The 274805-nt window shown below is 45.3% G+C and overlaps 18 protein-coding genes, 1 long non-coding RNA gene and 32 other non-coding genes across 55 annotated transcripts; 28 read left to right on the top strand and 23 right to left on the bottom strand.

Moving 5' to 3' along the window:
- Window positions 1–7351: 7351 nt before the first annotated feature.
- Window positions 7352–8293, bottom strand: LOC123942328 (olfactory receptor 2B6). The gene has a single exon (XM_046006206.1). It carries the CDS (start codon window positions 8291–8293, stop codon window positions 7352–7354), a length of 942 nt encoding a protein of 313 aa, XP_045862162.1.
- A 13578-nt stretch (window positions 8294–21871) lies between these two features.
- Window positions 21872–22810, bottom strand: LOC123942041 (putative olfactory receptor 2W6). Its single transcript, XM_046005965.1, has one exon. The coding sequence runs from the start codon at window positions 22808–22810 to the stop codon at window positions 21872–21874; it is 939 nt and encodes a 312-aa protein (XP_045861921.1).
- Window positions 22811–47033: 24223 nt separating this feature from the next.
- LOC123942304 (olfactory receptor 2B2) lies at window positions 47034–47975 on the top strand. Its single transcript, XM_046006170.1, has one exon. The coding sequence runs from the start codon at window positions 47034–47036 to the stop codon at window positions 47973–47975; it is 942 nt and encodes a 313-aa protein (XP_045862126.1).
- A 10061-nt stretch (window positions 47976–58036) lies between these two features.
- TRNAG-GCC lies at window positions 58037–58107 on the top strand. Its single transcript has one exon. It is a non-coding gene; the product is annotated as a tRNA-Gly (tRNA).
- A 379-nt stretch (window positions 58108–58486) lies between these two features.
- TRNAM-CAU lies at window positions 58487–58558 on the top strand. The gene has a single exon. It is a non-coding gene; the product is annotated as a tRNA-Met (tRNA).
- A 5430-nt stretch (window positions 58559–63988) lies between these two features.
- Window positions 63989–64388, bottom strand: LOC123941842 (histone H2B type 1-C/E/F/G/I). The gene has a single exon (XM_046005614.1). It carries the CDS (start codon window positions 64371–64373, stop codon window positions 63993–63995), a length of 381 nt encoding a protein of 126 aa, XP_045861570.1. The 5' UTR covers window positions 64374–64388; the 3' UTR covers window positions 63989–63992.
- Window positions 64389–64698: 310 nt separating this feature from the next.
- LOC123942372 (histone H2A type 1-B) lies at window positions 64699–65110 on the top strand. The gene has a single exon (XM_046006277.1). The coding sequence runs from the start codon at window positions 64699–64701 to the stop codon at window positions 65089–65091; it is 393 nt and encodes a 130-aa protein (XP_045862233.1). The 3' UTR covers window positions 65092–65110.
- Window positions 65111–66173: 1063 nt separating this feature from the next.
- LOC123942366 (histone H3.1) lies at window positions 66174–66584 on the top strand. The gene has a single exon (XM_046006270.1). The coding sequence runs from the start codon at window positions 66174–66176 to the stop codon at window positions 66582–66584; it is 411 nt and encodes a 136-aa protein (XP_045862226.1).
- Window positions 66585–74112: 7528 nt separating this feature from the next.
- On the top strand, window positions 74113–105106 carry LOC123942406. Its single transcript, XM_046006321.1, is given in 3 exon segments — window positions 74113–74463; window positions 75227–75581; window positions 104737–105106. Coding segments are annotated over 3 exon segments (1020 nt in total). The 5' UTR covers window positions 74113–74116; the 3' UTR covers window positions 105055–105106.
- H1-5 (H1.5 linker histone, cluster member) lies at window positions 77807–79600 on the top strand. Its single transcript, XM_046006255.1, has one exon. The coding sequence runs from the start codon at window positions 78799–78801 to the stop codon at window positions 79477–79479; it is 681 nt and encodes a 226-aa protein (XP_045862211.1). The 5' UTR covers window positions 77807–78798; the 3' UTR covers window positions 79480–79600.
- Window positions 79825–80254, bottom strand: LOC123942378 (histone H2A type 1-B). Its single transcript, XM_046006283.1, has one exon. It carries the CDS (start codon window positions 80252–80254, stop codon window positions 79862–79864), a length of 393 nt encoding a protein of 130 aa, XP_045862239.1. The 3' UTR covers window positions 79825–79861.
- LOC123941555 (histone H2B type 1-K-like) lies at window positions 80428–81059 on the top strand. Its single transcript, XM_046004833.1, has 2 exons — window positions 80428–80478; window positions 80670–81059. Exons 1-2 carry the CDS (start codon window positions 80428–80430, stop codon window positions 81057–81059), a joined length of 441 nt encoding a protein of 146 aa, XP_045860789.1.
- LOC123942385 (histone H2B type 1-K) lies at window positions 82623–93550 on the bottom strand. 2 transcript variants are annotated; one of them, XM_046006292.1, is made up of 2 exons: window positions 93084–93549; window positions 82623–82971 (listed from the first exon to the last, which is right to left on the bottom strand). In XM_046006292.1, the coding sequence occupies exon 1, from the start codon at window positions 93485–93487 to the stop codon at window positions 93107–93109; it is 381 nt and encodes a 126-aa protein (XP_045862248.1). In that variant the 5' UTR covers window positions 93488–93549; the 3' UTR covers window positions 82623–82971; window positions 93084–93106. The 2 variants fall into 2 exon arrangements, with proteins under 2 accessions (XP_045862248.1, XP_045862249.1); XM_046006293.1 differs by lacking the exon at window positions 82623–82971 and adding an exon at window positions 87673–87751 and having other exon boundaries at window positions 93084–93550.
- On the top strand, window positions 93813–94207 carry LOC123942376 (histone H2A type 1-B). Its single transcript, XM_046006281.1, has one exon. It carries the CDS (start codon window positions 93813–93815, stop codon window positions 94203–94205), a length of 393 nt encoding a protein of 130 aa, XP_045862237.1. The 3' UTR covers window positions 94206–94207.
- Window positions 105107–107583: 2477 nt separating the features above from the next.
- Window positions 107584–107940, bottom strand: LOC123942403 (histone H4). The gene has a single exon (XM_046006316.1). It carries the CDS (start codon window positions 107935–107937, stop codon window positions 107626–107628), a length of 312 nt encoding a protein of 103 aa, XP_045862272.1. The 5' UTR covers window positions 107938–107940; the 3' UTR covers window positions 107584–107625.
- Window positions 107941–109204: 1264 nt separating this feature from the next.
- On the bottom strand, window positions 109205–112726 carry LOC123942388 (histone H2B type 1-C/E/F/G/I). The gene is made up of 2 exons (XM_046006296.1): window positions 112337–112726; window positions 109205–111667 (listed from the first exon to the last, which is right to left on the bottom strand). Exon 1 carries the CDS (start codon window positions 112724–112726, stop codon window positions 112346–112348), a length of 381 nt encoding a protein of 126 aa, XP_045862252.1. The 3' UTR covers window positions 109205–111667; window positions 112337–112345.
- Window positions 112727–113047: 321 nt separating this feature from the next.
- LOC123942381 (histone H2A type 1-H-like) lies at window positions 113048–113436 on the top strand. Its single transcript, XM_046006286.1, has one exon. The coding sequence runs from the start codon at window positions 113053–113055 to the stop codon at window positions 113434–113436; it is 384 nt and encodes a 127-aa protein (XP_045862242.1). The 5' UTR covers window positions 113048–113052.
- A 2641-nt stretch (window positions 113437–116077) lies between these two features.
- LOC123942363 (histone H3.1) lies at window positions 116078–116895 on the bottom strand. Its single transcript, XM_046006267.1, has one exon. The coding sequence runs from the start codon at window positions 116893–116895 to the stop codon at window positions 116485–116487; it is 411 nt and encodes a 136-aa protein (XP_045862223.1). The 3' UTR covers window positions 116078–116484.
- A 1651-nt stretch (window positions 116896–118546) lies between these two features.
- Window positions 118547–118957, bottom strand: LOC123942374 (histone H2A type 1-B). Its single transcript, XM_046006279.1, has one exon. It carries the CDS (start codon window positions 118955–118957, stop codon window positions 118565–118567), a length of 393 nt encoding a protein of 130 aa, XP_045862235.1. The 3' UTR covers window positions 118547–118564.
- A 126-nt stretch (window positions 118958–119083) lies between these two features.
- LOC123942390 (histone H2B type 1-C/E/F/G/I) lies at window positions 119084–122145 on the top strand. The gene has a single exon (XM_046006299.1). It carries the CDS (start codon window positions 119284–119286, stop codon window positions 119662–119664), a length of 381 nt encoding a protein of 126 aa, XP_045862255.1. The 5' UTR covers window positions 119084–119283; the 3' UTR covers window positions 119665–122145.
- A 3148-nt stretch (window positions 122146–125293) lies between these two features.
- TRNAQ-UUG lies at window positions 125294–125365 on the top strand. The gene has a single exon. It is a non-coding gene; the product is annotated as a tRNA-Gln (tRNA).
- Window positions 125366–127981: 2616 nt separating this feature from the next.
- LOC123942409 lies at window positions 127982–142819 on the top strand. 4 transcript variants are annotated; one of them, XR_006818407.1, is made up of 6 exons: window positions 127982–128205; window positions 132005–132885; window positions 133441–133562; window positions 139014–139119; window positions 140169–141696; window positions 141911–142819. It is a non-coding gene; the product is annotated as an uncharacterized LOC123942409 (long non-coding RNA). The 4 variants fall into 4 exon arrangements; XR_006818406.1 differs by having other exon boundaries at window positions 140169–142819; XR_006818409.1 differs by lacking the exon at window positions 139014–139119 and having other exon boundaries at window positions 133441–133496; window positions 140169–142819.
- Window positions 128960–129031, top strand: TRNAQ-CUG. Its single transcript has one exon. It is a non-coding gene; the product is annotated as a tRNA-Gln (tRNA).
- On the bottom strand, window positions 131842–131913 carry TRNAM-CAU. The gene has a single exon. It is a non-coding gene; the product is annotated as a tRNA-Met (tRNA).
- On the top strand, window positions 138636–138708 carry TRNAV-CAC. The gene has a single exon. It is a non-coding gene; the product is annotated as a tRNA-Val (tRNA).
- On the bottom strand, window positions 140025–140098 carry TRNAT-AGU. Its single transcript has one exon. It is a non-coding gene; the product is annotated as a tRNA-Thr (tRNA).
- A 1383-nt stretch (window positions 142820–144202) lies between the features above and the next one.
- On the top strand, window positions 144203–144285 carry TRNAL-UAA. Its single transcript has one exon. It is a non-coding gene; the product is annotated as a tRNA-Leu (tRNA).
- A 9180-nt stretch (window positions 144286–153465) lies between these two features.
- On the bottom strand, window positions 153466–153539 carry TRNAI-AAU. The gene has a single exon. It is a non-coding gene; the product is annotated as a tRNA-Ile (tRNA).
- Window positions 153540–155571: 2032 nt separating this feature from the next.
- TRNAT-AGU lies at window positions 155572–155645 on the top strand. The gene has a single exon. It is a non-coding gene; the product is annotated as a tRNA-Thr (tRNA).
- A 2996-nt stretch (window positions 155646–158641) lies between these two features.
- TRNAV-AAC lies at window positions 158642–158714 on the top strand. Its single transcript has one exon. It is a non-coding gene; the product is annotated as a tRNA-Val (tRNA).
- A 1538-nt stretch (window positions 158715–160252) lies between these two features.
- Window positions 160253–160334, top strand: TRNAS-CGA. Its single transcript has one exon. It is a non-coding gene; the product is annotated as a tRNA-Ser (tRNA).
- A 9758-nt stretch (window positions 160335–170092) lies between these two features.
- On the bottom strand, window positions 170093–170166 carry TRNAI-AAU. Its single transcript has one exon. It is a non-coding gene; the product is annotated as a tRNA-Ile (tRNA).
- A 2347-nt stretch (window positions 170167–172513) lies between these two features.
- TRNAF-GAA lies at window positions 172514–172586 on the bottom strand. The gene has a single exon. It is a non-coding gene; the product is annotated as a tRNA-Phe (tRNA).
- A 9867-nt stretch (window positions 172587–182453) lies between these two features.
- On the bottom strand, window positions 182454–182547 carry TRNAI-UAU. The gene is made up of 2 exons: window positions 182510–182547; window positions 182454–182489 (listed from the first exon to the last, which is right to left on the bottom strand). It is a non-coding gene; the product is annotated as a tRNA-Ile (tRNA).
- A 7520-nt stretch (window positions 182548–190067) lies between these two features.
- Window positions 190068–190140, bottom strand: TRNAT-CGU. The gene has a single exon. It is a non-coding gene; the product is annotated as a tRNA-Thr (tRNA).
- Window positions 190141–195600: 5460 nt separating this feature from the next.
- Window positions 195601–195705, bottom strand: TRNAL-CAA. Its single transcript has 2 exons — window positions 195668–195705; window positions 195601–195646 (listed from the first exon to the last, which is right to left on the bottom strand). It is a non-coding gene; the product is annotated as a tRNA-Leu (tRNA).
- Window positions 195706–196495: 790 nt separating this feature from the next.
- Window positions 196496–196601, bottom strand: TRNAL-CAA. Its single transcript has 2 exons — window positions 196564–196601; window positions 196496–196541 (listed from the first exon to the last, which is right to left on the bottom strand). It is a non-coding gene; the product is annotated as a tRNA-Leu (tRNA).
- A 2083-nt stretch (window positions 196602–198684) lies between these two features.
- TRNAM-CAU lies at window positions 198685–198756 on the top strand. Its single transcript has one exon. It is a non-coding gene; the product is annotated as a tRNA-Met (tRNA).
- Window positions 198757–199927: 1171 nt separating this feature from the next.
- TRNAK-UUU lies at window positions 199928–200000 on the top strand. The gene has a single exon. It is a non-coding gene; the product is annotated as a tRNA-Lys (tRNA).
- A 19322-nt stretch (window positions 200001–219322) lies between these two features.
- Window positions 219323–219394, top strand: TRNAD-GUC. Its single transcript has one exon. It is a non-coding gene; the product is annotated as a tRNA-Asp (tRNA).
- A 3488-nt stretch (window positions 219395–222882) lies between these two features.
- Window positions 222883–222955, bottom strand: TRNAK-UUU. Its single transcript has one exon. It is a non-coding gene; the product is annotated as a tRNA-Lys (tRNA).
- Window positions 222956–224241: 1286 nt separating this feature from the next.
- On the top strand, window positions 224242–224348 carry TRNAL-CAA. Its single transcript has 2 exons — window positions 224242–224279; window positions 224303–224348. It is a non-coding gene; the product is annotated as a tRNA-Leu (tRNA).
- Window positions 224349–232933: 8585 nt separating this feature from the next.
- TRNAR-UCU lies at window positions 232934–233020 on the bottom strand. The gene is given in 2 exon segments: window positions 232934–232969; window positions 232984–233020. It is a non-coding gene; the product is annotated as a tRNA-Arg (tRNA).
- Window positions 233021–238982: 5962 nt separating this feature from the next.
- TRNAS-AGA lies at window positions 238983–239064 on the top strand. The gene has a single exon. It is a non-coding gene; the product is annotated as a tRNA-Ser (tRNA).
- A 6623-nt stretch (window positions 239065–245687) lies between these two features.
- Window positions 245688–245759, top strand: TRNAQ-CUG. The gene has a single exon. It is a non-coding gene; the product is annotated as a tRNA-Gln (tRNA).
- A 7260-nt stretch (window positions 245760–253019) lies between these two features.
- Window positions 253020–253101, bottom strand: TRNAS-UGA. Its single transcript has one exon. It is a non-coding gene; the product is annotated as a tRNA-Ser (tRNA).
- A 2607-nt stretch (window positions 253102–255708) lies between these two features.
- Window positions 255709–255790, top strand: TRNAS-AGA. The gene has a single exon. It is a non-coding gene; the product is annotated as a tRNA-Ser (tRNA).
- Window positions 255791–260082: 4292 nt separating this feature from the next.
- TRNAS-AGA lies at window positions 260083–260164 on the top strand. The gene has a single exon. It is a non-coding gene; the product is annotated as a tRNA-Ser (tRNA).
- A 5173-nt stretch (window positions 260165–265337) lies between these two features.
- On the top strand, window positions 265338–265409 carry TRNAM-CAU. Its single transcript has one exon. It is a non-coding gene; the product is annotated as a tRNA-Met (tRNA).
- A 1652-nt stretch (window positions 265410–267061) lies between these two features.
- On the bottom strand, window positions 267062–267143 carry TRNAS-AGA. The gene has a single exon. It is a non-coding gene; the product is annotated as a tRNA-Ser (tRNA).
- A 7419-nt stretch (window positions 267144–274562) lies between these two features.
- On the bottom strand, window positions 274563–274634 carry TRNAQ-CUG. Its single transcript has one exon. It is a non-coding gene; the product is annotated as a tRNA-Gln (tRNA).
- Between the last annotated feature and the right edge of the window lie 171 nt (window positions 274635–274805).

Genomic DNA, 274805 nt, shown 5'->3' with positions numbered 1-274805 from the left:
AAATCCTTCTGTATATAATGATCACCTTCTTTTTTATGTTTTAAGTTATTAGGTGTAAGGTTTATTTTATGTAGTCTTTGATAGAATGCAAGTCCTGCAAAGGCAGAGATTTTTGTCTATTTTGTTTACTCATGTATCTCAAATTTTACAACAGTCCATGAGTTTCGTAGCTATCCAATAAATATTTGCTAAATAAATTGAAATAATAAACATAAGTATGTGTGCAAGTAAAGTCATAAATAGGATTTTAGTCTAAGCTATGTAGAATCTAATATCCCGAAATTCATCAAAAATAGGAAAAGTAGGAATACTTTTAAAAAAGAGAACACTGAGCTCATGGAAACAGAACAGATTGGTGGCAGAGGTCAGGGGTGGGTGGGTGAAATGAATGAAGGGAATCAAAGGTATAAATTTCTAGTTATAAGATAGGTAAGTCCTGGGGGTGTCGTGTACATCATAGTGACTCTAGTTAATAATACTGTATTGCATATTTGGAAGTTGCTAAGAGAGTAGATCTCAAAAGTTCTTATCAGAAGAAAGTTTGTAACTTTGTAAGATGACAGATGTTAACTAGGCTTACTGTGGTGATCACTTTGCACTGGATACAAATAATCATTATGTATGCCTGAAATTAATATAATGCTACATGTCAATTATACATCAATAAAAAAAGAAGAAATACCTACAGGCTATACCTACAGGTGTGAAAATAAGAAAAAGAGTCCTGGATTGAAGATATATATGTATATAATCTTCCTTATCAACTGATTTTTTCTTTATCATTCCCATCAAATGGTTGCCATCATTACCACATCCACCACTTAGAGTCTCATGTCCTTGAGCTTGCATACTTCAGTCATTCTTCTAGTCATTACATTTTTTAAAAATTATTGAAGTAAAATGTTTATCAGGTGTTGTCAGGAGAAGCAGATAGAGTAGTTGGAAAATGAACATCTGGCTTCAAGGAGCTGACACCGTAGGAGGACATGGAGAATACATTTAGTTTTTTTATTCTAATTCATCATGAAGCATTCTAAGGTAACTTCTGCTTCCAAGACAATCTCTCTCAAAGGTTGTTTGACATAAAATAGTTTATAGCTGATCCCTCTGGTAGAAGTAGAGCACAACTCTAAGTATGTAGATTGCAGAATGAGTATTTTGGTGGACTGTGGAAGACTATGAAGGACAGACCATACCTCTTGGTTGGCACCAGAGAACAGATACATGAGTAACAAGAGTCACTGAGAAGAATGCAATAATCCAATTTAAAAATGGGCAGAGGATCTGAATAGACATTTCTCCAAAGAAGACATCCAGCTGACCAACAGACATGTGAAAAGATGCTTAACATCACTCATCTTCAGGAAAATGCAAATCAAAACCACAACGAGATATCATGTTATGCCTATTAAAATGGCTAAAATCAAGAAGATGAGAAACAAGGAGTGTTGACAAGGATATGGAGAAAAAGGAACCCTCATGCACTGTTGGTAGGAATGTAAAGTGGTGCAGCCACTGTGGGAAACAGTATGGAGGTTCCTCAGAAAGTTAGAAATACCATATGACCCAATAATTCTGCTACTGGGTATTGGCACACAGAAAATGAAAACACTGACTCAAAAAGATGCATGCACCTTTATTGCAGCATTATTTACAACAGCCAAGACCCCGAAGCAACCCAAGTGTCAATCAGGAGATTAACAGGTAATGAAAATGTGATGTATATACACAATGGAGTATTACACAGTCATAAAAAAAAGATGAGATTGTGCCATTTGAGGGACTATGGATGGACCTAGAGGGTATTATGCTAGCTAAAATAAATCAGCCTGAGAAAGACAAATACCATATGGTTCCATTTATGAATGGATAAATAAAAATGAATAAACAAATAAAAAGCAGAATCAGAACTATAAATACACAGAACAAACTGGTGGTTGCCAGAGGGAAGGGGCTTGGGGTTGGACAAAATGGGAGAAGGGGAGAGGAAGATATAGGCCTCCAGTTATAGAAGGATTTAGTCACAGGAATAAAAAGCCAAGCATAAGGAATACAGTCAGTGATGCCATCAGAGCATGTTATGGTAGCCACATTATGGTGACCATAGCATAATGTAAAAACTTGCCAAATCACTAAGTTGTATACCTGATGTTATGCCCCAATAATGGGTCCATGATTAAAGGAGCGAGACTGATACAAAGCGAAGGCCAAGCAAAACTTTATTCCACACCAAGCATCAAGAATCTAACTGAACGTTTGGGGACGCACCTCTTACAAGAGAGGGCGACCCTTCTCTGTTTCACAGACTAGCTTTTAAGGAAAAAGGCCATGTGGTTGGGCCTGGCCATGCACAGGTGGTCAGTGAGATTGTAGCACACACAGGAAACTCCACAGTGATGCTAGGTGACCAACTGGATTACAATTTACCCTAGTAGACATTAGAACCAGCCTATTACACCTTGATTAGGATTGGCACCAAAAAGGCTCCCAAAGGGCGGGGCACATACTCCTTGATAACCAGGGAGACAGTGTGCAACCCCCCACTGATCGGATGTCTCCACCTGGCCTGACCCACCCTTGTATCTGGGCTTTGTTACCTCGGGCTGGTTTCCGGGACTTGCCTCCAAGTAAATCCCCTGGGAGGAGGGGAGCAGGGACAGTTTAACTTTAATGAAATTCTCTTGCTAAATAGGTCCTTACACCTGAAACTAATGTCATTTGTGTCAAATATACTCAAAAAAGAAAGAAAACAAAAATCATCAAAATACGTTTTTCTTAAAAATAGTTTGGATTATAAAAATTAATTTCTCAGAATTGCAAAAAAAATGAGATGAAGTTTGTATGTCTTATTTAAATGAATCTATATTCTAAACGAATTCACAAAGGGTTATACTTATTTTTAATAATCACAATGTAACTGATAATAGCTTACAGAATTTCCCTGTAAATTATTTTCTATCAGTATAAAATTAGATGTCAGGATAAAATAAAATATACCAGTATAATATAAATCAACTAATCCTTCATTTAAAAATTTAGAACTACTTCAGAAACTAGAAGCTGGTTTTTTGAAAGAATCAATAAGATCGATAAACCATTGGCCACACTAATCCAAAAGAAAAGAGAGAAAGCCCAAATTAATAAAATTATGAATGAAAAGGGAGAGATCACCACTAACACCAAGGAAATAGAAACATCATCAGAAATTATTACCAACAGTTATATGCCAATAAGCTAAGCAACCTAGATGAAATGGATGCATTCCTGGAAAACTACAAACTCCCAAAATTGAAACAGGAAGAAATTGACAACCTGAATAGAACGATATCTAGTAACGAGATTGAAGCAGTGATCAAAAACCTCCCCAAAAAACAAGAGCCCAGGACCTGACGGATTCCCTGGGGAATTCTACCAAACTTTCAAAGAAGAAATAACACCAATTCTCCTGAAGCTGTTCCAAAAAATTGAAGCAGAAGGAAAACTTCCAGACACTTTTTATGAAGCCAGCATTCCCCTGATCCCCAAACCAGGCAAAGACGCCACAAAAAGGAGAATTTCAGACCAATATCACTGATGAATATGGATGCAAAGATTCTCAACAAGATCCTAGCAAACAGGATCCAGCAGCCCATTAAAAAGATTATCCACCATGACCAGGTGGGATTCATCCCTGGGTTGCAAGGTTGGTTCAACATTCGCAAACCAATCAATGTGCTAGAACACATCAATAAGAGAAGAGAGAAGAACCACATGGTCCTCTCAATTGATGCAGAAAAAGCATTTGACAAAATCCAGCATCCATTCCTGATGAAAACGTTTCAAAGTATAGGGATAGAGGGAACATTCCTGAACTTCATAAAATCTATCTATGAAAGACCCACAGCAAATATCATCTTCAATGGGAAAAAGCTTGCAGCCTTCCCGTTGAGATCAGGAACACGACAAGGATGCCCACTCTCACCACTCTTGTTCAACATAGTATTAGAAGTTCTAGCAACGGCAATCAGACAACAAAGAGAAATCAAAGGTATCCAAATTGGCAAGGAAGAAGTCAAACTCTCTCTCTTCGCAGATGACATGGTTCTTTATATGGAAAACCCCAGAGACTCCACCCCCAAACTACTAGAACTCATACAGCAATTCAGTAACGTGGCAGGATACAAAGTCAATGTGCAGAAATCAGTGGCTTTCTTATACACCAACAATGAAAATACAGAAAGGGAAATTAGAGAATCGATTCCATTTACTATAGCACCAAGAACCATAAGATACCTGGGAATAAACCTAACCAAAGAGGTAAAGGACCTGTACTCAAGGAACTACAGAACACTCATGAAAGAAATTGAAGAAGACACAAAAAGATGGAAGACCGTTCCATGCTCTTGGATTGGAAGAATAAACATTGTTAAAATGTCTATACTGCCCAGAGCAATCTATACTTTTAATGCTATTCTGATCAAAATTCCACCGGTATTTTTCAAAGAGCAGGAGCAAATAATCCTAAAATTTGCATGGAATCAGAAGAGACCCCGAATTGCTAAGGAAATGTTGAAAAACAAAAACAAAACTGGCGGCATCACGTTACCCAATTTCAAGCTTTACTACAAAGCTGTGATCACCAAGACAGCGTGGTACTGGCATAAAAACAGACACATAGACCAGTGGAACAGAGTGGAGAGCCCAGATATGGACCCTCAACTCTATGGTGAAATAATCTTCGACAAAACAGGAAAAAATATTCAATGGAAAAAAGACAGTCTCTTCAATAAATGGTGCTGGGAAAACTGGACAGCGATATGTAGAAGAATGAAACTTGACCATTCTCTTACACCATACACAAAGATAAACTCGAAATGGATAAAAGACCTCAACGTGAGACAGGAATCCATCAGAATCCTAGAGGAGAACATAGGCAGTAACCTCTTCAATATCAGCCACAGCAACTTCTTTCAGGATATGTCTCCAAAGGCCAAGGAAACAAAAGCAAAAATGAACTTTTGGGACTTCATCAAGATCAAAAGTTTCTGCACAGCAAAGGAAACAGTCAACAAAACAAAAAGGCACCCCGCGGAATGGGAGAAGATATTTGCAAATGACAGTACAGACAAAAGGTTGATATCCAGGATCTATAAAGAACTTCTCAAACTCAACACACACAAAACAGATAATCATATCGAAAAATGGGCAGAAGATATGAACAGACACTTCTCCAACAAAGACATACAAATGGCTATCAGACACATGAGAAAATGTTCATCATCACTAGCCATCAGGGAGATTCAAATTAAAACCACATTGAGATACCACCTGACACCAGTTAGAATGGCCAAAATTAGCAAGACAGGAAACAACGGGTGTTGGAGAGGATGTGGAGAAAGGGGAACCCTCTTCCACTGTTGGTGGGAATGCAAGTTAGTGCAGCCACTTTGGAGAACAGTGTGGAGATTCCTGAAGAAATGAAGAATAGAGCTTCCCTATGACCCTGCAATTGCACTGCTGGGTATTTACCCCAAAGATACAGATGTAGTGAAAAGAAGGGCCATCTGTACCCCAATGTTTATTGCAGCAATGGCTACGGTCGCCAAACTGTGGAAAGAACCAAGATGCCCTTCAACGGATGAATGGATAAGGAAGATGTGGTCCATATACACAATGGAGTATTATGCCTCCATCAGAAAGGAAGAATACCCAACTTTGTAGCAACATGGACGGGACTGGAAGAGATTATGCTGAGCGAAATAAGTCAAGCAGAGAGAGTCAAGTATCATATGGTCTCACTTATTTGTGGAGCATAACAAAGAACATGGAGGACATGGGGAGATGGAGAGGAGAGGGAGTTGAGGGAAACTGGAAGGGGAGATGAACCATGAGAGACTATGGACTCTGAAAAACAACCAGAGGGTTTTGAAGGGGTGGGGGGGGTGGGAGGTTGAGGAACCAGGTGGTGGGTAATAGGGAGGGCACATACTGCATGGAGCACTGGGTGTGATGCCAAAACAATGAACACTGTTATGTTGTAAATAAACAAATAAAAAAAAATTTAGAACTACTTCAATTTTGATTTTTTGTCTATGTTCTTATAATTTACCGAGTTTCAGTTACCTTGGCTTTGAATGCACATTTGCTTCTAGTTATCTGATATATCATTTATTAGGACATTTAGAAATAAATCAATTTTCACCGAGGAAAGTATTATGTTTTCAATATACTCTATTAGTATTTTGCTTCCATTTTGTCCTTTAATGATAGTTACTTCTAATAAGAAAGAGAACTGAAATTGGAACTTGGCAAATCAGGTTTATTTCTTTCATCAGTTTTCATTATATTATGGCAAAAATACATGGTATTGCTGCAGGTTTTAAGGAGAAACATGACAAATGTATCTTTCAGTTATTGTATTCCCTATATGTATACTATATTGGTAGAAGAAAACAAAGGAGAAAAACAACACAATTAAATAACTGTAACGTGAATAAATCATGCAACACCAAGAAACCCAACTGATCATATAAGCATGTTCTACTTCCCTAGCACATTGATGAACTTCTGAGGGAGACAGGATGATCCAGTCTGTGTTCTCTCAGGGAGACCAACCTGCAATGAGATGGTTGTTGTGCAAGCCAAGTGTATGAACAAGAAATCATTGGAAATCATGACACGGCATGCTATTTTAAGATCCAGGCTGTGCTTTGGGGTTTAAGAGATAATAATAATATTGATAATTGGTAGAGTTATGAAAAAAATTTCAGAGAAGTTAAAAATTAGCTCGACCCAATAATACCTGGGATTTGATCTATAAAGGAAATAAAAAGGAGTGCTTTCATTTAGGAGGAAAACATGAGTATAGGAACATGACAAGAGAATGAAAATCTGGGTGCAATTCTAGATGGAAAATTAGGGATTTTTATTATCATGCTGATGTGGGAGTGGTAGTGAGAATTTAAAGCTTGGGTCTAAACTTCAGATCCAACTTTAAAGTAGCTGTTTTTCAGGGTTTTGGTAAACCTCTCTTAATTATGTGGGGGAAAAAAGAGTTATGTTTGTACTACTGATATTACCAGAGCCAGGATTTCTGGCTTTTACCACATTCTCAGGCCTAAGTTCAGCAAATGATGCAAACAATAATGTAAAGTCACACATTTCTGGTCAGCCGGAAGCCTCCTTCCAGGTACTGATTCAATGACTGTTGAGGCACCAGGACCTATTGTAGCTTTCTGTCGATGCGATTTTATTTGAGGGAGATCATCACAATAGTGTCCGTGTTGGAATGATGAAAACAGGGCAACTTGAAGAAAAGTTAGCAAGCCAAGTAAATATTAAGTGCTTATAATGTCGATCATTTGCATATCCCTTACTTCTTGACTAAGAAGACTCTTGCAACTAACCTTTTAAAGGCCTCTTTTACATCTTTATTCCTAAGTGTGTATATAAGGGGGTTCAGCATGGGTGCGATGATCCCATAGAAGAGGGACACCATCTTCCCCCGGTCCTTGGAGCTGGGGGATGGCGGTTGTAGGTACATGGAGATCGCGGTGCCGTAAAACAGCGACACCACGATCAGATGGGAGCCACAGGTGCCAAACGCCTTTCGCCGGCCTTCCGCCGACTGGATCCTCAACACTGTTTGGGCAATGAAAGCATATGATACTAGGATGAGCGTCAGTGGTATCAGATGGAACAGCACACTTACAAAGAACAGTTCCGCCTCGTTGGCTGTTGTGTCTACACAGGACAACTTGAGCAGGGCAGGGACTTCACAGAGAAAGTGATCTACTACGTGGGGGCCACAGAGCGGCAGCTGGAGAGTCAGTGTGGACAACCACACTGAGTTGCTAAAACCAGTAATCCAGGATGCGGCTGCCAGCTGGAGGCACAGCCTCTGGTGCATGATAACTGAGTAACGCAGAGGCCGACAAATAGCTACAAACCTATCAAAGGACATGACGGCCAAAAGAACACATTCAGTGGCCCCCAAGGCTAGAAACATGAAGAGCTGGGCCACACAGCCACCATAACTGATCACCTTCCTGGTGCTGTATAAATTTACCAGCATCTGTGGAACCGTACTTGTGGTGTAGCAAAGGTCCAGGAGTGACAGATTGGTAAGAAAAAAGTACATGGGGATATGGAGTTTGGGGTCCAGGCGTGACACTAGAATAATGGTCAGATTCCCAAAGATAGTCACCATGTAAGAAATGAAGAAGACCACAAAGAGCGGGAGCTCCAGCCATGGTCGATCTGAGAAACCAAGAAGGATGAACTCCGGTGGGAAGCTCTCATTCACCTGCCTCATGATCAATTGTTTGACTCTTCGTTTCCTGAAACACAAGAATTCAGGAACTCGATGAACACATACTTATTGACATTTCAATTATTTATAATCACTTTAGTACCTGTTTGAAGATACATACAGAATAAAGATTGTGATATGAAAAATACATAGTTGGAAATACTCATAAGTACTTAGGCATTTCTACAATTTAATCTTTCTATATTTGTGTCACTACTTCATAAATGAAAGCCCAGCAGCACCTGGGTGGTTCAGTCATTAAGCATCTGACTCTTGATCTCAGCTCAGGTCTTGATCTCAGGGTTGTGAGTTCAAGTGCACTGAACTCACTTATTGAACCCCACTGCATGGGCTCCCCAGGTATGTGGCCTACAAAGAAAGAAAGAAAGAAGGAAAGGAAGGAGGGAGGGAGGGGGAAAGAAAGAAAGGCTAAAAAAGGAGAAAGGAGAGAGAGAAAAAGAAAGAAAGAAGGAGAAAAGAAAAGAAAAAGGAAGGAGGGAAGAAAAGAAAGAAAAGACAAAAGAAAGCCAAAATTTAAAAAGTAAATACCTAATTTTACAAATTTAATAAAATGTGTTCTTTAATTTTTTTGGTCATTTTGTTAATCTTTGTACTACTTTCCACCTCAATAGCTATTTTTAGAAAGACTTGGTTATAATTCCTGCCATTCTACCTTTTCATTCTAATTTCTCCTCAATGCCATGGAGATTGCCTTATCATCTGAAACAGTTAAAATTATTTTCATCATCTCATCATCCCCAAAACTATGTAGGTAGGTTCTAGAAAGTCATCAGACATATTAAAAAAAAAATGTCTATTGCCTCTTAAGAGCTCACAGAATCAGAATAAAAAGATATTAATAACATGGACGTTGGAGACAGACAAGCCTGGGTTGTCTCTAGTAAATAAAGTCATTAGTTACATCCTTACTAAATAAATTCTCTACTAAATAAAGTCATTAGTTATATCATCCTGGAAATGCTTCTTATTCTCTTGAATATTAGGCTCCCCATCTAGAAAATGGGTATAATAATGCCTTTCTGGTGTGGTAGTGTGAATGTGAATGAAACAGACTAATAGTGACCTTGGACCTCTGAAATGTTCAGAGAGGAAGCTGCCTGGGATTGATTGCTTGACCTTGAAGTGTCCTAGGTCCACCAATGGACTATGAATGACCCTGTGAGTTGACAATTTACTTTCCTGTCCTCTCCACAGCTCTAAAACCACCCACCTCAACAGCAGAGGCAGTAATGACTCTGACTTGAGGTATAATGTGATGTTCCATGGGAGATCCCTAGCACAGCATCATGGACCAAGGTCACGGGGAGTCTGTAGCTCTAATGTTCAGCCAATAGCCTGTTGAGAGTCCCAAGTTTCTAAGGCCACGTGCTGAGCATGTGTCCCTCCCTGAGTCGGCTACCTTGCAGACACTTCCCTCTACCATTTTATTATTATTTTATTGGTTTAGAAATGTGAATTTCATAATAGGAACACAATTTTTGAATTATTAACTTATGCTTTAATTTCACTCACGTCTATAGCGCTCAGTACAGAGTGGTAGGGAAGTGTTTTAGAGTCACTCAGAAAATCTCTGTTGCTATGTCACTGTCAAAAAAATGAGGTATGAGAAAGAGATATAAATTCAGATAAAGATATGAATGTGCAAAATGCTCAAATTCAGGGTGCATGGGTGGTTCAGTTGTTAAGTGTCTGCCTTTGGCTCAGGGCATGTTCCCAGGGTCCTGGGATCGAGCCCCGTGTTGGGCTCCCTGCTTGGCAGGAAGCCTGCTTCTCCCTCTCCCACTGCCCCTTGCTTGTGTTCCCTCTCTTGCTGTGTCTCTCTCTGTCCAATGAATATATAAAATCTTAAAAGAAAAAATGCTCAAATTCCAAGGGGGAAAGACAAGCACCTGAACATTCATTTAGCATGCTTCATGCGTTTACTTACATATGGCGATAGAATATTATATCTTAGTAATCACATGTGTCTAAAAATTTCCTGGAAGTATGCAGAAGTGTTAAAATTGTTACCACTGGCCAGTGAGAATAGAGAGAGTAAATCGGACTTTAATATTTACCTTTACTCCTGCTCATTCTAATTTTTAGCAAACAATTATATTAAAACCTTTTATTAATTTTAATTTAATATGAATAAGTAATTCTTATTAACACAAATTATTGTGTATTATATAATAACTTTAAATATCTCACTTATACCCTGAGTTTAACTATAAGGACCAACATTGCTTTAGACTTTAATAGCATAAAAAAACTTAAATGTAATCATTTACCTATTAAGAGATCCTTAAAACTGAGTATGAATTCAGGGTCCATATGAAGATTTCCTAAAGGCTGGAGTATGGGGTTACTGGGCAACTACTGGCAAAAAAAAGAAAGAGAAAAGTTGCCCCTAATGATAGGAACTGTGAAAAGCCAGGCAAGTGGAATCAGTAGAGATTTCACAACCTCACAATTTCGTTGTTACTCAAGTGTTGAAAAAATGACCTCAGGTTCATGTAATTAAGGAGAGCGTGTGCACTGGTTGGCCTGTCTGGTCATAGACCACGTCCAGACTGTACTGTTCCCCCAGGAAGTTCCCAATGTTCTAAACGCTAATGCCTCACTTGAGGGGTCAACAACCTTGACAATGGCAAGGCCTCCCAGTGAGACTTCTTTAGCGTATGAAAGTTCTTTCTGAAACCTCCCTTTTTTCTTACCTCCTCCAACCCTCTCATACCAATGAGCCTCATCTTACAACCCCGGGCAGCAGGTCCTTCTGCCCATGGGTGCTTTAATAAACCACCATTTTGCACCAAAGACATCTCAAGAATTCTTTCTTGGTCGTGGGCTCTGGACTCCACCCCACTGAATTTCACCGACGTTCTAAAACTATATCGACAAGAGCTGTCCTTCTGATCCTGCCACAAAGTCACTGCACAACTGGGCAGGCTCCTCAGTGGTTTTGGAAAGCAACTGAGTTCGCAGCACCGGCATTTTCTGTTTTCTGTGTAACGTAGCATTGTCGGGGTCTAGGTATCTGCAGGTTCTCATGCCTCTGTGAGGGGACAGAAAGCTTTCAAGTACTACATGGAACTTCCGTCTTGCTACTGGAGTGTGAGGGCAATAGTAAGAGTAATTTATTCGCACAACATTGCAGTTTGGCTTAGAATAGAGAGGAAAGTTGGTCCTTCCTCTCCGTCCCACATTACATGAAGGATTGATTCAGGGAGAAACACTCGTTAGGAAGCTCAGACTAGTTCTTTTCCTGAGTTCGCACATAGGAGACTGGGGATTAGAACCAAGGACTGCTCTGCTCCAAAGTCAGTTTTCCATAGAGGAACAAACATGCAAAGTAATGATGAAGTTCTGGAATATAGGTGAGGCTCGGTGGGGTGAGGTCTGGAGCCGATGACCAAGAAAGAATTCTTGAGACATCTTTGGTAGTTTATTATTTTTTTTTAAAGATTTTATTTATTTATTTGACAGAGATCACAAGTAGACAGAGAAGCAGGCAGAGAGAGAGGAGGAAGCAGACTCCCTGCTGAGCAGAGAGCCCAATGCTGGGCTCCATCCCAGGACCCTGGGAACATGACCTGAGCCGAAGGCAGAGGCTTTAACCCACTGAGCCACCCAGGTGCCCCCATCTTTGGTAGTTTATTAAAGCATGGCGACAGGACCCGTGAGCAGAAAGAGCTGCTGCCCCAGGGTTGTGAGGGGTGGCAGTTATGTACCACGGGGTTGGGGGAGGTAGGGAAAAGGGAGGTTTTGATAGAACTTTCACAAGCTAAAGAGAACCTACAAGATACCAGATACCAGAGGCCTTGCCATTGCCAAGGTCCTTTTGCCCTTTTTAGCAAGCTATTAAGATAGGTGGGGGATTCCTAAAGAATGTCACATGTGTCCCACCCAGGAGTGGGGGTGGGGGAAGGTTGCAGGGGGGTCAGCTTTTGCTTTGTCCTCAGCCAGCCTTCTGCTCCCTCATCAGTAACACTATCAGCAAATAAATGCAATGAAGAAATGGAGGCTTGGGTTTTGCCATATAATGATAAAGTCCATAAGATGAGTTCTCATCACCCACATTTCATCATGTTTTATAGAATAATTTTCAGAAAAGTGTTCTACATACCTCTATATTAAGCACTAGAGAAAGGATGACATGTATGCACCCTTGTCCAGAAAGCTTTAAATTCAAATACACCAAGTAGCAGTTCTTCATAAGCTCTTCGGTTGTAAAGTTGATATGGCAAAGTTTGCCCAACTCCTTGTTCCCCTTTTCCAGTGGCAAATTATGAGATCTCCACTCAGGATTAACTCAGAAAATATAAGGTTAGGGAAAAAAAATTGCAGACAATCAGAAAGTGGTTTTCTGGCATCCCAATGCAAAGTATTAAGGCACTAACTGCTATTTTCAGAATTCTCCTCACCAGATTTGCAACATAAATGAGGACAGGGAATTTTCTTTATTAAATTGTGTTGGCGTGTGCTCTGATTTATAAGGGAAGGCAACCCTATTCTGTGCCGTATGGTAATTGACCCTGATCACTAATGGGCAGGGAGGGACTACTCAGCCAAGCCAGTTCCATTTTTAGCTTGGATTTGCTCCATCATTACCCTTTCTCTGGAGACTGTCTTTTCCAAGATGAAAGGGAATGACAATAGGGACAAAAATACCTTATCAGATAAAACTTGGGCTTTGTGCCATCAAACTGGGAGTTCATTTCCTCTCGTAAGCTACTAAATGAGTTCTGTGAAGCCACTCGGAAAAGAAAACGGCATCTGCTCTGAAATTCTGAGTTCCATTTTTATACAATAAAACTGACTTCCATTTACTCCACCCCAGAAATCCTTTTACTGTCCTGATTTACAAAAAGCGGTTTTATTTATCATATTCCTAAATATTTCTATCTTTTCTTTCATAGACTTTTTTTTCCCCCACGGGGTGTTGTACCACTAAATTCTACACCTGAAACTAATATTTTTTTTTTCACCCACAACTAATAATATTACACCATAATGTTAACTAATGGGAATTTAAATAAAAACTTGAAACTAAAAAGAGAGATTTTTGCATTTCTAGGCTTAGTGAAGAAGTCCTCCCTCTGTTTAGTATGATTTTGTAGACTTGTTTTTGCAAGATTTAAAAAATGATTTATATTTTTCTATAGTCCCTCCTATCCAGGATTTATTTTTATTTGTTAGAAGTAGCTCCATATCAGTTTTTCAGATGAGTAGACACATTAAGTATTAAAATGTAGGTATGAATGGAGGACATGGGGAGATGGAGAGGAGAAGGGAGTTGAGGGAAACTGGAAGGGGAGATGAACCATGAGAGACTATGGACTCTGAAAAACAACCAGAGGGTTTTGAAGGGGCGGGGGGGAGGGGGGGGGAGTTTGAGGAACCAGGTGGTGGGTCATAGGGAGGGCACGTACTGCATGGAGCACTGGGTGTGATGCCAAAACAATGAACACTGTTATGTTGTAAATAAACAAATAAACAAACAAAAAAAAACAAAACAAACAAAAAAAATGTAGGTATGAGAGTAGACACATTATGATAATATATTTCTAATTATGAAAAGTTTATACTTACAATATAAAAAAAGTGTACAAAGCCCAAGAAAACACACAAATAACATAATAGAAAAAATACCAAATAATTTGAACATACAACTCAGAATAGCAAATCTACATGAGAAGATTTTAAATTCCCAACCAACCAGAGAAAAGTAATAAGCCACTTATTGGATTGTTAAAAAAAAAAGAATAACCAGCAGGAGCTCCTACACATAATCTCTCTGAAGGGAAAAGGCTAATCTCAAAAATTACAGGTAGAAATGTAAAGTATCACTTTTTTTAGAAATAAATAGGACAGTTTATCTTGAAAATACACATATATTTACCTAGCAATATTATTCCTGGAAATCTATCCAATGAAATAAAATTATCAGCATATTAAGACATAAGAACTAGAACTTTTATTGTTGCAATGTTTGTAGTCGCCAAAGACGGAGAAAAAATTTAGTCCTTCGGTAGAGAATGGACTAATAACGAATCTGCACCAGGAGTATTTGCCTGAGATATTGTTCAGTGACGAGATGAAGACGCCAGAAAAACAGCTAACGAGCTCTTAACTATATAAAACAATGACTAAAATGCTCTAAATACAAATTTATGTATCATAGCCCTACATGGGATTCATGAGAATGAGAATTCCTTCTTTCTGGGGAAGAAGGAAAGGACATCAAGTAAAACAGAAAAGGAAAAACATTAAGATTTAATCCACCAGGGGCGCCTGGGTGGCTCAGTGGATTAAGCCGCTGCCTTCGGCTCAGGTCATGATCTCAGGGTCCTGGGATCGAGCCCCGCATCGGGCTCTCTGCTCCGCAGGGAGCCTGCTTCCTCCTCTCTCTCTGCCTGCCTCTCTGCCTACTTGTGATCTCTGTCTGTCAAATAAATAAATAAAATCTTAAAAAAAAAAAAAAAGATTTAATCCACCAAAAATAATGCATAATATTTTAAACTCCCCAGACTAATAGCAGTGTGACTTACCTCTGAAAGTAAGAATCGGCATGAGGGTGCAATCCTTTGGGGAAAAATAATGCTCATTTAGTGGACGATTTCCTTTTTTTCCCACAAGTTCTAATGATAGTTAAGAAAATCATATTTTAATTTTAAATCATGTTTTATTTTATTTTTAAAAAATTTTTAAAAGATGTTATTTATTTATTTATTTGAGAGAGAGAGAGAGAGAGTGTGTGCAGGGGGGAGGGCGGGGAGGGCGGGGAGGGCGAGAGAATCTCCAACCGACTCCCGCTGGGCTGGGAGTGGGGCTCAGTCTCACAACCCTGAGATCACCACCTGAGTCTATAGTTTACGGAATAGAACAAGGTTAAGTAAACTAAAAAGTTCCAGTAGTCCTTAAAGTGGAAAATCGAGAGAGAATGCCTGGTTGTCAAGGGCCCGGGGAACCTACAGAGTTACTACTAATAGGAGCAGCATCAGGCGAGCCCTCACGGTCCTCAGCAAAGTCCTCTGATAACACTACGCCTCTGTCTTCAGTCTGTGGATGTGGAAATGGGCTCAGAGGAGTTAAACAAACTTCCCGAAGGTCACGGAATCTGTTAGGAAACAAGAGATAAACTATGAAATATACACTCTGATTCATTTAAATTTAATTTCTCTTCTTGGCTAGTGCCCATGTCCCTCCCCACTTTTTCTTACCTTTATTTCCCTGAGGGTTGCTTACGGGTATAGTTCTCTCTCTCTCTCTCAGTCTCTAAGGAAAGAGCTCCTGGAATACTGTAACTTACTGTATTAATTTCTGACCGTCTAACCGGTTGCTGGGTATGAGAGCGGAGCAGACATGGGCGCAGGGACATTCTAGCGACAGCCGGCGTGGGCTGGGTCCCTCAGTGTGAGATCCCAGGAAGAAGGGGCTGTGTTCGGGGGAACTGAGCCCTGACGTGGCAAACCTGTAACTGAGCATCACAGAGCACCAAGTATTAATACCCCAGAGTCTAAGGAAGCATCTCAAGGCCTCTGGCTCAGAGGCAATTTCAAACTTGGAGATAATAAACCCAAAGCTTGTTGCCAGATGGATATGGAATCCGAAGGACAATTTATGAGAAACACAGGGAGGGTCATGGATTACTGCCGCAGTGTGTGTGGGCCCGTGCTTGAATTAATGGTGGCTAAGAGCATGCCCATGGATGGCAGGGACTAGTTAACAGTACAAATCAAAGTAGGATATCCAAACCTCTTTCTTAGTTTATAGTTTCTATTTCTTTTTCTTTAAGGGAGAGGCAGGCTCCCTGCTGAGCAAGGAGCCTGATGTGGGACTTGGTCCCCGGAGTCTGGGATCAGGACCTGAACCAAAGGCAGATACTTAACCCACTGAGCCACCCAGGCTCCCCTGTAGTTTCTTTTTTTAAGATGAAAAGGTCTTGGGATAGCCTTGGGTTCAGCATGTAAAAGGCTCAGAATAAACTCGGAATATCCTTGCATCAGATGGGCTCCCGTGAGCGAATGTTATGACTCGGGCAAAACCTAGTTACTGCCCTTGGAGTTGTTGTTGTTGTGGCTCTGGAAGGGTTGAGGCATGTAATTCTGGCATCTTATCCCAGGATAGAAGTTTGTAGGGTTAAGGGCAGGCTCTAGCGAGACCTCCAAAAAAATAGGAATTCAAGAATAGAGGCTATGATACAAATGCAGAGACAAATTTGAAAGTGATGTGAGATTGAGAACCTTACAGAGTTTAATGGCCTTAGAAATAGTTTTCTATTCCAAAAGGTGGAAGCAGGAATGGTCTTTCTTTAGTGTATTTTATATGTTACAACAACACAACAAACCCTTAATGCTTACTACATACCAGGAACTTTTCTAGATTGCTTTCCTGTATTAGTTCATTTAAAATTGAAATAGTCCTTTGAGCATGGAGATATCATTATCCACATTTTACAAGTGAAGAAACCACAATACAGAGACAGTAAGTCCAAGAAGGAGATGAGATTCCATTCATTGAAGAAGGTCACGGTCTTAAACGCCCGGCCCTTCTCTCTGTGGAATCCACATCACCTCAAAGTTAACTTAATCTTTGACATCTGTATATCAGATTTGAGGGAAGTTGGAACACCGTCAAACAGCGCATTTGAGAGTGTGTCTTTGCCTTGTTCCAGACGGGGGCCATTTGAGTGTCCGTAGGCTACAGGTGCCTACAATACCACAGCCAAGGGCCTATGGAAAACCCTACAGGACCTAGCACAAGCCCTCCAGGACACCAGAAATTACCAGTCCTGACTGCTTTTTACGGGAGGTAGGCTATTATGCCGATGGGAGATGAGATAACTAGAAGGAGCTTTTGGAAGCGTATGTCACATGAACAGGGGTTTTGTAAATCTGTCTCCTAGGAATTGCACACCCCCTGATTCTGGTGACCAGCATGAAGCCTCTGCCTTCTCTTGAGCCTTGAATCTGTACTCCACTCCTGCAGAAGACTACAGCTGAATGAGAAGGGATTGGGGGCGTGTTTTGAGGGTTAGTTCCAGTGAATCTGGAATTGGCTTGAACTATTTTACTGAAAGAAGAGATACACTGCATGGCACACCCTGACCAAGGCAGGAAATGTGCTGATTAAGAATGTCGTTATGTAACAATTGGTATGAGGAGTTTCAGGAAGGTTTGGACCAGCTTGTCAGCATCGTTATGGGCAAGAATGAGATCAATGATTCACACCTAGTCTCAGTGAAGCCCCAGAAGGACTCTGCGGTGCATTGGTAGCAAGAGAATGCCTGCATGACAAGCAAGGGAGGAGAAAACCCGTCAAAGACTCCCTTTGGTGTTCCCTGTCTTATGGTGGTTCCACGCATATGTCAGGGGCTTTTGGTCTGAAATAGAAAACACGCCCATACAGTTTTTACAGAGAGAGGAAAATCACTGTTGATGCTTGCTATGTATTTTCACATATTCCGTATTATTTAATATACAGGAGAACAATGATAGCAAGAGCGAGTTAGGAAAAGCAGGAAGGAATGTTCCAGCTAAAATGACAAACAAACGCTAAGACAAACAGGCAGTGAACAGTTATCTTGTATCAAAGAGAGAAAGATTAAATTGCACAAAGTCCTCTAATCTATTCCTCTCAGGCACTTAAGTGGTACTTAGTTTATTCTATTGGTTTAACAGACTTGCAGTGTTAACAGTGAGGCTGTAATGCCTTCTTCCTATCTGGGACTGAGAAGAATAGCGCTCAGAAGAGAATTCGCGGGGAGCCTGGGTGGCTCAGTGGGTTAAAGCCTCTGCCTTCAGCTCAGGTCATGATCTCAGGGTCCTAGAATCGAGCCCCGCATCGGGCTCTCTGCTCAGCGGAGAGCCTGTTTCCCCCTCTCTCTCTGCCTGCCTCTCTGCCTACTTGTGATCTCTGTCAAATAAACAAATAAAATATTAAAAAAAAAAAAAAAGAAGAAGAAGAAGAGAATTCGCACCAGCCCCTGCTCAAAGCTCCCAGACCGTCAGCACCTGCGCTCACGCACTTTGCCGTCCCTCTTGCTGCGGTGAACTCTTGCTCCCAGTTCAAGCCAAACTGTCCACTCGTGAACCGGTTCCTGTTCCTTTCCACCTACTCAAGGTCATCACTGTTGCAATTTTCTCTTCCCTGAATCTTCATTTTACTGCTGGATCATTCCCTTCCCTGGTTTCTAAACTTGTCAAAATTCCTCTGGTTTCAAAAATGATTCTGGTAATCTGATAAGTCTTCCGTCCCTACTGCTAACACCCTGTCTCTGTTTCTCTCTGTCATTAGACTTCTCGGAGGATTGGACTGGGCTCTCACCGCCTGCATTTCACATTTTCACCTTTGTCTCCTGGGTGCGCTGGAACCAGTACCCCCCCATCCCCCGATCGCTCCACGGAAATAACTCTTTGCGGGTTTGTCTGGGAGAGTCGCATCACTAAATCTGCTGGTCAGTTTTCATTCCTGATCTTGTTGCGGAAAAAAATAAAAATAAAAATCAGACCTGCGAGAGGCCAAGTGACACTCGGAGAAGCACAACTCGGATTTATTTTATGCCAGTGGACCCAGATGAGCTCATGCTCGAAGTTCTGGACCCTGCGCAAGGGGGTGGGGGGGGTTCCCAGGGCCATGCTGACTGCTGGGAGGTAGGTTTAAACGGGGGGAGCGGAGGCTGCTTTAGGCGGGAACAGTAGTGCAGGAGCCTCTGGAGGGAAGGGAGGCTTCTGTTCACAGAAGCCAAAATAGCTGGTTATCTCTTGGTCCCAGTGGGCTTCTGGTTATCTCTAGCTTCTTGTTGGTAACTTTCCATCTTCGGGGCCTCCTGGGCTGAGCCTGCTCTGGGTAACTTTCCTCTTCAATCTCAGGTGGCCATTTGCCGCATGTTGGATGGTTGACCAGTCATCCCTCTGGAAACACTTCCTGTTCTTTCCTTCCAGGGTCATGCGTGCTCTTGAGGTCCCTCCCACTCTTTGCTCATCCCTTTCTCTGCTTCCTCCTCACCTTCCTGACCAGAATGGTGTGCCTGCTGCTTGCTCTGCCAGATGCCCTCTTCCCCAGGGAACCGCATAGCTGCTTCCCATTGCCACTGCGCCTTTGCTTAAACATAGATTCCAAGCTCTTCCATGACCCACCCCACTTAAAACTGCAGCCCTGCCCTGTTTCCCGGCTTCTGTCCCTGTTATGTTTATCTTCCTAAAACTTACAAATGTTCCTATTGTGATGAGGTTTCCAACATTTGTCCATGACAAGCTCAGTGCCGTGGGAATCTGTTGGGTGCTTTGTTCCAGTACCCAGACTAGTGCCTGGCACAATATGTATTGGCTGAAGAGGTGAATGAGAAGGAAAAATGTGAACATAGACAAAATATAAAATAGGTTAAGGCTGTCTTCAAGGTCCCTGTACCACCCATCAAGACAAGATGGAAAATGATCTGATAATCTGATTGATAAGCTTTTATTGAACTATCATCTCATAACGCTTAATTTAAGACCACAGTGGGTTTAAACACAAACATACACATATGGACATATGTGTAATATTTGTTTCTTTGGAGAAAGATTAAGCTCCATGGCTGAGAGAATTAGCTGGAAATTCCACAGGGTGCTTCCAAAAGTGCTGTTTCTATGGAGATTTATATTCTCTCTCGATCTCCTGCCCCCACTTCAAGATGTTGTTGATCCTAAAATAATGCATAGCTAAACAGCATAGAAATTATATAAAAATTACAATAATCATTTATAATTCTGGAGATTGGCTCTAAACATATTTTTATTTACTTAAAAGTGCATAGCATATTTTTGTACCAGGAACAAAAGTTGTTTTTCAGTGTAAGAAATGGAAAATGCCAGGTCATGGGTCTCCAAATTCTATACTTCTGCTGCATTAATAATGGCCTTAATAAACATCATCATGGCTACATATAACTTTTTACTTAATTTATAAAGTAGGAAAAAGCAACTAAATTCTAATCATTCTACCCTTTATGGGAATAATGGAATACTGTCTATAGTCAAAACTACACCCCAAACCCTTCCTAACAAGCCCTAACTAATCTAAAATAAAATGTAATCTATCTGGACAAAGTACAAGAATTATTGGTTACAAATAAGGAAATATGCACATTGTGTCTAAAAATGATATTTTTTGAGAACAATTTATTTAGGTATTTGGTATTTTTTTCTGGAGCCTCTAGAGTAATCTGAACTTTCTTTAAAAAGAAGTTGCTAAACATATCTTTCATCCAGTCCCTCATGATACCACTAGCAATACCCCCACATTTAAAAGTACTTATTTACTTGCAGAAACTTTAACATAACATATATTTTCCCAGGTTATGAGATGAGATTTATTCAACTGGTAATATTTCAGGTCTGAAGATACCTGCCTACCTTTAGGATTCATTCATCTAATACAGACTGTTCCAGTCAACTTCCACTATGACGGGCGAGGGACTACAGTCATGGGTATAAACATGAAGAAATCAACATGCAAAGGACACCCAATCATAAACATTCCAATAGTTCCCCAGAGCTGGTGTCACTGCTCTCTGCCTCTGTTCAAGATTATCCTGGTGACAGAGGGGGGAAGTGGAGGTTAATAAACTTCAAACATTTTAAGCATTTGTCAGAGTCATGGAGACAAAAAGTCGGATGGTGTTTCCAGAGACTGGGGAGAGGGCAGAATGAGGAGTTATTGCTAATGGACACAGAGTTTCCGTTTGGGAAGACAAAAAAGTTCTGAAGATAGACGATGCTGATGGTCGTGCGGCAATGTGAACACACTTAAACACACTGACGAGAGCCGAGAGAAATGTCAAAATGGTAAATGTGATATTGTGTATATTTTACTACAATTAAAAAAAGGAAACTAAACAAAATAAAAGACCTTTTAGCCTTCTTTGGGTCACAAATAAAGTATTAACCAGTACTGAATATGAACAAGAAACTGTTTTCCATATAAAGCAAATGCCTCGTGGTCTGACTATATAATGGTCTTCATTCACTTTTGCCTCAAAAGGCCAAACATAAATGTCTCTAAACTCATTATAGCAATAATACACAAGAGCTACACTATGGGCCTACATGGAGGTGTTGGAGATACTAAGAGCTAGATAATGGAATGGTTTGTTTTGCTCTCATCCAGAAATTTGGCACTATAAAAGTCATGTGAACTTCCTAGAAAAAAAAATACTTTTTTTTTTTTTTTTTCACTTCTAAGCATATCCTTTTCATATATGTTGTGGACTTAATGAGTATAAATCATTGTGATAGAGGCAGGCATGGGTACCAGAATGCCTGGTGTCGACTTTCATGGCTGGTATTTTGCAAGCATGCGTCATTGTTTGGTCCCGAAATGCAGCCCTCCTAGTGACTGGTGCCTGGCTTACAGGGACCTGAGAGGAGTACAAGCAAGTGCGGACTCAGGAACGTCGCGTCTTCTCAGCCTCTCTAAACGCTGAGCTCCCAGTCTCGTTGAGCGCCTCTTCCGTCTGCGATGTCAGAACAGTCCTCCATTTGCTATGCCTAACAATGTATACAAAAGATGGGTCAAAAGACAATCCGCAAACTTTTGCTATCCTTCTGCACCCCCCTTCCCCAGCGCCTTCTTCATGGCTTCTTTAACATCCTTGTTTCTCAGTGTGTAGATCAGGGGGTTCACACTGGGAGTGACGATCGTGTAGAAGAGAGTGAGGAACTTGCCCTGGTCCTGGGAGTAAGTGTTTGCTGGCTGGAGGTACATGTATATGATGGTGCCATAGAAGAGAGAGACGACGATTAGGTGGGAGCTGCAGGTGTTGAAGGCTTTCTTTCGCCCGGCGGCCGACTTGATCCGAAACACGGCTCGTGCGATGTAGCCGTAAGAGACGAGGATGAGGATGAGGGGCGCCAGGATGATGAAGATTGCCAAGGCGAACGCCAGCGCCTCGAGGCTCATGGTGTCTACACAGGCCATGCCGATCAGTGCTGGCATCTCACAGAGAAAGTGGTCCACCCGCCTGTGCCCGCAGCGGGGTAGCATCAACGTCTGGGGTGCCATTATGAGGGAATTGCCAAAGCCACTGAGCCATGCCACGGAAGCCAGCTGCCCACAGAGTCGCGGGTGCATGATGACGGTGTAGTGCAGGGGTCTGCAGACCGCAGCGTAGCGGTCGTAGGCCATCACCGCCAGGAGGACGCACTCCACCCCTCCGAGAGCCAGGACGAAGTAGAGCTGGATGGCGCAGCCCAGATAGCTGATGGTCTTGTCTGAGCCCCGAAGGTTGTAGAGCATCTGAGGGATGGAGCCCGTGGTGAAACACATGTCCAGGAACGAGAGGTTGGCCAAAAAGAAATACATTGGTGTGTGCAGCCGGGAATCCAGAGCGGAAAGCAAGATGATGGTCATGTTGCCAAGAAGAGTCAGCAGGTAAAAAGTGAGGACGACCACGAAGAGGATCAGCTCTAGGTGGGGACGGTCAGAGAAGCCCACCAGGATGAAGCCTTCGAAAGAGCTGGTGTTGTCTTTCTCCATCACCTCTGGCCATGTATCACCTGTTGGGAGAAAGATGAGCTTCTTTGAAGAGGGTAGAAGAGCGCCTGGGCGGCTCAGTCAGTCAAGTGTTCAACTCTTGGTTTTGGCTTGGGTTGTGATCTCAGGGTTGTGAGATGGAGCCCCTTCTTGGGCTTCTCCCTGGGGGTAGAGCCTGCTCAAGGTTCTTTCTTTCCCTCTGCCCCTCCCTCACTCCACCCCCAACACCCTCACAACTGCTCACACTCGCACACTCTTTCTCAAAGAATGAACAAATGAACAGAGCGTATAGATATACTCCCTCAAAATGAAACGACGGGTAAAATGGTAGAAGGGAAGTGCCTTTGGAAATGCTGGATGCTTGACTCAGGATTTCAGTAAGTATTAAGTCATTATTTGGTTTGAGGAGCACAGTATTTGGGGTTTTACAGATTCACAGCTGTGATTATTTACCAGCAATTTGTATCTTTCTTTTCAGTTTGACAGCTCATTATTTCAACTGCTCATTATTTTACAAGGAAATAAATTGATCCACTTTTTCTTTCTTTCTTTCTTTTTAATGGGGAAACACATTATGTAAACCATGGATAAGAAAAGTGGCTTATGGGCACCTGGGGGGCTCAGTGGGTTAAGCCTCTGCCTTCAGCTCAGGTTATGATCTCAAGGTCCTGGGATCAAGTCCCACATAGGGCCCTCTGTTCAGCAGGGAGCCTGCTTCCCTCTCTCTCTCTGCTTGCCGCTCTGCCTACTTGTGGTCTCTCTCTCTCTGTCAAATAAATAGATAAAATCTTAAAAAAAAAAAAAAGTGGCTTATATCTCTGCATCAGAGAACCAAGTTTGCTGTTAGGTGAAACATTATTCCTTTTTTTTTTTTTTTAAGATTTTATTTACTTATTTGACAGACAGAGAACACAAGTAGGCAGAGAAGCAGGCAGAGAGAGAGGAGGAAGCAGGCTCCCTGCTGAGCAGAGAGCCCGATGTGGGGCTCAATCCCAGGACTCCGGGATCATGACCTGAGCCGAAGGCAGAGGCTTTAACCCACTGAGCCACCCAGGCGCCCAAGGTGAAACATTATTCTTAATACGTCCCATCGATACTGGGAAACCTAGAGTCATATCCAGACTCAAAAGGGTACAAGTGATCAAGCAAAATCTTAGGATGAAGATGACCTCATTACTGTTTATAGCTATACCTCTGATTCTGTTCATTATATTCACCAGAGCATGACCCTAGCATATCTTCTCCTCTACCCAGTCCTATCCTCATCCTCTGTGATAAAATTATGTTTTATATCACCGCAGTTTATTTTAACTCCAGGACTAGGTAACTTCTCTGAAGTTGGCAATGCTTTCCTGTAAGGATGAGAAAGTTGCCAGGACTCAGTCGCCAATGGAGCTCCTATCCAATGTTCTTTTGTCAGCATTTCCTCTCCTCTGATTCACACTTATTCTCACAAAGAACTCTACTTTCGGGAAGACTACATTGATTATTTTATTTATGCGTCTCTTAGGATCCCAAAGAACTGAAAGATGGCATACCTTCAAGTACTCTTTCAATTATTTGGCATGTCTTAGGGTGAGTATTTGTATAATGTAAACTAACCAAGGCAAAGTCTCATTCTAACATTTTTGCACATGTTCCTAAGCACTAGTAAGACGTGATGGAGTTGGGATTCATTTCTCTCTCAGGTGCATCAGGGCGCAAAATAGGGGTCCACTGCTCTAAGAATGCTTTGTCATAATTACATCATGAGTTGGCATGTGTTCCTAACAGCTTTGAGATTTTGTACACTAAAACTTTGCAGTTATCAGAAGTTGCAGGATTGTCAAGTCATCACTCCAGAGGCTGCAATGCGCATCTCCAGTGGTCAGGAATGGATAGGATAACATGCAGGGGGTACATAATCCGCTGATTACATGACTGACAACCAACGCTTGGAATCAAGCCAGCACTGAGGACTTTTCCTCCACCTCCTGTAACATGGAAATTTTAAAAATATGTAATAGTCAGGAAAGAGCATATATGTGTATATAAATGATTATTCTTTTACATGATATGTGAGGGTGTCCATCCTTATTTAAACCTAATACAATGCCTTCTAAACACAGTCATGATCATTTTCTCCCAAGAACTATATGCATTAGTAATTTAATGGCACAATGCAATTTATCACTTGTGGCATTTAAGTAAGGTTCCATTGTTATGGGAAACAACAGGATTTTGTATATCCTCGTGACTTCTGAATCCTTGACCAGGTAATTTCAATTTCATAAGATTTTTAAAAATTGAACCAAATAATGTCTCAGTATCAACTGTAGATACAATTTGTCTATAATGAGTCAGGATGGGGAGTTATTGCTTACATTGTTTGGAGGAATGAGTATCATGTCTCAGGACTAAGAGAGGTGTTGGCACGTCAGAGCTAGACAAGCTGCCTGTTCTGTGACGCATGGAAGAGGAGGTAAATGCAAAGGACAGAAACCCTGAAGAATATTTTAGAAATCTCTTTCACTGACTCTCCATTTGGAGCTCAAAATCCGTGTTAATATTAAACACTCACAGTCACAGAGAGCTCATTATTCAATACATTCTCATGCCATGCAGGACCATATTAGTATTTTTAGTCTTAAGATTTTCCAGTTCAGTAGATTGCACTTCCTTTTAAATTCATTTTGGGGATAAAAACTCCATTAATGACTTCAAAATCTCTCTCCAACTTCTTCATAAGTGAGTGATCTTAAACTACAATCTTTAAAATTTGATCACGCCTATGAAAATAAAGTACACAGACATTTATGCTGTGACTATTGGCATACTATGTCAACTTGCATGTGATTCAGCTGTGGTCTAATGCGAAAAACAGCCCAGATACCTGGCTGAAGGCCAAGGTCACATTGCTTCCTGCACAGGATCATTAACTTACCAGATCTGACCGCCGTGTCAAAAATGCCATGTCCACGGTTCCTTGTCTTTCTTGGGACTTCACTTGGAAATCCAAGTAGGATGACCAGAGTGAAAATGAGAAGGAAAGAAAGAGGACATTTTGGAAATCTGCAGAAAAGGGAAGGGGATAAAGAGGCAAGACCCACACAGCAGTGAATCTGGATGGACAAGGAGAGGATATGGATGACCACACAGTCGTTACGCCCCGTGAGGGCCCCTAATATCCACATTCCCCTCCCACCCCAGAGTGGCAGTCAGAAGCCGGGATGTCTCTGATGCACACACAGCCGTGGGAGTACTGAAAGATCAAAGGATTCAAGTTTGGGAAAAAAGAACTTCTTACCGGTGTCGGAGTTGATATAGGATTGGATGTTTCCTCTTCTACCTCACCCTGCGGAGTTTCCTTTTTAAAAAAATTCCCTTAACTAATTATCTCTAATGAGATGTGGGAGAACATATGGTCTCAGGGGAAATATCACTCTTCCCAACACCCCCCGCACACACACACCAGGTTCACCCACGAGACAGACTGAGAGGGGGCACCGATCTTCCTCACTGGGCCTCATCAAGTGATGATAACCACACAGGCCCGGAGAGGGGCCAGTTCACACTCAATTCAGAAAGGAACCTAGAATCAGTGAAAAGATGTGCCAGGATCTATACGTGCCTCAGTTTACTTTTGTGATACGTGTCCCCTGCTACTTTCTTATTGCATGCAGCGCTAGGCATAGTCCTTCACCATTGTGTCTATTCAAGATTAACTTTCCGTGCCATTATAAGGCCCTTAATAGGACAGCTTAACTTGAATATTTTCCATTTAGGACAGATTTATCAAGAGTAAGCTAAAAAAAGAGATTGTTTTGACATTTAAGTTAATATAAAAACAAAAAAATGGACCAAAAATATTAAAACAATTTCATTTCAAATTGCCCAGTTAATTTTGGTATAAAAGTATTGAAATGATCTCAAGAATGTTACTATCTATCTGACAAATGACCTCACTGAAGTCATTAGACTAAACAGGATTTGGTTTTTAAAAAAGATTAAAAAATGGGGTGCCTGGGTGGCTCAGTGGGTTAAGCCTCTGCCTTCGGCTCAGGTCATGATCTCAGGGTCCTGGGATCGAGTCCCACATGGGGCTTTCTGCTCGGCAGGGAGCCTGCTTCCCCCTCTCTCTGCCTGCCTCTCTGCCTACTTGTGATCTCACTCTCTCTCTCAAATAAATAAACAAAATCTTTAAAATTAAAAAAAAAGACAAAAAATAATAGTATGCATGTGCCATTTCAGACCCCTTTCCTATCTGTTAGTCATAAGGTGACCAACATAGAATCAACTGCGTTTCAAAAGCTCATTTTCTATATTTAGCTGTAAATGACTTCAAAAGAAGAGATTTTAATTGATCCACATGAGATCAGTGTATAATTATGCTTTTTATATCTAAGATATCACTTAGATTTTAGTAACCATTATTACGAATATTTATGGCCAACCAACTTCAGTGACACTTCTGAACACTCTGCCAAATAGAAACAGGGCATAACTGGTCATTACCATGTCAAACGCTAGGTTTTAAATATAAATGTTATTAAAGTCATATAGTATAATCTTCTTTTTAAAGACTTTTTAAAATTGTTATTTATTTGAGAGAGAGAGCATGAGCAGGGGGAGTGGGAAGGGCAGGCTCCATGCTGAGCAGAGAGCCCGATGTGGGACTCGATCCCATGACCCTGGGATCATGACCTGAGCCGAAGGTAGAGACTTAACTGACTCAGCCACAGGCACCCTCATATAGTATAATCTTAATGCCACTACTTAAATTGTAAAGATGGAATATATGAGCGAGAATGATAGAATTAGCATCTCCATTAATTTATAAATATGGCATACAATGTTTTTTTGTCAACAAATATGGAAACACCTAGATGAGCAATCAAACCTAATCAATGTTAGTTCTGTGTTTGAGCGAACTTCTTGGCACAGTCAGATGAGCCCTCCTCCCGAGAGTAGTTTCTGATTCCTAGATGGAGTTGTTAGTTTGTACTACCGTCTCAGCCGAAGATTTTCTCACGGAAACTGAGGAGAAGTATCCAGAGAATTTGATGCTGTCAAGAGTTTCCTACGCGAGATAATGAGCCCCCCTGAGAAACGGAGCCGAGGTCCTCATAGGGCACTTAACGCCCCGAAGGATGTGAAATTGTTAGCCAAAGAGGACATTTTAGAACCAACCTTTAAATTTTTTTACCACCTCACTTCTCCCCCTTTTTCTCACACCTGGCCCATCACCACCCTTAACTATTCCAATGCATTTAAATTTGTAACTGATGGAAATGTTATAGTTAAGGAAAGCCCTTTTCTGTGAGATAAAATAATACAATCCAAGCTTTGTAAGTGACTACAGGAGATGCTCGCCAGCATCCCCATGTGATGTAGCTGTTGTAATGTGACACCATAGAAGGAAGTCTTTACCTCTATGTCAGTCATTTCCCTCAAACACAAGTACCTTTTTCTTTTTTTTTTTTTTTTAAGATGGTATTTATTTACTTGACAGAGAGATAACAACTAGGCAGAGAGGCAGGCAGAGAGAGAGGAGGAAGCAGGCTCCTGCTGAGTAGAGAGCCCGATGTGGGGCTCGATCCCAGGACCCTGAGATCATGACCTGAGCTGAAGGCAGAGGTTTAACCCACTGAGCCACCCAGGCGCCCCCCTTCCCCACCTTTTTTAAAGTAATCTCTACACGCACCGCAGGGCTCAAACTCACCAACCCAAGATCAAAAGTCTCATGCTCTTCCAAGAGAGCCAGCCGGGCATCCTTCATCAAATGCAATTACCTTTAAACAAACTTCTTTTATTGTAACTGAATCTAATTTATCATCAGCCTTTGTGGAAGTAAACAACAGATTATTTAGAAAACTTTTATCACACACAGTCATAAAATTTGATGTCAAGTGTCCATCATTTCTTTGACCTTCATTTCCCAAGTCTTTACCTCATTGTGGTTTGACCAGTCACCAAGTCTTAAAACATCACAGTGTCCCTGAACGCCCATATTCCTGAAGTTTTAAGGTCACACATGATCTTCCTTCTTTCTCCCCTTGCTCTTCTTCTCCCTTTCCACTTCTCTGGCCCTGCCAGTAAATCATTAACTCTGACTTGATCTGTTGTAAGACTCTCTGAAGTCTTGCTACTAAAAATTATTTCTCACTTTGCTACAAAAGGAGTCTTTCTTAAATACAGGTGTTACCATGCCAGTGCTCAAAGCCCTGAAGTGGCCCTTATTATTATCTATGGAAATACACATATATTCCTTAGTATTCATGTTGGTTCTGGACCAGCTTCCATTTCCAGTTCCATCTACAAGAACTTCTGTTTATTTTACACTTCAAATGCATTAAGCTACTCACCATTTTCCTTACATAATGACAAGCTGAATCATCTCTGGAAAAAAAACTTGTAATAAAGGGGAGGGAGAACAGCCTTAGAGACAGAATGGCTCAAACTCCAGCTCAGAAACAGGTGAGACCGGCTTAAAAACTAGAAACCTCACTATCACGGGGGAGGAAAATTACTTTGAAGAATTTCTGTAAAATGAAATAAGGTACGAAATATTAAAGAGCTAGCATTGCCCTTGAAATAAAGTAGATCTTTAATAATGGTGATTTTTCCTAACTATATGTCTCCTTGCTTGATGTTCTTTCAGATGGGAATGTTCATTCTATTAAACAAATACTAAAATCATGAAGGTTAGTTAATATGCTTCCTAGAAGATCCTCTTAATGCTCTTTGGTTTTGGCTGCATTTTTATCTGGGATCCAGAAGCTCTTTATTTGCAATCCTCTTATTTGTACTGTACTTATCACCCTCTATATTAGATTTGTTTATTTTAAAGAAAACCTAAAGAATCAGATTATTAGGGAGTAAATTCCTGGTTAAGAGGATAAAATAGAGTGAGGAGAAGGGAAAATTTAGAGGAGTTGAGCAAAATGAAAGAGTTGATATGTTTGTGGCGGTTGTATGTAGGGGTAGAAGATAGTAAAGTAGGAGCATGCTTTACTTGATCTACTTAAAGGATATCATGAGAAACCCCTTTAGTGGAAAATCACATTATCTAATGCCTTTATTGTGCACTTACACAAAGTCAAGTATACAATAAGAATTACTAGACATGAAAAGAGGCAAGACCATATCATCAGTAATCAAGATTAAAAAACAAAAAACGCATAGAAAGAGATCCCTAGATAACCCAGATCATGAAGTCAGTAGATGAATTTCTTTTAAAGATCTTATTTATTTATTTGACAGAGATAGCGAGAGCAGGAGCACAAGCAGGGGGAGCAGCAGGCAGAGGGAGAAGCAGGCTTCTCGCGGAGCAGGAAGCCTGAAGCCGGACTCTACCCCAGGACTCTGGGATCATCACCTGAGCTGAAGGCAGATGCTTAATGAGTGAGCTACCCAGGCACCCTGAGTAGATGATTTTTTTTTTTAAGCTGAGTAGATGAATATTTTAACATAACTGTGATTAATTTGTTGAGGAGTAAAACCAATCATGAGAGTTTCACCAGAGACTTGAAATGTAAAAAAGAATAGAATGTAGGAATGAAAAGTAAAATAACTGAGAAAACTCAGTCTGAGTTTAACATCGTAACAGAGACGGAGTGACTAGCAGTAGGAAAAATAATCAACAATAACTTTAGCACCAAGAAAGAAGAAGATAGAGACAAATGACGGACATAATCACATACAGGTAAAACGCAGTTGGTTTAAGATACAAATGATTAGGGTATGAGATGGAGAAGCAAAAAAGAATGGGGCAGAGGCAGAATACAGCAAGATAATCATTTAGAATTTTCTAAAATCAATAAAGAACACCAACTAATATATTCAAGAATTTCAGAAACTCTAAAAAAGATAAACTAAAAAATAAAACTGCATGAAAGTTTATTTTCTTAGACATGATATTATAATATAAGCATGATTCATAAAAGGAAAAAAAATGAATAAATTGGACTCCATCAAGACTGGAAACGTTCGCTTTGTGAAAGTCCCCATCAGGAGCATAAAAGACTGGAAGAAAATATTTGCAAACCATATGCCTGACAAAAGACTCATAACTAGAATATATATAAAGAACTCTCAAAACTCAACTGTAAAAACACAAATAATACAATTTGAAAATGGGTAAAAAATATATAACTGACATTTCACCGCAGAGGAGATAAGGACGGCGAATAAGCACGTGATGATACATTCAGCATCACTAGCCGTGGCAGAGAGGCCGTGAAGTCCTGTGAGATGCTAAAATGATCGAGGATCCTACAGTTAATGGTCTGGGCGTGCAGCTTGAGGGCTGAGGGAGGAACCGGTCAAGGTATTCTCTGGTCCCTTCCTATTGGTGTTATTGGCTCACTGAAATGAGTTTTAGAACAAGTGGCCACACCAGGAGGTACATGCCAGGTACCAGAAACTGGATTCATTCTTGTAGTACAAACGCCGCAACTCCAAGACCAATTACAATTAAAATCGCCACACGATTAAGCTTACAATAATCCATTTCATTCCCTGGCTCATTTGTCTATGCACATGACAAGCCAAAAATGTAAATAGGGACCAATGCAGTCTTTTAGGTCTTTCATGAAAGCCTTCTTGTCTGAAATCCTCCCAGGAAGTGGTACTGATTTTTGTTTAGCAGTATTTTCCGGGGCACCTGAGTGGCTCAGTGGGTTAAAGCCTCTGCCTTTGACTCAGGTTGTGATCCCACAGTCCTTGGATCAAGCCAGGGTCCTTGGATCGAGCCCCCATCTGGCTCTCTGCTCAGCAGGGAGCCTGCTTCCTCCTCTCTGCCTGCCTCTCTGCCTACTTGTGATCTCTGTCTGTCAAATAAATAAATAAAATCTTAAAACAACAACAACAGTATTTTCGTAGCGGGGCAATTCCCACAAATAGCAAAGACGGAGGGGTGGGGCCTGCCTATACTTCTGACCGACTTGCTTTAACTTCAGGGATTCCCACAACCCCCTCCTTGGTTCGGTAATTTGCTAGGATGGCTCACAGAACTCAGAAAAGCAGCGTATCCACTATGACTGGCTTATTATAAAGGACACACCTCAGGACCCCCCAGCTGGAAGAGATGCATAGGGCAAGGTATTGGGGGCGGAGGGTGAGAGCTTCCCCATGCCTCTGGGCCTGCCTCTTCCCAGCTTGTCCACATGCTCACCAGCCCAGAAGCTCTCCAAACCTCATCTCTGATTAAATCATTGACAACCAGTGATTAACTCAGTCCCCAACCCCACCTCCTTCTCTGGAGGTCAGGATGTGGGGCTGAAGCTTCCCACCCTCTGACCCTGTGACTGGTTCCTCCTCCTGCACCCAGCACCCAGCACCCACTCTGAAGCTCCTAGACACACAACCCCCTCACCTCATTAGCATAATAAACGCAGGTATGATTGAAAGGAGCTTATTATGAATAACAAAAGACTCTTCTCATTCCCATCACTCAGGAAATTCCTAAGGTGTTAGAAGTTCTTCTACCAGGAACCAGATTCCAAGACCAAATATACATTTCCTGTAGCACAATATCACAAGGGCTACGAATTTGATTCAGAATTTGATTCAGAAACCCACAGAGTCATTCTCTGCAACTTATTTTTTTGTATTTAGCCCTACACTGACAAGAAATAAAAGACTGGCTTAGGACAATCTTTTATTTTAAAAAAGTCTTGGTTCTTTGATCATGATTTGAGTTGATTATTTGAAGCCTTGAGCTTGTAGTATTATTTATTTATTTTGTTTGTTTGTTTTTGCATTAATTTCAGAGGTAGGATTTAGAGTTTCATCAGTTGCATAGAACACCTGGTGCTCATTCCATCACATGCCCTCCTTCATGCCCGTCCCCAAGTCACCCCATCCCCCCCACCGCCCCTAGAGTCCAGTGAGTCTTATGGTTTGCTTCCCTCTCAACTTGCATCTTATTTTATTTTTCCTCCATTTCCTGTACTATTATTTATTTAAGTTCTCCAAAACACGTGCAAGGCAATCTCCCAAACTGCAGCCTTTGTGTCCCTGTGCCCTGTGCCTACAGTCCTAATCTACAGCAACAGAGCCCTGAATGCAAAGCTTCACTCCAGATGCCACAGGAGATTACTTTGGTCCCTAAAGACTGTGCCCCACCTGATGTGAAGAACAAAGGCAAAAGAAAAACAAACTTCCTTCCAACTTACTGACCACTGACAAGTGCTTGTGACAGGCAAAGTGACCCTCCTCTGGGAGCTCAGCTGCCTGCACGTTAACACTTTGCCAAAGGCAAAAGGCAACCTTAGCTTGACTTTAGGCTGACCTCCAGGATCCTGTAAAAATCCCTTTGGAAACTTCCTCTCTCTCCACCCACCCCAAAAGACATACGTTAACACTTGTCCTCCAAGCATATGGCCCACTGATACACATCAAAAGGGTCTCATGACTAAGGGTCTACTAGATTTACTAGGCAGTAGTCAATGACCTTTGCCTAACAACAGTGAGCCTCTCAAGGTCCTGGAAACCTCGCTTCCAAATTCCTTAGTGACTTAGACTATACGCCCCTCCTAACTTGGAAATATATAACTAGACACTGTTCATGACCTCAGTGCAGCTCTTTCTGCCCACAGGTCCTGTCCCTGTGGTTCAGTAAAACCACCCTTTTATGCACCAAAGACAGCTCAAGAATTCTTTCTTGACTGTTCACTCCCAAACCCCAACATTTCACATAATACTTATTTCCCATTCTCTAATGCTTTCCAGTCTTTTTGGGCTGTGGCTCAAGGCAGAAGACCAAAACTAAGTCACCATGTATCTCTGAGGGTTAGTTACCTGCAACCGTTCCCGGTACAGATTACCACATGTAGAAGGCTTCCTAACTGCTAACAAAATAATTCTTTTGGTTCACTTAAATAAAGGAGTTACCAGGAAGCACTAGAAAAGTCACAAGCTCATGAGTGTGCTTTATGCTGAGTTTCCAGAAGCAACTCCCAGAACCACAGTGCAGAATCAACATGACAAGCACATCTGTGCTGCCTCACACTGCCTTTGCCTGAGTCAGTAAGATTCTGGGGCCAGGGAACGGCTTCCAAAGCACCTAGAAAGTTCTAGAACCATCTCCCTTTACTGTAATTGGAAAACTGATCTTGCTACTTTCAGTCCCGTGTTTGTACTGTATAGGAGCAGATCCAGGTTTAGAAAAGCCTGAAGCTTATATAGTCTTGGAGGTTCTCTTTAATAAAATGAATATAGAATAAGTAAAAATTCGATATAATAATTAAATGTATGTAGAATTAGAGAAGTAACCACACAGATTACAATCTGTTTCTAAAAGGAGATAAAGATCATTATCACCACTGAATCCGGGCAGGATATGCCACTCTAAAATATGTCATATTAAGGGGCATAGGGTTGTTCAGTTTGTTAAGCGTCTGAGTCTTAGGTTGGGCTCAGGTCATGATCTCAGGGTCATGGGATCGAGCCCCACACTCAGCACAGAGTCCGCTTAAGACTCTCTCTCCTTCTCCTTCTGCCCCTCCCCCACCACAGTCTCTCACTCTCTCTCTTTCTTTCTCTAAAATAAATAAATCTTTAAAAAAATATATGTCAGTTTGGCACAAGGATTATCTTTAGCTGAAGACAAATGAGAATCAGCAGATGCAGGACCAGTTCTCTGCCCTTCCCTTTTCTGTATGTATTTCCCTGGTGAAGGGGTCCCCTCTTCCATACCAGGACGAGAGAGCACTCTTATCACAGGAGACAGACTGAGCGTTGAGATGAGTCTCCATAAGCCAGTGTTTGTATAAAAATAGCCCTTATATTCCATCAGTTTCTTCCATGTACTCCTAGTCACTTCTCTACAATTTATTGTCCCTTGAAGCCCAAACACCATTTCCTTTGTTAAAATAATATGTAAGCCCCTGAGTCTATCTGCTTTTTTGAGTTTTATGTCTTTTCTCAGAACTCCTATGCACTAAAATATTAATAAATGTTCATATTTATGGGGGGGGTGTCCCGGCTCAGCAGGGAGTCTGCTTCTCCCTCTGTCCCTCCCCCTGCTCATGCTCTCTCACTCTGCTCTGCAGGCCTTTTCTCCTGATAATCTGTCTTTTGTTAATTTTAATGTATGTGCCCTCAGTTACTGAGCATAAGAGGAAAAAGGAAAATATTTTTCTCATTGACATAACTATATTTAAAAAAATAATATATCATTTTAAAATTAACCGCCTGAGGGGCGCCTGGGTGGCTCAGTGTTGTTAAGCCTCTGCCTTCAGCTCAGGTTATGGTCTCAGGGTCTTGGGATTGAGCCCCGCATCGGGCTCTCTGTTCAACGGGGAGCCTGCTTCACCAACCCCCCTGCCCACCTGCCTCTCTGCCTACTTGTGATCTTTCTCTCTCTGTAAAATAAATAAATAAAATCTTAAAAAAAATAAAAATAAATAGCTAACTGCCTGATACACATCTATGCTCTCTGTTCCTACTTTGTGGTTGAGAATTCCTTAGTTACTTTTCCATTTTTTGTGTGTGTAAAAATAATTTCGTGTTATAATTTCCTATAGAGAGCATAGAGAGATAAGTGAACCTCTCCTTCAGCATAGCATGGTTGATCAAATTTTGTTATAAGTTAATAGAAGTATTTAGAAATTTTCTATTGCTTTCAACTCTATTGCTTTCACAACTAGCAAGAAGGCTTATAAATATTTACTATTGTTCCTCATTTGGGGAAAACTTGTGTTCTTTTCCATTTTTACGTGTTTTGTAAGATTTGGGGGGTATTTCAAGTTTTCTTGTGAATAACATAACATAATAGCACTTCATTGATCATTTTCTCATTGACATCCCATGTATATATTATAGTGACATTTTACCACTTTTATATTAGTTTCAATGATGTCAAAATTTTCTCTAAATACTAAGAATTCAAATCACTTTCAAATATGCTCTTTGGTTCATGTCTTTCTGTTAAAAAAAATCAAGATCCTATTCACTATTTCTATTCATATTTTATCTGAGGAAACATAATTTCAATGATTTCTATACTCAGACTTACTGTTTTTTGCTTTTTCCAGATTTCATTAATTATTTTGCCTGACAGCTTTTCTGTAGTTGTTTTCTAATAAACAAATTCAGGGGCACCTGGGTGGTTCAGAGGGTTAAGCATCAGATCTCAGGGTCCTCAGATTGAGCCCTTCATGGGGATTGGGGGGGTTGGGGAGGGTGACCCTGCTCAGCAGGGAGTCTGCTTCTCCCTCTGCCCCCCCCATGCTCTCTCGCTCTGCTCTCTTAAATAAATAAATAAAATCTTTAAAAAATAATAATAAACAAATTCAAAGACAACAACGGAAGGTGCTCTCTGTTGCTACGCCTCAGGGATCTGTAATTTTTCATGTGTTTTACTTGACCATTGCAAAACGTCTTTCCAGATGACAGCCGAGCTTTCTCAACTCTGAAAAATTCTTTGGATTCATTTGTGTTGGGATTCTCTTTTACAGCTCTGGAAACACACCCCTCCTTAAGGGAGAGTCCTTACAGTGACCCGGTGCTGGTATCCTGAGGCTCTATGACCCTGCAATTGCGCTACTGGGTATTTACCCCAAAGATACAGATGTACTGAAAAGAAGGGCCATCTGTACCCTAATGTTCATAGCAGCAATGGCCACGGTCTCCAAACTTTGGAAAGAACCAAGATGCCCTTCAACGGATGAATGGATAAGGAAGATGTGGTCCATATACACAATGGAGTATTATGCCTCCATCAGAAAGGATGAATACCCAACTTTTGTAGCAACATGGACGGGACTGTAAGAGATTATGCTGAGTGAAAGAAGTCAAGCAGAGAGAGTCAATTATCATATGGTTTCACTTATTTGTGGAGCATAACAAATAACATGGAGGACATGGGGAGATGGAGAGGAGAAGGGTGTTGGGGGAAATTGGAGGGGGAGACGAACCATGAGAGACTACGGACTCTGAAAAACAATCTGAAGGTTTTGAATGGGCGGCGGGGGGTGAGGGGGTGGGGGAGTTGGGCCAGCCTGGTGGTGGGTATTGTGGAGGGCACGTACTGCATGGAGCACTGGGTGTGGAGAATAAACAATGAATTCTGTTACACTGAAAAGAAATAAAATAAATAAAAATTAAAAAAAAAAAAAAGAAAGAAAAACCTGTTATCCATAAGAAGAGGGATAATGAGGGGCACCTGGGTGGCTCAGTGGGTTAAGCATCTGCCTTCAGCTCAGGTCTTGATCCTGGGATAGAGTCCCATCCTGCTCAGTGGGGAGCCTGCTTTTTCCTCTCCTTCTGCACCTGCCCCTCTTACTCCCCCTCCTCATGCTTGCACTTGCTCTCTCTCAAATAAATAAAATCTAAAAAGAAACCCCAAAAACTATTCCAATATTCCAGCTCTGTCTTGACTCAGCTTGGGCCCCACCAGGATGAATGTGCTCAACATCCCACTCTACCTCACAAAACAAAAGTGAGCCTTGTTTGCAGGAAGATAACATCATCCGAAGCTTATATGAACTTGTAAGTTTTAAAACATATATCACCTAGCGCTACACACGGATGACTTAGAAATGTCTAGCAATTAGGATGCTAGGAAGTCCTTAGTCATTTGTTGCAACTATAGTTATTTCTAAAACTGGTGACTGTGGAACAACATGGATTTGAAACACGTGGGGTCCACTTATCCACAAGTTCTTTTTCAGTAAATACGGTACAGTTCCATAAATATATTTTCTCCTTATTATGATTTTTCTAACATTTTCTTTTTGGCATCTTTATTGTAAGAATATAGTATATAATACATATGACATACAAAATATGTGTTAATGGACTATTTATTTTATCAGTAAGGCTTCTGGTCAACAGTGGGCTATTAGTGGTTACATTTGGGGGAGTCAAAGTTATGCATGGATTTTTGACTGCACAGGGGTAGCCCCTCTGACCTCCTGCATTGTTCAAGGACCAACTGTACATCTTTAATTTAAAAAAAAAAATTAGATGGTCAGAGAATAATATAGCACATAAAGTTATTCCAGAAGTTCTTTCCAAGCAAAAGAAGAGAACTATCTGAATAAGCGGATTCCTGAAAAAAACGGTCCTCATGGTAAGAAGGGAGGCATGTAACTCTGGGTAACAGTGCCAGAGGAAAAATAAAGCAAAAATGAACAAAAGTGGGACTTTCAATAATGCATTCAGTTTCCTAACACATTGTTTGAACATTTTCAAGTCTGTTTCAATGTCTACATATCTACAGAGATAATGAATTGCTCTAGTCTATTGAGTAGCAATAATCATAGGATTATTGTCCTTTCAAAGGACAGCTGGGCATCTGTCTCAATAATAATAAATTCAACAGAATTTTAATTTGTTTTTTTTTCCAGGTTTTTCTTCAGGCCCTTCCATTTCTCCCCTCCAATTGCTCTCTGCCTGTCTCCAGGCTACCACGTGGATTATCTAAGAAATAACATTTATTATTATTCTAGAGGAAAACAAACATATTTTCTCATAAAATCTCATACAGACAATACATAAGAAAATTGTATTTAAGGTGTTTTAAGTCATTATTTTACAAAATTAGAATCATGTTCTGTGTGCTTTTCTGCATTGTTCTGCTCATTCAGCAATATCTCAGGAAAACATCTTCAAACCATGCGTTAGAACCATTGCTTATTTTAAATGGATGAATATTGCATTCTATGAATATAGAAATGGTTTAGTGAGTGTCCTCTCAAAGGACACTCCATCTTTTTCTCCATCTTTGGCCATTAAAACATTTCTACATCAAACATTAATGTCCATTTGTCCTAATATAATGTTAGATGTTTATGAGAGAGAGATTCCAAGGGGTGACAAATTTGAGAATATGTAGTTTTTAAGAGTCATTGCCTCCTCCTCTCTCTCTGCCTGCTTCTCTGCCTACCTGTGATCTCTGTCTGTCAAATAAATAAACAAAAATCTTAAAAAAAAAAAAGAGTCATTGCCATATTTTTCCCCAGAAAGCCTTTAACATTTTGAATTTCCACCAGTAACCTGTGAGTAGCCTCTTTCCTTCATTCTCATTAGCGATAGAATTCAATTCCCATTTGCTTCCAGGCTGGTGAGTGTGAAGAGTTTTATCATTGCTATTTTAATAAATACTTCTCTACTTGGGAACTTGGTCATATTTTCTTATATTGGTCATTTGGACTTGTTTAATCTCTACATTTTTAATTTCTATAATTTGTCATTTTCCTATGGGGTTATTTGTGGGGGGTTCCTTCAAATTTGTAAAAAGCTTGTGGTTTTGTCTATTTAATAGGTCCTAATATTTTTTCAGAACTATAAATATATGTCTTCCAAATCTATTCATCTGGAAATGAAATTGAAATAAGCCTGCATGTTATAGTATGTAAATAATCAATATATCTTCTGGCTGGATTAAATATTGCAATATAAAAAATTAAATCTTACAAGACAATCTATACGATCTTGAGTTGAAGAAGAGCTTAGTAATTAAGCCTACAAGTTTTAAAATCCATGAAAGATAAGGTGGATATGTTGGCTTTATGTTAGTTTTTAAAACTACTTTATGTAAAATGTATTGTGAATCAAGCTAATGGGCAATTTTCTTAATATAAATTACATAGAGGTCTATTTAGAGAATTTGCACATGGAATAAAGAATTCCTTATTGATAGAAGTAACTGCGTGCCTTTAGAGAACTCAGTGAGTAGCTGAAAGTAAATGAATCCCAATTCAACAGAAAAAAAAAAAAATCAAACTTTTTTGAATATTTTAGTCCCCATTGTCATTACTTCTCTCTTAGAAAAAGTTGAGAATTTGGTCTCTAGAGGCAGTTTGCTGAGCAAATCAAGAGCAAAGAGAAATATCACTTCAAAGATCTCCTCTCTCTCCCTCCCCATTGGGTATGTGACTAATTACTATAAACTACAGGGGAAGAATTTTGCAACTCAGTGTTTGAGATTTCTGCCAGAAACCAAGGATTGGCGTTTACCAGTCTTGGTAGACAAAGTACACCATACTTCTATTTACAAAACCGGTTAGGAAAAAACCCTCTGAAAACAGCAGCTGATGCCCTCCTTCCAAGGCACGTGATACCTGAACATTCTGGTCATCTGTGATACTTTGTCCTTCTCTTCCAGTCAACTCTGAATGGAAACCCATGACTTATACCGAGTGTAACTAAAAGAAATGGAATGAGTGGCATCAAACCAGTTCCACAACTAAACAACTTATGAAGACATCGCTGTATCTAATGAACTTTAATTCTATCTGAATTCAAGCCTTCTTGGACATAAAAATAAATGGATCTATCTCCAGTGCTTAAAATGGAGGTAAGTAGAATACATTTCCAAAAATTACTAAATTTGGGGCGGCTGGATGGCTCCGTCGTTTTAAGTATCTGCCTCAGCTCAGGTCATGATTGCAGGGTCTGGGGTCCAGATCGAATCCTGCCTCAGGATCCTTGCTCAGGCTCCTTGCTCCTTGCTTCTGCCTCTGCCTGCCGCTTCTCCTGCTTGTGCGTGCTCTCTCTCTCTGTCAGATAAACAAAATCTTTTTTAAAAAATTACTAAATTTATTTAGTATTACTTAGTAATATACTTATATATTAGCCTACCATAATCCAATAATATACTTACATACCAAGTATAGTATTATTTATACTTAGTAAAATTTGAGTGTTCTAAGCACTCATTTCATAGACTATTTATTTTTCACATCTCAGCAAAGACCAAATTATCTGCTAGGAAAAATGTGCTTCATTCCACTTTAGTTTCCATAAGCCCTTATATATAATATGATTTTGAATATGTTTGTAATCTCTATGGGAAATCACTTTAGTACAGGCCAATCTTCAGTCGCCTACTTACTGGCTCTAAGACCTTGGGCAGGTGACTTCTCTGAGCACATAAATTCAGTATGCCTGCAAAATTAATTGTTCATAAATAGGAAAAACTTTTTAAAAGCAAACTTCTTTGTAAATTATGCTAAGCCAAGCTACAACGTGTTAGCTGTGTGAAAAATCACTCCTAATATTCTTCCTCATGCTCCAGCAAGAAGACGGCATCTATGTGATATTTGAAACCCTATCTTTTAGGCATATGAGATAATTCAAGAGAACTTAAAAGTAAACAGTTTTTATGCTGATGGGAAATATCAACCCCATTACATTGCAAAACATAAAACTGACATCCAAAGCCATTAACTTGTCCAATTATACAACAACTTACTGGCAGGTTTGGGACTAAAATTCTTGTTACCTCTTTTCTCGAGACTGTCCATACTGCAGGTTTTAGAGATGCTCCTAAGACTCTGTTAAACCTTATCTTTTTGAGTGTCCAAGCTCAGATAGGGGGTGGGAGAATTCAGCAAAGAGATGACAGATATTAAGTCAACCTACGTACAGGTTTTAAAAAGGACATGATGATACGCGTTCATCTGGGCAAATATTCTAAACCATGGGTGAAGACATTCTAATAAGATCACAAATAAAGTTTGCTAATATCCCGTCAGCAGCTTCTAAAATGCTCCTTCTGTTAACTTTGTGTTCGACCCAGACATGGTCCCTTTACCGATCCCCTTGGTATCTCACAAAATCATAATGTTCTGTTTTGCTGCCCAGTTGAACATTTGCCACTCAAAATGAGGGTAACAAGATGCTACCCATATAGCTTTACTCAAAAGCAGAGGAATCTGCTCAGTGATCTTCAGGGTATTAGCCACAATGCCCATATGCGTGAACAGGACATATATGTGAACAGGAAATAAACATAAACAGGAAAACGATCAGGACCCCATCTCATGTAAGTTCAGGGATGCAGATAAGAACTTCCTAGGTTTTTGTTTGCTTGTTTCAGATCTTAACAAATCTTTCAGTCCTAACATTGAGACTATGAATTAGAATTCACATTACCTAACGCCTCTTGGAGGAATCACTCAGCTGAGGTCAGATGGAGATCCCATTTAGAGAAGGGTTATGTTTCAGGAGGAATTTTTGGCCCACCAGCACCAAAGAGATGGACACATTTGGGGAGAGAATGTGTGAGATTGAGGCTGGGAGTGTGTGTGGGCAGGGAAATAATGAATTTTGAGACAATAAAAGTATATCAGAAATAAGATATACGGTAGCCTTGAAAGAGAACTACCAGGCTTCCTAAGGTATGATCTACATCGGGAAGATCCCGAGGGAGCAAAGAAGGTACGAAGACATTTATAAAATGTGAAGATATTCTAAAAATTTTAAGAAGCATACCACAAGATTTTATATTAATTTTTTAAAAACAAGCAATAAAAACATTTCATTAAGTAAAACATTCTCATGGGAATTGAAATTTATATTTAGCTTTATAAATCAGATGAGCTAGAAGAGTTTATAAAATTAAAGTTCAAAGCCACAAAGATGAGATGCACTTCAACCCATTCTTTCATTTTTTGAAGGACGGGCAAGTTTCAGGCACTGCTCAACTTTTGTGTTTAGTTAATTACCCAATTACCTCCGACATTACACACTTGCTGCCAGCTGTGCTATTTTGAGATATTTAAACCAATTGCCTTTCTTGTGTTGGAAAACTCCCTAGACTGATTTCATGTGGCCAAATTGTCCCCCACTGCAAAATTTAAATTCAATTCATGAGGTTCAGCTTGGAATTTATTGTATATTTTGCTCCTTACAGCTTCCATTGATGTGGAATGCACTAATAACCCAGAGATCACCCACTGCGTCTCCTCCTCTCTCTCTCTCTCTCACACACACAGACACACACACACCTCCCTCAGATCATAATCCAATTTTCTAGCAAATAAATTTGCTGATGCAATCTGAAATATATTAGAGTTATATGTATTTTTAAATAATTCTTCCCTAAAGGAATCTCCCTTTTAGTGCCATAAGAATTGACTTGAGTCTTTCCTGCTAAAAATAAAACTAGGCAATAGAAACGTTAATGGAATAATGACATTTTTATGCTGGTACTGGGGGGTATAAACCGGGCATTTAGAAATCACTTTCATATTTAAATACATTCCATTGAAGGATAAGCAGGGAGCCAACCCTGTGTCCCGTTTCCTGCTCTCGGGTTTTCACTCTGTGTCTGTATCACTGGCTACATTCATCAGGAAACACTCCTGATACAGAGCAATGCACTTGTATAAAATTCGATTCTATGTAGTTTGACATGTTTAAAAAGGAAACGTAAACTGAAGTTGCTTAATTTTACTCAAAAGGTCCTCACCTTATGAAATAGTCCATTGTTAGGAAAGAACAATCTTTGTCTCCTTATAAGATCATTCGGGCACGTTTTTAAAGAAAAATCTCTCGTGGGTACACTGGAGTTGCCCATTGTTTTCCATTACTTTCCATTACTTTAGTAGAATGTTTCCACGTGTGTAACAGTAACAGCAACAGAACCCGAGAGAATAAACAAAGGGGATGCCTTGAAGTCAAAAGCTTTTAGGCAAGAAAACTGAAAATCACATGTATGCTTATAATCTTTTCGTAATTCTAAAATGACATCAACTGCAAGAGGCTTAGCCTTGATTATGACAGATTTCAGCAAAACAAGATGGAACACCACCATCTAAAACAGTTCTCTGAAAATTCTAAAGACACCTGAAAGTCTGTTACATCATGACAAAGAGGGAAAAAGAGGTACCAACTATAGGACTTTTTAATGGTAACAGATATGTGCTCTGGGCCAGCTCTGCTGGAGGGGGGATGGGCAAGCTCTGAAGATCTGCTCCCCACAACCCCCATGCTGTTTGTTAAACTTTCTGCCATAGCTACTAAGCTCGTACCTCTTTTGTGTTCTTGAGGCTTTAGCATCCTCTGTCAAATAAATAAATAAATAAAATCTTTACAAAAATAACAAATAAAAAGATAAAAAGACTTAATGGTGTAGAACGAGCCAGGAAAGAAGGATGGTAGACAACATGGAAATCACATAGGCTACATTTGTCTGACAGCCCTCAGTTAGCTATTAGCTAATCAAACTGTACAGATTTTCCTTCTCCAAATATACTGCTACTACTCTCACAGCCCAGGATGGAAATTTTCTTTTTTCTTTTTTTAAAGATTTTATTTATTTATTTGACAGAGAGAGACACAGCGAGAGAGGGAACACAGGCAAAGGGAGTGGAAGAGGGAAAAGCAGGCTTCCCGCCGAGAAGGGAGCCGGATGCCCGGCTTGATCCCAGGACCCTGGAATCATGATCTGAGCCTAAGGCAGATACCTAACGACTGAGCCACCTGGGCACCCCATGGGATGGAATTTTAGAGCAGAGCTGGAAGACAACCCACTGACTCAGTGCACTTCACAGGTCCCACATGAATCAAAGTGGAAAGAAAGAATAAAAATCAAAATAAAGTAATAAGGTAAAAATAAAAATCTGAAAATCAAAGGAAAAATAAACTGATATGTAATTTATTCTGATACCCTCTTTGGGCCTGCCTCTGGTTTTGGTGACCACACACATAACAGCTTCCTTTTTGAGGAGGAACCAGCTGTGGGTACTGAGGTGCAGAATCCCGAAAGAAGGGTCATGCTGAGTTCACAAAGTCTTGGGGCCCATTTGGCGTTGATGAGGTTGTCCTTTGATTTGAACTCATGCCAAAATAAAACTCTTTCCATAAAGAATATTTTAAAAATTATACCATGACAAGGGGAACTTATTTTTAAAAAACCAAAAAACTCCTAGGCATAAAGATGAGTCTAAGTGTTGGAAATCATAAAGTCACGAACACCTGTTGCTATATTTTTACGTACATACACAGATCCCCTAAACACCATCAGCTCCTGGACCCTAAGAGCCAGCTTTGACGTCTCTCTGTATCCTCAGGGTCTAGCACACTTCTGTCCGCAGGGGAGGAGCTTCCTACGTGGTTGAAGATTGGTGTGTCCATCTAACTGTGTCAGTGGCTAGAGTGTGCTGTGAGTCGCTCCTTGGGCACTAAGATGGAGCAAAGGTCGAGCTTGTCTTGCAGGAGCTTCCAGGCTCGTGTACAAGTGACACATACAACGTGTGTGAGGACGTGATGTGCACAAGCTATGTGAAGTAAGAAGACAACCGGAAAGAGGGAAGTGTTAGAGTCAGGCTACACACAAAATTCCACTAGAAGGTCAAAGGAAGGAGCTCAGTAAATGGGAAAGGCTCATGAACGAGGTAGAATCTAACAGAAACAGGGGTGGCTGGTTGCCTCAGTAAAGCACGCCTCTCAAGCATGAGGTTTTGCGTTCAAGCCCCATGCTGGGACTGGAACACATTAACAACAACAACAACAACAACAGGAGACAAATTGAATCAATGATGTGGCATTATTTTGGAAACAAATACAATAATAAAAGGAATTTGGCATGAAAGGAATTAGGTTTCCTGGAATATAGAAATGGTTGAAATTGTTTCCAAGTATTTTTTTGTGTGTGTTCATTCCTGCAATATTATCTAATAACTCTGTGCTTTTCCTAGGGGGGAAACCGCGTCTAAAACACACAAAATGATATCACAACTATTTAATCTAAAGATACACTTTTAAGGGTGGATAAAACCTTTGAGGGTTACTATGTGTGTGGAAGATGAGTGAATGTGCCAAAAAAAAAAAAAAAAAAAAGATGAGTGAAGAAGTGTCTAAGAGTTTGGTGCTCTGGAATCTATCAAACTCCTTTCCCTGATTGCTTTCTGGCCCAGTGCTGTCTTTCCCGATTCTACCCCAGTGCTCCCTGCTGGCATAGTACTTTCCCCATCCTTGTGCCCTCACTGGCCACAGAAAGCCTGGAAGGGTGTCATATGCGACATCACACATGAACCAGAGTGCGTATCAGCTGAGACCAGGAGAGGGGATATTGAGGGGGGACTTATAGTCCCTAGAATACATAAAACAAAGTGAAAATACACATCGTTAACAGTTAATGAACAAGAGTAATAATGAAAAACTTACATTCTGATATTGATAAAAATAATGAAATAATTTTGAGTGTCCTGTTAAGATTTCTTTGGCATGAATCATTTTTAACAGGTAGAATGCAGGGCCCTGAGGAGCTTCTGCCCAAAGCATCTCGGAGTTTCCACATCCCTCCCATCCTTTCCCAAATATGTCTTGTGTTTCTCCAGGCCATGCACCTTGCCAGGCAATCTACCCTAAAAACCACATGTCGACCTCACAGCAGATGGTTACCTGAGCCCTGTTAGTCGGGTTGATGGTTTGGGGGTTAAGGAGGAAATGGGAAGCCTTCAATGGACAGCCTTAAGAAATCTGGAGATCTAAAAACCGTAATTCCTCTTTGAGCACCTCAGAGGCCCCGAATCACTAAAATTTCTTTCATCCACACTGCTCTGTTTCTGGGGGTCAGCGTCCAGTTTGAAGGGTGTTTCTGTGCCTCACATCAAGACAACTTAGAAAAATGTGATTATTTTCACCCTATGAGTGAAAAGCCTGAAAATCAGAGGATAAGAAACAAGGGCCACGTGACTAAATTGGGCACAGTGTGATCCCAGGCCTGTGAGACTTCAAGTTCCTTATTATTAAAAAATCCTGTATGAATTCTGAACTTCCAAAAAGTAAAAGGACATGTCTCCTTAAATTGTGTCTGATAACTTGCTAGATACTGTCTATATTTTTTTTCGGGGTAGGAGGAGTGAGATTTAAACAATTTTAACTAATTTGTACAAACACAGAATCTCACTGGCATTAAGGAGACATTAGAATAAATTTCGATGGCAGGAACTGTGCCAACTTTTTTTTTTTAGATTTTATTTATTTATTTATTTAAAATTGGGGAAGGGGCAGAAGGAGAGGAAGAGAGAGAATCTCAAGCTGGCTCTGGGCACAGAGTCTGACATTGGGCTTCATCACATGACCCTGAGATCATGACCTGAGCCAAAATCAAGAGTCCAACACTTAACAAACTGAGCCACCCAGACACCCCAGAGCTATGCCAACTTCTACCTAAGACTAGGTATCAAGGCAGAAGTGAGAACAACCAACTTGCAAAATAACAAAAGGTCAAAGGATACCTCCCGTGAACATGGAAACTGATGACCTGCTTTTAAAATTTTGTAATTCATTTTGCGAAGACACTGTTACGAACACAGAAACACTTCTGAAATACTTGGAAAGACATATTTTTATCAGTACACTTTTCACATTATTCATACTATCAGTCTGTAATTTATATAAATTATCAGCAAAGTGATTATAACTAACTGACAGTAAATAAATATGCATTTGTTACTATGCTGACCTTTTATACTTCAGGGAACAAAGAGCTGAACCACTGATCATGAGGCAGGTGAATGACAGCATCCCACAGGAGTTCCTCCTCCTCGGTTTCTCAGATCGACCATGGCTGGAACTCCCGCTCTTTGTGGTCTTCCTGATTTCCTACATCTTGACTATCTTTGGCAATCTGGCAATAATTCTTGTGTCTTATCTGGACCCCAAACTCCATACCCCCATGTACTTCTTTCTTACCAATCTGTCACTCCTGGACCTTTGCTACACCACAAGTACGGTTCCACAGATGCTGGTAAACATACGTAGCGCCAGGAAGGTGATCAGTTACGGTGGCTGTGTGGCCCAACTCTTCATTTTCCTGGCCTTGGGTTCCACCGAATGTCTTCTCTTGGCCGTCATGTCTTTCGATAGGTTTGTAGCTATTTGTCGGCCTCTGCATTACTCAGTTATCATGCACCAGAGGCTGTGCCTCCAGCTGGCAGCCGCATCCTGGTTCAGTGGCTTTGGCAACTCAGTGCTGCAGTCCACCTGGACCCTTCACATGCCGCTTTGTGGCCGTCGAGAAGTGGATCACTTCTTCTGTGAGGTCCCTGCCCTGCTCAAGTTGTCCTGTGCAGACACGACAGCCAATGAGGCGGAACTGTTCTTTATCAGTGTGCTATTTCTCTTAATACCTGTGATACTCATCCTTATATCATATGCTTTCATTGTCCAAGCAGTGTTGAGGATCCAGTCAGCCGAAGGCCGGCGAAAGGTGTTTGGCACCTGTGGCTCCCATCTGATCGTGGTGTCACTGTTTTACGGCACCGCGATCTCCATGTACCTACAACCGCCATCCCCCAGCTCCAAGGACCGGGGGAAGATGGTGTCCCTCTTCTATGGGATCATCGCACCCATGTTGAACCCCCTTATATACACACTTAGGAATAAAGATGTAAAGGGAGCATTTAAGAGGTTGATTGTGAGGGTCTTCTTAATCAAAAAATAGGAATGCCCAAATGACAGGTCTTCTTAAAGACTTGAGGTTTATGCTTTTTAATAATTTGTCTCCAAGTTACCTTATCCTCACTACTCTTAGAAAAAACTGTTATGAAGATCTTCCTCAAATAAAATGTGATTGATAGAGAATTTATTTATTTTCTACCGCCCAAATATATTCCTTGAATGGGTCCCAAGAACTGGTCTATTATGATCCCCTGAAATAGTGTGACCTTAAAATATTTTAACGTCTCAGGCTTTATACCCCTGGTTTGTGTACAAGGGGGAGGGTTAAACTCCTATGAGACTAGAATAAAAGCTTAGTACACATGACATTTTTATACACATGCAAATACATTCACACACGTTAAACCCGCAGTCAACCCAAATGTATTCATATAGGCTCAACCCACACTTCTGTAGGAAATTTGACAAAAGTCCATAAAGCCATTCACAGCCCCTTCCTCCTAACTGTAGATATAAAGTTAATAGCCCTAGCTGAAATTATTGACACTATCCCCACATCATAGTCTGAAGATCCACAGTGATTCTTCTTCCACAGTTTACTAGATCTTCTATTCTCCTGCTTCTCTACTTTGTACTTCTGAATTGAACGGTCCTATTCTATTCCATTCAACAAATAAAAGTGAGCTGCATTTTAGGCCTGAATCAAATAGTTGTTTTTTGAAAAGAAAAAGTTTTTCATGACTCTCTTACACTCTGTAGTGTCTCTCCCTTTTTAAATCCTAAAGCACTGATAGTCTAAATCATGAAACTAGCACATCAGCTAATGACGTCCATTACTTGTCTAAGGCACTTTTCTCGTACAAGAAGCGAAGCGTATTAATTCCATGTTAGTTCCCCTGAGGAAGTGAAGACTGTAATTTACACTAATTTCACATGGCCTTCAGAGCTCATCGAAGGACTGAGGAAAACACTTAGACACTGTGAGTTGGCGATTTGGTTGATTTTAGGATTTATGATTGTCACACTATAATCATTTTAACTGCCTCTTTACTACTCTTCTTTTCCCAATTTTTTTCTCCTACTACATAGATCATAAAAACAAAGTACAATAACTAAGAAATGCAATTAGCACATTTCTTCATAAGATCTTCCAATAACAGCATACATTTCTGCCTCAGAGTAATTACGACCCAACACAATGGATCTCAAAACTTCTTAAAAGGTAACAGAACTCGGGGGAGGGCTTTAAAACCCACACCCTGCTCCCAGATTTTCTAAGGTCTGGGTGAGGGGGGAGGGCTGGAAATTTGCACATCTAAGGAATGCTTAGGTAATGCAGATCTGGGGACCACACTTTAAAGTTGGGTGGGATAATATTTAAAATAAATAAAGATGTTTTGTTGAGTTCCTACTTTTATCTCCATGGATGAGAAATATAATTAAAAGGATAAATGGATGCAAAATGCTAAAGGAATAGATTGAAGGATGAGAGGACATTCCCCAAAGAAAATGCATTTATACTTTGAAATCTGGATAAATACTATACTGAACTTCCAGAGATAACTTTTTATATGATCTCAAAGTCAATGTCAGTGATCTTTAAAGAATTATAAGGAATAGCAGTGAAACCGGAGTGATGGAAATTGAGGTATTTTGCATTTTTAAAAATGAGCCAGTATTTGGTTCAATGCATGGTATCATGGTAAACTTTGAAGTAACACAATTAATACAAAATATATATACAAATATTTTACTATCAGTTTGTAATTAAAGTTATTAAGTTAAAATATTATATATTAAAATATGCTAATATAAATATATGACATATTTATTAATTAAATAAATATTGATTACTATACTATTATATGTACTATATTATTTATTATTGAATGTAATATACTATTTGACATTAATATATTGGTTAATGTACTTAATACATTATTTAAACTATATACTATATATAACTAGAATTCATTCTGGTTTCATTTAGAACAACCAACACTAAACTTAGTCTATTTTTATAGAGGTACTAGACTGATATTCTTAGGGAATATTAAGTATCTCAATTTCTGAGTAGAATTCGCCCACTTCTCATAGTTTTGTATAATACAGTGCAGTAATGACTAAGACGGCAAAGCACTCTATTTGCTCCTGTCTGTGGGGCGACCCTATTGGATGGGGTGGGGGGGCAGCATGGGCGGTGAAGAAAGCACCCTGGGCAGAACAAGAGACAGAAATGTATTGGATACACTGGGAGGGAGCCCTGGGTGGGACAGCAAAGGAGAGCCCGTCTGCCATCAGGTAGTTACAGGGCAGAGTGAGGGAGGCATGGGATGTATGGAACTTTCCCCTTTTTGTTAACTGTGCTTCATTTTAAGTAGCCCATTGGTTAGTTAGGGTTTATGGCTATTTCAAGGTGGGCTGCTCAATGAGCCTATCTGCATTCAGCCCTGCCGTCCCTGGGCCGTTGTGCCTTGCTCAAGTTGCCATTGCTCTAGCCTCTTGTCTAAAAGTGGCCTCTACACTGCCTGCTTGTAAATCCTCCATCAAAACGTGATTCCTAAACCCTACCACTCGAGAAGGAAGGCACTGTTGTCCCAGGAATTATACTCATTTGTCCTCCTAGAACATGCACTTACCAACAACTTGTATGAACTCAGAGATGACAGGCATACTAGATTAGAAGTGACACCAAATGGGAGAAATTGACAATTCTATGGAAGTCAGAAATGAAGTTAAAAGATAGAAGCTGATAAAGTTCTAGAACCTAGGTGAGATTCGGTGGGGTGAGGTTCAGAGCTGACGGCTAAGGAAGAATTCTTAAGATGTCTTTGGTGCAAAAAGGTGATTTATTAGAGCACGGGGACAGGACCCGTGGGCAGACGGAGATGCTGCCCCGGGATGTGAGGAGTGGCTGATTATATACGTAGGAGTTGGGTAGGTGAGGACAAAGGGGTGTTCAGAAGGGCTATGGGGTAAAGAAGACTGTCAGGATATTGAAGGCCTGGTTACTATTGATGAGGGAGCAGGAGGCTGGCTGAGGACAAAGCAAAAGCTGGCACCTTGCACCCCCTCTCCACCCGCTCCCCTCCATAATATGTGTGACTTTCCTCAGGCACCCCTGACTTCCATAAAGGGTAAACAAATAGTTCCCCTTGGTTTACAAATGTCCTAAAGATCTACAAACAAAGAAGTTACCTTATGCTATTGATAATTGCCAGAGTCAAGTAACTCAGTTCCTCAAGCCCTAAGGTCACCCTCCCCTCCATACACAAAACTGAAGGAGGCTGAGGTAGAAGGAAATGTAAATAAAGTTCAATCTCTTCTGAGCCTAACACTCACTAACAAAGACGCTTGATAGCAGGATTGTGACATCCCACCAGGAATCTCCCAACTATCTTGATATTAATGGCTTGCCAAAAGACAACACTGATCAAGCCGGAAGACCTCCCAGTATCCCAGAAGACCTCCGGGATACTCCCGGCACCTTGTAGGCCCTCTTTAGCATATGAAAACTCCGTTGAAACCTCCCTTTCCCTCACCTTCCCCCAACCGCAGGGTACAGAATCTGCCAACCCTCACAACCCGGAGCAGCAGCTCTTCCCGCCCACGGGTCCTGTCCCCGTGCTTTAATAAACCACCATTTTGCACCAAAGATGTCTCAAGAATTCTTCCTTGGTCATCAGCTCCGGACCTCACCCCACTGAACCTCACCTAGGTTCTAGAACTTCATCACTATCAAGCCAAGGCCATTTTCCTCTAATGAGGCACTAACATGAAGACAATTGGGGAGTTTCCTGGTGGAATCTCACATTCCTGCTATCAAGCATCCCTGTTAGTGAGATTTAGGTTTAGAAGAAATTTAACTTTATTTACTTTTCCTTCTACCTCAGCCTCCTTCAGTTTTGTTTATGGAGGGGAGGGCGACATTAGGGCTTGAGGAACTGAGTTATGTGCCTCTGGAAATTGGGCTATTGGAAAGGTAAGTTCTTTGTTGTGAATCTCAAGGACATTCGTAAACCAAGGGAGACTCCTGCCTTGCAGGATTGTGATCTCTGCAAGTTAACTATTTGTTTTTCTTTTAGGGCAGCCAGGGGTGCCTGAGGAATGTCACACATTACCGAGGGGAGCGGGTGGAGAGGGGGTGCAAGGTGCCAGCTTTTGCTTTGTCCTCAGCCAGTCTCCTGCTCCCTCATCAGAAGCCATAAGTAAATGGATGACAATGAACCTTAATTAACGCAGAGAAATTCACTTCATATTCTGTACTACAGGCTACTAGGAATGGGAGTCCCATAGCGTCTCACCCGGGAACATACTCTCAATTAAGCACGTGACTATTGCCTTCATTATTGGCTTCATTACGGGAGACAGGCACTCCGGCTGCCCTAAAGGAAGAACAAATAGTTAACTTGTAGAGATCACAGTCTTGCAAGACCGGAGTCTCCCTTAATTTACAAATGTCCTAGTGATTTGTGAGGAAGAGGCTTTCTTACCAATAGTCTAACTTCCAGAGACCCAGAACTCCGTTCCTGAAGCCCTAACATCACCCTCCCCTCCCTAAAATGGAGGCTGAGGCAGAGGGAAATATAAATAATTTCTTTTAAACCTGCAGCCCATTGACAAGGACTTGGGGTGGGAGGAATGTAACGTTTCTCCAGGAAGCTTCCAACTGTTTTCCTGTTAGTGCCTCATTAGAGGGAAAATGGCCTTGGCTTGACGATAACCAGGCCTCCAGTTTCCTGAGAGTCTTCATTAGCACACGACAGCCCCTCTGGACACCCCCTTTGTCCTCACCTCCCCAACCCCCTAGTACATAATCACCACCCCTCACAACCCGGGAGCAGCAGCTCTTTCCACCCACGGGTCCTGTCCCTGCGCTTTAATAAACCACCATTTTGCACCAAAGACTCCTCAACAATTCCTTCTTGGTCATTGGCTCTGGAGCTCACCCTGCTAAACCTCACCTGTATTCCAAAACATCAATATTGCATTGTATAACTAAATTTAAAAAAAAATAAAAGAAAATTAAAGGTTTTTAAAGGCAGAAAGAGGGCATTAAACAAAGAAGGGAGGAATTTATTATCAAGGTATGCATTGTTTAGGCAAGGCCGCCCTTCTAAGGGGAGCCTAGGGGGTCTATAGTAAATGCCTTAGTATTGACCAGGAAATCCCCTGTGGACTGGTCAAAGTTACCTTCCTGGAGGGTGAGATTAGGGATTAAGTTAGATTAGGGATTAAGTCTTGGTTTCCTGATTTGGGGGCTTAACTTCAGTGATGCCAGTTGGGGCCTGTGGTGGTGGTTGCTTTTTAAACAATCCAGTTGGCTTTATTAAATAATTCATGCATTGGGCGGTGTCCTACCCAGCAAACATCTGGGAGCTGTGTGTGTGTGTGTGTGTGTGTGTGTGTGTACACAAAATGGGAGGCTTTTGCTGGAGGGAGGGTGGGATAAGTAAGTTATTAGCAAAAGAAAAGAAAAGATTGTCCCAGGCAAGGTCACTTCCCTTCCGGAGAAAAGCTGAGGGTTTTATCCTGCAAATTACCTTCTTTAGCTTTGCGGTCCAGGATGCAGAGGCGCGGGTGGCTGACTGACTTGGTGGTGCCAAGAGAGAGTTCCTGCTGACTGGGTAAGACTGCATTTCTGGGGAAGGTCAAAACTGCAGTCGGGTCAGGCAGGAAGCCCAGGTTTGGTGACTTGACCCAAGGGTCACGTTTGGGGCCCGTAGTTTTCTTTTGAACAGTAAATTTTGAGGAGAGAGCTGGTACTGTTCACTGATAGATTAGACGAGGCCTGTAAGAGAAAGAGAGGAGTCAAAGCTGTGAGGACCTATTTAGCCAGAGCGCTTCCGTCAGTTAAACGATAACTTTGTTGTCTAAAACTTAAACTGTCCCTGCCCCCCTTCCCCCAGGGGACTTACTTAAAAACCAGTCCGGGAAACCAGCCCCAGATAACAAAGCCCAGATACAAGGGTGGGTCAGACCAGGTGGGGACATCGGATCAGTGGGGGGTTGCATACTGTCTCCCTAGCTACCAAGGAGTATGGGCCCCGCCCTTTGGGAGCCTTTTGGGCGCCAATTCTGACCAAGGTGATAGGCTAGTTCAAATGTCTACTGTAGGGTAAACTGTAATTCAATTGGTCACTTATATGTGACCTAACATGACTGTGGAGTTTCTTCTGTGTGTTACAATCTCTATGGCCACCTGTGCGTGGCCAGGCCCAACCATGTGGCCTTTGCCCTTAAAAGCTAGTCTGTGAAACAGAGAAGGTCACCCTCTCTTGTAAGAAGTGCGGCCCCGAATGTTCGGTCTGATTCTTGATGCTTTGCGCAGAATAAAGCTTAGCTTGACCTTCGCTTTGTATCAGTCTCGCTCCTTTAATCACAGACCCGTTATTGGGGGACCTATCAAAAACTAATTCCGGCTTACAGATACCCTTTCCTCAAGTCTGTGGGGGTGACAGGAAGGGGAGCAGAACGTGCCACCCCAAAATACGCCACTGTGACACATTGGTTTTGTTTTCTTTTGTTTTTAAAGGTACTTGAGAAACAGCCAGTGCAAGAAGGGTAAGTCTCGGATGTGAAATGTACCCTCCCGGTACCAGCAGGGGAGAAGACATCCTTACCACCAGAAAGAGGGAATCTAAGGCTGTTAAAAAAAAAAAAAGAAACCACAATTGAGGAACAGCAGAATAATCCACACCAAAGTAAATGGATATTGGGGGGGGGTAGAAAAAGCAGACCCGGAAGCTCTAAAAACAGAGAAGTTGCCCTCTTGTAAAGACAATTCACATTTAGAAGAGAGGTGTCCATTCATAAGGCTGATTCCATGTCCATACCAGGAGGAGAATGATGACTCTCTAGAAATTCTGTGTGTGGGGGGGGGGGGGGGGGTGGCGGGGGGAACTCAAGTCTGTGTGATGAAGTTCTAGAACCTAGGTGAGGTTCAGTGGGGTGAGGTCCGGAGCCAATGACCAAGAAAGAATTCTTGAGACATCTTTGGTGCAAAATGGTGGTTTATGAAAGCGTGGGGACAGGACCCGTGGGCAGAAAGAGCTGCTGCCTCGGGGATGTGAGGGTGGTGATTATATACACAGGGGTTGGGTAGGTGAGGACAAAGGGGGTGTTCAGAAGGGCTGTGGGGGTAAAGAAGACTGTCAGGATATTAAAGGCCTGGTTACTATCAAGCCAAGGCCGCTTTCCCTCTAATAAAGACAATTGGGAGTCTCCTGCTGGAATGTCACATTTTGCCTATCAAGCATCCTTGTTAGTGAGATTTAGGTTTAGAAGAAATTTAACTTTTTTTACATTTCCTTCTACCTCAGCCTCCTTCAGTTTTGTTTATGGAGGGGAGGGCGACATTAGGGCTTGAGGAACTGAGTTATGTGCCTCTGGAATGGGCTGTTGATAAGGTAAGTTCTTTGTTGCGAATCTCTAGGACATTTGTAAACCAAGGGAGACTCCTGCCTTGCAGGATTGTGATCTCTGCAAGTTAACTGTTTGTTTTTCTTTTAGGGCAGTCATAGGTGCCTGAGGAAAGTCACACATATTACCGAGGGGAGCGGGGAGCAGGTGGAGAGGGGGTGGAGGTGCCAGCTTTTGCTTTGTCCTCCGCCAGCCTCCTGCTCCCTCATCATGTCTGGCCCTTCCGGTGCTTGGCCTGGTCACTTCCATAAGCGCCTCTTTCCCACACTCACCCCAACGTCTTCAGCTGACATGGCTTGGGCCATCCTGAGGCGCGTTCCCAGTACGGCTCTCTCCCGTGGAGACACGAGGGAGACCTTTTATTAAACCGGCTTGTTTCTTCTTGTTCGTCTCTTGTATGATTGTCTAATGGGGGGGGGGGGGATAGGGTTATATTTTCTCCCCAACAGAGTCTGTATCACGAGGGGGTAGAGAGAAAATCAGGCCCGTCACAGTGTCGCGTGTTTGCCGTCTGTCCGGTCGCCGCTTCGCAAACGCGCTGTTCTCTGTCCGGAAGGTACACATTTGCCTGCTTCGGCCGCTCGGTTGCGTCTCCTGCTTCGCTGGGGCCCCGCGTGGCTCGTTTTTCTCCTGTTCTGTGCGTCCGTCCGACGTCGCTTTGCTCACCAGGCCAGGGAGGGGCGCGGCCCTTCCGTTTCTCAGGGGAAGTTCTCGCTTCCAAAGGGCCACGTCCGCCGGAGTCCGGGCCCAGCTGGGCCTAAGGCCGCGCGGCGGGGCTGGAGGGCGCCTGCGCGGGTCGCCTGACGCCGTCGCCGCACGCAGGAGGGGGCAGGGCCCCGGGGAGTCTCGGGAGTTCGCCGCCCCGGGAACCGCTGCCGGAACGGTCAGTCTGGGCCCCAGTCGCCGTCCGCCGGGTCGGCCGCTCTGGCCTCCGCGCCCCAACCTGTCTGACGAGCCTGCCCGGGGGTGCCCGCCGCGGGCGTGTGAGAACCGCCGCCTCGCGCTACCTGGGAGGCGCTGGGCTGGACCTGTGGGCGGTGTGAAGAGGCACGAGCGGAGTGACTGCCTGTGGGTGCCGGGACGCCGTGCTGAGGGCCGCAGTCTCGCTCCCCGGCCGGCGGGTGCCAGGAGCCAGAGCTGGGGCGTGGGCTAAGCGCGCCGGACCTCTGCGGGGGGCCTCCGAGCGGGGGCGCGGACGAAACAAGGGGCACGGTCGCCGCGTCACCCGGAACTGAATGTGTGAGGAAACACACAAGCAAGAAAGGGGTCGAATGTGCGCGTCCTTCTGAGGGAGGGTGTCGCTGCGTCGAGTGTTCGGGAAAGGCCTCTGGTAAGACGACCTAGAGCTTCTGAGTGAAAGACGCTCCTGAGGAGGAGAGAGACTGAGGAGACGAGAGGCTGGGTTGGGGGCCACAAGGGAGAGACACCAAACACTTGCTCTGGGCTTGCCCTCGGGGGCTTCTGAGGAATCGCGTGGCTCTTCACGGTTGGAGCGTGGTGAATGCAGCTGGAGTAGGAACAGATGGGGTGTGTGTGTGTGTGTGTGAGAGAGAGAGAGAGACAGGCAGCTCAGGTCTTGTGCATGATGTTAAGGAACTCGGGTTTATCTATGTCCAGTTACACGTGATCTCCTTGTCCCCAAGCCCCCAGGCTAAGCTGAGCCCCTAAGCACCAGCTACAGGGGAGGCTTTGGTTCCTGGAGGGTAGGGGTGGGAATGAATGAATGAGACACACGGTCCTTCAGAAACTCGGTCATACTCGGTCGGTTGAACGACTCCTCCAGCGGGGGTCACGCCCCTGCCCCGGCAGTGGTGAGATTTTAAAGGTTGTTTAAGTTCTGAGTTTGGCCCTTATGTTTGTCCTCAGACTTGGCAGATTGCCCTGAAAAAGAAACAGATTAGGAAAATCTGTGCTTCACAGGAAAATTCCAGCACACCTTTCCGTTCCGTCCGATCCTGGTCCAGCGGGAGCTGTTTTACAACTGGAAATTGCAGGCAGCCGACAGCAGTAAAGAGTCTGTGTCAGTAGACATGCAAGTTATTTGTGTCTCCTGATGCGACATGGACGCTCCCCCCCCCCGCCCACTCCCCCCCCCCGCCCACTCCCCCCCCCCCCGCCCACTCCCATCGCAGAAAAGCCCCCGCCCACTCCCATCGCGTGCCCTCTTCTCGCGGTCACGTCAACATCCCTGATCTATCCATGGCATCCCTTTGATTCTCCTCTGACCTGGTAGTAACAGCTGATCACTTACTTCATTCATTAAGGGGCTAAAAAAAAGACTTCATTTTTATATTCGTAGGAGAGTTATAATTGTATCTTGTTTGTTTGTTTGTTTGTTTGTTTGTTTGTTTTGAAATTACCCTTCATTGAGACCTCTCTGCGTTAGTTTCCGGTGCCTCCTGCATAACCATGCTCGCCGCCTGCCTTGCTTTTCTCCGAGTCGGCCAGCAGAGGGCGGTGCTGGGCGCGTCACCCCCTCTCGGCCGGCCTCCGGGTCGCGGGATTGGCCACGAAAGTGAGGTTTTCCTGAAAAGTGGGGAAGAAGGGGCATTACAAGGTTCTAGTCAGTAAGAACAGAAAACGGGATAAGGAAGGTAGGAAGGTACGTTCGTGTGTTAGCAGTAGCGAGAAAAACAGCGGGCTCAACGTTTTCTAGCTCCAGGGTAAAGCTACTACTATCGGGCATTGGTGGTTCAGTGGTAGAATTCTCGCCTGCCACGCGGGAGGCCCGGGTTCGATTCCCGGCCAATGCAAGTCTAGAACTTTTTTTTTTTTTTTCTCCTTGCAATCTTTTCAAATCATTTTGAAACGACCCCCGGGTAGTGGTAGGATTCCTTCCACTTTCGGTTTCTGAGCCTGCGCATCCATGGAGACGAGACGCAGAGTCGTTTCTGCTGCGGTCAGTGTGGCAGGCTGGCGACAGCTGTTTCCCCGACAGGAACATCAGATTTTCCGCTTTCAGAATACGTGGAGTCTGTGTGCTCTGGACTCATCTTTTGTTGGAAGCCTGGGTAACACTGGTATGTGGACTTTGAAGGAAAAAAAAAAAGGGGGTGGGGAGTATGTTCGGACAAAGGCCGCAGCCTTTGGAGGAACTCTAAAAGGATTACCGAAAAGGTTATTGTTGTGCCTAGCAGAGTGGCGCAGCGGAAGCGTGCTGGGCCCATAACCCAGAGGTCGATGGATCGAAACCATCCTCTGCTAAATAGCTGACCTTTTTTCACTTTCTTTTTTAACCCGCACTCCGCTCCCCTCCGCCCTCCCCCCTCCCCCCAAACTGGATACATTTAGAACACAGCTTTAGAATCCTATCTTCCCTCGGTCTCTTAACTGAAGCTTTAGTAACTTTTGGACGAAAATAACCCACCAATCAGAAGTCACTAACTAGCAATGTCAGGTGCCTTCTGTCGGGAGCAGAGAATTGATTTTAACCCATCAGCTGACTGCCGCGTTGTAAACATGACTGTAAGTTTAGAGGTCAAAAGAACCAAATACAGAGATTCATTCAGTTACCGGCAGTTTGGAGAATTTAAAATAGCAACTTTCCTAACAGTGTCCCTCACCTTCGCATCTGGGCTCTGTTTTCCTTCTCAGCACTTACCACTCCCTGGTAGACAGTATCTTTTATACTATATATTCCCCCACCGCCCCCCAGGAGCTTAAATTCGAAAGAGCAGAGGTTTTTGTTGTTGTTGTTGTTGTTGTTTGTTTGTTTTGGTTGTTTTGGTCTGTTTTGCCACTGTGGACGCCGTGGCATCTAGAACACTACCTGGCCCATCTTAGGTGCTAGTTATTTGGTAAATATGTCAAAAACTGCAATTTCTAATGCAGCAAACACCAGTATTGGACAGTTTACTCCATCTTCTTTGACCTTTTAAAAAATTAATGAGATAGGGGCGCCTGGGTGGCTCAGTGGATTAAGCTCAGGTCCTGGGATCGGGTCCTGGGATCGGGCCCGCAGGGAGCTTCCTTCCTCCTCTCTCTCTGCCTGCCTCTCTGCCTACTTGTGATCTCTCTCTCTGTCAAATAAATAAATAAAATTTAAAAAATTAATGGGATAATACAAAAATGACTACATAAAATTGATCTACTATTTAACATAATGACATAGTCACTAGAAACCTCTTATTTTTATTTATTTACTTATTTGACAGACAAAGACCATAAGTAGGCAGAGAGGCAGGCAGAGGGAAAGGAGGAAACAGGCTCCCCTGCTGAACAGAGAGCCTGATGCGGGGCTTGATCCCAAGACCCTAGGATTATGACCTGAGCAGAAGGCAGAGGCCTAACCCACTGAGCCACCCAGGCCCTGAAACCTCAAGCACACAGAAACTGAAGCACTCTTTTAAACATCAGCTCCAATCCTAGTTCTCTTTCTCAGGGCAACTCTACATGAATTTGATGTGCATCTCTCCCCTTTATGTTGTTAGCAATTTTTATTTGCAAGGAGCAGAATGTGCAGCTGGGGTGAGTGGTGGGTAGAGCTGGAGCCTCCTGATTCCCCAAAGTCTTCATCCTCACTTGGGGTCCTCACCTGGTGGCTTTGGATCAAAGTCCTGTATGGATGCTGGCTACTGAGATTTCCAAACCACAGAATTTCAGAGAGAGGCCCAGAATCTCCTTGCGTGAGTGTCCATTTGATGAGCTTCGGAGGAAGACAAGACTGAGACCAGCTCACTTTTCCCCACCTTCCTTTCCACATTCCTTACCTGGAATCATTGGTACTTTATTAATATCTACAACTTACATTCTATCTCCGTCAGCTCGTAAAATAGCCTAAAAATGATTTAAAGGCGATCAAAGACACGCCCCTCCACAGATCCTGTAACCTGGAGGCTACCTCGTGGCCCCACAGGCACCAGTGAGAGGCTGCTCTCCTATCCCCTTTGTCCACTTCCAAGTGGTCGGTGATCTATGCCGACAGCTCACACCTCTTAATAATCCCCTCTTCCCTTTTTACTTTCATGTCAATGTTTCATTCTCAGGCCTGCTTTTATTGGTAAGTACCAGGTTGTGGAATGCCAGCATTTAGCCTTCTAAACACCTTTTCTACTGCAGGAGAGAGAAATCCCTTTTCAGCAGCTGCAGAGAGAGAAAGCTTGTAGGGCTTCATCAAGCGGACCTCGCCACTGATCTCTCTGGCGAAGGATTTTCAAAGATGTCGAATGACTTCAGATTGTGACTATGACCTCTGAAAGTCACATTTAAATTCTAAGTCTGCACATGGTTGTCTTTCTCTTTATTTATTTATTTTTATTATTATTATTATTATTTTTAATTTAAATTTGGCCTAGGGAACATACAGTACAATATTGGTTTCTGGTGTCTTTCTCTTTAAAAATGTGCTGCCCTGGTCATAAGATGCTGACTGGAACCTCCTTTTTTTCCTTCAAGACCTTTACCTTTGTGATATTTCTTTGTTCAATCAGAAGACAATTTGGTTCTTATTTCTTTCATATGCATGAAGGTAAAGTAAAAAAAATAATATAACATAAAATCAGTGATTTACTGGATAGTTGATTTAAACAGAATGTGACAGTCTGTGTCTCATTTAAATAGACAGTAGAACATAAAGGGCTAAAAGAGAAAGAGATAGGCTGGGTTCAGGAAGCAAGGATGGGCCATTTGCAGAAGGGAGTCATAGTAGGAAGGGAAGGAGGGGAACTAAGTTTAAGATTCTTGTGGCCTCTACAGTCTCTATCCTTTCCTTCTGATGAGACAGGAGAGACGGGGACAATCACCAAAAGAAAATGGAGAAAATGTTGAGTCTGGACCAAAACAGTAGGTAGAGGAGAATACAGCACAATAAGACAAACGAGTCACATAATTTAGAGGAACGGGCTTATTTATCCAGGTAACTATTAAATCCACAGTAACTCCCAGTGCCTTTCACCACTTCTTTTTCATTGTTGTAGTAGCTTAAAGAATTTTGAAATTTTTCTTTTAGCTCACTTCTTTATCCATTTACTTTAAACGGCATGAAGTAGCTGGTGGGTACCTAATGGGTACATGACTGGTCTCTGCCCAGAGCTGTCAAGTGAACAGATTCTTTACAGAGGATTTGGGAAGCAGGTCTGGGCATGGGCTCTGCGCTTTGGTGGCAGGGGAAGGACATGGAACAGCTTGTCATGGGCACAGAAATCTCCCTCAATGCCCAGAGACCTCCAACTGGAGCTTAAGGGTTTGATGAAGCATGCTGACATTTTCTGTTTAGTCTGCACCACGTTATATATTTTTAATTAGTTGCCGCTGCTGAAAATCTAGCACATTCCGTACTAAAATGTATATCCCTTTAAAAATGGAAAGCCTCACTGTACAGGGCTTGAGGCCCCACAGGGCAACAATCAGGTGAAACCCATCTCAGAGGCCTTGTGTTCTTCCCACGTCTGATGTTCCAGCCGGTCCCCTTTGTGGGCAGATGCTAGCTGCCACATTTCAACATCCTTGTGCTACAGTCGTTCTTTTTTTTTTTTTTTTTAGATTTTATATATTTACTTGACAGAGATCACAAGCAGACAGAGAGGCAGGCAGAGAGAGAGAGAGAGAGAGGGAAGCAGGCTCGCTGCTGAGACTCAATCCCAGGACCCTGAGATCATGACCTGAGCCGAAGGCAGCGGCTTAACCCACTGAGCCACCCAGGCACCCCGCTACAGTCGTTCTTACAGCAGCATTAAGAGAACAGTGAAGTATGCTTTTAAATTTGAAAAAAAGATATTTGGTGTCAGAGGTCTATATGCTTCAAGTAAACTAACAAAGAGCCCCTTTCTTTGTGGAGGAGGCCTAGTTTCTAGTATCTGGTGTTTGCTCTTACGGGCTGGGCCTTTGTGAGCATTTGACTTTAAACCTGTGGTTTGGAGCATCTGTAAGTCGTTAGGCGTCTGCCGTTGGCTCAGGTCATGATCCTAGGGTCCTGGGGTGGAGCCCCAAATCAGGGTTCCCTGCTCAGTGGGAAGCTTGCTTCTCCCTCTCCCACTCCCCCTGCTTGTGTTCCCTCTCTTGCTGTCTCTCTGTCAAATAAATAAAATCTTAAAAAAATAAATAAATAAACCTCTGGTTTGGAGGACAGCACAGCTGTCTCTTTAGCTGTAACTTAAGCTAAATGTAGATATTTTGCGAAAGACAGTTTAGAATAGAAGATTGAGAGCAAAGCATGGAAAATGGCTTTACGTGCTTTTTGAAGGGTGTTCTCTTAAAATTCACATATTTGAGCCCTAAACCCAGTGCAGCTGTATTTGGATACATGGCCTTTAAGAGGTAATGAGGGTTATACAAAGTCAAAGGAGGGTCCTAATCCAACAGGACTGTGTTCTTACAAGAAAAGGGAGAGACTTGAGAGGTGTGCAGACACAGAGAAAGGCCACATGAGGACTCAGGTGCAAGCCCAGGAGGGAAGCCAAGCCAGCTCACACCTTGATCTTGGACTTGTAGCCCCAGAACCCTGAGAAAATAAGTATGTTTAAACCACCCAAATAAATGGTATTTTGTTGTGGCAACACCCGAAAAGAATGCAAGCATTTTAATAGGATGTTTGCACTTGGTTAGGCAGAGGTGTCAAAGGAGGACTAAGAAACATTTGGAAAGAAAAATTCTTCCTGCAAAAAGAGCAAGAGCCAGACTTTGGGGGAAACACACATATATAAAAGGGGATAGAGACCTGCAAAATGACCAAGGTCACCAAGTTCATACTGACCTGTTCTGTAAAGAAAGTGCAGCTTCCTTATGTGTAACCATATCCCTAAATCCTGACATGTCTTCAAAGAGCAGCCTACCAGAATCATGAGTGTTCTGTCAGGTGTTTAGGTTTACAGGAAATACTAAAGTGTTTCTATTTTGAGGACTAGAAGTAGAGAACAGGCTTTTGTTTTGTTTTAGGTTGCTGAGGTTTTGGGGGTTTTTTTGTTTTTTTGGTTGTTTTGTTTTCTTTTCATCTTTGACCATAAGGCAATCCTCAGCACTTCTGCGTGCGCTTTCTGGTTCTCCCGCTCTGTCATGTGCACGTTGGACTGTTGGAGAAACTGTTAAATCCTGTGTTTAAAGGGTGACAGAAATAGTAATTCTACCAACCGCGACTCACGGTTGTCCTCGCGGAGTTGAATTTAGGAAGAAAAGTATTTCAGTTGCATCTGGAAAAGAGCAGGGCCTTGGAGCTCTGCCTCCGCTCTCGGCCACAAGATGGCAGCAGAGGGCAGCGCGTCCTAATCTGCCGCTGAGGGTCCCCCGAGGGAAAATTCAACGTTGGAAAGAAAAAAGGGAGGGGATGAGAAGGATGCGGAGTTCAGGAACACGATGAAATTAGGGAATTCCTCTCCAATTACGGTAGCTTAGGGGCTAAATCTGCCGCCAACCCACAAGGGTTAACGACAGGGGCTTCACTAATAAAGTGTAACCGAAGGCGAAATTTCGGCTTTTGCCTCCTTGCAAAGGGCCTCAAAGAACCCACTGAAGATTAGCAAGATATTGAGAGCCTAGATGCTCGCCCAGCTTTTCTTCCCACCTATCTCCCCCTCCCAACCTAGCTCCCGACACTTCTAAAAAGACAGCTAGACTACAGGCAAAATGTGCCAGCTCTTTTCTCGGAGTGTGGGTGGCTCTGAAAAGAGCCTTTGGGTTTGATTGACAGGACACTTACTTGGGGAGCTCACTTGGAGCTGGTGTACTTGGTGACGGCCTTGGTGCCCTCGGACACGGCGTGCTTGGCCAGCTCCCCGGGCAGCAGCAGGCGCACGGCCGTCTGGATCTCCCGGGACGTGATGGTCGAGCGCTTGTTGTAGTGCGCCAGGCGGGACGCCTCGCCCGCGATGCGCTCGAAGATGTCGTTGACGAACGAGTTCATGATGCCCATGGCCTTGGACGAGATGCCCGTGTCGGGGTGCACCTGCTTCAGCACCTTGTACACGTACACCGAGTAGCTCTCCTTGCGGCTGCGTTTGCGCTTCTTACCGTCCTTCTTCTGCGCCTTGGTCACCGCCTTCTTGGAGCCCTTCTTCGGGGCCGGTGCGGACTTGGCGGGCTCGGGCATGCTGGACACACTCCGACTGCGCTCAGGAGAAAAGAGAAAGTAACACAACCAGCAGAGCGCCGCCTGCCCGTCTTATATAGAAGCCCTTATGCAAATCCGGTGTGAGCTACACTCCCGTGTCTGATTGGTGACTGTCCCACCGAATTCGGCCATTAGTGCTGCCCAATCAGAACGCAAGGATCCCAGGCTCGCATTTCCATTGGTTGAGAAGAAAGTGCCTCCTTAAGCAACACCAAACCTTGTTTTTCGCGCCCTAGAACGGTTATAAAAACTACTGTCGTTGCCCTCCCTTGCTGCATTTCCTGGTGGCGCATTTAACCTCGGCATGTCTGGACGCGGGAAGCAGGGCGGCAAGGCGCGCGCCAAGGCCAAGACGCGCTCGTCGCGGGCGGGTCTGCAGTTCCCGGTGGGCCGCGTGCACCGCCTGCTCCGCAAGGGCAACTACTCGGAGCGGGTCGGGGCCGGCGCGCCCGTGTACCTGGCGGCCGTGCTCGAGTACCTGACGGCCGAGATCCTGGAGCTGGCGGGCAACGCGGCGCGCGACAACAAGAAGACGCGCATCATCCCGCGCCACCTGCAGCTGGCCATCCGCAACGACGAGGAGCTCAACAAGCTGCTGGGCCGCGTCACCATCGCGCAGGGCGGCGTGCTGCCCAACATCCAGGCCGTGCTGCTGCCCAAGAAGACCGAGAGCCACCACAAGGCCAAGGGCAAGTAAGGTCTGAAAGTTTCTGAGACCAAAGGCTCTTTTCAGAGCCACCCACCATTTCTGAGAAAGAACTGGACGAACACTTTTTTCTGAAACTTAAAAGTAACCTAAATGGAGAACACGAAATAACTGGTCTCCCGTTTGGTTTAGCCAATTCTGATAAAGTGCTTAAAATGCAGTTTCCTCAATTGTAAAACCACTGAACCATCTTTATTTGCCCCCCCCCCACACACACACTCACTGTTATGAGCAATTAGTAAACTTGTGTCCCAACAAATACACTAACCTGTTTTTTTGTTTGTTTCTGGGTCTTTATCACCTGCAGAATCTAGTGGTTCATTGGTCACCGAGAAGGTTCCTAACACTTCAGAGATACTCCTAAAGAAAAACTAATTACTGGTTACTGTGAATCTTACCACTCCACACCTACTGATTAAATTTATCACGATTTACATAAGTAATCCAATCAGCCACTTGATTGCATCCAAAAAGTGAGTGAATGATGTCAGATAACCGCTAGCGGGTGTTTGGTCTAACGCATATCAAGCTTCCCTCCCCGCACCACGCGGGGCAAAGTCAAGTTTTGGCGTTCCACGCGGCCGCTGTGCCCGTCTCATTTGAATAACGTGTCTGTTCTGGGTCTCTGTACAGTCAGCAGAGTTATGAAACAACTTTCTTACACTAACCAACACATTATTCTGATGTGATTTTCCCCATGTTATATTTAAAGGGACAAAGGGATGAAATAAAAAATGCATTTTTAAGGACACTTTAGGCGCTGACTTACACAGATTCTAGGTCTGATTCTCTTTCACTGGTGGAATCTTAACGTTTTGGTTGAGAACAGTAAACTTAGGATGAAGTACAGCTATAATTTTATCCTGTAAAAATAGGACAAAAAAAAAATAAAACTAAGAGCTTGGAAATCAAAACCTTTTCGGAGATCCTAGCAGTCAAATGAAGATTGGCTTGAGAACCAATCAGGTTACTCTCGCGACAGACCTGGCCAATCAGGGTGGGATCATGAGTATAAAGTCTGGTCCCGGCACCAACTCGGCAGTTGCTACCTTCCGCAGCTTCAGTGTCTGGTCATGGCTCGTACGAAGCAGACGGCGCGCAAGTCGACCGGCGGCAAGGCCCCGCGCAAGCAGCTGGCCACCAAGGCGGCCCGCAAGAGCGCGCCGGCCACGGGCGGCGTGAAGAAGCCGCACCGCTACCGGCCCGGCACGGTGGCCCTGCGCGAGATCCGGCGCTACCAGAAGTCCACCGAGCTGCTGATCCGTAAGCTGCCGTTCCAGCGGCTGGTGCGCGAGATCGCGCAGGACTTCAAGACCGACCTGCGCTTCCAGAGCTCGGCCGTCATGGCGCTGCAGGAGGCGTGCGAGGCCTACCTGGTGGGGCTCTTCGAGGACACCAACCTCTGCGCCATCCACGCCAAGCGCGTCACCATCATGCCCAAGGACATCCAGCTGGCGCGCCGTATCCGCGGCGAGAGGGCCTAACCTGTCCTTCCGAAGCTTGTGCGAGCGAGCGCGTTTGCTTTCTCCCTCCCAAAGGCTCTTTTCAGAGCCGCCTCCCATTTTCACTGAGAGTGGCTGTTGTGCTACTGGGGTGGCTGTCAGACATAAGTCTGAGCTTTGGGGGAGAGGTAAGGGAAGAGAAGTAGGGATACCGTAACGTTCTGGCAGCTACGGCATCCTCCTTCCTTTTTTGCAAAATTGATGGGTGTTGGGAAGCCCTCACCTGTGCTTACCAGCTACTTAAGGAAGCTGTTGCTTATCAGGCAGTAAGTGTTTAAAGGCTTCAGTGTCCCTACAGAGACAGTCACTTGTCGATCCCTTAAGTAATCCAGATGTACAGAGACAAGATGCAAACACTCAACAGGAAAAGAACTGACCACCAAGGAAGGGTCAGTATAGATCCTGGTACGTCCACGTCCACCCCCACCCCTGGTGTGAGCAATCTGGGAGCAGCGTTGTGCAATCGTGGCCCCCTTGTGTCCACAGGCTGAGGAAGAACCCGTCATACGTTGTGCACTGTTCCACAGAGTTGGCTGGCTGAAGCTGTCCCGGTTCCTAGGAGGTGGCCTGTTCTTCCAGGTTAAAGTCAGACAATGCTGGTGTTTTTGTGGAGCATCTAGCAGGATTTTCTCATTGGCACTCACTGTCTTTTATACAACTTCAGAAGAGAACAGAGCTGAAATTGGGCTTCAGGCCGGCTCCGTTTACCAAGAAAATGAGCTGTGTGTCGACCGCTTTTCTCATGAGAATTGACTTTCTTGGGGTTTAGCACTGACATCTAGTACCTGTCCAGGATAAAGCTCTGAAATGTTTATTCTCTTTCACACCCATTCTGAGATAAGATACTGTAAACTCAGCAAACTGGCCCCTGGTTCTTGTTCGACACTGGTTTCTGGTTGCTGAGGCCTGACGACAATCCCCTGACATGATGGTGACGAGCTACAGTGAGACCATTTGGGGTGGTCATAACACTTAGACCCCTTGACCCTTACCCCTTACAGGACACTACAGAAGTGTTGCCCTCAAATCTCGTGTGAACCTAAATTCTAAAAGTCTAATTTTGCACCCTTCTCTTCCCTTAGAACACACGTGTCCTAAGGCCAAGCTTTTTCTCATTCTTTTTACTGTTGTATCTGTAGAAGAGGAAAGGCCTGATACACAGCAGGTCCTCGTTAAACTCTAGTTGAATGAATGTATGGGGAATCTGCTGTTTTTAGACCAAGATAGCTCCCACTCAGCTGTAGGTGGTCACCAAGCAAGCACATTACACCTTCACTCTAGATGCCTTGTGTCACAGCTGTTTTGTTTTAAATCTTTAGTTTGTTTGTTTTTGGTTTTTTTTTTTTTAAGATTTTATTTGAGAGAGAGAGCGCGCGCATGAGAGGGGAGAGGTCAGCGGGAGAAGCAGGGAGCCTGATGTGGGACTCTGGTCCTGGGACTCCAGGATCATGCCCTGAGCCGAAGGTGGTTGCTTACCCAACTGAGCCCCCCAGGCGCCCTGTCACTGCTGTTTTGATTCCCATGGTGAGCAGAGAAAACACTGACAACAGACAAAGCTTGACAGTTTCCCAAGTATCTCTACATTCCTTTTTGTATGTGGAATTGGCCACAGCTGGGGTTTCGGGCCTATCACTACACCCTCAGTAGCTCTAGAAGGTTTATCCTTTCCAACATACAGCTGGCTGTTATGCGTAGGATTCTTTCAATAAACCCTAGGATAGAAGAGGATCTGGGGTGCCTGGGTGGCTCAGTGGTTTAAGCCACTGCCTTCGGCTCAGGTCATGGTCTCAGGGTCCTGGGATCGAGTCCCACATCAGGCTCTCTGCTCGGCGGGGAGCCTGCTTCCCTCTCTCACTCTCTCTGCCTGCCTCTCTGCCTACTTGTGATCTCTCTCTGTCAAATAAATACATAAAATCTTAAAAAAAAAAAAAGAGGATCCGGAGAAGCCTCTACCAGCTGTAGGAAAATAAAGGAGAATTAGTTTAAAACAAAATGAAGCAAAAAAACTAGGGGCAGGAAAGTCCGTTTCCCTGGATGTGAAAAAGCCGGGCAGAAGCTAGGTTGCCACGTCCTCCAGCTCCTCAGAACGGACACCCGTGGGCACTGGGAGTCTGTGGGTCGGTTTCTATTCTAGTTGAAGGCTGGGTTTGGACATAGAAAAGGTGGTTTTAGGACAAGGTCAAAAATTCTTTGATACGCTTAACCTTCAAAGAATGGAGCCCAATTCCTCTCGCTTCGAGCTGGGGCTGGCTCTAGGTATTGGCTTCTAGGGAACTGGACAGAGCTGATGGCATGAAGTCACGGTGACGGGGAGGTACTTCTGAGGCGGGTCACAGGAGGGGATGTTTCCTGCTCTGTCTCTCTCAGGCCACTCACTTTGGGGCACCCTTGTTGCCCTGTTGCTGGTACATTCAGGCAGCCCTGCGGAGAGGCCCACATGATACAAAACAAGACCTTCTCCAAGAGCCCATGAAGACTCACCCAATGGACTGCGCTAGTCCAGATGAGGTGAGCGCATCTCACAGCCCTGCCCCTCACCATTGGGAGGCCCAGACTCTCCGGAACTTGCCTTAGTCCTTGTCCCACTGACCACAGGGTTTTTTTCTGCTGCTGCCCAGAGAGGCCAGAGGCCAGCTTTGTGCTGCTGGTTGAGGGAAGATGGTATCTTTGGTGGCTCACAGGGCTGCTCTGAAGTCGTGCACCTGGTGTGGCTGCCCCTAGCTACGGACTGTCAGGGCCTGGGGTGCGGTGTTAACAAGGGCTGGGCTAGAGACAACAGCTGAATCCACTCTCTCACTAGCACTTTCTCTCTCTCCCTCTTCTGGAAAACTACCTGTCTGAGGTGCCATGTCTAATGGTCAGATGTGCTCGTTAGGGAAACCATTATAAACTATGATTCTGTGACTGTCCTATCTCCAGCTCCCAACAAAGACTAGCGGTCCCTTAGATCATGTTGTTTGAGATGCCATTTTCCTTATGATGAAATGGATACTTTATTTCCTCAAGAGATTGCACTAAAGATTAAATGTGGTACTATATGAACGTGTAGGAGAGGACCCCAGAGAATGTATTAGGTGCACAATAAATACTCAGCAAACCTAATTTCATCTCAGAATCTTAGTCCCGTATCTCTTGTAACGTTGAGGAAATACACCCAAATCCTCTGGTGAGATGAGGTTCGGGAGTAAGTCCCCCTTGTCATGGGTTGAGATTTGGGAAACAGTCCAATCTGATCAGTCACATATTAGCAAGTCATGGCATTTCTGCTAATGGCCAATCTCATTTCTTGGAAGATTTCTCTTAGTCTCTGTCTCACAAGGTGAAGTTTTAAAACTTGTCTTCCAGTTCTGGACAGTACTTGGAACACAGGAACTATTTCTGTTTAGGAGGTAGGGAAGATGTTGAAAAATTAGATGAGAACAGATGCCTCTAGAATGTCCCATCCCCTAGACCCTCTAAAGGATAGAAGCCCTGAGAGGATATCAAACAAGAGAACAAGAAAAGTCACGAAGAATTTATTAGAAATGAAGCTTAAGGGACACCTGGGTGGCTCAGTCAGTTAAGCATCTGCCTTCGGCTCAGGTCATGATTCCAGGGTCCTGGGATCGAGTCCCGCATTGGGCTCCCTGCTCAGAGGGGAGCCTGCTTCTCACCCTGCTTGTGCTCTTTCTCTCTCTGTCAAATAAACAAGTGAAATCTTTAAATACCTAAATAAATAGAGAGAGTTGGATGGCTGGCAATTACATAAAGAATTTTTAATCTTCACTTGGTAATCAGATACCTGCAAATTAAAATAATGCAATACCGGGGAACACACATCAGATTGGTAAAATCAGAAAGCTGGGTGTAATCATGTGTTACATGGGAGTTGGAAAAACTCATTTTCATGTGGTGGTTTGTTGACTGATGGTGGTCTTACCCAAGACATTTTGAAGAACTGTCTAATTATGAAAATTGGGTGTGCCCAGGTCTATGCCCTAAGGAAATTCTCCTACAGACCTATAGACTTAGAGGACATATTGAGAATATTTATCAAAATGCTATTTGTGAAAGCAAAGAGGTAGGGATAAATTAGGGGCATGAATAAGTAAAACACGGTGGATGCATTCTAAGGAAAGCTCTTTCTTCTGGGACCAAGAAACAAGTAAATGGCAAAAATGAGAGCTGAACCAAAGGCTCAACATTGCTTCTATCATTCAGTTCATACTCGGACACTTTGCCAGGATCTCCAATGGAATTTTCTAGTTTTACTTACAACTAACTCGGAAAAACCAAAGGCACCATGTCTGAGTACTTTTATAAACATGATTTACAGACACCAGAGTCTTGGTCTACTCGGGCTGCTATAACAGAATACCACAGAAGGTGTGGCTTATAAACAACAGACATTTATTTCTCATAGTTGTAGAGGCTGGAAGTCCAAGATCACGGCTTTGTCAAATTCTGTGTCTAGTGAGAACTCACGTCCTGGTTCACAGGTGGACATCTTACCGGGTCCTCACACAATGGATCTGGGGTCTCTGTTACAGAGGCATTCGCACCATCAGGAGGGCTCCACACTTCCGACCCAAGCATCTCTGAATATTCCCACCTCCAATTACCATCCCATCAGGGGTTAGGTTTTAACATACGAATTTTAAATGGACACACGCAACACATTCACTTTCAAAGAATAGGAGCTTAGGAACTGTGTTCTTAGCCTCTGCCTCTTGTTTTGAAGCCAGGAGGGCCTGGGGACCCCTAAACAAGGGGCCCTCACCTTCACCTTGATTTTCTTGTTCTCAGTAACCAAGCCTGGAGATACTAGTAAGCTGAGATGAATGCAAGTTTCTGGCAACATTGTTTGATACATTAACATTGTTTGATACATTGTTTGATACATGAATACTAGCTAAATTAAGGCCAGTTTAGAAAACAATATAGATCATCACTGAGGACACGAGAGTAAGAAATTGCAGAAACAAGGGAGGGTATTAGATAAAACAAGGAATGACTGCCAGGCATGAAATGCCTTGTATACTAGAGAATACATTTGAGTTGAGAATTTCAGAAGAAAGTGTTTCCTCTGATAAGAGTTTTGTGAATCATTTTTCAAGCTATGAGCAGACAGAACTGTGGCTTAGTGACCCTCAGAGAGAGGGTAGGGGAAGATGAAGAGGCCAGGGAGGACAGTGCAATATCCTCAGACTTCTTCAGTTGGTCTTAATAGCACACAGAGGTATGAGGAGCCGAAGGAAGATTTATGGATGAGAGCAGAGATGATAATTACCCATAGGCTGGGGCAGGGAAGGGAAACCCCATGCTTCCAGGTCTCATATTTAAGATTCTGAGCTGATAAAAGGCTAACTCTACGTGAAAGGGTAAGACACTACAAAATGGAAGAAATGATTTGAGAGTGTAAGTTCATAGGAAAAAACTCCAAAAAGCTAGTGGTGTTTTGGATTAGCGTCTAGATGTGCATGTTTATATGTGAATGTGGATGCATTTGGGGGACAGGAGAAATGAGACTCAGGAGAGGGACTAATTACTAGTAAGTAAACTAATTTTGAATGAAGAACAACAATAAGAATGTAAAAGATGTGTCAACCTACCAGCCAATTCCAAAGCCTTAACCAAAACAAAACAAAATCAGGTGTCAAGGAAATGAGTATGTGGCAAATTAAGTTGAAAATACAACAATATTGAAAAGGATTGAGCCCAGCATTTGGAACTAACATTAAAAATTGTCAACTACACAAGTGTGGGTCAGTAAGCAACTTTCAGAACGTTGGAAAGGCAAGTACATCTCATTTATTCATCTAATTAAGGGGGAAGGGAATCTCGTGGGATTTGAAATAGTCAACATTTGGAAAATATCTCTTCATAATGTGAGAAAGGGAAAAAAAAACTCTATTTTCCCCAATTATTCACCAAGAAATTATTGGACAGTTCATGTCAATCAGCATTATCCTATGCTGAGAAAGACCCCTCCCCCCCAAAAAGAATTTTAATAGTTTTATTAATTAGTTTAATTTAAATGAAATGAGAATCCTAAGCTTTTTTAAGCTTAAAAAATCTGCAGGCAGTCTGTTTGTTCCCTGCATGCAAATGGGAGAAGAGAATGAAGAGCGCATCTAATTTAACGCAGCATGACACCTTTGGAAACATACATGTGAATGTATTTTCAGGGTACAGCACAGGCAAATGCAATGAAATCAAATTCCCGATCTTTCAGAGTATGTTACCTTCACCCAGTAAAGGAACATTCATAACTTTTCTCAGTGTTTCAAGACTTTGTCTTGGAAAGGTTGGTCTTAAAGTACCATTTTCAAGAACAGCTGCTACATAAGGAAGCAGAAAGCTGCCTGATTCTCGGTAGTTGCAAGGGAAAGCCGGCAATTATCCTACCAATAGAGACAGGTCCAAGATCTTCAACATGAAGCACTCAGATTCCCTTTAAACAAGGATTAAAAAACAGGCGGGACTAGAAGCTCAGTAAGAAATGGATTGACTCATCGAATGGGGGCATGTAATTTTTCCGCTTACAGCAATTATGGAATTTATAATAATGTATTTCGGTAGCTGATTCCTGGAATAAAAGTAGGTATTTGTTCAAGGGGTGAATAATCACACACCTGTGAAACACAGTGTAAATCTGACAGCTGGAGGGCGAGCCAGGGCCCGAGGGAGGTCATTCCAAACAGCCCCAGCCATGGAAACCAACCAAGGAGCTCTTCTTTCCAAGTTGTTGTTTTCCTGGGATAAAGTCGTTCCTTGTCTCTTCATCCTGCATCTCATCTGTAAACTAAAGGCAGAGGGTATCTGGGTGCAGCCGATTTCCCAGTTCAACAAAGGATTGCGGGTGCGCGGCCAAGGCAGCTCTGAAAGGCGTGGTCTCCCGCTGCTCCGTTCGCCAAGGACCCTCCTCCTCAAACACCTTTAGAAACCTGAAGTGTTTCTAACCCAGATAAAGAGTAGTCAGTTCTCCCCAAAATACGTGGCTGGGATGGAGGAAAAGGAAAGACGACAGAGTGAGTGAAATGCAGAGGCTAGAGAAGCGAAATGAAGAAAGGGGAGGCTGCCCGCACCTTGAAGCGGGGACCAGGCGGCGCTAACCTAATCAGCAGTCACCGGGGTGGTGAGGTCGCTGCAGGCGACACGGCTGCGTATAAAATGTCCAGGGGACTGCAGTCGCTGCGCTGGAGGGGGGCCGCTCGATGCCGGCAGCTGCAAGTCACTGGGGCGAGCAAAGCTCAGAGACAGAAAACCAGCAAGGCTCGGCCCCGAAACACCACAACCCTCACGCGGGGGGCAAGCTCGAGCGCGGCGGGAACTTTGCAGGAAGCGTCGGGTTTCAGCCTAGGAGTTTAATCATCGCCCTTCGCATCGGTCCTGAAAGCGTGGGCCGGGCTCTGATTCGGGACCTCCCTGAGCGGATACAGCTGGCCTGCGCTGTTCCCAAACAGGTCCGACAAACGACTATATAAGCCGCCACCCCGAGGGGTAGGTCGGTTGTGTCTTCCTGCTTTGTAGTCATGTCTGGTCGCGGCAAAGGCGGGAAGGGCCTGGGCAAGGGGGGCGCCAAGCGCCACCGCAAGGTGCTGCGCGACAACATCCAGGGCATCACCAAGCCCGCCATCCGGCGGCTGGCCCGGCGCGGCGGCGTCAAGCGCATCTCCGGCCTCATCTACGAGGAGACCCGCGGGGTGCTCAAGGTCTTCCTGGAGAACGTGATCCGCGACGCCGTCACCTACACGGAGCACGCCAAGCGCAAGACGGTCACGGCCATGGACGTGGTCTACGCGCTCAAGCGCCAGGGCCGCACCCTCTACGGCTTCGGGGGCTAAACCGATCTCACCCTCATTGTCTCATCAAAAAGGCCCTTTTCAGGGCCGCCCACGAAATCTGGTAAAGCGCTGTAGACTCTATAGAAATCCCCTTCCCCGAGCTCCTAACCCTGACTTCCATGACCATGTGGTTTGCGGGAATACGTTTAAAATGTGAAAGCAGAATGTGTCCCAAATTGTAACGGCGTCCCTGTGCCACCATATCCAGAAAGTGCCAAGTCCTCCAGTGGGGAGTCGATACCCGCCCCCACCCCCGTGTCCGCACTGTTCAACACAGCCGTGCTGAAAGCCAAGCTAATGTACCCTGTGTTGTCTATAAGGTACAGCTGGCCAATCTTTGCTGGAAAAAGCTGAGTGATTCTTGACCTCTTTTTTTTTTTTTTTTTTTTTTTTGAAAGTCCTGCCCGAGAATATTGTGGCTAGAAATTTCAAATAACGTCAAGGCCTCCCATGTTTTCCGCGTCCCCTTTAATTTTCAGTAAACAATACATCAGTCCAGTCACAAGACCTTTTATTTAAGAGTGGAAAGAAGGCACTTTCCGATTCTCAAGACAACATTTTAAGGAATGTTGATGCCTCCTAGAGGCTCTTTAAAAAGTCAGACATTTTCTTTGTCCATTATCCTAGAGGCCTAAGCGGGAGGCGGGAAAATGCTTCCTGTCCTAAGAGGCTGGAACCAAGAACCAATCTGTGCGCGGGGAGGGGCAGGAGGGTCCTGTCCAATCAGGACACCGGGGGTCGCTATATATACCGGGGCGGCGGCTCCTCACTCGCAGCTTTAGGTTGTTACCTCCTCTTCGCTATGGCTCGCACGAAGCAGACGGCGCGCAAGTCGACCGGCGGCAAGGCCCCGCGCAAGCAGCTGGCCACCAAGGCGGCCCGCAAGAGCGCGCCGGCCACGGGCGGCGTGAAGAAGCCGCACCGCTACCGGCCCGGCACGGTGGCCCTGCGCGAGATCCGGCGCTACCAGAAGTCCACCGAGCTGCTGATCCGCAAGCTGCCGTTCCAGCGGCTGGTGCGCGAGATCGCGCAGGACTTCAAGACCGACCTGCGCTTCCAGAGCTCGGCCGTCATGGCGCTGCAGGAGGCGTGCGAGGCCTACCTGGTGGGGCTCTTCGAGGACACCAACCTCTGCGCCATCCACGCCAAGCGCGTCACCATCATGCCCAAGGACATCCAGCTGGCGCGCCGCATCCGTGGCGAGAGGGCATAACTTTTTGAGTTCCTGATTCTACCAACTTTAAGCCCAAAGGCTCTTTTCAGAGCCCCTCCATTGTCCCCCAAAGGAGCTGTTAACATTCGAAAACGTAGCCCCATGGGAGGACTCGGGGGTGTTCTGAGGAAGGGCTGGTGGGTTCAAGGTTAAATTGAGAATTGGAGAATGTGGCTCGGTTCTGTAAACCTAAATCCAGGCGCGCCCTGCTGGTACTGTGGGTACGAAGGATTGGTTTTAATCCAGCCATTTTTAAAAATTAAACTTGGGTTACAGGAAGGGACGGAAGGAATATGCCCAATTTGTCAGAGACTTGAGTTCAGGTTCCTGTGGATTATTGTGCAAATGGCAAGTACAACTTTTGCCAAATGATCCCCGTTTTCATTTCAGAAACGTGTCCCTTACTTGCTTTCCTGTCATGGTGAAGGAACAAAACTGGGATGGCCAAATGTGGGCTTAGCTTTCCCGCTCTTTCAGTATAATGCAATGTTTGGCAAGAGGAAGCTGCTGGGCTTTGTGTATGTACTTAGCAGAAAATGGGCCAGCAATGACCTAGATGCTGACCTGCAGGTCGTCAGTACAATGAGCTGCCCATAGCTCTAAAAATCTAAAGTATTTGCCCACTTGTTTTAAAAACGTTCTCAGTCTGAAGCTGAGTTCTCCCTGTTTTTTGGTATTTGTTTTTTCAAGTAGAGAACAAGTCTGGGTATTAAATCTGAGATGTTTTAAAGCTGCTATGTTACAGGTTTTCACACTTAGAATTCTGGGTTTCCTAATAGAACGTGGCTGTATGTATTACTTTTGTCCAATTTTAGGATTCTGAAGTCTCGTGCTTTTCACATGTGAACATTGACTCATTTTGCTGCTTTTGATTTCAAATCCTAACTATAGGAGTTGGCCATTTTTCTCTGGAGCGTTTTGATCTGGGCCTTATATTCTTTCCCCCATTTTCATATTTGTCCTTTCAGAAAGGTTCTTATCCCATCTGCTGGCTCCTAAAGCTTTTTGGGATGCCCAGGGATTGAGGGCCAAGACCCAACGGGCCAGCACCTCTTCCTACAGATCAGTTTAGAGGATCCTTTAGTGGCTCTTGGTTGTAGGGACTACCTGACGCTGCCCCTTACGAACTTCAGATTGTTTCTCCCCACCCCTTGCAGGATTTTCCCATCGTAATTGGAGCCGAGGCCAGGTGATCTAGGTTCAAACCTCAGAGCTGCCAATTACTGGCAATATCACCGTTTGCCAGGTTACTACTCCATCCTTCCTCTGGGTCCCAGCCTGTGCAACTATAAACTGAAGCAAATGAATCAAACCCGTATTCTTTGATTAGTTCCTGGCACTTAGTGGATGCTCAAAGAAGGTTAGCCCTTATTATACCTCTCTCCTGCCCGTTAGGCATGTGGTGGAGGGGTCCCCTCCACCCCAATCTTCTGGAAGTTTTGTGGTTGAAATAGTGGGAAATGGTTGATTAAAACATTTTCCTTGTTAAGGTCTTTTATTTGTTCTCGATTTGCATTGTTCTGAAAGAGGCAGACTTGTAGTGATGGACCAAACTGCATGTATGGAGGAGTCCAAAATAGCAAAATGGCGAAATAGCAAATATTTGGGGCTTTGCCGGCCAAATATGGTCTCTCTCTCTTTTTCCTAACACAATTAATAAAATATAAAAACCATTCTTAGCTTCAGAGTCACATAAAACAGGACACTGTCCAGATATGGCCGTAGTTGGCTGCACTTGCCACTCCAGGAGCTCTTTGGAGAGAAATATGCTCGTGACTTTTAACTACCCTGCCGGTCTTCACGGGGAAGAACACGGTGTTGACTGCAGTATGGATTCAAATCATTAGACCTCCCTTATCATCCAGGCCACATCAGAATCCAGGCCACGTCACAAAATCCCATCCATTTCCCACTCCACCCTCTCCACAAAGAAATAGCAAGCTTAATCACCCTCCATTCCAACCTTATGGTCATCTCATCAGTTCTCTTGGATGTTAATGAATTTTGAATTCTTTGGACCCTTTCTGACTTGCAGTCCCTCCGTCCCTAATCTGCTTTCCTCAGGAGTCCGTAGCCGCCCGTATCTCTGAAGCACAGGTCTCTCCTGGCAAACACACAGTAGTGCCCACGTTACAGAAGAGGGTGTTTCTGACAGTGCATTTTTTATATGTTGGTGGGGATAAGGAGTTTGAATTGGGGAGAGGGGAAGAGCACCTCAGAGACCCCGCAGAGTCCCATGTCATGGAAACTGTGTTCGAGGACTGCTGGAAAACCTGGAGGACTTCCAGCAGGTCTGGGTTGTTCCTAGAGCACATTATGTGTGAAAGCAGCTTTCCCATTTAGTATAATGGATTTGCCTGTTACTAAAGGAGAAAGCATCTCAATCAAAAACAGATCAAATTCAAGTTTGATTTGAATCCAGATCTTTGGGTCCTCAAGCCAGAGCTATTCCTCCCGCTTCAGCTGCAAAGCAGGCGTCAATCTGGCTACTGAACTTTCCCAAACTGCAAAAGACACTCTCTGAAGACATTCGCACAAGCAGACTCCTAGGAGACAGAACTGGTTTTCCAAGTAAGATATATGTGGTTAATTTGGGGCGGTAGGCAGTCTAGGTCCCCTGACTCTGTGCTACTTGCTACAGTTTGAAACAATATTTATGCCCAAACCCAGGGAGCTGTGCCTTTCCTCTTGGAAAAGTCCAAAACAGAAGCTAGGGACAAAACACTTTTAAAGACGTCCTCCTGATGCTTAGCGGAAAGTCATTGCAACTTCCAGAGAACTAGCACGATGCCCTAAAGCCAGAGGATTCCTGGGACGAGCCGAAGAGAGTTTTAAAAAATATCTTTCCTCTGTTGCAAACGATTCATGAAAACACAAACCCGTGTGTGAACGCTGAGACTGCTGTCTTGCATGAGACCTTCAAAGCGACCGATTCTGTATGATTATTTTCAGCATTTAATCAGATTTGGGGGGCGAACAAACACACTTTGGGAGTCCAACCGCGAAGGGCGGCTGCCTAAGGGCAGTGGATTGGACGCTCCACCAATCACAGAGCAGCCCCGGCTTATATAAGCCCCTGGCCGGAGTCAGGCGGCATCGCCAGACTTGCGCCTTGGATTTGCGGTCTTTCTCTTCGTAGCAGTTTCTGCTCCCGGCCATGTCGGAAACCGCTCCCGCTGAGACAGCGGCCCCGGCGCCGGTTGAAAAGTCGCCCGCCAAAAAGAAGGCCACTAAGAAGGCGGCGGGTGGTGGCGCTGCGAAGCGCAAAGCCACCGGCCCCCCGGTGTCCGAGCTCATCACCAAGGCCGTCGCCGCGTCCAAGGAGCGCAACGGCCTCTCCCTGGCGGCGCTCAAGAAGGCGCTGGCGGCCGCCGGCTACGACGTGGAGAAGAACAACAGCCGCATCAAGCTGGGCCTCAAGAGCCTGGTGAGCAAGGGCACCCTGGTGCAGACCAAGGGCACCGGCGCCTCGGGCTCCTTCAAGCTCAACAAGAAGGCGGCCTCCGGCGAGGCCAAGCCCAAGGCCAAGAAGGCGGGCGCGGCAAAAGCCAAGAAGCCCTCCGGGACCACCCCGAAAAAACCCAAGAAAGCTGCAGGGGCGAAGAAGGCGGTGAAGAAGACGCCCAAGAAAGCCAAGAAGCCCGCGGCTGCTGGTGTCAAAAAGGTGGCCAAGAGTCCCAAGAAGGCCAAGGCGGCTGCCAAACCCAAGAAAGCGGCTAAGAGCCCCGCGAAGCCCAAGGCAGTGAAGCCGAAAGCGGCCAAACCCAAAGCCGCCAAGCCCAAGGCAGCGAAGCCTAAGGCTGCTAAGGCGAAGAAAGCGGCTCCGAAAAAGAAGTAGGAAGTTTGCCTTCAAAAAGGCAACGAAACCCCAAAGGCTCTTTTCAGAGCCACCCAAATTTCTCTCAAAACAGCTGTACGCAGTCGTGGTTGTTGCAAATCACCAAGTCCCACGGACCAGAGGCCGAAATATATGTTCTTTGAAAAGCCCGCGCTATAACTTCCATTCCATTTGGCCCCACTGGTCCCGATTGGCCACACACTCCCCCCCCCCCCCCCCCCCGCCCCACTTGCAAATTGGGAGACACCACATCGTCTTCCCCTTCCCAAGGGAGAGACTAGGACAACTTTTTTAAGTTGCGGTAACAGCACTTCTCCTGAAATAGTGAGTGGCCCTGAAAAGAGCCTTTTGGTTTGGTTTGGAAGCTGTTGCTAATGAGACCTTACTTGCCCTTGGCCTTGTGGTGGCTCTCGGTCTTCTTGGGCAGCAGCACGGCCTGGATGTTGGGCAGCACGCCGCCCTGCGCGATGGTGACGCGGCCCAGCAGCTTGTTGAGCTCCTCGTCGTTGCGGATGGCCAGCTGCAGGTGGCGCGGGATGATGCGCGTCTTCTTGTTGTCGCGCGCCGCGTTGCCCGCCAGCTCCAGGATCTCGGCCGTCAGGTACTCGAGCACGGCCGCCAGGTACACGGGTGCCCCGGCCCCGACCCGCTCCGAGTAGTTGCCCTTGCGGAGCAGGCGGTGCACGCGGCCCACCGGGAACTGCAGACCCGCCCGCGACGAGCGCGTCTTGGCCTTGGCGCGCGCCTTGCCGCCCTGCTTCCCGCGACCCGACATGATACCAGGAAATTGCCAGTGACTAGGCTGAGTAGAGTAGGAGAAAGCTTCCTCTCTTATAGTCCTCACTGGGCGCCAAAATAAAGCTGTGCCATTGGATAAAATTACAGTTACATTTAAACCAATGGAGTCCTGGTTTCCAAAGACTCTTACTTTGATTGGATAGCCACAGGATGCCACTCAGTATTTACTACAAATCATTGGTTTTGTTTCATCACCTCCGCGTAAGGAGCTAAGTAAAGATGACAGGTAGAGCCTGTTTTTTCTTTAGTCTTTGGGCTTTTGGTGTTGGAAAGGAGGATAAGGGGTGTTAGTTACTATCCACTCTGCCAAAGCTGGTCAGGTCTAAGAAGCTGTGAGTAAGGAGGACACTTAGAGCCTCACACTCACTGCTTTATTTTCAAGCCTTCAACAGTTGTTTCTGGCGGTACCCGAGCCAGCCAAGTCGGCGCCGGCCCCGAAGAAGGGCTCCAAGAAGGCGGTGACCAAGGCGCAGAAGGACGGCAAGAAGCGCAAACGCAGCCGCAAGGAGAGCTACTCGGTGTACGTGTACAAGGTGCTGAAGCAGGTGCACCCCGACACGGGCATCTCGTCCAAGGCCATGGGCATCATGAACTCGTTCGTCAACGACATCTTCGAGCGCATCGCGGGCGAGGCGTCCCGCCTGGCGCACTACAACAAGCGCTCGACCATCACGTCCCGGGAGATCCAGACGGCCGTGCGCCTGCTGCTGCCCGGGGAGCTGGCCAAGCACGCCGTGTCCGAGGGCACCAAGGTCGTCACCAAGTACACCAGCGCCAAGTGAGCCTGCCGGCTGCAAAGGCTGCCTTTTTTTTTTTTTTTTTTTTTTTAAATTCTGATCGAGAAGCAAAAGCAAATTTTCGTCTGAAGGCTTTTGTACACTCTTCATTTGTGAAAGGTACTTTCTGACCTTGTGTGCTTTCAGTAAGGTCATTTTTCTTTTCTTTTTTTAATATTACAAACATCAAGCACTGCAAAAGACATTTATTGTGCAGGGACACCTGGGTGACTCAGTCGGTTAGGTGTCTGCCTTTGGCTCAGGTCATGATGCCAAGGTCCTGGGGTCAGACTCCCTGCTCAGTGGGGAGTCTGCAAAACACTCTCTCCATCTGTCCCTCTCCCGCTGCTTGTTGTGTTCTCTTTGTCTCAAAATGCTTTAAAAAATTGTTTTATTGTACATATTTCATTTGCCATCCAAATTCTAACTTTAAGAACCACCCATCAAGTTAATCAGTGAGAAAACTGAAAATTAAGGTGAAAAAGAAAAATATCTCTCAACTTGCATTGAAAATATTGGCAGGGCTTCCATTTATCTCCTTTAGGTCATTCCAACATTTTTCATCCACCATCCTCCTTCCCAGCAGAATGCTTCGTGAGCCACATAAATCAATTTAAAGGAATCTTCCCAAGTCACATTTCCTTTCAGTTACTCCTTAACATCCGTGGAAGGTATGTAATTGCTTGCTCCCTCACTCTAGGACTATATTTGCACAAAACAATGTCATGGTGTTGGGGTAAAGATGGAGAAAGAGGAAAGTGAGAACCTAAATTAATCATCTCTTTTCACCAGTTATGGATGAGGACTGCTAATCCAGGCTTTACATCTCCAGTTGAATTTTCCTACTATTACTTCTTGTGCACGTGTCCTGGGTAAACCAAGATCCTCTGTTCTCCACCACCTCTTTCCTAGTGAAGTTCCACAAAGATGGAAATCGATCCTGTTTCATGTTCATCACTCACCCTTTCATGTCCCCATGTGGCATTTCTGTTCACTGTGATTTTTTCATGTGGTCAAGTCCAATTTTTTGTCAATATATGTATTATGAAAAATAACGAGGGCACCTGGGTGGCTCAGTGGGTTAAAGCCTCTGCCTTGGGCTCAGGTCGTGATCCCAGGGTCCTTGGATCAAGCCAGGGTCCTTGGATCAAGCCAGGGTCCTTGGATCAAGCCCCGCATCTGGCTCTCTGCTCAGCAAGGAGCCTGCTTCCTTCTCTCTTTCTGCCTGCCTCTCTGCCTACTTGTGCTCTGTCAAATAAATAAATCCTTAAAAAAAGAAAAAAGAAAAATAGCTATATTTTTCAAAATCAAAAAAATTTAGGGAAGGAAGTGGCATGGTTTTACATTTCGTAAGTATCTTTAATATCTGGTTTAATAGAAGACAGCTGGATTCTTACACAGTATTTGTTTCTGCTTTCAATCAATTGCTATGTAACTGTCAAGTGAAAAGCAGTGCAAAAATTAAGTAAGTTTCAGGATTATTACACAAATACAGTTAGCCTCACAGTCCCAACAAAAGGGTCTCAGAAAGAGGCTCGGGCCCCAAATCGTATTTTGAGAATTATTAACTTTTGGACAAAAAGAAAGCAAACATTTATTTATTTACTTAGTAACCATAGTGTTGTGGGTATGGCTGGGGACACTTTTGTCAGAAGCTGATACACAGGATCATTTGAGAATTCCTTACGAATCATTTTGTGTTCCCAATGGTGACTGTCATTAAAATGAAATTTACTCTCCTGAAGTGAAGTTTCAGTGAACCAGAGAGCACCAGTGAGTTTCTCAGGAAGCTCTTTGAGGCTTGATCTATAACGTTGCTGGAGGTGGGTCTTTCCTGTGTAGACACAGAACTCCCAGAGAACCAGGACGGTCGCTTGCTCTGGATGTGATGCTGACCTCAGAGAGACAGTTGCAGGACCTGGGGAGAGAGGAGTCATGAGACACACAGCTTAGAGGTCTGATTCAGCCCATCCCAGGACTGGTTCCAATTGATTAGCATCATGAATTCTGCCAGTTTACATGCTGAATCCATTCCAAGTGACAGCTAAATGGTTCTGTTTGTTTCATTTTAATTCTCGCATTAGCACTACTTAAACATGCTTTCTTTCATGCTTCTGGTGCACACCCCTCCCCCTTTTTATTTTACTGTTACTGTGAGTCCAGACATCCGAAATCGTCCTCACTTTCAGTCAGTATGATGTCTTGCCCATTAATTCAAAACTTGTATTAAAACCCTCATCAACGACTTTTGGTTCTTGAATAGAGACCACAATCTCCATCTAGGGTTTCTGGGAGGGAGTTCTCAGAGCACTGTGCACCTGCCTGACTCAGGGAACCTCGAGACCACTTAACAGGAGGTGGTGTTTCCAAAGGCTAAGTGCATCCTTTCCCCCTGAAAGTTCTTTATCTGGGCCCAGAGTTTGGTTTTTTTTGTTTTTTTTTTTTTTAATCTAACTCACTTTTCTGCCTGAATAATGTTAATATACCAGACTTGTCCAATCTAAATAACGTGTCTTTTTTTTTTTTAATTTTTATTTATTTGACAGACAGAAATCACAAGTAGGCAGAGAGGCAGCTGGGGGGTGGGGGTGGGGAACAGGCTCCCCGATGAGCAGAGAGCCCGATGTGGGGCTTGATCCCAGGACCCTGGGATCATGACCTGAGCAGAAGGCAGAGGTCTTAACCCACTGAGCCACCCAGGTGCCCCTAAATAACATGTCTTCAAAAACAGTACAATTAAAAAATTTAGAAAGCACACAATGGACTCTTATCCATATATGTGTGTGTGTATATATATATATATATATCTCCAGATATATAATACCTTAATAATTTTTACATTCCACTTTGAGCTTTTGGAAAAATTATATATATGCCACAGAATAGAGTTAAGGATGCTGTTAGCATGTGTGGTTCCCAATGGTTCTCCCAGTCATGATCATCTGTATACCACTTATTTGAAAAGAATATGGAATTTTAATTTTTCTAACACTCTTACTCCAAGAGGTACCAAAAAAAATAGAAGGTCATATGGACTGTCCAGTTTCTGATTATTCCATTAGTGCCATTAAATACAATATAAATAAAAATATAACATATAAAATGTATTATGTATATAATTATTTTAAGATATGTATATATTAATGTATGCATATAGTGTATTTGGACACATACAATATATAGCTGAAATCTCAAAGGCTTAGGATCTATCTGTACTCTCCATCTCAGGGCTGGTCTATAACCAGGAGCATGAAATAACCAGAAACTGGAGAGCCAATGCCATTGAATTTTTGACATCCCCCGGGAGTAAAAGTATTGGAAATATTAAAATAGAGTATATTTTACTGTAACTGTGTATAAATAACACATATTTTATATGTATATATAAGATACATATTATATACACATACCATATATACACACACTCATTTTATGATACAGTTTATTTAAATTGCAAGCAGTGTCAAGTTTCAGTTACTTGGAAATAAATGTAAATAACTATATTTGGCCTAATACAAATACATTGATACTTACAGCATACCTTAATGTTCTGTTAGTTCATTTTCAAGATGAATTTAAAATATTGGGGGGGTGGTAAATTAAGATAAAGCTACAGTGCAACCAAATTAATATCAAGAATTCTTTTTTAAAAATCCAGTGTTACATTTATAAAACATTACCCCTCAAATTTGAGTGCAAGAATTTTATATAGTTCTGTATTCTCAAAACACTTTCAAAGGGACCAACCAGCAAAAACTGCTAGAATGTTTGAGTTCTAACCTATTTTAGGTGTAACTCCATATTCGCATCCCATGTACATATTTCTAATATTAATTGGGGTGTAATTCATAGTTGTCTTTTTCTTAGACAAGTGCAGGGACTTTAGAAAGTTATCATTACTCAATATTTTTATGCAACACCTTAATATTTGCATGAATAGTCCATACCTATATTCTCATTTTTAAAGATTTTATTTATTTATTTGACAGAGAGAGAGATCACAAGTAGGCAGAGAGGCAGGCAGAGAGAGAGGAGGAAGCAGGCTCCCCGCGGAGCAGAGAGCCCAATGTGGGGCTCGATCCCAGGACCCTGAGATCATGACCTGAGCCGAAGGCAGCGGCTTAATCCACTGAGCCACCCAGGTGCCCCTCTCATTTTTATATTCTGCATTATTTTCACAACTAAAGCCGCTTTGATATAAAAAGTCATATTTATTTTTTAAATAAAACATACACCCCCCAAAAGCCTTCATTTATCAGTGGATTATTTTTCTTCATTCTTTTTCATTCTAAGCATCTGAGGAAATCCTCCGGGAATTATCTGTCTCTATGTTTTGTTATAACAATACATTAAAATTATTCTTTTTCTTTTTAGGATTTTATTAATTTGAGAGAGCACAAAAGGGGGAGGGGCAGAGGGAGAGGAAGAAGTAGGCCCTACCCCCCCCATAGCTGAATCACACAGCATGTAGCGTCTTCAGATTGGCTTCTGTCACTTAGTCATATGCATTTAAGTTTCCTCCATGTCTTTTCATGGCTTGAGAGCTCATTTCTTCTTAGCGCTGAATAGAATTCCATTGTCTGGATGGACCACAGTTTATTTCTCCATTGATTTCTCCATTCACTCACTGACGGACATCCGAATGCAAATTTTGTGTGTGCGTAAATTCTCAACTCCTTTGGGTAAATACCAGAGAACGTGCTTGCAGGATTGTCTGGGAAGAGCAGGTGTAGTTTTCTAAGAATTGGCCAAACTCCTTTGAAGGTGGAAGGCGCAGTTCCATCCTGCATCCCCACCAGCAGTGAGCCACGGCTCATTTTGTCCCACGTCCTCACCAGCATCTGGTGTTTCGAGCATTCCAGATTTTGACCTTAATAACTGGTGTCTCTTTGCCTTTTTACGTTCTTTATAGTGATGGCAGCCGCTCACGTGATTTGAGTGTTACGTATTCCTTTTGTGAAAAGTTTACTCTAGTTTTTCAAATAATTTTTTAAAAAGCTTTGGAAAGTTTCACAGATTTTCCATAAATCTGTTACTGTTTTGATTTTCTGTCAGTTTTCAAAGGCTTTAAATTTTACTTTCTTCTTTTTTAAATGCCTTTATGCAAAATTCACTGTACAGGGTAGGAAAAATTTCCTCGGCTTTTGGATTTAGCTAATCCTCCTAGCAATAGTGAAAGTTCAGAGAGAAGACTTGATTTTGTGGAAATGTGTTTGGTAGACCAAGAAAGTTAAGCCACGGCACAGAGAGATCTCTTAAAGCAGAGAAACAAATCACGGACAAAATCCTAAACGCTGGAAGGAAACTTAAAGATCATCTTGCTAAACCCTGCTCTTACTTAGAATTGAGGAACTGGAAACTAGAGAGATGGTGTTGCTTGAGCCCTGAATACTGGTGCCTAGTTTGAAGAATTTGCCCATTCTGTTCCCTCTCCCTTAGGACACAGCACACTAGGGGGCGCCTGGGTGGCTCAGTCGGTGAAGCATCTGCCTTAGGCTCAGGTCATGATCTCAGGGTCCTGGGATGGAGCCCCCCCCCCCTCCCGCTCCCTGCTCAGGGGGGAGCCTGCTTCTCCCTCTCCCTCTGCCTGCTTGTGCTCTGTCTCTGTCTCTCTCTCTCTCTGTCAATTAAATAAATAAATAAAATGTTAAAAAGGAAAAAGAATATGGCACACGAGATCATGACGCATGAATCAGACAGATCGTGTATAAAGCTCCTTCAGTGGTCCTGTGTTGGGATATATGTCCTTTAGGACAATGGCCATGTTTTCTTTGCACTGCCTCTTTCCCCAAGGACACACTCAATGATAGCTGACCTCCTCCTTCCATCTTCACCCCCTGCCCCCTAAAGACACATTTATTTTCATTTTTTCCTTCTAGGCTGGTACCACATCTCAGAAAAAAAAAAAAAAAAAAAAAAAAGGACAGGAAAACAGCAAGTGAAAACTGAGGTTTGGGGATAGCTGGTCCCAGGACAAGCCGGTGCAGTGGCCTTTGTCTTGTCTAGAGCGTGTGTTCTCCTCTCAAAGTACTGAAGTTCCAGAAAGGGGAGTTTTGCAACATGGCTGACTGATTTTAGGCAGAGGGGACCTGTCCCATGTCAGGTGGGGCTGGAGGCCGGGGGAGGGAGACGGGAGGCAGGTCTCCCCAAGAGGTGGCTGCGGGGAGTTCACTCCTTTGGGATCCCCAGGCCTCTGTGTCATATTTGGAGGACGGTTGAGTTCCCATACGTTAAGGTCTGAGGTGCAGCTAGCCAGTGTCACGGTGGATCCCACAGAGGCAGACCACTGCTTGTATTCCAGTGTCCTGCTGGGCTTTGCTGATCACCGGGCTCAAGCTGAATGTAAATCTCAGGGCTGCTGCCCAAGGTCAAAGCCAGCGGACATATGTACCTCCAGACGGAGCTGGTCAGGAGAGTTGGCCACTGGAGAGGACTGCTGAGTGAGAGACACTTTGGCTTTCAAAGCTATCCACCTCGTCTCCACATTAAGGTCCCCCGCTTGTTCACATGTCCCCAGATAAGCTGCTGGGAAGACAAGGAGTTGGGACAGCTCCACGAGACACAGGGACCAGTTGGCTTACCCAGGGTTGATGCCTCGAAACGGGCATTTCAGCATCTCAGACTTTATCTGGGGACATTCCGGCATTCCTGGAAGCCTTTCGGTGGCTCCCGCTGTCGACGTTCCCATTCTGTAGCTTCTGCAATGAAAGTAACCAGTGTCTGTCTCCTCACAGAACAACAGTGGCCCTTAGGGAGCATTCTAGAAACCAGGCAGACTGTTCTTAGGCTGCCCCAGGGCTTGGGGGAAGGTGCACCACTGACAGTTAGGAAAAGACCAGAAATGTTAGATGTCCCATGAAAAACTGAGTCGGTTATGCATGACTTCCAACCATCCCATAGCAAATTGAAGGTGAAAAACTTGTTAATCAATCCCAGAACCTGACTCCTTTCACAAAGAAGCACGAGGTCTTTGCACGTGTGTGTGTGTGTGTGTGTGTGTGTGTGTGTGTGTGTGTAGTTCAGTAGGCACTGAAATTTCCAAGAATGCATCATTTTATAAATTAAGTTGTATTTTGTCCTTTTCACATGTCCCCCAAGAATTACTGTTTTCAAAAAAAAAAAAAAAAAGTCACATCACTGAGAGTGAGTGCCTTGGTATTTGATCATCTGAGTTGATCTACAAGGTCCTTGTTTCCTTCAGGATAATTCTACCCACAGGTTCTGTGATGCCTGGTTCTGTGTGTGTGTCAACTTGACTGGGCTGTGTGTTGCCCAGATATTTGGACAAACATCATTGTGGGTGTTTCTGTGAGGGGGGTTTTCTGATGAGAGTAAAACATGTAAATTGTTAGGCTTGATTTGTAAAGCAGATTATTCTCCCTAATGTGGGTGGGCCTCGTTCAATCAGTTGAAATCAGGAATGGAATGCAAAGGCTGTCCTTCCCCTGAGTAAGAATTCCTGGTGTCTGGCTGCTTTGGAAGTGGGATACTGGCTTTTTCCTGCCTTTGGACTCAGACTGAGACATGGGCCCTGCCTGGGTCTCGAAGCTGCTGGTGGCCTCAGGACTGGAACTTCGCCATTGGCTCCCCTGGGTCCCCAGTGCGCCGACTCAGCCTGCATATCTCAAGCCTTGTCGGCCTCCATAATTGCATGACCCAGTTCCATATAAGAAGTCTCTTCACACCTATATGCACTTCCATCCATTGGTTTTATTTCTCACTAACACAAGTGCAAATACCCAGCTTCTAATTTATGTTTCTTGGTTTGGGACCCACACATTTGTATGTTGAAATTATCTCCTTTATTGTTAAAACAACTGTCTCTTATTTTGTTTTTATGTAACGCTTATGGTGTTTCGTGATTTTGGAAAATTATGCATGCATTTAGGTGTTCTTACCAAAGAATTTAACTTCAGCCTAGGGAAGGGGCCATTAAAAATACTAGATGTAGGGGCACCTGGGTGGCTCAGTCCTTAAGCATCTGACTTCGGCTCGGGTCATGATTCTGGGGTCCTGGGATCGAGTCCCGCATCGGGCTCCTGCTCAGCTGGAGGCCTGCTTCTCTCTCTCTCACTCCCCCTGCTTGTGTTCCCTCTCTTAAAAAAAAAAAAAAATATATATATATATATATTAGATATAGGGGCGCCTGAGTGGCTCAGTGGATTAAGCCACTGCCTTTGGCTCAGGTCATAATCTCAGGGTCCTGGGATCGAGCCCCACATTGGGCTCTCTGCTCCGCAGGGAGCCTGCTTCCTCCTCTCTCTCTGCCTGCCTCTCTGCCTACTTGTGATCTCTCTCTCTCTCTCTCTGTCAAATAAATAAATAAATAAATCTTTAAAAATATATATATATTAGATATAAGAGGGGAGCTTTGGGGATGACAGCTACAGGAACCACTGCTTTTCATAAATGAACCCCAGGAATGTAACCTGTTTATTTAGCTACACAAGCACAGACATCACAGCGATGTCCAGAAGCACAGTCACGAACCCCTCTGCCACTCTCACCAGAGGCATCCTTGAGATTCCAGTGTTCTCTTATAGCTTTTCATAATTTCTCCATCAAAAAGACTTGCTTAGTTTTGATGTAAATGCAAACCTTGTCTGAGGGACTGATTGTATTCTTCCTTCTATCAGCGGGAACTCTAGTGCACCTGCGGGGGGCGGGGTCTTTGTCCTTCTAGTCTCACTGGCCCCAGCAATACTTACACGTGTGTTCAGCTCTGTAGGAGTTGAAAGAAATTTTTTATCCTCATTCAAGTCTGGACAAAAATGTCCTTGTGGGTTTTGTGAATTGGTTTTGTTTTTAATACCACACATCTGCTTTACTCTTGAAACCTCCCAAGAGGCTGATTTGGTGAAAACGCCACAAAAGGCAAGCCTCTGAAATCAAATTTGAAAGGTATCAGAAAATGGATAAACTAGTCATCTGCAGAAAAAATACACATTTGAGATTGTTTGGACAGTTATGGATAACGAGATGCAGGCGTCTCCCACATCTAGGAGCCTAAAATGTAACAACGTAAATTGTGGCCAAATGAACTTGATGTGCCTGGTACAGTGTCCTAACTAAAGGAAGATAAACTGCACAGAATCTAGAAAGGAGGGGAAAAAGAGTTAAACTTTGTCAGTACATTTTGTCCAACCTCTGTGGAAGGGAGTTTTCAATGAAGAAAACATGATTTCTGGACAAAGGCCAGTTGCAGGTCACATAACTTGGGAAAAAAATCTCTCCTTTAGGATAGGACTCTCGCATCTATTTTAATATTCCAATCTGTTCTTTTGTGTTCTAAGAATTGTTCTTTAGGGGAAAAAATGACAATATTATCAGGGGCAAATCATGTGAATTATCGAAGTCACCAGTTGTTCCAATATAAAGTAGTAAAGTGACATCCAGGTCTGGCTGAGGTCAAGTCCATTTCCCAAGATGGATCGGCAATGACACAAATTAATCAAGATACCTTGAACAACAGAGGGTTAGATGCCTGGATCACCAAGGCAGAAATAACCCATACAATCTGGCTTTGAGTTCTTTTTTTATTTTTCTCTCCTTTTAGGAAATTTAGGTTTCTGAATACTGGACTATAATGGACCTGCTATGTGAACCTTTCACAGAAGGGCCACAAATTCCCTCTGCTTCCTCCTGTCCATTCTGCAGAGTTCAGCCACCCCCTCCCCATAGTCTTCCAGATATCATTCCTGCCGACAACTGCAAGTCATTCAAAGCACACCTGTCTCTACCTATCCGTCTATCTGTACCTGTATGGGTATCTGTAATGTCCATTAATGGATTAAGGGACAGGATCAAAGACTTCTGTGCTCTGAAAAGTAGTGATCAAAAGAACCCAATATATGGTGAATTTACCATCATCAACTACCTTGATGAGATGATGGAAGGAGAGAAGATACATTAATTTAAAAAGTGTAATTTCTTTTCTAACAGAATTGAGGGAGGGATATACACACATACACTTACATGAATACACGAAACACATGTGAAATACACACGCACACGTGTACCTCCTTAGGCACAGTGCGGTCAGAAAGCTGCCACAAAGGTTTTGAAAACCTGAGTAGACAGAAAGTTTACAAGAGCTGGAGGAAGAGTGGGTTAATTGTAACCCAAATCTTGAGTTTTCTAATTCATGGGCCTTTTTTTTTTTTTTAAAGATTTTATTTATTTATTTGACAGAGAGAAATCACAAGTAGGCAGAGAGGTAGGCAGAGAGAGTGAGAAGGAAGCAGGCTCCCTGCCAAGCAGAGAGCCCGATGCGGGACTCGATCCCAGGATCCCGAGATCATGACCTGAGCCGAAGGCAGCAGCTTAAACCACTGAGCCACCCAGGCGCCCTTCATGGGCCTTTTTAATGACTGTCAGCCTTCCTTTTCTCCCATTCTCTAACAGAAAGTAATTCCATCTGCAGAAACGCCATAAGGTTTGGAATTCTCCTTCATAGAATTTCCTTTATGACAAAGTAGATGATGCTTGGAACTTGTTTTTATGCAAGAATGCTTTGCCCAGGATCATTTTCAGTACCGCTCTCAACACGTAAAGAGAACATATGTAACATACATCTTACCTATAAAACAAATTATATCAACACTCAGGATGGAACGTCTAGCACTAAATCTAGAAAGTTGGCCACAATTTTTGTTCACCATCCTCTTGCTGTGACTGTCCCTGCCATGTTCACTTCCTGATTTTTAAAAACTCATTCATGAAGTTCTTAAAAAGAGCTTGAATCATACATTTGCATTTGCTTCTCTATGCTTAAATAATAATTTATTTTTGAGCTTTTTAAAGTGGTGTCATATATGAACCTTCTGAGATTTGGGGTTCTGAAATTCAACCAAGTATTACCGTGTATTTACTCATTTACCCCCCTCACTATATGGACTCCTATTGGGTGACTGTATCTCAGTAAATTAGTTGATTCTTTTGGCGGTGAATATGCGGTTGCTTCTATATTGCTACTAAGAATAGAACTGCTCCATTCTCCTGTGTCTCCCGTTCTAAGCGATCGGAATAGTCTCATGCCAACACCTGGGCTCCGTTATTGGATAAAGGATATTATCAAAAAACTTCAGCACATACAATTCAGTATAGAAGTGTTTCCACCCCCCATTCCTAGCAAAGACCAAAGTATTTTTTAAAGTGCCATTCCCCAAGGCTTACACTGGAGGGAGGGATTTGGACCTCCGGAATCGGGGGGGCAACGGCACAGGGCTTCCGCAGCCCTTCAAGGTTTCTTTTTAAACCTCTTCCAATAGCCACGCGGAATGCAAGTGACACAGAACGAAGATACGGAGTGGATTATGACCCGGAAGGTAGGAATCGGAGCCCAGTCCTTCCCAGGAGAGGAATTTCACCCAGAGAAACGAGGGAGCAGAGTGGCCGGGCTGCGTGCAAGGACCCGCTCAGGACAGATGGGCAGTCGCGGGGGCTGGGTGCGGGGGAGGGGGGGCGACTTCAAACTGCCCGCGCGGGGTCTGCATTGGCTCTCACACCAACCAGCCGTGGGATTGCTAAACCGGGATCTTGCTTCCATTATTTTCTGTTGCCTTTCTCAGTGTGTGGCAAATACAAGCTCCAGGGAGCAGAGCCAGCAGCACCCCCAAAATAACACAAGTGAATAAAAACGATTTGTACGTCTTTTAGCGGGTGCCCGGTGCTCCGTCAGTAAGGTACACCTGAGAATTAAGGACAGAGAGCTCGAGGCCTTACTAATAAAACCTTTTGCCAGGTGGAGATTTTCAAAGGTGACCAGGTGTTGCTTTGGAGACAAAGAATATTTTATTTTACCCGAATTGTCTGATAATGACCATATCCTTCCTGACCAAAATCCGCTTAAATAGGTCTCTCGTTCTACTTCAGTTTCCCATACATCCTACTAATTTCTCGAGAGGTGAAAACATGGAATTCAGACAGTTTCTTTGCAGCAAATAAACACCCAGGGTGAATGAGTGCCAGGTCCCTTTAGAATGCTGAGTGGCTCTGAAAAGAGCCTTTGGGGTGTGTGCCGAGCCTTACCGATTGCTCTGCAGCCGGCGGGCTCACTTGGCGCTGGTGTACTTGGTGACGGCCTTGGTGCCCTCGGACACGGCGTGCTTGGCCAGCTCCCCCGGCAGCAGCAGGCGCACGGCCGTCTGGATCTCCCGGGACGTGATGGTCGAGCGCTTGTTGTAGTGCGCCAGGCGGGACGCCTCGCCCGCGATGCGCTCGAAGATGTCGTTGACGAACGAGTTCATGATGCCCATGGCCTTGGACGAGATGCCCGTGTCGGGGTGCACCTGCTTCAGCACCTTGTACACGTACACCGAGTAGCTCTCCTTGCGGCTGCGTTTGCGCTTCTTGCCGTCCTTCTTCTGCGCCTTGGTCACCGCCTTCTTGGAGCCCTTCTTCGGGGCCGGAGCGGACTTGGCGGGCTCGGGCATGTCGGAAAGTAACTGCTGAAGGACCGGATAATAACAGGAAGAATGAATATGAAGCTGTGGGTGTCCTCTTTATCCACGGCTTCTTAAACAAAGGACGCAGTGAGTCAAATCGTATATCTAATTGGCAAATTCGGCAAACGTCACGAATTAATTTTGTTCAATCAAAAGAAGCGTAGTTGAAAACCAGGATTCCATTGGTTTAAGTGAAACTGTAATTTCAGCCAATGGCACAGCTTTATTTTTGTGCCCAATAGAGACTATAAGTAGGGTAGCTCCGGCTGTTTCAACTCTGACCCTACTCAGGTTTGTGCTTTTTATCTCCATTATGTCTGGACGCGGGAAGCAAGGCGGCAAGGCGCGCGCCAAGGCCAAGACGCGCTCGTCGCGGGCGGGTCTGCAGTTCCCGGTGGGCCGCGTGCACCGCCTGCTCCGCAAGGGCAACTACTCGGAGCGGGTCGGTGCCGGCGCGCCCGTGTACCTGGCGGCCGTGCTCGAGTACCTGACGGCCGAGATCCTGGAGCTGGCGGGCAACGCGGCGCGCGACAACAAGAAGACGCGCATCATCCCGCGCCACCTGCAGCTGGCCATCCGCAACGACGAGGAGCTCAACAAGCTGCTGGGCCGCGTCACCATCGCGCAGGGCGGCGTGCTGCCCAACATCCAGGCCGTGCTGCTGCCCAAGAAGACCGAGAGCCACCACAAGGCCAAGGGCAAGTAGAAGACTGGCAGAGAGCGCAACTCAAATCTCCTGTCCAAACCAAAAGGCTCTTTTCAGAGCCACTCTCTTAATCCACAAAAAGAGCTGTGCCTTTAAGTCGCATTGTTGGCATAGCAAAGTATTAAATACTGACAAATCCTGTAAAGCAAAGAAAAGCTTGCCTAAGGTATTTATAAATTTGTCATTTGGCCCAAGAGACAACCTTGTTCTAATGAATCCATGTGAGCAGAATTGGGGTATCCCGATTCCTCTGCAGGATCAAATGTCCATCTGGAGCACAAATTTATCCTGTTATGGCAGGGACAGTCAGGGATCTAGTAGGGCCTGAGGCCACACACGGGGTTAGATCCCTATCTGCTTGGCCTCCCTGGGATACCACGGAGGAAGAAACCCCAGGGGGCTGGGGCCGGAATACCAGAGGAAAAACAACCCAAGGGGGCTGGGCTGGGGAGCAGTCTTGCTGGAACTTCGCCCCTGGCCAATCAGACAAAGACCTGAAGAAATCCTGAACAGCCCCAGCTAAAACTGCATAAAAGAAAATCTCGTTGCTGGGAGTGGAAAGGGGACATTCTTGGATCCCCCCTCTCCCTGTGAAGAGCTGATTCCTCTTAACCCTTTGCTTGCTGCCCCTCACTCTGTGTCTGGTCTCCCTCTTTATTCCTCTGAGCGGCAGGACCGACGACTGTGGCACCAGAAAGCTGCAATAAGAAAAAAATCCTGAAACATTTCCTTGGGGACTCCTCCGGGATCTCTGGTCATCATCAAGGCATCGAATCGTGAGTAGTGGACAGCCAGTCTCTCCTCTGTTACGGTCAACAAGATGGGCCTTATCGTCTCAGAGCAAATGGCACGGCTGCCCCCCTCAAGTCTCGGGTGATAGGTTCCCACTGATCCCTCCTCTAAGGGATGGAATGCAAAAACCCCGGGAGGGTCCCCCCAGACATCCCCTTGCCAGCGGCCTCCAAGGGATCGCACCCGCAGTTGCCTGCTGCAGGGAGGAACAGCCTCTGCCTCCGCCCTCCCGGCCGCGGTCCTGCTCCTTCACCCGTTGCCCGGTCAAGTGGACAGAGCACGTAGGCACGTGGCGTCCTCTGGGATCTGGCCCAGAACTTGTCAGGAATGGCCCCCAGCTCCCCTCATCTTATAACCCCTTACTGGGGTTCCGCCCGCAGTGTCCTACCTGTGACCCTCAGCCACAGAGCACGTTTCTCGTTTTTGGGTGACAGCCACTATAGCCCACACCTTGGGACAGGGTGAGGGACAGCCTCTGGGACCCACCCGTGCCATTTGGTTACACTTGGCAAGGTGCCCGCCCCTCTGCTCAGCTGTGACCGTCCTAGGGTGGACCCCCGTCCGGCTGGAACACACGTGTGTAGGTAGTGCTAAGAAGGACAAGGGAACGGACTTCTACCTCGGCTGTGTCCCCCGTCTCCGCGGCCCATCCTGTGCCTCCAGAAATTGGCCTTTGTTAGCCTCGTACAACAGGTCTGTCGAACAGAGCAGTTTTATTCTGCCCATCAGGCCGACGTCCACTGGGCCCGGAAAAGTCTGGCACAATCCGCCACTAAGGGAGCCCTACTGGGCCACGGCCCATCCCCTGGCTGGGAAATGCAGAGACAGTAAAAGTCAGGACAAGCGGGGTGGCTCCTGGAGGTAGGATCAAGCCCGGTAAGAGTGACTAACTAGCACCTTGCAGAAGGGACAGCAGCCCTGGCTCCCAGTCGCAAAGACACCCAGGACACTGGGTCAGGATGAAGGCCTCCTGGTCAACTGTGAGGAATGAGGCTAGGGGAGCCGTTGCCCCCTTCCAGTGGACGGGGATTGCAGTCCCCTGACCGGAGCCGGTGCTCCTCGGGGACGCTTCCTGAGTAACTGGAACGGTTTGACCCGCAAACCCCTAAAGAAAAGGCAAATTCTTTTCTTTGGTTCCACGGCATGGCCACAACACAGACTGGAGGAGGAGACATGGCTGCCTGAGGCACACGTCAGTTATAAGACCGTGTTGCGACGGGACTGGTTTTGCAAATGTGAGGGAAATGGGGAGAAGTATCCAATGTACAGGGTTTCTGGGCCATAAGGGAAAATAAGGGCCTGTGCCAGCCTCCTGGCTGCTTTCTCTCACGGCCGGACACGGTGGGGGGAGGGGGGGCTAGGGGGTTAGGGAGCTGAGGAGGTGCGGGGGGCTGGTGAGGAACACAGGGACCCCACACACACGTCAAAGGCAGACAGGCAAATGGAGTCCCCAGAGGATTTCCAGCCCCAGCCCCATCTTCCCTGGGGTCTCTGTCCTTTTCCTGTCCAGCTGTCCCGGACCCCCTGCTGCGCTGGGGGCTCTGTGTCTTGCAACAACAAACAGGACCCAGAGGAGGACCAAGGGCAGCTGCCACTATGGCTGGGGTACAAGTGTCCTTGTCACTGCACGACCAGAGACAAAGGGGACCTTAGGGAGTTTTCCAACAACCCAGATACCTATACCAAAGCCTCCCAAAATCTTACTTGTGATTGAATTAACCGGAAAGGAGGAAATGCTCCTGTTAAATCAGTCCCTCTCAGAGGCAGACCAATGTGGAGTCCTGGGCACCGTGGAGAGAATGGGGACGAGCAGCTGAGTAATTCCCGGGCACCGCTGGGCCCATGGAGGCTTCTAGTTCTCAGCCGGGGCCCACGCAGTCCCTTCCCAAGTTCCCAACTGGGACCCTAACGATCCCCTCAGAAACTGGTACCTCGGTCACTTCCAGGCCTACGTCCTGGAGGGATTAAAAAGTTTCGAGTCCTGAATCTCACCAGGCTATGCACCCTGACCCAGACTCCAGAGGAAAACATGACCACCTCCTAGAGAGGAGGGAGGCTCTCATGAAGCATACAGCCATCTCTCCTGATTCTCCCGAGGCCGAGATCGGGCCCAAGACAAATCTGGGATCTGGTCAGCCCCAGATATTCAGAAAAACCTGCAAAAGTTGACTGCCGGCCCTGAGGGGGCCCTAGAAGAGCTCTTCGGAGCTGCTAACTGGGTCTTTTACAACCGGGACCAAGAGGAGAGTGAGGAACAAGAGAAGAGGCTGAGAAGAAATTTCTAGGGTCTACTTGTGGCCTTATAAGCCGTTACCCATCCAGCCTCCACCCCCACCCCGAGGCTCTGGTACCAGATGCCTCGTCTGTGGCCGCCCAGAGCACTGGCAGCCGGGATGCCCTCAAAGGGGACAGCCAAAATGAAAGTCCCCAAGCCCTGTCCTGTTTGTGCAGGACCCTGGAAATCCGAATGCCCTCGAGGACCTCCATCTTCGAGGGCTCAACACCCCTGACGGGGTCTGATAGGGCCCGGAGCTCTTCGCGGGGCCTTCCCTGGGGCAGCTTGCCGTTGAGAACCCAGATCCCCGGGTAACTCATGCAACAGGGACAGCTGGTCCGTTTCCTTCCACCTTCCCTGTTCTCCTCCCCAACCTGGGGCCCACTGCCCAGCCTCCGCGCCACTGGTTGGGGCATTGCTGGACAGCCCAGAACCGGTGTTTTTTCCCTCACCCCCTGGGATGCATCTGGGGTGATCTAATTTTCTCTCACTACTTGTTAATGCCTGAGAGCCCCACACCTCCCTTAGGTAGAGATATTATGGGCCAATCTGGGAACACACATGTTGATGGCCCCTGGACAGACGGGCAGTTGCCTCCCCTTATTAGAGGCCGATACTAATCCCCAGGTCTGGGCAACTCAGCAGTGGGTCGGGCCTTACCTGCAGTGCCCATTCACAAACACTTTAAAGATCCCACAACTTGCCCCTGTCGAAACAAGTACCCCTAAAACCAGAAGCAAAGAAGGGCCTAAAAAACCCATAAATAATCTAAAGAAGCGGGTGGGGGGTCTTAAAAGAATGCAACAGCCCCTGTAACACCCCAGTTTTGGGGATACTAAAACCTAACGGGGAATGGAGATTGGTACAAGATCTCCGAATTATTAATGAGGCTGTGGTCCCAAGCCGTCCTGTCATCCCCAACCCTTGCACACTGCTGCCTCGGATCCCCTCTGGCACAAGCTCCTTTACAGCACTAGGCTTGCAAGAGGCCTTCTTTGCAAACCACTCCATCCGGACTCTCTGTTTCTGTTTGCATTCGAGGACCAATCCGACCACCCAGTTCACACGGACAGTTCTACCTCGAGGGTTCCGAGATAGTCCCCACTTATTTGGACAGGCCCTGTCCTGAAATCGTGCAGAATTTTCAGCTGAGGACTGGGTCCTCCTACAGTGTGTGGACCGTCTCCTGCTGTGAGCCCCCTCTGAGCCGAGCATACAAACTGGCACCCAAAGCTTCTACATTTTCAGAGTATGGGGTAGAAGGTCTGCCAGCTAAGGCTCAATTATGTGAGACACGTGTCCAGTGTCTGGGTCTGGTTCTTTCAGAGGAAGATAGGATACAGCCCCATTGCCTCATACCATCTCCCCAAAACCCTTAACCAGTTGAGAGATTTTTCAGGCTTCACTGTGTACGTCGCTTATGGACACTGGGGTATGGGAAATCGTGTGTCCTCTTTGTCAATTGATCAAAGGACAGGACATGCCAGAAACCTGCTCATTAATACTGAACCCAGACTCAGAAAGGGCTTTTAAAGACCTCATCAAGGGACGCCTGGGTCGTTCAGTCCGTTAAGCATCTGCCTTTGGCTCAGGTCATATTCCAAGGATCGAGCCCCGCACGGGGCTCCCCGCTCAGCAAGGGACCGGCTTCTCCCTCTGCCTGTCGCTCCCCCTACTGTGTTCTCTCCCTGTCAAATAAATAAATAAAATCTTTAAAAAAAAGTAAAAAGCTCAGTGCCCCAGCTCTAAGCCTCCCTACAGGGAGGTCTTACAACTTAGATGTGACCGAGAATAAGGGAGTGATCTTGGGTATTCTGACCCAGGCCCGGGAGCCCACTCCATTCCCAGTGGGATCTTTAAGCAAAGACTTTGACCTGGTGGCCTGTGGACTGGCCGGCGTCCTTTAGGGCCATGGCCGCCTCAGCACCTTTAATCCCCAACGCTACGAATTAACTCTGGGACGGGATCTTACTGCACACACCCCTCCCCCATAATAGTCAAGGCCTCCTCTCCACGGATAGTGACCGCGGGCTCACGGAGAGCCGCCTCTGCCGCACCCAGCGCTCTTGCTGGAAGGTCCAGTCGTGCAAATAAAAACTTGCTCCACTTTAAACCCCGACCCCTTCCTTCCAGAAGAGGGAACAGAGCCAGGGCACGTCCATCAACACATCATAGCTCAAACCTATGCTGTTGGGAGAACCTAAAGGGGACCCTAACAGAGAATTCGGAGGGGACCCTAGTCACTAAAGGAAGCCCATTTGCTGAGCAAGGCACCCGAATGGCTGGGTGTGCTGTGGCCACTTCACCACGTCACCTGAAACGAGAAAAAGCGATCCCATGCTCTCTGGATCGAGCCCCCACTCCATCCACAGCCCTCACTCAGCCGGGCGATGGAACTCAGCAGAAACAAAAGTGTCAATGTCTATACTGACTCCAAACACGCCTTCCTGCCTTTGCATGCTCGCGGCACAAGGTAGAAAGAGACGGCGTCTGACAGCTTCAGATTCCCCCACTAAATATCACCCAGAAATCACCCGCTCCTACAGGCCATACCCCACCCCCGAGAAGTGGCAGCAAGCGACACCAGAGAGGAACAGGTGAGGTGCTGGACGGGAACAGCCTGGCAGATGCCCGAAATCTGCCACCAAGGCTTCAGCTGCCCCTGTGGTTGCCTCCCTAGTCTGGCTGGCCCCAAACCCAGGGGCAACCTTGCTCCTGCACAGAGAAAAAGCAATGGGCTTTAGAAGGAGGCAAGAGCCCTCAGCCTACAGGCCAACTCCGGGGTAAGATCATAGGCTTCAGCCCTGGGCAGCGAACCATCGGAAGGTTGGGAAAAGCCTACATCAAACCCTCCATCTGGGACGGGATAAAACTTTGCAGACAACCCACATGCTTTCTACAGGAAAAAACCTGGACAAAACCTTTAAGTACCTTTTAAGGACTTGTGAAGTCTGCCACAGAAATAACCCGAACTCTCATCCCCAAATCCCCAGAGGCAGACAGTGAGTGGGGAGCTGGCCTGGGGAAGGCTGGCAATTGGCGAATGGATTTCACAGGCACAAGGGTCCCAAATCCTCCAGGTTTGGGTAGATAACCTTCCCACGCTGGGCGGAGGCCTTCCCCTGCAGAACCAGAAAGCCTCAGTGGGGGTAAAGGCACTAGTAAGTGAAACCATCCCTCGGCTGGGACTCCCCTGGTCTGTACTCCTCATTGCCTTACTCCAGATTAGAAACGTCCCCGTGGAAACGGGCTTGAGCCCCTTCCAGGTCTTGTGTGGGAGACCCGTCTGTGTAAATGGCCTGCTGGTGGACAAGGGAGTCTTTGACTCAGCACATCATGTCATCCCTCTGGCAAGGTCTCCATGAGCTCCTTGGGTGCTTCCTAACCCTCAGCTCCAAGACAACCAACCTTCCCCGATCATCCCAGGGACCAAGTGCATGTTAAAACTCTTTTCTCTTTATCTTTGTCTCTAGAGCCTGTCTAAGAAGGCGCACACACAGTCATCTTAGCCTCCCCAACGGCAGTCAAGGTACCCAAGGTCAAGGCCTGGATCCACTATTCCAGGGTCAAGCCCTGGTTTCCAGCGGAAGAAGACAACAGGAAACCAAGATACACTGCGAGCAAGGAAGGGCTCAAACGCATCTATAAAAAACAGAAAACCAACGACACCAAGCTAAGTACTTCAACCCCTCATCAAAGATGCCCTTGAATGCATTTGTTCTCTTTTTCCTTCTTTCTCTTCCCAAACTTCTACATTGCCACTCATCTGCAGGGACCCAAGGATGGGTTCAACCCAGTGCCACTCCCTTCAATTTGACTGATTGTTGGGTATGTGGGAAAGACTCAGTAGGGACCGCTGTGCCTGCCCCTATCGAGGACTGGCTGCGGGCTAATTACTCTGTCACTCCTTTTGTCTCCTATATTAATTCATTCCCCAATCAAAATATAGAGCAACTATTTTTTAAAGCTTGGAAGAAGGACATGGAAACCAAAGTAGCCAGTGTCCCCTGGTCCGACAACACCCCAGACCTTGCCTGGCTGACTCGGCTCCGGCTCAGTACCTCAACGACGTTCCCTATTTGTTGCGAAAGCACCTACACTCCGAACTCGGGGCTTTTTGTAGGAAATCTTTCCACGTCCCAGTGCAACTTCACCTTCCGGGTCCCTTCGAGCGCCACAGAGGAGCCCTGGAATAGCTCCCTTTTCAACTCGCTCAGCGCCTACAAAGACCCTGACCAGCCTCACCTCTTTCTCCGGGCCCAGGATCCCCTACAGGAAAAGACATCTTTCTGGACCCCCGCTAACAACTCCTGCTCAGCAGGGTGGTCCCCGGTGTCCTGCAATTCCTCTGCACTAGGGTTGGCCAGAGGTTTGCTCCTCTCGTCCCAAGAATTCTTCCTGAAAATCTATCCTTCCAGCGCACTTGCCGTCACGGTGGGCGAGAGGCTCTGGTTCGATGCTTCCCTGATATGGAGGAAGTTGTCAGGCGCGGCCTCTACCTCCCCGCCAAAGCTTCTCTTCAAGTACGGCTTCCACCTAAGCCTGCGAGCAGAGGACGGTCTGTTCTTCTACTGCGGGAGAAGGGCGCATGCATTCTTACCCGCGCAGTGGACAGGGCGCTGCTCCCTCGCCTACCTAGCTCCGCTCAGGCACCACGGCCCCCGGGCCAGCCACATGCCAAAAGCGGGAAACCAGTCCGAGCCTTGGATATAGAGACCCGAGGACTCCCTCTGTTTGGAGGGCGTGGCCCTCCAGAACCCCCAGGCCCTGCACCTCGGGACCTCCTGTCCTCCCATGCTCCCATGCAGGGGACACCTGCAGCCTCCTCCAAGAAGCCACTTTTATATTAACAGCACAGGTCAGGGGGTGCCTCGTTCAGATTCATCAGGTAGCCTGGTGGCCCACACAGAGGACCTGTCCTTCTGGTGGACCTCCCTTAGGGCCCAGCGGAGACACTGACTATGGCCATTAATTGTAGGGGCCTCAGGACAGACCTCTGAACCCATCGGCGCCCCTCCCCAGCAGGAAGTAGCCACAGACCGGTCATCGCCCCGTTCCTGATGGCTGTTCGGAGTTACCTGTTGGGGGGGCTGGTAGAGATACGACAGGGACAGATAGGAAACGGACAAGCAAAGAGGATCAGAGCCCACAGGGGTAGGATCAGTATCACCCCTGCTCGGCTGGCCTCACGGGTGTTCTTGGACCTGAAGTCTATGGGGACCCAATCAGTCGTGATGCTGTCCCTTTCACTCCCTTCATCATACCCTTCTCATCTCCAAATCACTTGCCGGAGAGGGCCTTCTGTTCCTCTCCACCCCTGTACACAGCAGCCAGTGTCCACTTCTTAGTCATGGATGTCTTAATGAAAATCAGCTTCTATGGCATTCCTAGTCTGTTGGAATAAATTTATTTTCAAAGTCTCTTGAAATCTTTGTATGTCTTACAGTTAAATCTGAATTGCAGTCACACGCCAAGACAGACTGCATAAGTGACCACAGCAATCACAGACCGGAGGTATGTGCTCTATAGACTCAGTATATTATATGAAGTATCTCCTTTATTTATTTATTGAAAGAGACATGCATGGGGAAGAGGTAGAGGGAGACAGAGAATCCCAAACAGGCTCCAGTTCAGCACGGAGTACGATGTAGGTATTGAACTCACTACCCTGAGATGACCTGAGCTGAAATCATGAGTCAGACGCTTAACAGACTGAGCGACCCAGGCGCCCCTGCATTAGCTCTTAAAATAGCTTTATGAGTTAAGTATCGTTACTGTATTATTCCCATCCTTGATGAGCAAAGCTTTAGAAGATAAAAACAAGTGCCCAAAAGCCAATTGGTAAAAGAGATACAATTTAAAATCAAATTTTTCTAACTCGAGTTTCAGCTATTAAGCACTTTCTAAAACAATTGAATAACGGGTGACATTAGTTACAGGAGTTTATGAAACTATGTTGGTTTCAAGAATTTGGGAGTATGATTCTGTATTTGTTTTAAAAATAAAATTCAATGTATGCAAAAAAATAATTCCATATTAAATACATTATGAAAATCAAAATTAAAAAAAAATAGAATGTTTAGTCATTAAAAATTAAAAGGCTTAAAAGCAACTAGAAGAACAGTGAAAGTGACTATAATTGATCTCAGCTCCTAAATGGGACCCGGCTTGTCAATTCATAAATTCTTAAATTCATGCAGAATTTAAGTATTTGATTTTTGTAGGGCTTTCATTGTATTCTAATCTATTTATAGTTAACTCAATCATGATCAGAAGCTCAAAGAGATTTATTTTTCAGAACTGCTACAGTGATTCTAAATGTACACACACACATAAAAGGAGTCTTGTGAAACTAGATCAGAAACTTTTGAAAAGAAAGAATGGAACCCACAGTGCCAAGTTATGACCTGTAAGACAACTACAATTTAAAATGTTGATGTAGTAGGGGCGCCTGGGTGGCTCAGTGGTTTAGGCCACTGCCTTCGGCTCAGGTCATGATCTCAGGGTCCTGGGATCGAGTCCCGCATCGGGCTCTCTGCTCGGCAGGAAGCCTGCTTCCCTCTCACTCTCTCTGCTTCTGCTTCCCTCTCACTCTCTCTGCTTGCCTCTCTGCCTACTTGTGATCTCTCTCTGTCAAATAAATAAATAAAATCTTTAAAAAAAAAGGCCCCAGTCACCCCTGGAAAGACCACCTTCCGCTAACAGATGTTGGTGTGGGAACGGGGTGCACAGAGAGCCAGCCTGGGGTTGGCGGGAAAAGGATGGGAAACAAGGTTGTGAAGCCCAATTAAGCTGGGGCTTTCTCCAAGGACAGGAATGTCTGGTGATTTAGTCATCCTTCTCTTCCTGGTACTAGAGGGAGACACTTAGAGATTGAGATCTTCCTAAATGTTAAATAACATTCATAAATGTTAAATCTTCCTGTTAGGAAGATTTTAGAGGTTCTCCCGTGTCGGTGTTTCTTAAAAATCATCTGCTCGCATATAGTCCTTATGCCAGAGAGGCGCATTTGGTTGGGGGGGGGGGCGTCTTCCGCTACACTCCATACCAAAGAGGCCTATTTTGAGACGGTACGTCCTGAACCCCTACACTCCTGTTTTGGGGTGACATCTTAGGGTTTCCTTCCCAGCCAACAATCATTCCCCTTCCAAATGAGAGAGGACAGTACTTTGTTGCAAACTAGAAGCCCCTGGTAACGTTCTCACGGGGGAGATTTCTGCAGACACCAGTACGCACAGGCTCCGGAGAAGCCAGACCTTCCCCCCAACCTTGCTCCCTCCCGCGCAGTCCTCGGAGCTCCGCCCAGAGGTGGGAGGAGCCGGGGAGCCGGGGTGGGGGCGGGACCTGCGGAACCTGCGGGCCCGCCCGCGCTGTCAGTCTTCAACGAGGTCCGACCTGTGCTTGTAAGTAGCGCTGACAGACGAAAAGGGCTATCGCTGTGTGGAACTCGCACAGAGCGTTTAGGCGGACATGTCTGGTCGCGGCAAGGGCGGGAAGGGCCTGGGCAAGGGGGGCGCCAAGCGCCACCGCAAGGTGCTGCGCGACAACATCCAGGGCATCACCAAGCCCGCCATCCGGCGGCTGGCCCGGCGCGGCGGCGTCAAGCGCATCTCCGGCCTCATCTACGAGGAGACCCGCGGGGTGCTCAAGGTCTTCCTGGAGAACGTGATCCGCGACGCCGTCACCTACACGGAGCACGCCAAGCGCAAGACGGTCACGGCCATGGACGTGGTCTACGCGCTCAAGCGCCAGGGCCGCACCCTCTACGGCTTCGGGGGCTGAGCCTCCCGCAGTCCTCCCATCCAAAAAACAAAAGGCCCTTTTTAGGGCTTCCCCCCCTTTCACGAGAGGAGCTGAAACTCTGGCTTGTGGACCTTACGGGTCCCCGCGGCTGTGTTGCACTGCGGGTCCTGTCACCGTCGCCCGGCCAGGTTGCTAATCCTGCCAACCAATCTTATAGCCAGGAGTCTTGCCCCACGTTGCTTTGGTGTCACAAGTTACTGCAGAACTTGCTCAAAGATGTAGGTCCTGTTAGAGCTTTGAGGGCTTGTGCTGGGCCCTGCTTTCTTCAGAAGAGTTTGCTGTCTTATGGACACAAAGGAAAGCCCTTCTCCCCAGTAATGTCCTTGCAAAGAATGTACTTATGGAGAGTTGTTTTAGGAGAACTGGAAAAATTTCTGTCAGGAAAAGGCAGTTTTTTAAGTTTGACTATAATTGATTCAGCTCCTTAAATGGGAGCCAGTAGATATAAGTGATACCTTAAAGGTTTCATTATACAAGTATTATCAAGAAGTGTTAAGTTTCATTAAATCAAGTTATGAACATAAGTTAGACATCTAAAGACAAGTTCTAGAATATTAGCTATAGGAATATTGAAATAATATATGGAATATGTAGGGAATTTTTTTCCTTGTTTGTTTTTAACAACCAAGAGACTACTATCAAAATTATGCAAATCAATGGAAAGCAGGCTGCCTGGGTGGCTCAGTCGGTTAAGCATCTGCCTTCAGATCAGGTCATGATCCCAGGTCGTGGGATCAGAACCCCACAATTGGGATCCCTGCTCTGCCAAGAGCCCACTTCTCCCTCTGTGTGCTACCCCCCACCCCGCATGTGCACTAGCTCTCTCTCTCTCTCTCTGTTAAATACATAAATAAAATTTTTTTAAAAAAAGAAAAAGTTAATGGAAAGTCATAAATACATAATTGACCCTCAGAAGCTGTTGGGAAATATAATTAAAAACAAAATCTCCCAGCCTAGAAAACCGCTGCACAAAGGTAGTAGAACCAGAAGTTTTATTATTGAGTAAGCGTTAAACCAGAATGACTATCACAGGCAATCTGCTATGGGAATAGCAGAGACAAAAAGAAATCTCATTCTGTTAAATAGCTAAATGGACGCAACTCATCTGAAACACAGTAATGTTACAATTTGGAGTCACACCTTAGCTGAAGTTTGGCCCAAGTCTTCCCAGGAAAATGGGAGATCGCCATGATTAAGAAAGACAGCACTGTATTTCAGAAATGCCTAAAGGTCCCTGAGGAAACATTCCTGAGCCGGTAGATGGGCTGGATGCACATTAGGAATTTGACCTTAACAAGGGTTAAATCTTGGTGAGACCAGATGTTGACTGTTTTAACTTCAGCTTTAAAATATATACATCTCATCATCGCTTACTGTTTCTCTATACAGTTGGGCAATTACTACTTTCGTCTGCGTGTGTGCATCAGCCAAGCTTCCTACCAACACCCAAGTCTTCCCCCTTGGTATTTGGGTTTCTTTCTCTACTTTTTAAAACGTCCTCTCGGAGAATCCTAGATTCTAGATTTATGGCCTAATCCTGTGTTTGATTCCTTTTCCACTCTGTACCAAAGATCTCTCCTGGGCTAGGGCTGCCTATTTTCATGGCAACATTTCTGTTGTTTCCCTTATCATTTAGCTGGAATGTCTTTTAACTGCATCCCGCCCTCACCACCCGGTCTGTGGGGGTACTGACCTGTCCGTCCTCCAGGAGTTTGGGTCTCCACTCCCAGCAGACCCCAGCACTGGAGCCAGGGCTGGTCACATGCTTGGTCTCACCAACTGTCCCCACTGTTGCTCTCCATTTAAGTCTACTTAACACTCACTTGTTTCTTGAGAAGAGGACACGTGGCACCAGAATGCAGATCACTAAACGTAATCACATTGTATGGCCTCTTGTACACGGTGACGTACCTTCTCTGGAATTCAGCGCTGAGGCACCTGCAGTTCCTGCTCCTTGCAACCCCAAACCTGCACTCCGTCATACCGAGAAAGCAGCTCTGCTCAAGTCCTAAACCTGTTTCCTTCCAACTGTCATGCCAACGTTCCTATTACAGCATTAAAATTCCACTTTGAAATGTGCATGTCTGGGGCACTTGGGTGGCTCAGTGCTTTAAGCGCCTGCCATCGGCCCAGGTGGTGATGTCAGGGTCCTGCTATCCGGACTGAACGAGCCCTGCATTGGGCTCCCTGCTCAGCGGGGAGCCTGTTTCCTCTCCCACAATCGTTGCTTGTATTGTCAAATAAAGCACTTTTAAAAAACAAAATGTATGTGTCAAGTGTTAAATGTAATATAAAGTGGCAACAGTAACTTAACACAACTTTCCAAAAACCTGCCTAAGAACACGGAATATGAAAGGGCTCATGCATTTTCTAGTTGCACACGGGGAAACTGGGGAAGCTTCTATGCGGACGGGAATGGATGTACTTTCACGACCCTAACCCCACACAAGTTAAAGACAAGCCAGCGTCACGGCTCCTGAGAGGGAAGAGGTGGAGGCCCTGAAAAGGGCCTTTAGGATTTTCACAGAAACCAAACCCGAGGGCAGAGGCTCAGCCCCCGAAGCCGTAGAGGGTGCGGCCCTGGCGCTTGAGCGCGTAGACCACGTCCATGGCCGTGACCGTCTTGCGCTTGGCGTGCTCCGTGTAGGTGACGGCGTCGCGGATCACGTTCTCCAGGAAGACCTTGAGCACCCCGCGGGTCTCCTCGTAGATGAGGCCGGAGATGCGCTTGACGCCGCCGCGCCGGGCCAGCCGCCGGATGGCGGGCTTGGTGATGCCCTGGATGTTGTCGCGCAGCACCTTGCGGTGGCGCTTGGCGCCCCCCTTGCCCAGGCCCTTCCCGCCCTTGCCGCGACCAGACATGGCTGAGAGACGACTGCACAGTGTCTTGTCGCGTCGCCGGCGCTGCAGGCTTTTATCCCGCTGCCAGCGGACCGAACTGAGAACCTCAACCAGCCGAGAAGTGCCACCCCGCTGGGGGAGGGAAGTGTGACAAGACCAAAAAAAAAAAAAAAAGTCTTAGGTTTCCTTGTACTGTGTCTTGTTTATACCCGGTAACTATTTTGTTACTGTTTTAAAACTTAAAAAATTGCTTTTCCATGGGAACGCCAAGAGCGAATGTTGTGAGAAATACAGAAAAGGGCAAGTAATAAAATAGCAATATTTTATCCGCCCACCCGGAGAACACAGTACTGCTGCCCAGTTTGGGACTTTGTGAGATAGGGAAGTGCACATCTTCCCCGCCCCCCCCAAAAAGAAAATTCACACATTTCCATTATGGCGTTTTGGAACGTCTTTACACAGATTACATTTTAATCAGTTTCCCTTCTCTAAAGACCAAAAAAAAAAAAAAAAGTGTTTTTAATATCTACTTGTTATTCCTTCGTAAAAGCTTTTTACCTCCTCCATAACTGTGTAAAAGGAAACTGGATCGAGGACCTGCTCCAGAAAGAGAGTTACTGCAGTAGAGAACTGTATTATACTGTGAGCTCGGTGTGGACGGTGGAGACCAGCAAGGCCTGTTGGATCAAAGCCCTTTATGTCCCTTGTTTCCATGTGGCCCAGCACACATTTTCTTTACTAGGCATTTGCTTTTCTGTGAACTGCGTTCCTTCCCTTTGAAGTCCCAGGCCCCTGGTCCCTTCTCCTTAGCTCGGAAAGACATATATACTTCATTTTGCTTGACTGTCTTTGAAATTTCATGTCTGTATAGATCCCTGTAGTATATTGGTACATTTTATTTTCTCCTGTGAATCTGGCTCATGTCTATTTGATTCTTAGCCGGCTGGAAGGATCTCCAAAAGGACAGGATATTCCTGCTCCCTGACAGAACTATTCATAAAAATTCTATTCTGCTCTACAGAACTATAGAACTATGGTTTAAGCCATCTCCTTTGCCAAAGGAAATCTACTTTCAGTCGAATCTTTGGAACTTCTACATTAGGGAAAGTGAAAAAAGTAATTATGTCTGCATGACACTCCATCGTAAGCATTTTCTATGATACATTTTAAGCAAAATCTCTAGCGTTTAACATAATGTGCTTTCTACTTTTTTTCTATTTTAAAGGAGATCTGTACATAACATTTCCTGAGGATAAACTAGAATTAAAATGATTTGTCAGAGACGGTGTAGATTTTTGTGGTATTTTATTAATATTAGTACAATTTACACAAATTCTTACCACATTCACCTTTGCCAGCAGTTAAGTGTTGTGCATATCAATTTAACATACAATACCAAAGAGGCATATTTTGAGATGATATATTCTACTCCTCTCCAAAATATTATACCTTGTTTCAGGTTTAAAGGAAAACTTAACCCTTTTGGAATTTTTGTCATCATTGCATTGCACTGATTAACTGGGGCAGAACAATGAACATCTTTAAAAGAATGAGTTCTTAAAAAAAAAAAAAGGAATGAGTTTTTCATCCTTGTATATTGTAGGAGCTGGAAAATTTTCTCTTATTTCCTTCTAGGTTCTTTGGCCGAGCTACTAATTAAAATGACACAAAACAGATTAACAAGGGGCACCTGGGTGGCTCAGTTGTTAAGCATCTGCCTTTGGCTCAGGTCATGATCTCAGGGTCCTAGAATCGAGCCCCAAGTCAGGCTCCCTGTTTAGCGAGAGCCTGCTTCTCTCCTTCTGCCTGTGGTTCCACCTACTTGCACTCTCTTTCTTTGTCAAATAAATAAATACAATCTTAACAAAACAAAACTAGACTAACAGAAAAACACTTAATTTCCTAAGTACAGAAGCCCTGTAAAAAATAAAGATTTAAAGGCGGTCTAGGCACTTAAGGCTCTTACGCCATCCCCAGCTAAGGAATGTGAGAGGGGCCTGGGGCAACAGAGGGGAGGAGGATAATTCAAAGCAAGATAAGAGTAGAGTTTAGTAATCGGGTATCTGTCTCAACGAGCTGAGCCTTTCACGTTAAAAACCTATGTCTGATAATAACTGCGCCTCTGTTATCAACCCCTTACCTAAATTCTTTAAGGCTGTTGGGGGCAGGGCAGAGGTTTCTCTTGACCCGGAATGTTCTCAGCAGACTTTAGTTCTAAACAGTCCGTGTCAGTGGCATTTGGGGAAGACTCGTTCTCAGCCCCTTCGCTGGCATATTGCTGGGTTAATGCTGTGCCCAGCTCACAGCAGAGGGGCCATGAGTATTTGTGGAATGAAATGTAGGGCCAGAAAAATTCTCTGTCCTCTTTGGATCTCTGCCCAAGAATTAAACTGACCTAAGACAGGTTAACAGGGGGAGAAAGCATACACGTTCTATTGAATTTTTACATGTTACATGGCAGCCTTCACAAGAGAAGGAAGTCCCAAAGCAACTAGTCAGGGAGATTTCATATTTTTAGACAAGATACATTTGTGACGAATTGAGTAGACAAAGAGGTTTGGGCTTGGGGTAGTCAACTGAAGAAACCACAAGGTTTTTACTTGTGGCCTTTCAGCCCTAAACCCCCTCTGGTGATAAGAAGGCCTCCTCCCCTTAGGGTACAGGGCTGGTGCCTTTCCGCAGACTTTTATCTCCCGCTTTAAGGCGAGGGGTGGGGTGGTTGGGGAGGTCCGAGTGACCTTCCCGCTTCCGCAGTTTTCTAACTCTTTTAAGCTTTAGATATTCCATATATGCCTGGGTGCTTTGAGGCAGTGAGTTGGAACGAACGTGGCAAGTCTCCTTTCCTCCCAAGTCCACTTCCTGAAGCCCCTTTCTTGAGTGTTGATGTCGCACACGCTGAAAGCAAGACAGTCCAGGCTCCCCCTCTTCACCTGCCCCTGTAAGTCCTTCTGTGGCAAGGCCTAACCTTCCTGCTTCCTCTTCCCCTTTATCCGCCTTTCTTCCCCTCCTCCTTCTCTTCCCCACTGCTGCCTCCTCCTTGTTTGGACCCTCACCTCTGGGTCCAAACTTTGGTATTTCCAACCTTTTGACCTGGATCTCACCCCCCTTTGCATCCGTTCTCAACTGGGTCCCCAGAATAATGGTTCTGAATCATATATTTTACAAGATTGTAAAATGCAGCAGAGTCTGCCTTCCCCTAGTAGATAAACTTTGTATTTATTTTCACGGTGTACGAAGCTCCTGAGTACCGGGAAGTGCTTTGCCCCACCTTCTACTTCTCATTCCACCTTCATTTCCCGCCATTGCAGCCTCCTGCCCTGCCAGAGGATTTCCAAGTCCTGGAGCCCCTTCCCCTCCCCACCACATGATCTGCCCCGTTCAGCAGCCTCCACTTTCGTTTCTTCCAAGCTTCTTTTTAGAGTTTGTGTTTTCTTAACTGTTTCTTCTGAAGATGCTGGGACTTCCCCACTGCAGGTACATTTCTTAGCACCCATGAGACCAGGGTGCGGGGTATAGGCAAGAGCGAAGACTGGTGGGTGCTTCAAGGAAGCAAATCTCCGAGTTAGCTTGAAGAGGCAAACCGGCCACATGTGTCTTGTTCTTGCAATCCACTCGGCGAGTCCGTACTCTTGAGCGAAGACACTAACAGTAGGTCTTCCTGGACGTACGGCAGCCACTAGTCTCAGCACAGCCCCCAGACCAGGCGTCCCTTTAACACGGCTTCCACCCATCCTCAGAGGCATCGGACTTCCTGCCGAAAGAAAAGAAGAAACGGGCTGCGTTCCTGGTAATATTATTTTAGAGAATTGAAGAGGTGGAGAAGAAACGTTTCTGGCTCTTCACTCAGCTCCATGAGAAATTACTTTCGAACCAAAATGGTTACACTGCTAATAGGCCTTTAACAATGCTTATAATGTTAATGGGAGACGGTGGGCCAGGTGTGGATATGTCCGGTGGATACGTCCCCGGGTAAACGGCCTGAGTTAAGGTGAGAAAGTATTAAACAGAACATGGGCCTCCTTCAGCCTGGAGTGCAAGAACTAGATAAACCAGCTGAGTGATTCTACACTGTCATGAAACAGGCCTACAGAGATCGGTGGAAGGAGCTGGGAACCATTAGGGTTTCTCCACCGGACTTCCAAATAGTTTTGCATCACAAAGACACGAGGTGTTCTTTGCCTTGGTGACTTACTAGGCAAAATGTAACACTAATAAGCAACTGGAAACTAAACGCTTAAATGCACTGGGCAAATCCCAATAGCCAGCTAGAATTCTACAGATTAACTTCAAGCTACTTATGTTTTGAAAGTTAATCTTCACTTTTTACTTGTAACCAAACCTAATCAGCGAACAAACTCTTTTTTAGAAAATGTGGATGGCTCTGAAAAGAGCCTTTGGGTTTAGATGACAGGACGCTTACTTGGCAAGTTTACTTGGAGCTGGTGTACTTGGTGACGGCCTTGGTGCCCTCGGACACGGCGTGCTTGGCCAGCTCCCCGGGCAGCAGCAGGCGCACGGCCGTCTGGATCTCCCGGGACGTGATGGTCGAGCGCTTGTTGTAGTGCGCCAGGCGGGACGCCTCGCCCGCGATGCGCTCGAAGATGTCGTTGACGAACGAGTTCATGATGCCCATGGCCTTGGACGAGATGCCCGTGTCGGGGTGCACCTGCTTCAGCACCTTGTACACGTACACCGAGTAGCTCTCCTTGCGGCTGCGTTTGCGCTTCTTGCCGTCCTTCTTCTGCGCCTTGGTCACCGCCTTCTTGGAGCCTTTCTTCGGGGCCGGTGCGGACTTGGCGGGCTCGGGCATGCTGGACACACTCCGACTGCGCTCAGGAGAAAAGAGAGAGTAACACAACCAGCAGAGCGCCGCCTGCCCGTCTTATATAGAAGCCCTTATGCAAATCCGGTGTGAGCTACACTCCCGTGTCTGATTGGTGACTGTCCCACCGAATTCGGCCATTAGTGCTGCCCAATCAGAACGCAAGGATCCCAGGCCCGCATTTCCATTGGTTGAGATGAAAGTGCCTCCTTAAGCAACACCAAACCTTGTTTTTCGCGCCCTAGAACGGTTATAAAAACTGCTGTCGTTGCCCCTCCCTCGCTGCATTTCCTGGTGGCGCATTTGACCTGGGCATGTCTGGACGCGGGAAGCAGGGCGGCAAGGCGCGCGCCAAGGCCAAGACGCGCTCGTCGCGGGCGGGTCTGCAGTTCCCGGTGGGCCGCGTGCACCGCCTGCTCCGCAAGGGCAACTACTCGGAGCGGGTCGGGGCCGGCGCGCCCGTGTACCTGGCGGCCGTGCTCGAGTACCTGACGGCCGAGATCCTGGAGCTGGCGGGCAACGCGGCGCGCGACAACAAGAAGACGCGCATCATCCCGCGCCACCTGCAGCTGGCCATCCGCAACGACGAGGAGCTCAACAAGCTGCTGGGCCGCGTCACCATCGCGCAGGGCGGCGTGCTGCCCAACATCCAGGCCGTGCTGCTGCCCAAGAAGACCGAGAGCCACAAGGCCAAGTGAGGAGGAAGGTTAAAAACAATGAAAGAACAAAAGGCTCTTTTCAGAGCCACTTCTATAATCCTAAAAAAGGTGACACTTTTTTTTTCACGGTGTGTCTCAAATCAGCCTTCACGGTGGAGTAATTTTCCCGTTAGGCTTTAGTCCTAGCTAATCCTCAACCCTTGTCCCACACTCATAATTGATATTACAGTGGCCAAGTGCAGGCAAAGTTACCACAATCGTATATTGATTACTGTGAATCGAGGCTACTTGGAAACAGCCAGATTGAAGACAACTCAAGACCTTCCTGTTTCCCTAGAAAGCAGGGATTAAACGTACACGAAAAACGCTCTGATAGTAAGGTAAAAAAGCAGTCTTGTCACTGGAGATAAGCTCTAAAGGCTGGGAGTTGTTGAAACAAACCTTGTTAACGTTTTTGCTAAATCTACTGCAGCTCAAATTCTGCTTATATTTCTTCACTAAATTGTGCTCCCAAACATCGGTTTTCTGTATTGTCAAGTCCTCACACATTTCTCTAAAAAATACAAAAACTGGCTCTGCGGTTCTTTCTTTGGCATAGGAAATTTAAGTGGGCCTCTGCTTGTAATCAAACGTGCTTTTCCTCCTGTTCAATCTGTCCCATGTCAATTCATTCCTTTAGCCAGGTAGGGTGGAACGGTGCGGTGGGGGTTGGGGGGGGTGGGGGAAGGAGGTTTAAGAAGAAAACATTATTTTCCATCCCTACAGTATTTAGAATACATCGCCAATGCCAACAAGTTGACATTGACATTTGTGAGCTTGACTATTATTTTAAAGTCATTTATATTGAATATACAAGAACAATGAATTGACTTTTGGTGACTACCTAAGTCTGTATCTGGAAATTCTTTCAGGGTGGCTTATGGGTGACAAATTTTACTATCAAGTCAAAGCGGCTTTGCGGGGGATGCGGGAATGGTTTCCCTAAATGGTATACAGCAACCCATTGGGGTTGTCAGCAGGAAGATAGTAAATCTTGTATCTTAAAAAATTTGCCTTTAGGGAATAATTTTTTTAACGATCCTTACTAAAAGTATTCAAATACAATGTGTGGTATTCTGATGATCCGTATTTTCTACCTGACAGCACACAGATTACCACACTGCCAAACGAGATCTTGAATACGGCAGTAACAAGCTCGGTGGTAACAAGGACAGCACTGAATACTATCGACTTGATTCCAAATTTTGATGATGATGGAGAACTACAGTTTGGGGGGGGGGGAGGAACACTTCAGAAAAGCCAAATGCTGTTTTGAGAAGAGTGAGGTCAAATATCATGGTATGTTCATGTTTCTATATGGGCAAAGCTAGATCCTTTCATTCTAGGCCTTGGAAAGGATTGGAATATTTACTCCACTTACTAGTTTTGCCATCTGAGGAAATGGAGGCACAAAGACTTTCTTCTGTTTCCTTTTTTATTGAATCTTAATGTACTTACACTTTCCTTAAATTTTTATTTCGTGATCATGTACAATGCATTAAGGACACACCAATAAACCATGGCCTGTCCAAAAGAAATTCAGTCTAATGGGAAGAATCAGACAAAAGCAAATAATGAAAACACAATGTAGCAAGAGACATAAGCATAGGGTATTAGGAGGGCAAAGAGGAGTAAGATCTGTAAGAAGGAACATCTGACCAAACGGTTAAAGGAAATTGGGAATTAGAGGAAACTATGGGGATCACAGCAGAGAATGAGCAAGACTCCTGGCTTGTGAAATGTTCAGGCAAATGACATGAGGTTTGATACTGTTAATAAGTGAAGATTGCAAGAGACAGGATGGAACCAGAGGGGATATGCCGACCACTCCCTTGGTTTAAAATACTGTTTATAGACTGTCTCCCAAATCTTTATGTCCATCCCAGACTGTATCTCCTGAGCTCAGATGTGTATTCATTCTTGTAGATCTCCAAGAAACCCTAAATGCATCTCGGACTGATCACGTCACTACTCCAGTGAGATTTCTTAGTAGACTCCCACCATCTACACAATAGCACAAGCCCAAATGATCTGGTGTCCCTGAATATTTGTGTGTCATTCCTACAGAAAAACTAAAGTCCTGGTACATGGTTGTGAGAGAACCCTGAAAGCCCAGAAAGAGCTTAGGTGGAAAGCCACAAGATGATCAGTTTTGCCCAAGCAGTGTTTTGAGAAGCATGCAGTATGTGTGTCCACAGAACTAAAAATGTCCACAGAACTAGAACAACGTGTTGCTCCTGAATCAATCTTCACATAATCATAACTGAAAGACTAATTTGAAAAATTATATTGACTGCCTATCTCCAGGAGAGGAGGCTCTGCCCAGCCAGCAAGAGTATTGTTCAGTGGGGACAGGGACTTTGGAATGTGTGGTCCCTTAATAGCTTTGGTTCCCAGCCCATAGGAAAGGAAGGCAGTGTTTGCACTCAAGAACATCAGTCTGGTTAGCAATTGGGCCCTAGATGGAACACCACGGGCCTCAGTGTGTACCCGTTAAGTGAATTGCAAGGGAGAGCACTTGCTTTCCTCCAAACAGTGCACCTTCCCTAGATTACTGACAGTACACATACTTTTTCTTGGAAGGTATTAGGACACTTCTAATAGGTAAAATCATGGCATCATCCTAAATTCCAGCTGTGGACATGCCAGGTTCTACTCACCATAAAGTCACTTACAGGAAGAGAGATAGCCTGATTACAGTCTATGGTTTTAATTAGCAGCTGTGACCCTACTATGCAATTTTTAAAGTACCACGTAACTTATTAGAAATTTCTTTTCACCTGTTTCATGAAGTGGAGGATACATTTTGGGGGTAGTCTCACTGTAAGTCGAAGTTCTTTACTGTTCTGAGATGACCAGACAATAGATAAAACTAGGTAAAATACAAACTGGGCCGCCTATCAAGGTATACTGTAGATACTTAGAAACCCCAACTGTGAAATGCCCGGAAATGAGGCACATCTGTAACAGATGACAGGGAAACAGACCTTTTCAGCACAGTGGTGGCTCTGAAAAGAGCCTTTGGGAAGGACTGGGAGGCCGTGTGGCTCAGGCCCTCTCGCCGCGGATGCGGCGCGCCAGCTGGATGTCCTTGGGCATGATGGTGACGCGCTTGGCGTGGATGGCGCAGAGGTTGGTGTCCTCGAAGAGCCCCACCAGGTAGGCCTCGCACGCCTCCTGCAGCGCCATGACGGCCGAGCTCTGGAAGCGCAGGTCGGTCTTGAAGTCCTGCGCGATCTCGCGCACCAGCCGCTGGAACGGCAGCTTGCGGATCAGCAGCTCGGTGGACTTCTGGTAGCGCCGGATCTCGCGCAGGGCCACCGTGCCGGGCCGGTAGCGGTGCGGCTTCTTCACGCCGCCCGTGGCCGGCGCGCTCTTGCGGGCCGCCTTGGTGGCCAGCTGCTTGCGCGGGGCCTTGCCGCCGGTCGACTTGCGCGCCGTCTGCTTCGTGCGAGCCATGACTCCAACGTTCAGTTGCAGTCCAAGGCGCGACCTGGTCAGAGTATTTATAGTGAGAGCCAGAAGCTGATTGGGCAGAAGGGAGACTACACAACCCGGAACCGGATTGGTTAAGGACTCGAGCTTTTATTTGTGCCCCAAATGCCCTGATGTTACTTGCCCGTGACCTCAATATGTATGTATGTTTTCTGTCCGCTTTCTACCGGCGATTTCCAGTAGAAATAAATGCCAGCTACATAAGAAATAGCAATTTTTCTAGAAAGGATCTACATCAGAACAAAGACCACGAAAAATTATTTTAAATAGTATTTTGTTTAACCTAATATATCCAAAATATTCATTTTGAATGTAGCCAGCAACTGTTAGATATTTTACCTTTCTTTTTGTTTTGTACGACCCCGCAGAGTACAATATATTCCATAGATCCGCACCCCTTAAGTCAGACTAGCCACGTGCCCAGTGACTGCCGACCACAATTGGCTAGTGGTTACCACACAGAACAGCTCAGCTCTATACCCTGTCCTCTCGATTTCTCATTCTTTGAATACTTAAATTTCATTTTTTTATTTTTCTACTAGAAAAATCAAATTGGCATGTGAGCAATCCAAGGCAAGTAACTTCACAGAGAAACATCCTTACATACATTTTCAGTTGCAGGTAATATCAGGCAGTCCCACTGCAGCATGCATGCTTTATTTTTCCGCTAGCCTGGAAATTCAAAATTATAACAGAAACCGACTGTCTTGTTCTATTACTTTGGGGGTAGAAGGCCTGGCTCTACCATGGGCATAAAACATTGTGTGTCTGTAGTTTACCATAATGACTCATAATCCCTTTGTCTTAAAGAATTTAATTGCCCACCACCAGTAAGCTACATAGGGATAAACCAAGCCACCCCTTTGCATCTACATCCAGTACTTCTCATTAGCAACCAGCAAAACCATAGGATAGGCTCCTTGCAAGGCATCATGGATCTTGAGGACCCCTGAGCTAGGAAGTTACCAAGGCCGGCAATTATAGAATCTAATTCTATTCGTGCATCAAGACCTTTAAGCCACAATAAAAAAAGACAAACACATTTCAAAAAGAGGAATGATCATCAGTAAATCAGCTAGCTACCTGTTGACTTTCCTAATGGAGAACAGGCCGCATTCGGTCTGTCAGAATTCTAAAGGCTTTACAAATAGCTTTGGCTCCGTATAGAGGTTTGGGTTGATCCCTGTATTTTCAGAATGTCTTTAATTACCAAGAGCCAGAACAAGGGTTTAAAACTGCTGCCCCAAAGAATTACATCACCAGAACTTAACCCTTTAAGAGGCTCATATTATGGGAGTTTAGGAAAGCCTGTTTCTAATGAGTGAAGTTGACAATGCATAGTGCGTATTCCAAATGCTGATGAGCCCAAACCAGCCGTCAGAAAGTTCCATACACTAAGATGGGATGAAGGCATAGGATTTTTAAAACTCCAGGTTTTATAAAAACAAACTTAAATTCCCCTCTTTTGCCCAAGTTGTGAGATTGATGGTAACTGCTGTTAAATTGTCTTTAAAAATACAAAGAATGAAGTTTTTTCAAAGTGCCCAGTTCTTCAGAGTCAGTCGTAGGTGGCTCTTAAAAGAGCCTTTGGTTAGACTGGGAAGAGCTGGGTGTGGCAAGCTGAACTACGATTCTATTTGCCCTTGGCCTTGTGGTGGCTCTCGGTCTTCTTGGGCAGCAGCACGGCCTGGATGTTGGGCAGCACGCCGCCCTGCGCGATGGTGACGCGGCCCAGCAGCTTGTTGAGCTCCTCGTCGTTGCGGATGGCCAGCTGCAGGTGGCGCGGGATGATGCGCGTCTTCTTGTTGTCGCGCGCCGCGTTGCCCGCCAGCTCCAGGATCTCGGCCGTCAGGTACTCGAGCACGGCCGCCAGGTACACGGGCGCGCCGGCCCCGACCCGCTCCGAGTAGTTGCCCTTGCGGAGCAGGCGGTGCACGCGGCCCACCGGGAACTGCAGACCCGCCCGCGACGAGCGTGTCTTGGCCTTGGCGCGCGCCTTGCCGCCCTGCTTCCCGCGTCCAGACATGCCCAGGTCAAATGCGCCACCAGGAAATGCAGCGAGGGAGGGGCAACGACAGCAGTTTTTATAACCGTTCTAGGGCGCGAAAAACAAGGTTTGGTGTTGCTTAAGGAGGCACTTTCATCTCAACCAATGGAAATGCGAGCCTGGGATCCTTGCGTTCTGATTGGGCAGCACTAATGGCCGAATTCGGTGGGACAGTCACCAATCAGACACGGGAGTGTAGCTCACACCGGATTTGCATAAGGGCTTCTATATAAGACGGGCAGGCGGCGCTCTGCTGGTTGTGTTACTCTCTCTTTTCTCCTGAGCGCAGTCGGAGTGTGTCCAGCATGCCCGAGCCCGCCAAGTCCGCACCGGCCCCGAAGAAAGGCTCCAAGAAGGCGGTGACCAAGGCGCAGAAGAAGGACGGCAAGAAGCGCAAACGCAGCCGCAAGGAGAGCTACTCGGTGTACGTGTACAAGGTGCTGAAGCAGGTGCACCCCGACACGGGCATCTCGTCCAAGGCCATGGGTATCATGAACTCGTTCGTCAACGACATCTTCGAGCGCATCGCGGGCGAGGCGTCCCGCCTGGCGCACTACAACAAGCGCTCGACCATCACGTCCCGGGAGATCCAGACGGCCGTGCGCCTACTGCTGCCCGGGGAGCTGGCCAAGCACGCCGTGTCCGAGGGCACCAAGGCCGTCACCAAGTACACCAGCTCCAAGTAAACTTGCCAAGTAAGCGTCCTGTCATCTAAACCCAAAGGCTCTTTTCAGAGCCACTTAACTTTTACCAAGAAAGAGCTGTTGCACTTTGCCTATTGAAAAGTCTAGGTGACTGGACCTCGGATCACGCGATCCAGGAGCACCTTGAGCACCCCGCGGACCTCCTGTAAGTGAGGCCAGATGGCGAGCTTGGCAGTCCGTGCATCTTGTGCACCGCGTTGTGGTGGCGCTTGCTATCGTCCTGATCCAGTCACAGTTCTTCCCACTTTGCCACAGCTAGACCTGATGTTGGCGGTATAGACGGGAAGCTAAAAAGTCAAACACCGGCGCACTCAAGAGGCAAGAGGCGTCTTGAACTCTTCAGACCAAATTGAAAACTAGAGCAGCGTGGGCCGGAAAGCCTCACCGCTGGATTCAGCCCCCTTCCTCGTTGCAAGCAAAGGTGGAGGGAGGTACGTGTCCGGAGCTTCTTGTGGGTCGCTGAGGCCATCTTGGGGGAAGGTGAGGCGGACTTTGCAGTGCTCTTGCAGGGAAAGGAGTGTCCTGTGGACTCCGGTATGAGTATTTGAGGGAAGAAAAAAATTAGTGGATATGGGTTTTCGCTTGCTACTTGCCAAAGTGCAAATGTGGGGACAAGGTAGAGTGTGTTCTTCAGTCCCTGGAATAGGAGTGGAGAGATCAGCTTCTGGCTTCCGCTCACCACTTGCATTGAAATTGAAAGACTCTGAGTGCTGGTCTGTTGCATGCACAAACTGTTAGCAAATGCGCGGTGTGCAATGGCTTGTTACAGGGCTCGGAGTGTGCCGACCTCTTAGAACAGCTCTATGAAGTAGGTGCAGTCATCTCTGACTCTCAAATTAGGCAAAATAGAAAACTTACCTGAGGTCACACAGCAAAAAAATGGGGTGAATGGAATTTAAGCTTCCAAACTTTGAGTCCGTGCTTGTAGTAGGATCTCCTGCCCGTTTTAGGTCGTAATCCCCACCTCTGGGAGGCTGGAAAGCGTGAATGAAGCCCTAGAACAGGCCTTGGCTCTTAACAGTCACTCTTACATGGCAATTACTGATTCAAGTCTATCGGGCATTAACTCTGGTCCCAGACCCCAACTAGGTTCTTAGGGCCACCAGGGCCACTTCTAGGCTCTGTGTCTTGCAGCACGTTACATAAGGCATGGATCTCTGTATCTTTCCTCTAAAATGGGAATAAGTTGTAGATTACTTGGGTAAATGTAAAGGGAGCTTACAGCTTTTAGTCCCTTGGAGTTTTGTTTTCTGCCCTTGTATCTTTTCATATGTATTAGAATCACATGACATTATAAAAGTGAAGACACATTACAATAGGAAAGGATTTTGCTACAGGAAAGCAGTAAACCCGTTATACTCTGCCCCAAATTCTGTGTACAATTCTCTACCATCCTATTGCATCAGGGTATTGACAAAACAGCAATAATGTTTATTACTGTTTCCAGATTTTAAAATAAATCTCTGTAATAGTAGACCAACTCAAAGTGATCAATAAGAGTTAATTAGCTCTACTTTGCCCTCCAATAATCTTCAGTGACTTCACCAGCAAATGAATGCCACAGTGGATTTTAAAATTCTTTTCTTGCTACTCCCCCAAATCCAACTGTACCTCCTAAACTATTCTTCCATCCAATTAACTAACATTTTATTTAGCATTTACTATTCATTACAGGCCGCTCATTGTATGTTGGGTTAGGAATGGAAATTCCTGAACCCTAACTCTCAGTCACCACTGGTGTTCCTGAAAATAGGTAAATGTTCATGGAGGAAAATTTGGCAATATCTCTCAAAACAATGCATATATTTTTACAACCAGAAACACCACCTCCGGCGTGGCACCATTCTTGAAAATGTACAAAATGGTATATTAGAGGCTTTTGCAACAGCCCGGTTAGTAGTACAGATGACAAGGAGCAATCTGAGTGATCAAAAACGAAGGAATGAATCACAGGACATTATTCTGTCTGATGGTAAGAACAATTGACAATGTTCTTAATAATAAGTGTAGCTAGTGTTTATTGCTTACCAGATAATGACCTAAAAGTTTCCTTACATACATCCAATTACTGAATCTTCATAACAACCTGATGAGTTGAATTACTACTTGCCTGTTTGGTAGATTATAAAATGGGGATTCAGAGAGGTTGAGTAAATTCCCTGAGGTTGCACAGCTAATAAATAGTGAAAACATAATTTTTTAAAAATCTGGCTTCCAAAGCCATATTTGTGACCACTGTGTATTATCAGCCTTCTCTGGGTATTGATATGGGATGATTTCCAAGATCTATTGGCAAGTGCAAAAAACACAGGATAATGTGCAGTAGAATTTTCTGCATGTATGTTTAAACAATTGCAAAGTATCTCTAGAGGGTTACTAGGTAAGCTGTTATGGGTGAAGGGAGGATCTTTTCAACTATAACTCTTTTATGCACTTAAATCATGTATGCATTGCCAATAAATGAATGAATGAATGAATGGATAAATAAATCTGATAATTCCCTGCTCAAATATTGAGAAAATAATGTTAATAAATAAATACTTCAGTAAAGATGTCTGTGGAACGCCTCGGGAGCACAGGAGAGATAATATTCCCCGGGGTGAGGAGGGGGGCAGGGCGGGGAGGTAATACAAAACTGTTCTAGGCAGATGAAGTAAGAAAGTGGGTGTCACATTTCAGGAATTCGTAATAGTTGGCAGGGCTAGAGTCTGCAAGGGTAGGCAGAAGGGAGCAGCCCAAGGGGCTGACCAAAGAGTCCGACAGAATTTTATACCCGGGGCTTCATTCAGTGCTAGGAGTGTGGTCCTTAAAATGATGAGAGGATCTCACGATAAAACAACTAGGTGGGAACTGTGAAGAGCTTATCAAGTAAGATTCTGAAATAAGCCAAATTCTAGATGCCAATATAAGTGTTTGGTTTTTTAAGTGAGTCAGACTCTCAAATTATTGACTAAATCCAGCATCCATAGGATTTCTTTGCTCCATGAGCATGAAGGAGAGACAGAAAGCATCACTGGTCTGTTTTGGAAGCAGTGGAAGAATCTTGCAGTGTCTATTACAGGATGAAGGGAAAGACGTCATATGCAACTTTGTTACTTTTGTAGCTTATGAGCAAATAAGCCAGGGGATCCGAACGGCACACTGTGGGACGGCACACTGTGGGCGGTTACAGGTCTAAGATCTGTGCAACAATGTCTATGAAGTCCCAGGAAACAAATCAAATCACACTCCTGTGTGTTTATTAACCGAAAACAACCAGGTGGCAGCTTCGAACCCTGGCCCAGAACTCCGTGTTGGCCAGGCAACATGGCAGGACCCCACAGGGTGGCCTCGAGTTCATATTTTACGTGAAGAAATAGAAAAGAGATTGAAGAAGATTTCCTTTCAGACAAGACAGTTGGGGCACCCAGCATCCTTGGACGGGACTTTATCGTCTATTATCCGGGAGGTCCTTTCGAATGTGTTTATTGGCTTATTGTCAGTAAAAAGGGTCTTTTTTTTTTTCTACATTTAGTAGAGAAACATTCCCCATCTTCTTTCATGCAAGTTTTTTTTTTTTCTAAATTGGTTTCCTTTAACCTCCCATTTTCCTCTCTGAACTTAGTCTTCAGTCTGTCTCAGAACACGCGAGCAAGACAGAAACTGTGACAAAGGCCAGAATAATCCAGAGCTTGCGACCACGTGTGCAACACGAACATAATTCAGCATCACGCGTGAAGGGAAGCAGAATACACACATTATTGCAAATCCCAGTTATTAGGGAAATCATTGGAGGGCCCATAACTTTACCTCTGTGTGTAAGAAAATTAATGGCTCTAATCATAAAATAGGACGGTCTGTTATACCACAGACACTAGTCTAGCACTGAGGAGACCCAGCGAAAAAAAGCCTGTGAGATTTCTTGTTCTTGTGGCACATCGAGGGGAGGAGGGAGCCAGACAATCAGAAATAAATTAATAAAATCTAAACTATATCAGCCCCTTGATGAAGTAGTTTGTATAAAATAAAGCAAGGAAGTGGGTAAGGAACTGGGAGTCCCAGCTTGAACGGGGAGACCCTTGCACAGGGTCTCGCTGAGACATCATCCCTGCACTGAGTGCTGACAGAGTCGCCATCTGGGGGAAGCTGCTCCAGGAGGAAGGAACGAGGGCGAAGACCCCCAGGCAGCTCCCTGCTTAGCATGTTCTGGAAACAGCAAGAGAGGCCCATGTGCTTGTAGCAAAGGGAGTAACGGGGTGAGAAGTTTTGCTTCACATGTCTGCCTCTTTCTCTGAGTCCAACTTAATGCCTGCCTTGAGCCTCAAAGCCCGGAAGCTTTTTGCATAGTCGCAGGTAAGCTCTGCACAAAGAGAAGATGGCCACACCTCCACCAGGATCTAGATCTAGGGAAGCAAATGACATTCTTGTACAGCTCTCCCTGAGGAGGTGAACTCTAACAAGAATCTTGTTCCCAGCCATCCATACTCCCAGCACCAAGACATCTGGAACAACACTGAGGGACTAATGTCCCAACAGATGGCTTCTTACTGCTTAATGGAATAACAATACATAGTGCTTAGAGGACGTGTGGGAGTTTTCATATCCTTAGTCATCTACTTCATGTTTTCAACTTTTCCCATTTCATCCCACTCTTGCAGACCCCAAGGCTAACAATTTTGTAAACAGTCCCATTTTTGGGAAGTATATAACAAGATCTTAAACAGGCCCATAAAAAGACATGAACCCTGATATTCATTAACAAATTATTTATGGTGACAAAAAAAATTGAGGACAGTCCTCTTGGGCAACACTGAGGGAGTAGATAGGGATAACTGCTGTTTGTAGAGGGGATTTTTGGGGGGGTTACTGTGATTGCATAATAAGCTGGCCCAAACTTTATTGCCATAAAACAAACATTTTGTTATATTCATGGGTGCTGTGGTCATGATGCCCTCTGGGATGTCTGGAAACTCAGATGCAAGTTTTCCTGGCCCAGGATGGTTTTTGGGATAGGTCCTGAGGGCTGGATTCATCTGTGGGCATCTTCACTCACTCGTCTGTCATGTGACCACCAGGCTGAGCGGACTCTGGTATGAGCTTCTTAACAGGAAGGTGGCCTCACCGAGGTCAGACTTCTCATGTGGTGGCAGACCATTGCAAAGGTCATCTCCCAGGACACCCAAGAAGAAACTGGGACCTCCCACCTCAGAATAAAAGAGTCCTAACAAGGCCCTACACTGCCCTAGAAGTTGTGTGTCTGATGATTTGGGATAGAAGGGGACAAAGGTGGGAACAGGAATGTCACTGTTAGAAAAGGCCCCTGAAAACCACATGAAACAGACAAGGTCACTTTACAAAAGCTGCGCGACCCTGGGGATAATTCTTTGTCTAGGATTCCTGAGAATCTCAGGACTTCCAGCCCCTCTGGCCCTGACCTGTAAAAGCCATTTGTGCCCCCATCCACGGAGACGACTACGGCACTCACGCGTTTTCAAAATACCCTTATAAGTGGTGGTACAGTTTGATTGGAAAAGGAGAGGGGAAAAAAGGTCCTAATGTTAGTAGTTGGGATTTAGTGCCTCCGTGATGCATATTTATCACAAGAGATACCTGTTAGGAAACGGCCCCCGCCGGCCCCATGGTGTAATGGTTAGCACTCTGGACTTTGAATCCAGCGATCCGAGTTCAAATCTCGGTGGGACCTTCACTGCTTTTCCTTTACAATTTTTTTTTTTTTTTTTTTTTTCATTTTTCTTCCTGCTATCTCCCCTCTTAAAACTAACATTCCGCCCTCCACCCCCGTAATCCAGCCAATACAGCAGCCAGAACGAGCTGTAATATAATCGGAAGTCTGAGCCCCCGTGGGGCAGCAAGACCAGGGGCAGAGAGCCGCGCAGGAAGCAGCAGCCGCCAATCCTGGAAACTGTGCGGGACCCGGGGGAATGGCGGGGGGAGCGAAGGGGGAGTAGGGGGAGTGTATGGGACGTGCAACCTGGGAAGAGCTGGGGACCTGGTCTGGGAACGCTCCCCGGCGGCCTGGCCTCTCCCCGCGCGGCGCTCAGAGGAGGGCGTTCAAGCCCACGGCCGAGCAGGTGCACTCGCCGTCTGCGGCCTTGCCCTCGGGCCACCCAGTCCCGCCCGAGCTGCCCTCGCCTTTTCGTGCTGCCGCTGCGCTCGAGGGGGGTCGCCCTGGGAGGCTGTGCCCTCGCTCGTGCGGGCGGCCGCCGCTGGTGGCCCCGTAGAGGCTTCTCACCCAGGACAAGCCTTTCGGCTCTCGAGGGGCCGGCTTGCTCCCTTCGGTGACGGCCGCCTTTACCTGCCCTCGCCTCCGGCCTCGCTGTCACTGTTCCTGCCACGCACCTACCCCCGCCCCCACAGCTTCTAGTCACCGGCCAGGGTGAACTGGTTTCTATTTTCCCATTCCCCTCCCCTTCTCATTTTTTATCGGCTAAGCGGTTTTGCCCTCCTCTCTGGCCTCTAGTAACGAGGTTCGGTTCTCTCCCCACTCCTCATCTATTAACTTAGACCTTTATTAACTTATTAATTTGGACCATTTATTAATTTAGACCATTATTAACTCAGCCCTTCTCCCTGAGGCCATCCTTGGCTCCCTTTATCTGGGCTTAAGTTCTTCCTCTGTGTCTCCTCAGAACCCCAAAACCCCCTTCTCATACTTGTCCTAATTGCTTGTTTAATAGGCCCTCCCCCATGTTCAAGGCCTCAGGTTCTCCTGCCGGAGGGCTCCGTCCTGTGGCCTGTTCGCCTTTCCGATCTCCTTCCGGCAGACACCCCACCCACCGCCCCCCTACCCCCACAGAGGAGCTCCCAAAGACGTGCTGGGCCCAGAGCCTTTCGCCTGTTCTGGTCCGATCATCCCAGAACCCAGAAGAGCTCTTGTCCGTGCTGGGTTCACAGACGTTCTGCTCTGCTTCTTCCCAGATTTCCTCTGACTCCTTTTCCTTTGGTGACCCCTGGTCTCTGCCCACACTAAGAATGAGCTTGGCCCAAGACTGGATCACCAGTCTCCTTGGAGATGAACATCAACCGTGACTTTTTAAAAAAGATTTATTTATGTATTTATTTGGGAAAGAGCGAGCAGGCAGGGGCGGGGGAGAGCGGGAAGTGGAAGGGCAAAGGGGAAGCAGACTCCCCTGCTGATCTGGGAGCCCAGACCAGGGGTTCAGTCCCCGGATGGGGAGATCATGACCTGGTCCAAACCCAGCAGTCCAAGGCCCCAACCATGGCTTGTCCAATGAGACCACTCAGTAGCTAAAGGGGGGGGGGGGGGGGGCGACACGGGACACACGACACCACTGTAGTTTGCATGTTTTGGGTGAAAAATTCACCCCAGGGAAGAAAGGCTGCTTTCACTGCATTCCTGCCCAGTCATCCTGAGGTCTGCAAGGGCCTGATTTTGATTTCCTGTTGGCTGTAAGGAGCCCATCCTGTCGGGGGCCCAGCCTCTGGAAAGCACTAATTGCACGTTTGTGAGTAAGTTGAAGACTTTTGAGTTCTCCCCAGGAAGCAGGGTTTGAGGCTGAAGGTGCCCTATTTCCGTCCTCAGGATGGAGACACTGGCTTCTGAACTGGGCCCTTCCTGGGCTCTTACTCGTGCCCCACCTTGGCTCCCATCCCAGTCAGCTGAGGGAAGGAAGGAGGCCCACGGGAGGAGGCCACGAGCAGCACCGAAATCCTGTTTGCTAAACGGAGAGCAGCGCTGCTCAAGGCGGGGGTCGCCTTTGGAACCCCGCAGGGTCATGGCCGTCGGAACTGCTCTTCCCTTTGGCATTTCAAGATGTGATCAAACTACTGTATTCATCGCTGACTAGTTTTGCCAAGGAAAGAGAAATCTTCGGATTTCTCAGCGCAGGTTTAAGAGTATTTCCTTTGTCAGGACTTTTCCCTTATCTCTGCCGGGTTTTGACAGTTGGGACTCACCAGTGGAGGATTTCCACCCTCTTTCCTGAGGATCTGCTTCCACCTCTGGGCAAACCACCAACCGACCTTGACCCTCCTCCACCTGTCGTAGCTTGAGGAGGATTCCCAGCCCGGCTTCCCAGAACAGACCCAATTGTGCAGCAGGAGCCACGGTGCAGCACTCCCGCTGCAAAGGCCTCCCGCGCGAGGCCTGGCGTTTGCAAGGGGAGTCCGCGTGGTGGGGGTGGGCGGCCCGCGTCTGCGGTGTTGCGGTGTTTCCTTTCGCTTCGCTTGGCTGCGCTTTACGCTCCACGTCCACCAGGGGGCGCGCCGCCCTCGCAGCGCGGCTCCCGGGAGCCCAGACACCGGGGGCAGCAGCCCCGCCCCGCGCAGGCCGGAAACTGCACCCCCCCCCCTCCCCCAAGCCCCGCGCGGTCCCGCTTCCACAGGCTCAGACCCCGGAAGGGCACGTGCAGCCCCGCGCAGCTGAGGAACTGGCCGCCGCCCTCGCTCGCACGCCGAGTGCTGTCGCGGGAGCCGCAGCCGCACCACGCGTTCTGCGAGACGGGCCCCTCCGCACACGCGCGCATTCCCGCGGGCCGCGCGGGTTGGACGCGGGGCGCCCAGGTGAGTGCGGGCAACGCGCGCGGCAGCTGGCGCCGGGCCTGGGCGTGAGTTCGGGGCCTCCCCTGCGCGCGCTTTCCGTCCCGGCGGAGGACCCGAGGGCTCGGGGCTGCTTCGGGAGCGCTCCCGAGGGCCCCTCCCCGCGACCCGACGTGCGCCGGGGCCGCGGGTATCCTCCTCCCCTCTGGCCCCCAGTGTCCCCCCCGACGGGTATCCCCCGCACAGCGGCCCCAGCGACCCTCCTCCCGCCCCAGTCTTTGCCCGCCGGGGGCTTTGCTGAGACCCTCCCGCAGGCGGTGCGCGGGCTCCGCCACCTCCGCAGTCAGGACGGCGGTTGGTGGAAGGCGCAGAGTCTGAGAAAGCAGCGTGAGGACCCCAGGGCTCGGCCCCAGGTGTGTCCCCAGTAAAGGAGCGACAATGGTCCCACCTCGGGGCGGCCGTGAGCCTGAGGTGCGGAACACGACGAAGCACCCGTCACGGGGCCCGCACCTCGGGGACGGTCGGTCTCCGTCACGGCCTCTCCTGTTCCCACACCGCGAGGGAGGGAAGTCGGGGCTGGCGGGGGGGGGGGGCGCCTGGCGTGCGGAGTCGGGGCTCTGCAGGACACTCGGGTGCAGAAGGTGCGCGACAGGTGCCGGTCCACACCGTCCCAGAGCAGGAAAACGCGGCGTGCTTCTAAGCACCTTTCAGCCAGCAAGGTCGGGGCTTGGGGAGGAAAACTCTACATTTGCGAATCAGAAAGGGATGCTGGTGGGTGGGCCCCATGGTGTAATGGTCAGCACTCTGGACTCTGAATCCAGCGATCCGAGTTCAAATCTCGGTGGGACCTCGGTCTGAGACTTTTATCTGCCTCCTGACCATTCCCCTAAGTTTACCAAACCCTTTCTATTCCAGCCCCCAGAAATTGGCATCCACAGACCCGTGACCTAAATGGGGGGAATCCCATCCCTTTTATCAAGTTCCAATACAATTTTCTTTTTCATATACCGAATACTTATGAAAAATTATACAATCACTTTTTATTGATTGCATGCTATTAAAGACAACTCAAACCAGAAGAAAAACACTCAAAATAGAATTAAAAACACTTGAAATAACTAAAAATCGTATCTCAATTTTTATGTTGTTCTGTTTTAGACTAGTATGATAGGGTAATTAATCACAGCCTTTACGCATAGAAATGCAACATTTGGGGAGATAATTCTGTGACAGTTACAGAATAGAAACACTTAAAGGAGAAAGAAGAATTCACGAACGTTTTTCAACTGTTAAATGAAAGCATGCCATATTTTTAAAATTGAGGTATAATTAATACATAACATTAGTTTCAGGTGTACAACATGATGATTTGATATTTATATATATTGTAAAATGATCACCACAATATATCTAGTTAACATCAAATATCATACATAGTTACAATTTTTTTTTTTACTTGTGATGAGAACTTTTCAGATCTCCCTTATCAACTTTCAAATATGCAAATCAGTATTATTTATGACAGTCACCATGATGTACATTACCTCCCCGGACTTATTTCTCTTGTAATGGGAACTTTGTACCTTTGAACCCTGGTTCTTGCCTTTTGCCATCTTCTGTCTCCACAGCCACCAACTGGTTCTCTGTATCTATGAGCTCTTTTGTTTGTTTTTCTCCTAGATTCCACATACAAATGAAGTCATATGGTATTTGCCTTTCTCTGTCCTACTTTTTTCACCAAATATATTTTTAGAGAATGCTAATGCATATCAAATCGTTAGAGCTTTTAGTTTCCAATGGACAAAATCCAATCTCTAACAGGACTCTTTCTTCGTGTCCAAATTTTACCATATGCTAGCAGTTACATTCTTTGGAGTAATTTAAATTTATGAGGAAGCCTTTTAGAAGACCACTGGAAAGCAATGTGTGAGAACACAAAAATACTGTGGCAATTCATAAAGACTCCAAGGAATTAAAATTGCTTAAAGAAACTGTTCTTAGTTAAAACAATCAAGTGATGGGCCAGAGGAGCCCCTTCCATTGTTTCCAGCAGACTGGCTCATTTCGAATTTTCAGGCAGATTTTTCACCTGCTTTCAAAAGGTAAGTTTGTCAAAAAGTATACTCAGAGGAATGTTCTTCCCATATTCGTTTATAGTCAGTCCCCCCTACAACTATTACTACCCTACCCTCTCAAATAGCGAGCTTCCTTTAAAAAAAAAAAAAAAAAAAGGCTCAGCTCATAAAAGGGGGCACCTGGGTGGCTCAGTGGGTTGAGCCTCTGCCTTCGGCTCAGGTCATGATCTTAGGGTCCTGGAATTGAGCCCCGCATAGGGCTCTCTGCTCAGTGGGGACCCTGCTTCTCCCTCTCTCTCTGCCTGTTTCTCTGCCTACTTGTGATCTCTCTCTCTGTCTGTCAAATAAATAAAATCCTTTAAAAAAAGAAGAAGAAGAAGAAGAAGGCCCAGCTCATAAAATAACCAGCTTCACTGGTTATCTATGAATGATACTGTATGTGTAGGTTATCCTAACTCCCTTTCTTTCTTAAAAAATGGTAGCACAGTGTAATGTTCATCTGCTCTGGTTCCCCCATCCACCCCCCACTTAACAATATCACTTGGAATTCAGTCTATATCTTTTTTTGTAGCTGCATGGGGCTTTTCCTTTGAATCTGTATGTCGCTGTTTATTCAACCAATCTCCTATGTCTGGACACTTAAAGTTAGTTAAAATGCTTTTAGGGGGTAAACAAGCAAAATAAATTGAAGATGGTTGGTCTTGCCAAACAGGAACATCTTCATCACTAAACTCGAGGGAACAAGACAGGTCTATCGCGTGCACCTTTTTGTCACTATTTTTGCTTTTGATATCTTGCTCTGTGAATTCCCTTTGTTTAGAAGAGTCTCTACTTTCCTGCCACACTCTAGGCATTCATTAAAACTATTTTGATTAGTAATTTTCTCTCAATTTCTTCTGCAACTATATCAGAAAGACTATTTTTCTTCCTTGTTCATCCATGGAATTTGATGCACAAAATGTTTCATTTTAACATATTCCAATTTTTCTTCCATTTCACATTTAACTTCTTGTCTTTCTCATAACATTCCCAAGAATCCAGTTTGTGTGGATATGGACAAGGAGAAGCTATAAAAGACATCTTCCCAGTTAGTGTACATAAATTGCTTTAGAGAAGAATTTTCAGCCCATTACCATCAACTTGAAATGAATGTAATGAAATCATGCATAGAAATAGACAAAAGAGTGAAAGAAGCAGAAAACTCCCACCCAAGTAAAAAAAAGGCAATATAGCTTTACAGTAATCAATGATCTCAGACAAAAGTAATGTTTTTCCTTTAAGTGTAAGAAAATGTGCAAGGGAAGTCCTACCCCACCTCAAGGTAGAGTCTATTCACTGGAAGGTGGATTAATCTGTTGGAAGCAAACACGGAGTTTGTCACCTTCCCTTTCTCTCTTCCAGGGATAAGATTTGCCTCCACTTTGAAATGAGCAAAAGGGAACTATGCAAACATTTGGGGAGAAAGGTGGAAAATGCCACACATTCCAGAAATCAGATACAATGTCATTGTTGGATTTTATTAAATGGCCTGCACTTTCTTTCTGAGGCCATCTCCCCCTCCAGACACAGGGAAATCAAAAGCACTTAGCAGAGGATGGTTTCGATCCATCGACCTCTGGGTTATGGGCCCAGCACGCTTCCGCTGCGCCACTCTGCTTCATTGAGACTGGATTTACTCTTATTATTTATCATAGGAAGGATCAGCCCCTTGCCAGTTTGATTCACACCTCCTTCATTTCCCTCTCCAGTCTTGGCCTCCTTAGGACCACCTCCTCCAGGAACCTCGGGGAGCCGCTCTGGGCCCGGCCCCTGCACCCCTGCTGGCTAGGAGGGGCGAAGAAGCCCGGCTTGGGATAGAGGCGTCTGGGCAGCGGTCCCTGTGGTTTCTGCCTCTGCCTTGGGCTTGGAGCCAAGGCTGTACCTACGACCGGAGCCCACGGCCAGTGCCCTCCCGCCCCCGGCACCCGCGGACCCTGCGCAGCCTTCCTCTGCTCCGTCACCAGCTCCTGCACCTGCCTTTGCAAGGGTCTCTCCGCCTTCACCGAGGACCTGTGGACGGAGCCCCAGGGCACCCTGGGTGTCCGTTACTCAGGAAGGGAGGGAAAATCATTTTCTCTCTACCCTTGGAAGCCCTTGGCTGGGAACTCTGTCACAAGAGAGCAGCAAAAGAAAAACACAAGTTTATTAACACGTATACCTCGTGGGTGCCTGGGAGAGACCCGGGGGAAAGGAGCCCCTCCCCGATGTGGGCTGGAAGGAAGTCCCATACCACCATCCCGAAGGACAAGAGAGGAACGTGTGCAGGAACAGGAGAAAGCTGAGGGATTCGCGTGCACAAGAGGGGTCCCCAGCAACACAGATCCAGGGCCCCCCCGGAAGTGACCCAGGACCACCAGATATGGGGGCCTGGCATTTGCCATCTAGGGATAAGCCTCAGCAGCTTATCTTGTAACCCAGCCCCCGCCCCCTGAGGCCCACAAGGCCGCTGCCCCTCTCTCTGAGACCTGGAGGCCTCGGGAGACCAAGGAGGCTGCCCACCAGGTACTTGGACACAATCTCCTTCCTCGATTCCTTTTGCGGTGTTCTTCCATCGTTCCTGCAGGATTTCGTCCTCTGCCTCCTCTGCGAGGTACTTCTATTTACTTCTATTTAATCTTGCGAGGCCCGTCTGTGACAATGTATTCCTTCTACTCTTGTTCCCCTGAGAAAGTCTTTTTCACCTGCACCTTGAAGAATAGTGTCATTGTAACAGAATCCACACAGGTAGCTGTTTCTCTCAGTGCTTTCAATATTTGACTCCACTCTTGGTGCTTGGATGGTTTCCGAGGAGAAGGCCGCCGGCATTCTTATCCCGGCTCCTCTCCAGGCAAGGCCTTCCCGCCTCCTTCATCAAACCACTATAAAAGCCCTCGACTGTAGCCCCATCTTCGAGTCCACCTTCCTCAGGAAGGTCCACGCCCTGTAAAACTTACATAAACGTGTCTGCGTTCCTCCTGTTCACCTGCCTCTGAGACCCAGCCAGGGACCCTAAGAAAAAAGAAAAGAAAAAGAAAGAAAAACGTTCCCTCCCCTGAAAGCTCTTGGCACATTAATCATTTCCTGGTCTGATGACTCCAAAAGTTTCCCCTAAGAATCTAATTCTCAGGCGTTCTCGGTCTCTAAAACTTGTGTTTTTGTCTTTCAGCATGACTTGTCACTTTTTTGGAAAGCCAAACACGAGTGCTGGTGAAAGGAGCTGAGGTCAGCAGGCCTCCCACTTCCCCCCATGGGTGGGCCCAGAAGGGGCTGGGAGTGCCCCCCACTCAGGTCTGTTGGGCTCTGCTGGACAGTCTCCCCCGCGCAAGCCTTGTTAGGGAGAACGAAGGCTTTGGGGGTATATTTAAATGGTCATTATTGTCCTCCCCAGAGGGGTGGGCGGGGAGTGTGGGAAGGGACTTTGTTCTCCAGTCTTCACTGGGAGAACCTGGTAAGATTGCCAAGGGTAAAAGTCACACAAAATGTGGGGGCTTCCATAGGACGGGCTGCCTCCGGTTTTTGACTTCATGCTTGTCCACGGGGAGTCTCCAGCCCCTCCTGGTTGACCTGTTCCTCCCTCATTGGTTCCCGGGGTGGTTTCTGCGACAGGGAGCTGGGATTCCTCCCAATGCGGTTGGCCCTGTTGAGCTCAGGTCTTTGATGGAGCTAAGAAAAGTTGTTAATTTTCAGTTTGTTTAGCTTTTTTCTCATTACGAGGACAGGAGCAACAGCTTCTAAACAGTTGATGTGCAGGATGGGAAACAAGAAGTCATCCAGTTCGGTTTTATCGAAGATATGTGCATGGCTCGGTTGAGTCTTAGCCATTCTTACCTCCAAATTAATGACCCTTGGCAACACTATGGAACACATTAACTAAATGGATGAATTACCACGAGATCCTCAGTGGTTTCTGAGCACTACGTATCTGCCCATCTATGTTGTTTTGTAATAAATAATTTATGATTTCTGGGTTCGGTAAGTTTTCAGGAGAGAGGGCATGGGGGTGGGGGGCTGTTGATGGTCAAGACCAGCCAAGTAACTAGACTGTGCCTATGAGAACAGTGCGTTATAAGACCCCTTCACCAGAAGCAGACTTTGGGCCTCCCAGTAACGATGCAGGCAGGCTGGGTGTGAGGACCCCTTGGCTCGGGGGGTGGGGGGTTTCCCACAGGACAAGTCAAGAGGGTCCTTGGCTTCATGCAGGATAGAAATCAAACATGATCCAGAGAAAGTGAAAACACAGTCTGAAGAGACAGGGTAAGCATCAGAACCAAACTCAGATAAGGCAGAGATGTTGCAATTATGAGACCCAGAACTTAAAACAACTATGATAACTATGCTAAGAGCGCTCATGGATAAAGTAGACAACAGGCAAGAACAGGTGGGCAGTAGAAGCCGAAAGAGGGAAATGCTACGAAAGGGCCAAAAAGAATGCTGGAGGTCAAAAGCACTGTTACAGAAATGAGAAGCATCTCAGATGGGCTTATTGGCAGATCGGACATGGTCAAGCAAAAAACCTCTGAGCGCGAGAACATCTCAATAGAAACGTCTGAAACTGAGAAGCAAAGGGGGAAAGACCAAAGAAAAGAGAACAGAATATCCAAGAACAGCGGTATACAAAAGACATTACATAGGCATAATGGAACAGAAATGATATTTAAACAGAAAAGAACAGAAAAAAATATTTGAAACAGCAATGACTGAGAAATCTCCCGGATGAATGTCAGACCCAAATTACAGACCCAGGAAGCCCACAGAGCACCAACCAGAAAAAAATGCCAAAAAATTACATGCAGATGCATCATTTTCAAACTACAGAATAAGGAAGATAAAGAAAAAAGAATTGCTGAGAGCTGCTAGAGGAAAAACAATTACCTACAGAGGATCAAAGGTAAAACTTTTCAGAAACCAGGCAAGCAAGGGAAGTGAAGTATTGAGTGTTGAGAGAAAACCCTACCAATCCAGATGTCTGCACCCTGTGAAATTATCCTTAAAAAGTGAAGAAAGGAAGATTTTCCCAGCCAAAATACTGAGAGAATACATTGTCAGTGGGCCTGTCTTGCACCATATGTTAAATTCTTTAGAAGAAAGAAATGATATAGATTAGAAACTTGGATCTATGTGAGAAAGAACATCAGAGAAGGAATAAATGAAGGTAAAATAAAAACTTTAATAATTCTTATTTTAAATTGATCTGACTGAAAACAGGTGGCTCAAATAATAATCATTTTGCTATTACAAGGTACTCACTCTACCTGCAAAGTGGCGCAGTGTTATTCAAAAGTGGGCTTGGGTTAGTTCTAAATATATATTGCGAACTCTAGGGCCACCACTAAAAAAAGTAAAGAAAAGAAGTGCAACTGATATGCTAAGAAAGGAGAGAAAGTGAAACAATATAAAATGCTCAGCTAAAACCACAAAAGACAGAAAAAGAGTAGAAGACAAAAAGAGGAACCAAAAACAAAGCAAACAAACAGAAAACTGTAACAACTGTGGGAAATAATCCAACTCTATCGGAAATCAGTTTAAATATCAATGGTCTAAATGCACTTAAAAGACAGAGATTGTCAGAGTGGACCAAGGAACAAGACTAAAGTATACGTTGTCTACAAGAAACCCACTTTTTTTTTTTTTAAAGATTTTATTTATTTATTTGACAGATAGAGATCACAAGTAGGGGGAGAGGCAGGCAGAGAGAGAGAGAGAAGGAAGCAGGCTCCCTGCCAAGCAGAGAGCCCGATGCAGGGCTCGATCCCAGGACCCTGGGATCATGACCTGAGCAAAAGGCAGAGGTTTTAACCTACTGACCAGGTACCCCTATAAGAAACCCACTTTGAACGTAAAGACATATATAGACTCCAAGTCAAAGAATGGAGAAAGGTACACCATGCTAAGATCAGTAAAAAGAAAGCAGGAGCAACAATATTAATTTCATGGAAAGAACCTAGATGTCCATCAACAGATGAATGGATAAAGAAGATGTGGTGTGTGTATATAATGGAATACTATGCAGCCATCAAAAGAAATGAAATCTCGCCATTTACGATGACGTGGATGGAACTAGAGGGTATTAGGCTTAGCAAAATAAGTCAATCAGAGAAAGACAATTATCATATGATCTCCCTGATATGAGGAAGTGGAGAGGCAAAGTCGGGGGTTGGGAGGTAGGAAAAGAATAAATGAAACAAGATGGGATTGGGAGGGAGACAAACCATAAGAGACTCTTAATGTCACAAAACAAACTGAGGTTGGCCGGGGGGTTGGGGCATAGGGAGAGGGTGGTTGAGTTATGGACATTGGGGAAGGTATGTGCTCTGGTGAGTGTTGCAAAGTGTGTAAACCTGTACCCCTGGGGCTAATAATACATTATATGTTAATAAAAAAATATTAATTTCAGACCAATGGACTTCAGACCAAGGAAAATTATCAGGGATAGAAAAGAGCATTATAAAATGATAAGGGGTTTGATTCTCCCTTGACAAAATCGACATTCGGGATAACTTATCCAACAACAGCAGAACACACATTCTTAAACTCACGTGGAACATTCACCAAGATAGACCACATGCTGGGCCATGAGACACACCTTAACATACTTAAAAGAACTGAGATCATACAATGTCTGCTCTCAGACCGCAATGGAATTCTAGTAGCTATCAATACCAGAGAGAGAGTTGGAAAATCCCCAAATGCCTGGAGACTGAAAAAACACACTTGTAAGTAACACAGAGATCAAAGAAAAATTCTCAGGAGAACTTTAAAAATATTTTGAATTAAATGACATTGAAAATACAACTTACCAAAACTTTTCTGATACAGTGAAAGAAATGCTTACAGGGAAATGTATAGCACTGAAAGCATATATTTGAAAAGAAGGAAGATCTGAAATGAATAATCTAAGCTTCCATCCTAGGAAAGTAGAAAAAGAAGACCTAGATATCCAAAGTAAGCAGAAAAAAAAGAAAAGAAAAATCAGAGCCGAAATTAGAAACAGGAAATCATTGAAACCAAAAGTCGGTTCTTTGAAAAGATCAATAAAATCAATAAAATCAACCAACCTCTCACCAGGCTAACTAAGGGGGAAAAAAAAGGAGAGGACACGAATTAGTGATATCAGAATTGGGAAAGGGGACAGTACTACAGATCCCATGCATATTAAAAGGATATAAATGACTGTTATGAACAACCTTTATGCCCACAGTTTGGATAACCTAGATGAAATGGACCAGCTGACATTGTGAAGACAAAATTTGCCGAAACTCACACAAGAAGAAAGAAATCATCTGAACATACCTATATGTATTTAAATAATTGAATAAAAAAGTAATAACATTCCAAAACAGAAATTTCAGGTGCAGATAAGTTCATGGTGAATTCTGTCAAACATTTAAGGAAGAAATTATACCAGTTCTCTATGATCTCTTTCAAAAGGCAGAAGCAGAGGGAATACTTCAAAACTTACTCTATGGGGCCAGCGTTACCCTAATGCCAACATCACACAAAGACATTACAGGAAAAGACTACAGACCATCATCTCTTAAGAACACAGATGTGAAAATCCTCAGCAACATAAGAGCAAATCTCATCCAACCGCGTATAAAAAGAGTATCCCATGGCCCAGTGGAATTGATTCCAGGTGTGCAAGGCTGGTTCAACACCAAAAATCAAACCAACGGGCTAAGCGAGAAAAAGTACATGACCAGACCAAAAGATGTAGAAAAAGCATTCAACAAAATCCAACTGCCTTCCATGGTAAGAACTCCCAGCAAATGTCTGTACTTTGTGCTCCGTTTTTCTGTGAATCGGAAGCAGCTCTTCAAAACAAAACAAAACTCTATTAAAACATAATAAATATCTATGTTAGGAAAGAAAGTGGTTTCTGTTTGTGGGATTTGGGGGAAGGAATTGCAGTTTTGAACTTGAAGCTAGGCAGGGAAGAGATGAGGGCCATGCCTGGGAGCCGTGCGGAGAGAGGGGGCCTTAAGTAGGGCCCCAGGAGGACTGGAGAGCGGAGGCCACTTCACAGAGTCTGAAGGCAAACTCTGCAGAGTGCGGCCGCCATTTCCACGCTGGGCGAGCAGCTGGGAAGGAATTCCGGGATGCAGGAGGCAGATGCAAGCCTGGTGAGCGCCGGGCTGTTTGCGAGCGTTCTGGTGCCGGCCGCGGTTCGAGCGGAAGGCGCGCAGAGCTTCAGCCCTTAACACACCTGGGAGCCGGGGAGTCCTAGCCTGCGCGCGCTGCTCCTTCGGGGTCCCTTTGCAGCCGCAGCTGCGGTCGAGTCGGTAAGAGCCCCCGGGGTTGTAGGAACCAGCGCCGGTGCCTGCGGAAGGAGCGCGCGCCCAGGGCGCACTGGCGCGCGTAGGTGTTTCCGTAGTGTAGTGGTCATCACGTTCGCCTCACACGCGAAAGGTCCCCGGTTCGAAACCGGGCGGAAACACGCACCCCGCGGCGGGTTAGCTTTTCCTTCCCTTTCAGAATTAGATCCCGCGTTTCCTGGACACGTTTCACCCTTTCAGAGCCAGCATCCCAGTCAACCCTACCCATGGCCTCCAGCGCACAGCCTTGCTGTGTGGAATCGAGCCCAAGTAAGGCAGTCCTGGGAACAGGGACAAGGTGTGTACCCTAGAGCCAAGGCCAGGTGACATTTACTGGGACCTGGAAGGAGGAGTTTTTTGAGAAAAGAACATGAGCCAGAAATATATTGTTGGAAAGAAAAATCTACAACCAAGTTTATTTTCACAGGTTTTGTTTGAAGAGTGTAACATTCCCGCATCAGTACCTTCTTCAAGCTCTCTCTGACGGTACTCGGTATCATGGACCATCGCCTGGGATTCCATTCCACTTTCAGGTGTCCTTTAAAATCCAGTCTTTGGGCAAAAAAAATATTGCACTCCCAGAGACGGCTGGCTTCGTGGTTCCCAACCTGGGCATTTGTCCCAGGCCAGACCCTTGATTCAATGCTCTGCGATGGCTGGTTGGAAATCTCAGAACTTATGAACAAAAAGTCCTGCGTTCTCATTTTGCACTGGGACCAAGTAGTGTAAGAAGTTCTTCTCCAAGTTCAGCGTTCCTTACAGGGAGGAGGGGGAAGCTGAGAAGAAGGCTGCCCTCTGCTTGACAAGAAGCGTGCAGATCACTGAGGGGAGGGGGTGTGTTTGTAGACTATGGTAGCACTTTAAGACACACCCTAGAATATCAAAAAATAAAGATCCCCTAAAGCAGTAACACTTTATTGTAGGGTTTGACGATTTTTTTCCAGCCCTTTCTTTTCATCTCAGTCCTTCAGGACTCACTTGCCTCCCTTCTCTTGTTACAGCTTTCTTGTTTTCCCATGAGTTTCCTTTCCGTGTGTTTCAGCACTAACCGTACTTACTCTTTCAAGATTCCAACATGTTGCTCTAGTCTTCAAAATATTCAACGTCGTCTTAGAGAATGCAGAATCACGGGAGAAGGAGGGATTGTTATCGCAGCACTCAATTTATACAATATGCACATTTTATCTTTTTGCCTTCTCTTTGAATTATATTCCAAACAAAATGTGAAGGGAGACAGCACGTTTCTTAGGAAATGTGGAGAGTAGCTACAAAAGTTTAAAATTGGGAAACTATAGCTCAAGTCTAGTTCATAGTATAAACCTCGCTAATTCATGGGACACTTCTCCATCTCCTCTCCAAAGTGCCTCAGACAGGTAGACTGGCCGTCTGAGGCTTCAATAAGCTATAAACCCAAGTTTGCATAAAACCACAAAGGGAAAGGCCCCGCTGGGATTTGAACCCAGGATCTCCTGTTTACTAGACAGGCGCTTTAACCAACTAAGCCACGGAGCCTCACGGTCTGTCCCTTCGTCTCACTTATTGTCTTAAAAATTTCACACTTTAACCTGTGTTCTTATTTCAGCTATTTCTTTAGGATTTAGCAAGAAAGTGAACCTAGACTCCAGCAGAACCAAAGAAGAACACTCCCTCTGTGGAACAAGAACTGCACTGAGACAGCCCAAATTGCTTGGCACTGAGACCCGTCAGGTCCTATAGGACCAGCAAGGAGCCTGCCCTTGCAACTCTATGAATGACCGATAGGAGAAACAAGACCCTGGATTTGACCCCATGTCCCCCTAACTTTTGACCTTCAATGATGCTGTCCTCCCACATGCGAAAATATACTCCCTCCCTCCCAGTTGGATTCCTTTGTGAAATCCAGGATGGCGTCATCCAAATCAGGGGAAGGCTCAGGTGAAGTTCCTCAGGTGGGAAAGCTCGAGCCAGATTCTTCGGAAGTGGAACATCTGTGGACTCAAGGTACAAGTCCCCCATCTTCACAGACTGGCATCGGAGGCAGAGACTAAACACCATCCACACTCCCGTGCAAAGAGAACAAAACCAGGGGACACACCGAGCCCCAGCAGTTCCGGAGGCCAGTGGGCACAGGATGCCACTTGATGGGACTCAGTCGTGCTGGCTGGGAATTGTCCTCCTGGACTCTTGGCTGCTCTGTCCCACTCATCTGTCCTGTTCATACGGCATTTCTCTTACTGAGTCTTTGTCCGAAACTTCGTTCATTTCATGCTGTCCTCCGGCTCTTTGAGTCCCCGCCGTCGGTGCTCAGCCACCCTGCTCCTGACACCCCTGCGATGTCATGAACGTTGCTGGAGTGGATTCCTTTAGGCCTGGAGGCAGCAGATGATGACCCGCAGGCCACATCTGGCCAGCTGCCTGTTTTTTATAAAGTTTTCTGGGAACACAGCTGCACTTACTCTCTCATAGTATCTGTGGCTCCTTTCCTGATGCAACAGCAGATGTGAGTCATGTCGACAGACAAGCCTAAAATATTTACCGTCCGGCGCCTCAAGATAAAGTGTTCCAACCTCTGTAGTAAACAAAAACTGCGTTCGCAAACCTGGGAACAGAAGTCCCTGTCTACCTTGGCTTCCAATACAGCTGCTGGCGGGCCGCACCCCCAGATTTGTGGGTTTGTGTATGGGACACGTAGGACATGTCCTGAAGACCCTTAGAGGTTTGTTTTTCTGCTGAGAGACCAGCTTAGCTCACCTGGCAGTGCCAACAAAGGATTTTTCAATCACACCTTTGGCTGCCAGCAGGGCTCTGGACTTAATATTTGCCTGAAAGACATCTCTTAATCTCGGTGTTGGTTTTCATCTGCGGCGGCGGGGAATAAGAAACAGCTTTCTCTTTCAAGCCCTATCAGCTCGGGCTCATTGGTATTTAACTCTTCTTCCCTTACCTTAAATCTCCCATCTCACATTTTACCATCAACGGCGAGAAAGGCTGAGTCAGCCATCACCACTCTGGCCGGAAATCTCTTTAGCGACACGAGCCCGCGCGGAGGTGTCCGTTCCACGACAGTGCAGGCAACGGTGTCGGTGAATTCTCTGCTGCTCCATTAAGAAGCCTTTTTCTTCCAAGTTCAGGTAACATTTTCCCGGGGAGCCCTGTGTCCCATCTGTGGCTGACCCACACACCTGCTTAGCATGGGTCCAAACCTAAGGTTCTGCGTTTGTTCAGAACCCCTCACCCCCGCAATGTGCCCTAAATCACAAGGAGGGGGGACCGAAGCCTAAAAACTGCCACTAGGCACCAAGCTAAAACTTGTCAGACCCATCGCTTCTCTTTCCTTTCTGTCAGGGACCAAGGTCCTGTGGTGACAGCGAGGGTCGGAAAACGGCTATTCACAGATGTGTGTCTACCATCCTGGTTGTGCCCGGGGCAGGGCAGCTCCGACCCCGGCCAGTGCTTCACAGGTGGAAGGAGGCGTCGCCTGCATGCAGAGCCCTCCTGCAACAGTGCTAGGACTTTCAGTTCCGTCCATGTTGCTCCGAGGTCGCAAACTATCACCACAGCACAAATGTGCATGCATGTACGCTGCCCAATAATGAAAATCGAAGTTTCCTCCAATTTCAAAAGGCCGCGCCCAGTGCTGTGGCTGACGTCCTTCCATGTGTCCTGTCACTGGCGGGATTTGAGGGGTGGGAAGGGTGGGGAAAGATCCAGAAGCAGGAGCAGAATGGCTCCGTGCTTCACAGAGACATCTTTCGCTTGCGTAAGTTCTCCAGGACGACATCCCTCAATGTCAAACCCCTCCAGCAGACGATAGGCGTTCTTTCCTTCCCAGTCCTACCATAACGGGTTTTACTCAGCTTTTTACTCTTGCCAATCAAATGGTGGTAGAGTATCATCTCTTTTTACCCATTATTTCTGCGGTGATAAATGATTTTGGAGATTTTTGCACAATATTTGTTAGTCTTCCTATTTCTCTCTCCCCTAAATTGCTTGTCCTATCCTGGGCCCGTGTCCTTGTGATCTCGCTGCTTGTCATGGCTTCTTGCTATTATATCTTCTCTCTCTCCATCTTGCCCCACCTATTTGGGGACAATTTAAATATACTCTCCCATGATCACATTTATCTATTTATGTTTCTATCATGTCCTTTATTTTACATATTCTTCATTTTAATGGAAGCAAATGCTAGAATATATTTCTTTGTTGTTCATGCTCTTGAAGTTTTTAAAGGTCTCCTCAAATAAATAAATAATAAAAAATAAAAGTTCTTCTCTGCTCACAGCACATGATGATATTCTCCCGCATATACTTCTAGTAGCTTTATTTTTTACTTTCACACCTAAGAATTAGACTGAATGGCTGATTCTGCTGTGTGGCCCCTGTGCAGAACAGCAGGGCTGGGATATTTCGGAAAGCTCTCCGTGTGTGTCCGTGCCTGCTGGAGTCTAATCTGCTCTGTCTCGTGCGGAAGCCTGCAGTCACATTCAGCCCCATCCCCAGCACTGAGGGATCTAGGTTTCCTTCAGGACTTGGGAGGTTCAAGACTCTTAGGCAATGTCTCCTTTCTAGGAGTTGAACCTTGATCTGGCCAGAGAGAGAACCCAGAGCGGGCGCACCGCAGCACTGGCGCAGGCCATTCCTTGCCAGGGAATTTATGAGGCAGAGAGAAAGATCTGGGTGGGGACCCAGTCGGTCTGAACAGTCAGCATGAAGGATGGGCCTTCTGCACCAACTGACATTCTGGGGAGAGCTATCTTCAGACCCTCTGCTTGTCTCCTACCGCTGACCTAACCCCCTCATACCCGGGTGCCCTCCCTCAGCAGCTGGAGAGCCCCTGTCACACACGAGGTGCTCTGTATTATTATATAAATTAATTATATGCAGCCTGTGTGCCAGGATATCATTTCAGCGACCCCAAATGTCCCATGTGGGAGCTGCTTTCATATCCTTAAGTTCCCCATGACCACTTTTAGTGCCCTTGACTGAGGGTAGTCAGCAGACAGATGACATTAGTTGAGGGTGCTGAATGGAATTCGGATTCTTGGGGTCCCCATATCAGAGTTCGGGGGTACGGGGGTCTTACTGTCTTTGCAGCCCGCACGGAGCTCAGTGTGCGACTTTGTGGACATACTGGGTGTCGCTGAAAGTGTCTTGTCCTTAAAATAAAAGTCACGAAATCCAGCTGCCTCTGTGTCCACTAGGGATTTACAAATATCTCCCCGGGGCGAGCTCGTGGTCACCCTTCTGCCCCCCCCCCCCCCGCCCGGGGCCCAGCCCTACAGCCACCAGCGCTGGGGGGCGTCCGCAGGGGGGTGGAGGAGAGCAGGAGCCCTGGTCTCTTCCGGCAAAATCCCAAAATCCGGGCCGCGCCTGCAGGGGACAGAGGGAGCAGGTGCACCTTCCTCACTCTGCCCCTCCTCCACGCGTTTTTCTTTACGTATCGAAAGACACAAAACCAGCAATTTCTCTACAACGCAGGCGGTGATCTCGCGAGCGGAGCTCGGGGAAAGCGTGCTGTCTTCTCGATCACAACTTCCTCGTGCGCTTCTCCAGAAGCAGAGTAAGTATTTCCTTCGGGCGCAGCGCGGATACACTGGTTCCAATAAAAAAATAATTGCCGAGGGCAAGAGCCCAGCCACCGGGATGGCCGAGTGGTTAAGGCGTTGGACTTAAGATCCAATGGGCGTGTGCCCGCGTGGGTTCGAACCCCACTCCCGGTAGAGCGGGTTTCCGTCTCTGCAGCCCTTTCGGGGAAGGGCCGGCCTCCAGCAAAGCGTGGAGGGTCGGATCCCGCGTCTGCTTTTCTGTCCCCCCGCGAACGCGTTAGAAAATGTCATCCTGCTCTGCCTCCAGGCAGGGAGGAGACTAGGAGGCAGTACCTGCGCCAACTGTTTTCTGCCCCGGCCCCACCCAACTGCCAGCCTAAGGAGAACTCTCCCACGGCCACAGTCCCCCTAATGAGATTTTACTCCGGCCCCGCAGTTGCAAGGGGGTGGAACCCTGCGGGCTTTGCCCTTGAGGCCCCAGGGAAGAAACCCTCTTCTCTGCCGCCCCTGCGAAGCGAGAACCACCTGCCGCGGGATTCTTACTGTTTCCAAAGGTCCTCAGAGCTCTGCGGGCACTGCCCCTCCAGCTCGCCCCAGAGAGTGGAGGTGAACCCTCGCCAGCAGAACAGGAGGGCTTTGAAATCTGAAATCCACCCCTCAGTGGACTTGATTTTGCTTTTCTCGGGTTAGTGTTGTTGAGCATTTTTTAAGTTCATGAGCCTGCGCTTCCTTTTCTGTGTACTCGTTTTTCTATCGGATGTTATGCCTTTCTCTTATGATGTATAGGGGCTCTTTAAATATGAATCAATTAAGCCAGTGTGTTCTGGTATGTCCCCAATGATCCAGCTTGTTATTTGCCTTAGAACTTTGCAGTGATTTGGGTCTGCGGCCCAAGTGAGGGGCATTCTGGTTCAATGTCTGTCTTAGATGTGCATTTTACCCCCTAGGAGATCAAAAGAGTGACAGAGGAATGCCATGCTTTCTTCTAGAATGTATAGGATTTCTTTTTTTGTATTTGGGTCTTTGATTTATCCAATTTTTTCCTGTGTTTTAATATGTGAGATACAGACCCAACACCACCTTATTTCCAGAGAACTGCCAGTGATCCCAACACACTTTTTTCATTTAAATTCAATTTAATTAACATATACTGTATTCATTTCAGAGATAGAGTTCAGTGATTCATCAGTTGTATATAACACCCAGTGCTCGTTATTGTTACATCGTGTGTCCTCCTTAACGCCCATCACCCAGTTATCGCATCTCCCCACTCTCTTCCTCTCCAGCAACCCTTTTTTTCCTAGAGTTCAGCGTCTCTTATGGTTTGCCTCCCTCTTGATTCTTATTTTATTTTTCCCTCCCTTCCCTTATGTTCATCTATTTTGTTTCTTAAATTTCACATATCAGTGAAATCATATGGTATTTGTCTTTCTCTAACTTATTCACTTAGCATGACACCCTCTAGTTGCATTTTGCAAATGGTGAGATTTTATTCTTTGTGATGGCTGAGTAGTATTCCATAGCCTATATGGACCACAACTTCTCTATCCATTCATCTGTCAACAGACATCTGGGCTCTGTCCATAGTTTGGCTGTTGTGGAAATTGTTACTATAAACACTGGGATACGGGTGCCCCTTTGTATCCTTTGGATAAATACCTAGTTGTGCAGTTGCTGGGTGATAGGATGATTTTTAACTTTTTGAGCAATCTCCGTATGTTTTCCAGAGTGGCTGCACCAGCTTGCATTCCCACCAACAGCATAAAAAGGTCCCCCTTTCTCCACATCCTTGCCAACATCTGTTTCCTGAGTTGTTAATTTTGGCCATTCTGACTGTGTGTGAGGTGGTATCTCATTGTGGTTTTGATTTTTATGTCCCTGGTGAGGACTGATACTGAGCATTTTTTTTTTTTTTCATGTCTGTTAGCTACTTGGATATCCCCTTTGGAGAAATGTCTGTTCATGTCTTCTGCCCATTTCTTAACTGGACATTTTGGTTTTTGGATGTTGAGTTTGGTAAGTTCTTTACAGGTTTTGGATACTAGCCCTTTATCTAATATGTCATTTGCAAATATCTTCTCCCATTCCATAGCTTACCTTTTAGTTTTGTCAAGGGTTTCCTTTGTTGTGCAGAAGACTTTTATCTTGATGATGTCCCAGTAGTTCATTTTTGCCTTTGTTTCCCTTGCCTTTGGAGACATGTCTAGCAAGTTGTTACAGCCAAGGTCAAAGGGGTTGCTGTCTGTGTTCTCCTCTAGGATTTTGATGGGTTCCTGTTTCACATTTAGGTCTTCCATCCTTCTGGAGTCTATTTCTGTGCATGGTATTAGAAAGTGGTCCAGTTTCATTCTTTTGCATGCCAACACTGTATTATTGAATATCCATGTTCTCCCCATTGAAAAGCCAGACTACTAAATTCTGTTCTCTCTAAAATGTATGGGGCAAGATGATTTGAAAGACTATGAAGTTTGGAACTCGACAATCAATGTTCTAATCCTGGATTTCCCATTAACTCTCTGAGCCTTGAGATCTTTCTTTGTTAAGTGGAGGTATGAATCCTTATGTCATGAACAACAGTTGTGCCTGGTGAATTAAGAAGTCTCTTGGCCATGGTATAGGGCCCTTAGAGGAAACTCCCACATTTCTTTTATAGCAGTCCTTAACAGAAATTTCAAAATCAGATTAAAAATTAGATAAAATTTGCCCTGATAGTTAAATTGCATCTATATTTTGAGATCAAACACGGGGATTCCACATTTGAAAGTTCTCTGACCCTGTGGGCAGCTCAGTGGACCGTTTCCACAAGCTTCTCGAATTTCAGTCGGAGCCTTGAGCTTCATGTTTGCTCCTAGCCTTCCGGACTTCCTGGGCAGAAGGAAGGGAGTTCCTCCCAAGGAGTTCATCTGTGTCTTCACAGTCAGAAGTCAGTCCTCTGACTTCTTTCAATCCTCTGGCTCTTTACACTGAAGTATACGCCGAACAACAGAGAAAAGATGAAATACTTAAAATAAGACTTTATTACACACACACACAAGGACACAGATGCACACACACCCATGCACGCAGACACGTACATGCACAGACATGCACACACGTGCACGCACAGAGACAGACACACACACACACCGTGTGTAGCACGGCACCTGGTAAGTGGTAAGTACTCAATAAATATTCATCCTTTGCCCCTTAAAAGAAAATCATTCTTTTCCTTTATAAGTTGACCTTAGTGAAAATGCTTCTGATTCATTTCTGTAGCTTTTAAAATAGTCTAGAATTCATTCCTCACTTCTCTAAAAACTGTATCATCTCATCAACACCTTTATCAGTCAAACACCCGTGTGGGATATGCTCCATGCAACAGGCAACGTGTCCCCCAAGACCGCCTCCAGCTTGGCAGTGTCCCTTTGCTCTCGAGGCCCCCTCTGCTGTCCCCTCCCACAGCAGCGGTTTGCTAGTGGTAGGTCCCCACAGATGCCACCCTTCTGGTGACACCTGACGACCAGCTACCAGAATGAGGAAGGCCCGGCCCCAAGCACACACACTGTGCCTGCCCCCAACAGTCGTGGAAATGACACTGTGGGAATAAATGACCCGTCACACTTCCAGAGGGAAGAGAGTTTTTATTAAAACCTAAACTTCACAGATGGGGAAAGGACTTTGTTTAGGACAAGGAGACACCCCCGTGAGGCAGGTCCCCAGCGAGCGCAGAGAAGCAGAGATAACTGCGAACAGGCACCTGCGTAATCCAGGAACCGAAAGGCAAGGCCGCCTCTCCGCTCGCCGCTCACACAACGCTACCCCTTCCCTTCCTCTGCCCCGAAACTGACCTGTGGCCCAAGGCGCCAGAAAGAGAAATGGACAGAACAAGGGGAAGAAGTCAGGGCTTTCCCGCATCAGTGACACCGTCTTTGGGGTGAATGGCCGAGAAATCCCCAGTTAGGGGCACCGAGGCTGCCGCACCACACTCACGCTTCTGTGTGGTTCCAGGCCCAGCTCTGTGTCTTCTGATGAGACGGCATCCGTGTGGCGAGGTGGAGATTTTAAAACGCCAACAGGTTCCAAACGCTGGGAACTGCGAAGGCAGAGGGCTCCTAACAAAATAACTACACTCATGATTCTAGGACAATCTCTCATTTTAAAGAGTGTAATGGGCCCAGAGACTACAGCGTGGGTTACCCACACACGTTGCTGTTATCACCACATAACACACCTCCGAGCTCACTTCCCAGATGTGCGACTTGGGCGGAGACACGGGACACGGGACCCTGCACTCGGAGGAGCTCACGCTTGCTTTAAAGCTCTGATGTCAGCATCTTGAAATTGCTAATAATTTTCGACCAAGAGACGCCACACCTTCATTTCGCACCAGGCCTCCCAAATTATGTAACCAGTCCTACATGTGGTCTTCTGCTTCCCATTGTCAAAAAAGGGAAACGATTCTTTCCCATATTCTGCATTCGACCCCTTATGCAAGTTGGTGCAGAGAGATTGCTTCTCAATCCCAATTTGAGGATTTCTGCAGGAAGAAATCACAAAGGAACAATGTTTCTAATACAGGTCACTGGACAACAGGAAGAAGTCGTGGGCAAACATCGTAAGGGCCACCAATGCCCAGAAACCACAGAGGAATTGGAGAAAGTTAGATAATCGGCTGCGGATGTAACTTCCACATGTCTGAGACTCTAAGACAAAAAAAAAAAGGAGATCAAAGAAATGAGCTTTACCCACTGCCTGGGAGGTTAATTCACCTTCCTCATCAGAATCCAGTGATCACTGACCAGACACTAGAAACAGGGCAGAGCTGGACACGTTCATGAAGTAAGGAAACTTACAGGTGACTTTTGGTGGACTGGGTCCCTGAGACACTTCCAAAATTTGCATGTATGCATTAATAATGAGAGGAACACAAAATTACCTGTGGACCCAAGAAAGGAGAGATACAAGTTTCCTGATTAGCCTCCGCCAGTCCTCCAAGGTTTCACGGCAGGGTCGTGATCGATTATCCAGAATCGTGCCATTGTTACTGCCCCTCACTTTCCTTCTGCCTCCTTTGAGACGATGTGCTTCTCCTGAACTTTCCTCTTCCTCCATACTTTCCTGAACAGTGATTAAAAAGCTGATCAAGCGAAAATCCCACCCTAACCCAAAGCCAAGACCTTCCGAGTTCATTCCCGCCTCTCCTTGCCTGTGACAATGAAGACACCAGCACAGGAAACATACTGTTTCTGGGTCTCGGGGTAACTGCGGGCAGTCAGCAACATGAAGGTGAAGCAGAGTGAGAGGAGAAGGGCGCTGATCGCGAAAAGTCTACCCAGGAGGAAGTAGGCTAGAATCAGGGAAGAAGGACAAGAGAGTCTGAGAAGTTTGTCCTTTTTAGGGGTCCACTCCCCGGTTTTCCCAGTGCCCAGGTGTCCGGGGAGCAGGAAGCAGTGGCCGGGGTGGTAGGTACCCGAGGCTGCAGCTTACCCCAGGACTCACTGGGCTTGTGTTTGGGCTCCCAGCACGTCTGACTACTGTGGTCTTTGAGGGGCGCACTGACGAGGACGCTGGCCTCTGCAGGCAGTTCTCTTTCCACCCAGGAGGAGACGAGGGAAGAGCACACCAGGACGGTGGCCAGGACATGACAGGGGAGAGTCACATCTCTGTTCAGGTTCTTCATCCTAAAGCAGTGATGGAAAGGGAAGACGTGGGGAGGTGTGTCCCCAGACCCTCCAAATTTCCTCCTCCTCCTTCAAAGACAATTCTTAATGATCCCTCATTCCTGAAACTTTCTTAAATCTCCCATTCTAGCCCCAATATCCCCTCTACAATTCAATTCCTTATTTAACAAGTACTGTAGGCCCACAGTGTGTTAAGCCTGAGGTTCTGGAACATGTCTCTCCTGGGCTCCAGCCACTATTGCCATCATTCCAGACTCCAGACTGACAGTCACTTCATCTGGATCCCCCCTGCTTGGAAGCCCCCCAACATCTCCCTGAGCACACCTAATGTCAACCGCTGAGAGACGTCCAAGCCCTTCCTTAATCTCGCTTCAACCTGTCTTTCCAGCTTTATTTCTGTCTACTCCCTCCAAAAATTCAACCTCTCTGCCAAAAACATTCACCATATTTTTTCTCCAATCCTACATAGGCAAGTGTTCCTTGAATGGGCGCCATCTAAACCTTCTGTCCCATTGCCCACTAAGTACCATCCAAATATCTCTCGTTCATTCAGTAAGTCTCAACCCCTGCTTTGGTGCCTGTACTGTTCCAGGTGCCTAATACTGGTTTGCAAACAAACATGGCTACCATATGGAGATACCCCTAGAGTGCTACAACCCTCTGCCTTTGCTCGATCCCATCCACTAGGTCCTCTTGCTTCCCTCTTCTCATCTGCCAGTATAAATCTCTCCTGCAAGGCCCAAGCTTGGGTTGGAAACTTACCCAAGTGCACTGTCCAAACCGTATTCACCTTGTGTGGATACGAATGACAATGACTGACTTCCCTCCTTCATAGTCAGTCATGTATCGCTTCAAGCGAGGAGGCCAGCATGGTGGAGTGAGAGGGGAGAGCGCTAGATGTCAGAAAGGAGATGGAGGCCAGATTGTGTAAGATCCCTCAGGTACCATTAAAGAATCTGGTGTTTATTCTGAGAAGCCACCGGAGCAGAGGAACGGGAGATCGGACTCACGATTCTATGCATTCGCTCAGTTGCTGTGTTATGATTAGACCATGGGGCCCGAGTTAAAGCAAGGAACTCAGGAGTTACTGGGATAGTGAGGCCATATGAGATGATGGTGGTTTGGAGCAGTTTGCGGTTGAGGAGGGCATTACAAGTCTCAAACTGGGCTTACTTTGCAGGTAGAGCCACTGGACTTAGTGATGAGAAGAGACGTGTGGTATGAAAGAAACAGGAGTCAGGAATGGCCTGAGCACTTGGTCTGTTTCCCCACTGCCTAGACAGCCCGGCATGTCATCACCACGCTACTTATTGAACAATGAACGCATCACAGAATGATGGCCCCAGGGCTCAGAAAACAATAAATCGTTCCAACACTGGAATGGTCAAGAGCTCGAGCTCCTTTGCCACAGAACTAGTTAAACTTCCAGGATGGTCTCCGCACTCTCAGGGAGCGCCACCACAAGCACTCGGCCGTACTCCAAGAGTGGGTGGATTGGCCGAGGGGCGCTGAGAACAAGGGACCAGTGCGATTTCTAGAGCAAGACATGGTGTAGGAAGCCGAGGACCTCCTTATTCCCACAAACACACCAATTTAGCATCAATTCGTGGACAGACTCCCTTTTTGAGAAATCAAAAACGGAAAGGCTTCTGCGGCCTAAGTAAACACAAAATTTGACTCACCGTAACTGGTAGATCTGGGACACAGTCTTGCCAGGTTTGCCGGGATATTCATCATCATCAACACACCTCAGAGATGACTGGATTAATGGGATACACCACATGAACTGAACAAAGGGTAAAAATCACACGATCATCTTAATAGATGCAGAAAAAGCATCTGACAAGTTTCAACCACCTTTTATGATAAAAAAAAAAAAACTCTCGACAAACTAGGTTTACAAGGATGTACCTAAATATAATTTAAGATCGAATATGAGCCCACAGCTAACATCATTCTCAAAGGCGAAGAAATGAGAGCTTTCCCTTTGAGATCGGGAACCAGGCAGTGTCCCAGAACAGCGCCGGCCCAGAAGGAAGGGCGAGACGGACTCTGGGATCTGGCAGGAGCACTCTGCCCATCAACACTGCTCAAGAACTTTCATCTCATGACTTCAGGGTAGAGGCAGGCTGTTGAGGTCGACGGGCTGCTATCGTCTGACCACAGGCTCGCCCTGTGGCAAACACATCTCACACTTAGGATGCGCAGAATCATCAGTGCACTCAACACAGTCACAACATTTCTGCCTTCCGGAGGATGGTGCTGCAGAAGATGCGGTTATCCTGAGCACTGAACTCCAGCACCCGCCGCGCCAGCGCCCGAACCCCTCGGTGCTCCCCCCGCCCCCCAACCACACGCACCAACAGGGACGTCCTGCCATCCGCAAGGCCAGGCTGCTCCGGGTGGACCTCGCCTGAGGGGGAGCGGCCAGGCCAGCGCCGTCTGCCGCCGGGCCCGAGGGCTCTCTCCGCACAGCCATCCCCTCCGTTCCCTCCCGGAGGCCGAGGAGGAGCGACTACTGCTTCCCCCGCAGCCGGGCGCCTTCTGAGCCAGCCTTAGTGCCGCGGGGGCAGCTCTCGTCGCAGACCTACGTCTCTGGACGCGTCCCCCCACGTCCCGCCTTCGTCAGCTGGCAGGCTCCGAAGCCTGGCCCTTCTCGGGCCGCCTCAAAGCCCATGGCTGTCCTGCGGGGCCTCCGGCCTCGGGGAGCCGGTTTCCCACTCCGCGGGAGCCCATAGCCGCAGAAAGCCGGCGAGCACAGGGACCGCTCGGGTCCCCAACCCGACGCTCGGCTTCCCACCGCGGGCGTCGTTTCCGGTCAGCTCTAGGAACCTGGAGGTTTCTGCGCCTCTGTGGTTCGCGACATCCATGCTCCACCAGGGGCCGGACCAAGTCATTTGAAAATAAGCTTTTACTTTGACAGTGTACCAGGTACAAAGTGCAATTACAAATACTCAAGATATACTAAGAAAAAAAGTGCAAGTGCAAAACAATGCGTACATCTTTTGTGTGAAAAAGAAGAAAAAATAATATAAATATTTATGTGTCCACGCCTAAGGAAAACCAGTAAGGCTAAATGAGAAATTATAGACAGAGCTTACCCGGGACGTGATGGTGAGAAGTGGCCTGAAGAAGAAGAAGAGTGAAAGGGAAACAACTCCATTTATCTTTTTAACGTTTCTTTTTGAAACACATCAATGTAGGCATTACTTGTGCAAAAAATAGACAAAATTGTGTTTCAAGTTACTTAACCCTTTTAATTCAGATAAAGTGTGAGAGCTTATAAAACAAAGATCTTGGCCGTTCTTGCTATTAAAGTTTTGCAAGATTTTTTTCCCTCGTTTTTTAGCCTTTTTTTTTTTTTTTCTTTTAGACTGACCTGGTGAATGCGGAATGCCCCCAGAAAGAGTGATCTAAAGGGTGATTCCACAACCGGTTTTCAGAGGTAACTGTCAAATAATATAATTTCGCCCTCCCAAAAACAATTTCTTCACGGGAAAAGCAAGCAAGACAAGCGCTGTATGTTGTCCCTCGTCTCTGGGGCCGAGCGGGCCCTGCTAGGAACCCAGGTTGGTCCTTGACTCCGTCCGTCTTGGGGACCAGGACTCGCAGCAAACGGGCTCGAAGATTGGTTCCTCCGCAAAGCCCGAGGCCTGCCATTGCTCCCGGTGTAGTGCAAAAAACATCTGCAGCTTGGCCCGTACGGGGATCGAACCCGCGACCTTGGCGTTATTAGCACCACGCTCTAACCAACTGAGCTAACCGGCCACGATGCGCACAGTTTTTCCGAAAGGACACAGGAATAACATTCCTATCCTGAGGTTTCTCTCGGGAAGAAGAATTGTTCTGATTCCCCGCGTTCTTCCTTTCTGGAGGGCCAGATGGGGGAGAATGGAGGGGAAAAGTCCCATATTCGGGCTCAACGGATCATGCTTCTTCCAGGAAAACCCGAGAAGATTCAGGCCAGCGCCCGGCAGCGGGCCCCAGGTGCCTCCCGGCTCCCGGGGCCTGTTCTCGGCAGGTCAGCTCCGCCCGGACCCTGGGGACCCGGGACCGCGCAGGCCCGGCCGCCCACCCCGAGTCCGCCCGGGAGCGTCGCCGACGTGGAGCTGCAGTGCGGCTCACCGGACGCGCGGTGGCGCCCGAGTGCGGGGCTGGCGTCGGCGCGGGCACCGGAGCCGCGGTGGTCTCCGGGAGCTTCTGACCCCGCCGGGACCCGGAGCGGAGAGCCAGGACCCCGCAAACCCGGGCGGAGTCTGGGGGAGGCAGGGCGTGTCCAGCGTCAGGGCCGTTACCTGGCCGGGGAGAAACGCCGGGACTGACCGGGTCGCGAGGCTGAGGAGCACCGCGGGAAAGCTCCGAGGAGGAGCGCCCTCTCCGGCCGGCGCCGGACCCACCTGCAGCAAGGTGCGCGTCCACGGGGGCCGCGGGAGCCCCTGAGTCCTCTGGTCCCTGCTCTCCTGCGGCGTCTGCCTCTCCTCTGCCCGCCACTGCTCCTCCTGAGCTGGGGTACTGGCATGTTCAGAAGCTGATCGGTCTGCATGCATTCTAAAGGCCCTCACGCTCCATTTGTAAGTACGTATGTGCACGTCTGTGTGGTCTTCTGGATTTCCCTAGAAATTTCCCTAGAAATGAGAATCATGTTCTTTTGACTAGCTCCATGTCCCGTTTAGTTTCTAACCTCCCGTTTCAGGTACTTGCTTTTACTGTCGTAAATTATTCCTCTGGTCCCTGAGCACGTTTTAACTATATACATCGTTTGAACCAACTGGTTGGTATCTTGGTATTTTTGTTGTTGTTGTTCTGTGGCGACAAGTCTGTAAGTTTGTAGGGTAGAATATTAATATTACGATCACTTTTATTTTACCAGGGTACTTGCTGTGATAAATGATTTCTGAGTCCAGGCCACGTTCAGACTTACTTTGACCTCTAGAGATCGAAGTAGGCATCAGTCACTTGCCTTTGGTCGTGGTTGGTTCCCTGGGAAACAGACACGGAGATGGAGGTTGTGTGCAGTTAGTTATATTGGGAATGCTCTTGGAATCAGCAAATAGGAGAGGGTAAGGGAAATGGGATTGGGAACAAGCAGAAGATGAGCGTGGTGTAGTTTAACACAGGCCTCCAGAGGATCTCTCAGGGATATTTGAGCCTGGAACGGCCCTTCAGAAATGTCCATAGGAGGAGGGGAGGACTTTATACTCTTCCATCAACCAGTCTTGGATTTGAGCACCCCCAATGGTGAGTGTAAATTTGAGCAAGGCGCCTCTTCTGTTGAGGACAGTTCTGAGACCAACCCAGTGGTGAGCCACCGGCTGTCAGCATTTCTGAAGTTGAAAAAAGAGAACCACCATCCTTGAACACAACCTCACAGGTGCAAATGTATCCTCACAGTTGTTTTGACAACCATGGGTCAGACACGTGCGGGTCTTTGACCAGTAACATGTCCTTTTCCACACCAATAGAGGAGAGCCCAGGTGTGGTTAAAACAAAATGATGGTTAGTAGAAAGTCAATTCATTTTTCCTTTTGAATTCAACCAAGGCCTGTCTTTGCCGCCAGAGTTTAGAGTCTAGTGAGACTAGTGGTGTCGACACTGAAACAATGATCCAAGAAGAGACAGTCATCTCAGTCCAGTCCCTATGTTCATCCTTCCAAAGAACATTCTTCTTTGGTTTTGACTGAGACAATGTCTATTCTTTTTTGTTTCTGAAACATCTGGTAGACTAGTTACAAATTTTGTTATAGTTAAGGTGTGTGGAATCATACTTAAATAAGATGTAAGTGAGAAGGCTACTATACCTGGCTCTGTGGCTTAGCTGGTTAAAGCGCCTGTCTAGTAAACAGGAGATCCTGGGTTCAAATCCCAGCAGGGCCTGTTTCCTTGCTTTATTCCTGGTTTTTATGATTTATCCTCCTATGTTTTCGGTAGGTGAGTAGGAACCAACTTGAATTTACACAGGATGACTCTTGTGATACTCAGGGTTTGAGAAGAATTCCCAATACATATACCAAGAGTTATTAAAGGACTCAGAATATTTGTGCTAATCATGATATTTGCGGGAGGTGAGTAGCCTAGCTGAGGTTTCCCTCTTTTGTCCTACCATTTGAGATCAAGCCCTTTAAAAACATGCCCTTTCAGACATTTTTTGTATTACTAAGAAATTACTGACTACTAAGAAAGGATTACTTTCTTGTGGATTGCTGAGCATCTGAAAATGCAAAGATGTTAGAAGGCTATTTGTAAAGTTCCTTAAAGTGGATTTGAATCTAATGGATGACATCATGTAACTCGGGAAGGACTGAGTGGCTAAGAGTGCTAAATGATAAAAGCTAGCTACTCTGGAAGACAGTTTTAACCATATCCTGGACATTCACAATTGTGTCTTTGCTGAAGGGAGTTCTTTACTCAAACCACCTCCCCTATTCAATGTTCCCTGGCTTGGGATCCTCAGGCAGACAGCTCTCCTCTTTTGTGCTATTAAAGTAGACATGCTACTGTTTTAGGTCAGCTATGTGGTTGTTTCTTCTTCATGTCTAGCTATTCATTAGTAACGTTGGGCACTGGATAGTTTGGTGAATTCACTTGAATGAAATGTCCATGAAAAGATGAAAGATAAAGCATGGCCATGAAGAGAAATGGCAGAGAAGGAGAAATGGCTGGGAAGTATGTCCACTCGGTGTCTAACCAGGAAATTTTCGGTGTGAAACAAATGTGGTGATGACCCTACTGGGGATACCTACTTCCGGAAATCATTACTCTTCAGACTCAGCTGAGATCATCTGAATTCATCTGTCCCTGTTACCTGCTGTCACACTTTCTTCTCTGTGTTGGGGTTGTTTAATGCTGAGTCTATGTCTACAATTCCAGACACACAGCACATCAAACTTAGGAGTGTCAAGCACTCTTAGATGGTTAAGTTTTAAGCTCTTGAGTCTTGTACCCACGCCATGGTTGCAGCTGGAAGAATCTCAAGCATTTGGTGCTTTCCAGTGCTGATGTCCACATCTTGACCCATTGCAGAATTTCTGGAGTTCACGTTTTCTTTAAAACATGAATTAGAAAAATTAGAAATTAGAAAGAAATTTCTCTATCAACTCTAAACCTCTTGGCTGCCTGCCTGGAGTGGATCTCCCCAAATATCCACATCTAAGACAGATTTCTCCCTAGCTTCAAATTCATGTTTCCATCTCCACTTGGATTTCATATAGGTACTACTGGCACAGGGCACCATAAACTCAACTGACATTAAACCCATCGGAAACCTGTGGTTAACCTTGATTCCTCCCACCATCAAATCATCACAAAGTCCTGCTGACTTTGCCTTCAACATGTGTAAGATGTCTTTCCCTTCTTTTCCTGCTGTTGGTCCCTATTTGGGTCTTCAATATCTCTTCTTGACCATAAGCTATAATAACCTCCTCTTGTTCCCCCGTCTTCAAGATTGGTCATCAAAGCCATTCTCGACACATGTATTCTACACTAGTTAGGAGTAGTATCTTATAAGTACTGACTAGATCAAATTGATTAGTTACTAGCTATGGTTCAAATCCTCTATATCTTAGTTATTTCCCCTTTTCTTTCAGCTTCTCCTCAGCTACTCAAATCGGCTACTTAAAATCACCAATCATAGCTGTGGTTGTTCTATTTCTTGTTTTCATTTTCTCAGTTTTGCTTCATTTAAGAATAAATCTTCTTGGTGAATTGATCATTTTATTGTTATTGGATGTATCTCTTTATCTTTGATCTTACTTTTTACCTTGGAGTCTACTCTGTCTGATATTGATATATATCTGATATTGATATAACGGTTTGTGTTTTCAAGGTATATCTTCCCTCACCACTCTACTTTCAACCTGTCATCTTTCTTCATCTTATGTGTCTCTTGTAACCAGGGTACAGTTGGCTCCTGTTTTTCTTTGTTTTATTTTACTATTTAACATGCCATTCTCTGCCTTTTAATTATGTGTTTATCTCATTACATTCAATGCAATTATTTATATTTGGATTTAAGCCCATCATCAAGTTAATTGTTTTCCATTTGTCCCACTTGTTTTTTGTTTTTTGGGTTTTTTTCCTCTGCCTTTCTTTGATTTATTTATTATTCCATGTAACCTTTTTTTGACCTAAAATATAGGTCATTCCCCTCCAGATGCTTTTAAGATTTTTTAAATTTTGATTTTCAAGCATTTCGGTATAATTTGGGGAGCTACAATTTTCTTTATGGTTATCCTGGGTGTCATTTGCTGAGTTTATTGAATCAATAAGTTGATGTGACTTTTTTCCCCATTGAGATGTGTCCTTAAGATTAGCGCATTTTAATTATGTAAATTACACTTGGATTTTCCTTTTTTTAAAGAAGTCTTCACTGATGACATCTGTACTCCTAGAATTAATGGTTAGGCTCCAGATTCTCTCCTCATATTCTGATTAAAAGATACCTTCCCCTCTTTGGAAGGCACATCCTGTATTTTCTCTGATTTGGCCCACATATTCCCATTTAATCTCATTTATTTCCATCCTCTGCTTCAAATTCTTGGATATCCTCCTGCCACCAACATCATGCCGACCCCATTCAGCTCCCAGTGACAAAATCCCCTTTCTAACCTCTCTGCATCGTACTTCAACATATTCTTCATCTATGACATCTCAGATCTGGTGTCATTTTCTCTAGAAAACCATCTGGGGCACTGGGTAGTTTCCAGTTTTTTGGCTATTCTAAACAGGCTTCTCTGAACATTATAGTAGATATATTTGGCAAACACTTTGCTGCTGGTATATGATAGTGTTAACTTGGTAAAAGGAAATCCTTCCAGGAAAAAGACCTGGGGTATCAAGAAATATTTACTTTTACCAAAGCACTCACCCATGGGGTTTCCGTAGTGTAGTGGTTATCACGTTCGCCTAACACGCGAAAGGTCCCCGGTTCGAAACCGGGCGGAAACACATGATTTCTTTGCTTCTGAACCTATTTCCTTTTAGATAATGAACTTGTATTTTCTTTTGAGGGTCTCAGACTTAAAAACAAATGCGAATATTTGTGACCCCAATATATGCCACTTTAGAATAAGGATGATTTTGAGCTGAGAGAAATTAAGAAGAAACAAACAGGAAGGGCTCTCTGTCTTCCTCCTGTCTGCCTAAAAGTGGGGCATAAATGTCCCCTTATGAAGATGCTCCCCTCTCATCTCCCATACCAGAGAAGGAGAACTACTCTGATCACTAAAGATGGAAAGTCAGCACCAATATGAGTCTGCAGAAACAAATCCCATTAAAATAACCCCTGCTTCCACTAGTTTCCCCTTATAGTTACCGTCCCACAAATGTTTCCCCTAAAAGCTCAAACTCCCCTTTTCATTATCTACCCACTTCCCTACAATAATGTTAAATGGTATAAAAGCTTTCAAATTTAACTGCTTCTTTGGGTTCTCACTTCTTTCCTAGGAAGCCTTCATGCATGTAAAATTAAAATAAAAAATATCCACATCAACAAAATTTGTACTTTTTCTCCTATCAATCTGTCCTTTGTCAGTTGGATTCATAGGCCCCTGACACAAACCTAACAGAATAGAGGAAAAATTCTTCTTCCGTACCTATGGAAATTGTGACAGTCAGGGCTTTGGGAATTTGAAGAAAATACACACATACCCAAAAAGATGTTAAGGAAGAAGCATGTAATGTGAAGCCATGGGTACTTGAGCTTGAACCATAATTCACATGGTTCCATACAAAATAAATGAGGTACCTAGTGTATTAAAGGACCATGAGTGATATGCAAAACATAAAGAACGGAGAGGAGCACTGGAAGGAGGAAGTGTAGAGCTTAGATCTAATGTTCAGGCTGTGTTTCCTGATAAGTTGATACTCGAGAAAGCACCTGACCTAGGTAAGGGGCTGGGTCGTACCTATAGCAAAGCAAGAACAGCCCAGCAGGGGTGCAGTGGGAGAAATGAGATCTCGGGCAACTACGCAGCCCAAGTGGGGACTTTGGCATTCACTCTGATGAAAGCAGAAGATGTTTTTGCGTTTTGAGCAAAGCTGTGCTCAGAGTGTTTTGTGTTCAAAGAGCTCTCTCTGATTCCTTATCATTGAGTTTTTTGTAAAGCTGGAAGGGGTGGAAGAAAGGAAACCTATTAAGGGATTTTTGCAATATTCCATGTCAGAAATGCAGGTGCCGTGGGCCAAGGTGATAGCAGTTGGATGGTGAGAAGTTTTTCGGATCTAGATGCATTTTGAGGGGAGCGGAAAAGAGAAGCCCCTTACATATGTGGAATGAAAGGATAATCGAGGTCAAGAGTTTGCCCAGATTTTTGCCTAACTATTGGAAAAGTTGAAATTGCCTTTAAGTGAAATATGGAAGCCTGGGCTTGGAGAAGGTTTTGAGGGGACACTCAGGAACCGGTCATCCTCTGTCTTCTAACACACTACATGGTAAATGACATATACCTGTCTTCAGTCTAATGAGTGAAATGCCAAGAAGAGGGGCTGTGATGGCCGAGTGGTTAAGGCGTTGGACTCGAAATCCAATGGGGTTTCCCCGCGCAGGTTCAAATCCTGCTCACAGCGGCATACCTTTTGGTGTGGGGCCCACCGCTTGAAACTTGTGCAAAATTAAGTGGCTCCTCGCCCAGCAGCGCAAAGAAATCCCTAAAGCGGCCGTTCCAATTTATAACTCAAATCCTTTAGGAGGGCGGCGCCAGCTGGGTAGAAGTTCCACCATCTTCTTCGGCGTCTGGGCACTTGGGAACAGCCAGAGCTCGGGCTCCCTCCCCACTGTCCACACCGAACTTGGAACTGGAGTGCTCACAAACACTGAGTGTGTGGAGGTGAAGTTGTTAAATCTGGCAAATGTCTGATCACAGCAGCAAAGAGAACACAGGAGACGTTGAAATCTGGGGGAATAGATGCCCTTTCTGATTACAGAGAGCCAGCAGCTTCCTTAAAGGCATTTTCAGGCAGCAATCTTTAGTGTTCGTACTGATATCAAAGGCTGGTGAGAGCCACAAAAAATTTAGGCTAAATTTTAATTTAGGCAAATAAATAGGCAAATAAAAAATATTTGCCACTCTTTGCAGCACTTTTTACAAATGAGGAGACTGAGGCACAGAGAAGATATATTTTGATTTCTGACTTTGCCTTTTCAAGCCCATATGCAACCTCATCTAGTGGACTAAACCTCTCTTTTATAAGCACTTTCGCATTTTCAGCTATTTCATCAACTTTGAAGCGCTAAGAAAAATTTAAGCCAATTTTGTATTTGTTAGTAAGTGAGTTCCTGGTTTTCAAGTTTCTTTGTCAAATGCAATTCTTAAAATGTATACTTCTATCGAATTCTTGCCTCCTTATTGCATTTTGTGTTTTTTGCAATTTGTGGGCAGGGGAATATTATGGCTGGGGAAGGGCAGTAATTGAGAGCTCTAAACTAGGCACGAATATAAACTGGGCAAGGAGTGAAGAGAGAACGTGGAAACTGAGTCGGTGGAGATATGTTCAAGTAAAACTACAAAACAAAAGCAGAACAAACAGCTACGAAGCACCGAACAAGCTTCCAATGAACACGTCAAAAAATGAGTGAAGATTGACCTGTTTTCAATGAAAATACCTTATGTAAATGTGGATTATGCAAACAAGTCACTAAATAAATTATGCTTTCCCAGAATTGGTACAGATTTTGTACCTAATTGCCGTCTAAGTTAAAAAATCAACCACTTCTTCGTCTGAAAGGAATTGTGTATAGTAACGGAAAATACAAGTATGGGAAGTGCTGTGACAGGTGAGGGCCAGTGGCGTGATGGGAAATGTGTCTGACTACTGATTGGAAGGTTCTAGGTTCGATTTCTGGCTGGCTCGCTGAGCTTGCTTTTTCTTCGCCCTTTCTAGGTACTTTAAAACAAAACAAAAAACATTGAAGCAATCCTTAAAGTTTTTCGAATAGGCTTTCTAGGAACTGATCCTTCACTTTCACTGACGCTCTCCCACACCTGCTGTCAGCTGAGTCCTAAGGAGAAGTCTCAAGCATCAAAGGAGTGATCCTTTAAGATTTTCTTCTTTCATCCCTTCTTGAACTTGAGACAGGAGATTGGCTGAGAAAGTATTAGAAGGAAGGTTTTAAAATCAAAGAAACTCTAAAGAAAAATAACTTTTCTTCCAGTATCTTCTCCATTGATATTTTTTTAAATTTATTTATTTTTATTTGTTTATTTACAGCATAACAGTGTTCATTGTTTTGGCATCACACCCAGTGCTCCATGCAGTACGTGCCCTCACTATTACCCACCACCTGGTTCCTCAACCTCTCACCCCCCCACCCCCCCGCCGCTCCTTCAGAACCCTCTGGTTGTTTTTCAGAGTCCATAGTCTCTCATGGTTCATCTCCCCTTCCAGTTTCCCTCAACTCCCTCTCCTCTCCATCTCCCCATGTCCTCCATGTTCTTTGTTATGCTCCACAAATAAGTGAGACCATATGATACTTGACTCTCTCTGCTTGACTTATTTCGCTCAGCATAATTTCTTCCAGTCCCGTCCATGTTGCTACAAAAGTTGGGTATTCGTCCTTTCTGATGGAGGCATAATACTCCATTATGTATATGGACCACATCTTCCTTATCCATTCATCCGTTGAAGGGCATCTTGGTTCTTTCCACAGTTTGGCGACTGTAGCCATTGCTGCAATAAACATTGGAGTACAGATGGCCCTTCTTTTCACTACATCTGTATCTTTGGGGTAAATACCCAGCAGTGCAATTGCAGGGTCATAGGGAAGCTCTATTCTTAATTTCTTCAGGAATCTCCACACTGTTCTCCAAAGTGGCTGCACTAACTTGCAATCCCACCAACAGTGTAAGAGGGTTCCCCTTTCTCCACATCCTCTCCAACACACGTTGTTTCCTGTCTTGCTAATTTTGGCCATTCTAACTGGTGTCAGGTGGTATCTCAATGTTGTTTTAATTTGAATCTCCCTGATGGCTAGTGATGATGAACATTTTTTCATGTGTCTGATAGCCATTTGTATGTCTTCGTTGGAGAAGTGTCTGTTCATATCTTCTGCCCCTTTTTTGATATGATTATCTGTTTTGTGTGTGTTGAGTTTGAGGAGTTCTTTATAGATCCTGGATATCAACCTTTTGTCTGTACTGTCATTTGCAAATATCTTCTCCCATTCCATGGGTTGCCTCTTTGTTTTGTTGACTGTTTCCTTTGCTGTGCAGAAGCTTTTGATCTTGATGAAGTCCCAAAAGTTCATTTTTGCTTTTGTTTCCTTGGCCTTTGGAGACATATCTTGAAAGAATTTGCTGTGGCTGATATTGAAGAGGTTACTGCCTATGTTCTCCTCTAGGATTCTGATAGATTCCTGTCTCACGTTGAGGTCTTTTATCCATTTCGAGTTTATCTTTGTGTACGGTGTAAGAGAATGGTCGAGTTTCATTCTTCTACATATCGCTGTCCAGTTTTCCCAGCACCATTTATTGAAGAGACTGTCTTTTTTCCATTGAATATTTTTTCCTGTTTTGTCGAAGATTATTTCACCATAGAGTTGAGGGTCCATATCTGGGCTCTCCACTCTGTTCCACTGGTCTATGTGTCTGTTTTTATGCCAGTACCACGCTGTCTTGGTGATCACAGCTTTGTAGTAAAGCTTGAAATCGGGTAACGTGATGCTGCCAGTTTTGTTTTTGTTTTTCAACATTTCCTTAGCAATTTGGGGTCTCTTCTGGCTCCATACAAATTTTAGGATTATTTGCTCCAGCTCTTTGAAAAATATCGGTGGAATTTTGATCGGAATGGCATTAAAAGTATAGATTGCTCTAGGCAGTATAGACATTTTAACAATGTTTATTCTTCCAATCCAAGAGCATGGAACAGTCTTCCATCTTTTTGTGTCTTCTTCAATTTCTTTCATGAGTGTTCTGTAGTTCCTCGAGTATAGGTCCTTTACTTCTTTGGTTAGGTTTATGCCCAGGTATCTTATGGTTCTTGGTGCTATAGTAAATGGAATCGATTCTCTAATTTCCCTTTCTGTATTTTCATTGTTGGTGTATAAGAAAGCCACTGATTTCTGTACATTGACTTTGTATCCTGCCACGTTACTGAATTGCTGTATGAGTTCTAGTAGTTTGGGGGTGGAGTCCTTGGGGTTTTCCATATAAAGAATCATGTCATCTGAGAAGAGAGAGAGTTTGACTTCTTCCTTGCCAATTTGGATACCTTTTATTTCTCTTTGTTGTCTGGTTGCCGTTGCTAGAACTTCTAATACTATGTTGAACAAGAGTGGTGAGAGTGGGCATCCTTGTCATGTTCCTGATCTCAACGGGAAGGCTGCAAGCTTTTTCCCATTGAAGATGATATTTGCTGTGGGTCTTTCATAGATAGATTTTATGAAGTTCAGGAATGTTCCCTCTATCCCTATACTTTGAAGCATTTTCATCAGGAACGGATGCTGGATTTTGTCAAATGCTTTTTCTGCATCAATTGAGAGGGCCATGTGGTTCTTCTCTCTTCTCTTATTGATGTGTTCTATCACACTGATTGATTTGCGAATGTTGAACCAACCTTGCAACCCAGGGATGAATCCCACCTGGTCATGGTGGATAATCTTTTTAATGTGCTGCTGGATCCTGTTTGCTAGGATCTTGTTGAGAATCTTTGCATCCATATTCATCAGTGATATTGGTCTGAAATTCTCCTTTTTGGTAGGGTCTTTGCCTGGTTTGGGGATCAGGGTAATGCTGGCTTCATAAAAAGAGTCTGGAAGTTTTCCTTCTGCTTCAATTTTTTGGAACAGCTTCAGGAGAATTGGTGTTATTTCTTCTTTGAAAGTTTGGTAGAATTCCCCAGGGAATCCGTCAGGTTCCTGGGCTCTTGTTTTTTGGGAGGTTTTTGATCACTGCTTCAATCTCATTACTAGATATCGGTCTATTCAGGTTGTCAATTTCTTCCTGGTTCAATTTTGGGAGTTTGTAGCTTTCCAGGAATGCATCCATTTCATCTAGGTTGCTTAGCTTATTGGCATATAACTGTTGGTAATAATTTCTGATGATTGTTTCTATTTCCTTGGTGTTAGTTGTGATCTCTCCCTTTTCATTCATAATTTTATTAATTTGGGCTTTCTCTCTTTTCTTTTGGATTAGTGTGGCCAATGGTTTATCGATCTTATTGATTCTTTCAAAAAACCAGCTTCTAGTTTCATTGATACGGTCTACTGTATCTCTCGTTTCTACCTCATTGATCTCTGCTCTAATCTTGATTATTTCCCTTCTTGCATGTGGAGTTGGTTTGATTTGTTGCTGGTTCTCCAGTTCTTTAAGGTGTAGAGACAGCTGGTGTATTCTGGATTTTTCAATGTTTTTGAGGGAGGCTTGGATGGCTATGTATTTCCCCCTTAGAACCGCCTTTGCTGTATGCCATAGGTTTTGGACCGAGGTGTCTTCATTCTCATTGGTTTCCATGAATTGTTTAAGTTCATCTTTGATCTCCTGGTTGATCCAAGCATTCTTAAGCAAGGTGGTCTTTAGCTTCCAGGTGTTTGAGTTCCTTCTGAACTTTTCCTTGTGATTGAGCTCCAGTTTCAAAGCATTGTGATCGGAGAATATGCAGGGAATAATGTCAGTCTTTTGGTATCGGTTGAGTCCTGCTTTGTGACCCAGTATGTGGTCTATTCAAGAGAAGGTTCCATGTGCACTCGAGAAGAATGAGTATTCTGTTGTTTTAGGGTGGAATGTTCTGTATATGTCGATGAGGTCCATCTGGTCCAATGTTTCATTCAATGCTCTTATTTCTTTATTAATTTTCTGCTTCGATGATCTGTCTATTTCTGAGAGAGGCGTATTAAGATCTCCTACTATTATTGTATTCATATCAATATGACTCTTTATCTTGATTAATAGTTTTCTTATGGAATTGGGTGCTCCCATATTGGGGGCATAGATATTCACAATTGTTAGATCGTCTTGTCGGATAGTCCCTTTAAGAATTATGTAGTGTCCTTCTGTATCTCTGACTACAGTCTTTAGTTTAAAATCTAATTTATCTGATATGAGAATCGCTACCCCGGCCTTCTTTTGAGGCCCATTGGCATGAAAGATGCTTCTCCATCCCTTCACTTTCAGTCTGGGTGTATCCTTAGGTTCAAAATGGGTCTCTTGTAGACAACATATGGATGGGTCCTGTCGTTTTATCCAATCTGCAACCCTGTGTCGTTTTATGGGCGCATTTAGGCCATTCACATTGAGAGTGATTATTGAGAGATAGGTTTTTATTGACATCGTGTTGCCTTTGAAGTCTTTCTGTCTGTAGATTGTTTCTATATTTCTGTTCAATGATATTCTTAGGATTTTTTCTCTTTTATAGGACCCCCCCTTAATATTTCCTGCAGTGTCGGCTTGGTGGTTGCATAGTCTTTTAAGCCTTGCCGGTCTTGGAAACTCTTTATCTCTCCATCCATTTTAAATGTCAGTCTTGCTGGATAGAGTATTCTTGGTTGCATGTTCTTCTCATTTAGTACTCTGAATATATTTTGCCAGCCCTTCCCGGCTTTCCAGGTCTCTGTGGAAAGGTCTGACGTTATTCTAGTGGGCTTTCCTCTGTATGTAAGAAGCTTCTTTGTCCTAGCTGCTTTTAAGAGGGTCTCTCTTGAAACATAATTCCCCATTCTAATGATAAGGTGCCGTGAGGACTTTCGAGAATCTAAAATCTTGGGAGGAAACCTTTCTGCCTCTAGTACATGAACGTTGTTTCCATTCGTGAGATTGGGAAAATTTTCATAGACAACTTCTTCCACTCTATCTTCTAGACTTCTTTCTTTTTCTTCCCCTTCAGGGATTCCAATAATTCTGACGTTGGAATGTTTCATGGCATCGTTTATTTCCCTGATTCTGTTTTCGTGGCTTCTGAGCTGTTTGTTCCAGGCTTCCTCCTGATCCTTTCTCTCTATCTGTTTGTCCTCCAGATCACTAATTCTATCTTCTGTCTCAGTTACCCTAGCTTTTAGAGAATTTAGATTGGATTGGAACTCATTGAGAGCATTTTGAACATCATCCCTGGTGGCTTTCATTTCTGCCCTAACATTGTGAACATCATCCCTGGTGGCTTTCAGTTCTGCCCTAATCAATTCTGTTTGGTCATCCATGGCTTTCTCCCACCTAGCTATTGCCTGGATAATTATTAGTCTGAATTCCTTTTCTGACATATTGTCTATGTCGATAGCCATTAGCTCTGTTGCAGAAGGCCCATCCTCTGTATTTTTCTTCTGTTGGGTATTCCTCCTCCTAGTCATTTTGGTAAGAGATGACTAAACAGGTGCAGCTGGACTTATCGATTGTGGTGCAGTCAATGTGCACCCTGGAACGCTTCTGTGCAATCAGGATTCCCCACCCAAATGAGAGAAAAAAGAAAAGAAAAAGAAATAGAGAAGAAGAAAGAAAAAAGGGGGGAAAGAAAAAAAGGAAAAAAAAAGAGAGAGAGAGATAGGAAAAAAAGGGAAGATAAAAGAGAAGGCTCAGCCCAAATGGGCCACAAGGTAAGATTTGTGGAGTATACAAACAAAAACAGACAGACAAAAAGAGTGATAAAAGTATATGACAAGAGAAAAAAATATGTATATATAAGCAAAAAAAAAAAAAAAGGGGGAAGAACCTCATCAGAAAGAACCCCAAGTATAAGATTTATATATTATCAGGACAAACACAAATTCACAGAAACACTGACAGAAGGAAAAATTGGGAGAATGGTTATAGATTCTCAGTGTGGGTGAGGAAGGTTATTTTGATTCTTCCTGAAGGTATCTTGATGTTTTTGTTAAGGGACTCAACTTTCCTAAGTTACAGGGGGATTAGAAACTGGTTTGCCTATAGGGATAGCATTGATTGGGGAAAGGGGATTACCTTGAAGTTTAACTCTATATGTATAGTAGAAAATAAAAATTAAAAAAGAATAAACTAGACTAAACTAAGTTAAAATTAAAAAAGAATTAAAAAAATAGAAAAACAAAAGAAAAACACGGGTGTATGTATCAAAAAGTTCAGGTTAGAAGGTTATTAAAGAATTTGATGTACTGGACATCTCAGTGTGATGGTAAATAGGTTAAAAAATTATCTGTATGTATAAAAAAAAGAACCAGAATATTGGTAAAGAGTTAAAAATAAAATTTGTATTTATGAAGTAGTGGTGATTGTTCTCTTGTAGTCTTTTTTTTTTTTTTTCTTCCTTCCTGGTTGGTTTTCTGGGGGAGGGGCCTGCCACGTGGGTTTTCAGACAATGATGTTCCCTGAGTTAGGTCCTCCCGCTCCCCTCAAGAGGGTGAGCTCTTTTTTTTTCAGGAAACTGTTTTTTTCAGCCTTTTGTTCTCTGGGGGTTTTTATGTTCTTTCATCTGCTTTCTCTCGCCTTGACAGCTTTTGATGGTTTTTGGAGGTTTAGAGGAGAGCAAACTGCACCCCAACCTCCCTCTCAGAGAGAAGCCTCAGACTGTTTTGCAAAAGCTGCTGGCAGAGTCGGTTCTGAGTCACTGTCCCTGGGGATGCAGGAGCTCCTCATTGTACCCAAAACCAGGGCAGCGGTGGCTGTCTAGGCAGCTCCAGACCGCCAGAGAGGTTCCGAGCAGAGATCGAGCACTGAGATTTTCCCGCTGTCCCGGGCTGGGAATGTCTGGTTTTTCCGGCTGCCAGAGCTCCAGGCTAGTGCCTATGAGCACCTATCCCAAGGGAGGGTGTGGGACGCGCGCGTTTCAGGTTTGCCGTCTGGCCAGGCTCCCAGCCCCTCAGGGGAGCCACACCCCACTCGTTCTCGGGCGCGCTGGCGTTCAGGCGCACTGGCGGCTCAGGGACGGAGACCTGATTTCTCCGCCGCACTCTCTCGGCTCCGCGCCAGGGGAGGCTGTCCTGGGTCCGGGGACTTAGGTCCCTGACCCTAACCGCCCAGGTTCCCACTATTACACCTGCGATCCTTTGCTGTTTGTTTTTTGAGTGCTTTCAACCAGACTCCAAGTTAATGCTGGTCCCCAGATGCAGAGCACTCTTGTGTTGGGGTGTTACTTTAGGATCGGTCACCTCTGGTGGCTCCCTCCCCCTTTTGTTTATCTTCCGATATCAGTCGGACGTTCCCAGTCTGCTTTACCTGCCACTGGCGTCTTCTGCTCCTGTAGAGATCCAGACGTGTATAATTCTGATCCCAGGCTGATTTCATGGGTGGTCGGAGTTCTTTGGTGGGTAATCAGCTCACTTTAGGGTACAGGTTGAAATGGTGCCTCCTCCTACTTCCCCGCGATCTTGACTCCCCTCTCCATTGATATTTTTCCCCATTGGAAAGAGTCCTCACGGAGAGGTCTTTTGCGCAGTTCCTTCCTGGTGTGACACCAGCAAAGAGAAGGGGGACAGACATCTCCTGCGGAAAGGTGGAGGCAAGGAAGGTTCCGCGCGAGCGACTCTTTGCCTCAGTCGGCCCCTTTAGACAGAGGTTGGCCCTGAAGGCCGCTCTCGCTGCTCCTCCCCGCGTGGCCCCTCCTCCCCCGCCGAGCTTCTACGGGACAGAGGCCGCTGGGGGACAGAGAATCAACAGAAATTCCTTATTTTGCAAAGGTAAACAGCAGGGAAAAGTTGAGAGTATAAGGAAGACCTGGGAGGTGGCAGCTGTCGAGCTGCCTCTGGACAGACAAGCCTCCTCCCTATGCGTCGTGGCTGCGCGTGGAGGCTGGAGGGAAATCACTGCCAAGTGGGGGAAAAGTCCTCAAACCAACCCAAAAGATCATCTCCATACGTGGACCCATTTCCGAACGCGTAGCTTGTCTCCTCCGTGTACATGGCAGGTGACTTGCCGTCATCGCGTGCGCCGTCGGGGGCGGAGACCAAACCTGAGAAAGCGGGTGCGCAGCCTCGCCGGCAGGTGCACGAGGCCGACGACCGCGTAAAGCCGCACTGGGTGCCGGGTCCTGGCCGCCGCGGGGAGGGAGGGTCTGGACGAAGGGGAGGGACCAAGCACAGACCCGAGGGGAGCACCGACCGAGCCTCTGGCCACGCTGCGCGTGACTCCATTTCTCCCCAGAAGCTTCTTTAACGTGCCCAGATAATACTGTCTCCCGAGTGTCACTAAAAACTGAGCACACGTAGTTGGAAAACTCCTCAGCTACCCCTTTCCCAAACACACCTGCTAGTTCCCACGCTGCTCCCTCGAGTTTCCTCAGCAGACGAACGTTACTTTTTATTAAAAGCAAAGCCAGGCGAAAACACGCAGAGGTCTTGTTGAGAGTGACAATGTCTAAAGTCTCGACTCTGACCCCTGGCAATTCGGGGTTATGGGTAGAACCAGGCACGCAGAAGGCCAAAACATCCCACCTGGCCCGTACGGGGATCGAACCCGCGACCTTGGCGTTATTAGCACCACGCTCTAACCAACTGAGCTAACCGGCCACCCTGGCTGACAGCTTCTTTTAAAAAAGTAAGTTCCTCTACATTTTTGTTTGAAACTAAAAGCGATTTCTTCTTTTCCTGTTCCCCCTCAAGGGAACCATTAAACCATACTCATAGACTGTAATGAGGAATCTACATTCTTCCAATTCTTCGGATTTGGAGAAGAAAAGCCACGGAGAAACTTGTGTGCAGAGGCTGAGTCCGTATTTGTGGAGGGTGCACTGTGGCCAGATTTTCAGTCGTTGGCGAAGGGAGTCCCCCCTTTTTAGAAGCACGTCTGTAGCATTGGATGACAAATTGCACACTTGTCTTTCATGACTTGTAACTTAATGACCCGTTAAGTTCAGGACGTTTCAAGGCGAGGAAACGAAGAGGAGCGGAGGAGGAAAGGATCCGAGCCCCGGGGTCGCGGAAGACCCGCAGACGCCTGCACTGACGTCATCAGCCATGCGGTCCGCGGCTGGACGGCTTGTCACACGCTAAGTCGGGGTGACTTATTGTCCTGTTAGGCCGTGGGAGAAAGGGGCCGCGGAGGTTTGCAGAGGGCGAGGTGGTGGCGGCGCCCAGCTGAGCTTTCAAGTTCTCACCCAAGGGCACAGAGGTTGCGGGGTGCGAGCCGAGGGACCCCCGCCCCGGGCAGCGGGTGCCGGAGTCGGAGAGGTGCCTCCGCGGTGCCCAGCGAGCCTACTGGCTTCCTCACCCGGAGACAGGTGGGAGGCGTCCCTGGTGTTAGTTCACTTGTAAGTTCCCAACTTTCTTGCTGACCTACGCCTAGACAATTTTCAGCGAATACTTGTTTTCGGAGCTAACTGAATCAGCAGGTAATGACGTTGATTTGAAAGCGGACCCGGGCGCAGGAGAGAAGCTTGAGCCTCCAGCGTCCACAGCTCAAGGTCGAGGGCGGAGTCCCCGCGGATCTTCCGCCTTGCATTCTTCCAGCCTGCGGGGCTCTCGTCCGCGGCCCAGGGCTTCCGAGCCTCGACCCCACACGAAGGGACGCTCTCCCACGTGGCCTCTGCAGGCTGCGTCCTCCTTGTCGCCGCGGTGAACTGCCTCCCCAACCGTGTCCGGGACCCCGGGGTCCGCAGACAAGGCCACCGTGACGCACCTCGCTTGGGTCCGGGGCTTGCAACCCCAAACCGATTACTCTTGGCTCCTTCCTCCGCTGGACAAACGGAATTTCCCGGGTGGCAGACCTCCCTGACTTTTCCGACTCCGCCCTAGGGTGTCCGGGAGGATTACGCACGCCGAGCACTCGCTCTCCTAGAAAAACCAGCATCTGCCCAGTTGGCAAAACCCCAGATGTGGGTCTGTCGTCCTCACCCCACCTGCGGCTACCTCCCGGGCAGACTGAGAGGGCTTCAGATCCCCGGAGCTGTATTTGTCCGGAGCCTGCTTTTGAATGAAATATTGCGTATGAACCGTTACTAGTAGTGATTCCAGATCAATAGAAGGGCTCATTAAAAGATCCGTCCTTTAACATTACACCGTGGTACAGAACGAATCTCCACCGATCTTAGACTCCAACTCCCCCCCAAATCCTCCTCGCAGGCCACCAGAGCGCTGGGTTTCTTGTATATCCCCCCCCCCCAAAATATTCCATGTCCTCACGCACACCTTTAAATACCTCCACCTACATCGCTGGCAATACACAAGGGAACATCTACCGTAAATGCAAGAAAATTTCAAATTATGTGTGTTATATTCCAAATTAGAGTCTATGAATTATCCAACACTGTCTCGGGAAAAATAATAATAGTATTGAGAATCTCTGTTACATTTTACAGCGTGTGCATATGCATAAATACCACCACACGAGACCTTAGTAAATACTCCTAAAATTCAGTTTATGCTTACACTACCATTCCTGCCACTAGGCCTGTCCCTGCAGCTGAAAACCAAATGCCGTGTAAGATAGGCAAAACTTTTTACAGGATGCAAAGTGCTGACAATAATGTAAGGTTCTGGAAGGCCCAGCACTAAGTGAAGGCAGGAAGAGAGGTAATTAAGTGAAGAATTGACAGTGCCCAGGCCCTGATTCTTATAGATGCGTTAAAGAACACCCAAGTCCTCTGAAAAAGGCATTGGGGATGTTTTCTTTATCTCAAGGAATTGCTGGAAGTAATTAGGTGTATGGACAGAGAATTTTACTTTGCCAAAGAATTTATTAAAGCCCTTTCTGTGATGAGGGTAAATATGTCTGTAGCTCCTTTCCACATAACCGGCACTGTGGACTCAACTTACTTGAAGGTGATTGACATACAGTATGGGTGGTTAGTCAACGGTTTACTCATTGCCAATCAGCAATGAAAAAGTCAATGACATTTGCAAAAGGACTTGTATCATCTGCCGAGACCCGGGATCGAACCAGGGACCTTTAGATCTTCAGTCTAACGCTCTCCCAACTGAGCTATCTCGGCCAGCCCACAAGGCACCTCTCGTCAATTACCTTTTTGAAATAACCTTTTCTGAAAAGCCCATTTCCTTTTTTGGATGCTACAGTTCAGGAAAAGCAAAGTCTTTGTCTTGTTTTCTGCAAATGTAACATTTTGCCCATTTCAAGAATAAAGGTACCAACATAAAAATTAGGCAATGGGGAAACGTACTGGAAATTTCCTAAGTATTAAAGGAAGAACAAAAAAACAGTGATGATGAAAATTTTATATATAGTTTCTAAGGATATGAATTAGTTGCGGTGTACTGATTCAAATCTTCCTGCTGGAGGAATTCAAGACAACACCATTTGGAATAAGTTCTAGGTCGAACCACAAGTATTTTTTATTATTTCAGTTGTTTTTATTCCTTTCACCTTTCATTCTATTAAGGTATAAATTAATACAGTAAAGTATGCATATCTTAAGCACACAGGTAATGATTTTTACAAGTTTATATTCCTGTGTAGCCGCCTTGGCTCCCTCAGGACCCCTCTTCTTTGCCATCCTCCAGAGTTAGCCCCTGGTCTAAATTCTCACTCTGTGTGCTGGCTTTTATTCTGTAACTTCGTATACATTAAGTCAAATTGCATCTCCGTTCTTCTGTCTGGCTTCTTTCACTCAATATTGCCTTTGAGATTCGTCGGTGTTTTTATCTGTGAAATAGTTTCTTCCTTTTCATCAACTCCCATTTGGTCACACCACAATGTACTTGTCCATTTTAATGCTGACGGGCGTTTGGTTTCCAGTTCTAGGTTACAAAAATCATAGAACCTTCTCGTGCAAATGTTAGGTGAACATAAACACTCATCTATCAGATAAATCGATACATACATATGTACATACATGGGTACATGGATATGCAGATATGTGTATGAAATGGCTGGGTCACATATGCTGGATATATGTGTGTTTAACTTTATTAGGTGTTGCTAAACAGTTTTCCAAAAGGCATGTATTAGTGTACACTCTTTTTATTTTTAAGATCTTATTTATTTATTTCACAGAGAGAGATCACAGTAGGCAGAGAGGCAGGCAGAGAGAGAGAGAGAGGGAAGCAGGCTCCCTGCCAAGCAGAGAGCCCGATGCGGGACTCGATCCCAGGACCCCGAGATCATGACCTGAGCCGAAGGCAGCAGCTTAAACCACTGAACCACCCAGGCGCCCCATTAGTGTACACTCTTAACAATGATGTGCGAGGCTTCTGGTCACTCCACAGACCAGCCAATACTGATGTTGTCAACCATTTTAATTGTGGCTCTTCAGGCCAGGATGTAGTGGGGTTTCTTTGTGAATTTAACTTGTATTTTTTTGATGACTAAGGATACTAATTATTAACAGGGAAGAGAGTAAGATATTTTTGGTGTTTCTCTATATTTTTTCAAACATTTACATTATAGGAGTATCTATTATTTGGGTAATGAAAAAAATAATAATTTAGCCTATCTTGTATCAAAAATTACATGAAATATTTGCAGTCAACAAACCCCACCTCCTATATAATGCAAAACGTTATAGTCTTTAGGTATGAACAAGGCCAACCACAAATCTTTCCTCATTTGTTCAAACCTGCTGATAAGGCCAAACATAGATCCTTCCCCTTTCACTCCTAGCCAAGTTCTTATTCTTTGTCTCATGAATGATTAGCTAAGATGAGAGCTGTTTGTCCCTGTGTTTCCCCTGGTTCAATGATTTGAGAAGGACTCAGCATATAGTTGTCCTCACAGCTATTATATATTATAGCAAAAGGATACGAAGCAGAGTCAGCAAAAGGAAAAGACACACAGAATAAAGTCTGGAGGAAACCAAATGCAAGTCACACAGGATGGGCTTAATTCCTTCCATGCAAAATCGTGACAACACATGAAAAACGTCCACCAGGGAACTTCACTCAAGATTTGGTATCCAAGATACTTGGGGGAGGCTGCCTAGCATATATCAAAAATCCAGACCAAGAAAGCAAGCAGGTGTTCAGCACGAACCATATGGTTTGCATGAACAGCGTAGGCAGTGAGCCACTCCTGTCATCTGGGAAATGGTGGGAACTCTCTTAAAATGTAAGCTCCCAGATGCCAGCCAAGGGCCCATCTTGCCAGCAGGCCTTTCCAAGGAGAATAGTCTCAGCCTGCTGTGCCAACTCTTTCTGCACAATCCCCTTGAGAGTCGCTAGACACCCAAATGAACACTTCAACTTCATACGACTGAAGCTTCTCCAATGCAAGACAATTCCAAATAACCTCATCTGGAAGTTGTGTTGATCCCTGTGAAAGTCTACGGCAGGCTACCTGGCGGAGAGCACTCTGATCCTTCCACCTGGGGTGCTCTCCCGATCACAAGAGCCTAAATAAAGTCGATGTCCTCGTTTACCTGGTTTTTGTCTTTGACAGGTTGGGGTCCTGAGTCACGCAGGAGTAAAAGCCCACCGGGGACACCCAGCTCATCCTCCCAGACACTGAGTGTCCCAAGCCTGCTGTGCTCTTTTCCTCGTGGGACCCTACAGGGAGCCTAGCCCCTCATCCAGGTACTGCCGACAGGCGTCCGTGGCAGCTTAGTAAGGATTTCATTGCACTTCTTGGTCTGAGTATTCTTTTGGTTCGGTTTTGTTGCTGGCTTTTGTTTAACCTTGGTATCATGGGTCTCTCCAAGTCCACCCCTAAACCCTTTCAAAAGCCCCCCCCCCCCATGACGCGCTTTGGCACTACAGTGACAATTCAGTTCATTTCCCCCAAAATGGCAGAATTCAACTCCTAGAACCATCTCTTCGTTATGTCCTTGATTATCGAAGATAACAAAGTCTTTCCACTTCTGAAACAGCTAAGGTTATTTATAATCATATTACCTCTTATGCTGACCTTTTAAAATGACTTTATCCTTTAGAGCATTTTAAATTTACATAAAAATGGTATGGAAAGCACTAGGTTCCCATATCCCCTCTTCTCCCAACTTCAGGGATTTCCCTATTATTAACATCTTGTGATATGTTTGTTACAATGGATGAACCAAGATTGATGCGGTGTTACTAGCTAAAGTCCCCAGTTTACCTTAGGATCTAGTCTTTGCGTTGCACAGCTTGACGGATTTGCATAATGCATTAGTTGAATGACTAGTAGGCATTGTGATGTAGCGTGAGGCTACCATTGACCTTCTGATGACGTGTCAGAAGGAGGATTATCAGATCTCGGTGGACCACCAGCAACTGAAACTCTCAAAAGTGAAGCCGTGTGTGAGGGGGGGATTACTGTGCAGACGGTCCCTGACTTACGACGGTTCAGCTGACAGTGGTGTAAAGTACTCCACATTCAGTAGAAAGCGCACTTGGAATTTTGATCTTCTCCCAGGCTGGGATGTGCGTGGGATCCTCTCTGGTGATGCCGGGCAGCGAGCCGCCGCTCTGGGGCAGCCACGGGATCACTAGGGCCAACCACTCTCTCACTGAAAACCATTCTGTCCCCACACAGCCATCCTGTTTCCACTTTCAGTACAGGGTTCAGTGAACTGTGTGAGATGCTTAACACATTATTGCAAAATAAGCTTTGTGTTAGATTACTGCCCAGCTCGAGGCTAATGGAAGCATCCTGAGCACATTTATGGTGAGCGAAACCAAGCCACCGTGTTCTATAGGTTAAGTGCATTAAAGAATTTTTGACTTGTGGTATTTTCAATTTATGATGGGTTTATGGAGACATAACCCCGTTGTAAGTCAAGAGAGATCTGTATTTGTAAATATTTTCTATTCATTTCCCTGGTTCGTTGTTTTATACTTTGTCTTCCAGCCCGTTTCTACCTTCTGTCCTTAACATTGTCCATGATTCTCACCAGCTGTGAGTCTCTGCTTCTGTGAGTCTTTCGCTCTGCCCCTCTTTCCAGGTTCTGGGTCAGCAGGCTGCCCTGTGACCTCAGCATTCGGATATAGCTAAGGAGAGTTGCTGATTTTCAGAGTGTTCAGCTTTTCTCTTGTTCTGAGGATGAGAGTGGTGGGTCCCAAACTTTTCACATGTGGGAGCACAAACGGAAAGTCGTCTTACTGTCACTTGGAGACATAGGCAGCTACATATTGTTTCTCAGTAACTTGTGATCCTACTTAGTTAGCTGTTTACTATTTCCTAGTTTGCTATTACTATTACTAGTTTGATATTTTTCCTCCTCAAATCAAATCCTTAGGACATTTGCACCTAAAACCGGCTGAGATTTCCCAGTGGGCTCCTAGAAAATCAGCAAAGACTTGATCTTTAATATTGAAAAAAGAGAGGTGTTAGAAATAATTAAATTGGGGCGCCTGGATGGCTCAGTGGGTTAAGGCCTCTGCCTTCAGCTCAGGTCATGATCCCAGGATTCTGGGATCGAGCCCCGCATCGAGCCCCGCATCGGGCTCTCTGCTCCGCAGGGAGCCTGCTTCCTCCTCTCTCTCCCTGCCTGCCTCTCTGCCTACTTGTGATCTCTCTCTGTCAAATAAATAAATAAAATCTTTAAAAAAAAGAAAAAAGAAATAGTTAAATTTATTTCCTGTGTTACTATCGTTCAGTTTCCTGAGAAGCATTGTTAAATCAGAAGAGAGTTTAGCCTTCCTAGTTTGAGTCCGTCAAACAGCAAAGTGTGAGGGAAGAGTCCCTAGACTTCCCTCACTTCTGACATTATTTGCAAGTTTTGAGGTTTCCCGAAACAACCTTTGGTTTGGATAATTTGCTAGAAGAAGTCACAGAACTCCACAAAGCTGTTATACTCACTGGTTACAGCTTATTACAAGGAAAAGACACAGATTAAAATCTGCCAAAAGAAAATACACATAACGCAGACCCTGGCAGGGTTCCAAAATGACACTCCTGTTGTCCTCGGGGCCAGTTACCCTCCTGGGATCGATGTGTGACAAGGCACAGAGTATTGTCAGTTTGGGAAGCTCGCCTAAACTTCCATGTCCAGAGTTTTTACTGGGGTTTCATTATATCGGCCTAAGCCCTTGATGACCCGTGTGCTTGAACTCACTCTCCGGGCTGACTGATAGGGTAATAGAGTCCTCACCCTAAATCACAGGGTTGGTCTTTCTGACATGACTACCGCATATGGCCATATCCACCCTAAAAATAAATCCAGCTGTTAGGTATGTCATGGATCATCTCCCAAGAGCTGAAGCAATGGCTAGGCCTCTCTTTTTCGCCACTTGGGAAGGAATGGGCTCCTTTCCACACACACAGCTAGAATGGTATCTGGCAAAGAAGAGAATGGAAGTCATGCTACTTTTGGGGAGAAACTAATAACATTGGTAAAATAAAGGAAATGTTCAACCTTCCTGGGTGGGGCAGGGCCTGCCCCTGGGCTCCCAGGGAAGCTCTCCTCTAGCATTCACCCAGGTCAGAACGACTCAGCAAAACCCCAGAGCATGGGCTCTACTTCTGCCCCAGCACTTTGTACAACTGTTTCCTTCCAGAAAATAACCAAAAAGGAGCTTTCCAAGCATGAAGATAAGAAAAATTTCTAAACCTCCCTGGTTCCTGTTAAAGTCATACTGCCTCGCACATACTAAAAGCACAAGATGAAGTCTGCAACTTTCTGGAATGTTCTTCATCACGATGATTTGTAACTTTTTAAAAATGTAAAAAACATATATAACCCTGTACGAGATGTTCCCTCCCTGGAGCACTCTTCTTTGTGAAGATTGTGTATCCTGGCAGCTGACCTAACTTGGACTCAAAGTCTCTTCTTGCCTCTTTAAAAATCGGACTAGGGAGGACCTTTATACCTACAGATATCTAGCATCACAGGAATGTATTACCTAGACAAAAATGGAAATTAACAGAATTGTTACATGAAATAGAATTTGGAGATGACAAAAGACACAAAAATAGGCCATATTTGTAATGGGTAAATCCACTTGTAGAGATTTTTAAGGATCTGGGTCTTTTCAGTCTGCACCAGAAATAGAAATGGAAGCCGGGGGAAATAAACAAATAGTAAAGAGACCCAAAAGGTCAAAATTGGAAGAAATGTTTCTTGTGGAACAATTTAAAATCGAATCACTCCATAAATAGTCTTTTAAAAATGACTGGACAGAGGGCACCTAAGTGGTGCAGCTGGTTAAACGTTGGACTCTTGGTTTCCCTCACATCATGATCTTGGGGCCTGGGGTCGGGAAATTTTTAAAAGTAGGCCATCTGGCCCTTTCTGATGGCAGTGTGAGGCCTAGGGGTGGGGGGTTGTTACTTTACAAGGGACCTAAAACAAACTCATTACCAATTCTCCTTGTCAGCCAAGCATATATATTAATCCTCATTTAGCAGAAGCAAAAGCCAACTCTAGAAAAGCCTTCAGTTGCAGTGTTTGAAATACCCAGTATTTTCACCTGGAACATTCAAAAGAAACACATTTTTTTCCTCCTCCTCATTTCCATCCAAACCACCTTACTTTTTCCTCTTTTCTTTGTTGTCTTCCTCTTCTCTCCCCAAAGTTCTGAGTTTATGCCACTGCACCATTTTGAGACTCTATGGATATTTTAAAATATTTTCTACATGTCACATAATGGACTATGTAATTAAAAGGTTTTTTTAAAAGTCATGGTAATTGTCCTTGGTAAGCAAACTAGCAGAAAAGACAATCATGTATATAAATACATCTTTTTTACAATGAGGTAAATGCAGATTTGATACTACAATGATCTATAAGTAAGAAGGAAGAGACCATCAGATTTTTTTTCCTGGAATGCACAGCAATCCTGTCCTGTACATGGAGGAACAGCATTCTAGGTAGAGAAAGGAGTCAAACAAGCCTCCTGTTTTTTTATCTGCACTAGCAAATCCCTTCTTTGACCTCTGACTTTACATTCTTTAGTGAAAGAAACTGCCAGACAAAACAAAACTCTCTTGTTAATATTGTTCAGTTCATTTCTCAGTATCTATGTTTAACCTTCATTTTCCTAAAATAAATGAATTAAGTCAATAAAACAAAAACTCTCACCTCAAGGGGTTAAGTGGGGGAGATATAGAAGGGTTAAGTGGGGGAGCAAAGGAACAGAGGCCTCCCTGAGACCACGGCAGAGAAAGTTTACTGAGAGGGAGAGTCAGGAATTGAGTGGGGGTACTAAAGAAACAAAAGCAGTTAAAATACAGTCCTTGTCGCCCCCCCCCCCATCCGCTGGAGCTTCTGATCCAGTAAGTGAGGGGGGAAAGAAAAGAGAAGCCTGAGCTAATGCATCAGGGGCCTGGGCCACCAGACAAAGCTCCCAGGGGAGCATGGGGACAGGGGTGGGTAATACAGGCACGTGGTCTCCGGAGGAGAAGCGGAGAGAAAGAGAAAAGAGCCAGGGCAAAATGAGGGTATTTATCAAGGACAGAGGCCTTTGGGAACATGGACTATGAGCAGGGAAATGCTGATAGACATTAGGAGGTAAGAGAGAATGAAGACGACTCAGTGACAGGTGAACACGGGGACACAGAGAGGAAGGAATCAAAAATGAATCCCTTGCAGAGATGAGCACAGCATTATACTAAGTAAAAGTCTAACACAGAAGGCCACAAACTGTATGGCCCCGTTTACTCAAAATTCTAGAAAAGGCAACAGGATAGCAATGGAAAGCACATCAGTGGTGGCCAGGGCAGACGCACCAGGAAGGACGGAACCCACAAGTGAAGGAGGAGACTCGGGGGAAGGTGCTGTTCTTCATCTCATACACGGTTTGTGATTACCCCAGCTAAGTAGGGCCTCCTCACAGATGGGCCCGGAATAAGCCCCAGAAGCCAGGAATGCGCTGCCTCTCAGGGCGAAAGGGACTTTGCAGAGGAGCTCAAGGTAAGGATCTGGAAATAGGGAGGTCATTACGCAGGGGGTCCGATATAATGACAGGTCCTTTGAAAGATGGAAGAGAGGCGTTAGAGTCAGAAAAGAAAATGTGACTACAGAAGCAAAGACCAGAGTCCTTCCCTAGCCAACTCGGGAGGCAGAAGGTGACTAAGAGCCAGGGAATGTGGGCAGGCTCTAGAAGGTGGAACAGGCGAGAAAAAGGACTCTCGCCAAGAGTGTCCAGAAGACCACGGCCCAGCCAGCAGCCTGATTTCGGTGCAGGAGAGTCACTTTAGGCCCCGGCCTATAGAACCCTAAGACAACAATTTTGTGCTGTTTTAAGCCACTATGTTGGTGAAACTCTTCCTGAAAAGGAGACGTGAGAAAACTTCAGTGCTGTTTTCTGTTTGGAGCAGCTCCCCAGAAGCCGGTGTGTCGGAGTCACGGCAGGGCTGTCACAGCAAGCCACGGAAGCTGGGGACAGCCCGGTCCCTGCAGGTCAGAGACTCCCAGAGCAAGTAGCATTTACCCCTGGGGACACTTCTTTGTGCCTCTGACAAGTTTACTGTCACACTGTTTCCTCACACACCGCTTGGTCATGGCCTTAAGTGGGATCATAAATAACATTGCATCAGGTGTTAGCTTTATGAAAATGAAGGAAGCGTGTCTTCCGTTGAAACACGTGCTGGTGTGAGGTCTTTTTCTCCTTGCTCTCTGCAGGTGCTTCTGGGGCCACACCCACAGAGAGGCCTTTGCCATGGCTCTTCCCTCTGTCCCCACGGGTCTTGGACTGTGTGTATCCACGACCTCCTTCTTGCCCTCCAGGCCACTGCTGAAATGCCACCTGCCGGGGGAGGGGGGGCCTTCCCTAACAGCCCCACCTAATACAGCACCCAGACATACCCTGGGGTCTCCTCTCCCCCATCCTGTTTTTAGTTTGCTCTATGAAACTGAGGCTACTTGTGTATTTACTTTTAGCGGGTCACCGTGGATTCCTCCTGATTAGAACTTACCTTCCAAGCCCAGAGACGACTTCTTTCTCAGTCGGCAGTGACCTCACCTGGAAACGCACCTGGCAGGAAACATGGCGTTACATGTTTGTTACATGACTGCATCGGAGAAAAAGAGCACAGGAGAGAGAGTGGGTGGAAGCTTGATGGTTTTCTCACGTGTTGCTGTGACAGACCTGTTGGGTTTCAGTCAGAAGAGCAGGTTGGTCTGCAGGATGCCTGGCTCTGGGTTCAAAGGGGAGGTCGAGTGGGGGAGAAATGGTACCCGGTCATCAGTATCTACAGAGAGGTCATGATCAGGGGCATGAATGTAATACAGAGAATGTGTACATCATCAGGAGGACAGAACTGTCAGGAATACCATACTGAAGGAACAGAAGAGGAGAGCCCCCAGAGACGGAGTAAATCCGGGACAGACTGGATGGAAGCAGAGGAACCTCGAATCACCGATTGCAGATCCAGCGTCAGAATGAACGTAGTTGTCAAACAGGACTTGCTTTATTTTCTGATGCAAATACGTACCCAGCCACCCGACCCGATGTTTGACTGCTGCAGGCTGGCTGGTGAGACTCAAATCACAGATTTCACAGGTGGAATTCAGCAACCTCACCGCGCCCTGTGGCATCCGAGCAAAGTTGCTCTTTCCCGGTTCGGGGGCGGCTTCCGCACCTCCCCGAGCTCCGGTCGCTGACCCCAGAGCTGACCCCGGGAGGTGGCCCGGGGAGCTGACCAAACCACCGCAGAGCGCAGGACCCTGGTTTTCCGCTCCCCTGCGCAGTTCCCAACGAGCTGAGGACTGCTTTAAAGAAAGCAGCGGGTAACGGTAGAGGGGGTTCCTCTGAAGGTGTGCAATGTCTACCGTCTCGGGTGGAGGAGAACTTCCTTGGGTAAATTCCATTTGCCTCCTCTGGTCTGTGGTTTCTTCCGGTTCGAAAACTACCCAGTGCCCCCCTTCATCGTGGGAATATCCGCGGTCTCAGCATGGAAAATAAAAAGCCCTCCTTCCAGCTTTTTCTTCGAAGAGGAGGCGGAAAAATGCATTAGAATAAGAATCCGAAATCGCAAAGGGAAGAAAACATGCTCCAGGTGAGGCTCGAACTCACAACCTCGGCATCACCCGCACATATACTGCTGTATAAGTACCGCGCGCTAACCGATTGCGCCACTGGAGCATGCTTTCCCCGCGGCGCCGGCGCGCGCTCTACGGAGCCTCGGGCCAGGGCGCGCCCGTCCCCGCGCCGCCGCGGAAGCGCGCCGAGCCCCGGGATCGCCCCCCGCACCTGCCGCCCGCCGGGCTGCGGAGCAGGGCCGGGGCGGTCTGCACGCCTCCCTCCCTCGGTCCGGGGAGAGCGCAGTGCTTCTTCCGCCTGGGCCACCGGGGACCCGGGACGCGTCCTTCAGGCGCCCCGAGCTACGGCGGAGGACCAAGCGCGCGCGGACTCCGGCGCCCCCCGCCTTCGCCGCAAGAAGGGAACCGCGTCCGTGGAAGGCGCCAGCCGTGTGGCCAAGGCGCGGCGGCTCGGGGATGCTCCCAGCGGCCCCGGGACCCCGGGAGCCGAGTCTGCCAGCCCCGGCTCCGCGCGGCCTCGGGCGGCATCCCGCAGCTGCGCCTCCCGTCGCCCATGTCCTCCCGGGCCTGCCTGAAAGCCGCTATCCGAGGCAGAGCCGGCTGCTCGGCCACGACCTGCAGACAGCCTGCCGGATCGTGACCTCTCCTCGTTCGTGCCGCCACCGCGGCCAAGGCGGTGTCCACACCCCCTCCCCCGCGCCCCTGCACCTGTCTGGGTCTCGCCGCCGCGCCCGCCCCTGATCCTCGCCCCCCTCCCCAGGGCCTCTCGGGAGAAAGGCCAGTTGCCAGCATTTCTCCGTTTGCTTGCTTAGTTGTCTGATTCGGGCCTGGGGACACGGCAGCGGTCAAAGCGCACACACCTAAGATCTGAAGCCTTTTGGCTTTTATGGATTAATTCCCGTGAACTGGAAGGAGATAGCTTGCCTGTTCTTGACCACACAGTGCCTGCTAAACAGGGCTGGGAGTGATAGACCAGCCCTACCTGGGAAGGAGAAGCTCTTTCCTTCCAGACACTCCTTGAGTGGGGCAGGGGAGGGACGACGTCTCTGCCCCTTTCGCTGCTGTACGGGCGTCATTCCGTGTATTAACGCCCTAAGATGAGGAGCAGCGAGAAGCACCTGAGCTCCTGGTGGATGGCCGAGGCACCAGAGAGTTTCCTCCAACATCCCCACCATACAGTCCTGGAGCGAGACCGAGGGTGCCTGGACCTCTAGAGATCCTTCGGTCTAAACAAGAACCCTGGCAGTTACCCCCTGGACAGAGCTTACCGAGGCCAGGCACGGTTCCAAGTGAGTTGTGTAAATCTCTAACAGCTCTCACGGGCCTGTGCTCCAAGTCCAGATCTGGATAGGAGCCAGTATCTAGGGAATTATTGTTCTTAAGGGATGAAACTTACCATGACTCGAAGTGTCACTGGGGATTAAACTGACTTTCATCAGAGAAGACAAGTCTGTCACACAACATGGGCATTAGGGCATGAAACCGTGTTCATGGAGGAAAAAGCAGAGAGCTAAATGCTTGGAATAGTTCATGTTAAAAAAAGAATAAACATCTCTGACCTCCGTCTACTCTTCTAGGGAAACCTGGCCTGTATGGACCACATCACCAGCCCCTGCCCTCTGCCTTCAGCTGGATTTTCATGGTGGGAGCACTAGAAGATCAGAATGAGAGAGGACACAGAAGTTGGAGTGTTCATTTTTCTGCATTCTTTTCTGGGGGTCAGCACGGCCTAGTTCATCCTAGTGGATCTTTCCTTCTAGTTCCAATAATGGCTTCCTTCCTCTTTCCTTCAGGCCCTTGGAATACTAACCACTTGATATCAGTAGCCCTCTACTTGGCCTTTCCTCCCAACCTGCCCACACCTTTTTTAAATAGCCCCTTTCTGAAATCCTTCTAAAAATACCCCATTGCAAAGTTCCCCTCTGTACCCTCTTGATTGCCTGATTGACAGAAACCATGATGGAACTGATAATTATGCATGACTGGCTGTAGTTTGTGAGATCGTTTATAATATCATGTTTTGAATGGGGGAGCAATAACTTGGGAATAAACATATTTTTGTAATTGATGGTGTTCAGAACACACTACCCCAAAATATGGCAACTTAGCAAATTAAATATTTTAAGCTGAAGGAGTCTGAGAAAATGTGAGAAGCAGGAAGGTCACTCTGACCCGCCCCTGCCCCCTCCCCTGAAGCAGATCATAAAACTCTCATGTGAGAGGTACCGTGAGGAAAGGGGCACCTTTCTGTCCAAAGACAAAGGGACTCCGAGAAATTCCTCCCAGCTTACTAGACTTACCTTGTACCCTTTGGCCTATCATAGTTCTCCACAACGGTCCTCTCTTGGTCCACCTCAGCATAAAAATACTCAGCTTTAACTGCTTCCTTGTGTTTTCATTTCCTTATGAAGACTCCCAGGTCCCATAAACCTCTTATCAAGTAAACATGTAGGCTTCCTTCCTGTTAAACTGTGTCAGTTTAATTTTCAGACCCAGCCAGGGACCCTAAGAGGGCCCAGGAAAACTTTTTTCCCTTCCCTACATAATAGTAATGCAAATACAGGGAAACCATTGCACCTTTGACCTACTTTTCAGGAAGATGATGGAGATTTGCTAACAACTGAAATGTCCTATTAAAGTCATCTCAGACATTGATTACAGAGAATGCTCAAATTCTCTCTCAAAAAGATGATTCTGAAGACTCCATGATTCAAGGTTCTCATGATTCTGCTCTGGAAAGAATCTGATATGGCGGGGCTCCATTTGCGATTTGAGAAAAATGATGTATTTTTATAACCTGAGAAAAATGCCATTTACCTGTGGGTGTATCTTCTCTCCACAAATCTTTAGACCATTATTAATAACATGAATATGCTAAAATAGCATTTACATATTTATTTATTCATTTTAGAGAGAGAGCATGAGCAGGGGGAGGGACAGAAGGAGAGGGAGAGACTCCCTGCTGAGCATGAAACCCAGTGTGGATCACGGGCTTGATCTCAGGACCCTGAGATCATGACCAGAGCCAAAATCAAGAGTCAGTGACTCAAATGACTGAGCCACCTAGGTGCCCCGGAAATATCATTTTAAACATCCCAGGGCTTGGCTGCCATGTGCTTCTGGGGCACAAAACTCTCCAACCCCTTTTATTCCATATTTTTAGAACAGTGGTTTCCCAGAGGAACTGGAAAATTGCCTAAAACCATACCCATGAATAGTTTGACCCCCAGAGATCGAGTTCATTGCTTTGGGATGGATCCCAGAAACCAACATTTTTTAAAAGCTCCTAGTTGATTCTAATAATCATAGGCTCTCCCTATCTTTTAATCTAAGGAAACAAAGAAAAATAAGGAAAACTGTTTGGATCCCTCTCAAGTACTCAAAGTGGAGAGAGAAAAGGCTGAAGTTTTACATGCATTTGAAAAAAGTCACCCAAAGAATGAATAATTTAAGAGCACCAGTCTAAAAGGAAAGTTGAGGAATTGAAGCAGATGGCCAGGTTTTCTCTGTACACACCCCCCGGGTACTTCACAGAATGTGTTAATTAGGCAGAAACTGAAAACAGTCATTAGTATTCAACTTGGATACTTGTAGGTTGGCAGTGGGAGGTGGGAGCTGCAGCCTGGGGGGGGGGGGGGGTGTTGCGCAATACCTTCTGGCCTGGAAGCCCCCCCCACACCAGTAAGGGCTACTTCCCACAAGATGGAAGAACTCACTCTTCTGCCATCCTCTCTTTAGGATTAAGTTAAGAGAGTCTTAGAGGAAGAATTATCCAGAATGAATAAGCTCTGAGAGTGAACCAAATCTTGGGAGGTCACAAAGAACAATGGAAAATAATGTGGCAAAATGGGCCAGTGACCAAAAAGATGCCCAGAAAGTCTATGGCCCTCTCCAGCACGGCGGAGAGAGCAGCATCATGTACAAGACCAAGAGAACCCTAAGATCATCTCTCTCTCTCTCTCTGTCTCCATTTTCTGCCACTCTCAGCAGAATGGATGTCTTGCCTTCTGTTTTCCGTGTCCACAGCTTCTGGGTCCAAGCCTGACGCAGGTGAATCCATGGGTGGTAGCCTGCTCATAGGCTTATGCTCTGGCTGAGGAAACAAAACGAACGTAAAGACGACAGAAATGAACGACAGTGACGATGGCAGAGCAAAGGCAAGAAAGAGACTGAAGACGTCATTACAGAATTGACAGATGAGAAGCAGCAAGCAAAGTCTCTCCCGCCCTTCCAAACATCGAATGTGCGACAAAACAAGCTTAGTGAAAATTTCATAGAATTCACTGGAAAAAGACAAATACGTAAAAGAGAACGGAGATCTAAAGTCAACCTGTCTGCAGTAGAAAAAAAAAATAAGTGAACTAAGAAATAAAACCTCAATAAAAATATTTGTAAAGGGATGCCTGGATGGCTCAGTGGGTTAAGTGCCTGCCTTTGGCTCAGGTCTTGATGCTGGGGTCCTCGGATCAAGTCCAAGGTCGGGGTCCTCGGATCAAGTCCAAGGTCAGGCTCCTCGCTCAGCAGGGAGCCTGCTATCCCACTCCCTCTGCCCCCTCCCCTCCCACTCCACCTCCCCCTGCTCTCTGCAGCCTTTCCCTCTGTACTGTCTGGGTAGGCAGTTAGTTTCGGCTCTCACGGGATACCTGGAGGCCAGCAAGGAGGAGGCCATCCCCGGCTGTGGGGAAGGTCAGAAGCCCCGTGGGAGGCCGGATCCCACCAGACAGGCCCAAGATGGCGGCGCCACGACCGGAAACCCCTGAGCCGATGAGGAGGAAACCCCCCCCAAACCCCCAAATCCTGCTTGCAAGAAGTGCTGACCCCACGTAACGAATATTCCACCCCCTTGTTAACTGTCGAGAAGAGAACCCCAAGGGGCACAGCTCTCTCTCTCACCTGCGCTCACATCTGAGAATGTGCTTCCGCTTTAATAAAATTCCCCGCCTGTATCCCTGTGCTTTGTGCTGTGTCTGTCCTCAAATTCTTTCGCATGAGGAGACCAAGAGCCCAAGAGCCTTCAGCGCCATTTTGGGGATGGGTTGGTGGCCTGAGGGTCTGGGGTCTCCCAAGGTCACCGGGCAGCTGACTCTCAGCTACTGTCCTGCATCATTCTTCTCAGATGCTACCAGCTGTAGGGGCCTAGGAGGAAACTCAGAATGATGCACCTTCTTGCCTCCCCCTGGAGTGGGAGCAGAGCGTCTTGGGGCACAGAACATGAGTATGATGTAGGAAAGACCTTATTAGGGTTTGAAGCCCATGGCCAAGGAAGAATTCTTGAGATGTCTTTGGTGCAAAATAGTAGATTTATTGACACACGGGGACAGGATCTGTGGGCAGAAAGAGCTGCTGCCCCGGGGCTGTGGGGGTGGTGATTACAGACTGTGGGGTTGGGGGAGGTAAGGAAAAGGGAAATTCGAAAGAATTTTCATGTATTGAAGAAGACACACAGGATACCAGAGGCTTTGCTCTTTATCAAGTTCAGGATGTTTTTCCTTTCAGTAAGGCATTACCAGTGAGACCGTTGGGAGCTTCCTGGAGGAACGTCACAGTCACACTCCTGCTATCACACGTCCTTGTCAATGAACTTTAGGTTTAGAAGAAATTTAACGTTATTTACATTTCCCTCTGCCTCAGCCTCCCTCAATTTTAGGGAGGGAAGGGTGATGTTAGAGCTGGAGTTCTGGGTCTCTGGAAGTTAGGCTGTTGGTAAGAAAGCCCCTTTCCTTGTAAATCACTAGGATATTTGTAAACTGAGGGAGACTCAGGTCTTGAAGGATCATGATCTCTACAAGTTAGCTGTTTGTTCTTCCTTTAGGGCAGCCAGGAGTGCCTGAGGATGTCACACATACCCGTGGGGGGGGGGGGTGCAGGGTGTCAGCTTCTGCTTTGTCCTCAACTTGCCTTCTGTTTCCTCATCACCCCTAACCCCCCACATTGTTCATATATAGATAGATAGATAGATATCTATATATGAACTACTGCATTATATAGAAAATATTACACAGCAGGCATCTGGAATTGTACCAATCTGGAATATATAAAACCCCATAAAGAAAACTCAAGGAGTTCACCACCACGCCATTCTTCGGGTGCCAAGATCTCCTGATCTTTCTTTTCACATCTTTGTCTCCCATGTAATGCCAAGATTTGTAGACGTACTTGGTGGAAGGAATAAGGAGAAGTGTCTGTTCCATCTACAGAAGTCATGCTCCTTTCTCTCTGTTCGTTTTTAAATTTTCATTTCTCATCAGCCCCGTGAGTAAGAGTTTACTGTGAAGATGGATTCTAGAAGTCAGAATCACTGAAGTCACAGTTATTAGACTTGACCTCAGGCACTGTGAAGTGGGGATAGGTAACAGTACATCCAGATACAAGGACATGGAAAATCAAACTTGTTTGTTGGGCCTGTGTGTCCCATGGATGCTTGAGGTCCCTGCCCCTCACTGCCGCCATCATGGAGGTAATGCTTCTCTCTGTCTCTCCCCCTCCCCTCCCTCCTCTGCGCTCTATCTTGGCAATAAAGAAAAATGCCACACCTAAAAATAAACATATGACAACAACAGAATTAACAGCCACTCCCCCACCACAAGTCACATTAATGAGGCATTTAAGATCAAGGACAGATATCTGTTTTGCCAAGTATGCTGCATTTTTTAAATCTAATTCATTTATATTTCCTAAACACTTATTAAATTTAGCATTTTTTATTAAAATATGTTACATTCTTCAACTCACTCAGGAAATAGTTACCGACTGCTTTCTAGGTGCTGAGCATTACTGTAGAAGCTACGGGCATATGATCCTAGCCACCAGACAAGAACACCTGCGCTTGGCTGTCTTACACTCCAGTATGGGATACAGACGGTATGGGAGACAGATCACTAAAATATATATCCTATTTTGGTAAGTGTATAAATACATGTTAATAATAAGCAGAAAAAGAAACATTAATGTTGGAGGATGCTGAAATGTTAGACGGGATGACCAAAGAAGGCATCACGGAGAGAGTGGAGGGTGCAGACTTCAAAGAAATGAAAACGTGCACTCTGCAGGCATTGGAAGTCCGAGCATGCCAGGCCGGGGAGCGACCCCAGCGAGACCCTGACATAGACGACTGATCTGCTCCCAGAGGAGCAGAAAGTCCACTATGACAGCAGCAGCAGAATCGGGGGAGACCAATAGGAGAGCAGAGAAGTGATAGGGGCCATTCTGGATTCTGTAATCAGGTGCTGCCCTGTTTATGCCTGGAGTTCTGATGTGATTATTAACCATGCTCTTGTCCTTCCTACGAGTGTCCCTACAATGGCTAAACTAATCCGGACCCTAGGTTGTGATTGAAACTCAATACAAGTTAGCTCATCTGCTGGCTTCTATTGGCATTAATTGTTGTAATGGTAGCGCTTATGTTTTCCTACACCCGAATTTACAATTTAAAGATGGCACAGCAGCCTTACCCCCGTTTTTTATGGTGAACTTGTTTTAGAATCCCCTGCTTATGTTAGCAGTAATTTTCTGGGAATACAGAATATAGATTTGGCAATTTCATTTCTAGTTCCAGCTTTTGGTGTCAAGGAAACATTCTTTTTTGAAATTATCTACCGAAGATGAAAAAAAGCTAAGAGCTGGAGGCCCCAGTGAGATTCGAACTCACGACCCCTGGTTTACGAGACCAGTGCTCTAACCCCTGAGCTACGGAGCCTCGCTGAAGGGGCTCTCAAGTCCTTGCCCTGAAGCTGATTATCTATGCCAAAGTTTCGTTTTCCGTTTCTGTGAGTTCCTGGAAGTTTGATATTGCATCCCCTCCCCTTTCCGTTATCCTCAGTGACAGTTGTCACGTCACAAAGGCTGTCTGGGGACTCGGCCCGGACGCGCGACCCCACAAAGTAGGGAGGCGGGGGTAAGGACGGAAACGGCACAGGATTTCGCCGGCCTCCCGACCCGGAGTCCGCCGCAGGTGCCTCTGAAACCAGCAAGCAGGGCCTTCCTCTCCGCCTCCAGGGCCGGGCGCCGGCTTCCGTAGAAACTGCCGCTATCTCCAACACAGACCCCAACACCCCGACCACGGCCGAATACCCGCCACTCAGGAAAGACACTCAGAAAAATAAGATGCACGGCGGCTCGTCGGCCCCGACTCCGAACACCTTCACGTGCTGCAGAGGGGAGGCGGTGCGATCCGGCCAGAGCCCGGGGGCCCGCTCTGCAGAGGGACCCTCAAGTCAAAACAACCGCGGTCACACACGGGCACGACAATGCCCTTGTGACCCGGAGTGTCACAGACGCGCATGATAGGAAAACCAAGCAAACGAAGAGTTGGTCGTATTAATGAAGTTGAGAGTGAAGGCCGTGGAGGGGATTCAGTCTTATCACTTATCATCATGCTTTCCTGAACTTCTTAGGATTAAAAACCGCTTCCTGCATCCCGGAGGAGCTAGTGTGTTCCAGTTCTCCAAAATCCTAAATTTGCCTGTGCAATAAGGGACCCTACCTCCTGAAACTCACCATCCTCACCCGGGTATCAGAGAAGAAGGGGATTGCAGGCCCAAGGAGTTCCAGTTTGCAGTTTTTTCCAGATTTTATCCCATATTTAGATACCCTGTTCACCACCTGTTTCTAGCACCTACAGAAATGTATAACTTCAGTGAAATTCGGGTCTGTTAGGGTTCAGAGGAATCACTTGGACTTTTTTTTTTTTTTTTTTTGGTGTTTTGTGTTTTAATGATCTTAAGTGTGATCTCAGTGGGCTCTCTTTCTTCCTCTGTCCGCAGAGACAACCAACGGCTTGACCCTTGAATGCATTCATTCACTATAGTGTTTGCTAACCCGTGGAGCAATGACAGGCGGGGCCTGTGGAGACACTTCTCCGGTTCACTGAGTCCTCCGTAGTGGAGACTGTCAGGCACTCAAATCTCTACCAGGTGACACAGCCTGTGGCAGGCTCTGTTACCTACAAATGCAGTTAAATTGCAAGTGCTTTCGCAGCTCTGCAAGGGCTCTTTAAAAAGAGGGGAGGGGTGGTGAGAACACCGGAAATGAAGAAGAGAATGCAGTTGGCAGGGAGACCGGAAGGACAGGAAGTAGGGAGGGTAGCCACCTGTTCCCACCAAACCACCAAATCTGTGGGTGAAATTCCCAAAGATGCCTGGAGCCACTCCTCCCCCAGGCCAGAGTCTCTGGTTGTGACTCTGAATTTTGGTCGGGCTTTCCACTTACAAACACCACTAAGGTACTGTATATTCATACATCATGTATCATGTATCATAAGATGATGCTAGAGTAATATTTCTCTGTATTCAGTTTAGCCTTACTTACAATAACTGTGATTTGAAGAGCCAAATGATCGAGAATTCTGTCTCTGTTGGACCTGGCCCTTTGACTCAGTGATGCTAACTTAGACAATGAACTTTTCCTTACTGTTTTATTAATTTCCACCTCCTTCCAATGTAGGAAATCTTTGCCCAATTGGAATTTATTTTAGCAAGGGTTTTCAGAACACCTGTTGGATTGATCTCCAAATTTAGGGTTACATTCGAGAGAGGACATCAGGACTCTCTACTGTTCTTCTCTTCTCATCATCTCCCATCTGCCAATGCCTTCCATTGGCTGAGTCCAGACAGGAGCTAGGGGGCAAGGAAGCCCAAATGATGCTGCCTTCCAGGGCCCAAAAGCAGGGAGAAAATGGCGAATGCTCAGCCCCTGCTGCTGTAACTACGGTGATGGGGTTAGTGTGGGGTTGGTTGAGTCATGACTTTCCATCTTGTATAAACCTTGGATCATAGGCAGGTTGAAGCTTGAGCAGCTGATAAGTAATATGTATTGCTAAACAATTTTTATCATCCCATGTTGGGAGCACAGCCATCATGAGGAGGAATATGGATCCGGTTGCCACTGCCTGCCATGACGTGGGGAAGAAGGCATGAAGTGCAGCTTCTTTCTAGCAGATGCGTTCCAGGGTGCCTGGCATGGGCCAGGCAACTCTGTGGTCAGATAAGGCTTAGGAAGCATCTGGTTCTGGAAAAAATGTGGGGCTCCTGGTTGCAGCAATAGCTCAGTTCATTCCAAACAGCCAATGAAGGCTGCAGTGTAAACGTATTTCCTGGCTCCATTAGTCCTGCTGGAGGGGTAAGCAAGTCTGTTTCTCTTGGAGAGTCTTATGATCTATATAAATAATGTTTTGGAAAACTCATTCTGATGATATGATCCGAATGAATTACCCTTTTATTTAAAAAAAAATTTTTTTTTAAAGAATTTATTTATTTGCCAGAGATAGAGCACAGAGACAGGGGGAGTGGCAGGCAAAGGGAGAAGCAGGTTCCCCACTGAGCAAGAAGCCCAATGCAGGACTCGATCCCAGGACCCCACGATCATGACCTGAGCTGAAGGCAACGGCTCAACCAGCTGCACACCCAAGCATCCTTGTATTACCCTTTTAAAATGCACCATGTTACCCTGTGCTTGAGTGTCGGGATGCTCCGGCAATACCAGCGATGTGCAAGTGGCCAGTCGGGAAACAGCTGCTGGTCCACAGAGAGGTAAGCTTGCTCCAGAATATCATTCAGTGCGACTTCACTACAAGCAAATCATCAGCAGAACGAAACAAGATGCTTGGTGATACAGCTGGCTTACCGCTGGCGAAAACTCCGTATTTTGAAACAGAGCAGACTGGTATCAAACATTTATGGATTGTGCTGGTCGCCAACCACACTTGAGCAGCTCTGTCCACAGTTTTCCCTCCTTCTGGTCATTTGCCCTCAAACAGAATATCCACTGACCGTAGCCACACACGTGTGATCACCTTGGGCTGATGGATACAGCTGGTTCCATTGGGCTGAGTTCATACATGAAGCAAAGAGAAAATCCTGATTTTGTAATAACTCCTTTTGGAGGCAGGTTTCTGGCCGACGGGACTCAGCTGGAATCCGTAACGTCTCTCCCAACGACTGAACCCTAGTGTGGCTGTAACTGCTCTAGCTGTGGCCGGCCTTCGCCATCCCTGACTGGTAAGACTTAGCAAGACAAATGCTCTTGTCTCCTCTTTTGAGGGATGAGAAGGAGGTAGGAGGAGCTGAGAAGGCACAAACACATTTCTAGCTAGGCACAAAGAACTGAAAGCAAGTCCAAAGGACATAGGAGGGAAGTTCATTGACAAGAATGTTAGGATTTCCGTAAGTGGGACATTTTGTGCTGGTTTCAGGAAGTGGCAGAACAGACCAGCATATTGGGTCCACCTAGCCTGCCTGAATGGGACATCTGGAGACAGACGGATCGCTCTCGGGTAAAGAAAGGGAATAAAGGACAGCCCAGTGCGGAGGTGGTGATGGGGCCTCCAGCACAAGGCTGATGGAAGAAACGTGGCTAGATCTCTGCCTCCCACAAATCCCTCACCCCAAAATATACCGCACCCCACCCCACTCGGGGACATGTTTCTCCGTGAGCGGCAGCTGGTCTAGAATAGAGAGAAATTGTTAACCCAGGAAGCTGGAGTTGGGTCACTCCACTGATAAGACATGAGCAAAAGCACCTGAAAACAAACTGAAGCTCTAACCTTCCTCCGGAAGAGCAAAGAACCCAAAATTATCGGTGCACTTGGAATGGGTTAGAGTAAGAGCTGGCAAACTCTTGCCATGAAGGGCCAGGTAGTAAAATATTTCTGGCGCTGGGGGCACGTCGTCTCTGTCACAAGTAAGCTCCCTCCACAGTCACAGACAACAGATAAGCAATTACACGTGGCTGTGTTCTTACAGCTCTTTATTCATGATACTGAAATGGGAATTTCGCATGATTGATCATTTCAATTGTCTTAAAATGGAATGTTTGAGCTCACAGCCCCTGCGAACATGGGCAGTGGGTGGGATTTGGCCGGTGGGGTGGTTTGCCGACCCCGGAATGGAATACAATATAGACTGCCAAATACAGGCGGATACAACCTCTCAGAGTCTGGTTTGAAACTTGAACGCCATTATTTGAATTTCTTATCTGTCCCTTTTTTGCTTGTCCCTTTAATTATAAAATGATTATATTTGCCATTACTATTGCCTAAGTTACTATGGCTGCATGACAAATAACCCCCAAATCAAGGACTTGACACAGTACTACATGGGTTTTGATACATATATATGTAATTTCTGAATCCCATGACGGCCGAGGTGTCACCTGACATCCTTCAGGGATCTGACCAAAGGTTTTACAGTTGCATTCTTGACTTCATCTTTAGACCATGTTTTCCTGATGTTTTCCCAGAAGTCTTTTCTTAATTGTGATGTTGTCTGTCATCTGGAGAGGCTGGCAATGAGGGACAGTCTTCTTTTTATTTTATTTTATTTTATTTCATTTTATTTTATTTATTTATTTGTCAGAGATCAAGAGAGCGAGCACAAGCAGGGAGAACAGCAGACAGAGGCAGAAGCAGGCTCCCTGTTGAGCAAGGAGCTGGATGGGGGACTGGATCCCAAAACCCTGGGATCATGACCTAAGCCAAAGACACGCTTAATGGAAGGAACTACCCAGGCGAAGGGACAGTCTTCTTACTGGATATCCAGCAAGTCCTGGTTCCTTTATAATGAATGATTCTTTCTTTAGTTTGTCTCTCTCGTGACTCATGTTACCATCTAGGCATCTAGGATAAGCCAGGTGGCACCTTCAAAACATTGCCTGGACAATTTCCTTGGATGAATCCCTAAATTCATTAGGTCCATGTTCTGCTTCTCATATTAGCACAGGAACAGTGTTGCTCAACCTCCTGCCATTAGACTTTAGATAGCAGTGCCCTCCCTTCCTCCAGCTTTTTTTTTTTTTTTTAAGATTTTATTTTTGAGTAATCTCTATACCAAACAGGGGGCTGGAACTCACAATTTCGAGATCAAGAGCATGTTCTACCGATTGAACCAGACAGGAGCCCCTTCTCCAGCCTCTAGTAGCATTTTTCCTCACTCTCCTTTGAACATCCCTGACTTGGGACCAGGGCTACGGGACAGAGCTGTCTTCAGGACTTCTCAGTATCCTCCTCTTCAAGGTCTTTCTGGTTTCTGCCTGCTTTCCAGTCTTAAGGACACAAGTAGGATTTGTTACCATTTTCGAGTAACAAATTCTCTGTTAGCTTGTACCCATTATGGGTCTTTTCCCTCGTGGAGGGTTGGGTGTTCAGGGGGAACAAAAGAGGGAGTGTCAGAAGTGGGATTCGAACCCACGCCTCCATGCGGAGACCAGAAGTCCCAAATCGGGAAGCTGTGCTTGAGTCTGGCGCCTTAGACCACTCGGCCATCCTGACACCGCGCTGCACCTCGCTTCAGTTTCCTACTTCAGCTGCGGCTCTCCCCGGGACTCGCGGCCGAGGCGGGAACCTCGAACTCCAACGCAGAAATGCAAAGACGGAGGAGCGCGCGGTCGGCGCGGACCCGAGCCTCTCCTGCAGGCCCCGCTCGGCGAACCAGTGCCTGCAGTGCCTGGACGCAGGGCGTCGTCAGAGACCCGTTCAGGGCATTTCGAGGCGCTCCTGCTGTCCCCGACAGTGAGGCCACCGGCCGCAGCCACGCGTTATCTTTCACTTCCCCACACGGGTCGGAATCCGGTCCCCCCTTTCTCTAGAGCCCCAGGGGCCTTTCAGCTACATCGCCTGCCGGGGCGGGGGCCGGGCAGCAGCTACTCTGAAACAGAAGGTTTGCCTTTTATGCATCTTCATCCTACAGACCACAGAACCTGGCTGCCCGTCTCCCCCAGGAGAAGGAGGTCCTTCTGGTCCCCTTCCATCTTTGTTTCGTTTTTGTTTTGTTTGTTTTTAAGACGAGTTCCCAGGCTTCCTTAAGGTCACCAGGTTGGCAGAGCAAGGCATGACCTTCTCAGGGAAATCGCTGCGGCATTCTCTCTAGGAAGAGGGGTCACCGGTGGCTCTGAGATGTTGGGGGAGGGGAAGGACGGAGTAACGGAGGGAGCTGTCCTCGTGTGAGGAACGAAATGGGGCTGCGCGCACGGGGAGAGTGGGAGGAGTCTTGATCGGGAAAAAGAGAAACCTAGGACTAAGAGGGAAAAATGACGACTATGGCAAGAACAAAAACGAGCCCTGTCAGAAGTGGGATTCGAACCCACGCCTCCATGCGGAGACCAGAAGTCCCAGGACGGGAAGCAGGTGCTTGAGTCTGGCGCCTTAGACCACTCGGCCATCCTGACACGACACGCTGGAGCCGTGCGAAGTAACAACTGTCAGTGATCAAAGACCTTCCATCCGGGAAGGGAGCGGAGAGCCATTTCTAGCAGGTGCAGGAGCGATCGAGCTTTTGGCACGACCTGCAAAACCCGAAGCTGGGACAGGACGAGTTCTGCGGGGAAGCGGCGAGTTGGCGACGGGATGAACGCAGCTCTGAAGTCCAGGCGCCCACGCCTCTCCGGAGGTCTTTCTCCCGCTGCCCCCCGAATCCTACTGGCCGCGACTTGCAGAACCGGCCTTAGGCGTGGGGCGCTGGGGATGCCGATTTGATCGGCGCCGCGTGACGACCGCCGTCTGGGGGGCTCTCCCCGAGGTTCACAGACTCTCCGCATCTGGGAGGTCACTGGGTGTGACACCATCTTCGGGAAGTCATGACCCCATGGCTTCTGTCTTAGGAGGTTAACACAAATTCTGCAGGTTCTGTAGTAGAGAAAATGAAAAAGAGTGGAACAGTGGTCTGAAGATTGCAGAGGGAAAATTGAGAAGGAAAGAACAGCTCAGAAAGGAATCAACTAGAATTTCCCAAGGCTGGAGTTCATGCAATAAACATCACACCTCTGCTTTCGGAATATTGGTGGCCAGGCTCATCTCAAGAAACTGGGGTTCTCTCTGCCCTTGGAGAACAATATTTCTGGTTCCTTAAGAAGTATGGAGTATTGATAAACTGTCTTTGTAAAAATCCATTTAAAAAATTTACCTCTGCGGTAGCAAGCCCCTTCTATGTCCAAGAATTTTTCTTTTTAAACTTTAGAGCAATCCAAATCATACAAAAGAATATGACACATAACCATGAAGCTGAAAGGAGAGAAGTCTGGTTTTGAGTAAGTAAGCGGCAGGTGGCCATGGGCTCAGGTGTGAGCAAAGATTCCAGCAAGGTAAGCTCACCTTGGGCTGTGATAGCCGTAAGGCCAAGTCCCTGGTGGGAAAAAGGAAACTACCTTTAGGAACTGAAAAGAGGTTTCAGCTACTTTTGCAGAAGAGATAGCTTCTCAACGATGGTCTCCGGGCATCCTTGGAAGGTGGGAGAAAGACGAGACAGTCTCTGAGAGGGACAAGAAGGAAGGCACAGGCAAGGGTGTTAGCTAAGAAAGGAGGAGATGGAAAAGCCTTAAAAAGAGCTTTGCGGGATTCTTTGTCCGGAAGAACCAGGCTTTGGTGACAAAAGTGGGTCCACGGACGTAACTAGAATGCGACCCGAGCCTCTGTTTTCCGCTCCACGGTCCACAGATCAGGTGGTCACAACACACGCACAGACTGTCTCACACACACCTACTCGGTGTGGAGACTGGAAATCGGAGATCTCCTGTAGGCAGCACGTCCCACTGCAGGGGAGGAGGGCGCGAGACTCCTGCCGTCCCCACTTCCCTGCAACCTTTTGAGAGACCCGTTCTACAAGCACCGCTTGCTGTTCCTCCCCTGCCGCCGCACCGCGTGCCCCCGGGCGCCCCTCCTGATGGGGACAGTGACCCGCCGCTAGGAGCTCCGTCCCCGGCCCCGCCTGCCCTTCCCTCCGCGGGGCCCTTCTCCCTGTCCCTCCCTCTGCCCGGCCCTCCAATCCGCCCTCGATCCACCCTCTGCCCGGCCCTCCCCCACCCCGCCCCGCCCCGCCCCGCCCCGTCCCGCCCCTCCCCGCTCCGCCCCTGCCTTGCCCTGCTCCGGAGCCCCTCACCCAGGCTCTGCCCCCAAGCTCTTGACCCCTTGGGGGTCTTGGAGCGGCGGAGTGCCCTGGTGTAGGCGCGGGAGATCTCAGTTTGGAACCCATCCTTGGAAATCCGTGTGGGAAGCCCTAACGGGTGAACACCGAGCTCCCGAGAAAGGGCTTCCGTTCAGGTTCTGGTTTTTCTTGAGAAGATTGCACAGGCGCAGACGTCCTAGAGACCTCTTGCAGGCAGCGCGTTTGAGAAGGCAACGTGGGGTACACCCAGAGTGAGAGACGGATGGAGAGGAGACGGGTGCGCAAGAGGAAAATGGGAAATTGACGCCATGGGACGACTGTACTAAGGCACTTCCAAATGTATGGGAATCAGAGAAATCTTTGTAGCAATCAGCAGAGTGGCGCAGCGGAAGCGTGCTGGGCCCATAACCCAGAGGTCGATGGATCGAAACCATCCTCTGCTAGAGCGTTTTATTCCTGCAACGCGAAATCCGCATGCTTTCTTCTCTCAAGCAGCAGGCCGAGGAAACCAAGTCCCAAACATTCATGACCGTGGCACTATTCTTCACATTTCTTGTTCTCCTTTGGATCTTGTTGAAACTCGCTCATTATCAAAATTGTGTCTGTATTCACATTTTTAAAGCTCACAACATTTTGGGAAACAACGCACCATCTTATTTACTGCCCATATGCACTGACTCTACCCCTGCTTCTTTGCCTCTGCAGTGGGCCTACCGTGTCTCATGAGCCAGCGAAGATCTGCAGCGAGAGCAGCCGCACGCCTTTTCATCTGCCTGGTCCTTCCTGCCTTTTACCAGGTTGTAGCTCAAGATAAAACGTGGAGCTAAAAAATAGAGCCAGTGCACCCGAGTGGACTCCGGTGAGTGGGTGGAGAGGGGCGGCGCATTATAGGGTTCACTGCAGTGGAAGGCCGGATGAATGGGCGCAAAAACGGCGCAATCGGCAAAGGGGAGGGTGGGCAGGTGAGAGGGAGAGGAGGGGGCCAGGGACACGGGGAGAGCGTGAAGGAAAGGAGCGTGGAGGAAAGACGAGGAGTGACAAGGACGGAATTGCAGAGCCGTGGGTTTCCAGCGGGTTGGTTTCCCGGACAGAAGCCCCTCTCAGGACAGGGTGTCACTTTTGTCTGTTGCTCTGCCATTAACGTCCCAGACCCCCCCAACTGATGGAAAGGACAGGAAGTGAACCTGCCTTGTGCCACAACTTCCATCTCTACCCAAGCTTTGGCTCTCCTGAAGTTCTTCCCACTTACAGAAGCCACTGGTGGAAGGGACACCTCTTCCTCCTGGTGAGCCGGTGAGGGACCTGCGAACCTCCCGGAGGCTGGCTCCAAGGGCTCTGTCTGCAGTCCTCACTTGCAGGAATATTCATTCCCTCCCCAGTGGATCCCACGGTGTTCTGAGCCACTTTCCTGTCACTCCTCCTGCAGTGAATACCACCCGATAATTGTGGGGAAGACTTGCAATGCTCAGTGCCATCAAGCCGAGATGCACCGCGGAGCTGAGGTGTGTGACCCTTGCACCTGGAAGAGGCTGATAATTTCTGAAACCATGAACGTAGTTAGCACTTCTTGGAGCTCTTAGTTATTTTATATAGTGAACAAGTCTTAACCATGAGGCCTGGGTAGCTCAGTCGGTAGAGCATCAGACTTTTAATCTGAGGGTCCAGGGTTCAAGTCCCTGTTCAGGCGGCAAACTGCACTTTTATTTCAGTTAGGTCTAGGTAAGTAGAGCTCATTTAGAACATCGCTGGAGTGGAGTATTGGTAACAGCCAGAACAAAGGCATATCCTTGAAGTGGTTTATGTTCTAGTGTTTCATTAATTACCTCTACCCAATAATAACTGAAACTTGGGCCCGAGTTGCCAAGAGGAAATGGAAAAGCACATAATGTAAAAATACACAAGTGTTGGAATTACCAAGCCAACCATTTTAAAGTTCCCTTGACCTGATTCATTACTCTTGGAGTGGCAGGGGAGCAATCTGGGGGAAACGGACAAGAATTTCAGAAAGCAGTGACTGTGTCCAGTCTGTCTCCACAGTTTGGATTGACTGTTCCTATATAGAAAATGTGTGGCATCTTAAAAGCCCCTGCTTGTAAAAGCCATAATACGCAAACACATTTTGAAATGGTCTTAGCTGTCTTTTTTGTCTTTACATTAAAAAGTTTCTGTTGTTATCCAGGGATTTGGATTATGGTTAAAGACCCCGATCCTGGGCTCCTAGTGCATGGTTTCTGTGGGCAGAGTGTTAAACCAGGAGACTGTGAATTCAGTTTTTGTAAATCTTTATGCTTTTAGCCTAGTGATATGAAGTATAAATACTGCACTTAAGTTCATTGTGCTAGTTCTCTCCTTTGCTGTTATAGTATTAATTTGAAATAATCAGGTGTGTGCCTTTTTGAATCTCTATCCTGTCCTTGTTTATCTTACTTAATTTTGTACGCACATGAAAGATAACATTCTAGAAGTCAAAACTATGCAAAGAGATATAGGTAACACTTTATCTGTGATATGTATTGCAAATACTCCTTCCTCCTCTCCTCCTCCCCCCAATTTGTCAGCTGTTTTTAGTTTATCACATTTCTTGAAATGTAAATATTTTCAGATATGTAAATACATCAAATTGTGGTATTCACAAATGAATAGACAAATAGCTCGGTGCAAGAAAATACAAAGTCCAGAAATAAACCAAATCACATAAGGACATTTAGTATATGATGAAGAATGCATTTCAAACCATGGGTGCAAAGATAGACTTTTTGACAAATAGTTCAGGAACAACATTCCTAGAATTGGAGACTCAAAGCCTTTCTCTGGATGAGGCTCCAGCTCTGGATGTGGCTGGTTTGATCTTCTGTCCAAACAACTCAAACTTTCTCCGTATCGGCAATAAGGTTGTTTCATTTTCTTATCATTCGTGTATTCACTGGAATAACACTTTGAATTTCCTTCAAGAACTTTTCCTTTGTGTTCACTGCTTGCCAACTGTTTGGCACAAGAGACCTGGCTTTCAGCTGTCTCCACTTTCAACATGCCTTCCTCACTTGACCCCTTCTAGCTTTTGATTTAAAGTGGAAGACATGCCATTCCTCCTTTTCACTTGAACAATTAGAAGCCATTGTAGAGTTACTAATTGGCCTACAGGGAATACAAAGGCCCAAGGAGAGGGAGAGGGAGAGGGAACAGCCAGCCGGTAGAATGGTCAGAATATATTCAACATTTATGAATTCCATTCACTCTCAGTTTGGGCACAGCTCATGGCACCCCAAAATAATTACAACAGTAACCTCGAAGATCACCGATCACAGATCACCACAACACATATAATAATAATAAAAGAGTTTGAAATATCATCAGAATTACCGAAGTGTGACTTGGGGACACGAAGTAAGCGAATGCCATTGGGAAAACGGCGCTAGCAGACTTGCTCAGTGCAGGGGTGCCACAAACCTGCGGTTTGTAAGGAACAATAAAAGCAATAAAGCAAAGCTCAAGAAAGCAAAGTGTGCATGTATATCTTGTGAGTACCTTCCTAGAAGACAAACTGCTGATTTGCTAGGTCATGTAAATGTTTAACTAGTTCAGGTGATGACAAACTGTTTTTTCTGAAGCTGTAAAAAGGTATGCCCCTGTCTTGGGCCACTGGGGCGGATAGGGAAAAACTGTATTCTAAGCTGGCTGACCACGCCAGCAAGGGAATTCCAGGGTCTGTCTCAAAGCCCTTCTGGGTTCGTCTTTCCTACCCCAAATGTACCAAGTATGCGATGTAGAAGGGTATAAATCCCCCTTCCTGCTTGTGCTCGGGGCTCAGACCTGTGGAGAACCGTCTCCTCTGAGCCCACAAGTGTTAAATAAACCTGCGATCCTCCAGAGTCCCCGAGAGCCACTTGGTTCTTCCGTCAGGATCCATGAGGATCCAGGCCAGGTTCCCTAACACTTGGTTCCCTGACCGGGAAACCCAACGGTGCTGGGTTGCCAGCGGCTTGACCACGCGAGAGGTGGAGACGTCGTAAAGGGGAAGGCGCGCCTGGCGGACTTCCGGCAGTTTCCCGCGCCCTGGCGGACTTCCGGCAGTTTCCCACCCGGGCACCTCAGGCCGGCCACGCTGTTGCCAAGCGGACTCGGAGGAGACTGGCAGGTAAGAACCTGGTCGCGACGTCAGATTCCCGCGAGGCCTGGGGCCCCAGGACCCAGCAGGCCCACCCCTGAGAGTGGAAGGGGAGACGGACCTCCTCCCAGAGACCTCTTAGAGGTCTCACAGGTAGGGCCTCCCAGGGGGGCAGGTCCTTCAGGCAGGAACACCCCGCCCGTAAGGGGGAATGGGAAGAAACTCCCGGAAGGAATTCCACAGGTCCGGGCCTCCTGGGGGGAGGAACTGTAATAACTTCGGTGTGAATGCGTGAGTGAATGTGCAGCTTGACCTGGCTTGTCGGGCGGACTGATTCTGTGGCTCCACCGGCGGGCGCCCTTAGGGTCCCCAGAAGCCTACAGAGTCCGAGTGGCCCTAACCTGCTTCCTTGGTGACCTCATAGGGTCTAAGGCGAGCCCCTTTGGGGTGCCAGTCTGGGGTTCATACGGACTCGCTGAGGCTAAGAGGCGCCCAGGTATCCTCTGGGACGGCAGACAGGGGGGCATCTGAGTGGTCTCTCCTTCGGAGGGACACCCACCCTTCATTAGTGTTCATGCCAGTGACACAGGGAGGGAACACACAGGGTGGCCAAGGGAGCCTCCTTGCTCATCATGGTGGAGGCTCTTCAACCTACGGTCTCAGACTGCATGCTCAAAATTGTAAGAAGCGGTTCTCAGGAGACTATGGGATCAAAACATCTGGAAAATTAGGCACATTATGTGAATTGGAATGGGCCACCTTTGGGGTCAACTGGCCCTCCAAGGGTGCCCTAAGATCTACCCAGTGTCCAGATCATTTACAGAATAATGGCCAGGACTCCCAGACACCCTGACCAATTCCCACATATTGATTCTTGGCTTCAGATAACCCAAACTCTGCCCCCATGGGTCCGATTCTGTGCTAATAGGAAGGACCAAAGTAGGACATTTGTAACCTAGTAAAAGAACCCAAAGGCTGTAAGGAAGCAAAGGCTATCAGGGAAACCCTGCCTGGGGCCATCAGGGGTGGCGGACGAGCTCTGGACAAGGATGAACCAGTCAGAAAGTGTGGGAACCACAGTCCTCTGACCCAGGGCCTAAAGCTGAGCTGCAGGAAGACAGTGCTCCCACTTCTTGTAAGTGGCATGTGTGGGGAGATACCTGATTTAGCAGCTCTGACAGCCCACAGGAAACTTGATCCAGACAAACAGGATGTAAAATAACAGGAGCTCTCATATCTACCTTTAAGAGAAAGTGGGGGGGGGGGTGGCGCCTGGGTGGCTCAGTTGGTAAAGTATCTGCCTTCTGCTCAGGTCACGATCCCATGTGTCCTTTAGGATAGGAACTTTAAGGAATATTCCCAAGCAGCTGCCAAAACTCCTTTGTTTTGGGGAAGTTCCTTGTCCTCTCTGGCCCAATATGGATAGTCTACCCTCCCACCCCCTTGTTGGCGGGAAAACATGGCATCTGCTCCTCTGGAACTGATGATCTCCTGAACTGGGTCCCCGTTTTCCTACCTTGGGTGTGGCCTGCATTACTGGCTTTTAGACCATCCTCAGTGCCTGAAGCACCACGACTCCTCCCTTCACTGTCAGGGAGCAAGAAGAGCACCCCCAGGACCTAACACCACCCCTCCAGATTTCCCCATGTGTCTCAGGTGAAAACTGACCATGGGGAAGATCCTGGTGGAACATAATTCAGCATTTAAACTAAGTTTGTTGGTTTATTTCAGACAGATGTGTCTCTTTTTTTAAGATTTTATTTATTTGACAGAGAGAGAGATCAAAAGTAGGGATAGAGGCAGGCGGAGAGGGCTCCATCTCGAGCAGAGAGCCAGATGCGGGGCTCCATCCCAGGACCCTGAGATCACGACCAAAGCCAAAGGCAGAGGCTTAACCCACTGAGCCACCCCGGTGCCCCCAGAATGTGTCTTTTAAGTTTATCAGTGGTAAACATGCAACTTTTATCCTGTCACGCTTTACTGAAGGTCAGATAACCTCATGTTACCTCTGTTGGTTTGTTAGTAAAAAGATGACTAAAATGGTCAATTGTCTCATCAAAGTTTTCATGGGTAATTGTTAAAGTGGTAATTGTTGGGTAATTTCATGGCTAATTGTTCAACTTTAAAGTTTTGGTTGGATGACAAATGTAATTAAATTTGTTGGACGTCTAAGTTTTTTCCAAATGGGATAAAGTGCTAAAGCATTGATTACTGGACATAGATTTGTCCTTTTGGCTTACTGCAAAAAACTAAGGATATTTAAATCTGTTGGTAAACACGTTTTGTTCTTAACTGATTCACAGATTTGCCATTTAAGAATTCTGGTGTAACAGTTCACAATTGGTTACTCCTTTGTCTTCACTGGAGATTAAGGTTTCTAAAGAGGGCCAAATTCTGCTAACTGTAACTAAGCCTGATGGAAATAAGGGAATCAACCCTGTATGTGGAAAAGTAGGAGATATGTAAGAAAGATAAGGAATGGGCATGCATTTTGTTAAAGGTAAGAGAAGGTAATTTTGTCCTAAATGAGATAGTTGTTTGGGAAGAAATGGCTTGGAACAAAACCTGAATGCAAAGGAAAGTTGTAGAAGGTTTGTGATGAGATATCTTTGGAAATGAATTTTAGGTGTGGTCAGGATGGACGAAGATTGAAATGAATTTTAAAAAGACACTGGTGTAGAAAGTTGGTTTTCTCTCTTTTCAAAAAGACAAAGTATTCTCAATTGTTGGTCTGCTCTTGATAACAAAATGCAAATAGTTGTTTTCTCTCTGCCTGCTTAGAAAAAACAGTTTCTGTGTCTTAAGTTTATCAGGACTTTAACATCCCTAATGCTATGTAGGCATGCGCTTTAAAACTTTCTAAGTTTTAACAAACTTCCCTAATATTTAAATCATGAACAAAGTCTTGTTGACTAATTAGGCTTGCTTGTTTGGTATGTAATGTTCTGGTTCTGGCTGTTGAAGTGTTATGTATCACAGAATAACTGAGTTTCCTTGTCTTATCGTATCATAGTGAACCCTCCTATCAGATCATTAACCATGTTTTTCTGAGTTTGTCATTTATAATTATTTTAATTCTCTTGTAAAGTGAGTTATACCTTCAAAGAGATTCGTTTAAAGGACTTTTAGGACAGATACAGGTATTCAGTATATTAAAAATCCTAAAACTGAAATGAGTAAGAACTTCCAGAACTAAGAAGCTGCATTCAGACTGAACAAGAATCAGTAACATGGGACTAAATGAACTAAAAAGATGATTACAGTCTTGTGATCCTTGTTTGAAAAACATTGCTGGTTCCTTAATGTTCACTCTTCCTGATTAAGGAAATGTAAGATTTCTATGACTTACAGAAACATGATAAAATAACCATTTGTAAGCAAATTAAAGCATTCAACTTTTCTCTCTATCTGAACCCTCTGAAACTCAAAAGGTCTCAGTAAGTATTCCTTCTTCCATGGCAATCCTAGTCATTTTCATAAGTTCAGTAAGGACATTGGAAACGTTGGTTATTTTATCAAGACTTTGACTGGAATGTCATATTTGAGAAAGACGTCATAGATTCAGATATGACCAGACAGTTTTAAGGAGCTAAGGTTGACTTTGTGAAACTGTAGTCATAAAGCCCCTTGGAACTGTTGGGCTGATATCTTGCTTACAGAGTTCCCAGCAGCCTCACCAGATGAGTAAAGAATGTCACTTCCTTGCAGGTGCAAGAACATCAGGATATTTTGGGGGACCTCATAAAGAGGAATCTGTCCAAATCTTAGAGTTATTGCAGGCATGTCTGATGGCAAGTACATGGCTTAGGACATGGCTTGGCTTCTGACCTGGAGAGGCTACTAAAAGTTCAACCTAGAGATTCCTTATAAAGTTCCAGCAAAGCAGATTCTAAAAGATCTATATGATCACTCATTGTTCTTGCTGAGCTTATGTAAATAATTAGGCAAAGTTGGTTAGACTGGACTTGTTTCTCAAGTAAATTGGTCTTGATTTGGCTATCTCTGGAAATGAAGGTTATTTCAGAGAGAAAAATTGTTTAAATAATACCTACCTTTGTGGATGTTGAATTCTAGATTTGATTGTCTCTAAATGTTTGTTGTTTACTTCAGCTAGACAACTTGAGGTAAACTTCAGATAAATTACCAGAGTAACTCATACATAGACAATCTTCTTGCTTATTATTCTGTGGGGATAATAATAAAAGGACCCCATGGCACATGATTAAACAACTGGAAAATGGGACTGATTCCCCAACAGCTGTGTAAGTTATCACCTTGACCAGTTCTGTGTGGCTGGGATAATGAAATCATTCCCTAAAATCCAGAGCATACCCTATTCCATAGGGTTAACTATGGACTTGCAGAGATAAAGAATAATACCACTTTCTTTATGATTGGTTGGGTAATGCACTTGGGGATAGCCTAATCTCCTGAGACAACTTTTCTCCCACTTGCCAGTGATCTTTTATAATTAGAATTTTAATACCTCAAACAAAGATCTTAATGGTATTTTTGAGTTATATTTATCCTAGAAGCCACCTCTATTGAGGTACAATTGTAAACAAAGGCTTTCTAAGCATACAACAGTGTTCCTGGTAAAAAGAGCCTCAAAGCTCGCTATGGGACAGCCCCTGACTGTAATGACTTCACATCAGGTCCAGAGTGTGTTAGAAACCAAAGGCCGTCAATGGATGATGGAGGCTGACTTATTAAATACCAGGCTACACTGACAGATATGCCTGAAATAATCCCTAAAACCTGTCAGGCTTTAAATCCAGCCACCCTTATGCCTGGACCTGAACGTCACACTTCTGTAGAGCATAATGTTGGGGGTCATTGGTACTGTTTATTCTAGCCAACTGGATGTAAAAGATTCCTGCACCTCAAAGGCTCTATGGCAGGCTACCCCCCATAGTAAGTAGGCTTAGAGGAGACCTCGAACAGGTTGGAAACATAGAAGTGTCCCAACACCTCCAAGCCCTGGAAAAACTTGAAGGTGCATCTCCAGAGAAGCTTTAGAAAGGACCCCTCAAACCACGGTGGACAGGGCCCCACACTGTTGTTCTAACCACCCCTACCGCCTTCAGGGTCTTAGGTGTCACAGAATGGGTCCACCCCTCTAGAGTAAAAAAGGCCCTCACCAGCTGGATGATTCACACCATGGAAATCCCAACCAGATCCTACAGACCTGCCCCAACTCCACCTTCGGTGAGACCCCACCGACTGATGGACATCTGTTCACCGTGGTCCCTGGCTATTGTCGCCATGACACCGACACCCTCACCTCAGGAGTTGGACTTTATACATTGCTGCCCCTTCTGACTGGACTTTCTCCCAGAAAGTGGTTATTGCTTATTGGGCAGCCTTAGGGACCTTAGGATGGATTGCTAAGTTCATGGAAAACACTGTCACCAGGCAAACCACTCACTGTCCAAATACTAGCCTTGCAGGGCCATCAAATAGATGATAATGATGCCCTCTAAACTAGGCATTTAAAGGAGCATAAAAGGGGGGAATGATAGGGAAAAACTGATGGCCAACCAAACCAGCAAACCAGTCCCTGTCTCAAAGCTCTTCCAGGTTCTTCTTTCCTACCCTGTTACCCATACGCGCACCAAGTACCAAGTATGTGGAAGTAGAAGGGTATAAATTCCCCTCCGTGCTTATGCTCAGGACTCAGACCTTTGGAGAATGGTCTCCTCTGAGCCCACTGGTGTTAAATAAACCTTCGATCCTCCAGAGTCTCCGAGTGCCACTTGGTTCTTGATCCAGTCCAGGTTCCGTATCAGGGCCACCAGGACAAATGATCATAGTCTCAGTGGCTTATAAACAGAAATTTATTTCTCAGTTTTAGGGACTGGGAAGTCTGACATCAAGGGGCTGGCAGCGTCAGGTGTCTGATGAGAGCTTCCTGGTTCATAAGCCACTGTCTTTTCCCTGAGTCCTCATGAGGCAGAAGGACAGGAGAGCTCCCTGGGGTCTCCTTTAAAGGGCTCTAATCCCATTCAGTAGGTACTAACTCATGACCCTAATCACCTCTCCAAGGACCCACCTCCCAGTAACATCACATTGGAGATCAAGATTTCAACATATGAATTTGTGGTTTGCAAACATTCAGTCCATAACATTCTGCCCCATGCAATTCAATCTGAGTCCAAGGGCCTGAGAACCAGGAGTGCCAAAGGCAGAAGATCCCTGTTTCCAGCTTGAGCATCAGGCAGGAGGGGCTGAATTCTTTCTCTGCCTTTGTGTTCTACTGAGACTCTCAAGGGCTTGAACGCTGCTCATCCACACCTTCAAGCGCAAAAGGCCTTAGTGAATCTGCTCATTCAAATGCTAATTTCATCCAAAAACACCCTCAGAGACACACCTAGAAACAATGTTTAGCCAAATATCCAGGTACCCTGTGATCCAGGCAAAGTAACACTTGAAATTAACCATCATGGTCTCTTTGGGCAGTGTATAAAGGGATACTGTTTATTCAAATCCTCTCCAGCTGTTGTTTTGTCCATTAAATTTTTATCCTGTCAAGTTTAAAGAAGTTTATTGAGGGATGGCTTGCAATTTTTGTGTCACAGTGAGGTTGAACACCTCTATATATGTTTGGATCTATATATTTGAATGTTCTCCTGAATTCTGGTTTATTTATTTATTTGACTGGATTGATGTGCTTGATTTTTTCATATGTGGGAGTTCTTGATACATTTTTTTTCTTTTTCTCTTCAGTTTCTTGCAATTCAGTTCAATTATTTGAATTGCAGTTAACCTTTCTCAGTGTAACTTGTGTTTTCATTCGAAGTGATAATTCGATTAAAAGAAACTTCATTTCATACGCACAAACCTGTCAAAGCTTTCTTGAACCTTGTAGCATTTCTGTGTCGTATTTCACCAGTCTTTCCCGCCTCTGCTGTTCCAATGCACATTCTCATGAGGTCACCCTCACTTGTCCGTTGGTCCTCATCTTTCCTCCCCCTCCTTCTGCACTACTTTATATCAAGAGGGCTCCACTCCTCAGGCTGCATTTCCCAAACCAACTTCCCACATGTCTGCAGTTTAGGTTAGTGAATAAAGTGCACTGGTGGGAGATCAGAGCACAAGAGGCACAGCGTAGCCAGGTAATTTTGACCTCTCCCTTTCTGCGTTGGGCACCATCTCCTGCAGTAGCTTCGTCATCTCTTTGGCTTTGGATCTCAGTGAACGGAGGCCAGTGTGATTAGATGTGGGGGCTGGATCCTTCCAATTCCCCCCTCTTTCCGAAAGAATGATGGTACTTTGCTTTTCTGTTTTGGAAGCATTTGGGGATCTCTTCATGTGGACAGAGCATTCAGTTTTGTTTTAGTTTTTTTTTATTAACATGTAATGCATTGTTAGCCCCAGGGGCTTACACACTTCATCAGGCTTACACACTTCACAGCACTCACCATAGCACATACCCTCCGCAATGTCCATAAGCCAACCACCCTCTCCATACACCCCTTCGCCCCACAACCCTCAGTTTGTTTTGTGAGATTAAGAGTCTCTTACGGTTTGTCTCCCTCCTGATCCCATCTTGTTTCATTTTTTCCTTTCCTACCCCCCAAACACCCCACTCTGCCTCTAAAATTCCTCATATCAGAGATATAATTGTCTTTCTCTGATTGACTTATTTCGTTCAGTATAATGCCCTCTAGTTCCATCCACGTCATTGCAAATGGGAAGATTTCATTTCTTTTGGTGGCTACATAGCATTCCATTGTGTATATATACCACATCTTTATCCATTCATCTGTTGATGGACATCTAGGTTCTTTCCATAGTTTGGCTATTGTGGACATTGCTGCTGTAAACATTCGGGTGCACATGCCCCTTCGGATCCCTACATTTGTATCTTTAGTGTAAATATCCAGTAGTGTGATTGCTGGGTCATAGGGTAGCTCTATTTTCAACTTTTTGAGGAACATCCATGCTGTTTTCCAGAGTGGCTGCACCAGCTTGCATTCCCACCAACAGTGTAGGAGGGTTCCCCTTTCTCCGCATTCTCACCAGCATCTGTCGTTTCCTGACTTGTTAATTTTAGCCATTCTGACTGGCGTGAGGTGGTATCTCATTGTGGTTTTGATTTGTATTTCCCTGATGCTGAGTGATATGGAGCACTTTTTCATGTGTCTGTTGGCCATCTGGATGTCTTCTTTGCAGGAATGTCTGTTCATGTCCTCTGCCCGTTTCTTGATTGGATTATTTGTTCTTCCGGTGTTGAGTTTGATTAAGTTCTTTATAGATTTTGGATACTAGCGCTTTATCTGATATGTCATTTGCAAATATCTTCTCCCATTCTGTCAGTTGTCTTTTGGTTTTGTTAACTGTTTCCTTTGCTGCGCAAAAGCTTTTGATCTTGATGAAGTCCCAGTAGTTCATTTTTGCCCTTGTTTCCCTTGCCTTTGGCAATGTTTCTAGGAAGAAGTTGTTGCGGCTGAGGTCGAAGAGGTTGCTGCCTGTGTTCTCCTCAAGGATTTTGATGGATTCCTTTCTCACAGTGAAGTCGTTCAGCCATTTTGAGTCTATTTTAGTGTATGGTGTAAGGAAATGGTCCAGTTTCATTTCTTTGCATGTGGCTGTCCAATTTCCCCAACACCATTTGTTGAAGAGACTGTCTTTTTTCCATTGGACATTCTTTCCTTCTTTGTCGAAGATTAGTTGACCATAGAGTTAAGGGTATATTTCTGGGCTTTCTATTCTGTTCCATTGATCTATATGTCTGATTTTGTGCCAATACCATACTGTCTTGATGATGACAACTTTATAATAGAGCTCGAAGTCTGGAATTGTGATGCCTCCAACTTTGGCTTTCTTTTTAAACATTCCTCTGGCTATTCAATGTCTTTTCTGGTTCCATATAAATTGTAGGATTATTTGTTCCATTTCTTTGGAAAAATTTGATGGTATTTTGATAGGGATTACATTAAACCTGTAGATTGCTTTAGATAGCATAGGCATTTTCACAATATTTGTTCTTCTAATCCATGAGCATGGAATGTTTTTCCATTTCTTTTTGTCTTCCTCAATTTCTTTTTTGAGTACTTCATAGTTTTCTGAGTACAGAGTCTTTGCCTCTTTGGTTAGGTTTATTCCTAGGTATCTTATGGTTTTGGGTACAATTGTAAATGGGATTGACTCCTTAATTTCTCTTTCTTCTGTCTTGTTGTTGGTGTATAGAAATACAACTGATTTCTGTGCACTGATTTTATATCCTGACACTTTACTGAATTCCTGTACAAGTTCTAGCACATTTGGAGTGGAGTCTTTTGGGTTTTCCACATAAAGTATCCTATCATTTGCAAAGAGTGAGAGTTTGACTTCTTATTTGCTAATTTGGATGCCTTTAATTTCTCTTTGTTGTCTGATTGCTGAGGCTAGGACTTAGAGTACTATGTTGAATAGCAGTGGTGATAATGGACATCCCTGCCATGTTCCTGACTTAGCGGAAAAGTTCTCAGTGTTTCCCCATTGGGAATGATATTCACTGTATGCTTTTCATAGATGGGTTTGATGATATTGAGGTATGTACCCTCTATCCCTACAGTTTGAAGAGTTTTGATCAAGAAAGGATGCTATACTTTGTCAAATGCTTTTTCAGAATCTATTAAGAGTATCATATGGTTCTTGTTGTTTCTTTTATTAATGTATTATATCACATTGATTGATTTGCATATAATGAACCAACCTTGAAGTCCTGGAATAAATCCCACTTGGTTGTGGTGAATAATCTTTTTTTGTACTGTTGGAAACTATGGGCTAGTACTTTGGTGAGAACTTTCACATCTGTGATCATCAAGGATATTGGTCTGTAAGTCTCTTCTTTGATGGGGTCTTTGTCTGGTTTTGGGATCAAGGTAATACTGGCCTCATAAAATGAGTTTGGAAGTTTTCCTTCCATTTCTATTTTTTTTTAAAGATTTTATTTATTTGACAGACAGAGATCACAAGTGGGCAGAGAGGCAGGCAGAGAGAGAGGAGGAAGCAGGCTCCCTGCGGAACAGAGCCTGATGCTGGGCTAGAGAGCCCGATGCGGGGCTAGAGAGCCCGATGCGGGGCTAGAGAGCCCGATGCGGGGCTTGATCCCAGGGCCCCAGGACCATGACCGGAGCCGAAGGCAGAGGCCTTAACCCACTGAGCCACCCAGGCGCCCCTCCATTTCTATTTTTTTGAAACAGTTTCAGGATAATAGGTATTAATTCTTCTTTAAATGTTTAGTAGAACTCCTCTGGGAAGCCGTCTGGCCCTGTGCTCTTGTTTGTTGGGAGATTTTTGATAACTGCTTCGATCTCCTTACTGGTTATGGGTCTGTTCAGGTTTTCCATCTCTTCCTGGTTCAGTTTTGGTAGTTTATACATCTCTAGGAATGCACCCATTTCTTCCAGATTGTCAAATTTGCTGGCATATAGTTGCTCATAATATTTCTTATAATTGTTTGTATTTCTTTGCGTTGTGATCTCTTCTCTTTCATTCATAATTTTATTTATTTGGGTCCTTTCTCTTTTCTTTTTCATAAGCCTGGCCAGGGGTGTATCAATCTTATTAATTCTTTCAAAGAACCAGCTCCTAGTTTTGTTGATTTGTTCTACTGTTATTGTTTTTTTGTTTTGTTTTGTTTTGTTTTGATTTGGTTTCTTTTTCATTGGTTTCTGCTCTGATCTGTATTATTTCTCTTCTCCTGCTGGGTTTAGGCTTTTTTTGTTTTTTGCTGTCCTTTCTCTAGGTCCTTTAGGTGTAGGGTTGGTTGTCTATTTGAGACCTTTCTTGTTTCTTGAGAAAGGCTTGTATTGCTGTGTACTTTCCTCTCAGGACTGCTTTTGCTGTGTCCCACAGATTTTGAACTGTTGTGTTTTCATTATCATTTGTTTCCATGAATTTTTTCAGTTCTTCTTTAATTTCCTGGTTGACCCATTCATTCTTAGTAGGATGCTCTTTAGCCTCCATGTATTTGGGTTCTTTCCAACTTTCCTCTTATGATTGAGTTTTAGCTTCAGAGCTTTGTGGTCTGAAAATATACAGGGAATGCTCCCAATCTCTTGGTACCAGTTGAGACCTGATTTGTGACCCAGGAAGTGGTCTATTCTGGAGAATGTTCCAAGTGCATGAGAAAAGAATGTGCATTCTGTTGCTTTGGGATGGAATGTTCTGAATATATCAGTGATGTCCAGCTGGTCCAGTGTGTCATTTAAAGTCTTTATTTCCTTGTTGATCTTTTGCTTGGATGATCTGTCCATTTCAGTGAGAGGGTGTTAAAGTCCCCCACTATTATTGTGTTATTGTTGATGTGTTTCTTTGATTTTGTTATTAATTGGTTTATATAGTAGGCTGCTCCCATGTTAGGGGCGTAGATATTTAAAATTGTTAGATCTTCTTGTTGGACAGACCCTTTGAATATGATATAATGTCCTTCCTCATCTCTTATTATAGTCTTTGGCCTAAAATCTCATTTATCTGATACAAGGATTGCCACCCCAGCTTTCTTTTGATGTCCATTAGCATGGTAAATTGTTTTCCACCCCCTCACTTTAAATCTGGAGGTGGCTTTGGGTCTAAAAAGCGTTTCTTGTAGACCGCATATTGATGGGGTTTGTTTTTTTATCCATCCTGATAACCTATGTCTTTTGATTGGGGCATTTAGCCCATTTACATTCAGGGTTACTATTGAAAGATATGAATTTAGTGCCACTGTATTGCCTGTAAGGTGACTGTTACTGTATATTGTCTCTGTTCTTTTCTGGTCTACTACTTTTAGGCTATCTCTGCTTAGAGGACCCCTTTCAATACTTCGTATAGAGCTGGTTTGGTGTTTACAAATTCTTCTAGTTTTTGTTTGTCCTGGAAGCTTTTTATCTCTCCTTCTATTTTCAATGATAGCTTAGCTGGATATAGTATTCTTGGTTGCATGTTTTTCTCATTTAGTGCTCTGAATATATCATGTCAGTTCTTTCTGGCCTGCCAGGTCTCTGTGGATAAGTCTGCTGCCAATCTAATATTTTTACCATTACATTACATTACAGACTTCTTGTCCTGCACTGCTTTCAGGATTTTCTCTTTGTTACTAAGACTTGTAAGTTTTACTAGTAGATGATGGGGTGTGGACCTACTTTTATTGATTTTGAGGGGGATTCTCTGTGCGTCCTGATGCTTGTTTCCTTTGCCATATTAGGGAAATTCTCTGTAATAATTCACTCCAATATACCTTCTCCCCTCCCATCTCTTTCTTCTTCTTCTGGAATCCCAATTATTCTAATATTGTTTTGTCTTATGGTATCACTTATCTCTCAAAATTTCCCCTCATAGTCCAGTAGTTTGTTTGTCTCTCTTTTGCTCAGCTTCTTTATTCTCCATCATTTGGTCTTCTTATCACTACTTCTCTCTTCTGCCTCATTTATCCTAACAGTACAAGCCTCCATTTTTTATTGCCCCTCATTAATAGATTTTTTTATTTCAGTGTGGTTAGATTTTAGTTCTTTTATTTCTCCAGAAAGGGCTTTTATTTCTCCAGACAGTGTTTCTCTAATATTTTCCATGCTTTTTTCAAGCCCAGCTAGCACCTTGAGAATCATCATTCTGAACTCTAGATCTGGCATATTACCAATGTCTGTATTGATTAGGTCCCTAGCCTTTGGTACTGCCTCTTGTTCTTTTTTCTGTGGTGAGTTTTTCCGCCTTGTCATTTTATCCAGATAAGAATATGAACAAGAGAATAAAATACTATAAGGGTGGCCAAGACCCCAGAAAAATGTATGCTAACCAAATCATAAGAGATCCCAAATTGGGGGCAGAAGAAAGGGAGTAAAAAGAAGTTTAAAAAAATTAAATGTGTGTGTGTGTGTGTGTGTGTGTGTGTGTGTGTGTGTGTGTTTGTATTAGACTGGTGAGTAGAACAGAGCCACCCATTTGATTTTGGGTGTATTTTGGTCTGTTAGAAGAAACTGCCTCCCAAAATTTTAAAGAAAGAAAAACTTAAATATATACAAAAATAAGGGTAAACACAATGAAGTGATGAAATATGATTGTAAAGATGAAAAATTTTTAAAAAATTTCTTAAAAAGGCATTGATAAGTTGATTGGAAAAAGAAAAAGAAAGTGAAGATAATTTGCTCAGGCTGGAGACTAGAAGAAAGCCCTGTGCTAGATTAAGGGTATATTTTGATCTATTAGAAGAAATTGTATCCCAAAAAATTTTTAGAAGAAAAAACGATATATGTATACAAAAAATAAAGTTAGATACAATGAAGGATAAAATATGATTATAATAATGAAGTTTAAAAAGTTTTTTGAGAAAGGTATTGTTAAGGTAAACTAGTTAATAAACATTCAAAGAGGAAAGAGGCCAAAGTCAAAAAAAACTAGAGTAAGAAAAAAATAGAATTTAAAAAATTTAACTTTGCAAAACTAAAGAATCATGGGGAGAAGGCCATGAATTCCATGCTTTGCTTTCCCCTTCTCTGGAAGTCTGCTGTTCTCCTTGATCAGTGAGCTTGGTCTTGGCTGGATTTCTTGCTGATCTTCTGGGGGAGGAGCCTGTTGTGATTCTCAGATGTCTTTCCCTGAGGCAGAATTGGGCCACCCTTGCCAGGGTCTGGGTTAAGTAATCTGCTCTGGTTTGCTCTCAGAGCTTTTGTTCCCTGAACGCTTTCTTTCCATAGATCTCCGGAAGATGGGATTGAAAAATGGCAGCCTCCCAGGAGCTCGGGCCCACTCCTCAGTGCGCCCTCGGAGAAAAGCGCTCAATCCCTCCTGCCTGTCTCCCTGGTTTCCGACTACACTCGGGCTCACCTGGCCTGTGACCGAGCATTTCTGTCTGTGGCACACGTCCCGTTTGGAGTCTCCAAACCCAGCAGATCCCTGCCGCTCTTCCAGGGGGGGTCTCCCTGGATCTGCCACTTGTGGGGTCCCGGCTCAAAGAGCGGTGGTCTGACTGTGCCATGGATCGCAGTTTAAGGTAACCCCCAGCTGAGAGCTCACTCTTCAGCTCTGTCTCTGTAGCCGGCTTCCCCACTCTAATTCTTGCACACTCTGCTACACTCAGACACCCCAATCCTTCTGTGACCCCATGGGACCTGAGACCACACTGTCCCAGAGAGGGCTTCACCCCCACTTAGCCTCTGGAGCGATGTCCCTTAGTGGAGCAGACTTCTAAAAGTTCTGATTTTGTACTTTGTTGCTCTGCTTCTTGTGGGAGCCAGCCCCTCCCCCCACGGTCTATCTTCCCATGCTTTGGATTCACTTCTCTGCACATCCTACCTTTCAGAAAGTGGTCAACTTTCTGTTTCTAGAATTGCTTTTCTTCTTCTCTTCAATCTCCTGGTGGGTTTGTAGGTGTTCGGAATGATTTGATAACTATCTGGCTGAACTTCTGCGACCTCATGTCGTCTTAGTCGCTACTCCTCTGCCATCTTCAGAGCATTCAGATTTTGAATGTAAGTTACATTTTAGGAAAATGCTTAGATCGGATGATGAGTAACAAAAAGGCAGAACTCACATGTCTGTGCTCAGACTGACTTGTGTCCAGTGCTCATTCATGCTCTGTAACACAAGGAAGCTGGACCACGGAAGCCGCATTCCCCAACTTGCTCAGTCAGGTGGCTTCTGGTTGGGTTTAAATCATTGGATGGAGAAGAGAAGTGTTTGGCATTGGATGGGGATGAGAAGAGAGAAGCAAGAGTGAAATCGGGCTTTGCGCTCACCACCACTTGCCCTTGGCTATATCTCCTCAAAGCATCAAATGCCTTCAAGTCACATCTGTTACAGTTTCACGTTCTCCCAGGTAGCCTGGTCTTTAAGCCTTTGTGGCTTTCCATGGAGATTGTCTCTGTCCCATCGATCACATCAGTTCTTCGATCATTAACGTAACCACTTTACTATATTAAATCCTCCCCATCATTACCTAGGATAGTAGAAACAGGTTCCTGATTGATTCATATATATGTTACCAACAGTTTTAAATTTTGGTGTTGACATTTATATCATTTATTTTTCTAGTGTATATTTTTATCTAGTTTCATATTTCCATCCATGGGAACACAATATTTTCCCCTAGCTCCGTCTCTTAAATAGCTTAGACTCCTCTGCACTGACATGCCACCACTGTCCATATTCCAAATTATATGAACACACATATCTCTTCTGAGTTCACTGTCCTATTTAACCAATTTGAGATTCAATGCCAATGTCTGTATTGTAATATTTTAATTTTAATTCCTGAAGTGTCTAATAAGTTCTGCAATCTTGTTGGCAATCTTCTTCTTATTTTTAGTAAAAGCATCCTAGATATCATAGGCCCTATATACTTACATACAATTTTACAACAAGGTCTTTGTAATTTTATCAAGTTCTTGAAAAAAAATTGTTGGAGTTTATGTTGGAATTACATTGAATTCATAGATCAATTTGGGGAGAAATGATATCATTGGGATATTAAGTCCCTCATCCATAAAATTATATACTTATCCATTTATTTAGTTCTTTAATGTCTTTTGTGAAAATAGGCTATTTTGTCATTTTGCATTTTTAAATATTTTTAGAGGTTTCTATTTTTAACGGTTACGGTTCTTGTTATATCATTTAAGAACTTTGTTCTCCTCTCTCTTTAGACAGTCTCTTCTGCTTCTTAGTCCGAGCAACAATAACAGAGCACTTTACACTCCTTCCCACCTCCCTTCCCTTTCACCACAACTAGTTTTAATCAGCATATTTCCAGCTCTTGGTGTGTATACTTTGGTGAAATCAACTAAGTTTATGTATAAACACTTTATCTTTTATTCCTAATTGTAGGAGTTTAAACAGCATCCTTTGGAAATTTGTGCCTTTCCAGAACCTCAGAATGTGACCTTACTTGGAAAATGGTTTTTACAGATGTAATTAGTTAAATTAAGATGAGTTCATCCTGGATTACAGTGTACCCTAAATCCAGTGGCTGGTGTCTTTATAAAAGAGGACAGACAGAGACAGAGGCAGAGATTGGAATGGGTACAGGCCAAGGAGCCAGGAGGACGGCCCAGAGCCACAAGGGGCTGGGAAGAAGCCAAGAAAGCATCTTTCCCACAGCCTTCGGAGACAGCCTGGCCCCTGACGTCTGGATCTCTGCCTGCTCCTCTCCAGAGATCACACATTTCTGTGGCTTTAAGCCAACCCACTTTGTAATGATCTGTTCCGAGGCCACAGGAAACACCCCGTTCTTCTCTCAGTACACACATTCATCTCAGTAATGGACACTCAGTATGTCCAATTCTTTGCTACCTCTAGTTGCCACAGTGACTGTCTCCTAAGAAGCCCCCTGTGGAACTGAGCTGGGATTTCACTAAGGAATATTCCTAACAGTGGCATTTCTACAACTAAAAGGCTCTACAAAAATAACTCATTTCATGCCAACGCTGCAAAACCTAAGACCTAGATTTTAAGAGTAAGGTCTTAACCTGTATTCCATGTAGAAATTCACACGTAACATATGCAGCTCTTACAGTGACAAAGGGAAACAGAGGAAGTGTATCTCACTCACGATGGCCTGTGAACACGTCCCAAGGGAAGGTGACCGTTGAGGCAAATCTAAAATAAGAAATAAACTTGAAGTGAAGAAGGAGGAAAGTGATTTTGAGCGGGGGGTTGAGGGGAGCTTTTAAAAAATGTTTAATGCATTTCTTGCTGTTAAGGAACATTTCTTTGCCATAAGTGATGAAACTATGTACAGTAGTGTCTTGTCTTTGGTGGGCTGCTGCTTTTCGATTTTCAAAGTCACGTTGAATCTGTTTTATAGAATCTTGTAACAAATGACTATGTGGAGATAAGGGAATGTCCCAGGAATTCCGTGAAGGAAAAAAAAGGGGGGAGGGGCAGGACCGAACGTGTGAGTCCTCTGCAATCAAGACTTCCAGAAAACTAGTACATCCTCCTCGTTAGTATAGTGGTGAGTATCCCCGCCTGTCACGCGGGAGACCGGGGTTCGATTCCCCGACGGGGAGAGAGTGGACATGCTTTTTGCCTTAGCCCTTTTCAGAGGAACCAACTTCTCGGGGGCGGCTCCCTAGAAACCAGGTCCTCCCGTTCCGATTCCATCGTTTGTTTTAAGGCGGATTCCCACATGCTGGGGATCCGCGGCCGCTTTGCCTCGGGGGACTCGAACTGCACCCCAGAAACTCTGCAGGATGTTGCGCGGGGAACCACGATGTGCCGGCGGTCCGGGAGCGTGGGGGGCGTCCTTCCGCGTGGCCAACTGTCCGGGCCGTCGCAGGGCCGGGAGGGACCACCCCCTGCACGGAACAGGGAAGGCGCAGGAGAACCGCGGCTGGAGGGTGGGGCGTGCTGGGGAGCACCCAGGGTGCAGCACGCAGCGCGGAAGGCAGGGCAGGTGCTCGGGGACAGGCCCAGGGGAGGGAGCGACAGGAAACCTCGGAAACCTCGAGGGGGTCGCGCACCCGCCCTGTTACAGGTGTGTCAGTCGTGGGACTTGAACTCCTGGCAGAGCTTTTCCTGCTCCACGATTTCTCCGTCCTTGCGGTCAAAGCTCTAGGCAGCACTCGATCAAAATCGCATACAGGAAAGATCGATTTAAAAAAGTCTCCAGGAAGACATTCAGAGTTGCCTCCGAGATGAAGGGGCGGGAGAGGACCAGCTTCTGCAGGTGGAGCTGCCAAGAAAATGAACCGGCTCAAAATATTTTTAAGAAAGAGTAGCGGAAACCATAAGCACCTCGAATCAAGGGCATCTGTTGGGTGACGTCTTAGGGTGCTGTGCCCCCCAGCCCCCTCCCTTCACCTGTACGTTTAGGGTATCAATGTCGACCTCATGACTCTTGGGGAGATATTAATAAATGAGTCAATGGGAAACTGGTCAGCAGTCTATAGGACAATAATACTTGAAATTATCTTTTTTTGTTGTTCGGCAAATTTTGCTTGAATTGCTGTGGACAAATACCATTTGCATTGCTATCAATTATCTACAAGTCAGCTTTTACCATACACAACTCTGGAATAGTTTAGCAAATAGAAATTCAGTTAAAGGTGCACACTTGGAACCAATTTCCCAATGCCTATTAGACAATGTCCCGCACTTCGCGGAAAGGACACCCAGCACTTTTCTGTGGTCCATCTGTAAGACTGACGCTTTTTTCTGACACAGGTGAACCTTTACAGAAGTTGTGATAGAGGTTTCAAACTGAGTAACTATGGAAGCATTAACAGAGATAGGTGTGGTAAGCCAGTATCTCTCACACTTAAGTGTTTCAGGATTACTTGGGTGTTTTGTCAAACGCACATTCTCCTCCAGCAGAGAGATGTAGGTGGTACAGGAATCGAGCACACTTAGGAAAACTCTCAATGTACGTCAGAATGCTGCTGTACATTAGAGTCACAAGAAGCTTCTAAAATACCTGGCCGAGGGTGCCACCCCATGCCAAGTAAATTAGGAGGTCGGAAGGTGGAACCAGCCTCCAACAGGTGTTGGAAATTCCCAGGTGATCTCAATCATGCTCTCTGTCCTTGGCTATTCCGATTATGTTACTAACATATTCAAATGTTTATTGTATTTAATATAAAATCTAAACTATTTGTATAGCATTTTTAACACCCCCCCCAGTGATCTAGCCTAGATCATCATTTACCTACCTACTCATCGTATAACAACAAAAGTAACTTTGTGTTTCTCCTCCAAATCATATAGTCACCACAGAATGTCAAAGGGCGCCATGGGGATGGCGTGTTTTATTTCTGCTCCGCTTTGCCTTTAGAGACTTTAGGTGGTAGATGAGGGGTAACAGAGAGGGAAACAAAGAAGAGAGAAGAGGAGAAAGGGAGAGGGGTTGGGGAGAAGTAGAGAAAAGGAAGGAGGGGAGAATGAGCAGAGGAAGCACCTACTGAGAAGTGAGAAGTGGGTTCTGAGGGAAATGGTCTTTTCCAGCTGAAGCAGCCCTCTGAAGCAGGCGCCACCTTCCTTTTTTCTGGCTCTAGAGAACCTGAGAAATACCAATTATAAAAGTGCGGGGGAAACTCCAAAGGGGGCAGTGGACTCATATGCCCTGCCTTGTAGTTTTGACCTTCAGCTCTCTTTCCCTGTCTTTGACTTTCCTGAATAATTAAATGAACTTCAGTCACTGGACTCATCTCTTGTCAAGTTCATAAAGGAACCGCATGTCCTGCTCTTCATGGCCCATAAGCATAATGATGTCCCAGGGCCCCTCTGCTCTGCCCGCCTACCCGCTTTCTGCAATCACTGATGGACTCCGATGAAAACACTCCTATACAGGACCTGCTCGTTTGAGCTCCACCTTTCTCCTTCATTTCCCATGCAGTTGTGTGCGTAAACCCGCTGTTCAGCAAATGTACAATGCGGAGGGTAAATGATCTGCTCAGTGAGAAAGGGCTCTGCCCCAGTTGGAGACCCCAGGTAATTGATCCACACTTTTGGGAGATGTGGAAGCTGTAGATTCCTTCAGCTTGTCTGAGAGATCTCATTTTACCAACTGAATTAAGACTCAAGGGCAGGCCAGAATTCGATCTGGAGAACAGCAGACTTTAGATCTTTTAATATCTGTTTCTGTTGAGGAGCTATTGAATGTTTCTATGGCAGGCACATCTACAGAGGCTCCTGCTGCCCTGTCTGCTGGAGGATTTCTGCGGTCCCGTTTAAGGCAGTGGTATGCATGGTATTGTATTATAGGTATGGTATTCTTCTCCTGTGGCTATATGACATAGTGGAGATGAGAGAAACAATGATGAAGCAAATGTAATCTTGCTTTGCACACACAGTCCCCACCAGGTGAAAAACTTGACTTTTTTGTCCAAAACCTAGTTAAAATCTTTCAAAAATCTATAGTACTGGTTGGAGAACACAAAGAACCTTGTTTCCAAAGAAGCTTTTACAAAATATTTAAATCCCAGAAAAAGAGTAGCTTTTTTTTTAAAGATTTCATTTTTAGGTAATCTCTACACCCAACATGGGACTTGAATTCACAATTCCGAGATCCGGAATCTCATGCTCAACTGACAGAGGCAGCCAGGCACCCCGAGGAGGGGAGCTTTTTAATGAAAACATGAAGTGGATAGCTAACACAATCTCAAAATGTGTTTGGATTTTAGTTGATCAACTATGTTTGGCAAAGTGGGCCAAACTTGTGTACTGCCATCTGGTGAAAGAGCTGGGGAGCCCCAGATATCACTGCCTTCAGTTTCTATTTGGCACCCCACCTTCCAGGGAGTCACCCCCACAATATGCAAGGGAATTTTAAAAGGGCAGAATTCACAGTAATTCGGTGACAAGTTTTTTCTTGTTATCTTTCTTCCTATCACCCACGATTCCAAATTCCCTTGTAAAGTCCAGGACTGGTTTAGTTCGTTCTTGGAAGGAATAATTAAATGAAGCTAGACTAGGCCTGAAAGTCTGTAAAGAATGAGTTCATCTGGGCCGCATGTAGCGTCCCTGTTCTGCATGTGGCTGAAATAAAATGTACATCTGACGCCTGAACAGGGACTTGAACCCTGGACCCTCAGATTAAAAGTCTGATGCTCTACCGACTGAGCTACCCAGGCTCTGCCAGGAGTTGTTAATTTATCTCATAAATAACTAAATTCCATAAACACTCTGGATTACTAGAGAGAGCTGGAGTGAACCAAGGTTTCAGGAACTTCAAGGATCCTCTCAAAGTGTGGCTCAGTTACTGGGGTCATCGAATCCTTGAGCAGATCGTGTAACGGCCACACTGTACATGCTTTCAACAGCCGGGTCAGGCGCACAGCTGCAGGGAGAATGAAGATTCTTTCCAGAGTCAGTCGTTGCCGAAGGGGATTCGCGGGTTTGGGCAGAAGGACCCTCGGAGACACTGTTTACTCCCCAGATGGTGGAAGAGCCGACGCGTGGGCTCCCTCACCAACCCACGGGGGAAACCGGTCAAGGCGACCCCTTTTAGGAAAAGGTTGTGGTAATCGAGGAGCAACTTCAAGAGAATGAAAGAGAAGATGGAGACAGAAGAGGAAGGTTATAAACTTGGCACAGGCGGGGGAATTATGTCCGCTGTCCCCTTCGGGATTTTCCCGAGGGTTTCAGAAATGGGGTGTCTGGGTTCTTCAGGGCTACCGTGGGAGGGGGGAGTGCAAGGAAACAGGGCTCGCGGTTCATTAAACGTTTTCTGAGCGCCTGTAGAGAGACCCTGAGGACAAAAATCCCACCCCAAAGGCAGCCCCAGCACCTAGCTCCTTGGGGAGCTGTTACACCCTCCTCTCCCCCCCCGCACACTCTAACCCGGGACTGCTTTCTCCGGAGTCAGTCATTATTCTATTGGTCTTCATTGGCTTTTCTATTCATGAAGACAAATGCAATTCTGACCAAATGCGAAGAAAATAATACATGGACTTCATGCGGTACCCACGATGCCAACTACCACGAAATAATGTGCAAGAGTTATTTTATTACGTAAATTACACACGGAATTTCAGGAGTGACAAACACTGTAACAAACCGATATCCCGGGGGGAAACATGTAGTCACTTTGACTTAATCTAAAAAAATAAACCAGCCCTCCAGCTTCCTCTTCTTGGAGGGGCAGTTCGAATACTTTGGACGGATTGGAAAAGGGGGCGTGTAAGCCCCTCTCCCCCGCCCCCTCCCGGGCTGTGCGCGCTCCGAACCTCACCGCCCGGCTCTGCGCGACTCCCCCTGTGCTGCGGCGGCTGCCTGCGGCTTCCTGCAAACCCGCCCTTTCTCCCCCTCTCGGGGCAGCGCTCCAAGCGCAAAGTCGGCCACAGGTGCTCCCGGCCCCGCCAGGCTCTCGCCGGATGCAGATCACAGCCCCTGTGCTCAACGCGCAGCACGTAGGAGTGTCAGGATCGCCGAGTGGTCTAAGGCGCCAGACTCAAGCGTCCGCTTCCCGCGCTCGGGGCTTCTGGTCTCCACGTGGAGGCGTGGGTTCGAATCCCACTTCTGACAGGCTGGTGATTTTATTCCTGCCTATTCAATTCACAACTTCCTTTTTAGGCAGCAGCACCGAAGCTTATCCTTCCTCCCTATTACTATCCGCACTTCACCCTTCTCAAGCCGGTGGTGTTCAGATGTGTTTCTCTTTTGCCTGCCCTTTCTTCTTCCCTGCTTTCTTTTTCTTTCCTTCTTCCTTTTGACATTTATGATGTTTATAAATATAGTAATATGTCAGTATTAAAATGTAGGTCTTAAAATATAGATGAGGGGAGGGTTCCAAGTTCCTGTTTCCAGTTTTAACCGTTCTGTGAGAGCAAGTGGCAGGTGTTTTGAGCATTCTTCGGCCCTTCTCCTGCGGGTCCCTTCCTCTCCCTTGTCCTGGCCTGAACTTTTGTTCTTTTCCTACCGACCTTCCGCTTCCCCTCCTTGCACACCTTTTCCCCATCACATCACTCTGCCACCCTGAGGGCGTGGGCTGTGGAGTGAAGTTTGTGATCTATTCTGTACCACGAGATCGTGGAGAGGCATATGAGAGGCAGAAGGGTTAGAACAGTGGTTCGCAACCCTGAATGATTTTACAACCCGTCCCACCCTCCGAGGACACTTGGCGACGTCTGCAGATACATCTGATTCCGTGTTTGTGTTTATTTAAATACATACATATAGGGATAGAAAAAGATGCATTTTAAAAACAATGTACACATGATGTTTTAAAGGTCTGAGATAGTTATTTTTAATTGATTTGTTTATATGAAAAGAACATGCGAATCATAGTATGAAAATAGATGCAAAACAGCAAAATTAGAAATTTTTTCCCACAAAATTACCGAGTTATTTGTGCCATGTTAACCAAATTTCTTTTATAATTGTCAAAACATTCTGTTACCTCTTTGTAGTGTTGGTATATTTTAAAATAATTTTGAGAAAATTTACTTATTTTTAAGTTTCTAATGATCACTGTTGTTATTGCTGTGGGTTTTGCATGACTTGGTTTTACCAAATTATGACTTGTGTTCATATTTTGTCTCTCATGACAATTTTCTCAAACATAGGCCTTAAATCAGAATAGTAAAAACCGTGAAGTTAATCTTTTATGCCTGAATTCTTTAGATTTTTCTAGAATGGCCTCCAAATAACACAAAGATTTGTTCTTCCACTTTATAAAAATGATGAATAATAGAATAACTAGGTTTGCTTTATCGTTTTTCACACTTTAACTCAGAAATTTGTGAGAATTATTTTATTTATCAAGTTTAGGCTTAAAAAAAGATAAAATTCAAGAAAACAATCTTCCTGGGTTAATTATGTATAAATGTATTAGTTTGCCAAGGTTGCTTTAACAAAACAAACTGGGTGGCTTAAAAACAGAAATTTATTTCACAGTTCTGGAGGCTTCAAAAATCAAGGTATTGGCAGGGTTGGTTCCTGCTGTGGGCTGTGAGGGAAAGATCTGTTCCAGACTTCCCTCCTCAGCCATCTTCCTAGTCACATACTTATTTCTATCTCTTTATATCATCTTCCCTCTATGCATATATGCCTCTGTGTCCAAATTTCCCCTCTTCAAACAGACATGAGTTGTATTAGATAGGGGTCATCCTAATGATCTGATCTTAACCTAATTAATGACCCTATTTCCAAATAAGGGTCACATTCTGAGGTACAGGGGATTAGAACTTCAACATATGAATTTGGGGGATGGAGCACAATTCAATTCATAACAATAAAGTAAAATATATTAATAAAATAATTTAATGATCCTTTATTTCTCAGCTTATAGAAAACATATTCATGTTCAAGCACAAAGATAGGTATAAAAATTGCCTATAAAGTGATGATGAATCAGGGACAACGATGGTATACTTTATGATGTAAAACAGAGTTCCTGGAGATTTGGCAACATCCTCAGTGTTGATATGTTTCTACTCACAGGATAATCTTTAACTGCACTCCACAAGTGATTTGTTATACTACAAGAAGGGATCCCTCTATCTTCCATTCTGCTAGCACTGAGTAACTTAGAACATTAGCTGGAGCTATATTCCATATATGAGTTGACTACAACCTTAAATGAGGGTTGGCAAGAAATTATTAAAAGCAAAGCCAAAGATGTTTTTGATGTTTATCTGATCTGCCTACACTGTGATTCTCTCAAAACTGTAAAGACATGAGAGTCAAGCCTCAAGACCCCTTTCTCTCTCTCTCTCTCTTTTTATTTTCTATTTTTTTGTCAGAGAGAGAGGGAGAGACAGAGACAGAGAGAGCACAAGCAGGGAGAGCAGCAGGCTCCCTGCCACGCAAGGAGCCCAACGTGGGACTCGATTCCAGGACCCTGGGATCATGACCTGAGCCAAAGACAGATGCTTAACCAACTGAGCCACCCAGGTGTACCCCCCCTCTTTTTTTAAGGTTTTATTTATTTGACACAGAGAGAGAGCGCACAAGCAGAGAGAGCAGCAGAGGAAGAGGGAGAAGCAGGCTTTCTGTTGAGCAGGGAACCTGATGTGGGTCTCAATACCAGCACCCTGGGATCATGACCTGAGCCAAAGGCAGATGCCCAACTGACTGAGCCCCCCAGGCATCCCAAGATCCCTTTCTTTACACATTCTAAAATTAATTTATTCCATTGTACCAAAAACAGGTATAAAAATGTTTACAAAAACAATGTATATAAAAATGTGTTTGTGCGTATTAAATGTGTATAAAATGCATATTAAAGCAATTTTCAGGAGCACCTTGTCGGAAAGCCACAATTTTAGCCATAGCAAAAATGTTGTTTGACTCATCTGTCCTACCTGGTGAGATCTGAATTGCTTCTTTAGTGAAGTGTACTCTATTTCCCAGAATCGCTACCAAAGAGCTTTGTAGGATATTAACGCCTACGTAAATTCTCCACTGCCCACATCATCTTTTTTCTTCAGGTAAGACAGAAAGAATAAATGAAGATATCAAACAAGTTTGCCAGACTTTCAGAAATTCTTAAACTCCCTTAGCCTGAAGTATTGGTTTTGGCCTTAATAACAGTGAGATAAACTCCCCTGGGAGTCCATCAACTTTCTACCTACAAATCAATGACTAAATATCTTGAATCTGAGAATGTTGCCTCCAGCCCCCTCTCCGCCTTCTTACAGGGCATCACAGCTAAATATCCCAAGAGATGTACACGGAACACTGTCTCATATTAGACAGGCACCAGCAATATTTCTACAACATCCTCTGAAATACCTCCTCATGTTTAAATCCCACCTTGAAATCAAGAAATTCTTAGATTGGAAAAAGGAGATGATTCAGTTATTGACTGTTTATAAAATATGCATTTTTAAGATAAAGATGGGGCGCCTGCGCGGTTCAGTGGGGTAAGCCTCTGCCTTCAGCTCTGGTCATGATCCCTGGGTCCTGGGATGGAGCCTGTCTCCGGCTCCCTGCTCAGTGGGCAGTCTGCTTCTCCCTCTCCCTCTTTTTCTGTTCATGCGCGCGCGCGCTCTCTCTCTCTCTCAAATAAATAAATCTTTAAATAAATATATAAATATGCTGAGAAGCTTGGAAGCTGTATCAATGACATGTGCTAGGAAATGTATTTAGTGATTTGTTTCACCAAGTCCCACCTACAATAACGTTTTATATTTTCTTGTTTTTTTAACAAGTTTATCGGTGATTATTTATTTAGTCATTTATTTATTTATTAAGATAGGATCTACCATGAGTATTTGCATTCCTTCACACACAATCACACTGATACACACCAGAGCCAACCCAGGCTCGGCCTGCTTCTTGTCAGTTAGACCTTCGTTCAATTATCTCACTATAATTTTGTATGAAATGTATTATCATGTCTCCAAACACAAAAGTGATACAATTCAAAGTCAAGTCAGGACTGTAAGCAGTGACTATATTTCTTTCGCTCTAGTAAATTTCAGTTACTATATATTTAAAATGTAAGTTAGAGGCTAGCATAGAGTAGATGCTCATCAAAAGTTCTTAGAGATTTTATACCTTTAGGGGCACCTGGGTGGCTCAGTGGGTTAAGCCTCTGCGTAGGCTCAGGACATGATCCCAGAGTCCTGGGACCCAGCCCCATGTCAGGCTCCCTGCGGAGCCTGCTTCTCTCTCTCTCTCTCTCTCTCTGCCTGCCTCTCTGCCTACTTGTGATCTCTGTCTGTCAAATAAATAATTTTTAAAAAAAGATTTGATACCTTTATATACATATGTATATATATAAAGTATAATATGGTTGCTATTATAGTGATAAATTAGTACATTTGTCATGTTACATAATTATCATTTCTTTTTAGTAGTTGGAAAAGTTAAATTCTGGTCTCTTAGCAAGTTTGATGATTACAAATAATGTGTGTATTTATTTGTTTTTTATGTTTATTTCTTACTAAAATGTGGGCTATTTCACTTTGTATATGAAGCTGAAGGATTTATTTTTTGGAGTGTTTTGACCCCTTGGTCTAGGGATGATGGGCCAGCAAATAGACCTCAAAATAACCACTTTATGGCTGTCTCTGTGGATTTTTTAAAATCAGTAACAGTCCACTATTGCAGAAAGAATGGGGCAAAGCCTTTTCAAAAACTCTTTTATTAAATCCTTTTTAGCAAGCCATTTTCTCCACTTCTATTTCTTCTTCTCACGGACTTTCTCTATCCTTCCAGAGATCTCCTTTGGTGCCAAGAGAGAGAGGTCACTGAAACGTGTTCAGACATTTATGGTGCCTTTTTCAAATCTCTGTAGATCTAATACTCCGTTGGTCCTCTTTATTATTATTAATCTTTCAGTTATCAGAGTTCAAACTTATAAGCCTCCTTCATCAAAGTCTTTGTTTACATCTAAGACAAGAGTCAGTTTTAGTGTCCTTCCCTGGTTGACCAGGTGACCAGAGCCCCTTTTGGCTTCCAAATGCATAATTTTAGTTTATTTCATTTTAAATGAATTTGCATTGCTCCGAAGCAGAACAGATGCTCTAAGGACGAGAGTAGGTAAGGTTTTGACTGGGATTCTGTAAATGCAGGGTATCACCCCTGTGCCCCCTGTGCCCTGTCCAACTGAGGAGATGCTGGCCGAGCTTCTTGGGAAGCTATCCTTTGCCCCTTTGTGGTTTCCTGCTACGTTCTGCAAGGTGCTGCTCTTCTCCAAGAAAATCCTATTCTTTTTCCTGTTTTCTGCCACAGCAGCGCGGACTGTGTGTTGCTCTCCTAGCGCGGAAGCCGGGCCATCTCTTTCACCGTGGGCTCCGAGGCAGTTACCTTACCCTCTCCTGCGGGAAAGTATCACCAACCTCTTCTGTCCATCCTCACTTTTCCTCATAGTTTCAGCTTCCAACAGTGTGCACGGAAGTGGTGTAAGATAAAGTGAGGGCGCAGAACTGTGGCATTAATGGGACCAACTCCCCAAAATGAAGCCAAGCCATTTTTTCTCTCCGTGTGACAGAGCAGGTTTCTTGCGGCTGTCTGCTCTGTGGCTGTTTATCTTTAGACCCCAGATGTGCAGGGCATTTCCATGTCCGCCTTGTGAGGGCATTCTGGTGAGCACCAGCTTGCCCTGTCTAGCCACCGGCCCATCTGCAGCTGCTTAAAAGCTCTGAGCCAGAAGTCTGGGGTCCGGTAGCAGCTCCGTGTGCAGCTGAGGGTGAGTGACGGAGTCGGCTTCTCCCCCCACAGGCTTCCAGGGATAATTTAAGTCCCAATTCTCCCTGATATCTGGCTTTCTGATTCTCCTTCTTCACCTGCTACCATCTAAAGAGTCAAGGCCCTCGTAGTACAGAGAAACCCCAAGCCTTCTTTTGTCAGCCTAACTGCTTGGCAAAGCCAAAAAAGTGGCCGTATTTGCTCCGTGGTGGTTTGTGGAATGGAGTTTGTCTACCCACATTAACCTAGACCGGTCAAAATTGGATTTCCTTCCAGTGAGGTCAGGGAAATTGGGCTGAAAAGCAACTTGAGGAAAGAGTTTTCCCATCCCCTGCATCATTTCCCCCACTCTTTCACACACGAACCCTGGAAAGACTCTCCCCATTTGTCAAGTGGAGAGCTTGCCCATCAGGGGCCATGCCCGCAGTGCTGAGCTGGGGACCTTCTGGACGGATCTTCTGTAGTAATTTATAAGTACAAAGGGCCAATGTGCTTGCATAAAAAAGGTAACAGAGATAGTAAGGATACACAGAGAGAGAGAGAGAGAGAGAGAGACATGATGACAGAAAGGTGAATTTCCTCTCTCTCTGTGAAAGAAAGAAAGATGAATTTCCAGCTGTGCATCTAGGCAGTGACTTTGGGTCTAGTTTCTGTCACATGTCCTGTTCCCGTGCTGATCTAAGAAGTTGTCTAATCTTGATGTTAATAGTTGAACATGAGCAAAGTAGCCTTTGGTACTCCTATTAGGTCTGAAAATAAAAAATGGTATCACTAAATCACGGAGCAATTATTTGAGACTGATAGGTATCCATGCCTGAGAATGGCCTGTAAACCTTCAATTAAAAGCAGCAGATGCAATTAAGGAGCAGGCAGTCAAGGTTAACAGTTTACAGGAAAGAATTAACAACCTTGGAACCAGGAAGAGCTCAGAGTCAACGATTATACAAGAGATTCGAACTCGATCGGGCATCATTTTACAACTTAGACTGCTAGGCGTATTAATGCCTCAGATAGGTTTTTGTGGCTACTCAGTTTTGTTGAAAAGGCACCAATCAGCCCAATCAAGATACAGGCATAACGGATTCTCTTAACCTCTGTGCCTCCCGGGGTATGTCCACATCCATAAAGGGATATGTATGAGGGTGTTTGGACAGAGTTACTTGTAGTGTCAGGAGCTAAGAGGACACCTTCTTGGAAGCAATAAAAAAGATAAATTATGGTAGATGCATTGGTATTGATCAGCATTTAAATGACATATAACTAAGATAATGACAGTTATGGAAAAAGTCAGAAGTAGAAAGCTATATATACAAAGTATAATTTTTGTAATATAAAAAGGATGTGCACAAAATATTACATATTCTGTAAGAAAACATGTCATGTTTTAATATAATAAAAATGTAGACACTTAATACATTAAAATGGTTCCCTATGAAGAAAAATGATATAGGTAATAGAATATGTAGATAAAAAGACATCAATCATTTGATTAAGAGGGTACTTAAACAGACCCATGGATTGATCAGATAATCTAAAAATCTAACAAAAGTACTATGGAATGTTGAAAATAATTGGTTTTCTCTGTGGTCCATTATTTTTGTTAATGAAATTTCTACTTCCACCTATCAAGGATTAACAGCTAGGGGAGTTGTCCTCTGGCTATACAAAAATTAGAAAACCAGGAAAAACGTGTATGAAATAACCATTAGAAAACAGACTTTAGAAAACAGGCAGTGCAGGATTGTGATCCTGGAGGGAAGGTAATCAGAAACGGTGAGTCTGGGATTGCACCAGCAGGAGAATTTCGAAGAAGAAAAAGATAGTGGTATTTACCATACTAGGTATCAAGACTTACTAGAAAACTCACCTAATTAATAACGTGCATTGGTGCAGGGATAAACAAAACATGCAATGGCACAGAGAATTCAGAAATCATGCACACGTGTGTAAATTTAATATTAGACAAAAGTGGCATTGCAGCTATAGTAAGACACTGCCATTTCCTGAGGAATCTATGCAGGAATAAATAGGGGTCCCGTTGCCTGACATGCTGGACATGCGATGTGCGTGGTAGGAGGAGTGTGTAATGGGCGACATTCTACAGAAGATTAGTCATTACACCAGCCGATCACAGGGAAGGGGTGCTTCATTGCCAGACTGTGGTACCAGTCGAGGAGGAGAAAAACGACCGTACCACATGATAGGGTTTAAGAAAAAAGCTTTATTGGAACATTCATAAAGCCATGCTCAACATGCAAATGTCAAGCAATTCTCCCTTTAGGGAACGGTGCGAGATGCAGGCGCTGCTGGAAATACAGTGGGTCTGTCGTCCTTCTGTTTCTTTCCTTTATGGAACGCATCTATACATACGGAATTTCTGAAAGGATGCTTGAAACTAGGCGCCAGTGTACAGAATTAAGGAAGTAGTGTTCTAGGATGGAAAGAAGACTTATTTTTTGTCTCTGTCTCCATCTCTACAGTTAAGGGGGGATAGTCTTTACTGATCTCATCCACCATTCATTTAAAAGCAAATTAAACTTCAGTTAAGTTTCCGGAGCTGAAACCTCCGCACCACCCGTGAGCTCTTGCGGGGCGGAGCGAGGAGGGTCTGCACAGACTCCAGCTGAGCGGCACCTGCGGGAAGACCCGGGGGGTTTCAAGCGGCCGCTGCAGGATTCTTGCAGGCACCGTGTGGAACGCCTGACTGCGGGCCTCCAGCCAAGACCAGGAAAATAGCGAGCTGGAAATTGTTTTTTCATGACGAAGAAATAAGTACTAGTATTTATTTCCACACTTCACCTTCGCTGGGCGCGTTCACTTCTCTCCCTCTATTTGGTCATTGATCCCCTCTAGAAGAAGAAGAAGAAGTCGAAATACACCGAAGTGAGAAAACTGACTGTGGGCAAAACATCCGGATCTTACAGGAACAGAGAAATTGTTGGGAGGGAATCCACTTGATGACAAAACGCTTGCGACTCTGGCGGGACTCGAACCCGCAACCTTTGAATCTCTTTATCTGTGCTAGAAGTCCAATGCGCTATCCATTGCGCCACAGAGCCTGTGGATTACTGCAGTGGCGCTGGGGCCCTAAGGTCGTTGATTATTTATTTGGCTCTCACTATAATACATTTCTGGAAAATTACTCTGCTCCAGTTACCGCGAAAGTTCAAGAAACACAGAAACAAGGCAATGCAAGGGACACACAATACCCGGCGCACGGAGTTTCTGATCCTTCCAGCGACCATTGTCATTTGTCTCTGCAAGATAAGGAAGAGTTTGATTCAAGGATCAAAAACCGTATCTCATTGCATCCGGCCAATGCACCAACACGCTGGGGGCCGTGGGCTTCGCGAAAATGGAATCTGGGGGAGCTCCCAGTAAGCGGCCTTGGAAGACGTTCCTAACTCGTCGCTGGGTCCCCCTCCCTCCACTCCGGCTCTGTCCCGGGTTCTCCCTCGCGGAAGGGAGGCCCTTCCCGTTCCCACCCGTGCTGTTGTTGGAAAGGAGGCTTCCTTGTGTGCTTTGCTAAGAGCAAACGACGACTCTGCGACCCACGGATTTTTGGATACGTCCAAACATCTTTGAAAATACTCCAGGTTTCCCACCTCTGGAATTTTCTTTGCGACCTCTCTTCTGTGGGACCGTGCGCACCAGCCACCCGGCTCCTTCAGCGGCCATCGGTCAAGGTCCTGTGGATGGAGAGGGCCAGGTGACAGGGGCGGTCACCGAGGAGGGACTCCCTAGGACGCAGAGTCCTGGATCTGCCCACGGTTTGTAAACCTGCAGCGCAGAAAGGACGCGTGTTCACCGGAGCTGAAGACTGAGCTGGTTGAGAAGTTTTCGCAGCCCCAGAGCCCCGGAGCCGGAGGCGAGAGCGGCTTCCTCCTATTTCCTGGATGTCATGTCTACGCCCACGTATCTGCTTACCAGGTGGAAGTCTTCTTCCCTTCCTCCCTCCTTTCTTTCCTTCCTTCCTTCCGACGAAGTATCTGAGATCCTCACAAAGCACAAGTCAGAGGGGCAGATCAGATCTGGCAATCCACAGAAATAACTAAGGATACTATAGACTACTTAACTGAGATAATTACGCCCACATGTTGTTTTCGGAGGATTCCAAAGCTTTCAAGTGAAAGGAAGTTGTTTGGGGCGGACAGTGGTAAAATGTATTTCTCATTAGTTTATGTCTGCAATTTTAAAAAGTTCACTTGAAAGGGGTCCTTAGCAAAAAATAAGATGCCTTAGACTATAGAGTAGTTAATTATTTCAAGTACTTGTTACTGTATCTGTAACAAACCCCCGAATTAGTGTCTTTGGAATAAAATCCTCCTATGTTCCTCATTCCCTCTTATCTCACTAATATTAAAAACTCATCTGAGAACATGTTTATCAATAAAGAATTTGATGCAGAGATGATACATAAACTTTATTTTTATTCTGCAGTCCTCAGGACCATTTCTCCATCGTGGCTACTCTAACGATGCAGCCACATTCTCAAAATACTGTGTAGACTTTTCTACTACAGAGCATGTGAATCCAAAGTTTGGTGTGACATTTATCTATCTGCACTGCTGTGACGCTCTGTCCCCACATCTTCTGGACTGTGATGTCCAACGAACTGGATTAACTGCTTTGGTTTTCTGAAAACCCAGATCTCTTGTGTGAAAGCATTGTTTGCTTTTTTCCAACTATCCCCTCTCTTCCGGTTCCTGAGCCTCTAAATTGTGCCTGTTGGCCCACCTCTGTGTTGCTGATAATACCTTTCGCACTGAGGAGGGTCCTGGGTCTAGACCAGCACTAGTCTTCTCATTCACAGGAAAGGATATTCTTTTTTGGTGGCTCAGAAAAGTGGGTTGCTGTTTCTCGACTGCTATGACAACTGACTGAATGACGATGGACATCTTTAAGAGTGAAGTTTGTCCCCTCCCCCTTGGTATGCACACACTTTATAGGCACCTCTGTTCTTGTAGACATTATCAGCAATCAGTATCCATCCTCTCCAATTTGAACTTAACAAAGGACTGATGCCATTGGTCATATGGATGCTATTTGCTACACCTTTATTCGAAGACCTTCCTGACAGCAGATCATGTATTAACTTTCCTAAATAATTGATTCTACTCTCTAAATAAACATCTTTGATGAAACTAACTAAATGTCTCCTTGGCTTGCCCCTTAGCAACCAGTTAGCAGGACTGGGACCTCTGCAGGCAAACCCCAGAGAATATCTAATCCTTTAACCACCCTACAGGCCCCTTCCACCGAATGTTCACTCATTTGTGGGGGGAGTTGAGGGAGACAGAGAGAAAGACTCTTAGGCTCCTTGACGAGTGAGCTCCATGCGGGCTTGATTCCCCAATCCTGAGATCATGACCTCAAAACCCCAAGATCATGAGCCAAAATCAAGAGCTGGATGCTTCAGCGACTGAGCACAGCCCCCCCACCCCCGCCATTCTCCCTCCCCCAGAATGTTAACTCTTGAAGAAAGTGTGGGGTAGGTGAGCCGCTGTCCACGTGGGCTAACGTGAGATACTAGTGAGTATGACAGGTGGCTGGTGTGTGGAGCGTTTGCATACATTTAGTTTTGCAAGAAAGAATTTCATGGCTTATCCAAGGGTTCTTGGATTCAAGAACGAACCTCTAGTAAATCCAGAGCCGATCGAGAATGGTGAGATTCGAGCTTCCTTGACCTTAGTCCATTCTCCAGGCGCTGATCTGCGAGGACATGTGGGTTCAGATCTAAGCCCAGAGAACCCCAGAAAGGCAGGCTGGAACCCAGCGGCGCCTCCGGCAGCCCCGGACTTGCAAAAGCTGGTGGGAGAGGGGCCGGCCTGAAGGGCACTCACCTGCGTTACTTCGTTACTTTCACAGGGGAATTCGCAGCTGGGACTCGTTAGATGGCATTCAACTGGGTTGCTCCGCCCCGACCTTGGCCCCCCCGCCCCTGGCCCCAAGGACACCATCCCAGAGAACGAATTTTCCACAGCCGGACCCAGCGACCTTCTGTCTCTCGCGAAGCGGAAAGGACAAGTGGACACACGGGTAAGTACCAGGCAAAGTTGAGCCGTTTTGTAAACAGGGTTGCTTCTGGGCTTAGGCAGCCCGTGTTCCGAGTGGGAGGGTGCCGAGCCGCTTCCTTTGAATGTCTGAAAACACAAGTTCCTCTGAGGGAACACAAGGAGATCTGTCAAATGTTCAGTTTACAAGGGAAACGTTTCCTCAAGCCTTTGTCCGCAAAACTCTCTTGTTTGCAATTAAATGTCACCGGCTTCTGTCTTCCTCGTGGGGACAGGAATAATATTTCTTCACATTCTCACAAGAAGTTCTTTGTCCCTGCAACCTTAGCACCTCACACGCACGGGTATTTCAGCTCATTTGGAGCTTGAAAACAGTCAAATCGGTAATTCATTTTGCAAAACACTGTCTTACGGAATTAATCCTGACTACAGAAAAGCGTTTTGGTCACAAAGCAGTTACAGTATTTAAAAATGGGTAAGAAGAGCAGAGCACAAATAACATAGAAGTCCAGTAGGGGGAACTATTTGCTTGGTTCCGACTTCATCTGAGTAAGGGAACATTAGAAAGCCACTAAAATGACATTTGAGAAGTGCCTGGAGAAAAAAAAAAAAGTGTTGGTGATATAATACGCAATTAAATTAGTAAAATACAAAGTTAAGACAGAGAAAAGCAGCTTCCGCCCCATGGGAGCTGACCTGGTATTCTCAGCGAGACCTTGATGTTCTTTTGTTGAACATAAGCAATTTCACAGAACGCAGATGTCAGGCCAGGCCCTTCAGTGACCATCTATGGGTTAAGATGGAAATAAGATCACACTGCCATCCTGTCTGAACACAAACACAAACGTGAAAAACACACAGAACAGACCCAGAGACACCAATATTGTCAAGCCACAAAAATGACCCAGCGTCTCCTCATCTTGTCCAATATGAGAGATGACAGCTTCTTGACCAATCCTAGTTTTAGCATTGCTCTGGTCTTCTTTCCTTCGGGATAGGATTTATTAAGCTCTCCAATCCTAGAATGACTCCCTCCTTCCACACAGCATCCGGTCCAGCGAAGCCCTGATTCTTTAAACCCCCCAAATCACCTAACACAAGATTAAGTCCTCTTACTGAGATGCACCCTAACTGTTCAACCTCTTCTGTATTCCTGATGGCTTTTGTCTGGACGATATTGGCACAATTTATGTTTTGTGAGACTTCAACCATCCCCCCCCTTTTTTTTGCACTCAAAATAGGGGGGTGGGGGGAGGAGAGAAAGAAGATACACCCAAGTGCTACTGTTGCTAGTTTCTGGGGGGTAGGAGTGTGGGTTGTTTTCTCCATCCCAGTATGAGACAGTCCTCATTACCCAAGATTCTTCTAGTCACGAAGGAGAAACATCTATTTCATTCGGCACAAGAAAAATGAATTCTCCACTTGTGCACTCCGGGACTTTGATGTTGAATGTTCCTCAATAGCCCTTGCTTTGATCAACTGTCTTTCTCAGTATCCTTCACAATTACATGGCTCTTGAGATTGTTTTCTGCCTAGTGGATGCCAGTTAGAGGTTTGCAGAATTCCTGGAGTCTTCTCTGCGTCTCTAACCTGCTGACATTTAATTAGACCTTAAGAATTGTTTTGCATGCATACTTTGATGAAGAACTCTTATGTGGTTATTATGTTAATATCAAAAAGTTGCAACTTAAAAAAATGTTTTAGGAAAGCTCAAGACAAATGTCTGCCTCCAATATTCCAATGGAGAGCTGCAGAAAATAAAGATTTAAAACATCGCACAATCTTTTAAGGCAAAGAATGGGGAATTTTCCAAAGATTGCCAGTGAGACATCCTTACTTTCCATAAACACATTCCTTCTGTTCATAAGTGATGGTGTGATTTATCTTTTTTGTACCTAAATAAAAGGAAAATATTTTATCTTTAACGAGATCTAGCCCCTCCCTCCCCATTCCCAGTGATATCTGAATTGAATAGAGCTCTATTTAAAGGACACTTTGTTACTTCTGGCTAAATATAATGAATTAAATCCAAGCAGTTACCTCCGTTTCCTCAAGAGTCCTCATATCCATCTGCTCTCACCTCTTGCCCCTTGACACTTTGCTGGGCGTGAAATGGGGACTTAGCTCTCCAGCATCCACACTCAACCATTTTGTTCTGAATGGTTCCCGATCCCGTAGAGCCTCTGGAAATTCTGCGGAAGGAAACTGAGTTACAAACGTAAAAAGGAGAACAGGAAACGTGCTGCGTTGGTGACAATTGAAAGAAAATGGGCTCTTGCATTGACAAAAACAAAACAAACCCAAACCAGGTAATCCATTTTTTCAGGAAGCAGCTAAGAACTCAGGGGAAATGAAACTTCTGGACCGTCTATACCTACAGGTTTCTTCTAACCCGTATGGAAAGCGAAAATGTGTTGGTATTTGGCAAGCACTTTTCCAAATGCAATGAGATGAATAATCGGGGTGTGAGCCTTGGAGCTTGGGGACACCAAGGAGGGAGGGGAGCGGTTCTCAACAAATTGCCGCTCTCCCTGCATGCACCGGGGACACAAATCAGTGACAGAATATCCTTTCCTCCTTCCCTGCAACGTATCTCTCTGCGTGCCATCCAGAGGACCCCCGCCTGCGAGTTCTGGAAGAAGGTTGCTCCCTTCCAGGCCTAAAACTGTGCTTACCCTACCCCGCCCCTCAGGGCCCAAGTAAATTTGCTCCCAGTTTCGGAGACTCCAGTACCCAACACTCTCCCAGGTTCCCCACAAGGGAAGCAGGCGGTAGTTTATGAATCAACCTCAACTTTGCTGGTAACGAAGATGCTCGTAAGGAGCACCCTCGTCCTCTTGCTCCTAAACGTCGGGGGCCACCGGGGGTGGTCGGCCGCCTCCTCAGGGCTTCGTTGAACCAGCGGGTCTTTGTCCCTTTCACTGAACACACTTTTGTCTGCCCCAGAATCTTGCCGCTAACTCACCCACATTTCCTTTTGTACTTCTGGGAACGCCAGTGTGCACCTGTAGTCGTGGCCGAGTGGTTAAGGCGATGGACTAGAAATCCATTGGGGTCTCCCCGCGCAGGTTCGAATCCTGCCGACTACGTTGTCCGAACTTTTACCCAGTTTGTCTCGAGGAGAGGTCCCCTTTAGTTCTTCCCGCAACCTGATCCTATCACAGCGGTATAGGGGGAGGGGGGAGGGGGGCGGGGGGCTTTTGCCTTCTTCTTAGACCCAGCAAAACCATGTCGCCTCTGGGCTCCCCTGTGTTTCCCAGAAAAAAACGGAATGAGTACAATCTTGCCCTCAAGAAGGAATAGAGCTGCGCCCAGCGCTGTGCAAAATTTAAGACTGTCTCTGAGTTTTCTCTTCCCAAAACCCCGCTCTAAGTAAGCTATTTCCAAAACGGACAATTTGGTGGAAAATGTCCCTCAGATAAATTGTAGAGGGTATTTCTGCCACAAAATGAAAGCTATTTTTATTTTAATTTAGAAGTTAATAGTAGAGTAAAATTGACTTTTTGAAAGAAGATGCATATTTTCGTGTAACCGCCTGCCTTAATCAGGACAAGAACAGCTTTGTCAGTCCTAAACCTGTGTGACCCTTCATAGCCACTTCCCAACCCCACGAGCAACTGCTGGTGGCCACCTATGTTTCCTGTCCCTACAGTGGGGCCTTTTTTGAGACTGTTCTTGAAACTGAATACAATTGTTCTATGGGTGGGAATGGAAAATGGCACAGCCTTTCTGGAAAATAGTTTGGCCATTTCTTACAAAATAAAACATGAAAATACTGTGTGATTCATCGGCTGCACTCATCATTTCCAGCAAAATGCAAACTTATGCTTACGCAAAAGCCTGGATATGATCGTTCATAGCAGCCTTACTTGTAATAGCCCAGACTGAACACAGCCCAAATGTCCTTCAGCAGGTGAGTGAGGACACAGACAGCAGCGTGTCGTTGGGAGCTCTAGTCGGCCTGAAAAAGGAGGACACTGAGGATGAATCAGCAGTTTGGAAGCGCATCAAGGGCACTAATGCTGAGAGGAGGAAGTCGATCGCGTGGGTCACATACTGTATATTCTAACTACATGAGCTTATCAGAATGACGCAATTATAGAGATTGGAACAACTGAGCAGTCGCCAGGCATTTAGGGATGGTGGGGAGAGGGTGTGGGCATGACTCTAAGGGGAGGCGGTGGGAGACTGTTGCCTTGATGTTCTGTTACTGGTTACATGAACCTGCATAGTAGGTAACCTTTGGGGATTAGCTTCTTTCACTTGAGATAGAATTATACACGAGCACTGAGCCAACATTAATTTCCTGCTTTTCATATTGTGCTTTGGTGATGTAAGCAGTAACCCACCAGGGAAGTGCGTGAAGGGTACATGGAACCACTCTGCACTATTTTTGCAACTTGCTATGAATCTGTAACTATTAAAAACAAGTTTTTTTGTTTTGATTTTTTATTTAACTTCAATTTAATTAACATGTAGCATATTATTAGTCCAGTGATGCATCGGTTGCATATACCACCAAGTTCTCATTATTTCACGTGTCCTCCTTAGGGCCCATCCCCAGTTACCCCATCCCCCTGCCCCCGCCCAGCAACCATGTTTGTTTCCTAGAGTTAAGAGTCTCTTATGGTTTGTCTCCCTCTCTGTTTTCTTCTTATTTTTCCTTCCCTTCCCCTGTGTCATCTGTTTTGTTTCTTGAATTCCACAAAGGAGTGAGATCATAGGGTAATTGTCTTTCTCTGACTGACTTATTTCACTTAGCATAATACCCTCCAGTTCCATCCACATTGTTGTAAATGGCAAGATTTTGTTCTTTTTGATGGCTGAATAGTATTCCGTTATGTGCATATACTTAATCTTCAGCCATGCATCCTTCAGTGGACATCTGGGCTCTTTCCCTAGTTGGCTGTTTGTGGACATTGCTGCTGTGAACATTGGTGTTCATGTGCCCCCTTGGAATCACTATTTTCGTATCCTTTGGGTAAATACCTAGAAAACAGATGTCTTCTTCAGTTAAAAATATTAATAGAAACTTTTATTTATTTATTTACTTATTTGAGAGAGACAGAGAGAGACACAGAGCGTGAGCAGGGAGGAGAAGGAGAAGCAGGCTCTCTCTGTGTGTCTGTGGATGGCATTATTTTGTCTTACGGCTATTTTTCCATGTATGTTTCCTATTAGTTTTTCAGAGAGTTATATTGGGCAAAAAGTCCCACTATGGTTGTGGTTTTATCTGTGTCTCTTTTTACTTCCATCACTACCTGGAATTTTTTCCTCCATTTCTTAGTCTTCCAGAAGCAAGAAATTCTGGATAAAGCATGGGAGCTGAGCAGCTCCCCACTGGGCTTGATCCCAGGATGACCTGAGCCAAAGGAAGATGCTTAATGACTGAGCCACCCAGATGCCCTTGGAAACTGTATTTTACCAAATAATTTCTATACATGTATTTTGATTATCACATAATTATTCTTTTACTTATTAATGTTATACATTAAAAAGGTATATTTTTATGGATTGAGTTTTGAATGTTAAGTCACATTGCATTTCTGAAATAGACCACACACACAAAAAACTGAAACTATGTGATATGGATATGGTAACTAAACTTACTGTAGTAATCACTTTGCAATATATATGTATTTCAGATTATTACATTGTATACCTTAAACTCACACAATGCTTGATGTCAATTATATTTCAATGAGGCGGGAAAAAAATTAAAAATAGAATTGCCACAGGACCCAACAATTCCACTTCTGTGTATATACCCAAAAGAATTAAAAGCATTGTTTCAAACAGATATTTGGGGTTTTGGGTTTTTTTAAAGATTTTATTTATTTATTTGACAGAGAAAAATACAGCAAGACAAGGAACACAAGCAGGAGGAGTGGGAGAGCCTGATGCAGGGTTTGATCTCAGGACCCCAGGATCATGACCTGAGCTAAAGGCAGATGCCCAACAACTGAGCCCCCCAGGCACTCCTCAAACAGGTATTTACTTGTGCATTCTTGTTGATAGCAGCATTATTCACAACAGCCAAAAAGTAGAAACAACCCAAGTGTCCATCCATGGATGGGTAGCTAAACAAAATGTGATTAATTCCTAATTTCATGTAATGAATGCTTAGATCGTTACTCTTTGGCATTTATTTTATTTATATATATGTACATAAGGGTGTCCCTCTAAGTACACTTCTAGCTGCATAGTACGGGTGTACTTCTGATATGTACTATTTTTCTCATTTATTTCAAAAACAGTTCTTAATTTCAATTGTGACCTCTCCTTGAACCATAAGTTATTTAGAAGCATATTTATGAATTTTGTAAAAAAAAAAAAAAAGACAGATTTTCATTTTCCTGTTTTGATTTCTGGCATAATTTTATTGCTTTGAAATAATAGCATGTATCCAACCCTGTTACGTTTTTGGAGCCTTGCCTTGTGGCCTGGTAAAATGTCAAATTTGAGATCACTTCATCTGTGTCTAGAAAAGGTTTGAGTCCCGAAGTCGGTATGTGCACTGTTCTCTCTGTGTGTCTATGGATGGCATTATTTTGTCTTATGGCTATTTTTCCATTTATGTTTCCTATTAGTTTTTCAGAGAGGTATATTGGGCGAAAATGTCACTATGGTTGTGGTTTTTTCTGTGTCTCTTTTTACTTCTGTCATTACCTGGAATTTTTTTCTCCATTTCTTAGTCTTCCAGAAGCAAGAAATTCTGGATAACGCATGGTTTATGTAACAACTTTGATTTGGAGCTACGAGGTGTTGGACAATTACCACGAGAAAAACCCTAGACAGAAATGGGTTTCTTACACAAGCTGTAGCAGATCTATTGAGACTTAAGAGAAGTATTGTTACTTAGAAACACTTCTACATGTTTCCTTCCCCAAAAAGAATGAGGGTGTTGTAATTCAAAAACAATTGTTCTCATGGGAAACTCAAGATTAAGGTTGAAGAGAAGTTGCAGTAGAATTTCAGATCTTCCTCCATTGAAAAATGAGCCTGCTTCTACCCCCAGGGCCTGACCCAGATTTGTCCAACTGGGTAGGAGACAGAAGATCAGAACCGGTTGGACTGGAATCTCAGCTTCAAGCATGGCTCCTGTGCAGTGTTCAGCTTAGTGATTCATGCAGCCTGAACTTAAAGAGGTGTTTCCTTAGCTGCTTTATCTTTGATCTTTCTTGAGGAATTTCATTTAATGGTTACGATTAGGCTACATGGCATAAAGGAAGAACCTTAATGCAGAGAAGCATTAGTCTGGGGCACCGTCTTCAATAATTTTGTGAATTCCCTAGAATGGTTTGCCTCTCAATGGCCATGAGATCCAACAAATTCTTTTTGACTCGTCCAAGCAGCTTCTCTAGATGGACTGAACACCTCTTTCCCCTAGGGAGAGTGCTCACCAATATATTAAAGAGGGAAGCACATTTGCAAGCTCTTATGCCCGCTGGCTGTCCCCTTGTTGGCGTGTCCCATTCACAGCCCAGTGCTGGAGCAGCCAGTACAACTAAGTAGCGAGGAGGCTGGTGGAGCCCTAATTCTAAGTCTATTATGGAACTCAGCTCTTCCCATTTTCATTTTACTGTCTTGTTGCTGTCTAAGATAAACCACTCCATCTTTTTTTTTTTAAGATTTTATTTATTTATTTGAGAGAGAGCACAAGCCAGGGGGAGAGGCAAAGGGAGAAGCAGACTCCTGGCCAAGGATCCCGGGATCATGACCTGAATGGAAGGCAGACATTTAACTGACTGAGCCACCCAGGCGTTCCCCTTTTATAATCAGGATCATATGCTGAACTCGTATTTTCCATTTTTCTCTCTGCAGAGTAGCATTATCCATTCTTGTTTAAGCCAACATGTCCTGATTTTATTTGCTTTTTAGCTTTGCATCTTATCATGCCATTAGACAGCCAGTTACAAGCACTTGGTCCTACCTGTCCCTGCAGGAGCTGTAGTTTCCTGTTGGTGTTTAGGGAGCTTCCTTCCTGGCAGATGCTGATCTCCATGAGGACAGGGATGATGCCTTTATCTTGTCGATGTCTAGGTCTTTGCATAGCACCCAACCTTCCCTAGGAATTCAATAAAACTAGTTAAATGATTGTGTAGAAGGCACTAACCTAATGACTTTTTTCTACAATAAGAACTTTAAAATATATATTTCTCTGTTTAAATCATTTTTTTGTTTCAGTTATCATTTCTTCGTTATCCAGTTCCTTATTCCTGCTTTCCAGATATATACATATGTAGCCCCAGACCAAGAAGTGACTGTTCAGGGCACACCGGCTATCCCCAAGCCTGAGATGATAATGGCTTATTTCCTGAAGTAGGAGAGAAAGGTCTCAGCTCGGGATTTTGCAAGCTCTGGTTCTGCAGTCCCTTTAAAATTATGTTTTGTGGCAATGTTTTTGCACTTGTTCTCGTGAGTTACGGGGGTAACAACTTCTTCCGTCATTGGAGATCGCATGCAGTTGTGTGACTGAGCAGAATCAAGGTTCTGGAGCAAGGTTCGGGCCCTGTAAGTCTTTGCATGGGATTCGTGTTTTGCCTGGAGTTGACTTTTGCAAGTTCCTTGTGTTTTTTTGGTTTCAGGTGTTTTGTTTGTTTGGCTTTGGTTTTTTTGCAAGTTCCTTGTGTTTTGTTTGTTTGTTTGTTTTTATCACTGAGACCACCGGAAAGTGAGGTGGACAGCCTTTGTGATCTGGTTCTGCCCAGTTCTTGGGGAACACTCATGTGGCCACCATCCTCCGGATGGCCAGAGCAGCCGGGTGCAGGACCCAGAGATCAGGTTGCTGATCCCGCAGGAACCCAGTCCTGAGCACGGGTAGGTAGTCACCGCGTGGCTTTGCAGGGGCACAGACTGCTGCCCTGGGAACTTGTCCTGCAGTCCTGGGACACGCTGGGAAGGGAGCCTGCACCCCGGGAGTCCCGCCAGCACAGTGCTGCACCCAGAAACTTGTTCTTTAGCCAAGGAGCACTCGGGGGGAGAAAAAGTCTCTATGGAGCAGCAGTAAAGAACATTTGGGGTACAATTCGGCAGCCTTTCCTGGGCACCTTCCTCTCGAGGAAGGCGAGTCTGACCAGGGGTCTAGATGATGAAACACAGCATCTCCCACACGCTCCTTACCCACTGCGACACGTGTCAAGTGTGCCGCCTTTCTCTGCGAGCGCACCTGCTTCGTTTCCTCATAATGCAGCTCCTCTCGCGGGTTTCCTTCCATGAATGTGCCAGACAGGGACACATTAAAGTTTGTTTTCCTCGAAGCAATATACCGGATAGTTAGATATAGTGCGTGGAGAAAAATACATGGCTGAAACTGGGAAGAATTGCAGATCACAGGAAATTTCCAAGCCTGCTCCCCTGTTTTTATAGGGACTAACCATATCTTCACCCACTGTTTAAGCATTAAATCTTACAATGAATATAGGGCTTTCAGTCCAGTAATGCTATGTATAACAAGTGCTCACTCTCTTTCTTAATGAGGAAAGCAAGGATTAGGACCACTAAGTGCCTGAGCTGGGGGTGGGGGACTTTATGGGTTCATGTAGGTGGCAGAAGAGAAGCTAAAAATAAAATAAAATCTCCCAGTTCTTATCCAAGGACTGTTGTGGGTGGACATAAACTAAGAATTCTGACTCATAAATTCAATTCAGTGCTTTCAATAGAGTTTCTGAAACTCATCATACATGATTATGCCAACAGCCACCTGCTGTGGGGTTCCATGGTGTAATGGTTAGCACTCTGGACTCTGAATCCAGTGATCCGAGTTCAAGTCTCGGTGGAACCTGCCTTGTGTTTTGGTCCCATTTTTGTCTTTTCCTGGGAAAGAACCGTTCACCTAAATGACAAAAGTCAATTTTGTCCCTGGTGTCTCCTATGAGTTTCTGCAAGTCTTGAGGGGTCTGTGTCTCGGTGAGGAAAAAGGAATAAATTTTATCCTGGCTTAATGGAGTTTATTTTACAAGAAAGAAAAGAAGGATCAAAAGGAAATATAGAAGGAGGGATGCCTGGGTGGCTCAGTGGGTTAAAGCCTCTGCCTTCGGCTCAGGTCATGATCTCAGGGTCCTGGGATTGAGTCTGGCATTGGGCTCTCTGCTTGGTGGGGAGCCTGCTTCCTCCTCTCTCTCTGCCTGCCTTTCTGCCTACTTGTGATCTCTGTCAAGTAAATAAATAAAATCTTTAAAAAAAAAAAAAAGTAAATACAGGAGGAAAATGGCAAATGCCCTGCACTCTGCTGTGACTAGAGAATTAACTCTAATAAAAAGCAACAATCCATTTATAGGACATTCAGTTTCTGTGCATATTAGAATGAATGTTTTAGATATTTCAGACATGGGAAATAAGTAATTTTAATGGTATTGGAGAATATACAGACAATGAATAGCAAATTTCTCTTCTATCATGGTGTCTAGCTCTAATTTCTGCCCCCTCCTCATCCCCTATAGCCACTGAGCCCAGTTTATATATATAACATATGGACAGACTTTGCACACGCACAAACCAAATGTGGGAAATCTTAAGTTGGGTGATTCTACATACATCGGTGTATTAAACGCACTATTACATTTTTAAATATCTGTAGATTTAAGATATTTTAAAGTAAAAATTTAGGGGAATCCATAATAATATTTTAATTGCAATATTCACCTGGTCATTGTGCCACCGAAAGAATGCCAAACAGCCCTCTTTCTCGGAACACTCCTATACCGTTGGTGGGAATGCAAGCTGGTGCAGCCACTCTGGAAAACAGTATGGACATTCCTTGAAAAGTTGATAACAGAGCTACCCTATGACCCAGCAATTGCTCTACTGGGTATTTACCCTAAAGATACAAATGTAGGGATCCAAGGGACACCTGCACCCCAATGTTCATAGCAGCAATGTCCACAGTAGCCAAACTATAGAAAGAGCCCAGGTGTCCTTCAACAGATGAATGGATAAAGAAGATGTGGTATATATAAAGTGGAATATTATGCAGCCATCAAAAATGAAACATTGGCATTTGCAACGACATGGTTGGAACTAGAGGGTGTTATCCTAAGCAAAATCAATCAGAGAAAGACAATTATCATATGATCTCATGATAGGAGGAATTTGAGAAACAAGACAGGATCATAGGCGAAGGGGGGGCAAAAAATGAAACAAGATGAAACCAGAGAAGGAGACAAACTATAAGAGACTCTTAATCCCAGGAGACAAACTGAAGGTTGCTGGAGGGGAGGAGAATAGGAGGGCTAGGGCAGCTGGGGGATGGACATTGGGGAGGGTGTGTGCTATGGTGAGTGCTGTGAATTATATAAGACTGATGATTCACAGACCTGTGCACCTGAAACAAATAATACATTATATGTTCATAAAAAAATAAAATAAATCCCTCTTTGTCATAAAAAATGAGTAACAACTCCTGTTTCTTTGCTAATTACATTATTTATAGAAGTTCCTTTTTTTCATTTGCTCTTGTACTATTTTGCACAGGCCTTCAATTTTTTAAAAAATTCTAGTATAGTGTTTGTTTTAGATGAAGTGAGTCTGTTTTTCTCCTGGCTTGAAAATTTGCAGACATTTCTCTAAGGGCTGGAAGATTCCTTCCAAACAAATGGTCTCATTATGATTCCAGATGTGTGTGAGCTTGTTATTCTCCTTCCAGCCGACACACGTCACTCACTCCAAGTGTGGCCACTGCAGATTCTCTCTCCGTCCACTGGACTTGTTCACTGTCGGCTTCTTCTCCTGTTGCCCCTTTGTGTAATCTGTTTAGTCACACTCTCATATCCACATTCTCCTTCATAGTCAGTGAACTGCGTACAGTTCCTGCCACTCCATTTTCCAAAACCAGACATCTGTGGTTTTCTCTCACACAGTGTGCGTGTCACTAACTGTAGAATACTGTGCACTTCTGGAGTTTTGCAAGCACTGCACTGGGGAAATACTGATTAGGGTCTTACCATTACAGGATTTTTGTTCCCCTGGTGCCCACTGTTCTTGGTTGTGCTGCTTCAAGGAATGAAGAGGTAGACCAGATGGAGATGAAGAGGGGAGGACAGTATATTGAGCCGTAGTACAAAGCTCCCAGAGAGGGAGGGGGCCCTAGAGGGCTGCCATTTGGGCTTTGAATCTAGGGGTTTCTATAAGCTGTTTTGCAGAACTATCTTGAGCACCCCGAGTGTGGATCCCCTGTGGACTTGCTGCTAAGATGTCCCAATCAGGGCTTGGATCATGCACCTGTCTGCCTGTCCGATTAGTGCTCAGGGATTGATGGTCTTTTGGGCTGACATGTGGAGACTAACCGCTCAACTTGTGATAGTGACCGATGTATCAGAATTCATGGTGGTTTCAGGATGTTTTGCAGAACTCACCTCTGCAAAGGTTGCTAGACAGAATGCTATTGTGGTCTCCTCTAAGTTGTAAAGCAGGACGCTAGTGCAGTTTTGTCTCAGCTGTCCTGAATTTGTTGCTTTCTTGTTGGGGACCCTGGCCCTGATTTCCTAAGTGCCCAATTAACTCCTAGCATCATCATGCTCCTTTGACTTTCAGAGTATGTGCAATCTACTCTTCCGTTCCTCATTCCTGTATAGAGGTTGCGTTTCATTTGGTCAAAATTGAAGTTTGCTTTATTCTCTTTTATAGTCCTAGATGTGTGTGTTTTCTTTTACAGACAAAAATGCAGAAAATGTATGAAGGAGGGCACACATTGCATGGGACACTGGGTGTGGTACATAAGCAATGAATCTTGGAACATGAAAAAAATAAAATAAAGATGTTTTTAAAAATGCAGAAAATGTCTCAACTCTGCAGCGGTAAAACCCTGGCTTTATTGCACACATTTTGTTATCAGAAAATTGTAATGACTCAAAATCAGAACATTTATTTTAATTTTTTTTTAAAGATTTTACTTATTTGTCAGAGAGAGAAAGAGAGCACAAACAGGGGGAGCAGCAGGCTCCCTTGCTAAGCAAGGAGCTGAATGCAGGACTTGATCCCAGGACCCTAGGATCATGGCCAGAGCCAAAGGCAGACACTTAACTGGTTGAGCCACCCAGGCATCGCCCAAACCAGAACATTTAAAGAGGATATGGTCAGCAGATATTTTCTCTACACCAAAAACTGGCCACTATGCTTGATTAAAACCCATAGCCATGTGGACTAGTCTGGTTAGTATAGAAGAGGGGAGGAAGGATTGTGAAGATTCTTTTCCTTTCTGTTTTTTCTGATGAAGCATGAGAAGACCCAGCCTAACTTAAGAAGGAGGAAGGCATGAATGAAGTAGATGGGTATATTTCCAGAGGAAGTAGAGATGTAGTTTGCCCACCGTTGATATCCATCACTCATTGTATATTGCTGATGAAGTTTTCAAGTGTGATCAGGGTCTTGTAATGCTCTCCCATCAAGAGCGTTGCCATCTACAATGACAGCCTTGTAGTGTCTGTTTCCTAGGACATTCCATGAATAGATTGCTTTATTGTCTACAAACTAAATAGGCCCTCCGACGAGGTGAAGGGGACAGGCCTGGTACAGGGATTTCTGGTATATGAGTGGTCCTTCAATAGAATTAATCATGCCAGTAGTCTTTGATCCTCTCAAAGTCTGTTCATCTCACATCATGCACAAGGCCCTATTTGAGATTGTTTTAATGTCCCTTGTTACCCACATCTATTGTGAGATGGAGCTCAAAGACCTTGGTCAAAATCAATATTCCTGGGGCGCCTGGGTGGCTCAGTGGGTTAAGCCGCTGCCTTCGGCTCAGGTCATGATCCCAGGGTCCTGGGATCGAGTCCCACATCGAGCTCTCTGTTCAGCAGCGAGCCTGCTTCCCTCTCTCTCTCTCTCTCTGCCTGCCTCTCTGTCTACTTGTGATCTCTCTCTGTCAAATAAATAAATAAAATCTTAAAAAAAAAAAAGAATCCAGATGAGACAATTAAAAAAAAATCAATATTCCTCATTCCTATCCCAAAAGAACTTCAATATGTTGAATTTCAATTTTGAAATTAAGAGGTAAACAAGAATTTCATGCAAGAGAAGCATTTCCATAAGGGAAGGAAGAAAGGGGAAGAAAGCAACTTACAGAATCCAGAAGCTGGTCTGGCATTCAAGCCATGCCATGTTATTCTCCTACTGGGCATAATCTCACCGAATATCAACATCAGACATGGTTCCTCTGAGACCATGGGCAAGTGAGATCAACAGGTGACATCACAACTTTGTCTAAGCTAAGCCAAACCAAGGTCACTGTGGCCACCCACAAAATACCTGACCTCCCTCTGCCTAAAACAAATGACTGCTACTCCTTCCAATCATGGCTTTACCTTCACTCTAGTCTACCTCCTTATAAACAAGATCAGTTGAGATACTCAGTTATAGACTTGCTCCTGCTTTCTGACAGTTTCTAATGTAGATTAGAATCCTGCTACTTTGGACCCTCACCCAAAACACCCAACGGAATCCTGAAATAGGTTCTTTATAACATCCTCTATAGACACCTCGTGATTCCTTTAGTGTGTGTTCTCACTGCAGTAGATAACAAGCCCAGCCTGCTCAGCCACAGGGATGTTCCTGGTACCCTGGCTGGAGGTCATCGACACGGTCTACATAATGTTAAGAGCGTCAATCTGTTTTTTGGAATTCAGAGCAGGCATTTGAATTAATTATGTTGCCCAGTTCAAAGCACGTTACCATTATTGGTCCATATACAGCTTTTTGTTTTCATTTGATTGATTGATATTTCCCTTTCACAATAGAACATTCTATGCCTTCTAACTCCACTAGCAAGTATTCTACTGTTTACTATGTAACTTCCCCCTGACCTCCCACCCCTGACTATTTAAGTGTTTTCTTGTGAAATATGTAGTTCTGTTTGCATGTGTTTTGTTTTGTTATTTTATATGAGCAGTCCAGTGGGGCACACACAGTTTTTCGGTTTAATTTGTAACTTCTTCGTTTAATTTGTAACTTCTTCTCGCTGTTTAGTAATTCAGTAGGTACATCCACCCAGTCTGATCAGCTCAGCAAGTCTTAGAACAAAAAGATTGATTAAAAATCCCACAGGTGCAAACACCACTACATAGATGAGTATCTTCCTATAGACTTGTGGGATATTATAACACAAGACAGAAAGAAAAGTTGGATCATGTGATACCTTTGTCCTTCTCTTAATTAAATGGTGCCAGATTTGTTTCCAAAATAACTCCATAGCTTCCAATCATCAGCTCACAAGCATTGATATCCCTAGACTACTGACACTTAGAAATTTCTGTCATTTTAATGATATATATATAGATTCTTTGATCATGTCTTTGAAGATGTCCCATCAGATTTTTAGACTATCCCAGATGTAAATTAGTATCTGTAAAAACAATAATTTTTATTGATTTTTTTTACCTCCATAATGATCTCCCTCTACTCTCTCCCACAAAGTTAACTTTAAAACTATCTAACATAGGGTGTCTGGGTGGCTCAGTCAGTTAAGAATCATTATCTTAGGGTCCTGGGATGGAGCCCCATGTCCCCATGTCATTGGGCTCCCTGCTTAGGGGGCAGTCCACTTCTCCCTCTGCCCCCAAGCTCCTGTTCATATTCTCTCTTTCTCTCTCAAGTAAATAAGATCTTTTATTTTTAAGTATCTAACATAAAAAAGTATCTAATGTTTAGCTTTTTACTGGAATTTCTTTCCGCAAAGCAGATGTCAATATTTTTGTGTATTTAATTTTATTTTCCATGTGATATTTTGCTAGATATCTCATTCTGCTCCTGAAATTTTCACAATTTTTTTTTTTAGATTCCTCCATATAGTTCCAAGTGAATGTGCTCCTTTTAAATGCTGCCTAATACTTTCTGCAGTAAATACACCTTCTTTGGCATAAAATACATCTGAGCTGGATGTGGTCTTAGACTTACACTATGTTTCCCAAGTATCTTGTAGGTGTTTTTCCCACTTCCTCACACCATTGATTATTATTCTAGAGAATGCTCTTTCCAGTATGATTCTTCCCCTTGGAATAAGGTGATTTCTTCAGTGACTCCCTAAGGAATTATGTCTTTATCTTCAAAATCACATAACTTTACAAGGAAATATCCAGTGTTTTCCTCTCTGTTTGTGGTCACCTTTTCCCACTGCCCCATTCTTGTCGTCTCTCCTTCCTCTCTGATAAGTTTGCTCCCATCTTTCTTCCTTCTGGACAAGAACTCATAAGTCTCTTAATCTACTATTTGTTTCTTCCAATCATTTGTGCAGTCCTCAGAAACACTTTAATCCCCTGAAAGTGCTATAGGAGGTAGGTAGTGGGGACAAAAGAATCCACTCTGGGGTCTCCATGCAGCAGAATTGAAGCATTAATCCTTTCCAACAAATATGTGGACTGAGGCTTTGTAGAGTTTTCAAAATCTCACTCCTTTCCAACATATGGGGCTTTATTCCATCTCTGGGGCCAAAATAGCTCTTCCCTTTCTCTCAAATCAGTCTTCAGTCATTTATGGCTGGATCTCTGTGGACCTTGTAGTCTGCAAAATAGATCTGTTGTAAAGGTCTACAAATAATGACACGTGTAAAGTCTTTGGAATGGTGTGTGTAGTAAGGGCTTGAAGAAAATAGGACCTGTTATCTATTATTTTGCAGTAGTAACACATTTACTCCCGAGCCTGCAAACTTGACAGTTTTAGGAGTGTCTCCTAAGGAACTCAGGAGAACCTCGGTCTTCAGTCTACACGTCTCATTGTGCATCATTGGGCTGTTTCCTCATGGGTTAAATGGAAATACACTATCATGGGGCTCCCGCTTACCTCCTCTCTTCTTGGCGCAAAGTTTTCATGCATCCTAATCTCGCTCTGCGTGGAGAGTGGTTCAGGGGAGGGCTGGGGATTGCCAGCGCGCTTTCAGAGCCCAGGAGCTGGAGCCTGATGGGAGCTGAGGCATCAGATAAACTCCGCGCACCTTGTCTGGAGGGTGACGCTGGCAGGGGAAGGCGCGCGCTCTCCGTATCTGCGGGTGCTGGTGGAGGATTCGCGTTGGGGAGCAATCTGGATTGTGGGAACGTGGTTCGGTTCCTGGTAAAACCGTAGTCGGCAGGATTCGAACCTGCGCGGGGAGACCCCAATGGATTTCAAGTCCATCGCCTTAACCACTCGGCCACGACTACTTGTTCGGTGCCAGCCTAAAGAGCTGGGGTGAACCACTGAAGGCCGCGGGGAGTGTCGCCCATGGTAGGTGCGGCCTCTCTCTGGAGAACGAAGGAACCCACCCGCAGCACATCAAGAGCCAGCTGGGTCATCAACGGGCCATTACAGGCTCTGGGACGGAAGACTGGAAAGTCAAGCACCCGGGGCGCGGGGACTGGTTCCCTGGCTGCGGCCACCACGGTCACACCTCGTGCTCGGGATCCTGAGGAAGGCCAGCCGGGCTGAAAGGGAGCCGTGAACAACGTCAAGTTCGCAAACGCAGGCGGGAGAGGGATGGAAAAAAAGGGTCGTGGGAGGTGCGGAATGTCTCGTCAGCTTCGGGGCGAAAATCGAAATCAGGACTCTATTCGGTGGCATTCGACTTGTTCTTCCAAAAGAACCATTAAACCGCTCTGGGGCGGAGAGGGAGGTGGGGGCCTAGTTTCCGTCCTGACCTCAAAAGCCCTGGCGGGGAGGTCTGAGATCCCTCAGGGACAGGAGGGGGCGCACGGTGGCTCCCCGCGGGGGAAAGGGGCGCTCGGAGCGCACGCGGTCTCCAAGGCCCTGCGCTCTGCCCCGCGCAGCACAGAGAGGAGCAAAAAGGAATTGAAAACACACAAATGTTGGAATAGATCGAGTCAAATTATAGGGTTGATTCTAGGGTCAGAGACTCTCTGGTTTACCAGACTGGGATAAGGAGGGGGGCACTCGGACCGATCCCATTTTATGGAAATGTCAGAAACCCTAAAACCACGGACCTCTTCTGGATCCTAGGCACGGAAGCACATTCCCAGAGCATAAACTGGTAGATTTAGACAGAATCTCACATACAAAAGGAATGTGATCCCCAGGATTGAGGCCGAATATGCTCCTCTGAGAGTTAAAGCTCTCTCATATCTGTTTTCTTTTAGGGTTCGGTACCGATGATGTTCCCTCACTGTATTCTAGTTTTCTATGGCATTTGCTGTAGAATTCCATTAGACTCAGAAAGGGTTTATAATGTTTAACCCAGTAAATTTATTTTGAACTTTATTGTCCTTGAGCTTATCAAAGTATTGTCCCTGATCAGCAGCGTGTGCATCACCTGGGGTCCCTTGAGAAATGCAAATTCTCTGACCCAGTTCAGATCCGACAATCAGAACCGGGAGAGTGGGGGGCGGGGAGACCCAGTAATTTGTTATAACAGGAAGCCCGCCAGGGACTTCTGATACCCATTGAAGTTTGAGAAGCCCTCTCCTAAGGAAACATTTTTTTTTTTTAATTCTTAACGAAGAAAACCATGCATTGCACAAAAGCCTTTGCATTTCCCATTGTGATAGTTTAATATATTAAAAATGGGTGAATGTGTAAGTATTTTTGCTTCATCTGACACTAAAATGAGATTTGGCAAGATTCTGTTATCGTTCTGTTTGTGGTATAATATTCACCCACAAAGTAGTGTGGAATAAACATGACTTCAATGAGACAGACTTTTTACATGTAAAATACTGAGAGGAAGGAAGGAATACTTCAAAACGTTTCTAGTGTTGGTTTCTGGGTTGTGGAGTTATGATTTAACGTTTTTGTTTGTTACTACAATGTGAAGTAATCAAGTCTTATACATGAATGGGAGAACAATGCATTTTATTGATTTATTTATTGATGTTACCCAGGAGTAGGCATTTGCTTCAAATGGCTCTTGGATTAATGCTGGCTTGTTCAGGGCACTCCGCAGTGCATTCACCTTGAACTTTTTTCTCAAATAATCAATGCCAGTTAGCAATTGGCAAAGTTAATGAGAACTTTTCCATCCCTTCTTGCTTTCTGACATTTAACTGGGTTCTTAAAAAATAATTTTGAAAGAACACGGAGACAGAGAACAGTTTTCTAAGTCTTTAACATTTGTAATATAAATCTTCCTATTTTTAAGTTTGGGGAACTGTTTTATTTGGGGCCTGTTCCATAGTTATTCCTGCATATGAATGAAGAAAAAGGAAGTTTTGAAATAGGTGGGACAATCCTTTAAATCAAATGGTTGTGAGTTTTCTAAAAGACCGCTACATGTTCCTTCCATTATATGGATAACCCAAAACTTATTTTTTTTCTTTTTTTAAGCAAAAAACAATTTATTTAAATTAATTTAGTTAATATTTATTATCTTATTAGTTTCAGAGGTAGAGTTTAGTGATTCCCCAGTTGCACAGAACACCCAGCATTCATCGCGTCATGTGCCTTCCCTCCTTAATCCCCATCACCCAGTTACCCCACCCCCCAACCCAACCCAAAACTTTAAAAAAAAAAAATCGATGTTCATTTGGAGGTGTTCAAATCAGGGCTAACCTCACAATTCCCCAGTGAATGCTAGCGCCTGTGTGGGGTGTTTCCTGAGTCCTCATCAGAAGCTGGGCTCCTGGGAGGTCTCCTGCTCCATCTCCTCCCAGCAGGGCCATGAGAGGAAGGCAGGGCGACTTGGCCACGTTGCCACAACCACACGCCAGTCCCCGGAATGGTGGCCATCAGTAGGAGCCACCACCAGCAAATGCACTTTGTGCTGGCAAATGGGACCTTTGGAAGAGGCTACTTATGCTAATGAGGCTGGTGACTCGCACGTAGTCGTGGCCGAGTGGTTAAGGCGATGGACTAGAAATCCATTGGGGTCTCCCCGCGCAGGTTCGAATCCTGCCGACTACGGCGGCTCCCCTCTTTGGGGACGCCACTTCTTGTCTCATCACCTCTGAGAGAAGTGGCCCTTGCCTTTCCGGAAGGAACAGGACCCTTCCCCAGCCTTGCTCTTTACAGGGCGCCTCAAAGACTCCGCAGCTTCCCCATGCAGCCACACATCTGCGCACTTTTTCTAGTAGTTTTTTCCAGAAGGAACTCCACCACAGCCCCCAGAGGGCTTTCTTTCTGCAAAGTAGAGCCCAGGCTTTGGGATGCTTTCATGTTTGCTGCCATCAGAGCTTGGCTTTCCGGGCAGCCGCTCCTAAAGGAGATGCCGCAGCGTGCTGCCTTCTGGAATTGGACCTGTTATCTGGGCTCTTCAGCCCTGTACATCCTTGCCACCTAGAAAGGAAATTCCAGCAAATTCTGGATCAAATGTAGGTGAAAGCCATAACTCGTAGCCACGGTCCTCAAGCCGCAAATCCACACGGTATTGATAGCAAACCACGACACAGCTAAAGAAATTAGGTAAAGCCTTTTTCTTCGTGGAACAAAGTTGAAGATGTCTCACTGGGGTGGCTTGTCCTGGGGTCCAGGACAGTGGTGATGAGAGGTACTAAAACCCTATATACTTTAAGAAACTTTTCTGTTCCCTTTGCTACATCTGTTAGTCTTTCAGAAGCAGCAGAACATCCTAAATAAAATGTTACTTATGGGGTTTCTATGACTTCCAAGTGGAAATGGCCACCTCTAAGTGGCAATTGCAATAAACAGGGGAAACACAGAACCCAGAAAATTCGTTAAGTTTTAAGAGACCAGATGTTGCCTAGCATCTGTCTCTCTCTTCTATGCTTCCTTCTTCTCCAGGAAAGGGCAAGTATTACAGATTAAGGGCTTCATCTCAGCGGAGACCGTAGAGTTAGCGTTGACAAGGGGTGGAAGTAGAGATTCCCATAGCCTTTGGCTAACGGGGGCAGAATTCCATTCCACTCTGTGTACCTACCTGTGCCTTATTGTGTGTGCGTCTGTGTCTGTGTGTGTGTGCGTGCACGCGCGCCTGCCTTATTTTAGTGTCCCAGACCTGTGCTCTGAGGAACTCACACCCATGAGTCCTCTGAAGAGGGTGAGAAAATTCCAAGAACTGGTTTGACTAGAATTTTGGCTTCAGGCATGGGTATGCTTTGGCCTCGTAGTTCATAAAGTTGAGGTCGATGACTCACATAGACACATTAGACACATGACACTTCTTTAGCAACTTTGTCTTTAATCACAGTTTAGTGGCGGTGAAGCTTAGTTGTTAAAATTAGGTTGCGTGACATGTAGGACATTCTGAAATGCACATGGTTCTCAGCCTGGTGTCTGCGGTCTCCAACAGAATTTGTGAATTCCCTGACGTGGTCTCTACAACTGTCAGTTTTGTGTCAGGAGCCTCTCTCTGTGAGAGTTTAAGTGTTATTTTACATACCATGGGAGTTCGACCCAAAAATAGGTGAATAATTTCTTTCTTGATAACTTCATGACCACTGAGTGAGAAGAAGAGTTTGCTCGCTCTGTTTTGGAAAACATGTAAAATGACTATAAGGAGATAAGTGAGCTCTAAACAAATTCCTTCCAACTCCTAATAGGTTTGTCTGACATGAGTCCAACACCTGTCTTCCCGATGACAAAGTCATGGTCACCACCACACCAGGGAAGAGAGCTTTATTGGAAATCACAACGCTCACTGCCAAGCCCATGTATCCTTCCAGTGTTCACAGACCAAAACAGGCCCAAGTCCACCTAAAGCAAATGACTTTCCAGGACTTGTCTGGTCCATGTTGCTAAGAACATTGACAAACGTATTCTCCGCCCCCCCCTTTTTTTTTTTAACCATCATGTCGAGACAAACAGGCTCTAATTTAAGGATCAAGTTCCACAGGCTGCCTCTTGTGTATAAAACACACGGACCGGCAGTTTCTTCCAACCAGCATCTTCAAGTCCCATTCACCTAAAAATGACAGGTTTGAGTTGTATTTTCGCCTTCCACTTCATCTCTGCCATTATACTTTCAGGGTTTTTTTCAAAATTAAGATTTTATTTTTAAGTCATCTCTGCACACAGCATGGGGCTCAAACTCACAACCCTGAGATCCAGAGTCACACAGTCTACTGACCGCGCCAGCGAGGCAGGTGCCCCCACACTTCCAGTCTTTAGCAATTTACTCACACTCTTCCTGGGTTGGCTTTATTAATTGTGTGTGTACAGGGCAGCCCTCTGTACAGGAGCAGGAACATGTTCTTTGTCTTAACTTTGTATTACTATACCCCAGTCAATAAGACTAAATCCATTCAGAAATGGAGTTTTATGACATCATGAATCAAATGACAGAGACTCTTTAACCAAAATTGTTCCATGGTGTAATGGTGAGCACTCTGCCCTCTGAAGCCAGCCATCTGAGTTCAAAGACTCACAGGTTATTTCAGTTTGTTTTTCTGTTGTTGGGGTTTGTTTGTTTGTTTTGTCTACAGAAGCTGTACTAGGCAATTTCATCCCTGACATCTCTCAGCACTTAGTAGGTACATCTGGGAATCCTCAGACAGCCTCATTGTGTTTCATAGGGAAGGAAGAAGGGGTCAAAAGTAAATACTTCCACTTAAAACAGCATCAAAAAGAATAAAATATTCAGGAATAAATTTAAGAAAAGAAGTGCAAAACTTATACTCTAACAGCTACAGAACACTGTTGAAAGAGGTGAAGACAGATAAAGACAGGCCGTATTATGGATGCACGTTCACATTGTTATGATGGTGATTCTCCCTCAACTGATCTTCCTATCAGAACGCTGGCTGACTTCTCCGTAGAAACTGATGAGGTGATCCTAAAATTCCCATGGAATTTCAAGGGAACCAGAATATCCATAACAATCTTGAAAAAGAAGAAAAAGGACTCACTTCCCACCCTCAAAACTAACCACAAGATCGTGACAATCAAGACAATGAGATCAATGAGATAGAATCAAGAGTCCAGAAATAAAGCCATAGGTCTATGGCCAACTGATAAGAAGTGCCAGGACTCTTCAGTGGGCATAGAATAGTCTCATCAACAAATTGTCCTGGGAAAACTAGATAACCATGTGCAAAAGAATAGAATTAGACCCTTACCTCACACAACGTACACAGATTAACTAAAATGGGCCAAAGACATAAGGTCTAATATCATAAAACTTTTAGAAGGGAACACTGGGAAAATCATGACCTCAGACTGGGCAGTGATTCTTAGATATGACACCACAGGCACAAGCAACAAAAGAGGGGCAGCTAAGCAAATGTCATCAAAATTAAAAGCCTTCGTGCCTCAAAAAACACTGTCAAGAAAATAAAAGACAACCAAAAGAATAGGAGAAAATATTTGCAAAGCACTATCTGATAAGGGACTTGCTTCTAGAATTTATAAAGAACTTTTACAACTCAAGGGAGAGACAAAGAACCCATGAAAAATGAGCAAAGGAAAAAAATGAGCAAAGGACAGGAATAGACAGTTCTCTAAGAAAGGTGTAAAAATTGCCAATAAGCACACGAGAAAATGCTTGCCATCATTAGTCATTTGGAAGATGCAAATCAAAACCACAGTGAGATATCACTTCATGCCCATTAGGATAGTTTTAATGAAAATGCCAAAAAATAACAAGTTGGGGAGGATGTGGATAAATCAGAACCATCCTACATTCCTGGTGGGAACGACAATGGTGCATTCAGGTTGGAAAAGAGTCTTGCAGTTCTGCAAAAGATTAAACATAGACTTGCCGTTTGATCATCAATTCCAGATATATAAACAGGATAAAGGAAAATCCATAAATAATAATGATAGTAAAACGCAAGTTATTTTGACGAATATGTAGGGAAAACTAAAACCTCCCTGCAACCCACAAGCTCAGCTATTTCATTTCCATCCACACCAGCAACCTGAAGCCAGGTCTGGTAGAACCTTCCAGAGTTAAAATATATGCATGTACATAACCTTTTCACTCCAGTTTTTAAAAATCATAACTAATGCATGTAATCCTGCGGTGAATGTTAAAGCTCGTTCCAGCTGTGGGATGTGTCTCCTGACTCTTCATCAGAAGCTAATCTCATTCCAATCATCTGTCAGAATAAGGAGTCCTTCCAGTTCTGAGAAAAGGGCGTTAGTTGCCAATATGGTGCAACAGCCTGATCGTCATTCAGATGATGTTAAAGGATAGGGAAGATCAACCACAAATATACTTACCGGTGTGCAGTTTGACTCTACGGAGAGCTGAGGTAATAAGTGTGGCTATTTATTTTATCAGGAGGAGGTTTCATTGTGTAGTCGTGGCCGAGTGGTTAAGGCGATGGACTAGAAATCCATTGGGGTCTCCCCGCGCAGGTTCGAATCCTGCCGACTACGGGCATTTTGACATCTTGTAGGTTGCTTTGAAATCCATCATTGCTTCAAGTCCGAAGAAACATGAATTGTATCTGAACTATAAGTGATGTATCCTCATTTACTAAACTTCGCTGTTTTGGTCTTGGGATTAACTGGCCTATGGTGGAGTCTCTCAATCTGGCAGAAAAGAAATAATTACCATATCATTTAGTAGGTTTGAACGGAGTCCTAATGTTTTCTTGTCTCCCAAGAAGAGTCCAAATTTCAGAGATATTGTGGTGTTTCAGGGAACCAAAATCCTGCTTGAAGGCAACTCTTTCAAAAAGAAAGAAAGTGAGAGTGCTTGCTTCTCCACCAGACTGTGACTTAAAAATAAATAAATAAATATTTAAAAAATAAAAAATAAATAAATATTTATTTATTTTTAAGTCACAGTCTGGTGGAGAAGCAAGCACTCTCACTTTCTTTCTTTTTGAAAGAAATATATATATATATATATATATTACAGAGAGAGGCACAGTGAGAGGGGGAACACACCAGGGGGAGTGGGAAAGGGAGAAACAGGCTTCCCACCAAGCAAGGACCTTGAGATCATGACCTGAATGGAAGGCAAATGTTTAAGGACTGAGGCACTCAGGTGCCCTAGACTGTCACCTTTTCAACAATTTCCTTTCTCAAATCCCAACTGTTTCCTTGATATCTCCCAATCTGTTCATATTTCCATGTATCCGTATGAGGCTGATCTGGAATTCTGTGCTTGGTTAACACAACCCCAGCCTGTTTATGGGATGAAAATAAGTAAAGAAGTGCCAGAAATAAATGCTGTCTGAAGACAGTAAAATCATTTGCTTCCATGTAACTGGAAATTAAGGTCCAAAATGAAGCTGTAATCAACCGGCATAAAGTGTATTTTCATTGCCTGTTAAGCATTATAATACTTATTATAATACTTAAACTATTTTAAACATAATAATCATGATATGAAGCTCAAATGATATTGCGATACATTCAGTGGGGGAAAAATGTCCTTTCTATCTATGTACTCTAGCTGCTCAATTACCCTCCACAGCGGGATGAGTTTTTGTACAACTATCCAGAGTTATGTGTGTATAATAGTCAGTCCACTCTGCATTTTTATGTTTTAAAGATTTTATTTATTTATTTGAGAGAGCATGAGTGGGGGAGGGGCAGAGGAAGAGGGAGAGGCAGACTTTCCATTGAACAGGGAGCCGGAGCTCCCCTCCATATCCGAGGACCCTGGGATGAGGACCTGAGCAGAAGACAGACCCTTCTTTCAAAAAAAAGGGGAGGGGAAGTGCGCCTGGGTGGCTGGTGGGTCAAGCCTCTGCCTTTGGCTCTGGTCATGATCTCAGGGTCCTGGGATCCGCAGCCTTTGCTCAGCTGGGAGCCTGCTTCCGCTCTCCCTGATCTCTGTCTGTCAAATAAATAAATAAAATCCTAAAAAAAAAAAAAAGAACCTTAATGTCTAAGACACCCTTTTAAATGAATGGTACAAGCACACACACAGTGTTCATGTTGGTTTTTTCTTTCCCTTAAAAATATATACTATTTTTCTATATTCTAATATGGACATACTTCTATATCCATAGAAATATGTCCAACTGACTTTTTCACAATAGACCAGAAGAAAATTTCAACGGAGGGGGAACTGTCTTTTCAACAACATCCATAGGCAAAAACAAAAACAAAAACAAAACCCAGCAACAAAACACAACAAAAACAAAATCCACATTGACCTAAACCTCATTCTGTGCACAAAAATTAAAATGAATCACAGACTGAAGTGTACAATTATAAAACTTTTAGAAAATAACATGCAGATCTTCAGGCCCCGGGGTCAGGCAGATTCCGTTGACTTGATACCTAAAGCTCAACGCTTAAAAGGAAAAGAGCTAAATCGGATCCCTCCAAAATGAAAAACTTTTTCTCTGCAAAAGATACTATGAAGCAGTTGAAAAAAAACAAGCTACAAATTGGGAAAAGACATTTGTAAATCACATAGGTGACAACGGTCAGCACACAGAATTCTCAAAACTGAACAGATTTAAAAAGAAAACCAACACTTCCGTCAGAAAATGGATAAATGCCATGAAGAGACATTTCAGCATCTCACCCAAGATGGTACACAGACGGCAAATAAGCACGCGAAAAAATGTTCAACACCGTTAGCCATTAGGGAAATAGAAACTAAAACCACAATAAGATACCACCCTACGCCCAGCAGAATGGCCAAAACAAAAAAACACCCATTCTCGAGAGGATGCAGGGAAACTCAGTCACTCGCACACCCACGGTGGGAATGTAAAATGGAACAGGGAGTCCGGAAAATGGCTTGGCAATTTCTTACAAAACTAAACAGGAAATTATCAGATAATCCAGTAATAAATACCACTCTTGGATATTTAGTCTAAAAACACGGAAACCTAGGTTGCCGCAAAGATCTACATGTCATTTTTTCCCAACATCTTCACCCAGCAGAGCCCTAAACTGGAAACAATCTGTATGCAGGGTGAGCGGCTCAGCAGCTCTCTGCTCAGACAGCGGAATTCTCAGCAGCACAGAGGGGTGAGCCAAGCTACATGCGGTAGCTTGGATGCCTTTCTGGGGAATTACGCTGAAAAGAAGCCAGCCTCAAAATGTTATATTTTGTGTAATTCCACCGGTACAACATTCTGGAAATGACTAAATTCGAGAAATGAAGACTCAGTTTCTGCTCTGCTGGTGTTCGGGAGGGAGCGCTGGGAGAATGGGGCTGGAGTTACTAACAGGCGACAGGAGGGATTCAGGCTGTGAGGAAGTGCACTTTCCCAGGGATGGATGTGGGAACCGCACGCGGATAAAACCACCCAGAAATAACTCCCCGCACCACCCTCAAAAATCAGTACGGGGCAGGGGGATCAGAAGAAGACTGGAGGGCTGTATCAGAGTCAGTATCCCACTCGTGATAGTGTAACGAGCCAAGACGTTCCCATTGAAGGAACCAGGGTAAAGTGTTCTCTCTTTATCATTTCTTACCGCTGCACGCAAGTCTGCAGTTATAGCGAGGACACGTGTCTACATGTACCACAGATGTAATCCACATCAGTGCAGAGGAGCACACCCCACTCCTAGTCTCCGCTGCAGAATATTCCATTGTGTTCCACAGTTGATTCAAAGAACCGAGAACTGTGGGTGATTTAGGGTTTGGAAATCTTTCTACACATAATCTCACAGCAGGAACACATGTCCGTATTCTCCAGCATTTCTCACGGTTGCGGAGTGGTTTTTTTTTTTTTTTTTTTGGTTCAGCCTATCTCCCCACTTCTCTCAGAGTTTGTTCTCCTTTGCAGTTTGGAATGTAGCTCACTGATGACCATCAGAGACCAACAAGGTAGGAGGCTGGAAATCATGCCAATTCTGGGACAAAGTACAGCATGCCAATTTGTCATAACAGCATGACGGTAATCTATATGACTAATTATGTCAAAGAGTAAGAAATTTTGGCTTCCAATACATGTTTCAATGTGTTATTTCACCTCATTGGGAGAGAGCAAAAGTTTGAGACAATTACTTTGTTCCACTGATTTTCTCTGGATCAAGTGATGACTCTAAGTCTTTGCTCCTGGAAAGATAAGATAAAGACCCAGGCAGAGGATCACTGAGTCCAAGATAAACTCACTTCCCTGCCAAAAGTGATAGCGGGCGGGGTGGGGGATAAAATCTAAACGCAAAGCAGGCTGGAGGCAGAAGAGTGAAGTTCAATGCCGCGGCGACCTGGAGGGCCTGAGCTCTTCAGTGCCCAGGGAGAAAACCTGGGCTCTCCAGCTATAAACCCGTAGGTTGTAGCCCTTCTCGTGCATGCCAGCTCTAGAGCCACTGTCAGGAGAAAAAGCAGGCTTCTAAATTCGAAGCCAAAAAGCCAAAAAGTGGGTCGTCAGTCAAACTAAAACTAAGAATGGGTGCTGGGCTTAGCTTCATAGACTTCCACAAAGCCTTTTTAAAAGGTCTCGGCTTGAAACGTTTAGTTTCCAGAGAGGAGCTTTTGGGAGTCACGGTGACTGGCGCTCAGGGCCATGGGCCAGGGGGTCCTCTTCTGGAAGGAGATTGGGGTGCTCTCATACTGCTTGAGAGAGAACTTGGGAGGTGAGTCCCCGCGGCTCAAGTGAGGACCTTCTCCCCCCGCACCCCCTCCAGCATTCTGTCCTGGGCTGTCAGCACTAGATCTGCAGCTTCTGGGGCAGGAGATGGGAAAACAGCAGAAAGCAGGAGAGTCTACCAGAGAAGGCAGAAGCCTGCAGAATTTGGAAGGGCTTCGAAAGGGGGTGAAGGAGGAAAGCATCTGCGGCTACCTCAGAGGTTTGAAGGGACGACAAACCATGCCTGCATGAGGGCACATTCTCCCCAAGTTTGGGTAAAATCATCTTGTGATGGGCCTATCTCTCCCCCCGGAGCTGTCATTTCCAGTTTCTTAAACTGCCTGGAGCCTCCGCGGCCTGTGGAGTCGCTAGGGCCTCCTGTCTTCATGCGCGAGTCTCTCGGTGTCCGAGTGACGGAGAGACGAGAGGAGGCAGGCGCGAAGCCTCCTGCCCTATGACCAGAGATCTGGAAGCGGGGAGCAGAGCGGGCGCCTGCACCAGCTCTGGGTGCAGGGAACCGCAGGTGGCTCTGGACCCGGCGAGGGGGCCTTGGAAGTAGGGGCGTTACTTTGGGATCTGCAGTCATCGAGAGCGGCAGAGCGGAGGACACGCACGCCGATGGGGGGAGGGATCACTAAAGGTCTCACAGACAGAGCCAGCTTTGTTGATAAACAAGGAAAGGCAAGCGGTTGGAGGACCAAGAAGGAATTCCAGAGAAAGGGCTTTGGTTGAGAGCGAAGGCGACTCCTGAGTGGTTTTGGAGGGTTGGTCCGGATTCTCGTCTGGAAAGCTGACGTCCTGGGCATTACTATTACCAGCGCAAAAGGGAAGCTTGGCAATCTCGCCAAGAAAGGACTGGAGATGTGTGCAGCCCCGAGCTAGAGCTTGTGTGACAGCAACGCAGACTGTGACGCTGGGACGAGGTACGCCTGGAAGAGACGGAGGGAAGGAAAGAAGAGTGGAGAGAAGACGCGGGAAGCAATCGTAGAGACGTCATAGGGGGTGCGGCAAGAGGCTGAGAATTAAACTGGAAACGCAGGTGACTCACATCCAACGCAAGCAGAGTGGCGCAGCGGAAGCGTGCTGGGCCCATAACCCAGAGGTCGATGGATCGAAACCATCCTCTGCTAGCTTCCCTTATTGTTGCCCAGAAAGTTCGGACTCTCCTACCTTGCTCACAACCCCAGAACAAGGCCTCGGGGGAAGTCAAGTCTTCTTATCCCCCTGCGACGGGCTGGACTGGTTTTCAAAGCTCCCAGAACCACAGGGCAGACGCTCCCACCGTTTTACTGGTCTTGCCTGTCGCCTTCCCCCTCCCGGGCTGCAGGCCTGACTCGGGCTCCAACATCACAAGGAATCAAAGAACCCTCGGGGGAGCTGGACGGCGCCGGGGGCTTGCTCCGCCGCCAGGGGCTTGCACACCTGGAGCGGGATGAAGTCACGGTCACCTGCGGAGGGCAGCATTGGGGACCGACGTGGAGAGGCGGGAGTCTCCGCGCGGGGGGGGCGCTCGGAAGGGAGACGGAGGAGCAGGTGGTCAGTGCGGGGGAGAGGGACACCAGGACAGCGCGGGGGAAGGGGGGACCCTAGAGGAGGGGGGCCGAACGGGAGGCGGGGGCCGCACCTGCGAACGCGCGGACCCAGGGAACCCTGGAGACAGAGTGGGGGTGCGGGGGCGCAAGCGAAAGGTCCAGGATTTGGATTTAAGGGAGGTGGTCCTCGCGGACTGGAACAGCCCACAGAAGGAGTGTCGACCTCTTTTCTCTGATTTCAGATAAGGGACCAAGAGGGACCCGGGGACGAGCCCGGGACTTCTGATCCGCCACCCCAGGCCGAAAGGGCGTCAGGCGGACTCCTGATCCTTGTGTCTTCCCCTCGCGGGGCGCTGCTCCTTCCTCCCAGGACCTCGTGCTCCCTCCGCAATGTTTGCCAGCTTCGGGCCTGTGCTTTCCTCCCGACTCCGCGGTGGTGAAACACCTCCTTCCTGCAAATCACTAATTCCAGGAATAAACTCCCCCTCCGTAACCCAGCCCGACTTGGATCTCTTTTGTCCCCGCACTGGCACTCACCTACCGTCAGTGATGCTGACACAACCAACGACCTGCTCAGCTCCGAGGCCCGGGATGGAATTAGAATTACCAAGACTCGGAAAAGACCCCTCTAATCCCTCCCATCATGGACCGCTCTGTCCATAGAGGGGCAGACTTTGAATCTGAAGGTCTAGGGTTCAAATTCCTGTTTTTCTCCTTTTGATTTCTGCCTCACCAGAGAGGGCCCACCCCCTGGAGGATGGCTGCCCACTGGAGAATTTCTGGGGACCCAGTAAGTAAGGAGTAAGAAAAAGGACGTGCGAATCTACCCAACTTGACATCCTTCCTTGCTTCGGGGCTTAAGTGATTCTCATTTGTACTCCCTGGAGGGAGTGTCAGTGAATCAACCCGCCTTCCACCGCTGGTGAAGACCATCAGTGGAAAACTGCTGTGGCATCTCCTTTAGGAGCGGCTGCCCGGAAAGCCAGGCTCTGATGGCAGCAAAAAAACGAAAGCATCCCAAAGCCTGGGCTCTACTTTGCAGAAAGAAAGCCCTCTGGGGGCTGTGGCGGAGTTCCTTCTGGAAAAAACTACTGGAAAAAGCACGCGGATGTGTGGCTAAGCTGCGGAGTCGTTGAGGCGTCCCGTAAAGAGCAAGGATGGGGAAGGGTCCTGTTCCTTCCGAAGAGGCAAGGGCCACTTCTCTCAGGGGTGATGAGACAAGAAGTGGCGTCCCCAAAGAGGGGAGCCGCCGTAGTCGGCAGGATTCGAACCTGCGCGGGGAGACCCCAATGGATTTCTAGTCCATCGCCTTAACCACTCGGCCACGACTACGTGCCAGCCGCCGGCCTCATTAGCATAAGTAGCCTCTTCCAAAGGTCCCATTTGCCAGCACAAAGTGCATTCGCTGTTGGTGGCTCTTACTGATGGCCACCATTCCGGGGACTGGCGTGCGGTTGTGGCAACGTGGCCCAGTCGCCCTGCCTCCTCCTCCTGGAAGACCGCCTTCCTCTCATGGCCCCGCTGGGAGGAGATGGAGCAGGAGACCTCCCGGGAGCCGAGCTTCTGATGAGGACCCAGGAGACACCCCACACAGGTGCTAGCATTCGCCGGGGAATTGTGAGAGTAGCCCCGATTTGAACACCTCCAAATGAATATTGAATTTCAAAATAACTTTGAGGACATCCACATAGTGGAAGCCCCTGCAGCTGGTAAAAGGAAAAAAGCACACTTCCTTATCTCGAGGAGGCACACTGTCCTCTCTGTTGTGTTCTTGTGCCTTAAGAGTGCCTTAAGATGAGAGACTAAAGTTCCATTCACAAGCATCGTTAGTACGGAGTCAAACTTACTTTAAAAGAAAACAAGCCAAAAAAAAAAAAAAAAACCTTGCTTTTTGGAATTTTGACTTGAAGGAAAGTGAGTTGGCCATAGTAACCACTTCCAGAGCCAGACAAGACTCTTTCCCCAAGTTCATTATCATCTTCAGGCTTGGATTTACTTATTTTATGAAAGACTCACTTTCAAAGCCCGAGTTTTCTCCTGTTGAGATGGAAAGTTTCAAACCCAGACTCTGCTGCCAGATCCCCAGGGTTCCCCAGCAGAATCAGTCCCTTACTCCTGCGTGATTTCAAGTCAGTTACTTCAGAACCCTGCGTCAGTTTCTCATGCTGTGAAGTGAGAATGTCATAGTTTAATATGTTGCTATGTGCTGAGAAAAATCCTTAACACACAACCGCCTCTGGGTTAAATGCTGGCTTTCATTCCTACTGCTAACCAGGTATCTCAATCAAGGCAAACATTTGTGTTTCCTGAAGCAAAACACAGAAATAAAGCATGACTCTGAAGCATGAGGATTTATGACTTTTCACAGTCCACATGCCAGTGTGAGCCAGATGGAAGTGGGTCACAGCCAGCACCCCAGGAGCTCCCCCAAGACCCCAGACACTTCTTACCAAGTGTAAGTGTGCTGGTGAGAAGGGCGCTAGAGTTACTGAGTGGCTCGGGGGTAGCTCTGTGTGCAGCCCAGGCTCACTATAGGGGTTTGGCTTGTTAATGGCAATGGGAATACTAGGACTACAGAGCACCACATGTCTGGTGGAAAACTCAAGAAGCCAGAGGTGTGCAATTACCATAACGACTAGTTGGGGGGGGGCGGTCTTCTGTGAGCTGTGAGCATAGTTAATAGACCACTGTGTCCCGAAGGGTCAGACAGACAGTTGGTATGTGTGCTAAGTAATCTGTGTAATCAAGGATGAATGGGAGACTGAGACCACTTCCCCTGGAGGAAGTCATGATATTTGGACAAGTTCCTGGACCTAAGCTTGCCTCTTTTTTCCTAAAAGCTGTATATTTTAAAAATTGTGTGTTTAGCCTAAGGGTTGATGATCCTTGAGTTCACTTTGTGCATTCAGTGAGGTCAGACATTCCAGTTTAGAGAGGTTCACCTGCAAGAAGATGGAAATAAAAACAAACTGTAGCCTCATCCCCGCCCACGAGCAGCAAAGAGAGTGAGGAGCCTAGAGTCCCACCCTTGCTGACTCGTGGCAAGGTGCTCCCGACCACAGGGTATCAGAGAAAGCAGAGGAAGAGCCCGAGACCTTCATTGTCCCAGGCTTTAAAGGGCTTTTCCCAAACCCTGTCAGTAGAAAGCCTATAATGTGCCCACATTACCCCCTCCCACTTGGCAGTAAAGACGTGTCTCTTACCCTCCCCACTGGGGTGGCATCAGAAGAGGCCTAGGGAGAGAGAAGATTTTCATCGTTGCTTAGCTGGAAGGGCCATACACACTCCCTGTTCGTGGAGCTCGCGTGGCAACGACAGCGCGCTTCTACGCCTCCAGCCAGGGAAGACCCATGGGAGCCTCGTGGGGAGCCAGGACTCCCTCTCCTGCACAGCACTAGGGCACTGACATCTTGGGTATCAAGAGGACTGAATGAGGAACCTGGAATTCCATTCCTACCCAGTAGTAGCCAGGAGGTTTGCACCTTCCCCGGTCAGAGCAGTGTTAGGTGTTCGAAGGAACCAACTAAAACAAGGCTTAAAAAAGATCCAAAGTGGGGCGCCTGGGTGGCTCAGTGGGTTAAAGCCTCTGCCTTTGGCTCAGGTCATGATCCCAGGGTCCTGGGATCAAGCCCCGCATCGCATCGGGCTCTCTGCTCAGCAGGGAGCGTGCTTCCCTTCCTCTCTCTCTGCCTGCCTCTCTGCCCACTTGTGATCTTTGTCTGTCAAATAAGTAAATAAAATCTTAAAAAAAAAAAAAAAGATCCAAAGTCTCGTAGCGTAAAACCCAAAATGTCCGGGAATCATCTGAAAACCACTTGTCATGCCAAGAACCAGGAAGATCTTAAACTGAATGAAAAAAGACACTCAGTAGATGCTGTGATGGGCAGAATATTGGTATCCCCAGATGTCCGTGTCCTCATTCCTAGTACTTGAGAAGATGTTGCCTTACGTGACAAAAGGGATTTTGTGAACATGATTAAGGGTAAAAATCTTGAGATGAGGGGATTACCTGAATTATCTGGGAAGGCCCAATCTAATCACAAAAGTGCTTAAAAGTGGAAAAGGGAGGCAAAACAGTAGGCCATCGAGATAGGACATGAGAAGGATTCAACCCATCACTGCCGACTTTCAAGATGGAGGAAGGGGGTCTACAGAACAAGGAATGTGAAGGCCTCTAAATGCTGGAAACCATTTTAAGCTTTCAGTGAGCAAGTAAACCTTGGTGTTACACCTACAAGGAACTGCATTCCGACCCAACTGAGTAAGGCAACGGATTCTCCCCCAGAGCCTCGAGAAGGAATGCAGATCTGCTGACACCTTGATTTTAGCTAAGTGCGTCAGAGGACACTGTCAAGAGAGGGGAGAGACAACCTGCAGAACTGGAGAAAATATTCATAAATTATGTATCTGATAAGGGTTTAATGCCTAGACTATATAAAATAATTTCCATAACTCCACAATTGAAAGAAAACCCAGTTTAAAAAAAAAAACCCAGTTTCAGAAATGGGCAAAGTACTCCAATAGACATTTCTCCAAAAAAGATATATAAATGGCTGATAAGCGCCCGAAAAGATGCTCGACATTACTGGTCTTCGCTGATCATTAAAAGATAATGCAAATAAAAATCTCAGTTTGAAACAATTACAGTGGCTGAAAAAAGTTCACCTCAATGTGCTATATACTATATGACTCCAGAGAAAGAACAAGTGGGGGCAGGACAGAGGGAGAAGCACATTCTCCGCTGAGCAGAGAGCCATGGGCAGAGCTCGATCCCGGGACCCCAGGATCATGACCTGAGCTGAAGGCAGACACTTACCTGACTGGTCCCCCCAGGTGGCCCTACAAAATATTTTTTAGATGAGAACATGAAGACGAGAATCAATCAGTGCCAGAGATCTCCATCTGGATGGAGGAGAGCAGGTGTGGCTTGTGAAATAACAGGGATCCTGGCGGCAATGGAAGTGTTTCATCTTCACTGTATTTGTGTCAATATTCTGGTTGTTACATTGTAGGATAATCTGCAAGTTGTCTCCACTGGGGGAAACTGGGTAAAGGGTACAGGAGGTCTCTCTGTATTATTTCTTAGAAGTGTGTTTGAATTTACAATCATCTCAAAATAAAAAAATTAAGTTAAATATGCTATTTCTATCATTGTTATAGTTTCCCTGAAGGTCTGAATATGTGTAATTAACAAATCTAAATGTAATCAACATTAGATGTAATGAAACGTGATTTCAGCCTTGAACTCAACACTCTGCTGACTGATGTTGCTTTATCCTTTGCTTTTATTTTGCCAAATAGCCAGGTACCTATTTCCACATCATTTTTGGCACCCTTAAACCTAAGTTTAATGAACAGTCATGAGATTGTATTGTTTGCCATCATATCTAATCAGCGTAAGATAACTAGTGATATGAGCAAGACATACCATCCAGGTTTACTGTGACTATGGGAAAAGTATTTTAAAACAAGAATAATAAGTCTAGCTATCGAGAATAAATGAGATGGGTCGCTGGGTGGCTCAGTCATTAAGCATCTGCCTTCGGCTCAGGTCATGATCCCATGGTCCTGGGATCTGGCTCCCTGCTCCACGGGAAGCCTGCTTCTCTCTCTCCCATTCCCCCTGCTTGTGTTCCTCTCTTGCTGTGTCTCTTTCTCCGAATAAATAAATAAAATCTTCAAAAAAAAAAAAAGAATAAATGAGAATCTCTTCATGTGCTTTATATATTAAAATAATACCAACTTGTTGAAATATGAATGGATTTTTCACTGTTTCCGGGGGAAAATGTTTCAATGAATAGTTTGTGAAAATGGCTAATTTTGTTTATTTTATGTAATATAAAGAATTAATAAAAATTAAATATAGAAAGATAATATGAATATTGAGAATCTTTAGCTAGAGAACACCTCACAATTTTATTCCCAACAGATGTTTATAAACATTTGCCCAGCATGAAGCCCAGTGCAGGGCTTGAACTTCAGATTCTGAGGTCAAGACCTCAGTAAGGCCAAGAGTCATGGACTTAACCAACAGAGCCACTCAGGCACCCCTAGCTTTGAGTCTTTGAGTCTTTAAAAGTCCTGTCTGAGAATTCCTCCCATTTGGTCAAGACAATTTAAAAGTAGAATGTTTACTTTGCTTTATTAAACTTTCACAAGGAAGAAAAACTCTGAAGTTATATATTATATCATGATAAATCTCTATTGATTCAAATATAATAAAGTCTATGAAGAAAAAGAGAAATGGTGAGAAACAAATGAAGCCTATCTAAGTTAAGAGAGGAGAGAGGACTCTTCTGGGGCCCAACTATGCGGTGCGGTGACCGCAGAAAAATTTAGCAAATGACAGTGAAGCACAATACTATCAATATTTTAACTTCTGACTGCTAGAATTTTAATTACAGCATAATTATAATTGCCAATATATTCAAATGTTATATAATACATTAAAATATAATGTTAATAATAATTGATTTTTTTCAATAATATTTCTTGGTTATTTTTATATCCTAGAATTTTATTTCCCTCTTTGCCAATGGTTATTGTGTGGCTTTGGCCATGAACTCAGACAAAGAGTGATTTTACAATCATTCATCATTTACATGAGTTATGACTTCACTGAACTTTTTAAATCTTTTCTCCTCATAAATAACTCTAGCATAATTTGACCCTGACCACAATATTCATTTCTTATACTACTGTTGTCTATTATTTTATTTCCATTTTGTTTCTACATACTAAAAGTTAGTAGTTGCTAATGATATTGTCTTATGCATTCATTGTTTATGTAGATGTTCTCGTGTGTTTCTGGACGTTCCTATTCTTCATAATTTTTGTACACCATTCGGTCATTAGTTCCAATTTCTTGTTTGTTAATCTATTCATCATTTCTGCTGCATCTACTATTCAGACTACTTAGTTGAGCTTTTAATATCAATGAATAAATTTCCCCTTTATGAGTTTATTTCTTTTTTATGGTTTTTTTGAAGTGATCTTTTGCATAATTTACTTCTTAATGACAGAATTCTTTAGTTTGGTGTGTTTAATAACTTTCTGTGGATGAATCATAATGCGTGAGACAAATAGTGGAAACAAACGTTTGGGAAGTTATGACAGTGGGGTCGTAGTTCATTTTCGCGTTGACAAACATAGCAGACTACTGTGGCTCAGACTTCGTTTATTAGGAAGAAGTTGCCTAGCTTTGAACGCACATGCTCAGGACAGAACTTAATTCCCTCCTTCTGTGCAGCTAGAATGCAGGCATGTGCCCTAAGCTTTGCCCATCAGATGGACGAAAGCAAGATTTCTTCCTTCAGAAGAAAGAAACAGGTGGCATAGGTCCTCTGCAGAATTACTTCTCGGAAAGGCTAAGTTCCGGTAAGCTACGGAAGCTGTTAGAGGCGGTGTGGCGTAGGGCCTAGCAATGGCACACATGTGGGGGGACAGAGCTGCAGAGAACTGCTGACAGTTAACTCTAGGAATCGAAGGATTAGGAGTAATTTAGAGACTTGGGTAGTATAATATAGAAGGGTGAGTGATTATTACTGTGCCCAAGCATTTGGAGGGAGAACAAGATAGCTCAAAGTTACAATTCTCAGCTAACTGTGTGGTTACTGCAGCCCAGATTTCCTCTGCCCTAAAACAATTTCAATTTCCCTGACCCTGGCGCTGACGTAATTCAAAACCAAATTCATATTACATAAAATTATGTTGAGTTTCCCATTGACAAAAAGGTGGATGAATGACGGCAGTATATTGACACAGTAGAGCATTATTCATGAATGAAGGAGTAATGAATGGCAGCTATTGCAACAAAGGTAACAATTAATTTTAGCAATGTATTGCTAAGTGAAAAAGTAAGACCCAGAAGATAATGTATAGCCTGACACTTTGAATCTTGGAATAAAAATATACAATTTTTAGACATACGATAGATGAAATAAAACTAAGGAAAGACTTTGGAATTACTTCTTGAGGATCTCAGTACCTTGTCCTGCCTTAAGTTGTGACACATGCAGACATTTACCAGAAAATGAATTAACTTGCAATTTGGAACATTCAGTTATGAAAATAAAATGGTCACAGAGATAACCTAGGATACAACTGAAAGCTCTGATTTCTGTGGGACGTATTCTTCATGGACAACAATTCCATGTCGTGGCTCGGTGTTACAGAAATGACCAAAGCAACAGTGGAAACGTTTAGAAAATGTATCTGGATCTTTATTTACTCCATCCACAAGTGCTTCAAGTTTACATGTGGGCATTCAGTACTGTTCAAATATCTGAGACAGTTCAAGAAATTCTTCATTTAAAGTATGAATAGATTTTCACAAGTCTCCATTTCTCAGTGGAAAATGAAAATTTCCCATAAATTCAGGTCATCGTACCTAATGGACGTTATGAAGCCTCATTCTCTCTGAGCAGAAAAGTATTGTATTCATGAGAAGTTTTCTTCTCCCTCAATTTTGTGGCAGCCTTCTGCACGAAGGGAGCTCATTACATTTTGTAAAGCAATAAATCAGGAGAAGTTCAACTCAACTCAAAATTGTGTCGCAGAATATCTGTTAGGTAGGAGAGGAAATGGAGGGGGAGGATGGTCCTCTACTCTGAACAATGCAGCGTGCAGTCAGTGGGGTCCACACAGAGCCCAGGGGTATCCTCCTCTTCAGGATTACGCTCTGGGTTCCTGCGAATTGGGGGTCCCTTGCCAACCATCCCTAAAAGGGAAACTTAAAATAGAAAAAGACTCAGGTTCCACCGAGATTTGAACTCGGATCGCTGGATTCAGAGTCCAGAGTGCTAACCATTACACCATGGAACCCCACAGTGAGAATGGGTGACAGCGCTCCTTCCTGACAGGATGCGTCTCCACTTCTGAACTCGAGGAGTCTTTAGAAAAGCTGAAATTCGGGTCCCAGTTTCTAATATCTGCCTCCGTGACACACGGGCCTTTCCCCGCGTGCACAGGGCGCTTCGGGCAACGTCCCAAAGC

The sequence above is a fragment of the Meles meles genome, chromosome 5, assembly GCF_922984935.1.
Source record: "Meles meles chromosome 5, mMelMel3.1 paternal haplotype, whole genome shotgun sequence".
Classification (NCBI taxonomy): domain Eukaryota; kingdom Metazoa; phylum Chordata; class Mammalia; order Carnivora; family Mustelidae; genus Meles; species Meles meles.
The sequence above is the reverse complement of the archived record's forward strand: the minus strand, read 5'-3'. Positions and strand labels throughout refer to the sequence as shown.

Excerpts from the sequence above, each read along its gene's own strand:
- LOC123941842 (XM_046005614.1), bottom strand. The coding sequence starts at position 64,373 with ATGCCCGAGCCCGCCAAGTCCGCACCGGCCCCGAAGAAGGGCTCCAAG.
- LOC123942376 (XM_046006281.1), top strand. The coding sequence starts at position 93,813 with ATGTCTGGACGCGGGAAGCAAGGCGGCAAGGCGCGCGCCAAGGCCAAG.
- LOC123942363 (XM_046006267.1), bottom strand. The coding sequence starts at position 116,895 with ATGGCTCGCACGAAGCAGACGGCGCGCAAGTCGACCGGCGGCAAGGCC.
- LOC123942388 (XM_046006296.1), bottom strand. The coding sequence starts at position 112,726 with ATGCCCGAGCCCGCCAAGTCCGCACCGGCCCCGAAGAAAGGCTCCAAG.
- LOC123942041 (XM_046005965.1), bottom strand. The coding sequence starts at position 22,810 with ATGGAGAAAGACAACACCAGCTCTTTCGAAGGCTTCATCCTGGTGGGC.
- LOC123942328 (XM_046006206.1), bottom strand. The coding sequence starts at position 8,293 with ATGAGGCAGGTGAATGAGAGCTTCCCACCGGAGTTCATCCTTCTTGGT.
- LOC123942378 (XM_046006283.1), bottom strand. The coding sequence starts at position 80,254 with ATGTCGGGTCGCGGGAAGCAGGGCGGCAAGGCGCGCGCCAAGGCCAAG.
- LOC123942403 (XM_046006316.1), bottom strand. The coding sequence starts at position 107,937 with ATGTCTGGTCGCGGCAAGGGCGGGAAGGGCCTGGGCAAGGGGGGCGCC.
- LOC123942372 (XM_046006277.1), top strand. The coding sequence starts at position 64,699 with ATGTCTGGACGCGGGAAGCAGGGCGGCAAGGCGCGCGCCAAGGCCAAG.
- LOC123942385 (XM_046006293.1), bottom strand. The coding sequence starts at position 93,487 with ATGCCCGAGCCCGCCAAGTCCGCTCCGGCCCCGAAGAAGGGCTCCAAG.
- H1-5 (XM_046006255.1), top strand. The coding sequence starts at position 78,799 with ATGTCGGAAACCGCTCCCGCTGAGACAGCGGCCCCGGCGCCGGTTGAA.
- LOC123942390 (XM_046006299.1), top strand. The coding sequence starts at position 119,284 with ATGCCCGAGCCCGCCAAGTCCGCACCGGCCCCGAAGAAAGGCTCCAAG.
- LOC123942374 (XM_046006279.1), bottom strand. The coding sequence starts at position 118,957 with ATGTCTGGACGCGGGAAGCAGGGCGGCAAGGCGCGCGCCAAGGCCAAG.
- LOC123942304 (XM_046006170.1), top strand. The coding sequence starts at position 47,034 with ATGAGGCAGGTGAATGACAGCATCCCACAGGAGTTCCTCCTCCTCGGT.
- LOC123942381 (XM_046006286.1), top strand. The coding sequence starts at position 113,053 with ATGTCTGGACGCGGGAAGCAGGGCGGCAAGGCGCGCGCCAAGGCCAAG.
- LOC123941555 (XM_046004833.1), top strand. The coding sequence starts at position 80,428 with ATGCCACTCAGTATTTACTACAAATCATTGGTTTTGTTTCATCACCTC. Across the intron at positions 80,479-80,669 it reads TTTTGTTTCATCACCTCCGC|TTGTTTCTGGCGGTACCCGA; the intron begins GTAAGGAGCTAA and ends AGCCTTCAACAG.
- LOC123942366 (XM_046006270.1), top strand. The coding sequence starts at position 66,174 with ATGGCTCGTACGAAGCAGACGGCGCGCAAGTCGACCGGCGGCAAGGCC.